A 238,536-nucleotide genomic window follows, 5' to 3' on the forward strand; every position below is an offset into this window, starting at 1 on the left:
TACCTCAATTTTAGTCAATTCTTTTTTAGACTGTGCAAGGCAAGATTCACACATATGATGATCACAATCGCTGTTCACTTAGATGGAAAATAAAAATAATTTTTCTCTGGGCTTTGGTGAGGCAAGATAATAAATACAGTGACACTGACACACATAACTGAGTCTGAAAACTATCATTTTACCTATAATTCTGCACAAAGACGATCGAAATATATTCCTTGCTTTAATTTGATTGTGATCCCAATATGGCAGAGAGTGTAGTTTATATTTGGTGATTTTTTCTTCTGAAACTCCTTCACACAGTTTTATGCATTCCAAATCATCTGCAATACAGCTTCATAAACACTCAATATTTATTCAATGTATCATTTATAGCAGGGAACACAACTTACGTAAAATACTGAATAACGTTTCATATTGAGGGTTTCCAACATTTATTTGTTTAAGCTGAACTTGCCATCCACTATAAGCTACCTCTGCAAGACTTGCATCACTTTTAAAAACTGCTCTGTATAAACATAAATAAAATAGTTTCCTGGCATAGAATTTATATTCCAGCATATTTTCAATGAACTCCTATTTAACTTTCAGCAAAACTAAGACTTTATAATGGACTACATGATTTGAGCTTCATTTGCTTAATATTATTCCAAATAATATATCTGAATAATATAAATAACAAACCTGATATGAGGTATTAGAAAACTATCTATTCTCTTTTCTGCCACAAAATTGCTCTTGGATTCATAAAATATCCATGAACCTTCATAAAACATGGAACTTATTATTCTGTCAATAGCTAGTTTTATCAATCTTAGCTAATGATAACATTGATTGGAAGATATGGCAGGGTTATATCGTGCTAGAAGTTTAAGGTTAAAAATAGTGGTAGAATGCTTATTTTCAAATGTTTGTAGCCTACCTGAGGAATTCAAGCGTTGCGAAGACTTTTTTAAATCCTGTACATTTTTATGTTTTTTCTTTTGTTGTAGTGTATTCCTTGCAGCTGGAAGTTTTCTTTGTGGTGCAGAAAAAGTTGTTTGTTTGGGGAGCAGTAGGCATGGTCTTGCACCGATCTTAAGCTTTTTTATTTTGCCAGTTTTAATGATATCGTCTTCATTAAAATGTGCATCACATATTCCTGCCCTGAATTTGTTTTACATAAATCAATGTATAGACTATAAGAGCATATCATAAAACTGGTAAAGTTTTTAAGTTAAATAAGCAATAAGCAGACACATATCGCGAAGGAAAGTTACTTACATTTCCCTATGCAGCATATTCTTTATTCTGTCCCCTCCACTTACGTCTCTTACTGACAAAAGAAAGTTGGTCAATGAGGTAAAATGTTCTTTTTCACAAGCAGTTTTTACAAATAACGGATTTTTAACAGTAAACAGACTTCTATTTTGCATTCCGTACTTGGCAACAGCTTTGCGGGTCCAATTACAACCAGGAACAGCACAATGCGTAGGCGCCATGTTCAGTATAGCGTGTACTCTGCAGCCTGTAATTTTCAGACGACAAATAATTACCAACGAGATCAGTGACATTGAAGCGTGACCAAACAATTACGTCATAATGGTTACAATGGCTGCCGTTGTACTATATGTTTTAAGTATACTATGGTAGTGAAGTGGCGCAACGTGCGCTTCATAAGTCAGTTTAATAGAATGTCTGCGGAGACAACAACGAGGGAAGAAAACCCGGATGTCTGGGAATCCCCAGTACTGTAACTCCAACCATTCGGGGAGTCACTACAATAGGCCCCCCCGATGGCAGACATGGTTAAAAAAAATATTAAAGAAGACACACGAGTACAACAACACAATACGTCGAGCATTGACTAAGACAAAGCGTAGTTGTGGTCGCCGAAAGACGGCATCGGAGTCGTGTCAGGTGCCGGTGTCGCAAAAAAATCGTTCCCCGAAAAAATCGTTCTCATTTTACAAACTGCGCATGCGCATGAAGTGGTGGTCACGTGATTGCCATTTTTCACAACATCGATGAAATATTTATTCCGCTTGCAAGATACACTTCATTTCATATGTGCAAAATGTTGTCAGGAATACCTATATTTATGTTTTTTCGTTGTTAACGTATTGAGTGTCATGGTATTCTCGCACTGCGGTAGATGTGAGATTTAGTTGGAGGTATAGGCACAGATTTCAGATTTTACGAGTGGTCTTTCTCATATGTGGTATAAGTCAGTAAGCTTTTTATTAGACCAAAACACTTATATTCCACGCCCGAACCTTACAATTAAACCCAAAATCCAATCCAGGCACAACCAAACCAATAAACAAACAATAAATCAACTGTTAACAAATTGAAAAGAAAATTGATGATTAATTAACAGTATTTACAGTCATATAAATAAATGCTACCAAATTTTACTTTGGTAATATAAACGTCACAATAAGAATTCATACTTACGCAACAAAGGTTTTTATGTTGTCATCAACTTTATTAATATTAAGCACATTTTACATGTACAGTCAGTCCCGTAGTTTATACACAATATGTTTCATAAGAGATAAAAGTATAATAAAAATAAAGATATAAAAATTCCATATAGTTGTATATACAACGGCGTATTTAGTTGGAGTGGAACTGTTTTCACGAATGTCGTCATCGAGGGTCGAAGGTCAATGGGAACGATTTTTGCCGGGGAACGATTTTTTTCTGACACCGGGTCGACGTACGCGGGCTTTAGTCGGTCGATTGAAATCGAGTCGCGACGATGCCCTAGATCAACCACGAAGTATTTTTGGTGTCGACTCACGACTTTGAACGGCCCATCGTATGGTCGTTGAAATGGTGTACGCCGAGCGTCATGTCTTACAAAGACAAATGAGGCGTTTGCAAGAGCTGGGTGGGTAAAAGTTCTCGAGTTACCATGCCACAGCGGAGGCGGTGCTCTTAGCTCCTTCATCTTCGACCGGAGATGCGGCAGGAAAGATTGCTGGTCGTCTGAGTTTATGTCTGTCGGTGGTTCGAAAAACTCGCCCGGCAACCGGAGGGTCATGCCATAGACCAACTCAGCCGGTGAGCACTGAAGGTCTTGCTTCACTGTAGTTCTGATGGCCAACATTATGATTGGCAGCTCATCCGACCAAGTGGGCGTTGTAAGTCGTGCTCTGATAGCAGCTTTGAGTTGCCGGTGAAGGCGTTCCACCATACCGTTGCTTTGTGGGTGATACGATGTTGTGTGAGACAGGCGACAGCCGAGCAACTTTGATAGGGCATTCCAAAGGCTGGATATAAACTGCCTGCCTCTATCGGAGGTGATTCGTAGAGGAATACCAAATCGAGCAACCCAGACATTTACGAATGCTTGGGCACAGGTGGCTGCAGTGGCGTCAGTCATAGGGACTGCTTCTGACCATCGTGTAAAACGATCCATCATAGTAAATAAGTAACGGAAGCCGGATGACACCGGTAAAGGACCAACAATGTCCACATGTACATGCTCAAAACGACGTCCTGGTGGTTCGAATAGGCGCTTCGGAGCCGTTGTGTGTCTGTGTATTTTAGACCTCTGACAGGGAAGACAGGTTCGAACCCACGACGCGATGTCGGATCCCATGCGGTGCCACGTAAATCTCTCGGAGATTAGTCGATGGGTCGCTCGTTTGCCTTGGTGTGCTAAGCCATGGAAAGCGTCAAAAACCTTTCGACGCCAACTCGATGGGACGAGGGGTCGCAACCGACCTGTCGAAGTGTCACAGAGCAGGGATGAACCACTCGGGAGAGTATGTTGCTGTAGCGTTAGACCTGTGATGGCAGTTCGGTAAGCAGGTATTTGGGGATCGACGCCCTGGGCGGCAGCAAGGTCGTCATAGCTAATGTGCGGTAGTTGCTGGACAGCATTAATAGAGGGGTTTCTGGACAGAGCGTCTGCCGCACGGTTGTCTTTCCCGGCAAATGTCGTATGTCCGTTGTGAATTCGCTTATAAGACCTAGGTGCCTGGACTGTCTGGGAGTATAGTTTGTCTGCGAACGTAAAGCAGTGGTAAGGGGCTTGTGATCTGTATAGAGCGTGAAGGCTCTTCCTTCGACGAAATGTTGGAACCGCTTTACGGCCAGGTATGCACCAAGAAGCTCGCGGTCGAAGGTACTGTATCTGGTCTCAGCTGGTTTTAGTGTATTGGAGAAAAAAGCGATTGGTTGCCACGTTCCATTGATCAACTGCTCCAGCGAACCACCAACAGCGCGATCGGAAGCATCGACTGTGATGCAGAGTTCAGCTTGCATATCCGGGTGAACGAGCATGGAGGCTGAAGCCAAGATGTTCTTTGATGTACGGAAGGCTTTATCCATCTCTTGGGACCAATGAAATTGCCCAGCAGACTTGCGCAGCGCCTGATGTAGCGGATATAGGTGATGAGCAGCGTGAGGAACAAACCTGTGATAATAATTGATTAAACCCAAGAATTCTTGCAGTGATTTTTTGTCTTTTGGTGGAGGAAAGTTTCTGATTGCTCCCATCTTATCGGCCAGGGGGCTAATTCCTTCTGCATTTACTGTATGACCAAGAAAAGTTAATTGGGATACTCCGAATACACACTTTGTTTTTTGTACGGCGAGGCCATTCTGGCGCAGACGCTGAAAAACTTGTCGAAGTAAACGCCTGTGCAATGCCTCGTCAGGTGAGGCCAACAGTATATCGTCGAGGTAAACAAAAACACCCTCGATGTCGCGTAGAACGATATCCATCAGACGTTGAAATGTCTGTGCAGCGTTGCATAACCCGAAGGGCAAACGGACGAATTCAAAAAGTCCAAATGGGGTTATGACGGCCGTCTTCGGGATATCCGCGGGTGCAACGGGAATGTTATAGAAGCCTTTAATAAGGTCGATTTTAGAAAATACTTTCATACCTCGCAAATTTGCTGAAAAATCTTGCACGTGTGGAATCGGATATCTATCTGGTGTAGTCATAGCATTTAGAGCTCTGTAGTCACCACACGGGCGGAAGGTACCGTCATCTTTTGGAACCATGTGTAATGGGCTGGCGTAAGGACTCTTCGAGCGTCGAATTATACCTTGTGTTTCTAAAAAGCGGAATTCCTTTTTGGCCATCGCGAGTTTGTCAGGGAATAGCCGACGTGCTTTTGCAAATGTCGGTGGACCTGTTGTCGCGATGTGATGGCAGATACCATGCATACTGGTGTTAGTGTTAAATGTTGGAGACAACAAATCGTTAAATTCACGTACCAGAATACCTGCAGGTTCTGGTTGAAGTGCTGCGTGTAGGCCCAGCGGTTTGCTGGTAGAAGAGCGGAGTCGCACTTGACGGCTGGAGTCGAGATCAAGAAGTCGTCGTCCGCGGAGATCAATAGCCAGGTTGTTGCTCGACAAGAAATCAGCGCCGAGTAGTGGTTGCGAAACATCCGCAAGGATAAATGTCCATTTAAAGGTTCTAAAACCCAGGTCCAGCACGAGGTCCTGGGTGCCGTACGTTTTGATAGTCGATCCGTTGGCCGCAGCAAGGTGCAGCGCGTCCACTCCTCGATAACGTTGACGGTGATGTCGTGAGGCTGGAGAAACGCTTACTGCGGCTCCTGTATCAACAAGGAAACGACGTGCGGAGGTTTTGTCCCATACGTACAAAAGGCGGCTAGTTTGACCAGTGACACTCGCCGCTGTTAGTGGCTGGTCGGGGCGTTTCCCGCCCAGCTGCACGGTTGTCTGCATTGTTTTGCCTGTTTTCCCCATCGACGATGGTAATAGCAGAAGTGTTCGGTACCGGCTTGAGTGGTAGGCTGTGGTAGTGGTCGTGTCCGCGGGTTTAAGGCGGTGATTGGGTGTGAGGAGGTAGCCATAACTTCCTCGGCTGCAAGGGCCATCTTCTCGACATCTGTAAAATCACGGGCAGCCAGGATAGCTTGGACGTTCACTGGAAGTTGGCGAAGAAAGAATGCCATGAACAGGACATCGTCCTTGGGTGCCGAATGTAGCGTTCGCATATACCGATAAAGCTGAACTGGGGTTCGGTCACCAAGGCCGTTTAATTCAAGAAGTAGGCGCTTCTTCTGTTTCTCCGTTAACTCGTAAACTGCCAACAGTTCCCTCTTAATAGTTTCAAATTTGTTCTGGTTTGGTGGTTGGTCAAGAACAGTACTAACCGCTGTCGCCGATTCGCTGTCAAGGGCCGAGACAACGTAATAATATTTAGTGTTGTCGGCTGTTATGTTACGGACATGCATTTGGGCCTCTACAGTGTGGAACCAAGCGGCTGCATTTAATTTCCAGAATGCCGGAAGCTTTAGAGAGACTGCTGCTAAGTTGGAATCTTGATTCTCCATGCTAAAAGCAATATTTGATCTACAAATATTCTTCGGGGTCACCAATGAAGTGGCGCAACGTGCGCTTCATAAGTCAGTTTAATAGAATGTCTGCGGAGACAACAACGAGGGAAGAAAACCCGGATGTCTGGGAATCCCCAGTACTGTAACTCCAACCATTCGGGGAGTCACTACAGTAGCATAGATATCTAAACATATGTTTATGTTTAGAAAACAATATGTTTAGATATCTATGATGGTAGTATCGATGCTTGGAACAAATACCAATTCCATAGAGATTATTTTTATATATTTTTTTGTTTTTTGAAACTTTGGTGGTAGTTATAAATTACATTTTTTGAGCATCTCTATCTATATACAACTTTTCATTTGTTATTGGTATGCCGCTATAATTCTTTATTCGGCAACATACAACAAGGGACAAGGCTACGAAACGGGGCAAAACGCCAAGATACATAAAACGCAATATAACACGCCCGTGATATAAAACAAAATATTTAAAACACAACGGTACAAAAAGCAATCCTTTTACATTTTAAAAACAGAACATTCACAGAAATAGAAAACTGTTTCTCTTAACGCACATAAAGTACTCATTAACCTTAATATTTCCATATAACATATATTATCAATGCTTTGGTACATACCATTATGCAACAACTCTAATAATTCAGTTACCTAGAGTTGCGATAGGGTGAAGGAAGACACATTTTAGCACATAATTTCCCCATAACTTGATCATCTTTTAAACAATTAACAACCGTCTATAGGTGTACGAGCATACAGTTTTATAATTTAATGAATGTTCTTTGTTTACTACTATATGGGACAAGAAAAATGGAATAAAAGGCTGTTCCATCCTCCTCACCATACTATATATTACTCACACCAGTATTGCATTCTCCAAACTAAACAGTTGTATCAGAGAAACTATTAAAAAAGCTTGGGTAAACTATTGCCTGACTTTTTCGCTTCAATTTGAAAACAGGAACAAGACCAGTAGCATTTGTACGTTGGTTCTCACCAAAAACATATTGGCTGTCAGACATTAGCCCCTCCACTTTAACCATGTCCCCAACTTGCAGTTCCATTTCTGCAAACGAACTGTGTGTGTGATTGAATTGAGACATGTATTCCATCAAATATTGGTCGTCAATTCCATATTCTATGTCAAGCGAGTAGAATTTATCTGTTGCATCAACATGATAAGTCTGCATCAGTTCATATGCCAGTCGACTCAGCTGTTTAAAAGTTATAAAAAAGAAATGAATCATTGTTAATATAAGGTGTTAAAATTGATCATATACTATATGTTTTACAAAAAGCTGAATCGGTTTCTCTACTACAATGCTGTATATGTACAACAAGAAGTTTGCGTACCGTTGTTGAAATAACTATTTCTGATTATTTAAGAAACTGCTTAAACTGTACCTCAGAAGATAATGTCCCAACAATGTAATTACACTTGGCAAGCATGTTTACATCAGTTATAACTTCAAAAAATCCTTCAGTTGATCTGCGATGCTTAATTTTGTTTGATCTTACTGCAAATGATTTATTTCCAAAAAACTCAAACTCCGGAAAGCTGAAAACAATATGGATGTTTTAAAAATTTCTCACAGTAATATTGGAATAATTGCAAAACAGAACATATTTACTATATGTATACAACACAAGAATTAATTAATTGAATGTAACTTGCTTTGTCTTCGGGTGGCCAGAAAACGACAGTTGTCACAACATGGGTGTTCACAAATGTAACTTTGTAGATGGTTTGTTGTTATTTTTGGATTTTTATTTTTGTGTATGGCTGATTATTAGTGACTACTGGCTTGAAGCAATTGCCCTTAAGTGTGTGGCCTAAGTAGAAATATGCCAACAATAGTAGCAGCAACGAGCCTTGAACCCACCATCTTGGTAGAAGCACGCCCGCTAACCAACTTACCGCAGTGGAGTTTCATGTATAAGTGATAATTCATAAGGACAAAAATTGTTCAGACTTTTTGAGTGATTAGGCTGTTTCAAATCATATTTAATACACAATAAATTAACTTCATTTATACAGAACAGTTAAATATAAATCTATACATCTCTTCTAGCAAGTGATTTACAAAATTTCGTACCTTTTGGTTTCTTCCCAAACTGTTGGGTCATCCGTTGCAAGATATATTCGTCTCTTTACCTTAACATCAATCTCATCTCTCATTTGCCTCATTTCATATCTATCATACCAATCTATTACAGGTTTCATGTACGCACTCAATGGTTGAAAAACTGTATGTTCCTCCTCGGAGCTGAGCTTGTCTGATCGGCGAACATGTATTCTGTGCAAAGTACATTTAAATCAATGGCATAGAACAATTAGTGAACAAAGTACATTTAAATCAATGGCATAGAACAATTAGTGATGACAAATATAACAAAAATTGCACATATATCAACATTTACCCAACAATAGGCAGTTCAAAATTAACTTTTTCCTCCATGATTGTAAGTCTGTTCTTCATCATAATATTTGGCCGTGTGATGTACCAGACTACTTGACTTGCAAACCACAAAAATGGGTGGCTGTGAAATTTCTCAATCACCGGCAGCAAGTTAGAAGGCACAGCTTGTGGTCTGTAGATGCTGTTGTAATCATACGAATCTTTGATGTAAACACAGGATTCATTCTGTGAGGTTTCATCATCTGAAATGGAAGGTGAACAATAAATGTTAATAAGAGACATTGAAAAGTAAGAGACGTTAATCATGTCCTATATAATTAGTATGTAAAACTGCAAAAACATACACAAATGTATACAAAACGTATTTGCAAAAAAGTTACAATGTAATTCTAATTAAAAATTTAAAATAACCTATTAATTGCTTCCATTTTTCTGTTGAACGAGGTTTTTGGCAATTTTCACTTAGTGGCAAAAATCCAGCTTCCAACCCGTCCATTGAATAAGTCATGCCCTTTGAGTAGTAAAATAAAGTTCTTTCTTGACCCAGGGCAACGAGAAACTTGGTGAAAATATTATGAACTTCGCAACCAAGACCACAGCCACTCAACTTGATAAAAAGTTGGGGTGAAGTTTGGTTACATTTCGACGGATTCTGAAATAAAAATAAAGTTTAAACAATATGCCTTCTACTTATCCAACTTTTGTGTGTAATCAGGCCTCAGTAACTGTAAGCTATTTTATAAAACAAAGGATTTAAATGCAATTAGATTTTAAAAGTTTTGCCACTATTGTATTTTTGTAAAGGCACTCCGATTTAAATCAAGCCTGCATGTTATCAGTTTGTTGTTACTACCTGCAGTCGCCATAATTCACTTTGAACATAGACAGAGAGGTTGTTTGAAAGCGATTCCTGCCAAGGTTCTTCAAAACTTAAAAGGTCTTCTATTTCAATCATAAGCGCACTAGGCAACAAAACATTTTGTAAAAAAAAAACAATTTTATCTAGTTACTGAAAATAAGTTGCTTACTTTTGATAGTAGAGGCAACTTAGTTAAACGTACTTGTGTCTTTCATTTAATCTTAATAAAGCTCCATGTACATCTTCTGTGGATTTCAAATTATCAAATTCATATTGCAGAGCATTCCACATCTCCAAAATGTCCTTTCGAATTTGTCTTGTTAGAATAACTCTTTCAAAAACTTCAGCTGGCACTTCTGTTTAATGCAGCGACAAATAAGTTAAAAACAAAATAAACGACCAATCAACAAATTAGCATCAATACAGTATTTGGTATATACAGTACCTGGAGAAGTTCTCATTTTTTCCAGTTTTTCAAGGAACCCATCATTTAGTTCATATTTTGTGCAGTTACAAGTACTCAGTTGAGGAAGAATTTCCCTATAATTGGCAAATAAGGTGTTACTAAGTAAAATTAGTTTACATAAGCCAATGACAAACCTTGTTATAACTGCACTTAGCAATAAGCATCCAATTGCCCCAAAAAGTACCAGGAAATAATTCGTTCTAAACCTCATGCCTATTTCAAATTCCTCAAACTTTAAATCTTTTATTTCTCTGAACTGTAATTTTGATATAGGAACTTGCTGCAGCTGATTTATGTACCAAAGGAAGCACGATTGGGCTTTTCCTTCCTGCCTATCTATTAGACACAACAGTAAAAGTTTTTAATATTATCGCTAAGTTGGAATTTAATTTCTCCCAATAGTCCACTTTGATCATAAAACCAGATTATATTTATAAAGATGCTGTTGAACCACATGGTTAAGAAACCGTGGTCAAGCAAACAATTGTTCCACATAATGCAGGGCAAATTACACTTAACTAGTAGCTGTTTAGATTTTTAAGCAAAACTGGATGTGTTTATGAAAGAAACACTCAATCATTTTTCTTTCTATATATATAATTTTAAGCTAACTTGCATATATATATTATACATGACGTAAAAATTAAATACAGAAAAGCAACATAAAACAGTAATAATAAAGATATGCAAAGTGCAATGTAACAGTTAAGTGTTTAGGTTTAAATTTTGTTTACATTATGATTTGAATTTCTAATGTGTTTCTGTCAATATGTTTACGCATCTTTAGATGGAAATATAAAATGCGATTACAAATGTAAAGATTGTATTAGAAAACATTAATTCCTACTAAATGACGCAGTTTTCAACAGTAATAAAGAGAATTACAGCGTGAAAATGAACTTAAACAAACAAATATGAAGACATTTATATAACCCTCCGCCTCTTAAAGTTGTATAAATATTGCTATGTGCACCATAATCATATCAACAGCAGTGTAGTTTACAGATTTGGAATTGGATTAGGTAAGCGTTACCTCGATACAACTAAAACAGCATGAAATATGGGAACCCATAATGGTAAACAAGTTAAATGTTATAGTTATACTTGGTTGAGTTAAGTCAAAAATGAACAGCAATTTGAAAACTGAAGAAAATACTGAAATATGTCCTGGTAAAAAACTACATGTTTAATGTCATATAGTAAACAGACTGTTGCAACATAAAAAATCCTTGGGCTATTTAAATTTGTCATGTGGTTTAACAGATGAACTGAGGCATTCTGGATTATCAGAGTTCTTCCACCAATCCTCAAGTGAAGCAACAACGTTACTCACATTGTTGTAAAGTCTTTTCTGCCACAGTAGCCGACACATCTGACACATGCCTGTATTCCTCCTGTAACCTTTATATTCAATCAAAGGAAATTGTTCAATGGTGGGTTGCTTTAACCGCCAGTTAAAGTATTCAGCATATGCGGTATCGTTTGCGTTTAAATATTGAAGGTACTTCACCAAATCTGCCGAAGAATTAAAATCTTCATAAAAAATGAAAGAACCTTTAGGGGCAAGTGCTTCAATGTCTTTTCGCTTTGGACCCCAAACAACTGGAACAAGTCCTGCTTTAAGTGCATTGGACCAGAATTTTTCAGTTACATAGTCTCTACAATGAACTCCATTTTCAAACGCTAGATAAAACTTAAATTTTTCAGCAAATGCTTGGGGGTCTTGGGGAACGGACTTTCCAAAGCAGGCTCCTCTTTTATCTATAGTCAAACCAGCACTTTCCATTTCTTCAACCAACACTTTTCGTATTTTTGCACCGTGAGTAAAACCACAGTTGCTTACTAGCCAATATGCTAAAATATCGCTTTGTTTTTTAGAGAGAATGTCCTTAACAACCTGCTCAGAGTAATGCTTGGAAGTATCTCCGTTAAAAAGACCATCTTCTTCAAACCATACAACATATGGGTAAAATATGTTTGAGTCACGTCGAAAGCTCATAGTCCAGTTGAAGTAATTATCAAACACTTTAAAAGACATGCCTCTTAATACAGACACAGACCATGGATTCTCCATTGAATAAAAAGTAAACATTTGATTTGGTTTGCTGTAAATTGAAAAAAAAACAGCATTACAACTTAAAACTAAATAAAATTATAAATACAAGTATCATACCACACTATTTGTATTTGTAGTTGTTATACTGTTTGTACATCCATTAATATATTACCGTCGGCTTTTATCCGGTATTCGTTGCTCTGTTGCTTCAGTGAAATGAAGAACTACAGCTTCAGCTCTGTCGAGATCATTTTGATTGTAAGTAACAATGCAGTCTCCACATTTATCAAGGTTGTATTGAGTCTTGGAGCCAAATGGTGGTATCCAAAAAAGTATGTAGATGGGGCTAAAATATATGTCAAGTGTTAAGCAACCGAACAGATTATCTGTGCCAGTAGCATAGAGTCATCTCATAGACTATCCAAATTTTATGTGACGTTTTATTACTACGTTAAAAACAATGACAAAAATATAGTGTTTTGTATCAATGTTTGACGCTTACTCATCGAATCATTATGTCATGTTTTTGACGGTTTTCTGGTTACATCCCCTGCATAATATTATTAACATTCCCCCCTTATTTATTGGATCATCCTGTTATCTTGTTTTTGTGCCACAAAGTATCAGTGTTTGATTATTTGATTGACACAACATATGTATATATATATTTATATATATATATATATATTAAAATATATCAAATATACATTGACAGATTGGGGTTAGATATGTCGTAACACAATAATTGAACCTTTTATGTGGCAAGAACACTTAATAATCTTCAGTATTTGCATATTACATAGCTTATTTAACATCATTTAACAAGCAAGTATATTACATTCAACCTCCCTTAGCTAGACCACATCTGGATAAAGCCTTCCTGGCTCAAATAAGCCGGTTTGACTGTGTCGCCCACACAACCCAATAACTTAATCAGAAGTGTCATAACATTGCTTGCCGGTTGGGCAGCATATAATGCAGACTTATTTTTAAAAGCCACATCTGTAATTGGTATGTGTTCAAAAGTCATGTCTGTGTAATATGTCGACGTCGTTTCTATGATAGTATTTGTTTTTTAAAATAGCAACTAATTTTAATAATTGAGCAACCTCACGTTATACAATAGATTACATATTGCCGTCAGCTGTCACAATTACACTTGTTTCAAAACACTTTTGTCTGACTAACAATCAGTTTTAGTTACATAGATCTCAGTAATACCCGTATTACTGTATATTATACGTATTTATTTTGTTAAGTCACCAAAAACCGACTGAACTGCAAAATATTAACAAATTTATTTCGTGAATGCAATATGGTGGCTACTAACATAATAAACAAACAGATGCATTTGTGATAATCTGAATATTATTATATCATACATAACACTCTGAAATTATCAGTATAGGTTTTTATTATACAGCCTATAACATATTTGTACATACAAATGCAAACATTACGATATTGTTTTGTAACATAATACGTACATGCGATGGTTAAGCATAAAATAGGAGTACGTAATTTAAAAATTGGCAGAAGTGTTTATTAGACTAAAAACTTTAACATCTGCGTGTGCAATCCAAACGACGTTGCCCAAATCACTTCGAAAATAATTATTGCAATTTTAAAGGTGACACAGAAATAAACTAATCATGTGAATCCCTGGGACAGATAATATATCTGTTGCTTAACACTAAACCGTTTTTCTAAATAATGTTTATTGTTACCACATAGTCTTTTACTTACACCATTGTCAGTTGGCCAGGTGCGAAAACTGGTCATTTTTATGCTACGTATATGGAGTCACTCGCGCATTAGAGGTAACATAGCAGTCAGCATTAGAATTCATAACTAACGGTCTGAGTGTGCTGTTGAAATCTCATGTCAAACTCTTACATCTCAGTTGGTGAATATAAATGTAGCACACACATGTATAAACAAGAGTCAACCAATAGTTAGAGCAATATAATGCTGTTTGCAACTATTCTTGAAGCAGTATACATGCTTTCACACAAGAGTGCAAACCAAATGCAAAATGTGTACCCTAAAATCGACGCTTATGCGATACAGTTTATTAGTTGCAAACACATTCTAGAAACTTGTCTTTGTACAAAAAAAACAGATGTGTCAAATCAGTCAAAGTAGTTTATACATACTTAAGCCCTTATGCCTATAACATAATTATGCCAACGCGAATTCTTACAATATTTTTCATTCAGAGGTTAAGTTACATATTTTACATTTAGGAAGCAGTAAAACTAATCACCTATTAAAAAAAAATATATATATATTATTATATTTATATATATATATATATATATATATATATATAAAACAAACTATTAAAACAAAAACTAATTTTCTAAAAAGTACAAGTCCTAAATAAGAACATCGAATATAAATAACAATCATTCCTAATTTATTAGCTTTACGACCATTTGTTTAAAAGGTACTCAGATGAGTGATCAAGTCTACATGCAATGTGATGCAAACTTCCACTGGATCGAGTCATAATAAATTGCGCTTTTTTATTATTGTTTATTTGTATAATATATATACATATATATAATAATAATAATATATATGCAAAAGAAAGCCATTTTTGGTGATCGGGCCAAGTTAGGAGTTGGGTTTTTTTCATTAAATCCAATGCATCTTAACAATGCTAAATAAAATCAGGCACTCCATAGCAAACAAACTTATAGCGGGCTTCTCTAAAACACGCAATCTACGCAATCTACACAATCTACGCAATCTTCTCTAAAACACGCAATCTTCTCTAAAACACGCAATCAACGCAATCTACGCAATCTTCTCTAAAACACGCAATCTACGCAGTCTTGTTTTGTCAAATTAGTAAATCAAGTTTTTTAAATAAATAATTATATTATTTAACCAAATATGTCCTAAACTAACGCAATCTATTGAATTAACACATAGCGCCGCCTTTCGGTCAAGTCACGCAATCTACGCAATCTACACAATCTTCTCTAAAACACGCAATCTACACAATCTCCTCTAAAACACGCAATCTACGCAGTCTTGTTTTGTCAAATTAGTAAACCAAGTTTTTTTAATAAATAAATATATATATTAATTAACTAAATATGTCCTAAAATAAAATAACGCAATCTATTGAATTAACACATTGCGCCACCTTTCGGTCAAGTCACGCAATCTACACAATCTAAGGTATATACATAATCTGCACAGGCTAATTTTGTTAAAAAATAAACCAAGTCTTTTTAAATAAATTTATCTGTCATTTAACTGTGGTATACTCAGAATATCAACCCAATCTACAGAACAACACGGTAGACAGTTAACGACAAATTTAAAGTATGCATTTATTTGAAAAAAACTTGGTAATTTTTTAACAAAATTAGCCTGTGCAGATTATGTATATATCTTAGATTGTGTAGATTGCGTGACTTGACCGAAAGGTGGCGCTATGTGTTATTTCAATAGATTGCGTTATTTTATTTTAGGACATATTTAGTTAATTAATATATATATTTATTTATTGAAAAAACTTGGTTTACTAATTTGACAAAACAAGAATGCGTAGATTGCGTGTTATAGAGGAGATTGTGTAGATTGCGTGTTTTAGAGAAGCCCCTTATAGCTGCATAGATTTTATACAACTGTTATTATGGTAAGGCTGAAGGCGATGTGATAAGACTGCAAACAAAAGTGTCAAAATCCTACCTAAGATCCTGCAGCTCCACTGTAGTTGTAGACTTTGTAGTAGATGATTCTGTTGTTAAAATTACTTCCTTATTCACAGCATTGTCGTGATAAGCAGAAACTTTCTTTCGCGGATACACTAATGGTGTAAATGCCGGCTCATCAAACATTCGATAAACAGTAAAAATTATCAAGACCAAGACAATGATGACAAAAACAGGCCATTTCCCAGTGAATATATTATTGCTTCTAGACATCACACAACGCTACCATACCTCAAATCATCTATAATAAACATGAAAAAATCAAAGCTGTTATAGAAACAAAGTTAAGTAGAATAATGACCTTTTTTTTCACCAAGGTGATCCTAGAATACAGATATTATAGCGGCCATTTTCGATACCTTCTACTGGTACCACTAACCTAAAATTTGGACACTGTACTAACTAGACCCCAGCGGTACCGATTCTAAGATGAAAAATTTAAAATTTGAAAAAATATTAATTATGAATATTAATATTCGTCATAACAAGAGATCACACAGATCTAATGCATGAGCACGGTATAAACTAATTAGCATAGTATTAATTACCCCTATCACTACAATGGTCGACTGAGATCGATCAAAAACAAATCAAAAGTAACCAACAAAGCGGGTTTCAGTCGCCATTGGTGACTGTGGGGCAGTAGATAGAATGAATTTAATTGGTGTATTTTAACTCATTAAATTTAAGACGTATAAGGAATGAAAGTTTGGTAAAGAATGTGTGTAAATACGCTTTGTACGACTCCTGTACCATGTGTTGACATGTAAACTTACAATAGTTAACCTTGTCGTCGCTTAAAGACGTTTGTTTTTGTGAATTTGCGTAAACCGTAATCTCGCAGCATTATAGGAAATGTTAGAAGTTAAGATTATTCATATTATGGCGGCTGCATAATGATTTATTGCGAGCAGTAAACTAAAAGAGCGAAGAAACGAGAGACACGGTGTTTATACCGAAGATAACGATAAGAAAAGGGCACTCGTCCACGCTTTGGTGCACACACGCTAATTGTGCGGTTTTAAATCTGAAAATTTAGTCTAAAAATTATAAATATATATTACGATTTGATTTCAATCAAGAGATTAAAGAAAATGCTAGAATTGAGAATTGGGATAAGTGCGGAAAAAATCGCCCTATCAGCAACAACAACAACAAAGCCAAGAACAACTGTTCGACGAAAAAGGATCTATATGACCACTACCGTGCTCAAAAACATATTTATAGAATTTTCTCCCGATCCAGCTTCGAATATGTTATAGCGCTAAGTGATACCTAAAATATGAAACAATATTTTCTTTAAAAAAGTGCGGGGATAGATGTTAAATATAAAAAAGTATGATCATAACTTGAATCATATAAATATTATATTTTTGATTTTTTTTGCGAGAATATAACTTTCGCATACATCTATGTAGGTCACTAGCATGTTATCCCCAAAGTCCATAGAAATGGCGTTGGTGAAGTTTGTATCACTTTTCCAAGTTATATCTCTACAAGATAAAACCTAAAACCTCCTGCTATTTGTTTACTAAATATATACTTAATGGATGAATGATTGAATGTAACTTACTTTATCCTCACATGGCCGGAAAACCAGAGTCGTTATCACACAGGTTTTGTACCGGACGCTATTGCGCATGCGCCGAGACGCTACTGCGCATGCTTAGTGGATCGGAACAATTACAATGACCACCCGGTCCAAATTTATTACGACCCTCCGTTGCGTTCCAGACACCACTTTTACACGTTAAAACTTTGGTTTTTGATTTAAAGATAGCAGAACTCAAAAATAAAATATTACAAAACATATTCTAATCTATACCATCTGTACTGTTGGCGTCGCTATATGATTTATATTTAGGTGTTACGTAGCACTATGACATATTCAAAGCTGGATCGGTAAAAAGTTTCTACAAATGTATATATGAACTTGTAACAAAACAGAAAATTGATTATAACTGTTAAAAGTTTTTATTTTTGCTACAAATTGTATTTTCCTTATGCATATATCTCAGTTTTTTTTGCAAAACTAAAATCAGTTTTATGATACAAAATCAAACTGTACAAAATATTCAAGGTTGTTTTATAAGCTTTGACGGGCGTTTTATAAAGTCGTGATAATTCTGTCGAATAATTCTGTAACCTTATTTTCCTGATTATCATTAAATGGGGGTCCGTAAAAAGAAAATTAAAAAAGTACCGTCCGACAAAGTGTCCCATCTTCCCCCCCACTACATAACATGAACATGTTCTTGCAGCTGTATTGTCTGCAAATTGACGTGGGTTCGCAGATGACAATTTAAGTTTAACAAACCAACTTAGGAAGAGGGCGTGTCTTCACCACACATCTTTTCATATTTTATCGTGTATTAATAACAAGCAAATCATTCATTCACCGTCTATTTGGAGCGGTATGGGAAATCACGCTGCTATTTTAATCAATTGTTACGTCCACAAAAGGCACGGGAAATTATATGGTTTTTTTGCGCTCCCTATAAAAAGAAAAAGTTATGTTGGCAGGTTCAGGTATCTGGGGCACGTTTCAGTGAAGGCACAGAAAATAAATGCAAAACAGTTTTTACTAAATAAGCTACGTCTCTGAGCTTGTTTTTTTTTTGTGCAAACGCAAGAAGGTTGAGGTTTTAAATAATCGCAAATATATTTTACGATTTTTTACGCGCTTATAAAAACGTTTTTATTAGAATAACATATAAGTCAAATAGAAAAGCAAGTCGAATATGTAATCCTATCTGAAAGTTAAAACGTCGCGCGGTATGTTTGCTTTTATTTTAAATCAATATTAGGTCCTATAAAAAATGGTAAACTAAATGTTAGGTGTCAAACGCCTTTTAAAATCCAATGAAAAACGACACAATTTTATCTACGCACCACAGACTTGGTTTCGTGGTTTTCGCTTTACAAATGAAGCGTTCAGTTTTAAGTAAAAATAACCCTTTGATCAGCGCATCATGCAGAACGTAATAAATACATAGACTTACATACGCGATAGGCGTACCAAATCTATTGTTAAGGCAACAAAGCATTACTAAGCAGCCATACGACGAGATGTTCGATGTTCACGCTTTCTTGGGCTAGGTCTTCGCATCAGTATGCAAATGCATCAGTTATAACTTTAGCAGAGGGATATTTGCCGCAGTATATATGTACAGGGAGATGTGTGTAGGTCTGCATTTTTTAATCTGCAGATGGCTCATAGCAAAACACGGTTAAACAAGTGTAATGACCGTGATTGGGACACTGCATTTTGGTACTAGTGGTACCTTTTCTCTAGGGATAGGAGCCCAAAACGTTTTAGATTACAGCAGTAGAGAAGTGACAGCGAAAGGAACGTGAGCAATTTTGAACTTCGAACACGCCTTGGCGAGCGTTTCTACAGTGAAACGTTTTAACCAATAAACGTTTGTACGATTATTAGAGTAGGGGAAGACGGGCACCTTAAGAAAATATTATCCAAATATCCTGATTATAGTATAAACAATTGCCAATGGTCTATGGGAGTCGCGAGAACACGGTTAAGTAATTCTTTTGAATGTTTTTTGTTTACTTCTAAATGAGACGAGAAGTTACATTAAAAATGTGTGCCTCAATTGACGTTTGGTTACGTTTATCACTTTAAACCTTAACCGCAAAAATGTGATGACAGTGTCAAACGTGATATTTACTCGGTGAATAAAGCAGAAATTTTACAGCCGCAACAGACCGTGGTATGCTGCTTCATTTGTTACTTAAGATTTGTGTTAAAGACAAAGGAGTCGAAAGGAAAAAGTATTTTATTTGTCTCCTTCTCTTGCTATTGGTTTGAAAACCAGACTCCATGAAGAAGCGTTTCATGCAACGGTGACATAGCAAATGATTTTACATCGATTGGAAAAGTAGCTATAGAAATGAATGAGAAATAACACTTTATTTTCCCAACAGATCGCGATTAAGTTGTTTTTTGATTGACAACCTAATAGCTAACCTATTCGACCGACAAGATGTGCACGAGTGATGGTCATGTTGCCGCTATTGTGATTGTTGAAGCATTAGTAGTTGCAGCCGTTAGCGTGGTTAGTACTTGGTCATTTATGAAACGACGGTATGAAACTGCCAACACGAACGAATCAGTTTATTCTCTGCCACCCGATGCAATTTATCCAGTAAGTCCTACAATCGGGAGCTTTCAAAGCCAAGGTGCAGGAGTAACTCCATCTCCAAATTCCGAAGTTTATAATATGTTTCCACCGCCAACCATTATTGTAAACAATGAAACAAGGACAAACCAAGAAGAATTCAAACGCCAGGTAGCATCAGATGCACGTATATTTGTGTGGTATAGTCTGTATCAAGAGTAATAAATATACATAGTAAGGAGGGGCGGAATCATGGGACACGTTTTTAATATTTTTTTGTCCAACTTGGTAGTAAACAAATAACATTTCAAGAATTATAAAACAGTATCCTCACGACTGTCATAAACTATTATTTTTTAAAAAACCAATCAGGAGATTGTGGCATTGTGTGCTAAAAGTGTCCCGTCTTCCCCCACCCTACTACAAATGTACTTGCAGGTTAGCGACATCTGCATATCTCCGGTAAACGAAAGAGAAAACAGTTTAGCACAAAGTCATGCTGCTACCGAGCAACCCGATGAAGGGATTTATGAATCATACGACATGCATGGCCCTGCTGCAAAACCTACAAGCTCACCGAAAGATTTTAATCCTTCCACATTAAAACAAGCGATAAAAAATCTGAAGGCGAAAGAAACAGCCGATACTAGAAAATACGGTTCGTATGAACAGTACAACCAGCCACCGGCAAAACGACCATCAATTAAACCGAGGCCAAAAAAGCCCAATGTTCCTGCACCCCTTCCGCCTCCGCAAATACCAAGTGATGCAGAGGTAGGTGATTATGAACCAACCGCGTCAGAAACATGGAAGGAGCCAGCAGAAGAGGAAACAGACTACGAACTCAGTTTCCCCCCGCTTCCGATTAAAGAAATAGAAAAATCGGAGTCGGACGAAGAGCTTGAGTTCCCACCACCGCCCGCTGAAATAATCGACTATGAGACATACCAGGATAACATAGAACCACAAGAAGTAACAGACTCATTTGAAGACAAAGAGGACGAATCTTATCCCGTCTACATAAATATTGGGGCAATGAACCGAACAAACTTGGCCGAGCATCCAAAACGTTCGCCACCACCTATCATGCCAAAATCCAACAGAATGTTGCCGTAGGGCGTAGACGGTCATGTTCTCGTGTTTGGACGAACTTTTCATTGTATTCCCTTTCAAGCGTTTTCCTTTCGAAAGCATGACGGAACAGGGCGCGGTTAAATATTAGAGTTACGTGTTTCAAATATTATTTTATTTCTACTTTTAATCCAAGTATGCAAATAAACAACAGCATAATAAAATATATTCGCTCTAATAATACACAGCTCACCGGTAATGAAGACAGGTACAGGTAATTGCTTGAAGACAAAAGGTGGAAAACGCAGCTTGCGAAATGCACTGCAGCATTCATTTTGCCGACACCAGAACGTTAAAGAAAAAGAATGAAACAAGTTTTGGAAGCATAGGAATGCAAAAGCTCTCTTTTACAGTGATGAGGCGAACAACCTCTCCATTATCTTGTGATTTTTAATTCTAATGTTAGTACTTCAGTGTGTTAATGTAGCCTATGTGTTAGTGCACAATTGACCTAACAGGCACGACTTTTTTTGTAAATACCAGGTGCACAGAACATAAATAAATGATTATATATAGGTACTACAACTTTACAAAGAAGAAACACACAGCAGTTACATAAAAAGCATTTTACAATTCATTGAAGATCTTATTATCCTACGATAGTAATAGAATGCCATAGTTTATTATTTGGCACAAATATGTCAGATTTCTTTGAGGAACATTTCTGAAACAGGGATTCCAAAGATTGAAGTGCAAAAAGCAGATTTGAACCTCACCCACATTGTAGAGAAGAGGTTATAATATGATCAGGTTCTTTGAACTTGATTGGATAGTTTTATTTGGTAGAACAATGCTGTTTAAAATAATGATCTCTGGTGCTATGAATACCTGTCGACCTGGTGGGGTAAATCGTTGAATTATGTGCTATTTTATGACATTTTTGACATTAAAACTCTCATTGCTTGCATATAACTTGTTCATTGTCCAAATCTAAGTTAAATATAAGTTATCAGATTTTTAATCTTAATATTTTATGGCGTATCAAAAAATATCAATATCAAATTTGGGGAGTTTTAATATAATTCAGCGAGCATTTAAAATGAACATCCTATTTTTATGCTTTTTTTAGTCATTTGAAAACTGCTGTATTCGTTTAACGCCGAATTTTAAAACTTTACAACAGTAATTGACTTTGCCGCGCACTTTGTGGGACCATGAGAATACAAATAGTACTGTAACATTTTTTGTCTATCACTGAATGGGATATCCCAAAAGAAGATTTTTTAAAAAGGCTTTCTTATACTGAGTACCGTCTCCTCCACCTTACCATAATATGTTACGTTACTACGCCACATGCGACAATAAGCTACACTTATTTATGTGGAAGTAAAAATTATTAGCAATGTTTTTTTTCTAATTTTATCTTCATTGTATTAATTATTCTGATCTTTGTTACTGTATTCGAAGAAAAATTAAGTTATGTTAAAAAGTAAACCCGTGTTATAGCATCTGATTGTGTACGCTATGCAAGAATGAATAAGTTACACTATTATAGAGTAGTTTAGCATCAACGATAGGTTGTAAATCCTTTCTAATGTCGTCTGATGGTGCTTCACCACACAAGAATGAATAAGCTACACTCATGTCATTTATAAAAGAGTAAAAAATCTGAATAAATTCCTACTAACCTAATACTGTGATAGACGGACACAATCTACCATCTTCATTAAACAATCCATCACTGATGATCTTTGAGAAAGGAGCATTAGGATCAGGTTGGTGGGCGGTTCCTTCTACTCTGGACCAGTCGCCAACTATGGACTGCCAACCTATGATGGCATTCAGCACACAACTGTGGTTCTGGAGGGTTAAAACAGGTTCATATTCAAATGAATAGGTTTTGTTATATATAGTAAAATTGGGTCAGTTGGGCATTTGCATTGGCCACAAACTTATTTTAATTGATTACGATACACTGTTTTGTATCAATTATTAAAAAACAGTTTGCCTTTAGTTTGTGCAGTTTTAACAAACCTTGTACTTATGCGAAATAAGCAGACCCCTCTTTGAAACCTAACTTGTCGTCGTTACACATTCTTTTGTTTGTTAAATTTATACATTTTCTTATGCAGAAGCTTTAAACTGTACAATGGTGGTGAGCTATGGACTATTTTTGAATAAATGAATATTCTGTTTAGTAACAACAGCAACAGGTATATAGTTAGTTTTCATTGGTATTCTGAGGGTTTGCCTTCTGGCTACTGCCATGTCAACCAGTTGTTTCAATAGCTCGGCGCCGTGACAAAATGGTTGGCATAACATATACGGTAACTTGCAAGTTGGCACGAGAGGTACACCCGTGTTATAACGACTGTCGTTTTTTACCACGTGAGGATAAAGAAAGTTACATTAATTCAATCATTCAACAGTAGCTCAACGTGCTGTCATTGTGGGCGTATGTGTCCTTAGACAAGCCACTTAACGGCAATTGCTCCGACCCAGTGGTCACCAATGGGTTGTCCAAATTATCAGCCATACATAAAAAAAACAAATGAAAAAATCCCCCAAAAAACAATTACCCACAAAGTAACATACATGGTAACTCGTAAGCTAGCATGAGGTGTTAAACCCGTGTGATAACGACTGTAGTTTTCCGGTCACGCGAGGATAAAGTAAGTTATATTCAAATGCAACACCAACCTTAAGCACAGCACCAGGTAAAAGGATGGAGTTTGAGACCCGAACACCCGGTCCTACGACCACTCGATCATCTATAGTTACATTGGGACCAATCACTGCTGAGCTGTGAACCTCAGCATTGGGGTGAATAAAAACATCACCTGTTGTTTGGATGAAAAAAAATTGTTAGTAATTTTTTACAGTCTAACATTTAGATTCAAAATGAATTTTAATTATTTTTAACACAGCTGTGATATTAAATACACTTTGTGCCCTCTTAGGGGTTTCTAGCCACATATGTGTAACTATAAATCAAAGTGTGATATTTTTATGACACACACACACAATGATAGCTACATTGTGTCTTGAAGTTGGCAGTTGGTATCTTCGGTTTATGACTCATGAGATGAAAATAAAGTTAAATTAATGTCATTTTTTTTAATTTATCGCATTTCTGACTTCTGACTTTTTTCTCGGACTCCAGCAAGGTTAGAATATCTTCTTCTCCTACTGGTCCTTTAACATTCAAATTGTCAAACTAGTTTAATTTTGCTTTTATTAAAAAAATTAAACAAGCAAAAATGGGAAAATGGGGAAAAATAAATAGCAAATACTTTGTGTTAAAGTTTGCATAAGATGTCCATGTAGAGTTGTAGACTGTGGGCTTACCAATGATAGTGGGAGATTGCTTGTGGGAGTTTTGCGCAAGTCTTTCAGGGTTGGTTTTGTGATAAAGTGAAAGATACAACTTGTTTGCATGAATGGCAGACCTGTTGCATCAAAACATTAGTAGTAAGTGGAAACTGGAAAATGGAATGTACAATATTTTTAGACATACCGCAAAGAGGAGTAGTTATTAAAGAAAACAGTGAATTATAATAATATTTCAGTTCCAAAAAACATTGTTTTGTTTTTTGTTTAAATATTTATAACTTACGCAGCAGACTTGATTTGACCCCATACTTCTTTAGTTTTGTAAACAAACATCTTTCCAGAGCCAGCATATGGATTTAAAATCTCTTTTTCAAGTGAAATTCTTTCTGAGAAACTTTGATCTGCATTATCATCACCACTGCTGTGAAAATGCAACAACAAAAATTTATTCGAAAAAAATTCACAGTGCTAACTTTGGTAATAAAACGGTGGAAATGTTTTATTTTGACATTGTGGTAATGAATACAGCACTAAACAAAAGAATACAGATTCAAAATTCAACGCAACCTATTAGTGATCACAGAAGCAATTACTTATTGGTGTCTTGCCTAAGAACACATACCCCAAAATGGTGGCAGCAATAAAGCTGGAACCTTGTTTCCTGTGGAAAACAGGCGAGAGAATACTAACCACTGTGGCATGGTGTCAAAAAAGAAACATAAAATATTTTTTAAAAATTACCTTACAGTTACATGTCAAATTTGTCTGTTTAGCAGAAATATATAGAGAATCGAAACTAACGTAAATATTTAATAAACGAAACAGTCTAACTTAGCTCAATATTACCATAATTTGCAAAAAAAACACCAAAAAAACTTACTCAAATCTCTCTGATTGATGCTCTTTGAAAACATTCTCCATGTATTGCAAAACTTTAGGTGAAAAAGCATACACCCCACAGTTGATGAGCGAGCTAACAAATGTCTCTGGTTTTTCCACATAATGTGTTGCTTCACCAGTTGCTGCGTCCTCAACTACACAGCCATAACTCATTGATTCTTGCTGGGTTGCCTAGTAAAAAAAACCCTTATTAGGAATTAATGCAATTTTCCATTGTTAGGCAGGCAAAAAAGAGTGTTTTATGTGAATAAACTATTTAAGCTTTTGCTATTGTTGCTTGTTGGATAGGTTAGATGCTGGGTGCTGTTACTGTTAATTTGTGGTAACAATAACACATAGGCAACAATAACACATGAGGGTAACAATAACACATGAAGTATATAAAACAGGTCCACAGCGTAAATAGTATATTCCTCACATGGAAGATAAATAAGTATCATTCATCATCCTTTATATTTCCTAACATTGCACCATTTCAGCCATAAATAAAGTAGCTGTGATCATTCATCACTTAAAAAAAGGCGATTCTTAAGTAAATACGATGTAAAATTACTAAATATCACTACTATCACATTACTTCAGTTGCAACAATAGTGATTCCATCATCTGTTGTCTTTGATTTGTGGAAACTAAGAATCTCTTGAAGTGGAAAATTACAACAAACGTCTGCGTTGAAAACAAGAAACGCGGATGGGTTCCCAGCACCAATCTGGTCGCGGAAATGATACAAACCCCCAGCTGTGCCAAGGGATGTATATTCTTGCAAATATCTAAATGAATGAAAGTAAGCTATAGGACTAGTATGATTATATATGTGTACAGTCAGATAAAACAAAGTGCACTAAAAAAAACATAATGAAAATTCAGATTTTTCAAAGGGATATATATATATATATATATATATATGTCCCAATTTATATTTTTACAAAGCATATATAGCTACAGAAACGAAGATGAAAAAAAAGCAAGTTAATTACAAAAACTTTTAAACAATATTAATTAGTAAACCCACATTAAAAAAGCACTTACAGACAGACGAAGTAAACAGATTACAATCAGTTAAAAGCTGTTAAAAAAAACTAAAAAACTGAGATAGGCTTACCTGATTGATGGAGTAAACTGTTTCTTTGCATATTCCAGAAAACTTTTTAACTCATCTGATAGAGGAAAAAATCCGATTAATAGAATTTCCTTGATTTCAGGAACCTGGGCAAAAACAAAAATATTTAATGAATGTACCTAATTTAGTTTTTCTTTAGTGGCAGGGCAATGCTGGTTTATATAATACAGTGCACTCTGTTTCACAGACCTAATGCCCACTTACAAGTTACCAAATACAATATAAAACACTTTGTTTACTTTTTTTTAGATTGTTTTAATGTAAAATTATAACTTAAGAGTGAAAATACATCTTTATATAGATCTAAGAAACAGTCAGTTTTAGCATATATTATAAATATGATGAGATTAGATTTTAATTTTATGTTTTACCTGGCAACAAGCTTCAATATGATGTTGCACCATAGGAAAACCAGCAACTGGAAATAAAGGTTTTGGCACATCCAGTGATAATGGTCGAAACCTTGTTCCTATTAAAAACAATTGTAAAGAAATGTGGTCCTTAAACAAATTTATTAGCATTTCTTTAGCATCAATACTGTCCTACATACACAGTCAAACAAACCTCAATTTTAGGAAAGCCATAATACCACAAGCAAAATGAGCCAATATACCAGACTGTACCGTATGTAATCTGTTAAATGAATATAAATATCAGGAAAAAAAAGTATTACAAGCAATAATAAAAACAATATAGTATATCGTAAGACATACAACTGCATTTTAAAAGCTAACTTACCCTTTTCAGGTCCCCCGATGAGTATGATGGCTTTCCACATGTTGTTTGATGTCTTCATTTGATTACAGAAATAACAATAACAATTTTTATGTAAACAAATGTAACATCAAGTTTAACCCAAGCTAGTGAACTGTGGATCAAATACCAACAATATTCTTATGCTTTATAAACTTCAATTATAATAATATTTCACGGTGAACAAACTGCAAGCATTTCACAAAACAAAATTGCACAAAAATCTTAAAACTTGTAAATAATACGATGAAGAACGAGCGACAATATTTAAATAATAAACTTTGACAAAATGTAACCAATTTAGTTAACATTTTCAATAATTTTGTTTGGTGAATCTATTTTACACATTTGTCATTTTCTTGTGATGCAAGCAATTAACAAGTGGGGAATGTATTTACCACTCAGCTGTTATATATTTATCAACAAGTTGGTAGGTAGGCCCAGGCCAGGGGTATCAGATAATATCTTTATCATACATTCTTTCTCTACAAAAAATGATCATACACTTTCATTATCACTAAACTCTAAGACATCTGCTTCCGCAGCAGCAGTTTCTAGGTGTAGCTGCGTCAAACCAGTTATATCTTCCAAATATGTTGCAGGAGAATTGAAAACGTCCAGTAAAAAGTTAAACCCATGGGCAAGGTACGCATCAATTACAGTTTTCGAACAACCAGTGCACTTACTAAAGCATTGAGCAGTAGGGTAGATAACTTGGTTGCTTGACATAAAACCACGAATTTGATGCGGTACAGGACCGAGAACAGATGGTGGGATGGAGTGAGATCCCATCTCTGGAGCAGCGAGTGATCCAGATGGATGTTGGAGAATGGAAGCCATCAGTTCCACCGCAAGTGCGGCTGCTATCATTGAAACACTAGGTCTAGATACCGTGCATTGCTGGTCTAAAGTTCGGTCATGCACAGAATTACCAGGAGCTACGACATCATTACAAAAATAACAGCCGAGTTTTATTGTGGATTCCTTTGAGATAACACCATGCCTCATAACTAAGTAAGAGTCAAAACCCAGTGCTGCATTGATTACAAGTTTAGTTTTTGCAGCTGCAATTAAAGTTGGTAACCACCTACTTTCCCTTGTGTCCATCAGAAGAAATACAACATCATGACTGTCAATCAAACTTTCTAATGTCGCCACTTCAGACTTTACTTTTTCAATTAGTTCATCACTTTTATGAACAGGGTGACCAGGCATAGGAATTGAGAGTTCAATGCCGTGTGAATTAACTCCGGGGAATATTTTTTTCAACCTTTCAGCTGCTGCAATTGCTTTAGGTCTTCCACCAGCGGTGCTACAATCGGAGAATTCAAACAAAGTTTGCCGAACAGGATTTGAGAAAGACACCTTTCCATTATCAACCAGAGTGATATTTTTAACACCCCAACCTAACAAACCTCTCGCCACATTACATCCCAGTGTCCCTGAGCCAAGAAGAAGACACTTACATGATGAAATTTTGTCCAGGTCCAATGCTGGCATTAGTCGCCATTTCATTAACTTCAAGTTTAAATCGACTGAAGATTCTGCTAGCTTCTCTGGGTCCATGCTTTCTCCTAAATCTACAGCACGAGGACCCAGCTTGTTTTTTCGATTCTTTTCCCAACCTGTCAAGCCAGCAGGGCGTTCAGTAATTGAATCAATATGAACTCGTAAAACAAGGCTATGGGTTGCATTTCTTTTCCCCATTTGTGTTCGGTCACGATAACATAGAACATTAACTTCCCCCTTAAGTTTTTCCGCCCAGTGATAAGCAATGCATGTTAAATAGTTCCGAAGTGGCCATCCAGGGTAATCAGATAGTGTTGATGGATCAGAAAAGGCAAAAGTGATTTTTCGATTCTGGTTAACAAGGGAATCAAACTCACTCAAGGTGTGTGAGGTTATATCTTCATCTGAACCAAATGTATTGGAGGTTGAGATGAGGAAGAATCCAGGAAGGCTGCCTTGCTCTGTGCAAAAACAGTCAATGGATTTTATTAAGTTAGTGATAAACTCATTGCTAGCAGTGGCAGAGATAGGAGCGCATGATGATACTGATATTGGAGAAGAGTGAATAAATGCAGGAAATGAAAACCAATATGTGAATTTGAACTTTTTCAAATCAGAAAAACTTAGAACAAAGAACCGTGAGAGTAAATGGGGGTGTTTAATTGCTTTTCTGCTAACAATGGCTTCCCAAAGCAAATCACCTTCTTTGTTTAAGAGTGCATTTTTGTCACAAACTTTAAAGTCTTCAATTGTGTTTTTATTGTATAATCCACCTGTAGATGCGAAACACAAAGGGGGCGGTTGTGTGGTGTTATCAAAAGCAGAGTACTCCACACTATGTCTGCATGGGAGACCTTCAACATCAGAATTCGTGTAAAAACCTGCGACAGGTTTTCTCGAGTCATCCAGCTTGTACAGATTTAATTTGTTCTCACTTAACTTGCTCCAGAATCCCGAGTTGACAGAACTCGCAAAAGGAACAAACTGAAGTGTTGTATTTCCACTCATGTCAAAGACATTCCTAAGGCAACTACGAAAAATTGGAATTTTGTATCTGCACATAAATAGACAAATTAGAAATATTTTATAAGCAAAATAAAGCACTATATTATAAGTGTAGTTACCCTTAATGCAGATAGAAACAATAGCACACATTCTATTATTAACTAACAAAATAAAAATATATTTCAACTTTAATTATAATAACCACAGGAACATCTAAATAAAAAAACAGTGAAGCAATTGCCATTAATTTTTATAGTCAGTAAACCGAGCCTTTAGATTTTGGCAAGTTCCTTAGATATTCTATCATAGATTGCAACATCCACGTTCAACTGTTTCATCATTGGTAAATTATTAGTGACTTCATCTCCATAGCAGCCAAATACAAGTCCGGCGGATTTAATCTTTTTGATCACCTCAGGAGTTTGGTATACATCCTTGTCCAAGGTTATCACACCAAGAAACTGCTCAGCAAGACAGCTGCCCACTGCCATTCCATTTGTGCGCTCACGTGGATCCAGCAATGGTGTATAGAAGTTGGTGTCACCGTTAGTAAGTAAAAACACTGGGTATTTTCCCTGCTTCCTCTTTAATAAAATGCAAATGTCAATATCAAATGAAGAAAACATGATTCGACGCGATCCAGCACTTTCATACACTGCCTTTAATATTGTATCCACAAATACATTCGCATCGATGTAACTTTCAAGTCCATCTTCAAATTCATTATTTATATTTAACGTCGGCCATTTCACTTCAATGTCGAAACCAGTCTCGACAGGCACGTCAGTTAGAACAGTTTTCAATGTGGGGAACATTTGCATATCTGGACTTGTATCTTGTTCATTGAAATCCAGCTTTCTGGTGTTGGTAATACGACTTCTGTGCTTCATATCTAAACTCTGAAGTTCTTTAAGTGTAAAATGAAAAACAGGCATCTCAAGTAAAACATCTCCATGTTCTTCTTTAGCTTTTACTTTGCATGAAGTGGTCAGGTCATGATAAACAATAGGAATCATATCTTTAGTTAAATGAACATCAAACTCAACCAGCTGGGCACGATTTTCATTGGCTTGTTTGAATGAAGCCACAGTATTTTCTGGGACATTTGCAATCAACTTACTAGTAAATGAATTACCACTTCCCCTATGTCCAACGTGAACCATGGGTTTAGGTTTCCAGTGTCTGGAGAACAATCTCTCCATGTTAAGTGCCTCACATTGGAATGGAGATATACGTAGATAGCTAATTTTAAGCACCCCAATACAGAGAAAGTTATCATCAATTACAGCAATATTGAGGGCCTGTTTGGAAGTGGATAAAGCACCGAATGCAACTGTTGCTACTCCAAGTCGTTTATCATTATCATAAATTTCAAGATTAATTGAACAGGAGGAAGCATTCAATGTTTGCATGGAAAATAACAAACACATTTGTTCGTCTTCAGGTATTTTAAGGCCTGCATTTGGAATATTAACTATTTGTTGCGACTGAAAAGGCTCAATCACTGTGGTAGATATGCCGATGATATCTCCATGAGCAATCGGTTTAATTTTCAGCTTTGATTTGTTCAGCATGCCATTACCGAAATTTTTATTAAAAGTAATCGGGTGACCTTGAGTCGAACTGATTAAAACTCGTATTTCAGTTTGACTTGTCAGCCAACCACAATCAACAGACTGTAAATCGCCTGCAACTCCAAATATATCTTTAACTACAAGATTTTCTTTCTCAGGGACCACAATACTTCTTGTCATGAATGTAGGATGAACTTCAAACTGCTTAATCACCACAGCGCCTTCATACATTGCCCCAATAAAGTACCTGTACCTTATTTGCTCCTTCGCGTTCAGACACATCTCTATTTCCCATTGAGCTTCAGTCAAATCAAGCTTAACAGCATCAGTTGGTTTCCAGTTGCCCAGTTTGTTTCCATCACCAACAAGAAACACCGAACATTCCTTTGGCATTTGGTCAGTTACAGAAACACAAAATTTAGTAACACACTCCATTATTGACTACTACTTTCTAAAGTCCACCCTTTTTAAAAGTAAAACACTAAAAATTTGTCCTTTGTTCAGCTTTTATTACAGATATACTAAAGTTTTAAGAGTAATGACCGAAGAACCAAATAATGATGCCATTAACTAAACCAAAACCACACGATAATTCAAGGTTTAAATTAAAAGAAATGCTTTACAGCTTACTTTAATAGTTGATAACTAGTTAGTTATAGATTCTATTTCGTTATAGATTCTATTTCTAACGACTATGCAATATTGACGGTACTATAACACTCAAAAACCTCTTTACCGCTCGCGTTATGTCTCTCGCGTTTGACAGGAGACACGTCAAGACAGATCGTTTAAATCTTTGTCGACATCTAGCGTTAATAGAACAGAGTGTTTATATACGATTATACGGTGTCGTGACGTAGTTGTTCTGACTGATATATTTGTACGGGGTGCTATTGCGCATGCGCCGAGTATAGGCCTATATGCCTTGGTTGGTCAAAATTAAACACTGTAAACAGTAAAAAAACATAATGCGAGTACTATAAATCAGTAATTGATGTACTAATTCGTTGCCATTCATCCCGCAATTTTGTTTTAACGTCGTCCAAATCGTTACTGAAGTACAAGCATGACCCGGCTTGCATCGTGTCAAGCGGGACCTGAGCCTGCGTAAAATATACTGACATTAAACAGGTTTAACATAGGGAAATGACTACTACAAGAAAAATATGATTTGGTAAATGTAGTAGGATGGGGAAAGATGGTATACCTGTTCATTCTATTTTCTCGTTCGGTTTGGTAGTAAATTAAGAACATTCAAAGAAATATAAAACCTCATTCCCACAATTTCCATAGACTGTTTGGTATTTGTTTAAAACACCATCAGGATATTTGAGTGTTGTGTGTTAAAGGTGTCCCGTTTTTTTTTCACCCTACTGCATGAAAAAAGTCGGATGTCACACGGGTGTTTATATTTAACAGCCGTACCAAGAAAAATGTGGTTACTCTACATGGTTATTTTATATTAGGGTGGAAAAGACGGATCTCGGCGTAAGACGTGCCTTTTACCGGTGTCGTAATATATTCGTTCCGACTGATATATTTGTACCGGGCGCTATTGCGCATGCGCCGAGACGCTCCTGCGCATGCGCAGTAGGTCGGAACAAATACAGTGACCGCCTCGTCCAAATTTCTTAGGACCCTCTGTTGTAAAAGTTCCAGAAACGACGTTTACACGTTAAAACTTTAGATTTTGATTTAAAGTAAGCAGAACTGAGTTGGTATTTTGTTGTAGCCTAGAAAAAGTAAGTATACCACTAACAAACTTATTTTTAAATAAGCGCATTTTACTTATTTTAATTTAATAAGCGCATTTTACTACCAAAGTGTTAACGTGTATTTTTAATACAAAAAACATTTATTAATTAAAATGTACAAGGATCTTAAGCTGTCTCGTCTTACCCTGTTTTTTTTTGAATTTGTAAAATTACACCTATTGTGCGAATCGCTAAATAACTCTAACTAACTCGTGTGTTTAAATATGTTTTTTGAATGATGGTTTTTAATGCAGAAATGGTAGTACTAATTAGTACCAAAAGCCGTCATGTGATATTATTAATTAGTACCAAATAAAAGCCGTCATATATTTTGATTTTGGAAATATTGGGCAATATGTGCTTAAGTGTCCTATCTTCCCCCACTCTACAATATGCTACTCTTACCTTATATCGCAAAATACCAGTAATATAGGCATCGTCAATTGCTATATCTGAATGTGTTCGCTTCGAAGTCAGGTACAGTGTATGAGCGATATCATGCGACATTATAAAACATATTCCGTTGCAGTAATCAGGATAGAAAGGCAAATCGTAAACCTCTTCTGGCACGGAATACTTGCCCTTTCGCTCAACCTGGTTTAAAGAAGGTAAATTATACCAATTATGGTCCCTGCGCAAAGATGACAAGCAAAATCGTGAAGCAGTTCATACAGTAAAACAAATTTTAAGAAATGAACAACAAAACCAACCACGGATTTTTTTAAAAGCTCATTCCCACAATGAAGAACATTTCTCTTGGTTGAATTCTTTGTAATATAGCTTTGTAGAATAATAGGTAGGTTCAAAAATGCATCGTCGTCAACAAGCAAAACAAAGTCGGCATTTCTGTGAAAATAAATACAAGAATTGTTCCTACCATATACATATTAAAGACGTTATTTTGTGTGTATGGTTAACATGCAACCAGGAGTAAATCCGGTTACAAATACACACTAACGGGATTAATGGTATTAAACAATATCAGTCGTTTCTATATAAGCGACATAAAAACTCATACAATATACTGATATATTAACAAGATATATAGAAAATATGTTTGAAATCAGGTCACAAGCATTTGGAGATAATTAATGAAATGTGGCCTGTGTGCAATATAGTGTAGCAATACTCAATTTGTAGCCAAAATATAAACTTTATTATTAGCTATTATTCATTTTCTGTTATTACAAACTTATATGCATTTGTAGGATACAATATTTATTCGTACTTTCGAAGTGTCTACAGTATTATTTTGCGGTATTTACGTGTATTCTTAATAATAAATTCCTTTATTATTCAAAATTAACAACAATTTTAAATTGTCCCATCTTAGCCCCCTGTTGCTAAATCGCTAAAATTACACCTAGTGTGTGTTTTCATTTTTTAAATTGTTTTCAATAAAAGTGTGATAAAACTAATTCGTGGTAATGTCACTACCAAACCCATATATTTTAAGTTTGGACATATGAGACGATTTGTTCTAATCAAAGGTACCACCGTCTTACCCCACTCTACTATACATTTCTGTTTTGTGACGACACTGGTTTTACTCTTATACTAACTTTGGTGTTACTAACCTAAAAAAACAGTAGCCAGCAGTAGGCTACAGCTACATAAAAGTATTTATTCACCCGCAAAACTGATAACTCCATTTCAAGCCCATTAAAGACTTGACAGTCAGGTTTCTATAAGCGTCATAGTAAGATCCCACCACGATATCACCATGCTGACGATCTTCAACCAAAACATTATGTTGGTGGGAACCATTTGTCGACAGACCCAATAAAAATGCCACTTTAATCTAGTGATAAAATGTTTGTTTAGAAACTCTTGTTATATTTTATTTCTAAAGTAGTGTGGGGTAAGCTTGGAACACTCTCCTTTCTCGTCCCAATTGGTAGTACACATGTTACAGAGTTGGATTATATTTAAAGAATTTTATAACGAAGGCCCGTGACTCAAAAGTTGTTAATTGTTCTAAACACGATCAAGAGATTTGGGATATAGGCGTTAAGGATTCGCTATCTTACCCCAAAGTACTATAACATTGAATATAACACTCGACAATGCCACACCTGTACATTCGAAATGTTGGAAGTAGACCCCCAGGTTTCCCTAATCACACATCGTTGGTCAAAATGGTGCACGGAGCTTTTAACTAAAATGAGCAGCAAGTGGTCGTCGACATTTCCTGCAATATAAAAAGCAATTGTTTTTCGTCATTAAGATAATTAAGCACCTGTTTCCTGTACGTAATGAATATATATTAAATGTATTGCTGGTTATAATAGTATGTACTGTAGAGTGGATATAACATATATATTAAATATAATATTACGTGTCCACTTATTTAAATTAATATTGTTCTGTTTCTACCTGTTTTACAGAATTCATCTCTCGGCTTTATAACAAAATGAAACTCAGTCGTGGCAAAATCTGGAATTTCAGATTGCGCAGCTTCTTGATTGTCTTCCACGTCAATGAAAAAACGAAATGGTATAAGAACAGTTTGTAAACTATTGAAATAGTCATTTTCCACAAACGTCCACAGTTTTGGTGAAAGATGCTCAGGTTTTGTCGTCAAAGTTGGTTTGAAACCTCGTGTTGCATATGCAACACTGAAAACATGAATTTGTGAATTAGGTTATTAAATCCTGGTACATGAGGCACGTAACTAATATACGGTAAATATTAGGGTGGGGGAAGATGGGACACCTATTCATTCTAATTTCTCGCTTCGTTTGGTAGTATAAAAAAGAACATTGAAGGAATTAAAATACCTCGCGATTGTTGTTAGTTGCTTAAAGCGCAATCCGGATTTTTGGATAACTATGGGCTAAAGGTGTCCCATCTTCCTCCACTCTATTATATTTAATATACACCGTATATAGGTATGTAGGACTCACCAAGCAATGCAAATAAAACAAACTGTTGTTTTAAGTAATGTGACCGTTGATAAATACCGAAACTTTCTGAGGCATATCTGGAAAATGCAACGCACAGACCACAAATTCATCGTTTATTTTATGAATTTAAAGCTCACTGACGAACTTTGTACTTACTCTTTTTAAAATAGAATCTGCTCATACCATCATGATAACATAAGGAATCTCTATTTGTCTGTTTACAGCTTATATTATCGTTTGCCTGTGCAGTATAACAGTGTAAGGTTTCACATGGAAAAGAAACGTCCACAAACATTTCGGTTTCTGAATTTGTGCGTACTGGTTAGACGATAGATGTAGGATAATGTGGCTGATTAACGACACCACAGGAAGCCATAAACAAACAATCAATGTCTGAGTTGCATACGAATCTAGCTCAAAGTAGCGAAAAAGTTTTTCTCAAGGTGTCGGTACAATACCTGATACACAAACACATAAATCACATTACTACAGCATGACGTCAAAAATTATGCTTTGGTGTCTGCTGGACAGCTTGGTGAGTCTGTCTGACCAAAAAAGACTTACTCAAAGAAGTGTTTTTTTGGTCTGACCTAGTTACTCAAAGAAGTTGTGTAGGGGGTGGTCACAAAAGTAGTTACTCTCTAGTCTCTACGCGTACTTGAGACTGTATCTCGTCTAAACGAACGATTGACTATCACACAGCTCAACAGTTTATTGACTTCTTTATTGACGACACAACGATGAAGTGACTATACGACGTAGAGAGGGCAGAAAAACAGGACACATAAAACATAAGCCTTATAAAACATATACGTGGCAAGAAAACGTACACAAGAAAAAAGGACAATATTGCGAAACCCAACTCGCCTATCCACGTGATTAAAGGGTCGATAAGATGTGGACATGCGTTTCCTAACACACAAACACGAACAGGAAATTATGACACAGCTTACTGATTAAGACGTAAGCACAATAGTTTACACAGGGTATATGGTACAATGGGGGAAGATAGGACTCTTAAGCACATATTGCCAAATATTTCCAAAATCAAAATAGATGACGGTTTTTGGGTAATACCACGAATTAGTAGTTAGTACTATCATTCCTTTATTAATTGACACCAATTTAAAAAAATATAATAAAACACACGAGGAGTTATTTACCGATCCGCACAAAAGGTGAAATTTTATAAATTCGAAAACACACAGGATAAGATGGGACAGTTTAAAATCATTGTTAATTTTGATTATTAAGTGTATATTTATAAATAGATATACACGTAAATAAAATTAGGTCTAAACTTTCATTTTCTTGCCCCACTGCTATAGTTTTTAACATGTTACCTATACGTTATGTTATTGCGTAACAATTAGTATTGTTTGAACGACAATGGGTAATGTTCGAACATCAATGGATAAATTTTGTATCCTACAAATGTATAACTATAACATGTAATACAGTAACAGAAAATTGATAATAACTATTGATAAAGTTTTTAATTTTGCTACAAATTGGGTATTACTACTCTCTTTTTGGCACAAGCCACTTCTCATAAATTTTCAAGAAGTGCAAATAGTGACCAAATTTCGAATATATTTTCAAAATATTATCTTTTTATTATATCAGTATCTTATAGTTGAAAACCCCCTGAGGTATAAATTACTAAATTAAAAGCAAATCTTTTCAAAGTTCGGCAATAAAAACATACAAAACTACAATGTGGGGGAAGATGGGACTCTAAATTGAAATATATTTACATTAGCAGTATTCTGCAACTTGTAGTTAACCTACCGAGTTTAACAGGCTGTGCCAGTTTCTTTGCCGTAAACTTCATATATATAACGTTAAACCAATATTTTTTGTTGTTTTTTATCTTAAATTAAAGTCATATTGACCCCTGCCTATTCTCTTCATGCTTATATCTCAGTGTTTTTACAAAACTAAAACTAGTTTTATGAGACAAAATCAAACTGTACGAAATATTCAAGGTTGTTTTATGAAGCTATGAAACTATAGTTTAATCGTTCGCACACGCAAACTAAAAAAAATCATTGGCTTTATTGTGATTTAGCGAGCTTTAAAAAATAGCACCCTACTATTTCGCATTTTTACCTGTTCAAAGTATACTGTTTCTATTTTACATAATTTTTTAATATTTAAAAACAGTAATCAGCTTTGACGGGCGTTTTATAAAGTCGTGATAATACTGTCGAATAATTTTGTAACCTTATTGAACACGTTAGTGGTCATATAGATCCTTTTTCGTCGAACAGTTGTTCTTGTTGTTGTTGTTGTTGTTGTTTTTTTGCGAGACTATTTTCCGCACTTATCTAAATTCTTAATTCTAGCATTTTCTTTAATCTCTTGATTTAAATCAAATCATAATATATATTTATAATTTTTGGACTGAATTTTCAGATTTAAAACCGCACGATGAGCGATTAATTAACGATTACTTTCTTCATGCACTTTACCTAGCGGAAACACTGTCTGGAGTTTGGCGGGGAACGACGGCACGTGTTATATACACAGAAATGAAAAAGAGTAGAACGCGCAACTGCCCAAAAACGTGATATATTCTTTTTTTCTATTCACGTGACCGCCAACTCCGTCCCCATTTCGCTTGGTCTCCATTGTAAAAGATAGGCGCATGGTAGTTTTAGGAGGTTTCAGCTGTTTATTTCAAAACTACACGAACTATTCAAGTTTATTAGGCCAGTTTAGTTATTTGGTGGGTTAACGCTTACAGTTTACCACTTGTTTAGGAAATTTAAATATTAAATAAATTTAATTAAAAACCTTTAAAAAAACGGGTTGTTAGAAATATATATATATTAGAAAATAGTTGTTTTACCCTATGACTTGAAATTAAGTCAAAACACGGAGAAAAACTACATAAAACCCCTCGATTCCATTGACTACAATAGTAAACGGGAACGACCTGCGAAAGAAAGAGAGTGTTATCATGCTCCCCCCTTTACCTATATTGAAGATGCGCGTTCTATTCTTTTTTATTTCTGTGGTTATATAAGATAAGAAATCCAGAGTCGTATAAACACCGAGTAGTCCAACTGCCGTCTATGTGTGTCCAAAATAGAGCAAAAGTGGTGACTTTGACAATGGGTATAACGAACTTGTTAAGTTTTGTTTGTGTTTTCCTATTGTGGGAAGCTGTAAAACAGCTTCTATTTACCTTACCAAACATTTTTTAGAAAAAATGTATAAATTTAGCCGCTTTAAATGACTAAAATGTCGCAAATCAACCGCTTCTAATTCTAATTTTTGACTTTTTTTGACACAGAAAACAAATAACACATGTTTTCTACATTTTTCAACCTTTAAATTTGTTTTTAGGCCCAAGTTTTTCTGTAATTTACCGAAAAACATACATTTTCCCTATACCTACTGTGTTATTTTGGACCCAAAATTGCCGTTCAATTTGTGTTTTACGTAACAATGGGTTGGACTACTCGGTATTTCTATGGCTCTGAAGAAATCCACACAACGATTCACGACTGAATCAAACTATTAGCATTTAAGTGGGGACGCATTAAATGCACAACTCTTATACCGTATTATCATTAAACGTAATTGAAACATTAGTTTTAATTCAACATCATATGATTAATATTAACTGCTAACATTACCTAATTACTGTGTGATTACGGTTTGTCAAAATTCATGAAAAAGCGACGATGTTAAGCGACGACAACGTTAATTAGTGTAAGTTTACACTAAACACATGGTACAGGAGTTGTACAAAGCGTATTTACACATATTCTTTACCAATCACTCAATCCTTATACGTCATAAGTTTCATTAGTTATAATACATGTAGGTAAATACATTCTGCCTACTGCTCCACAGTCACCAATGGCGACTATAGAACCCGTTTTGTTGGTTACTTCAGATTTGTTTTTGGTCGAGCCCAGTCGACCGTTGTAGTAAAATGATTAATTAATATAGCAGTGTGGGGGTAGATGAGACACCTTTTCTCTTGTTTTCTCTTTTCATTTGATAGTAAACAAAGAACATTTAATGAATTTTAAAACCGTATCTTCACGACTTCCACAGGCCGTTGTTAATTGTTTAAAACACGATCAGGCTATTTGAATATTATGTGTTAAAGGTGCCCCATCTTCCCCGACTTTACTATCTTATGCTAATTAGTTTGAAACGTGTTCATTCATTAGATCTGTGATCTCTTGTTTTTCTGATTATCATTAAATGGGGGTCCGTAAAAAGAAAATTAAACAAAAGTCTCGTCTGACAAAGTGTCCCATCTTCCCCCACCCTACTATATGTTAACTGGCGTCGGCAACGTCTCGGTTGAATATCTTGTCGTTGTCAAGATGGTTGTTTATTTTTCACTGGCTGGTGTGTTTGTTCAGACGGGCGTTTCCGCTTCACGAGGCATACGCCATCATAACAAAACGCTTAAAGCACTATCGCACTGTAAGCAGGTTTGCAGTGGTGTCTTACTTACCTCTTCGTACTTGTCGACCTCCCAGGTGAGTGATTATAATTTAGTTTTAGTGTGTTAAGCATAACAGCGCTGTAGTTATATTTGGTGTTCAGTTATTCAACACATGTATGGGTTTCTTATTCATGGTATACTTATTGTGTTCTGCAAGCACACGTTAACTAACTATGTATGAATAAGTTAACTAATTGCATAAACACTATAAATAATAACCATATTATATCATTCGCACCTACAGGTTAAACACAAAAGGATTAAAATGAGCCTCACCGATGCACAAAGGGAAACTGAATTGGCTCCTTTAAAATCTGCTGGATGGTCCATGGTTAAGGATAGAGATGCAATTTACAAGGAATTTTTATTTTCAAATTTTAATGAGTCTTTTGGCTTCATGACTAGGGTTGCTTTAAAAGCCGAGACCATGAATCACCATCCAGAATGGTTTAACGTATACAATAAGGTATTGTTTGTTTTATATTATATATATTTTATATTTGCAATTAATTAAGCATAATAAAATTTGTACTATGAATTAAAGTAGAAATAACAGTGTAAAACTATATGTGTGTATAGGGATGCACAATAAGAAATTTTGAATCTAATTATTGGATTCAGTATTCTATTTGATGATGTTATTATACGTCATTTCTTGCAGTACACTAACAATTTTACAAAAATGGTTACAACACGTTTCGCATTAGCGGTTCTGCTTGATGCGTAGTTAGAGATTAAGCGTTTTCATATCTTAGTTCTGCAGAGCATAATTGTCATAACATAAGGGGCGAAAATGCCAAATAAGCAACATTTGATACAACACAAAAATTGTCTAAAACTTTTAAACGTTTTAAAAATGTTTAATATACATGAAAAACCTTCCAAATTCTAAACTAAGTATTCCAGGATATGTTAAAATACCTAATTAATCTGTAATGTGCACCCCTATGTTCTTGCAAGTAGTAGGTACAACTATTTTAGGCACATGATGTGCAGTGTGCTTTTGTTCACAACAACTGACAATTTGTTCACAACAACTGACAACAAAACAATAATAAATGCACATTTTTGTAAAACTGCATGCAGCTCACTGGTTATAAAACTTTTCTAATTTAGGTACAAATCACATTAAGTACACATGATGTTGGTGGTCTATCAATGCGAGATGTTACTTTGGGAAAGTTCATTGAAGAAGTTTTTATAAAAAAATAATATTAATAATAAAAAATAAAACCATGCAAGTGCAATCAGTAATACTGTTTAATTATTTTGCAATAATCATCTACATGTGTCTTTGCCTTTTGTATCTTACTAAAGTGCGTGATGAATATAATACATGTTGAATGTACTGTTGTAAAGTGCTCTATATGAAAAAACTATAAGTTGTGTAACAGAACTTAATTTTTACCTTTTTAAGTGAGCAAGTAAACTCTGACTTTTACGTAGACTCTCTTCTTTCTCTCTTTCAGAGTGCCAATTAGTAGCTGCATTCTGTCTTTTAATTGCCTGTTTTACCAGCATTTCTGCTTCTTGGTACTTCCCATATTCTTGCATCAAGGATGCAAGGTTATGTGTACATACACCATAAGTAGAATAAGTTTCCGCTTTTGTACCAAATGCTTCCTCGTAAGATTTGATCCCAGACAAATAGCTCTGCTCTGCAGCTTTTTCTTTACCAGTTTTAAGGAAAAAGTTTCCCATAACACTATAGGCTCTTCCAAGGATATTAGCTTTCCTGGCTGTTTCACTGGAGGGAAATGATTTAATCATATCAATAAATTGTGTTAAAACCTTCTCAACATTCAGTTGATGCTGAAAAGATGTACTATGCCGCTTGACACAGTTTCTTAAATCATTCATACAGTTTAGAATACCTTTTGGCCCATTGGATACATCGGTACACCTAGCAAAAAGCTTTGCTGCTGAAATAACAACCAATGTGGCCATTGAATAACAGCCACACCTAAAGTATCTTTGACCAATCTGCCGCACTGCTTCACCCAGTTTGAAACAGTGATAGTTAACTGGGGGGTCTTGCTCTAGGTTTTGGAGTGTTGTAGTGAGCAGTTTTTTGCTCTCTTCTCTCTTATTCCCTTGACTTAAACATAAAGCAAGTTTTAGCATGTACAGTGGCTTATCTGTGGAGGAAAGGTGATTTTGACATCTTTCATAGATAGGCATGGCTTGTGTGTATTCTTGCCTTTCCCACAACTCATCACCATTTTCTGTGCGCAAAAAGTAGTAAGTAATTTTTCAAAGCATAAAATATTGGTATAGTCAGAAAATGAAACATGATTACTGGAGGTTAAGACCTGTGAATGTTTTCATGAATTACAGAGACTTCTACGATTAAAAAATGCTTAGGCATTAGAAATATGTGCAGTCAGGTAGCTTGTGTATTTTTAGTAAATATATAGTAGTTACCTAGCTCGAGTAACTGGAACATGTAGTTTTCTGAGTGTTCTGTTGATTCTGTGGTGGTGATACCACCAGAAGTAGTGTCTGCAGTAGAAAGCAATCTGTAAACTTTTAAATCACTTACATTAAATAATTTTTTACTGTCACTGGAGTGTTTAGCTTGAGATTCCACTGGAAATGACACAAATTCTGAAGTATTTGTTGAATTTTGACCAATACTTGCTTCATTTTCTGTGCCTGTGTAATGAATTGCCACAATAGTGTATTACTTCAGTAAATATAATTATGCTGTAGGCTACCTATAATATTAATTTTCGACACTGAAGTTAAAGTTGCCTGCTGAGAAGTGGATTGAGCTTTTGTACTGAAAAACAAAATGTGCATGGGGTTGCCAGTTTATGTTTACACAATCTCAAACATTTACTTACAAAAGGCGCCTAGTTCTGACTTCTTTCAATGCACTGAAAGATTTTTTTAAACATTCTTCTTTTGTGGCTGATGAATTTTCCCAATCATTTGCTGCTTCCTGTCGCTCAATTGCTGCTTCAAATAATCTTTCGACTTCTTCAAAATTTTCACCCATTTCTTGCAATGTGTGAGCTAAATTGTGTGTGGTCGTTCCATAGTCACTTCGTTTTCTGGCATCATTCTCTCCAAACCATTCTTCAAGAGAAGCTATAACCTTACGGTAGCATACAACCGCTGTTCTTGGATTGTGCTTGTACAAACGTCCCAAGTACATGTAACCGGTACCTAAGGCTTCAATGAGCTCATCACACTTTGTCATTGCTTCCAGTAAATTTAGAACCTTTAGAAACGTATGTCTTACAAGTTCTTTGCACTTAACGGTGCTCTGGTCTGTGTCTGCTACAATTTTCATGTCAGTCATGCAATTTGTCATGCCTATAGCTACAAGACTAGCATTTAAACACTTAGAAAAAGCAAATGCTGATGCAGAAAATATCAATACCGATCTTGAATATGCTGCTTCATTGCGATACTTGCAACCAACATTACGTAAAGCTTCTGCATATTTCAAGCATTGATCACTGAGGTGAGGTGTCTTCTCAATGTAAGTAAGTGCTTCAGTTATGAGTAGATTACATTCACTTTCTCTTTTACTAGCTCGAAGACACAATGCAAGTTTAAGTTGCACTAATGACCGTTCCAAACCTGATACAGTTTTTAAATACGTCTCCAAATAGGAAAGTGCTTCCCCGTATTTACCTTCCTCAAATAATGATGCGCCGTCATCTAATAATATATTTTTTTGTTATTGTATTGCCGTTGCCTAAATGTTATTAATAAATACCTTGAGCAATCAAATCCATCATCTCTTGAATGTTAATAGGTGTTGTTTTATTGGTGTTTGGTGGCACGTCTATAAAAACTGGGAATTTATATTTAAAATGGCATATTATACTTGTAATGGTGATTGTAATATTTACCTGAATCGGAAGTGTCAACCTGCTCTATTGTTTCTTTACTTTTGATAGACGACCCACCAGAACAGGATGACTGCCTGTTTGTCCATTAGTTTAAATAACTACACACAGAGCATTAGTTTAAATTCTCACCTTTCAAGATGAAAAGACAGGTGGACTTCTTGAAAAATGTTGAAGAAACTGTCTTCTAATAGTGAGGGCAAATCTTGCAGGGTTGAGTTTAATTTTCGATTGCCCACTCCACCCTTAATATCGTCGATTAGTTGACCTTCATTTTCCACAGTGAAGATCAACTGAGAATCAGTAAGTTGGCGGAAGTTGGAAACTGAAGCTTCAGGATAGCTATGTAGGATAGCATAACATAATGCGGTTGAGATTCCCCCTTTACGAACAACTGTATGAAGGAATACTGATGGAATTGGTGTTAACAATGCAGTTGAAATATCTTGACTGTCACCCCGCCAAAAGACACTAGTTGCTGCTTTCTGTAGCTCTCCTGGTAAGTGGTGCAAATCAGACACTCGTATGTTCATGCCTATTTTGTTTCTAAAACAATTGAACCTAAAATATATGTCAATTACAGATCAACAGATAGAAAAAAATCCAACAATACGTTAACAGTGCAATAAAATAGATGCATTTTATTTTAGATTTACAAAGAGAGATAAAACAGTAACAAAATGATTCAAACTAATATACTGGTTCAATACAAAGCTAAGAAAAATTATTTATTAAAATATTTCATGTTTTTGGTATTACCCACACCACAGTGAAGAAACAATAGTAGGTCACCAGTAATATATTAGCATTAAATTTAAATATTACATATTCATTAAAAGGATGAACACCAAAATAATGTTTGTCACTTCCCCGATGTATCAATCTACACTTTGTTTTTACTTGTGCGTGGAGTATACTGATGTTCTTTCTAGACCTACTCTGGTAAGATTTATTGATCGTTTCCTTTTGTCTTCTGATTCCCAGTCAGTTGCTGCCATTTGTCGGTCCATTGCTATAACGAACATTTCTCTTGCTTCATTTATTTCGCCGTTGGTTTCTATGCTCACAGCTAAGTTGTGGGTGCAGACACCATAAAGAAAATAATATTTTGCATCCGATCCAAATTCCTCTTCATAAAGTTTAATTCCTTTTTGATATAGTGATATGGCATCTTGCATGTTTTTATTTGTGTAACAAAATACTCCAAACAAATGGTATGCTTTTCCCAGGTATTTCGCTTTATGTTGGATGTTGTGTGTTGTACTAAACGCTACCATCATGTTTAAAACTTCTGTGAGAGCAGTGTGGAGAAAGGTGTCAACATACGTGCTTGTTCCTTTAATATCATTTATATGATCTAAATTTTTCATGGAATTGTAAATGCCAATGAGAGCGTTTGAATGATCTGAACTTAAGGAAAATAGTTTGGCTGCTGTCACATACATCCACACAGCCATTGAGAAGTAGGAATACTCTACATATTTTTCTGCAATCTTTCGTATTAATTCTGCTGTTGCAAAGCACTTGTACTCATTTGGTGGATTTTCCGTTAAGTTTTTCATTACAGAAGTAACAAGTCGTTTGCTTTCTTCATTCTTCCCAAGCTTTTTTTGGCATAATGCTATTTTAAGTTTTAAATAGATTGCTTCTTCTGGGGCGGCATTTTTTAAAGCTTCCTCCAAGTGAGGAAGAGCCTCATCAAAGCAACCTTGATCAAACTTATCTTCTGCTCGTTCTGAAAGCGGAGTAAACCAGTTTTATTAACTTCAATCTATTTATTTTTATATAAAGAAAGTATATGTCATAATTACATATTTAGCCATGGCTTAGCTGTCCTGGCCTCTAGACCAGAAGATGTGAAAATCATAAACCAAACAGAAAAAATACCCCTCTCCAATAGTCATCTGTAAAGTACATATGTGGTATCTTATAAGGAGCGGGTGGGTATGAAAATTAGCAGGATAAATACCTTTCATTCATTCAATGCCCTATTTATTAGTTAATAGTAAATGTGGTAATACAGAAGTAAAATATCTATAAGCCCCACGTTTGTTTTTTTTTAAATACCAAGAATTCTTAATATCTTGTATCTACCAATGTACAAGTATACATTACGTTGCTCCAAAACTTGTTCAAAATGGAATTGGTTTTCATCTTTCAATCCCACTTTTTCATCATCTGTAAATTCTAAAAAAAATTGATACAAATGCTACTTTTCCTTGCATAAATCATCTAATAGGAGTACCTGTGTGTTGATCTGGTTTGTTTAGTCGTTGTGCACCACCTAAAATATAGTCGTCAGTAATATGCAACTTGCTTGCTTTTATTGAGTGATTAGTTTAAGCAAGATTTTCAAAGTAAAATAAAAGGTATTACCTTGATTACTTGTTTTCTCTTGTTCATATTTACTTTTTTTCTCTTCCACCAAACAGGATCGGCTGTTAATAATAGTTGGACATATTAGTAATACCCTATATGCTACATATATCATTATGTCATTAAAATTCTACATATATCGCAAAGTCAGCTTACTATGCTGGGGAACATCTCAGTTTTTCAAGCTCATCTTCACTTTCTATCAGTTGTTGTTGTTTTGTTTTTGAATGCAGCTTCCAGTCTTCTGCTCCTTTTTGCCGCTCAATAGCTGTCATTAAAATCCTCTCCACTTGCAAGGGGTTTTCTCCAACTTTTCGCATTGAACGAGCCAAATGGTAAGTTGTCATGCCATAATCACTGTTCTTTGCAGCATTTTTTCCCGAAGCCTTTTCCAAGACCTCAATGCCAGATTGAAATGAGCTGATTGCTTTATTAAGCATACCATGAGCATTGTAAAGGCCACCCAAATACATATACCCTGTACCAATAGCCTCTGCTTGTTCCTCACATTCTTTCATTGATTTTAGTAAGTTGATGATCTGAGTCAACTTGCTAAGAACCAGTTTTACACATGATTGAGTCGAATTTTCTTGTGCAACACTCAGAATATCAGTCATACAGTTAGACAATTTTGGAAATACTGTTGTAACATGCATGGTCTTGCTGTAAATTGTTGCTGATGCATAATATATTAGAACAGCTGGGACAAAGGACTTTTCCTTCTCATATTTCTTAGCAATATGAATAAATTCCTCTGCGTATCCCATGATATTGTTTAAGCTGGTGTCTTGTTTTTCAACAGATGTAAGAGCTTTAGTAAGAAAGGAATTATATTCTCTATTACAGGCACGGAGACAAAGAGCCAGTTTAAGTTGTAGTAGTGGTTGCTCTTGATCTGGCACAGTTTTTAAGGAAGACTCCAAAAATGGAATTGCTTCTCTATATTTACCCTCATTAAATAGAGATGCACCATCATCTGCAAATTTATCCCTGTCATAGTTGCCTTACAATTCATTACTGCTCCGTGGCACAGTGGCTAGCACGCTTGCCTTTAGCCTAGAGGTTATGGGTTCAAGGCTAACTCGTGAGCTGCCACGTGGTGTATGAAACAGAACACCTGTGTTATAAGTGTCGTTTTCCAGCCACGTGAAGAGAAAGCAAATTACAATCAGTCATTCATTCACTTTATAAAAAGATTTTGAATGCTTACCCTCAGTAAGAAAACTTAACATATCCTCAAATCTAAACTTAGATGAATCAACTGTTGTTTCCGTGCATTGCAGATTGGTTGATGACTCTTTGACTTTTGGATTCGTTGACATTTCTTTTCATAAATGCATAAAATCAGGTATTTAATAAAAATTACATTTTCTAATGGTAATCCTTTAGCTGAAATTTTGGTTTCAGACAGTATAGCCTTGTTTTTTCCCCTCTGTTTTAACGTAGGAATCAAACATTCGCTCTCTTTCAAAGTTAATTTTCAACACGAACGCCCAAGTTTTTTCAAAAAAAAATTATACAGTGGGTATCAGTGAGACCTAAGGAACATTTTGAAACCAAAATTTCAGGTGGCCACCAGCTAAAGGATTACCTTTTCTAATTATGTAAAATTATAAAATTGAATACCTACCATGAGACAAATCATTTTCATTGTTTTCCCTGTTTCTATTGTCAGGTACTGTTGTCTTTGAATCAATTTGCAAAGTTGACGACCTGGTCCTATATTTTACACAAACTCTGCAATAACTCAAAATAAATTCTTAAAAATACTATAGAGTACTTACAGTTCTAGTTCAAATGTCAATGTGGATGTCTTAAAAACGCTGTATAAACTGTCTGATAGCAGTGAGGGCAAATCTTGCAGACTTGAGTTTAATTTCCGATTGCCCACTTCACTTTTAATATCGTCGATTAGTTGACCTTCATTTTCCACAGTGAAGATCAACTGAGAATCAGTAAGTTGGCGGAAGTTGGAAACTGAAGCTTCAGGATAACTACGAAAAATGGCAAAACATATAATTGCAGATATTCCCCCTCTCCGTACATTTGTAGGGCGCAACGGTGGTGGAATATCTCTCACGAACTCTGTGTTAATGTCACACAGGTCACCCCGCCATACTGTCGTTGCTTTAATTGTTCGTAATTCGGTCGGTAACTTGTCAATTGATACAACTATTTTATACATAACGCTAAATAGTTTAAAATATAAAAAAACTCAGATGGGCTGACTATTATAACTTCCCGTTTTTAACAAATGTTACAACAATTTAAGGGAATTCCCCAAGAATTTTACTGGGAAACCACCTTCTAGTAGTTTTTTCCAATGTTGCCAGATCATTATATTATGACTATAAAGGATACTGGGTTTAAACGCAAGCTGTCGACGATACTTTCCGTTATTAATACCATTAAAAAACGAAAAATAGTTATTTTGCCGCATTGGGTCAATTTTATTTTAATTGGAGTCATCAGTCATGTGTTGTTGCCACAATAAGCATTGATATTTTGCGTTTATGTGATAATTTAAACAACACTGATTGTGATTAGCATAATAATATTTTGTTATTACATTCATGTTCCTTAAAGAATTTAGTTGGTCAATCTTTTTAACTGTCTTAAGCATCACATTTATCATACACATACTATACATACCAAAACAAATGTTTAGGTATTTATGCACATACCACCATATTTAATACTCAATTGACAATCTCCCAAAATAAATTGGGTTAAGCTCATTAAGTATTTTGGTAAAGGCAATACTGTAGTTAAAAAAATCGAAATCATTAAAACTTCAGATATACAACATTTTTTATGTCAATAAACTTATATGCAGTACAAAATATATAAAATGAAGTGCATATACAGTAAAAAATTATGATCTTGTGTAATTAATATTTTTATTTACAACAATATATCAAGTGCAAGATGTAAATTTTAAACACACATATGAATGTAGTTATGTTTACCCATAAGCATGGGTTGTTCATTTAGCACACAAACTAAATATGTTTGTAGTATATTAGTTCTTTATATGTTTTCTGCTCTGAATGTAATTAAAAAATTTGTATTAAAGTTAGAAGAAATATCAAATATAGAAGTAATATAAAGAAAGATTAAAAATAGAAGTAATCTCATAGAGAATATTGATTTTCTTTGTTAATTTATTATTGTAATGATGCTTCAAGTATTAATTATGGAAACTGTTTTAGTTTTATTTATTTTTAAGGTCACTTATTCTTTTAGCCACAGTTTCACGCAAAGTTCTTGTCTTTTCCAAACAGCTTTGTTTTCGTTCCTCAGATGGCCAGTCTTGTGCTGCCAATTGTCTCTCTGATGCTTTTCTTAAAAGCTCTTCAGCCTCTTTTAGTTGGCCATTGGTCATCATGCTAGAAGCAAGGTTGTGAGTTAGGTTGCCGTAATGGGAGAGATGTGAAGCTTGTATACCATATCCCTTTTCTAAAGCTTCAACAGCTGACCTATAGTAATGCTGCTCTTCAGTGTTTTTTTTAATAAAGCTGTATGAATGTGCCATGTCATGGTATAAGCTTGCTAAACGTCTTGGTTCATGGTCAAACAAAGCAAAATAGTCTTTTGATTTGATTAGTTCATGAATAGACCGAACACAGTCATGCAGGAATTGTTCTTTTTGTGCATCATACATGTGAGCATTCATATTTGATGATGATATGTTAGCGAGACACTTAACAATTCCAACAATAGCAGCTGCATCATCATTGGTTCGATGAAAAAGTTCTGCAGCTGTACGAAAGATCCATCCTGCTTTACAAACTGAATCCACGCTTATGTATTTCTCACCAATAGGACACAGTGCTTCAGCTATTGGCGAGCATAATTCTTCAGTTGGTGGATATTCAATTAGATTTTTCAGGGTGTTGGAAAACAAATTGGAGCCTTCTACTGGTTTTCCACATTCCCTCAAGCAAAGAGACAGTTTCAATTGCATCGCAGGCTTGCTTCTAGCAGGTGCTGTTCTTAAACTATTTTCCAAACCAGTGATAGCTTGATCATATCTTCCTGCTTCCCAAAATTCATTTGTATCATCTGCAAAATAACCATATTCTAGATTACATTTTGTCAGTTATGTTATTATATTGTAATTTGTAAATACGCTTGCATAATCCTTTCTATATGTAAGTCCTACTGTTGTGTTAGTCTATTTTGTTTTACTCGGACCTTCATTTTAAGTTGAATAAAGCCTATGATCCTTTTCGTTCGTCATATAGGTTTCCGGCATAGGTTTTACACATTAGTGATTAATTAGGAGTGTAAATGGTTACTGTGAAAAAATAAAATTGAAGACGTTACCTTCAGCAAAAGCTGCCAACATTTCTTCAAAACTGATACTCATTTTTCTGTTGGGTTCTCAAGATTGTATCCCCTTTCCCAGAGTTTCACAATATTATGAGGTGAGTACTTGTTTCTTTAATATGTAAAATAATTTAATGATTGTATATTTATATGTGTGTAGTTTAAAGCATCATGTCTTCTTTGTTAAGATGTTAGTTAGAACTATGAACAATGTACTGCTGTATATAATCAAGGAGTTTGTCTGTGGGTTGATGCTTAACTCTTTCTATTCTTTTTTATTAATAAATGGTTCACATATAATAGATTTAAATTGAACAACAAAGCTGATGCTGTATAATTTGTATAAGTTTTGTAAAGTATTATTGATGTTATATAATGTATATATAAAAGCTATAAAACTTATTTTGTTATTCTACTGGAAAGCAATATCCCAATATAAATACAAGTAGACTACTACATTGCTACTTTAATTCTGCTATATGATCTTGTATAGTTCAATACCTCATATACTATATACACCAGATAAACACAATCTAGAGAACATGTAACCTATGTGGAAACACCTACATCTGCCTATATGTTGTTCACAGCTTCAAACATTGGTGCATCCCCCCAAAAATATTAGGGGAATTCCCAACTCTTGGTTGGTGACTCTTTCAAAATGTACAGGCACCAAACTAAAGGCTAAAATAATTATCTTGAGTTAACTATGAAGCTGCATTATACATAAATTAAGATATATAAAGACTGAAAACTATAGGCACAGATGTTTTAAACAGATGTATTTGCAATAATAGGTTGATTATAAATGTAATTCTTACTCTGGATCAATTACTTTCTGACATTCAAGTTGTGCACTCTACTGTATTAGGAGAGGAGACTTTAAAGATTTTTCAACCAAATTATTTCAAAGAGTTCCAGCCAAGTATCATCCAGACATAATACAAAGAGGTGAAATATCAGCTGCATTATGTTATGCTATCCTGCAAAGTTATCCTGGAGCTTCAGTTTCCAAATTTCGTCAGCTCACTGATTCTCAGTTGATCTTCACTGTGGAAGAAAAGAGTTTCCTAGTAAATGATGTTGAAAGTGGAAAAGCTAACCAAACTTTGGGTTCATTTTTAGCTTCTCTAAGTGAAAATGCAAACTTAGATTTTAGTAGCTTTGGTACATACAGGAACATAAAGAGATTCATTTTTACTACTGGCACCTCAATCGGGTAAGTTATTAATTTACGGCGTGTATTTTTCTTACTTTTTGATGTAACTGTGTGTGAAATCTTAGGAAAACTAAAACACAACAGGAAGCAACTAAAGAGCTGCCAAGCCAACCAGAACCTGAAGTTAAACCAACTATAAACAAAGGTTTGTAAATAAAAGTTTCTGACAACACATACTAGAAATTTCTTTAAAAAAATATTATGAATTCTAAAACAATCCACTTGTGTACAGTCACATTTATCATTCCAGAAGTTCCAGTTTTATCTGAATCCAGTTCATGCACTGAGGAAGATCAAACTACTGATCTCTTTGCAAGTGTAGCATATGGTAACTACTGTCATTAACTTGTCAAAAATATATATTTTCCTGTTAGGCAACACCAATGCATGCAGAAAAGCCATGTCAGTTTGACGCATTTGAACTGCCTCATTTTCATAAAAAAAAGGGAATTCAGCCACATTAAGTTTAGCTGGGTTGATTATTTTCTACTTTCTTTTGGTTTACGAGGGTACTAATGTATGTGGTTTACGCAGAGGATGCTGCGTTTCTCATGGACAACAAACGTTTTCAAGAAGCGCTCACACTTCTTGAGCAGTGTACACTTAAAGGTGAGCAGTGTTGTGTACAACTTCGGATATCTTTATGTCTGCGTGAATGCAACAGGAGACAAGAAGCTGATAAATTATTGCACAGCACAATCCATGATCTCAAAACCAAACCACCTACAAGCAAAAGAATTAGTCTTGCAAGCTCTATTGTTAAAATAGCAAAGATGTTTGGAGAATATAATGCCTTTTCTAGATCTGTACTCATCCTTCTGGCAGCTGCACAACTACTAGCCAGTGTTAGCTGTGATAATGTTGCAGGTATCAAGTTAATGAATATAATGGCTTGTCTGCGACGGTTTCAAAGCAAATCTGATCAATCTTACCGAATAAATGAAATGATACATGAAAGCATGCTAGAAGTATTTAAGTTGCTTAAGGAATTCACTTTTAAAACAAAATCTGAAGAAGTAGACACAGTAAGCCATGGTCACCGCCACTTGGCTGCATCATATGAGAAGATTTTTGAGGCAACTAAAGCTGAGGAACAATATAAAGCTGCCGTTGAAATCTTGGAAAATGGTTTTGGTGAATCTGCGAAGTTGTACTATAACTATGCAATATGTACACACAACATTGCAGTTAAAATGGAGGAAAGAGGTGACATGGTGTCTGCAAAAGTGTGGTTCACAAATGCAATTGAAAGACACAAAGCAGCAGAAGATTGGAGCACAGAGCAAGAACGGGAGAAAGCGATAGAACTTTCAATTATTGGGCTGAGTAAAATTAGTGTTTAACATTCTGAACTTATCGTTTTTGGTGTATGTTACTGTTCCAGAGTTCTAATATAAACTTTTGCAATTTTTTCATTGTGTATATATACATATATATATCTATATATATACAGTATTATTTTATATTGAATGTTTATTAGAACTTTAATTGTGTGTTTAACAAAGTCATGTTTATACAGTGAACATTTAAATTGCTAAAAATGTAATTATAAAATAAAAGATAGTACTGATACTGATTACCACTAGTGTTTTTCTCAATAAAGATTAATATAAAAATGCTGTTACCATAACAAAGTCTATAATTTTATTTTCACTTAATTACACAATACCAATTTTTTACCTTCCATGGATTATATTTTGAAGCAGCTTGGTCCCGGAATATCGTCCGACACTATGATTAAGTGGTTAGCGAGGTAAAGGGTACAAGGCTCGACGATGCTACTATTGTGGGCGTATGTGTCCATAGGCAAGACACTTAACGGCAATTGCTACAACCCAGTGGTCACCAAAGGGTTTAGAGGTTAGGGGATTATCAGTCATACATAAAAAAATAATCACCCACAAAGGCACAAAGTAACATACATGGTAACTCGTAAGCTGGCACAAGGTGTATGAAACAGAACACCCGTTTTATAACGACTGTCGTTTTCCAGCCACGCGAGGATAAAGTATGTTACATTTAGTCATCCTTAATACTTAACATTTAGCCATTTTTAATCAGAGAAGCTGCAAAATTGTGTGCTTGCAATTCATGAACTCGGTAATGATTGCCACATTATACCCATAATCCCAGCAGTGATGCTTAATGGGGGTAAACTGACAGTGTTCACCAATTTCAGCAACACATTTTTGATGCAAAAAAAACAGCTCCATTTTAGTCAGGACTTTTATATGACAGATTTGATCGTGGTAAATGTGCACCTTGCTATATAACCGAATTGCTAAAAGAATGTTACCATGTTTTATTAATTTCCTCTTCATAAAGCTTTATATTTTGTTTTATGCTATAGTAGCAAAAACATGTTTTGTTAAAAACTTAGAATTGTGGATGCATAATTGCACTTCAAATATTTGACCTTGCACTATCATTTTGAATTGTAATTTTTTTTCCACAGTGAGATCAATTGAGAATCAGTGAGCTGAGGAAAGTTGGAAACTGAAGCTCCAGGATAACTTTCCAGGATAGCATAACATAAAGCAGCTGATATTTCACCTCTTTGTATTATGTCTGGATGATACTTGGCTGGAACTCTTTGAAATATTTTTGAAATAAGTCACCTGTACATCACACGATGGAATGCACAACTTAAATGTCAGGAGAAAAATTATTCAGAAAAACCTAAAATCTCATATCAAGCAACCTATTGTTTTTCAACCTATAACTGAGTACATATTAAAAATAACATAACATTTATAGTCCAAAGAAAACCAAAATTGACAATCAAAGTGTAACAAAGCTTAATTTTGAAAATGGTACATAATATAAAGAAATCAATATAGACAAATTGGTAAAAAAAAATTTTAAAACAATTACGACATTGTAATAGAAATAAATGATACCGTTACATATTTGAAAAGCAATTAACAGAAAGTTTTATTTATTTAAAGCTCTTTGTGTGAGTTTTATTGATTTCTGTCTGCTTTCTTCATCTGGCCAATCTGTTGCCTTACGCTGTCTTTCCAAGGCAAGGTGAAACATTCTTTTGGCCTCTTCGTGCCTCCCCATATCACCTATACAAGCTGCCAAGTTATGTGTACAAACTCCGTAGTTGAAATGCTGTTCTGCCCTGTCCCCGAATTTATCATAAAGTAAATCTATTGCATGTTCGTTATACCTTGCGGCTTCTTTAGCTTTACTTTCCGAACTATATGCAGAGGCAAGCTGTCTGTACGAGCTGGCTAAACTATCTATTTTGGTGTGATTTGAACAACTCAAGTTTTTAAGTGATTCAACAAGCTTGTGCAACGTTGAAAGGATCATTTGAGTCAGTTGAAAGCTGTGCGTTTTTCCATCCTGCAGCATTCTGATGTTGGTGATGCAGTTTGCTATGCCTATTGCTCCATTATCTGAGTCAGAACTGGCCTCAAACAAAGATGCGGAGGTTGTGAATATCCAAAGTGCACGTGAGTAGGACTTTTTTTCTGTGTAGCGTTCCCCTACTTTTCGGTATATTTCAGCAATTGTAGTGCAGCGACTGGGAGGGGGCGGGTTATCTTTCACATCTTGAAGAGCCTGCGAAATCAGTCTGTTGCTTTCAGCACTTCTTTCTAGTTCATGCATACAAAGAGCAATTTTAAGCTGCAAAATTGGTCTATCATGTTTTGTTGCAACCGGTAGACACTGCTGCAGGGCTGGAAACGCTTCTTTGTAATTTTTTGCTTGCCATAATCTTTCTGCATCTTCTGCAAAAATGTTATAATAATCAGTTTTATAATGTACATATTTCATTTAAATATGCAGCATGTCAGGGGCACACTACAGCTCAACATACCTTCGATAAAGAAGCTTGACATTCTGTCAGGGGTCAAATCCAACCCTATTGTTTCAGTTACAGTTGTTTCTGTTAAGCATAGATACTTAGTTACACATTGTAGCCTACATTTAATTTAAACTAAATTAAAATTACACAGATTTGTCCAGTCCAGGTACCAGAGGAATGGGATCACACTGGTGTATTAGTACATTAATATAAGTGCAAAAAAAAACCAAAGCGAGTTCATGTTTTTGTCAGGCAGTTTATATTGTTTTAAATGTGCATATGCTGAAAAAAAGCTACACATCAGAAAAGTGTGTACGCACACACACATATACTCGCACACACAGACGGACAGAGTGGTGCGTTTGCACTCACAATTCCTTTGTTTATGATTACTAGATGTTTTCAAAAGTGTGAAGGACAGCGGTTATGTGTTATATGCTGAACTTTACAATAATTATAATATGAGCAGCTGATAGTGATACACCGGGTATAACATGAACTTTTTGGTTGTCGGCACTGTCGGGTAACTACAATACTTGACATGGTTTGAATAACACAAATTTGTTGATACTCGAACAGGTGATAATAAAAACCCGAAATAACCTTGGTGCATACCTAGCTTACATGCTGGCCTATTACCCATTACCTGTAAAAAGGTCGGTTGTTTTAGGATTTCTTTCTTTATATACAGGTGGTGAAGCTTTATAACTTTGTTTTGGTGGAGTTTCATGTTTAGGTGGTGTCTTGTGTTTTGGTGGGGCATGATGTTGGTGATATGTGTCTTCTTTGGGCTTTAAATTTTCACGAAGAGGCGTTTCCATGCTTTGTTTTGACTCACTGCTTTGAGAAAATATAGTTTAAAAAATGCCATTTAGGACAAACAATATGTGTATGTTTGCTATCAGACTTATATTTTGCATCAGGTTAGGTTTGATACTTACATATTTGATGCAGCTTTAAATTCAATTTTTATTTTTCGAATATCATTTATAAGTTGAGTCTCGTCTAGAAATTGTTCATTCCTGAATACTTTATGAACATTTTCTTCCGCTTTTCCATGTCTAACATCCTTGCTAAATTGACCTTCTGTTTCCACTGTGAACACCAATTCATTTTTATTGAGCTGTCGAAAGTTGCAAACAGAATCTTCGGGATAACTATGAATGACGGCAAAACATAAAGCAGCTGATATCCCACACTCTTCTATTTTCTTTGCCACTGATTGTGTTGGGATTTTTCTTAATATATCTGTACAAATGTCTCTGTAATCGCCGCGGAACAAAATGGTTGACTGAATATACCGCAAACTATGCGGAAAATTACTTAAATCGACACAAACTTCCATATCGTTGTGGTACACATAGCCTCAAAATATCTAAACGAACTGGTGATGACAAAACAAACCCCGGTACTTCCCCCGATTTTGGCCATGCCGGGATTCCCCAACTGGCGATGGTTGCAATATTGATCAAAAGTTCCCTAAAACTGCAGGGGTGTCCTGTATATGTCGAATTTATTAACACATTCCATCACCAAGTATGTTTTCTCTTAACTTATGCCAAACAAGCAGTAGGCCTACGTTTCTACTGTCGTTAACAGATAACTTCCTACGACTCCCGTTTGCGAAAAATGTTATATCAAGGTTAGTGCAGATGGTCACAATGATCTAGTGGGAACCTTATTGACTTATACCTATGTGCACTTTACCCGGCCCGTTCTTTCACTATTAGATGTTAATCTAGGCCAGGATATAAAGAAACCAAACTCGAGTTTTACGAACGAAGCAATATTGTTTGTGAAAACATGAGAATGAAACTACACAGATCAAATCACGTGGTTTATAAGCTCTGTTATGGAGGACGTATAACACGACCTCAGGTTCGAGCATAAGGAACATGCGAGAACTTCCCCAGCTTTTGTCAACAAAAAAATACGACGTAGGCCGAGTGGTGCAGCCCGGTGATAGTGACGTAATACACAGCATTGTGACGGTGAATGATCGGAAGCATACAACAATTGCATGTAATGAACGAAAAGAGTGACTTGCGGCCACTTCGTCTTCGGCTTGATTTGAAACTCGAATCACGTGATTAAAGGAACGTGGGTGAAGTCACTCGTGCGATAATTCAATTAATTAAAACTACTAATTAAAATCTCGATGGGAAGAAAACAAGATAATATAAAAATGATTAAAATATGAAAAGCATTGCACGTTCACGACACAGAAATACAACAAACAATGTTTACACTTGGGACTCCTGCTAAAAACGTAAGCTTCATTTAAGCGAGGGAGAGAATGAAGAAAGAATTAGCTTCGACTGGAAAGAATAAAAGAAATGTCATTATTTCATCATTAGGAGGTTCCAGTTCAGTTGATTTCATCCACATCGTGAACCGCTTGTAGGTAGCTGTATCGGGATGCTCCTTTTCGTTCTTTTCTTCCTCGGATGCGAGGAAAGTCCTTGTAATCTTGGATGGGAACAGCTGTTCTCGAAGGGAACTGCTTTGGCATCGTTGAGAAGCTGCTGGAGAGGATCGAGGTTGTGATCAAGTTTGACTTCGGTTTTGGAAGAGTGGATGAATGTGGAGGTTTTGGAGGATAATCCGTTTCCTCCAGTGATTCACTTTTGTTTGAGCTGATATCTGCTTTTAGGTTTACCCGTTCAAGCATTATAACTGCATTGGAGTTGTTGGAATTGGCGCTGGCTTGCTGGTCAGTTGGCGGTGTGATTTTTATAGTTGGATCGGGTTCATACGATCCCCCTGATCCGGATGAAGCTGAGGAGGAATTTCGTAAAGAGCTGCTCACATCAAGAACTGGAAAGCGATGAACACTCATTGGAATAAGGTTGGGAAGTGAAGATGCAGGACTCAGTGGTGATCGTGGATGATGCTGAGCATCAGAGGAGCTGGAAAGGTTTCCGGATTCACAGTTCTCAGTAACAGATGGGAAGTAAGATCCCGGTTCGCTTGGTGATACAGAAAGGAGACTGTGTGAGTCCGGAGGTTCATCTTCTTCCACAACCTTCTGCAGTTCGTTAAACCTCTGTTGAGTTGAATCCATCAAGCCCTCCAATGTGTTTGTGTATAACTCATACTTGCGTATCTGTACACAAAACAAGTTGTTAATAAGCCTACTTAACGTCTCAGATTTATCATGCTGAGAACTAAATCCCTACCTCCCAGACTAGATAGGTTTCTTTATCTTCTCGATATTTCTTTTCGCTGTCCGATCTGTTCTTGTCAATCTTTTCGTTCCGCAATTCTTCCAGATCAGCATAAAGTGATTTGAGACGTTCTTGCTGATCCTGCAGTTGCTTGTGCTGCGAAAAACTCGTATTAGCAAATGTCTTCACACATATATACATCGTTATGCGTAGACCGTCTCGTTCATTATGCAAAACACATAGGCGTGTATTGGCAAGCACATCACGCGCTACACGATTTTGCCGGAAAATGTTGGCAGAACGTTGAACGCTAAACGCACCGAGTACACAATCAAGAAACGACGTTACAATCGTCCTTTGTTTATTGTCATAATCTTACCACAGGCAACGTAGATGAGTGGGAGGGGTGGAGAGGTTTCTGAAAGCGATATTGGGATCCTACACCGGCGGATAAGGGAGCTGCCGATAGAAGTGCGGTATTCCTGTTGATGCAATCAACCCACTGTTTCTGTTCATCCAATGAACTGCGATAATTGGTTGGTATTATAGCGATTGAGTGTAAAAGTTCGGATGAGTTTGGGCATGCATTAGTTTGTATTGGGAAGTTCCCAAGCTAGATATATTATAAGCGGAACTACTCGCTCAGTTCCACTTACTTGTATTCAGTGGCCATGGTTACGTTTTGGAAAGTCGAGTACTGACGACTTTGCTATGCTGGATGACTGGTTTCATGTCATGATAGAAAGTTAAATTTATGCTTATTGGATACATGAATACGATTACGTAATGATGTTATATATAGCGATCCAAAGCCATGCCTTTTGATAAATGCAATGTTGCAATTCATGCCCACATACGAGTTACACAACCTACTTGGTTTGGTAGAGAGCCACGCTGGTATCTGCAAGCGTGATCCGAAACACATGACGCCTCTTCGTTGCGTTTTGATTTTCTTCTACCTCTGCCACGCAGTGATGTAGTGAGATTTGGGAAGACACGGAGTCTTTCTGCAAAACGAAACACGAGTATAAGCAAAGCCAAAAACAATGTTACATATATAGTGATAGCATATTGGATGGGTTGAAGCAAAGTAATTAATATTTAATAAGCGACATATGGCCACCGAATGTATATTTTCATACATGCAGTCTGTTTGGTCTTTTTTTTCTGATACACAAGTTATATGGTCGTGTAAATGTTACATTTAAAAGCAATCAGAAACTAGCGACAGCTGGTACAATTTACAACGTTTTTTTACGATAACGATCGGGAGTGAGTCGATAGCAAACAAAGGCGTTTATGACGGGATGCAACGTCATAACAAGACGCAATTGCTCCGCTAACAATCCACAGACGACAAGTAAATTTGTTTAAACATAAAGTCTGCGTATTTGAACTTTACGCGTATAGTGGGGAGAAATAGCTGATTGGTCCGTTATTGCAACACACTTATGTAACTTTAAAACCACATTAGAATAAGGTGAATAATATTCAAGGTATTTATGAACGCTTCATGGCCACAGAATGCGGGGATTTAAAGCTTTGTTTAACGATCAACAAAATGTGCATGGTGTAGAATAAACACCGTATGTGAGTTTTAACAAGACTTCCTTGTGTCGTTCTTACAAACACGGAAGTTAAAAGTTCCTTCGTGACAATTATGACGTAACAATCACTGGCTTGTTTACCTTGACGACTTGTAACTCCAAACCTTGTAACGCAACAATATATAACTTCCACTTCCGCTTTCGCTTGGCGGCTGAAATAAAGATACAACAATTATCTTTAGTTGTGTAAACGATCCCACCCCCACAACACTGATTCCTAAGATACTCATTGGAGCGAAAGTATAGTGACGTTATGATACTCATTGTATTTAAATAAGAGATGACGTAACGAGTTTCGTTTTGAAGTGTTCTGTTAATTACACTACAATACAAACCAAACATGGTAGGAACTATTTTAATGGCATCATAGTTAATTAAAGTATATTTATAACTACGGCTACTAGAGATTTCTAGTAGGCCGTGAAATATCGTTCAAACGTTGCTGAACATGTCTTACTTTAGAAAGGCATCAGATAAAGCATGATAAGCCAATGTGTAAACATAGCCCACACATGACACACAACGCGTAAATAACTAATCAGAAAGCACTTTATAGTATGCTAAGACTACTGAGTGGATAAGGAAACATATATATATATATTGATTCACACTTTCGCGTGGATGCTTGCTATGGTTACGTCATAGGCCAATAAGTGACGTGGTTGAGAAGATCTGCTGTTCGCCGAATTATAATTGGTAAGAGAAACTTTGTGACGTAGTTTGCCGAGTTTTGTTCAGAAATAGTTCACCATTAGGCGCAAATTTTATTAACGTTGTTAGTGTTTAGTATTGTTATTTGCTTTTAAATCCATTTATGTTTGAGTGTTGACTACTATGCAAAATTGGTCATGCGCTTATTCCGGATTTAAAACAGGATGGGGCGGCGTGGTGTCGTTACTCAGAACCTCATTTTGGGCTATAATGCTTTGATGGTGGCGCTATATGGCGATCCGTGGTTTTATGCCGGCACTGTTTTGGAACCTCACCGCACGACAGGTTTGACGTCATTAAACACAGGGGAGTGACAAATATTCGGATGGCTTGCTGTGAAATTGAGGGACAATGTTGCGCAGTGGGCCGTGTGAGTGCACAGTGTACAACGTGTGGATATAATGGAGATTGGCTTAACGTTGGCTACAACAAGAGCTTAAGTATACAGGGCAAAAACACGGCTTTGAATTCTCTCTGCGCAAGAGCAGAGCGAACATATTGATTTGTTTGACTATTTATAAGCCGTTTCGAGCAAACAAAGGCTGGGTATTTGATCTTTGCACCGAGTACAAAGAGAACTCGACATTCCGCCCCGAATAACGCGTGTTGGCTGCCATTGTGTACGAATGTGTTTTACTCCGTACACAGGTTGTTGTTTTCCTCGACTTGGTAGGACGTTTGTTGTATGTTGTACCAAGCACCTTATGTATTAGGCTAAAGGCTAAACCACTAGCGTACCGCAAATTGGGTGTAAAAAACACCATAGAACACTGCACGCGATGTAACGGGGTTTTAACGTTATTTAACCGGTGAGAAACCCCGTTCGTCAGCGAGCACACACCCACGCAACTCCTATTGTTCGCTATTTTGGAAATACCGGGTGATCCTTCTCTCAGTGGTCGAGTGCACTCGTCCAATTTAATATGAAGTGGAATTACGCAACGTTTAGCACTTGTCACTTGTCTCACACACAAACATGGGTGATATGACTTACTTTTGTTGCCATCTGATTCAACGACTGCCTTCCTCCACAAAACTCCTTGTTTCCTAGGTAATGTTTTTGTCTTGCTGTTCCGACCTCCGCCCAGCTCCCTACGGAGCACCCCCGAGTCCTCTCGTGAGACCGGAAGAGGACGGACGTGACTACGAGTCGGCTGATTCATCGACTGTGATCTAGAGAATATGAATATTGAATGGTTATTTTGTCATAGCAATGGTAATTTCCTCGGGTATTTAAAGGGTTAAATAACAAAACGGTTAGAGTAAGTTTGACATAAATAGTTTTAATCGCACACTGAAAATACAATAATGACGGTAACACAAGTTAACCGGTACAATGTATGGAGATAGCTTGTAAAGTAATATACTGTTCGCCTACTTTGCCAGGTGGTGTAAACTACTTTAGTGCTTTATGTCGCAACTGACCTCGAAACAGAAGCGCTCTTGGGTGCAGCGGATTTGTTTATTGCTCTAGCCGTCGCACCCGATCTCGTCCTTGATTTAATTTCAATTTTCCTAGAAAATTGAGAAACGGATTAATAGGTGACAAAATTCAATACAATCTGCGGGGATAAAATTAGTTACTTATCTTATATAAGCCGAATTAACAGACTAGCTGTCGGTGATTCAGCGCGGGTGAATGAAAGCGCGTGAAAATGAAATCACTGCCACACAAAAGTTGCGTAACGTACATTTCTTTGATCGAGGTTGTTTGAAAAAGGGCCGAACTATGCACACCATCAATAAGGAAGTGATTGGTGGAATATTATATCTGATTGGATTGGAGTGGTCCAGTATGGTTTGCCAGTGCTGTAGCGAGATTCATGTCGTGCAAGCATAAACAATGTTGCGTCAAACAACACGTCATATATCAATCAAAATATAGCGCATGACGTCACGGAACAGACAAAACACAAAATATTCACTCACTCCTCACACCACGGTAGCGGCTTCTTCTTAATAGAGCGGTAAATTTCCTTTAGCGTGTCCGTGGGGAAATTGCCTCCGTCTGGACCCATGCCTGCCAGGTTGTTAATAAACTGCTTGCACGTCATTCGGCGTCTTCCGGTGGCTTTGACCCCGTTAAGGTCGGTGTTCAGCAGGGCGATAGCGCACACCAATGTATGAGTGGCATCTATATGTTTGGAATGGATTACACAACGTGTTTCAGTGCACTCTACATATCGATTACTGCGAATGTCTGAACTAACACGGTATAATGTTTCATACAACGTCGGAAGTGCAAACATTGAGCCATGTTTAAAGCACCAGTAATGATTGCGATCAAGTATTAAACAAACACAGACACTGTCGTCACCTAAATCTCCCCGAAGGAACGTTGGGTTGCGTTGGACAAATTGTTTCGAAAACGAGCTGAGAACTCTCTCTCGCTCCTGAGTTTCGCCAAGCAATGCTAATCTTTTAAGAAGTAATCTGGGATAAAAAGAAATAGGATGAACGGTTAGCAAAAGCGAAATTTGTATCAAATTACTACGTTGAGATATTTAACATTAATAAATAATGTCACGTATATGTGTGTATTTAACTAGTACTTTATACCCTTTCGTTGGGCGATCCAAAAAATTACATTGCTACAACATACATAATATTACGAAATTACCAACTTATCGGTCGCACAAACTACTTAATGCAGATAGATGGAACTAATGTATAATTGCATCAGCGTAACAGGTTAGTGACCTTTGAAATTGGGCGTCGAGTCAGAATTTAACACTGAATGAATCAGCTGGATATCCACGAAATAGCGGCAACTGGGCAACCCAACACGTAACGCGTGATTGGAATATAGACGATCTCCGAGGTCGACTAAAGGTGAACGGTGCACACGCTTACGTGCGTAAAAATATTACTTTCCCATACAATTTTATTACGGCACACGGGTACACGCTTCCCTTTTCCCGAGAACAAAAACCGCTGGCTAATTTAGGACCTTTGTGCCGAAACAAAGGGAGGAAACGCGGTGACGTGGATGTCAAGGCAATCAATATATGCAAGGCTGCAATCGACGTTGCCCTTTGTACAATGAACCAGTTTGAACCAGTTTGAACAGATTACCCAGAGCCTCGTTAAGTCCAATTTCATCAACTACAAACTGCTTATTAGTTGTTGGCTTACTGCGTTTAACGTAAATGACCACACACAACAAATCAATAGCGAAATGGGTAATTGAAAACCATGGGCATGCGGAAAATAACACTGCTACATTTCTGTGCCGTTTCCCTAGACCCCTGTTACAAAGATACTCCTATTAATAAACGATGTACACTAAATTCCGAAACAAACTGTTATTTAATAAAGGTTTAGGAAGTTACAAGTCTCTGTGGACAATGTCGGCTAAGCAACTCTACTTATTGTGGCTGTAGTGTGTAAAGGATTACAACAACGCAACAGGATTACATGGCTAGGTGGTTACGCAACAAGAGCGGATTTAATAGCCTTCTATATGTTTACAGTTAAAAGGCATTTGACTATTACACGAAGTCAAATAAATCTTAATTGGATTTTTTGTATATACGTCGCGTCGTTGTACATATGAGGTGTGAGGATAACCTGCTACAGACGAACAACGCAGCCATAAATAATGTAACGTCTTTGGTTGCTTAGCACACACAAACACACGAACACACACACATACATGTACGAATATGAAATGTCGGCTCTGTACCAGCGAGTTAGACCTCTGGCTTCGAGTCCAATGTTACTAAAACAAAAACGTCCAACATAACTAAAAAGTAGATGGTTATATTGAACACAACAGGCCAGTTAAATGCGCAGTCCATGAACGATCAATCAGTATGTCCCAAGTGCACAGTGCACTAATTTACAATCTATCAAAGCAACAGTACAGCTAACAAACATATATCTGAATAGAATATTAATCATGATGGCACAAACAGTGGACTTTACAGATGTAGACGACTGGCCACCTATCACGAATAGGATGGCAGTCACACGATATCAGCTACTTAAAGCCTTTAATACATTAATGCTAATTACTTTTATGAACCTTCAAACCAAACGTTGAAGCATGAACATTGCATATGTGCTTTACCGCTTTAATCATGCTTCACTAATCACATGTTCATGCCAGCAAGTATTGCATTAAGCTAAACCTTAAATTTTGAATCTAATTACAATTTTCAACTGTTTGAGGTAGATTAAATTGAATTTCAGTCAGGTCAATGCATAATTTACGAGCATGCGTGGCTTGTAATGTTCGTGTATCTCCACATCATGACCAATGAGTCCTTATTAAACACAAATTGATTATCGAATGCTATGTAAAGCACATGTACATCAACTTAGTTTTAAAAACATTTCATGCAGTCTGCCCACTAATGCTGTGCTTCCTAGCACTGCTTAAACCTAGTAATTAAGCGTCTGAATGTCACAGAAAATTTTTTGTAGTTGATAAAAATGCAAACAGCTGGTGAAGCTTAATAGAAGTAATGACTCACAGAAACATATATAAAAACAATCTAATATTCGAATGTGCATGTGTTGTGACTATGGGTAAAATAGAAAAGCAGGTAACGACCATTGACTAACACTCCACTATGGTACTGATGAAAAAAATCAACACGCCCACTTACAGAGAAGAGCTATATTGACGCAATCTAATAAGGAATGTCTTGGATATATCATTGGTAGTATCACTAGTATGTAGTCTATTAACCTGTGTCAGCATCCAGCATGTATTGCTATATGTACCAGTACCACAAATAACACCACTCTGAGAAACGTTGCAATGTAAAATAAAAATATAGAACTTTCTTTATATACCAAAAGTTATAAAACCATATAAGAACCCAATTTCGTGTACTAAAACAACTATAAAAACATGATATTGGTAAAAACAACTTAGGACAGAAAATAAAGAAGCAACATAAATCAACTGTAAAGTAACATAGTGCTTTTCTATATTACCTTAAGCCATCTTCAAGAGATTGATTTGACAGCTCTAAGAACTCCATGTATTTCATTGAAAGTTTCTCTGAATATGCTTCCCTGTAAATATAATCATACAATAAACAATTAGCTATAAAATATGAATTGAAGCAAAATTAAACGAAGCTTTGTATTTGTTTAACATATTTTCACAGTATATTTAAATTGAAAATGCTGGTAAATAATAAATATCTTATAATGTTAAGTTTATATCATACTTCTTTGAAAGATGCTTCATAACTTCATTTTTCTGATACCCATCAAGGTAAAATAGCCTTCGAGCAAGATCATCCATTTTCTGATCTGATTGATCTTGGTCAATATTTTGTCTTTGGGTTTTTCTCTGCATAAGAGGAGAGGACCTGTGTCTTCGGATCGGAGCAGTTTCCTCTATTGGTAATGACAAGGCACTTTTTACAACTATGGGTTTTGACATGACAATATCAGAGTTAGATTTTCCTATTTTTGATTTATCTACTCTCAATGGTCGTTCAGACCCATCATGATTTCTAGTCATTGTGTGAAAGCCGCTGTCTCTTCTTTCCATTTTCTCATGAACAGTGTAACCATTTCTGGCCTCATTTAAAACCTTCTTGACATTTGTATTACCGGGATTTTCTGAATTTTCAGGAAAACGACTGACGTCAAAGACACTGGAAGAGGTGTCTGTTTCACTGTCAGATGGTGCCCTGACATGTTTGGTTAGGCTTGCAAGAGACTCATCATTTGAACCAGAAGTAAAACTGTTCCGTTGTTCAGGGATAACCATTTGTACATTTCTTGATGTAAATCCACATGAAGAAGTAAATGAGTTTAGGTTATTCTCCTGAAGCAAAGAAGAGTCACATTTCTGGCTATTATGTTCAAACCCATTGTAGTTATTTGAATAGTAACCAATGTTAGAGCTTTTCGGCCCGTCCAGGTCCAGCGATCTCATGCTTTCGATATCCATAATACAGCAGTACAGCACCGACTGTTAGTTCTTGCCTAATGTAGGCTAAATTACTGATCAATATAACACAAGTTTCGTTATCAATAGTTACACACATGTTTTAAGGCATTCTACTCTATTTTAACGGTGTGATATGATTATAAACTTGAAACTCTCCAAAGTCACACCTCTCCTCACACTGCAACAAAACACAACACAACTGGTACCACGTAGTTTAAAAGAATAAGTTTGTGTTTTGAGAGAAATGACAGACCGTGGTCCCAAATCGATCAAGCGGAACTAATGTGTTATTTATCAGAAAACAAATAAATATTTACGCCATGATCCCAAATGATAAGTCGCGATTTTATTTAGACTAAATAAACAATTGTTGCGAATACTGCAACTTTTGTAACATTGTTTAATTTATTAAAAAAGCGAGATATTTAATAACACATTCATAAAATTAGGTTATAAAAAAAGTTTCTGTCTTGCAATGTTTCCTTTAAATATCGATAAACTTCTTGGAACCATATTAAACAGCGATTCACCTTTTCATTATCCTTGTCGTTATGGATTCTTTTTGAGGTACAGATAATTACTGTAAAATAAATTATCGTGGAATGGTCCCCTTGTGCAAACAGTAACCAAGCAACGAGATAGCTTGGATTTTCGGCATTTGTGTTGCATTATGTACTAAGTACCTGCTTGATAGCTTCTTGTTTAATATCAATGTAAAAATAAAGGTTTACGCTAAAATAATCTCAGTATGAATACTAATCTGCGGTTAACGAGGAGGGAGAGCGGTGCGTTTGATCCAATTACGAAACGTTATCTTTGGCCACCAGGAATAAATGCAACGGGACGTCGAATGTTATTTACCGGTATAAGTTGCATGTTTGCAACCCACAATAAAATCTAATTTTTTATTAGTTGTTTTTGACTTATAACGAAAGTTTCACTATTTTGTAGGCCCTGATGGTATTACAGATCAAAGAGTAACAGTAGAAGAAGACAATCGTTATGTTGGTATAGGAACCATGTCCCCAGAGGGTACAAGTGAACTTGCCTATTTATACAGGTTTTATATGTTTTACAGTTGAGATTTTTACTAAAGGATATATAATATGTGTTACAGACCAGATTGGAGAAATTCACCAGCTGTTTTGCCAAAACACAAAAGAGTAGGTGAGATAGGATGGGGAATTCCTAAGTACAGTGATCGTTCATATCTGTACACAGGTCGTCAGATAAAGGTAGGGATAGGTAACAACATGGAAATTTTCTAAACACCAGGCCATAATGCAAATATTACCAAATCCATATTTTTATATACACACCAGAGAGGGGAATTCCGTCAGAGTGCAGAGGACCGACATACACATTTGTATCAAAATCCCTGGACTCCTAAGCCTCAATATAACAAGACAAAACGACCACGCACTGCACCTGTCGGGTAATTTTTGAATGTTTCTTATTTTTAAACATTTATGCTTACTTTTGTATATTCAGTTCTGCCAGGTGTTTAGGTTTAAATGATGAATATTTACTTGAAACCAATTTTCGGAGAGAATCGGAGAGTAGGGAAACAGGTAATAGATCCTCTTCAGACACTTCCTCATCGAGCAGATCACAAGTGGGTCACTATGACTCCTAATAGCCTACACTATGCAATTGTGTTTGTTCTGTCATGTGCCAATCAGTTTTGTTTTTAAATATGTGTCACACAAATGAGATTAGGCAAATCTTAATGGTTTTGTGCAATTGTTATAATTCTTTATCGAGCAATTTACTTCACTGACCACTTACTGCAACATATTTCCATCACTGGCATGCCTTGAATACACACTCATGTAAGCAAAAACAAGAAAAATTTAGATCATTAATACACATTTCTGTTCCCATATGTTTAAACGTTTTATACATAGTTTAGGTAACAGTGGCATTACTGGCATAGATAGTTGACTTATGTGGAAAAGGTACTGCACATATTGACGTTTTAGGTTGAAAATTTAGATATCCACTCAACTATGTAACTAACAACTACAGCACATTATTCACTATTCAGTCAGTAAAATGTAGTAATGCAATGTTTTGGTAAAAATATTCAAAGCTTTAGAAAGTACACACATATAAAACTGGTTATAACATGCACTCTATTATAAGAAAACTAACAAGAATAAATAGGAAAGTATTACACAGATATTTACAGTAAGAAATGTAGTTTCACATGAGCAAAAATATTTCGGAACTGTTGAACCGTGTAGAAAAAGCAGCATGTTACATACAGTTCACAATTGTAGTTGCACAGTGAACAAATAAAATAGTTTCAGTTATCCTTAACCAAGATTTGAAAATAAATCGCTCAGTGCATATCCAAATAAAACACTAAGGCCAATGAAAGATAAACTTATAAGTTTGATTTTAAGCATTTTCAAGCTTGTGGTAGTTGGCATTGTACCCTCTATTTCTACTCCCTGTGTTTCTCTTCTTTCCTTGACCCATCAAGGTACTTATCACCTTGTAAAATATTTTATTTACTTTACAGTATTACTTCAATATTTAGGAAACCTATAACATTAATGCTACCATTGTGGGAGTGCCACAAGATACTTATTGGCGATTGCCCTAACCCAGTGATCCCTTATTGCGTTAAGGGCTGACTAAATTATCAGCCAAAAGTTAAAAAACAAATATCACCCACAATCCGGCGCCGTGGCGTAGTGGTTAGCGCGCCCGCCTGTAACCAATAGGTAATGGGTTCAAGGCTCGACGCTGCTACCATTGTGGGCGTATGTGTCCTTGGGCAAGACACTTATAGACGATAAGGTACAACCTATTTCAAAGTTTGTTTATTTATATTTAACTTAATGAATGATTGGAGCAACTCTGCGGAATGAATTAGTTAAGGAAAACACAATGAACGAAATAACAGTACACTACACGCATTAAACGAACGACTGATGAATTTGTGGTTGCATCACACCACGTGGCATTCACGGGCGAACAATGCCGTGTGTGACGTAGCGCGTGTGTGACGTTGACACGTATAAAGACGATATTCATCTAACTTAATGACAACTGCTCCAACCCAGTGGTCACAGGTCACTAATGGGTTGTCCAAATTATTAGCCATACATAAAATGAAAAAATCCAAAAAAAATAATCACCCACAAAGTAACATACATGGTAACTCGTAAGCTGGCATGAGGTGTTAAACCCTTGTAATAACGACTGTCGTTTTCCGGCCTTGCGAGGATAAAGTAAGTTATATTCACATTCACATTCATCCACAAAGTTAGATATGTGGTAACTAATAGCGGTGTGTAAATAACTACACATCCTTAAACAAAATTTTATCCATAATCTTACCTTTCTCCTATTGTAATACACAACATATACAACTGCAGTGAGTACTATGAGCATCATCATCCAGCTAAAGAAACTTGAGCTGCTTGTTTCAACAGGCACCTACAATTTTTTTTGTTTATTTCTTACTCAGTGTTAGATAAATAATTAGACAGGTCCAAATTTAACTGCATGGCCGCCATGCTTTAAACGCTGTTTGTGAACCATTCTCAGTATAGTATGTACCTCATACCTGTAGACTTTGGCCTTTTTTAGTTTTACCAGATGCAGAATGTCCATCTGAATTTGCATCTATTCCAGTTTCACTAGATGCAGCATCCTCTTTTGGATTATTTCTAGTTTCACTAGATGCAGCATCCCCCTCTGAATCGCTTCCAGTTTCACTAGACGCAGCATCCTCTTTTGAATCGCTTCCAGTTTCACTAGACGCAGCATCCTCTTTTGAATCGCTTCCAGTTTCACTAGATGCAGCATCCTCTTTTGGATTATTTCTAGTTTCACTAGATGCAGCATCCTCTTTTGAATCGCTTCCAGTTTCACTAGACGCAGCATACTCTTTTGGATTATTTCCAGTTTCACTAGATGCAGCATCCCCCTCTGAATCGTTTCCAGTTTCACTAGATGCAGCATCCTCTTTTGAATCGCTTCCAGTTTCACTAGATGCAGCATTCTCTTTTGGATTATTTCCAGTTTCACTAGATGCAGCATTCTCTTTTAAATTATTTCCAGTTTCACTCGATGCAGCATCCCCCTCTGAATCGCTTCCAGTTTCACTAGATGCAGCATCCTCTTTTGGATTATTTCTAGTTTCACTAGATGCAGCATCCTCTTTTGAATCGCTTCCAGTTTCACTAGACGCAGCATCCTCTTTTGGATTATTTCCAGTTTCACTAGATGCAGCATCCCCCTCTGAATCGTTTCCAGTTTCACTAGATGCAGCATCCTCTTTTGAATCGCTTCCAGTTTCACTAGACGCAGCATCCTCTTTTGAATCGCTTCCAGTTTCACTAGATGCAGCATCCTCTTTTAAATTATTTCCAGTTTCACTCGTTGCAGCATCCCCCTCTGAATCGTTTCCAGTTTCACTAGATGCAGCATCCTCTTTTGAATCGCTTCCAGTTTCACTAGATGCAGCATGCCCCTCTGAATCGTTTCCAGTTTCACTAGATGCAGCATCCTCTTTTGGATTATTTCCAGTTTCACTCGATGCAGCGTCCCCTTCTGAATTGTTTCCAGTTACGATAGGTGCAGCATCCTCTTTTCGATCTTTTTCAGTTACACTCGGTGTAGCATCCCCCTTTAGACCTTTTTTAGTTGCACTAGGTGCCGCATCCCCTTTTAGACCTTTTCCAGTCACACTATGTGCGGCCTCTTCCTTTGGATTGTTTCCAGCTGCACTAGGTGCAGCATTCTCTTTTGAATCGCTTCCAGATATGCTAGATGCAGCATTCTCTTTTGAATCGCTTCCAGGTATGCTAGATGCAGCATTCTCTTTTGAATCGCTTTCACTTTCACTAGATGCAGCATTCTCTTTTGAATCGCTTCCAGTTATGCTAGGTGCAGCATTCTCTTTTGAATCGCTTCCAGTTATGCTAGATGCAGCATTCTCTTTTGAATCGCTTTCACTTTCACTAGATGCAGCATTCTCTTTTGAATCGCTTCCAGTTACGATAGGTGCAGCATTCTCTTTTCGATCTTTTTCAGTTACACTCGGTGTAGCATCCCCTTTTAGACCTTTTTTAGTTGCACTAGGTGCCGCATCCCCTTCTGAATTGTTTCCAGTTACGATAGGTGCAGCATCCTCTTTTCGATCTTTTTCAGTTACACTCGGTGTAGCATCCCCTTTTAGACCTTTTTTAGTTGCACTAGGTGCCGCATCCCCTTTTAGACCTTTTCCAGTCACACTATGTGCGGCCTCTTCCTTTGGATTGTTTCCAGCTGCACTAGGTGCAGCATTCTCTTTTGAATCGCTTCCAGTTATGCTAGGTGCAGCATTCTCGTTTGGATCTTGTTTAGTTTCATCAGTTCCAGATTTTGTAGTATCATTATCAGTTGGTGTTACTAGTGTCACACACAAACCACAATATAGAACTGCTAATATTATCATGGAATTCATTTTACTTTCCTAAAAACAGCCTATGACAATCAATGTTCTTGGATATACGTTGTATTTAGCAAAGTATAGTAACGACTGCGCTATTCCAGCTGAAATGAAAGTAAAGTAAAACTAAATTAGTGCATATTAATATGGTAATTTAAACTTGTTTATATTATTGGATTTCTCTTGGGTGGTATATTTTAAATACTATAATAATAAGGATCTTTTAGTTTACACGATATATGAAAAAAAAGTTGTAATCTGCAGTACAGTTAAAATATAAGCCTTTCTTATACGTAGAAAATAATATTGCAAAAGTTCAAGTATAAATTATTACTGTTAAGGGTAAAAATTCTTAGAGTAAAAATTTCATAATGCATAATGCATATAAATTTAAAAAATTTGTTCATAACACAATAACTTAAAATAGTAAAACTTAGAAAAAGAAATTTGTCATAAATGGCTGATTCCCTGGCCATATAAAACATTCTGGACAGTGATTAACATAGCAAAAAGACAGTGTAATACACTGTATGGAGTCCATGCTATGGAACAAACGCGATTGTAGTTAATAATCATTCTAGATTCTACCTAATGAAGATAAGGTAAATTATTTATGATTTGTTTTCTTAATTAAGCTTTAATATTGGAAGAGCTACAGTGGCCTTTTTTGTTAACCAAAATGCAAGGTCTTTCTCATAGTAAGAAGCTTCATTAACAAAAACTGGGTAAACTAAGTCTTTTATTTCATCTGGAATTTTAACAACATCTTCTAAAGTGACATTCTCTCCTTGGAAAGTACGAAACACCATGCTGGACCCGGATACCGGTTGCCAATCTCTGTCTTGTAGATCGTGGTGTATCATTCCAGCTATGTTGCCCTCATGATCGCGAGGAAAATCTACTTTTTTAAACTGAGTGTAAGTAACAATTTCACAGGGATTGAAAATGTCGCCGTTGTTAAACTTATCTAAAAACGCTAAGGAAAGTTTGACGGCCTTTTCCTGTAGATCAAAGATATCAGCTCGTAGTACACCATGGGGTTGAGGACCAACTTCAATACCAATCCCATGTTTTGCTATATACCGAATATCACCATAGCTTTTACCTTGCAACAGAATGTGACAAGAATCGGCAGAAAAATGTTGCTGAATGTATCTACACATATGCAAAGCAAAGTAATCAGTTGGTTTTTCAACAATCAAACATAGTTTTACGTTAGCTGTGGTATTGTGCAGGTCTAGTATTATCCTTTCTCCGCTGTAATCACTATATTGGGAGAACAATTCTTTAGCCCGTTTTACTTCATATGGCAAATTTTCTTCTGCATTAGTGACCTTATTAATATCAACCCTAGTGAATTGTCGATTAATATCACAATCTTTGTACCGCCTGCACAACCGAATAGCCTCTGGATTACATAATGTAGCTGTCACTTTACAAGTTGCAGATTGTAATGGTGGACCAGATAACCACTTCTTGACTAAACAAATACCAGACAACTCGTTCCCATGCGTTCCACCAAACACAACAACATCTGAAACTTTGTTTACGTTTTGCATACTACCAAAAAGGTATATATAATTAATCAAAACAACTTCTAACTCTTAAAACACGGGTATTAAAAATGGATTAAATAAGAATGCACATTTTATAGAAGATAAAGGTTAGTCTACATCGTAGATGAAAGTATGTATTAAAAAATACAAAAATGTCTTAAACAAATACTAATTTGTAACGTGCACCTTGTTTCCAGTGTTAATATATACAAGCACATATATATTCGCCTATTAGTCTATTATACACTATGGCCCAATCAATACATTGGTTGGGACATATAAACACAAGCATGCTCTATAGGCGCAGGCATGACAATGTGGGGTTTCAAAGAGGCATACATCAAATTGAACTTTAGTTACTGGCAGTACATATTTATTGCGGTAACAGTTTATATGTACAAATAATAACTGTACATTTAAAAAAGAAAAAAATAAACAAATTTTCTTCAACGTCACACACGTAACAGCAACATACCTCTACAAAGATGCGCTGTGCTAATTCTTATATAATTTTCAGGGCTTTAAATTTTAAACAACAACACTTTTTGACATAGATATATTTCACTTTTGTGATGATACCTCCACTTCAGTCTTCATAAGCAAATGCAACCTTGCTTTAAAAACACATGACGTCAGCACTATCTGCGTCATTCACGTGACCGGCAAGCTGGCGGAAATTATTTGACGAACTCCCTGTAACGGTTTGTAACTGTAGAAAGTAATTTTTTTACTTCTTTTTACATTCACACGTGCACCTAATTCGCAGTTTTAGGTACTGTTGACACAAGTTTGTTTGGGGAAACATTTTGTGTATTCGAATTAAATTGCAATCGAAGCGATTTAGTTGGTAATGGCGTTGACCGATGATCCGAACGATTTCGAAGAAGTCGATCAAGGGTCCGCAAGTAAGACATGTACCACAAAATATTTGTATATTAGCCGGCAGTTATCTATTTTCTTGTTAAAACATAAACTTATTTGCATTTTATTGTTAAAAAACTATAATATGTCTGTTAAACTCCTTCTTTGTTACACAATAGACCTATAGACCATGGTTTTAAGTACATAATTTTTCTTAATCTGTTGGTACAATAACATCTACGTAAAACATGCCAGGTACCTCATACTTTCTGCATGTTCCTGTTACTTCATACCAACCTGTAGAACACAGACAACTTGTCAATTAGTTTTCTGATTTCTTTATATGATGATTAGTTATTGAACTATCAACAACACATATTGTTTTTTATCAAATAAATTTCACCCAACATATTATCATTTTGTAGAACTGGTCGGGGAAATACACTTGAAGAAATATGTTAAGTACATGGGACAATACACCCAGCAGCTTGCTGATATTGAAGGTGTGCTAGGGAGCGAACAAGGTCATATTTGGGATCAAAGCCTAAATCCGGTTTGTCTACAGGTAATGTTAATGTTCTGACAGTTCTATATATTCATAATAAGCTTGATTATATAAAAAAAGAAAACAATAAGTTTATTCATTATATGGTTTGCTTATTATACTTTAATGGGTTTGAGTGAAAACTTTATTTGTTGCAGACATTTCCAGAAGAAAAAGTTGCTTTACCACAACTGATAAAAACTGAAAATAAAGTTCTAAACAAAGTCCTTATTGCCTTGTCAGCTCTTTGTGTAGAAATAAATGTGCTGGAAAATGAAGCTGTCACTGAATTTTATGACCCCATCTTGTTTTATGGCGAAACTGGTAAAATTTTGTAATTTAAAATTGTTATAAGTTAACGACGAAACACGTGAACAAATGACTTAATATATCTTGTTAATACATAGTTTAATGTTTGTTGTGTACTTGTAATCAAACATGTAAACCTCCCCCCCTCCCCCTTAAAATTTTAGCAATGTTTGTCTCAGTGTTAGATTTTTATCTAAACACTACTAAGCGGATCTGATCGTGAACAAATATAGACAATATACACCATGGGCTATGACATACTCAATACATTAAGTTGGCACTACACTAGGGGGAGGAGGGGGGCTTAAATATTAAGTAAAGCATGTATAAGCCCACTCTAATTTACCAACTGTTATATTTTAACCTGTAAATTCATATATAGCAAGTGAGGATGATGAGAAGCCAAAGGAAGGAGAGGAGCAGCTTGGGATTGGGAGAATGCTTCCTCTTCTTCAGAAGTTATCATGTTTCGGTCAAAGATGTAGGGAGGTGGTAAAAAATGTCATTCAGCAACTGGCTGCTTTACATAACAAGTTAGCATGGTGTTTTCTCTATAATCTATTCAAATATCCATATGTATTAGGACTTTATTTTCTTCAGGATACATTGCAGTTAGGGACAAATTATGGGCATGTATATATTTAGGTTACAGGCTTAAACAGCACTTTTACAAATAAACTAAATTTAAATACCGTCATGTTTGTGTTAGTTTTAAGAGTAATTTACACATACAAAATCACGTTAGTTTCTATAAAAATAAAAAACGGTATTTTAAAAGTTTTTATTATAAATTGAATTAGATCTATGCCGAAAGTTATGGATGCAAGCCATGTTCATCTTACTCCAGTGTATGAGCACTTGTGCAACTTATTAAGAGTTCTGGTTACTATTGATCAGATTATACTCAGCAATTCAATGTTAACCAACCACTGGACAATGTACAAAATGTAAGTTGAAAGAAATTTTGTTTAGGTAAACTTAACTCCTCAAACAGCATATTATTTAACACAAACAGTTTTGTGACATACAAAGCTGTGTGTGTTCAGATTCGCCTAAAAATAGCTGTAACAATATTAATGCAACGGATATATGTTCTCTGTTTGTTTGTTAGTTAATTGTAAATTGCCCTCACAAAGCAATATTAATCCTTGGCTCCTTGCTGATTATTAAATTCAAAAAATCGACAGACATAAAGTCCTGTTCATTTACCATTTAGGACCATTAAGTCAGTTCACCACAATCCTTCCGCTTACGGTGTGGGCCAAGATCAATTAAAGCCACTGGAAAAGTTGGTTAGTCACTTGGAAAAAAAGATAATAAATGGGCAACTGACCCAGGTAGGCTAAAATTCATTTTTAAGCATGCTACTGCATATGATGTTTACCTTTCTTTAAATATATATTTATGTACACTTTTAAAATCTTAGTTAATTTTTGGTTTTTCATTCAGTTTTGTTTCGGTCAAGATTTTGATGATTCTGGGATTCCAGTTGCGAAGAATTCATGTTTTACCGAGGAATTCTCATTGAACATAAAGATCATCTTTTCAAGGCTTGAACCTAAGCTTGGTAAGTGAAATATTATTTAAAGGGAAAACAATGCATAGTACAACCCAAATTACATGTAGGGAAGCACATAACAGTATTTCGAATCCGTGAGATTCAAATCCTTTTGTATTCGAATCTAATTACGGGATTCGGTATCCTATTTAATGTCATATATCTCTTGAACTAAGCTAACAATTTTTAAAAATTTAATAATTAAAAAAAAAATCTTGTGTTTGTGGGAGTTTCGAGAGGAAACGTTTCGCAGCGTATTTTCAAAATTTGCTATCTGTTTTGGCTTGGCCGTTTTGGCTTCATACAATTTTTCTTATAAATACAAAAAGATTCGAAATTCTAGATTCAAAATAAAGTATTCTAGGATATCCTAGAATACCTAATTATTCTGTAATATGCATTCCTGGTTACATGGCATCACATAGAAAAAGATTCCAGTATCTTATATTAGGGACAAAGCCATTCTCATTATTTGAATCTGTTTGCAGCATGCCAGTAATAATTTAGACAACATTTCTGAATGTTGTTTATGCCTCGTTATTAATTTTGGGTAGTAAAATATGATAATATCATCAGAACATCAACTTGTCTTATAAGTAAATTTCTTGTCTTTTACTTTTTTTATGCAGCTGATCCTACACAAACTGAACACCACCTTCAGTTTGTTGGTTTGTGTGCTTTGTTCACATTACATTATCTCATTTTCCGTAACTTGGATCGAAAACTGTTTCGCCAGATGTGGGATTCTTATAAGAAGGTAACAACACACATAAATTTTTTTTTACATTAAAAGGTAAGCTATATTTATTTCATACACACAGACTAAATCAGAAACACTTGACAATAAATATGAAGAAAAGATAATTTAAAAGTAAAAACTACTAATGTAAAATTAAACAATTCTTTGTCACAGCTTCCTTGTGTGACGCTGGCAGGTCATGTGACATGGTTTGTGGACGAATACTTTGCGGACAACCTACCAAAGACCTGTAAAGCTGTTGATTCCAAAATGCCAGATCAAGCTGTGCAGAGTAGAGGGGTGTGGCTGTCTGGTAAAGTACAAGCTATCCAAAGGTAAATAAATCCAGCAAACTCTATTTTAATAAAGAGAACAGTATGTAATATGTATTGAAAGTTGAGAGAGTAAAAATACACTTGAAGAGTGAGCCCCATTGTGTTTGTGAACTACTTGCATATCTATGCTACGACTAAGCCCAACCATACCCACAAGCTCCGCAACGCATCTTAGCTTGATCATGAGCTTTTACACCCAGGTGGTTTGGATCAGGTGTGGGGTTTCAAACCCCAGGTACTTTCTACCCAATGTCCGGGGACTTTCCCCTAAGCCATAGGATCATATGATGTCCATAGTGACTTAGATAGCAAGTCTTCCAAGTGCAGTAATATAATGCTTGTCTTTATCTATATAAACACTTGTATAAAAAATTCTAACGTTTGTGGGACTTTTGCCATTTTTTAAATTTATTGTTTCAGGGAATGCCAGGGGTATTATGCATCAGTAAACACTTGGATGGTGAAGATGTTATCATCACCACAACAAGATGCATCCCTTGAAGACTTAGCAACGCAGTCCAAAGTTTACATAGAGGTGGAATTTTTTTGTCATATGTGTTGCATTACACCATTTATTTTAAAAGTCCTTTAATATATAGTATGGTGGGGAAAGATGGGTCACATTTTCATTCTATTTTCTCGTTCTATTTGGTAGTAAACAAAGAACATTCACATAATTATGAAACCGTTTCCTTGCGATTTCCATAGATTATTGTTATTTGTTTAAAATACGATCAGGATATTTAGATAATATGTACTAAATGTGTCCCGTCTTCCCCACACTACTATAGTAACTTAACTACCAAATAGTCAAAAACTAAACTTTTAGTAACCTGAAAGCTTATTTAACACATTATGGACACCATATTTTTGTATAACAGGGCTACAGATTGATTTGTGGATTGCGTAACACGGTGGAGACACTTCTCAACCTGCATGTTGTGACCAACAAACCAATGACAGTGAATGAGGTGACATGTTTATGTCGCATGGTGACCATGTGTAAGGCGGTATCTGACACTTTCTTCCGACACTCAATGCGTGTATCTACATGTGGAATGCATATTGTGCAACACCAACAGTTCCAAGTGCTTACTCTACTGCAAGTTGCAAAGGTTCGTATTTTATGGTTTATGTGTTTAAAATACACGCACTAATTTGTTTAACTATACTTTTATGATACATTTTATCTGCAAGTTTCACGAAAAATCTTTTGTATCTTAATTCAATCGTAAGTAACTAAATTCTTAATAAATCCATAGAAAAGAGTGACCTCTGACCGCAAATACAGTGATCGCAAGTTGGACATGCTCTCCTCTATCATGATTTGTGAGAACTGTATCAATGGTTCCCCAACCACTCAACGATTGGTTGTGACCAAGCTTGCTTTGTCCATTGCAAATCAGTCTGTAAGTCTGTGTTTGTACTTTGTAAGGCATGCATTATACTTCATTATCAATAAATCGTAGTAAAAAATGTTTATTTCAAATTATGTTTACACATATTTTGCACAGTCTAAAATAACTTCTGTATCCATCATGGAAAAAGAGTCTTCATCAAAAAAAGTTTATTTTTCAACATTTCTTCAAGAAAATGCTTCGTGATGATGAGCATGCAGCCCTCCTCTCTAAGTTTGAGAAGATACAGATCTTTGGGAGCATCGGCATCCTCCGTGCATCTCGTGCAGCATCGGATCAATCAGCATTCTATTGGCATCGAGCTCTGCTTACCAACTATTTGGAAGGACTCAGCCAAAACCCAGTCGATGCGTCTAGCTTACATGTACTGCTTTTTATTTCTATTATTAACATAAAAATTTTCACTGTATTTTCAAACATTTAGCAATAAAACGTTCAAGTTCATTTTTAAAAAACTTAAGTCAAGAATTTAATTTAATTAGGATTTTGTAAATGAAATCATTCTAATCTAAACAAAATGTTGTAACGCATAAATATGTGTTTTCCACAGCACATGTTTGCTGCGTTGGAAGATTGTGTGGTTGGGATGAAGAGGAGCAAACATCTTTCATCCCCACAACTCTTGGTGGATGCTTATAAGGAAGTAATTCATCGCAGTCTACGTCACCATCTGCTTGATAAAATATGTAAAGGTGGGTGACATTGTTGCCTATTTCGATTTTTGTGTGTATTTTTCCTTTTTTTGTGTTTTAATCATTTGTTTCTTTTATTTCCAGAAATTGAGAATGACCTTCGCTTATCAGTGCACACTCACTTGAAGTTAAACGATCGAAATCCGTTTAAATCTTCCATAAAATCACTTCGACAGCTTCTTTCACTGGAACCTCTCAAATTCCTTGGATCCTTTATCAGCCCAAAAGGTTATATTTATTCATGGAATTTTGCCAAATATGTTTTACATTCTATAAACAACAAGAAATTTTCACTGAAAAGTACAAAAAACTTGAACATTCTTTTATTTTAAACAGTAAAGTTCATATATCGTATTCCAATAATACAACTTTACAGGCCCTGATTTGAAATTTTATATTGAAACTAGAAAACATATTAAAACTATCACTAAGTGGAATCTCATTATAAACTTTATAAAACACAGATTATGTGACTCATTATCTGGACCAGACTTTCTACAATTTAACAACTGTAGCTTTGCATGATTGGCGAACTTACGGACAAATGAGGAACTTAGCAGCGCAGAGGTACCAACTTGAGATGCAAGAGGTAACATGGGAGATACTTTGTGGTTAAAACATCTACAAGTGAAAACAAATGTTCCAACAACAATTTTTTTGTATTTTCTGCATTTGTGTGTACAACAAAGTTCCTCTTGTTTCCGCTCATTCTGGTTCTATGACATTTTTTTTTTATCCTGTGTTTTACTTTATTTGCACGTTTGGCTTGTTGTGCTATAGTGCTATACCATGATAATGAAATCCCATCCATGGCTGACGAAACATTGCTATAATAATTTTTTTTTCAGGATAGCGCTTTTTATAAAAAGATAAACAGATTTAATTACTATCAGTTATTTACTAATGTGACTTCCAGGTTCATCTGCCCAACCAACAACTGGAACAAGGGCTTGATGTCCTTGAAATAATGAGGAATATTCATGTATTTGTTTCCAAGTATCTTTACAATCTAAACAACCAGGTATAAAATTGCCACCTTATTTTCTTTATCATTTTTCCATTTAAGCATTCCATTTTTATGCAACAGCAAAGACTATATTAAATAAAACAAAAATATGGAAATATTTACATAGCTTTATCAAAAATAAAAATAGTAAAACATGGATTAAAACACAATTTATTCAATTGAAACTTGGATGGAAACTAATATATATCAGTTAAAAATATACATACAAAAAAATATCAAAACAGAAAATTTGCCTCCCGCATAATCACTATCTTTCTTCCAATTCAGATCTTTGTGGAGCAGTCGAGCAACAACAAGCATCTGAACACAATCAACATTCGTCACATTGCGAACTCCATTCGTACGCATGGCACTGGTATCATGAACACAACTGTCAACTTTACATTTCAATTCCTGAAACAGAAATTTTTTATCTTTTCGCAATTTCTTTTCGACGAACACATCAAGTCTCGTTTGATCAAGGTTAAACTCGATTAAATAAAGTTCACCCTATAAACTTAATATGTATACAATATCGGCATATTTTCTGAGTTTTTTGTAAACATTTGTAAAAGACTTTTTAAATAGAAGTAGCCTCAAGCAGGGTTTGAACTCATTTCATTTAACTTATTATTTTAATTTATTTTTGCTTTAAAATACTGCTACTTTAAAAATCAACTTGGTTTTCTTTTCTAATTAAAAAAAAACTCAAATAATTTAAAAAAAACTCTTTGATTTTAACACAGGACATGCGTCACTTTCGGGAAAACCGTGAGGCATACAACCAACAGTACCCTTATGAGCGTGCTGACCGTTTCAACAGAGGAATCAGAAAACTTGGTCTCTCACCCGATGGCAGCAGCTTCTTGGATCAGTTCAGACTTCTCATCTCACACATTGGTCAGCATTTTCTAAATTTCTTGAACTAGACTGTATTATTGTAGTAATATAAACATTAGCACATATACATCAATAGTAGGCCTACAATGAATGCTACTTTTATCAGCATTTTACTTTTTAATTTTAACATTTGAATTCAGGTAACGCAATGGGCTACATACGTATGGTTCGTTCTGGAGGTCTACACTGCTGCAGCAATGCTATAAGCTTTGTTCCTGACCTTGAAGACATTGTTTGTTTTGGAGATCTTGCTAAGGAGGAAGATATAAGTCCAGAGGTTAGTGCAATGATATATATTTTTATATTGCATTGATATTATTTATTGTAATGTCATTGAAAAATTATGTTCGTTATTGTATTATTTCTGTCATACCTCGTGCTTCATTACTGTAGTAAGTAGAATCAAATTTCAACCAATGGCGTATTTTTTGTATCTTAAACACACATACTTTTACAGGTTAACACAGCATTTGCTCACCTTGATGCAGTGCTTGGTTCATTGGTGAAACATTCAGCCGAAGGTTCCGATTACCTCGGTATGCTTGTGGATGTGTTTGCACCAGAGTTCAGAAGTTCAAAGAACATGCATCTCAGGAATTTCTACGCCATTATTCCACCTCTGGTAGTTTTATTTTGTGTAACATTAAAATTTATGGTTTAACAGAAATTTATTTTTTAATGATAAAATGAAAATTATTTATTCTAACCGAGTCTATGCCTTTTTAGACCATCAATTTTGTGGAGCATACAATAAGCTGTAAGGAGAAAATGAGTAAGAAAAACAAAGTTGGTGCATCTTTTACTGATGATGGCTTTGCTATGGGTGAGACTGGTTTTATATAACTTCACACTGTAACAATATTTTATTAAACAACACACATTTATTTTTTTTTTTTTGTACTTTAAGAATATGGATTTTAAAAAGCAGAATTTATTGACTGTTTCCGCAGGTTTGGCTTACATATTGAAGCTGCTGGACCAATATACAGAGTTTGACTCCTTGCATTGGTTTCAAAGTGTGAGGAGAAAGCATGCAGATGACATCAGACAGCAAGCTAACCCAGCTCCAAAACAATCTCGCAAACAGGGAATTCAAGATGAGGACGAGAAGTTGCAGCAGACGAGGTCACTTGCTCTGAAACGTATCAATATTTATCAGAGGGTATGTCTCATTCACTTCTGCTTTTTATCATAAAAACTCTGAATATTGGAGTTTTGTTTGATAGACTTTTTAATCCTGTTTTATATGTATTTTTACTACACAGGAATTCGAGTTGCTGTATTTCTCATTAAGCAGTGCCAGAATTTTCTTCAGAGCGGAAGCAGCACCAAAAAGTGATTCCACTGATACCGAAGGTAAATAAAGCAGATGCTGAGTTAAACATGTAGACTTTACGTGATGGAGTAAAGAAAGTTAATATGTTTTACCAATATAAAAATTACAAGCTGACATCAAAAAACTGGCAACAGAATGTTACAAATAGCGGATAACCGAAACATTTTATTTGATAATGAAAACATTTTCATGTTACCTGTTCATTTTTAGTTGCCAAGCCTACAAACGAAGAGCCTGTTGATTCAAAAGCTTTGTCCAGCCCAGCATCTACAACAGCATAATCAACATTTCATATATTTTTCAACTTTGATTATTCTTTCATGATTCCTATATTTCATTTATTAAAATCAGTAATATGATTTTCAAAAGTCATTTTTTGTTTGTTTGTTGTATCACAAGCAATGATGTGTGAAGTATATCTGCAGATAGATTTACATTATATTCTCATTTTTGTGCAATCTGTTTTACTGTTTTTGATTGTGTTCTTACTGCGAACTCTATTGTTGTCATTCTTCCATTTTTAATTTGTATTCCGAGTTCAAAAGCAAATATAATATTATATGAGAGATATATCCTGCTCTAACATGTAATCGATTGGGTGTTCACAATATCTCAAAGACCATTCACTCAAATCAAGAAATGGAATTCCAGTCTCGGAAACGATATTATCAAAGTTAACGTACATGCACGTACAACTGAATTAGCCGAAACGTGGGTACAATGGAGAAGTTCGTTCAAAATCTACTTAGTTGCAGCCGACATTACGGGAGATGAACGCAAGAAAGCCGTGCTGCTGGTAAAGATGTTCAGAAAATCGTAAGGGCACTGACTGATTATGGAAATGCAAACGTCTAATGACTCAATTACCAGGAGAAACGGTGAGTCAATGGGTATGCAGATTACTTCCAAAAGCTAATTTGTGTGGTTTAGGTGATACTAAAGGGCAGATAATTATTGAACATGTTGTGCATACTTGTGCACCAAATTTGCGGATATTGTTTCTTCTAGCTAAATATGATTTAACAATGATTCAACTGTTAGAAGTTTCACATGAGTATGAAACACTGCAAGCAATACATAGTATGGAAAACGCTCAAATTGATACACCGCACAAGGAACAAGCGAAATCGAAGATAATCTGCTATGGCTGTGGGAAACCTGGACATATGAAGTACAACAAGCAGTGTCCAGCAAAGTACAAACCATGTGAGCAGTGTGGACAAAAAGGTCATGTAAAAGAGAAGTGTTATGCCAAGGAACGGAAGACACAACCACGAACAAATAAAAGCAAGAGAACAGAAGTTAATCTTGCGGGACAAGTCCATGACACTATAACAAAGAACTTTGTATTCTTTACTTAAAGTCGAGACCAGAAAAAAGATGATTTAAGATTTGTTTACTGCGGGTGTTGAAATAAAATCTGTCTTGGTGGTCACAGATGCTTTGCAAAACATTTTGAATAAATAGACATGGGAATACTTGAAAAGTACAGCCAATATTAAAATGACTAGAAGTGGTGCAAAAGTATATACTTATAAGTCATATGACGCTAAATCATTCTTCACTCCCGCCGGACGGTATCTTCAATTTTAACGAGACAAACCTGAGAGATGATTCATGGGCATATAGGTGTTTTTTCCGGAGAGTGTTAGTGGGTCGATTTAAGTAGCAATTTCGCCTTTTTTATGTGTTGCGACTCTGCGTCAGGCCACATGTTGCCGACTATGGTGGGTTATAAAGCGATACACAACATATGAAGGTTGGACGACTGGGAGGTCAATCGGTTATGTTTATGACGCGACTGTGTTTCATACAGCATAATGTTTAAAACAGTTTAAGCATAGATACATGGTTTAAGTAAGGATTGGAGACATAGGGGCTCTGTTCATGCTAATAAAAGAAAAGTTTAAAACCCTACCTGGTCACTATGATTCCTACAACCCGACTGCAATTTTAAATGAATGCCTCATTAGTCTGATAAAACAGGCGAGGGAAGAAAATGTGCTAAGGGAAAAAGGGAAGAAATGCTTTCCGTGAGGCACGCAGCTTCGCATCCGAAGTTTGCCTCGTGTATGAGAATTGGGATGATACCGATAGTCCAACCTGGAGCAAATACCTATGTTCTTTGACCTAGAGGGGGCACAATTGGGTTTTGGTACGACACATGCGAAGCCATTCATTGGTTAGATTGGTAATACCCGAGATGCATAAACATGTTTATACTAATATAGATAATCCCTGCGTTTATACCGGTCGGCGCATGTGTTAAACATTTTTGTTATATTTTCTTTTTTATTATATTCAATAATATGCTCACTAACTATAATGTAAAGCTCAAACGCATTATAACTGAGGTGCCGAATCTTTCGATGACGTAAATGTCACGTGGCAAGAATGGTCGATGCCGCTATTTCCACAGCGCAAACGGTGTTTACACGAAATGTCAAACACGTTGAGTGGGAATTCGCCATGCGCGCTGCGTTTCTTCTGTAACTTCGAAAACAATCAGAGATCATCACAGAAGTGTTGGATTGGGTTTGGGTTACGGTGTGATAAGAATGAGAAGAGAACTTGGTTAGTTGTAACTTAATGATGGACGAAGTGTGTACAGTTAAATGTAACTTCGGAAAGTGCGTCGACGACCTGAACCATGTTATTACGAAGGCAACTCTGCACCAGGTAAAAGGTAAGACAATGTATCTCCCCTCTTAATGTTTCCTACAAATGTTAGCTTTATTGCATAGGCCTTGCATAAAGTCACCTTGTTTATGGTCCCTTTAATTAGTGCATGATCGCTAAGTTCACAATATTCAGTCTACTATGTCCACTATGTAGTGAATATTGTGGACATAATATAGTGAATATTATGGACATAGCGGACAAAGTAGACATAGGGGACATGCACTAATTAAAGGGACCCCCTTATCTACCTGGGTTAGTGATACCTACTGTAGTGCATAGATCAGAACAGCATAATACATCAACTGTTTTTTTTACACAGAATACATTCGATTGCATTGCTTCAATGCTGTGGCAAGATATGATAGCAGTGGCCGTACCACTTTGCATGTTGCTGCTTCAAGTGGTAAATCTGACATTGTTCGTTGGATTTGCAAGTTGCTATCTTCAAACAAATGTAGTGGAAATGTTACAATTGATTCAGTAGATGTTGAATCAAACTGGAGTGCCTTGCATCGCGCATTGTATTATGGAAGAATAGCTTCTGCTATGGAACTGTTAAAGGTAACTCATTAAGTTTTTTTGATGGCCTGTTGTTATTGCAAGTTGCAACTATAGCTTGCAGAAACTTCTTATTCCTTCTGTAACATGGTCTTCGGGGTTATTCTTGTTTTAGTATCTGTACATTTGCTTGGCCAATTTTTTACTAGTTAAATTGAGTTTTAGATGTAAAGTTGGTTTTTACGATAATAGTTTTTACCACATCCATGTTAAATGGCTTAATTGCATTGAAATAAATCTGAAAATTGTAACTGTATATTATTAAATACAGTATTAGAAACCATATTCTGTATAATTTAGAATGGAGCGAACATGTGGTTAAAGGACAAAGCTGGTTGCAACTCACTGGATATGATAATAGCTGATATATCACCTTGGAATAACAAGATTAGCTTTAAAAGAAACTCCGATATTTCAGTTCAAAAGTGAGTTGTGATGTGACGCTCTTAAATGGATGTTTTGCATTTTGTTTCAGTTTAAAATTAATTTTTGGTTCGTTTAATGCAAAAAATTAAAGGAGAAACGGAATTATAATATATATGTATAATATATCATTTAAATCATTAAAAAAAACAGTGTGTCAAAACTATCTTTAACACAGATATATACTGAATAGAATTTACTTTTTAGCATTACTGATTTAAAGAACTCGGATGTCAGTGAGCTTTACACTTGGGGTGTAAATGAAAACATGACTCTGGCTCAGGCAGTCCAAAAAAGTAAAAAAATGCCAGAAATGGTGAAGTTCTTCTCAAAGCGAAATATCTACATTAAACAGGTATATATGCGCAATGCGCTACTTTTGTCAAGTTGCTGCTTCACTTAAGTTCAACACTTATGTTAAGTGTGCTTGATATATCTGAGTCACTGAGTGTATTAAACTATTGAGCATTTTGGCATTTTTTAGTCATTATGTGGGGTTTAAATTTATGCCTCGATAGTAAAATTCCGGTTATTTATTTAGTTCTCTTTTACACCAAGATCTAATTGATTTCAAATCCAGAGGTAATTAATTAAGTTAGGTATGAGATACATATAGATCGAACCTTGTCCTAAGCATTTGCAAACCATCCAAGATCTAATTGCTATTTACTACAAAATCTAATGCCAATATCAGGATTAATGGTTTGTAGATTGCTTATTCACATACTTCAAAGATTCCTTATCCAAGCTCCCATACAACAGTTATGTTCCATATTTTTAGGTTGTTATGTGCAAATTCCACTCCATTTTTGTAACTCGAGATGGTGTTGCTTACTCATGTGGAAATGGAAGAGGAGGAAGACTTGGAAATGGGGCAGAGGATGTCTTTATTGATCCACAACTTGTGGATGCAGAAGGTAGTGTCATCACATCAGCATCTGCAGCAGTTGATCATTCTGTATTTGTCACTGCCGATGGCCAAGTAAGTGGTAACTAACCACAATATAAACCCACAGTTGCATCTTCAGTTACTCTTTCTTAATCACAAAGTTATAACACTTTTTTAACATTGTACTTGTAACTTTGTAAATTTGTTTGTCATAACAGTTGCATATAAAGAACTTTTTAATTTTTTAGCTCCTGACATGCGGCCTCAATGACCATAGAACACTAGGTATCAACCCTCCTCCTCAGAAGAGCTTGCTTCCTCAGCGAGTATCGGGTCTCCGGGATCATATTATTGTTGGTTGTTGTGCAGGATCATGCCACACGGTAGTATGGACGAGCCAAAGTGCTCTATACACGTTTGGCACCAATGCTGGACAACTTGGTGAGAAATTCTGCTTCTCTTTCTTTTATTGCCCTAGTGCTGTAGCAGGGTGGTTGGCACAATTGCTTAAACCCAGTGGTTACTACTGAGTTGTCTAAATTGTGATCCTTACAGAAAAAAATAACAATCACCTATATAGTTACATATGTGGTAACTTTAAAGCCTGACTTTCCCGCCACATAATGAGAAAGCTTTTTGTTTTTACATTTATTCACTTTATATTGTAATGTAGTGATTAACTGCTATATACTGCTGGTATATTGTTTTTGTAAGTGTTTTTATTGAAATGCTTTTTAGGTCATGGAAAGGGCCAACCATTCATTGTTCAACCTCGGCAAGTATCAAGTGTTCACAGAGAAGGAGACAAAATTACTTACGTTCATGCTTGTGATGCTGCAACTGTTGTTTCCACTGCTCATGTGAGATCGAATCAGTTTGTTTTCTTATCTTGAAATCTGTTTAACATTTTTATTGAAGGGTGTTGTGTTCTTGCTTTATAATTACATTTGTCGGAAGATTGTGACGAAACAAATGGATATTATCAAGTTGCAAGTTGGTGGTGGAATATTAGATCGCACCGTTATATCACAGGTATAACGTTGAATATATAAACATAAACATTGTTACAAGTTCCAATACTGTCACGGCTGCTTTATTGATTCTGTAAAGTTTTGTTTAAGACGAACTCTCCTTTTCTTTACACCCAGTTAAATGCTACAAACTGCTCAGAACACAAGAGCAGTCTTATGATATTATTTTTTAATAAAAGATCACTAGATTTATCCTATCATTAGTTTCTGTAACAAGACAAACAACCTCATTATTTTAAGGATATAAAAAACAAATTGCTTTTACTTGTTTTAAGTTAAAAAAATTAAACTTCTTCTAACGCATACTATGCAGATGCAGAATGAGGCATTTTTCCGGAAGAAAAAAGAAGAAAATTTAGATTCCGAGAAAAAGGATGTAAAGGTTTTGTTGCTTAAGAAATCCGGAGATCTCCTCTCATGGAACAGCGGTCATTCATCTCTTGACCGATGTCAGTTTGATCAAAAACAGGTTTTTCTTTAATATTTACCCAAAAGAAAACAACATATATCGAACTAGATGTAATTAGTTTGCTAATTTGGGTGCAAAAACATGCTTACATTTTGTTTTTACCAATAAGAGTAATTTTTTACCAGTAGGTGTTTACTAACAAGTTAAGAAGGACCTGAACAGGAAAATTCATCAACTTTTAAGTCAAAAATTATTAGCGTCCTATAGATCTCTATGTTCCTTATTGTACATCATTTTTTATTCATAACAGTTACGTTGGATTAGTGACGTAAGCCTAAGTTGCAACGGTGTGGCTGCATTGCTTGTATCAGCTGATGGAACAGCTTACATGGCCAAGTTTCAAGCCTGGATCGCTGGTAAACCTGCTAGAAGAGGATCGGCTTTGCATAAACAGGTAAAGATACAATTTACTTACTTCTATTTTTTAACTTTATAACCTAAATATAAAATCCTACTAAAAACATTTTTATTTAAAGACCTTTTTATTTACCTTTATGTATGTTTAATGGCTAGTGTTTAATTTTTGAAATTCAACCAATACTTCAGGAACTGTTGTATTAAAAATCTGAAAACACAATGTTTTGGTCAATAAATGAATAACTAATTCATAATTCATAATCACAAATCTGTTTTTTTGACCGATAATAAACAGGAATACCTGACCAGCTTGGATTTAATGTCATCGGATGCAATACAAAAGTTCCAGCTGGAGCAAGTTCTGTGCGCTTTTCGATGTCATACAGCTGTCTTGGGTCCTAAGGGTAGAAACTACTCATTACTGCAATCAAAGCCAAGCAACTTCCTCACACAGGTATCTACACGTTTATGTGTTTCATACATGTTTTTCAAATTCACAAAAATTGGTGCAATTTAAAATATTTAAACTTTATTTTTAAAACTACCTAAATATTCTTCTAATTTGATTATGGGTAAATGCAAAACTTTATGGATAATGATATTTAATAATGTGGTTTATCTGTGTTAGATTCCTGTTGTTGATGCTGCGGACATCACTGAAGAGATGAGGATGCTCTTAGAGAGTTCCGATGCATCTGATCTTCTTCATGATATTGTCATCCATGTTCGCAGGGATGGAAAACCTGATGTTTTGTTTCCAACTCATAAATTTATCCTCGCGAGTAGATCTCTGCTTCTCTCTAAACTCATCCTTTCCCGCATCCCCTCCAGTGATGAAGCCTCTCTTGACTCGGAAAAAGATAAACTCATCCTGGAAGGAATCCACCCAAAAATCTTTATGAATCTCCTCAGCATCATCTACACAGGATCATGTGAGATGCTGCAACCTGGCTCTAAGGTAGACGACAAATACCCAGACAGCGGTCGGGTAAAAATATTCTGGTCAGATAACGCAACCTCTGCAATGGAAATTCCGACAAAATCCAACCAAGTTAAAGTAGAATGCTTCACAATGCTGAAAATTCTAAGCAATCTTTTCGGAATACGTGATCTCAGCAATGAGGTCTTCAGTCTCCATAGCATCCGTGATGGAGTGATCTTCAGTCGGAAGTCGGGAAAGAAACCTCATTTTGCTCCATCCTCTCTTCCTCAGCTCACTGACTGTGAGATTGAGTCTGATGATGGAATCTGTTTCCAAGCTCACAAATGCATCCTCGCATCCAGGATTCCTTTCTTCCATGGGATGCTGTCTTCACCTTGGATCGAAACATCACTTTACGAAAGCAGGCTTTGTGCACAACTAAAGGTGAAGTAACTTCATTTCAAATACTAAACCAGATTTATGTGTGAGATACATAACAAAACACCTAGGTAATAAAGGTAATAAAATATTAGCAACAAAACATGATTTTCGGTGTAATAAAGCTATTCTGGCAGTTTAGTAATTAGGAGAAAACCTGACTTGATACACAGTTTCTAAATCTAAACCACATGATTTCATATACAGGTTCCTGTTCCCGGAGATGTCTTCAAATACATCCTCGACTTTGCGTACATGGATTCCTCGTCCTCCATCAGAGGAGCAACATCCGTGGATAGTTTGTGTGAAATCCTCGCTGCTTCTGATCTTCTACTCATGGGAAGATTGAAGCAAATTGCTGAAGTGCAAGTCAGTAAACCATGTACTGCACAAAACTATAATAATGTACTTACATAAACTGCTGAAGTGCAAATACATCATTCAGTGTTGCTTTGTTTTGGAAAAATATGCATCAGATGCATAATATAAAATATTACATGATTGCTATTGCTACATAATGTTTAAAAGATTAGCAAAAAGTGAAAGTGTTTTACCACAATAACATGGTATTGTCTTCTTTGTTGGCATCAAACTTGGTTTTATGCAATGAATTATGCAAGTAGTTTATCAGCTTTAAAACGAAAAGAATGTAACAATTGCTTTATCCTCAAGTGGCAAAAAACAAACTGTTTTTATACCATGAGTGTTCTGTTTTATACACCCTGTGCCAGCTTACGAGTTACCACGTATGTAACTTTGTGGGTAATTTTTTTTTTTTATATATTGTATGGCTGTCAATTCAGACAACTTATAAGTGGCCACTAGGTTTGAGCAATTGCCATTATGTCTCTTGGCCATTAACCCACAATGATAGCAGCCATGAGCCTTGAACCTATAAACTCGAACAGTAAAAAATGTATTTTATAGGAATCAATATTTCATTACAGATTGCACCCTTGCTTACATTGAAGAATGTTTGTATGGTGGCAGAAGTTGCTTCTGCATTTAACAGCAACCAACTTTACGAATCATGTCTACAGTTTGCGTGCCACCATCTCCCTGCATTGCTACATACCCCAGCTTTCCATTATGCTGATGAAGAGTTTCTAGACAGGATGGAAGTTTACTACAGGTTTCCTAGTGTGAACCTTTCTTTTCATTTTATTGCAGATTTTGCTGCTTGAATTTGAACGTGTTTTGTCGTAAGTTTTAATATAATATTCCCTACGGCTTAGAAATAACAAGATTTTAAATTCAAAAACTTTTATTTGAATATTTCTATGATTCTGGAAATTTTGTTCACATGTGTAACTGATTTTTAATTTAGGTCGCAAATTCCGGATGTTTACAGAAGATCCTCTCCTCCAAGCATGGAGGGTCCGGATGTGAGTCATATTCCTGAGGAAGATTTATCTGATGACATTACTGAGGTTGACTTCTCAGTTGATAGACATTCTTCTGATCTTCCAACCTCTTCTCTAAGGAAGAGGAGGACCAGTGAAGCACATTCTTCCCGGAAAGGAAAGAACAAAAAAGCTCCTGGGATCATGCTGTCTGATCTTTTGAACAGAAAACCAAAAGATGAGGAAGATGAAATATTGGAGAGAATTGCCCTAAATCAAGATCAACCATCTTTAGAAAAATTAAAGGATGATCAAAAGAAAAAATTCTCAGCATCACATAAAGAAACATCACCTGAATCGCAACATTCACCAAATGAAGTCCCAACATCAGAAAGTCCTAAAACTCCATCTATATCTATTTCACCACATTCTCACCAAATTCAACCTGCTAATAATTTGATAAATGGTCACAAACCAACACCAGTGATATCTCCACCAGCAAAAAACATTCACTACGGAAACCATTTCCCTCAACTGGGAGGTACAGTTGGTACATGGCCTTCATTATCTAACAACACAGTAAATGGAGATCCTTCAAACATTAAATCCGGCACCTCTGCCTCAACTGTTCATTTAAATCGACCTAAAAAGCTCTCTCAAAAGGAGAGAAAGCGTATCAAAGAAAAAGAAGCGGAAGAGAAGAAGGAATTGTCACAATCACCTTCTAAGGTTCCAAATGCATGGGGTGTTGCTGCACGGTTGGTTTATTTCTTTCTTAGCATAATTAATATACAAAATTTGGGTAATTAAATAAAATATCTGTATTCAAAAAGACACTTTTTATACAAGTTTTGATTCGTTTTTCATCTAATCTTACTTTCAGCGTACCAGATTCTTCTGAAAATTTCTGGAATGCTCCATCTGAACATGCGACTTCACCAAAGTTGTCATCTCCCATATCAAGTCCAACCAAACCAATAACATCGAACATAACCAGGTTCAACCATCTCCATGATATTAGTTGTAATTTATATGGCTGAGCCAAATATTGTAGTAGATTGATCAATAGCACTTGTAGCATTACACAGAGAAACTGGGTGTCAACACACACAAAAATAAATTTAAATGACAGTACTGTGAACGAAGAGACAGAATAAAATCTTTGATTTATTTAATTAAGGATATTGATATGACTTATACAAAAACTGTCTTGTAAGTATTTCACAATTGTTGCAGTGGACCCTGGCAGCAGCTTCCATCTTCCCCACCTCCGATGAAACATCCTCAATCTCCATCTTCACCAACTACTCCCATGTCTCCTCCCAGATTCATGGAGATTGTAGAAAATGAACAGTTAAGCAAAGAAAGGGCTGAGCAGACGAGTAAGAAACCCCTCTCTGTTATCCAGGTAAGTTTTATGTTATCTACTATGTGTTACATCGGTATAGAATATAGATGGTTGAACAATATTGGTAGGTTAATTAAGTTAAATTAAGAAAACACTGTTTATTCTGCAAGAAAAACGAATCGAATTATAGAACGCATTTATTTTATAAAAAAACTCTTCTTTTTCAAATCAACAAGGGCCAGAAACAAAATTCCATTGATTTAACTCACCTAGTTTATTTTAAATCTTTGTACCTGTATTTCCGCACACAGCTGGAGGATCTGGCAATGGAGGAACTGAAACTACACTATGAAGAATCGCGTAAACGAGTTCGGAACAACCAGCAGTATTTTACTGTTAGTCGGCTGCCCGTGGATATAACAAGAGAGCTTTTAGTAAAACGAAGAAATAAATGATTGAGCCGAATACTTTACTCGTTCACGTAGTTGGTCGTGGAAATCTTGGCTATAAGTCGACATAGTTGATCGATGTATTTTCCTAACGGTCTTGAACACATTCATGTCTAATAAATTTATTGCAACGCAAAAAGCAATGAGGAAAACTATTAAAATGATTGGGATATTTGCATTGAGCAGCGTAGGCAAAATCAATATTACAAAGACACAAGAAAACAGAAGAAACTGCCGCAGTACAAGAAAATACTCCAAACATACACGCATTCTCCCATGACCTCCACAACATATTAGTAGTTCGTTCACAGATATTGGGTTTATATCGCATTTGCAGCTATCCAAGAACTGAGAGTTGCGATCTGAAAGAAATAGAAAAAATAGGTTGTTAGTTCTTAAAAAAATATACCCACAAGAAGATCATCACATATTGTTCAATTATTGCGTAGTTGTGGCTGGTGTTTAACCCTTAAAACATTTGGACAGACCCTCACATATATCAAAAGATCTTTAATTTTTTTAAATCACCATTTTTTCTAGATGTTTTCATCTACATGTTACCAACATTAAGTTGCATGGTATATAGTAGAATGGGGGGGGGGGAGATGAAACACCTTTAGCAGATATTATCCTGACCGAGTGTTAAACAATTAACGCCGCTCTTTTAGAATCGTGAGAATACGGTTTTATAATTTTTTAAATGTTAGGTTCGCTTTCCTTACCTTTGTGTAAATTCCAGGTTTATTTAACTGGCCACACACTGTAGTTCCGTATGAAGTTATCCCATGAAGATAATACTTTCCATCAGCATGCATGCACATTAATGGTCCACCGCTGTCGCCCTATCAAAAGAGAAAAGCAGTTTTAGTTGAAACACCGATTATTTTAAAAATTAAAGCAAGTTTTTAGATACATGAATGCAGAGTATATATTCAGACGATATCAAACTCGACTGGCTACTGGTGGATCCAGGTGCGGCGCCGTGGCTCAGTGGTTTAGACGCATGCATCAAAACCAAAGTGTCCGCGGTTCGATGCTCTTTGGGCAAGACACTTAACCGACATTGCTCCAACCCAGCGGTCACTAATGGGTTGTCCAAATTGTAAGCTATATTAAAAACAAATCATGCACTAAGTTGAAAAGTGTGGTAAATCGTAAGCACACGAGGATAAAACAATAATTGTGCCAATAATACGCGTCTGAGTGTGATGCGACGTCTCGCACCAGTCGCACGAAAGACTTAAATGAGCTTTTTGGGTGTTGGGGTAATGGACCAAATCTGGCCTAAATCCCAGGTCCTTGACAATGACCACACCCACAAAGAATAAAAAAATACTACTGGATGAAGAATGTATAAAGTTGGTGCCTCGAAGATGTGTGTTCGTTATTTTACTTCGCATAGTGGTGTGTTAAATGATTTTTTATACTTAGTGCAGAAACTTGCTCACGTTGCATGTGTCTTCACCCAGCATTCCACCCGCGCAAAACTGCGGGTCGGATGGAAATATAAATCGGTTGCTATATGCCGCCCCATTGGATTGCACGATGGAACGACACAGAATGCGAGGGGTAATGGAAAGATTAATCTGCATAAGTTGGTCGCTTCTTTTGCCTTGTGGTGAAGCTGAGAAAGAAGTAAAGTCATTTATATCGTGTGCTGTCTTTTCCAGCAACACATGAATACTCAAACTTCAAGCAAAAAATAATTTCAACAAAGCAAAAATTGAGCTAAACAAGGTATTGGTTACTTACAAGTAAATCCCCAACCAACAGTGACACAAACAGCCCCCGCAAACGAAGGAGGGATGGTATCATCAGTTCTTGTTGCTGCAGTGACCAAACATATAGGGCGGATGTATTTCGTGAAGGTGATCTTCAGTGTTAACTGTTAAAGAAGAGCCCAAACATAAATTAAATTGTTTTAACATAGGGACAAAACTTTCAGTAAAAACTTTATTTTATAAAATAAATATCAAAGTGATGTGGCATATAACCTTCATTAGAGCGATGTCATAATCCAAGGAATTTCGGTCAAATGAAGGATGGGAAATAATTCGATCTACGGACGAGACGACTTCGTGTCCTGTAAGCACGCTCACCTTGTGTTCCCCAAGCACTACTCCGTACAACAACGGATTATTCCTGTAGAAGGGGGTGTACAGAGTTGTTATTATTGCGTGCATAACCCACCGTGAACGTCAGGATAGTTTTATGTTAAATTAAACACGGGGTAATTTTTTACGGTGGGAGACCAAACAAGTATATTAATAATAAACATGTGGATCATAATGAGTACAACCCAGCACGCTCTGGGCAAAAGAAGATTATTTTGCAGTGTTTTGACAGCTATAATAGTGTAGCAAAGGTTGTTACCACTTATATAAACCAAGTATTAACTTACGTTCCGATGCAATGAGCGGAGGTTATAACCCACTGATCATTGATCAAGGCTCCACCGCAGATACCGCCATTAATTATTCCGTTAGCGACCTCGAATATGTAAGCCGCCCACGGCCAATCACCGTCTGCAGCCGCCGTTCCACCTGTAAGGCGTGTACAGTTCGATTTAACACGGTAAATCTTGTATGTAAACGGAAAAGTAATTAATCGGTAATGTATATAGTGATGATTAAAGTACTTACCAACGATTCGTCCTTTCAGTATGGACAGTATAAATGGTACAAGTGGCGGATTCGCTGAAAAGTAAACAAAGATGTTATAGTAGGATGGGGGAAGATGGGACACATTTTCGTTTAGTTTTCTCTTTCCATTTGGTAGGAAACAAAGAACATTCAATGAATTATAAAACCGTATCTTCACGGCTTCCTTAGACAGTTGTTAATTGTTTAAAACACGATCCGGCTATTTGGATATAATGTGTTAAAGGTGTCCCATCTTCCCCCAACCTACTATAAATATTTTGTTGCCCATCTTTATGTTTATGCAGCTTAAGTTGACTTACCAATTGCATTGTTCCCGGTTGTCAGAGAAGTCTGAGGAACCCCACATGATTTGTATTCTGGTTCTGAATTGGCCAGCTTTATTACTGCGTTTTAAATCAAATTTAGTTTGTGCAAGTGCTATAACTTGAATCGAAAATTGTTAGCTTAAATGGAAATTGATGCTTACAAAAGTATTTGTTATGCGCACACGGTACAGGGTGTGTCGGATCCCAACAGCACTTCCAACGAGAACATACATCGCTGCAAGAAATTTAGTTTAGTTTGAATTTAACACGTTTCACAACGAAATAAAGGTACATGTACATTATAGCGCTATTCTTGGCACTTGTGCATGTTATTTTGTTTGTATAGCAGTTTACAACTGTGGAGCAAAAAATTAAATAAAGTTTTTAAATAAAGAGTGGGGGTGTATATGATATTCTTATATAGACTAAGCATAATTCCTGGTTTAATACATATACAGTAAGGTAGGGAAAGACGGGACACTTTTAACACATATTATCCATATATCCTGATCGCGTTTTAAACAAGTAACAGCGGTCAGTGGAGTCCCTAAGAATACGGTATTATATTTCTTTAAATGTTTTTTTGTTTACCATTAAATGGGACGAGAAAACAAAATGAAAAGGTGTCCCATCTTCCCCAACCCTACTATAACGTAAATGCTTGCGCTTTTGCCGAATTAGGCCTTCATACAAAAAATATTCTGCTAGAGCAGCTTATTTACAAAACAATAGATTCACACCACCTTGTAATTGCTGTGTTATTGCATGGCACCCTCCATGTTGCGTCACACCCTTCCACGAATCTTGAATATCCAGCGCTCAAGTATTCTCGCACGACAGTTTTGCCGATATTTACTGAACTTGGTGCTGTGTACAGAAACAAATTCAACAATTTTGCCAAAACATGGGAAGACATCTAAGGCTAAACTTGTGCCTCACCTTGTACTCGAGGAAGACTGGTTGCCTGAAACTGCATGGAAATCTCCGGCCTGGTTATATAACTAACCTCAGTTTGGCTCGAGACAATCTGCACTATAAGCTGCAACAGCAAAACACCAATATTCATCTTTGCAGATTACAACCGCGTCTGAACCAAATGAAGTGGGTTTGACTCGGTACTCGAACACGTCACTTTGTCTCAGCAGTCACAAATTGATCCGTTATAACCCCGCTAGATTGTTTACGTTCAAGTCAACGAGCATCTGCGCGTCGGATCAAACATCAAAGATAGTGCGACATTGCACAACCTTACGTGGTGTGTAAATTACGTGGCGTAATTTACACTTGCGAAAAATTCGTAACGTGATAGTGTCGTATAGTGTGTATTGTTTAAGATGCAGTAACACGTAACAGCAACGTGCAAGTTGTTACGGCCTGCAAAATACGCAAAGTGATTTCCCCCGAGGGGACTGTCCATCCGCAACCGTATTACGTTTTTACAGCTTACACCATTTTGACCACTCAATGCGGTATGATTGCTAGCATCACCGGTAAGGTTTCATTAACGGTTTAAACGGGCGAACTCGCTTTGTATAGTAGAGTGGGACCATGGCGATGGTGGGACACATTTAGCACATAATATCTAAATATCCTGATCGTGTTTCAAACAATTATAACAACGATCTAGGGGAGTCGTGAAGATATATAATTTTATATTTCGTTGAATGTTCTTCGTTTACAATCAAGTAGGACGAGAAACCATAGTTAAAAGGTGTCCCATCTTCCCCTATTCTATTCAACTATAGAATACACAATGGTCAACACGCCACCCATTCAGCAAGCATCCTTCACAAATATCTGGCTGTAAATATTACGATAAAGGACAAATGCTTAGTAGTATTAACCAGCCAACCTTGCTGTTACACGCAGATATTGCTAATTTCTTCCGTAATAATGCGAACCTAATTAATTTGCACTCCTATATAAGTCTAAACCTTGTATACTGAGCTCCATTTAAGAAAATGTTTCATTTTTAACATAACAATAATGCAAACTTTATTTGTCATCCTATTATACAACTTGTTTAATTAGGGTATCATACACATAAAAGGCATATCCAGACTTGCAATGCTAATGTATTAAATCTACAATGTAAGAGTCATTAACAAGTAACGCAAAAATAACACAACTGTAAAAAGTAATCAGCATACGTTCAATGTTTGATTTCCATGTGTCTTGTGAGTTCATTTGGTTTTATAAATCCTTTTCCACAGATGAGGCAAATGTGTGGGTACTCTTTTGTGTGCTGGCACACCATGTGACTGTTCAATGTGGATTGCTGTGCAAATGCAGACTTGCACTCGGTACACTTGAATGGCTTCTCACCAGTGTGTGTTCGCTTGTGTGTTTGCAATGTTCCAACACGTTTGAATGATCGCGAACAAATGTTGCATTTATATTTCCTTATGTTCAGATGAACATCACGATGAATCATTAGACTTCCACGGAAAGCAAACTCTTTCCCACACTGGCCACACTTGTAGTTTTTCTTCCCATGATGTACAGCAGAGATATGATCCTGAAGTGAGATATGAGTCCACATTTCTTTCCCACAAGTTTCACACTTGAATTTCTTTGGCTTAATTTTCTTCTCTTCATCTGTTCCCTCTCCATGGACTGCTGCATGCAACTTCAATGTAGCTTTGTACGCAAAGCTCTTGCCACAAGTTTCACATACAAAGCGGTTATTTTTCTGGTGTATAATTTTGAGATGGTTGTGTAAAGTTCGTTCAGTAGAAAACTTCTTGTCACACATTTTACACGGGATTGTTTTAACCGGGTAATCAAAGTGGACGAATCGGCGATGACGACGGAATGACCTCACATCAGGGAACTTCTGGTTACAGTCCTTACATAAAGTAGCTTCATTGTGGATCCGCATATGAGACTTTAGCTCACCCGACTGACCAAAGGATTTATCGCATTCTTGACAAGCATATTTCTTCTGGTGCTCATGGATGTTTCTAACATGGCGCATCAGTGAACTCTCTTGAGTAAACTCACGCCCACACACTTTACAAGTTGGACGGTTGGTTGTATGCAGGTTTTGATGGACAGAGAGTGTTTTCTTTGTCACAAAGGACTTGGCGCAGATCTCACAAGTGTAATTCTTGATACCCTGATGACCACGCATGTGGCTTTTCATGCCTTCTTTAGTCAGAAGTTCTTTACCACAGATTTTACAAGCGAGATCCTCAGCATGGCGCTTCATATGTTTCTTCAGGTACAATTTCTTGCTGTACAACCTTCCACATATCGAACAAATGTAACTACTTGATGCATCCAAAGGCTCTTTCTTAATTTCTGTTTTCTCAAATAAATCAACTACATCATTATTTTCCAAATCAGCAACAACGACATCTTCAACCTCCAAACCCTCATCCTCACCACCATCATTTGATTCATTACCAAGAAGCAAATTTCCATCTACTAAAATTCCATGCAAGAACATGTGTTTAAATTTTGTTACCTTTATTTCACACACTATATTAATCAAACATTTGTAAATCTGTCTCACCAGTTTCTTCAGGTGTTTCATCTTCATCTGATTCAAGTTGTTCCACCAAACCATCATCAAACTCAATAAAATCATTTAAATTACTGTGAAATCCATTATCACCCACAAACTGTAGTGAAGGGACTGACATTTCCGGCTTAATGTTTATTTCTGCAAATAAAAAAACATATTTTTTAATAATTCCTAATTCTTTAAACTAAATAATTGAGTCCAACGCTGTTATGTACAAAATGCTACACAATCTGCAGTTTTGCAGTTTTATAAAACTTTACAAATTGTTATATATATATACAGTGTACAATTTTCCCGCGACCGCGGCGGTCGGCGGAAATGCGTAAGGAATGCGAAAATATTTTATGCGAAACAAATATTTTAATTTCTTTTTCTTACGCACGTTGTTCCGCGATGCAATGAAAGTTACGCGAAATTGTGGATAATAATACATATTCTGTTTCAACTCAAACCACAAATACCACATGTTTCTAAATACGAAATATTGTTACGTCACAAGTAATATTGTTACGCAGATAACTCTTTTATTCCGTTTATCGGCGTATTGAATGACTGCATGTAACGTAACAAGCGGTATTGTGACACTAACCAATTACATCTGGACGTGGTAATACTGTTTTTCCTTATGGTATTCACTCATGTAAATAGAGTTACAAAAAGTTAAATTAATTTATAGGCTATAGCCTCTTAAAAACGGTAAAGTAACAGTAAAAATGAAACGTTTTAAAGAAAATTAAGATAAGACCCCGACCATTGCAGGCCTTAAGCAGTGGTTGCTTTACGCGGGTACGAAGTATTCACAAACTATCTATACTTTAATGCGCACACGTAAAAAGGCAAATATACAACCTGTTTTTAAGCAACTGCAGGCTAAATAATCAAGGAGACAGTCACTATGATGACGCAAATAATCAACGTGTGAATTGTTATTATGTCGTAATCAATTGCCAGGTCAAACACTTGCTTTTATGATGCAATGAATCCGTGTGAATCCATACTATTTCGTAACAAACAAGTTGCTTGGCTGGGAAAAACATCGTAAATATACAGCAGTAAACATATTTAGGTTGTTTATTACAACCTGTTAGCTGTTACCATGTTGAATTGGCAAATTACATTTATTTTACAGTTTACACGCAGCCATGAAAAAAGCAGTGCAAAGTTTGTGTAGCGAATTCCCGCCGATAAATGAGTAAATGGTCAGGGCCGTCAGGCGACTTTTTTTGAAACATTCACGAGCCTATTAGTTTAGTATGTGGTACGAGAACGCTGCATGAACCAAAAAGTGGTATGGAAATAGATTTTGGGAACCATTGCATTAAAGCATATTTTAGCTAAATTCAAACAGCAACGGCTGAAAACATTTGCCACTAGAAATTGCCACTAGACCTTCCCCAGCACCAACAATCGATGGGTATATTTCTTGAAAGCCTATTTTCTGCTAACGCGAGTTTGGTTTACTCTCTCTATTACTATATTAGAATTTAGATTAACAAACAATATTGCTGCTAAACAGACGAGGATTTTTCGGTGTATCGCATTCTAAACAATGTGGGCCGCAATAATCTGTTTTTAACTGTAAGCGTGTTTTAACAACTGCTGTTTTATCGCTATATCCTGCCTTCTCGTTTAAAATATTTATAAATCTTTGCTACTGTAATTGAAGAGATAAATAGAAAAAAGTTAGTATAATCAACAAAGATCTGTTTGGAAGCAGCGCTGCTTATTATTTCATTTACAATATTTTCTCCAGCCAAGCAGCATATTTGTTACGAAATAGTAAGAATTTACACGTGGATTCATTGCATCATAATAGCGATTGTTTAACCTGGCAATTGATTACGACATAATAGCAATTCACACGTTGATTATTTGTGTCATACTAGCGATTGTCCCCTTGATTTTAGCACGCAGGTGCTTGAAAACAGGTTGAATATTTGCATTTCCCGTCTGCCATTGGCTAATCCTAAGGATTGTCTCGTCTACGATGAATAATTCTTACGCATGTGAACGCAACAAGCATGTGAATAAATCACCTAAAATTTAGCAAATATTATTAAAAAATCGACGTCTATGCTCTCGTGTATACAGTTCGTTTTCTTATATCGTTTATAAAAAACGTCTTGCGTAGTGTACAAATAGCATGATAATACTATTACAAACTACGTGTGCGGTTCAACTTTATAACTGATTAGCTGAATCACTGATTAGAGATTATGTCAGCGACCATCGTACGAATGCACACAGTATTTACGTAAGTCGTAATTTTCGCGGAAATACGTGACGTCATAATTTGCAGTCGGCGGAAATTGAAAAAAAAATAGAACACTGTATATATATATATATATATATTTATATAGATGTAACAACTTGTATTAAATATATTTATATATTACTACAAATATACTTATCAAATTCTTACCAATACAATCATATTCCAATTCATTATCAACACCAAGGATTTTCACTGGATCAATCACACCTCTCATGCTGAAAACATTTAATAATATTAAACATTATACACTTATTACAAAAATGTTTAGTATTTTCAGACTAAAACAGCAAAACAGGTGCAATTAGACTCCGCTCTGCATAGTATGACAGTTGCTGACGAGATCTCGCGTATGCAAGACAGTTATCTTTCAAGTGCGTGCGTCCTATGATCAAAAATCAGCGTGCGAAGCATGCACATTTAGTAGCCATTTTAAGAAACCCCACTTAATTTAATACATCTTGGTAATCCTTTAGCTGGTGGCCACCTGAAATTTTGGTTTCCAAATGTTCTATAGCCCTCACTTACACCTGCTGTCTAAAATTTTTTTCAAAAAAGTCGAGCATTCTTGTCGAAAATTAACTTTAAAAATGCACGAAAACATGCTTCGTCACCATAATTCGTCTGATTTTCAACACGAACGCCCGGGTTTTTTCAAAAAAAATTGTACAGTGGGTATCAGTGAGACCTAAGAAACATTTTGAAACCAAAATTTCAGGTGGCTACCAACTAAAGGATTACCCATATTTGTTTTATTGTTAATCAATTGGGTCACATGGGACAAATGATGGGGTACAAAACCAAAAGTTTGTAAACAAAAACGCTAATGCTTTTAGTTTGATAGATTTAAAGCAATAAAACTAGTACAACATAATTTATATTTGAACATTTCTATAATAGACTGGTTGACAACAACACAACTCACTCTATCACAATCCATTCCCTTAGGAACGTAAGCTCTTCATCTAAAACTGCTTGTGGAAACTTCTTAAAAACCGAAATGCAATCCCGCAATGCCAATAACTTTTGATGTGTAATTCCGTAATCTATAATCATGTTTGCTTACTTTTTTCAGCAATAAGATCTGATTTCGTGCACTGTACTAGTGAACTGCAGAGATACTAAAAAGTAAAAATATGAACTAAAAAAGTAAAGTAATCAACAAATATAATACGTAAAACTTCAATCAAATATGCCCTATACGTCGCATGCGAACTACACAGTTCAATTGGTACAAAGTTCTAGACAATTATGTTATAAAAGCAAACAAAAATAAGCTCAGTTGTCATTTTACCCAGATGTCATCTGTTTTGACCTCCCGCCATTTTAAAAAGAAGTCTTCGCTTACGCAAAATATGCTTGACAATGGCAGTTGAGTGACATGTTGGCTAATATTAGTATTAAAACAGGTAGCGATGCATTAAGTAAAAGTTGATTGATTAAAAAAAGATTTTTAAACCGCGTTTCCAACTGTAGTTTGCCTTGTAATAGGAACAGACTATATTTTAACACACCATCTTTTTTTTCGTGACAGTTATTGCGGGTGAGCGCAAGGCACGGAAATGGCAGCCATGTTTGAAAGGGTTTGTAACGTAAATGTGGGCAGCTGTGAATGTCGCGTAAAAGCGACAAATGTTTTGCTATTGTAGATGTTTTATTCGGCAGAATGTGAGTAGATCTGTGACTTGACACTGCTGGTAGTTACAACTTCTTTAATGTTATCAATTTCTATTTGAACAAATCATAATTGCGACTTTACTATGACTCGAACTTTAGTGGTTTGCATTATTCTGTACAGCATAGCAGTTAGACAAAAATACGTTAGACGTTTTCCGTGTTATTTACGCGACGTACCATGATGGCAGAGTTTGAAGGTGAAGAACAAATAACATCTTTTTTCAACAAAACACCCGACGAAGTCAAGTCACTATTGTGCCGTGAGAAACGATGCCCGCTGTGTCCTTTCTATCGGTATATCGGTGATTCACCGCTACAAATGCACATACAAAACGCTCATATACAGCATTCTGTTGACTTTTCTTATGTTGAAGAATCAGGTGAGCACTTCTGTTAAGTACATATTTGGTTGTACCTTGTAAAGTTGTAACTAATCTTTTTAGTTTAGCTCAAGCTCACATTTAAGTATGTAAATAACTGAAATTACTATTTCATCATAGAATATCAATAAATTCTTGTTTTCTCATTTTAGTGATTTGTCTTCCATGTCGTCGCCCGTGCTCCGATCAAGTTCAACGCCGACCAAACCATCCATTGCGAAGTCATTTTCATTGTCCATTCTGCTTAAAAATAATTACACGTAGCACAAGTTTCAAAAACCACATTGGTAAACTATGCTGTATTGCTATGTTATATTTTGGGGTCCCTCTAAAATGTCAGTGTGCGGCAGTGTGCCGCAGTGTGCCGCAGTGTGCGCAGTGTGCGCAGTGTGCGCAGTGTGCCGCAGTGTCCGCAGTGGGCGTCCGCAGTGCGGCAGTGTGCGGCAGTGTGCGGCAGTGTGCGGCAGTGTGCCGCAGTGTGCCGCAGTGTGCCGCAGTGTGCGCAGTGTGCCGCAGTGTCCGCAGTGGGCGTCCGCAGTGCCGCAGTGTGCGCAGTGTCCGCAGTGGGCGTCCGCAGTGCCGCAGTGTGCGCAGTGCAGTGTGCCGCAGTGTTTCTGAAGTGTAACCTAAACGTTAACAGAAAACTAGTTTGGGCTCACTGTAGTATGTTGATAACTGTACAGTCGTGATACACTGCGGCACACTGCGGCACACTGCGGCACACTGCGCACACTGCGGCACACTGCGCACACTGACAATTTAGAGGTACCGTATATTTTGTGCTGTATGTATTGATTTTGCAGCAGTGAATAACATAACAGAATGTTGCAATGAAGTCAATAATAAACTAAACAGATGGACCATGTTTTTTATAGGGAAATATTCATTGAATCCTATCCATTTTACCCGTAACTTTTTATGTTTGCACAATCTAAGCCTTGTTTTTTTACATCACAGTAAGATGCACTGGAAGTATCGTTTCGGAAAGAAAAACTATTGGTATGTACTTCTATTACTCTTTTATTAATCAGCGGATTATCTTATTTCTTTTTTTTGCAGGAAAGAGTGATTCAAGTATGGCTGACACGGCCAGTTTTGGCTCTGATGAACTCCCACATAGAACAGTAAGCAGACAGATATTACTTTATATAGATGGTAGCCCACCACAGTGGTTTGCGTGTCTGCCTCTAGCCAAGAGGATAGGCATATGGTTTAAGGCTGCTTCCATTTTAATATGTCCTTGGGCAAAAACATGTATTGAAATTTGCTGTGTAAGGAAGGGTGTCCAAATTGTCAGCCATATACTAAAAAACCTACAACGTTATTTGTGGGGTAAATTGTGCAGAGCACAAGTTGTATGAAACAGAACACCTGTGTTGTAACGATTGATGTTGCCTTGCGGCGTCTCAGCGTGAGGATAAATGTTTTACATTCATTCATTCAGATACAACCGATGTTAGATATTTTTGATGTTTCACCAAATGATATGACGGTGCTGAGAAACTTTGTTCAACTCTTTCAGTTTAATCCGTATGTCTTACATTCGGACGAAATGCTATTCCTAAGGAAATGGCTTGTGGATGAGTAAGTATGCCTAAGAACTTTTATATTTAACATTTTATCGGTACACAAAATAACATGGATATGAATGGAATTATTGTGGTATTGTATCTATTGTGTTATTAAATTAGTTGTTTTTGTCATTTTCTTTTTGGTTATGTGGAATATATTATATATCTGAATCTTCTAATTATAAATAGCAATTAACTTCTCTTTGTAGGTTGGGTGCAAAGTTGCCGGAAATTTCCGAAGATGAATTTTTGGATGAGATGATTTCTTCCCATAGTGATGATGAGTTTAGTGCCAGTACATCAGGTGTGTAAGAGGTTATTTATATTTTCATGTTGTCAATGCAGGTTTATGCACTTTTGTATTGTTATTTATTTCAGATTTAAATTACAGTGAGCTTGGGTTGAAAAATGACAAGCTTCAAGTTATTGTTCAAATGGATAGCGAATCATTTACAGATGGAACTAACAATATTGTTGATCAAAATGGTGTAAATGATATATCAGATGTTGATAAAAATGATGGGAAAATTATTGTTGCAATCAAGTCAGAGCCTGAAGATATCGCCAACTTGTATGAGTGCACTGATTGTAAACAACAGTTTACCAGCGCAAGTGGGTGGCAAAGACACATGGAAATTTATCATTCCATTGATGCACACAAACTTGAATGCAAAAAATGCAAGTATACCTTTAAGGATAAACACTGTCTTGCACGACATATTCGGAGAGGAACTTGCAGTGGAAATATTTTTATAAAACACAATATTGTACTCGACCGAAGGCCTACAAAAAAAGCTGCTACTGAAATCCCAGTTAGCTGCCCTACCTGCAACCTCAATTTCAATATGCCACATTTAATGAAGAAACATGCTATAGCTGTTCATAATAATGATTCACCGTTTGTGTGTGAACATTGTGGACTAGCATTCCAAACGTACAGTAATTGCAGAGTGCACAAACTAAGCCACAACGACGAAAGACCGTTTGCATGTGATCAGTGTGAAAAGAGGTTTAAGACAAAACAGCTTCTTACCTTGCACTCTTACATGCACACGGGTGAAAAACCATACTCGTGTGGTAAATGTGATGCAAAGTTTCGGTACAGAGGGACCTTGGTTCAACATCTGTCAACAGTCCATAAACAGCCAAAGCCTTATCTTTGCAATGAGTGTGGAAAATCATTCTGTCGAATAAATGTTTTCCGTTACCACCAGCACACTCACACTGGTTTCAAACCACACAAATGTAAGCACTGCGAAAAACGTTTCTACACCGCGCATCAATTGCTTCTACATCAGCACAATCATGATGGAAAGAAACTATTTCATTGTAAACTATGCACGGCATCTTATTGTCGTTCCTCTGCTTTGTCCAAGCACGTTATTTTAAAACATACAAGGAATTTCAAACATCGATGTCCTTCATGCAATAAGGGTTTTGTTTTTGCATCCATACTTAAGAAACACATGGAGAGTGTTCATAAAACAGATGAACCTATAATTAAAACTGAATTAATTGAAAATCCAGTTCAATTGTTTTCGAGTGGTTAAAATGTGTTTTAATTCCAAATACAGTTATTTGTGATATGTTAAAAACTAAAAACAATATTTCGACAGCTGTTGTTTTAAACTGTTAGTTACTACTGTTTTTTAGAGGTAGATGTTGATATTCTGTGAAAAGTAAATATCTAAATAGAACATTTCATTTTGAGTTTTCAGTTAGTACAAGTAATTACATCTGTAGTTAATGCAAATGTTAAGCAATGTTGGACATTTTGGATGTCTCTACAGAAAAACTTCTGATTCTTAAAGAATTCATTGAATTGTTCAAGTTCAATCCTAGTGTGCTGTATGAAAATGAAATGCACTTTGTAAGGGAATGGATTTTGGAAGAGTAAGTGAATTGAATATTACAGTTGCATAAAATACAGAATTTAAAAAATATTTTTCTTTCCCTTTCCTGTGTTTAGACTATGATTTTGTATTGGTACTGTCATTCAGATAATATAAGCATGACTAGCATCTTGCATTATTTACAAAACAGATTATGTTCCACAGTTTAAAAGCCCAGCTTCCTCAGAAGATTGAAGATCCTGGTTATGTTGATCTGAGTGAAGAAGATGAAAACATTGAAGAACAGATTGATGGTCCAGGTTTTAATTCAGGTGATGGTCAGTGCATTCATTGAATGTATTAACAAAGACAGAGCAAGTTCAGAAGTTATACCATGTATGAAACAGAAAACCTGTTGACTTTTATCTACGTACTATTAAATTGTAAAAACAGTAAGTGCACCAGTTTATATTTCAAATGTTATACTAGTCCGAACAAACTGCTGGCAACTTTATGTAATAAGTACATAGCACAGATTTGTAAACTAGATCAATAACCAAATTTTAAATTTAAGCATGCCTTCCACAACTGATTAATGTTGAAGTGACAAGAATCAAATCGCCTAAGGTATTGCAGCATTTTCTAGTTATATCTTTTGTTATAACAGCCCATGCAGTATTTATTTGACTTACATATTTTTAGAGTAGTGATCAAGACAAGGAAGATAATGCTGAAGAACTTGATGTCATGGAAGATTGCTTCTCTAATCTTGGTTTGTAAATTTATTTTAAATTTTAACAGTAGCTTAATGGCTATATAAGGTAAACAGCTCTAAATGTTCTAAAATCTAGAAAAACAGATTGAATTATCAAGAAAAGTAAACACTGAAGCAGAATATCACTTGGCTCGTACAGTCATTCGAACTTTTGGTTGCAATGTTTGCCACAAAAAGTTTGGCTCTGAAACAAGCCTGAAGATGCATAGGGCAACACACGCTGAAGATATAGATTCTGATGCACCTGGTTATATGATAGTTGAACCTGCTGATAAACTGGAAAGAACTACAGTGGTGGCGGATGAAGAAAATAAAACCTGTCAAGCTTGTGGAATGCATTTCGAACGGAGACGTTTATTAAAAGAACATGCACTTGCTGTGCATGGGATTAAAAAGCCTTTCCACTGCTGGCAATGTGATTTTGTCACAGCCAAGTATGAGAGATTGAGACCGCATATGTCAGTTCACACAGGAGAAAAGCCTTATACATGTAGTTTCTGCCCACGTACTTTTAGAATGAAAGCAACTGCAGATCATCACATTCTGACACACACAAAGGAGCGACCATACAAGTGTTTAAAATGTGAAAAAAGTTTTCGCCACCCAAGTACACTTAAGAAGCACATCACAGCTGTTCATGAAAATCTTAAGCCCCACATATGTGAAACTTGTGGTCGTGCATTTAGTCATATTAACAGTTTTCAACGCCACAAACAAAACAAAGTGTGTATTGAAAAACATAAGCTGTAAACAAAAAATGATTATTATATTTCATTCATTCATCGTACACTGATATCAATGTAAAGTCAAGAAAAATGTTACATTAAAGGAGGATGTAATTTTTAACGGAGGTTATAGATCAACATAATTGCACAATTAAACATAATAAGTCATTTTCCTGACACATAGCATACTGCAAAAATTATTGAAAAATATGATGACTTACATAATGGGATCTAAGCTTCTTAGCATTAAGAAAACTAGTTCTACACTCATTGCATCCAAATGGCTTTTTATGTTTTTTCTCGTGTTTGAAATATTTTTTTTCTGAACAAAAAACTTTTTTACAATGCTTGCATTGCAATGCTTCAGTGTAATAAATGTAACCCAAGAAATTGTACACATCCGTTTTTGCATCATATTTTGCAAATCTATTATACGATTTATTCTGCCTGGAACACTTTTTCGCTTCGAGGTGAGATCTTAAACTAGTTTCATGGAAGTATTGCTTACTGCAGATTGAACAGACATACACATTTTTTTCAATGTGCCTGTTTACATGACTATCTAGGCCTTGGATGCTTTTAAAATGTTTGTAGCAAAACCTGCATTGAAAGGGTTTCATTTCATCCGTCTTCTTGATTGACTTATGTTGATTGTCGCCTACGGACAGTTTGGGCTGCTTGGGTTTTGGTTCTTGTAAATCAGCATCTTCTAAAATAAATGAATGAATGAAACTTACTTTATCCTCGCGTGGCCGGAAAACAACAGTCGTTATCACACGAGTTTAATACCTCGTGCCATCTTACGAGTTACCATGTATGTTACTTTGTTGGTAATTATTATTTGGGGGGAATTTATTCATTTTTTTATGTATGGCTGATAATTTAGACAACCCATTTGTGACCACTGGGTTGGAGCAATTGCCGTTCAGCGTCTGGCCCAAGGACACATATGCCCACAATGGTAGCAGCGTCGAGCCTTGAACCCATTACCTCTGGGTTACAGGCAGGCGCGCTAACCACTATACCACGGCGCCATAAATAATAACAAATATTTAATGTTATTGGCAAAACTAACAGTACCAGTCTGATTTTGTCACATTTTATTAAACTGTACAAATTGGAATGATGTAAAGTAAATATAAAAGAATATATTCCTCGTACTTTGATTACGGATCAAACTCTATTTGTTCACCTTTAAATGATTGTCTGTTTAACTTGCAACTTTTAAATCCTTGTTTGTGTTCATTGTCTTGTTGATGGTTGATTGTAGAAGAGTTTGGTTTATTGAAAGATTTCTTAACCTGAAAACATTGATTGTTTGTTTTAAAATTTGTACTGAAAATTACCAGAGCTGTACATGAAGAAGCATTTTTTTCTATTGTGTTTTGTTAAATTACTATTTCCCTTTGTTTTAAGGCTCAATATGGGTTTTATTAATCTCCTGTATGTTTGTCTACTGGTGTGGCACAGCAATTAGTGTGCCTGCACATAACCCAGAGGTAATGGGTTCAAGGCCCGTCACTGCTACCATTGTGGGTGTATGTGTCTTTAAGCAATACATCTAACAGCATTTGGTCCAACGCAGTGGAGCCTTATGGGTAGTTTAAATCGTCAGCCATAAACATTGTAAAAATACTTACACAAAGTAATGTAGTAACGTGTAAGTGGTTGTATGAAACAACATCCATTAAACAGAACAACTGTAGTTGCCCCACTACGATAAAAAAGTTACATTCATTCCTTTTGAGGCTGTGTTAAATTTAACAGTGCCAGTACTTCCTTAAAAAAATTCTCCTGATTTATAATTATTTATAAAGAACATAAACCTCTGCCTTTATTCGGTTGTTTGTGTCATCTCGTTGCGTGTCACTTGGGTCATCTGTAAACGCAGCATGAATTTTTATCAATTTAATAAAGAAACACAATATGCTACTCATACCTGTACAATAAACTTCAACTACAATCTTCTTGTCAGAAGTTGGTTTATTCTGATTTCCTAACAATTTCTTTTTGTGGGATTCAGTTTCTGCCGCACTTAAACACAATAAATGACAATAGGCACATGCTTTGTAAAAGATAAGACTTACTGTTGTGAATTCCAATCGTGCAGAAAATCTAATTCAGGAGACTTCAATAGTTCTGGGTTGTGTGTCAAAATTTTAACACATTCCCTAAGAACTTCTACCTTTTTCTTAGTTATTCCCGCTTTTTCCAACATGATGGTTACATGATGTCTTACCCAGAAATCGATACATTATAAATTCATGTACATTTTACAAATCTTATGTGTGTCATTGTCAACAATGTGTTGGTTTAAAATCAGTAACTGAAAAAAACACTTTTAAAGGTAAAAATAATTTTCTTCTGCACTTGAAATAACAAAGACTATAGAAATGATCTACTTTAATATATGAACATCATTCTCATATTGATATCATTATCAACAAAGTATTTAAGCACGTTAACAACAGATAGCACAAGCAAAACAAAGAATGTATTGAAATATTAAGCTATACTTTATAAAGTTTTTAACTATTATGTATTAGGAAGAGTTATTGCAACTTGCATAATGAGATTTAAGCAACTTAGCATCACAAAAATTCATTTCACAAACTTTGCACCCAAACGGCAACTTTTTGTATTGCTTATTATGATTTGGAGATTTTTGTTTTGAACAAAAACCTGTTTCAGAACATCTGCGTTTGAATGTGTCTGTACACTTATGGTAACATGGGAGGCTGTATGTATTGGTGTCTTTATCATATACAGCAAACTCATTGTTTTTTGTGTTATTAAATTCTACATCTTCATTCTCAGAATCCTCCAGGCTGTGGAGGTCTAGACTTTGATAAGAAGGGAAGGGTAAACCACACTTTAAAAAATGTTTTCTGGTCAATTTAACAGAATCTATTAGCAAGTTTTGATAAGCCTGTTTATTGTCTGCTAACAAATTTTCTCTCTTCCTTGTCTTGGTACATATTTTGAGATGATACTTTAAACCACTAGTGTTAAGGTACTGCTTGCCGCAGTATGAACATTCAAACTTGTGTTGTTCAGTGTGTTGGTTTACATGGATATCTAGGCCACTGATGCTTTTAAAATCTTTAAGGCAAATTCTGCATTGAAAAGGTTTTGCTAAGTTCATCTTCTTGCTTGATTTGTTTCCACACTTTTCCACCGACAGTCTTGCAAGCTTGGCCTTTGGTTCTTCTAAATCTGCATCTTAAAAAAGCATTTTTATTAAAATTTGGTGGTTGTTAAATTTTGTATTTGTGGCAGGCATAGATTATTTAAAAATGAAATATTTCATAACTACTGCAAACAAATCAAAATGAATCTTATTACCATTCTTACAATCACATGTTTTTCCAGCCAACATATCATTTTCGTTGTGCCTTTTAACTAAATCTTCTTTTCTTCGGTCAAGGTGTTTTTCAGTATTGGTTTGAGAAGAACTAAGGTCATATATACGATCAAAACTGGAAGTTTCCCATACCTAAAATTTGTTTAAATATGGTATATTTGTGGTTGAATAGACAGTTAAAGTTCGCAGGATTGCAAGATTAGTATGCAGTAATGTTTATTTTACTGATTTATGTATCATTTGTTTTCTTATTAATTTTGTTAATTTTTCACCATGAAATAAAACATAATTTTAAATAAACCTTTGGTGGTATCTGGTTGGTTGTGCTATTTTGTGTTTCACATAGATCATCTGCAAAATATCCTATTAATTTCAGTGAAACGACAAATATAAAATATGTACCTGAGCTAGTAACCTCCACTGTTACTTGCATATCATTGGGCCATATTTTTGTCTGAACTCCAGACAATGCCTGTGAATCAAAATCAGTTTCAACTACACTGAAAACAAATAAAATACCATTAGTCAATTATTTGAAAATTTAATTTGAAAACTTACTATTGTACAATCCAATCATGAAGAAAATTCAGTTCACGACACTTTAATATTTCTGGGTTTTGTGTAAAAATTTTAACACATTTCCGAAGGGTCTTTATTATTTTCTTTGTTATGCCCACATCTTCCAACATGCTTGTTACACAATGTCTTGAGCAGTTTGGGAATAAATGACTCAATTTTGCATAACCTTTACCAACTATTGCATCTGCAATTTATAACCATTTGTTTATAAATTTTATTATTAAAAATTCAAAGTAAGAGACTGGACAATAGAAACTGGTGCATCGTACTTAAAAATATCATTAAAAAACACAAGAAATAAACAGACTTATTAGGCCAATGTTACGTTATGGGCTTGAATTTTGGTAATTATGTTGACATTCTGCGTAGTGACTGAGCATTGACCTTTTGTTTTTTATAACTTTTGTACAAAGTGGACATGAATACACTGCATTGCATTCATTAAGCAAGTAATGCTTTTGCAATAAAGTATTAGATAAGAATATTTTTCCACAATTATCACAAGAGTTTTCAACTAAATTTGTTTCCGAGGTTGCATCATCGTTTTTCCATGAAAATAAATCTGCCCCTTTATGTTTTTCTTCGAGGTGCATGTCCAATAATTCTTGGTTGGTAAACTTCTCTTTACATACTTTACACGCTATGTCTTTAAATGTAATGTTACTTATATAACACCCATTCTTCCTCTTATTGTGTTTATAAAGGGATTTTTTATCATAATACACTTTCCCACATCGAGGACATTTGTGTTCAACCCGTTTGTCAGAATGGAAGATTTGATAATGACGAATGGCAGCACTTTCAGATTTATGCAAGCGATTGCAGATCTGACACTTTAGAAATTTTCTTTTTGAGTTAACTTTTGATACACCATCTGGTTCCTGTTTAACAATACCACTACTACCAACAGGTTGATGACTTTGCAAAGTAACTTCTTCTAAATCCTCTGCTTCTGGTTCAAATAATGTATCTGAAAAAAAAGTGACCAAGGTTATGATAGAATTAGCTCGAATTAATTTCACAAGTTACCATCATCTGTAGGTTCATCGGGCTCTGATGATATTTCAGAAAGAGCATTTCTCGCACTGAAATTAATTAGTCTTTATAAATCTAAACTTGCTACAAATACCAATGTTACACTCACTCTGTTTTAAGCCATTTGTAGAAAAACTTTAATTTGTCCGAGTGTAGCACGTAAGGATTAGCTTTGAATAAGTCAACAAATCCTTCCAATACTTCCAAGTGTTCAGCAGTGACTTCAAAAATATCCAGCATTTTTAACCCTATCAAATTAACAGCTACTTAAAAGAAAATAAACAAATTATTATTATGATTAAAAAGAAGAAACAAATAAATGCAACAGTGTATGTTTACTCAACTTTAAAATGATTTGAAATCAATGATTTGAGATGTTTATAAACTAATCCAACATTTTAATAATTAAATTAGCAAATTTGAAACATTTATAAGCATAATACAATCAAATTGATATTGTATATATATATATATTATAATCATAAGATAAAATAAAGAAAATATAAATATAGTGTTAAAATAAAACACAGTGTTGAAAACAGAAACAGAAAATTTTATTAGCATAACTGTTCAACTATAATAATACTGGTAGTCTCATTTGGAAAAACAAATGTTTTTTACCTAGCGATTAATACGAAAAGGAACAATTTCAATTGGCAAGTAAATAAGGCATTTATTGAATAAATAACAGAAACTGTGACCAATCGCATGTTAACGTACTTTTTACTGGGCTTTCAGTAATGGGTGGAACTTCTGTTGGTTCCGGTTGTTCCGATATAATCGACTCAAATCCATAACACTGATGTTTTACATAGCAGAGTTCTGTTCAATACAAACATGTTTCTATAATTTTATCAGTATTCATAAATCTGTTATACTATTTGATTACTATTACTTTGCTTTTGTTTGTTTTAAGTAACTTTAACAACACAATAAAGAAGTTTAGATAAGTATAAACCATATACAAGTGTACTTGCATAGTCTCTGTACAGCAATTCAATGTTCTTCATCACTTACTGAAATGTGCTTGAAAATTATAAGCTCTTGTTATGATTCTACCACAGGTTGGGCAGTGAAAATGACATCGGAACTTTTTGCCTTTTTTCTTTTCAACATTTTTTGTACATGGATTCAAACAAGGGTAGCATTCAACTATGATTGAAAAATTTAGTTTACTAATTAGGACCAGAGTAACTAGACAATAATGACTCATAGTGGAGATGAAAGAGTTGTCCGAAAAGCAGAAACCACCAATATATAATTTAGTATTAACATAATGGGGACTCCAATAAAACTACGGTTTGGCTGCAAATATTCCTGTTATTCCGACCAGAAATGCAAAATGTTGCGAACATCCAGTTTGCAACCCGTAGTTTTACTAGAAGTTTAGGACCCACGTAGTTGTACAAAATACCTATACTAGGATTAAGATAATTTTAAAAATTGCATTAACACATGGAAGAAAAGAGACACAGCTTCAGGAATTACCATAATTGGTAAAAAATTAAGATATACATTCACCGTATTAAAATATATATATATATTATTGTTAGATTAGTATACACAATTATACTGCAGCAAGTAAATTGCAAAATTAAAGTCAAACGGATAGGAAAACTCACTTTTTTCATCTAAGATGCTAAAACGAAGAACTTTTAGACTTCTACCGTCAAACACCTTTTTCGTCTCCATTTTTGAATATCTGTTAAAGTTTACTTTACAAAGTGAGTAGCTGTATTTTAGAACAAAAATGGATCGCCTAGAGTAGACCTTACAACTGTGGATTTGTGAAACGTTCGAGTCGATTGCCGACAGAACAAGCGATTGCAACTCCCCTTCTAAATAAAAATAATATACACGCGGGCAAAATTTAGTCATGCAGAACGATCGTTGGAAGAAATCACAGATATCATATGTTTGTTTGTGTTTGGAATTTTATCGTTAAAATATTTTCTTGCAATAAGTAGTTTGGTTTAAATTTGTACGACAGTTTGGTAGTTTATACGTATTTGTAATTATTTGTTGTGCCCGAACTTTGAAAAAATGTCGTTTTTGTCCTTTATTAATGTTGTAAATGTAATTAAGACTATATGTTTGTATGTATTACAAAAAATAGTATAGGTGTATGTTATGACGTATGCGTATGTATGGTGTTTAAGTGTTTTCATGCATTTTTTCTGCAAAAATATAAAAATTCTAGTTAAATGTATGTAAAAGGTGCCAAACGAGGTAATCCTTTAGCTGGTGGCCACCTGAAATTTTGGTTTCAAAATGTTCCTTAGGTCTCACTGATACCCACTGTATAATTTTTTTTGAAAAAACTCGGGCGTTCGTGTCGAAAATTAACTTTGAAAGTGAGGGAAATCGTGCTTCGTCACCGTATTTTCCACACCAGTCGTTATGAATTAAACCAAGGTTGGATTATTACGTCATAGAATGCGTATTGTTACGTTTGATTCCTACGTTAAAACAGTGCGAAAAAACAAGGCTGTAACGTATGTAGTATACCACTATTGTGACGTAACATACTGCGATTGTGACGTAATAAATCGTTAACCTTAGGCAAATCAGACGACTTACCGTGACGAAGCATGTTTTCGCGCATTTTAAAAATTAATTTCCGACACGAACGCCCGAGTTTTTTGAAAAAAAAAATTCCACAGTGGGTATCAAGGAGACGTAAGGAACATTTTAAAACTAAAATTTTAGGTGGCCACCAGCTAAAGGATTACCGCCAAACGATTTCCATTTTACAATTTGTAGGAATCACGTCAAAACTACCATATTTAGAACTTCTTTACACCAAATAACTGGGAACAAGAGAACATACACATGGCGTCTGCCGTAACTTCAAAGGGTTACACAGCAATATCTACCAATGATGAAGATATACAGGAGAAAGATGGGGTTGAACAAAACAATGAATTGTCACCAGAGATGGATGAGGCAGCAAAGGAACAAATGCGTTTGGTTCAAGATATATTTCATTTCTCCAAGCTCGGGTAAGCATAGTGCATCAGTTTTTTAAAATTGTAATAACAACTTATCTTGCTATTTATGTTTTTCAGACTTCTGATTCCAGTGCAAGATATAATTGATAGAGATGGTATTGGAGTCCTCAGTCAGTACGATAAAGATGGACATTCACCAATACATTGGGCTTGTCTAGGGGGACATAATCATGTTGTACGGTATTTTGCACAAATCAAGGTATCAATGTGTGGTATATGCTCTTCTTGTTTAAACTGACCTATATATGCTTCATCAATAATATGAAAGTAAAGTGTTGCAGTATTTGTATTAATATCTATTTGTTTTTAATGCCAGGCACCACTGGATATTGTTGCAAACAATCAATTAGGTGCTCAGCCAATTCATTGGGCTTGTGTTAATGGTCATGTTTCAACGGTGGATATCTTACTACAGGTGATTAGAATTGTAGTATCATACTGTTGGTGTGCTTTAATCAGCCATTGGTCATGCTCTATAGGTTAGATACAATTTATCATATCAAGCAATCCTTTTATTAATGCCTATTTTTTACAATGTTATGTTTATGTATTATAATATCTTGGCAATGATAGATTTGGTTTTTATTGTATTTCAAAGAATTCTTATGTGTATTGTGTACATCAGTATTTTCGCCAATCACACATTAGGTTTTAGGGACACACAAAAGTGTTTTAAAATACATGTTTTTACTGGTCACCAGTGGTGGGATGAACTTATATTACGCCTTTAAAATTTCACTCTATTTGGTTACTTATGCAGGCTGGAATTTCAATAGACAGTGTAGACAACAAAGGTTGCACACCTTTGATTATTGCATCACAATATGGTAGAACGATGCTTGCTGGATTTCTTATGGGAAAAGGTGCTCGACTGCAGATAACGGATAAAGAAGGAGACAATGCACTTATGTGGGCTGCATTTAAAGGTTAACAATGGTTGTTTAGTTAGATATAAGATTCAATTTAAAAATAAAACTGAAAATGACGTTTTAGGTGAAACAAAAATCTCTTAGAATAAAATTCATTAAACTCTTGTCTGTTACGTATTTTGTACCACTTGATCCAGACTATTATTTTATAACAAGAATCATCCGACTTGACCATTAGTTCTTGGCCCAATTCGCAAAATTCAATATTTCATCTTAGTGATTATTTTTGTGACTGTTTAAAACTTGTTTTCATGATTAATAACATTAATTTTCATAAAGTTTATTTTTATATAGGTAAATGTGAACTCACAAGGCTTCTCATATACTCCGGATTTAACCCAAAACAGAAAGATAATTTTGGTCAAACTTCTTTGCATCTCGCATCACTGAGTGGCGACTTATTAACTGTGCAGCTGCTGTGTGAACAGGTACAATGTGTAAATATATTGAAAATATGTGCAGTTTTGTTGGCCGTAAAAAGACACTCTTGTATAAATGTTTTAATTTCAATTCATAGGTAGTACCTTAAGAGATTTTTTGTATTATTACAGAAACTAACTATATAGTTATATTTCACATTTTGGTTGGTAAAAGCTCTGCTTGTTTAAATTTGCACTGACTGTCAATATGAATTTTGTTTTTTTTGAAAAGAGCAACTCAAGTTCACACTACCAGTCCTTAATAATTCTAATAGATTTTGTGTCTTTTTTGAGGATGGTGTTGACATTAACTTGGAAGACCATAATGGTAATACTCCATTGAAACTTGCCAAGGGAAGAAAATATAAGGAGATTCTTTCCTACTTTGAAAGCTTAAAATCTAGTCGGAATAGTTACCTTCCAACATTTGACTTTAAGTGAGTTAACTTCTGTATAATTAAGGTTCGGAAACATCTGTTTTAATAATATTGATATTTAACATTTTTAGGACAATTTTCTTTGGACCTCCTGGAAAAACTAAAAATGCTTTTATGTTTTTCATTATTGCCACTTGTCTGTATGGATATCCGTGTTATTTATTTAAAGTTTTGCCTTACACAATGGAATTTCGAACCGTGCACTTACTTTTTGGGATAAATACGTAAGTAATATTTAACTGAAAATTGATTTCAATTCAACCAACTTGCTCAATTATCTGCACTGTGCAGGTTGATTATGTGGTACGCGCTGCTAAAAGCACACAATATGGATCCTGGTTTCCTCTCAAAAAATGTGGATGAATATGATCAAGCTCTTCGTCAGGTTGGTGCCATGCTACACAATTGTTTCTTGCATAAACAAACAACTATGGTGCTAATATAAACCATTTAATTAATAAGAAACCATTTAATTTTTGTTAATGTATGTTGCCACAAAAATATGATACAGATCAATGTCAGGTTGCTGCAGTACCATAATACAACCAGGATGTTAATATGAAGCTTGTTACAGAATTAATGAGAAACTGTTTAGTTTGCATTACTTTGTATGTTCTCCATTAAGCACCTCTGACTCATTAACCTTCATTTTTGTGGACTTTTTTTAACAACAGGTTGCTTTCTTTGATGAATGGAAGCAAGGTCAAAATCCCCTTACTAGACTTTGCCACACATGCAGACTTGTCCGTCCATTGCGAGCAAAACATTGTCGTGTTACCAACAGATGTGTTAAGCATTTTGATCACTATTGTCCGTACATATACAATGTGGTTGGTTATAAAAACAGGTAGAATTTTTCGTGAACATAATTTGTAGTAAACTAATTTCTTAAAAAAAGGTTAATCTAATTTTAGTTGTACTTGGTATTTGTTTCATACATCATGCTTTGCAGGCACTACTTCCTTTTATTTTTGATTGGAATGTGGTTCACATTATTAACTGGCGACTACTTTGTGTGGTACATGTACAAGCATATAGGCTTTGATATTATTTTGTCTGTTGGTGGAATTATAATGGCATTATTTACTGTTGTCACCTCAGGACTCGTCTTTTTCACGGTGAGTTTTCCAGGTAATAAGTATATCATTATTGAACTTTTACTTTGACAATTTTTAATTTATTTAGACCTACCAAGCAATGACCAACATCACAACAAATGAACGTTTAAATTATCGCCGGTATGATTACTTGAAAGATGGCAACGGCTCCTTTAGTAACCCCTTTGACCAAGGTCCTGTAAAAAACATGCAGGAGTTCTTCCATTGCAAAGAGCCTTTGGAAACTGTCCCAGATTTGGAACACCGGGGCAGGGTAGATACAGTGTGAGGGAAAGAGATTTTTGAACTTGGCAATTTGGCATGTTATATTTGGATCAGTAGCAGCTTGAAGCATTTTGTATATTTTATTTTAAATTTTTAGACCGTGTTTTCTCTACTACACAGTACTTTATCCTTTATTGTTGCTATATTTATAACAGTACTAACAGGAAAGCTGATAAATTTAACCTGCATTATTGCATATTATTATGATTACAGTTTTAGTAATTTGAGAATTAGTCTACAGTCCAGAGTTGTACAGAAAGGCTATCAGCTTAAGTTGTTTTACCAACATCAGATAAACACCTTTTTGGAGAAGCATTGATGATAATGCTGAATAAATGTAGTAACAGCGCAAAAAATTAGCTTGACACATTTTTTATCATTTTATAGCTCCATGATCCACCAAGGCTACTATTGTAGTGTCAATAAACTGATTTATAGAAATAAAGTATTCCAGGATATTCAAAGCCCCACTTAATACCCCCACTTAAAACCTAATTATTGTGTAATGTATATCACTATAGATTGCTTTATTCGTTAATAAGTGAATAACTTTGGGTGATTATTTCTTTTTACTAATGTATGGCTGAAAATATTGACAAGTGACTACTAGGTTGGAACTAATTAAAGTGTTTTGCCCAATGACACATTTGGCAGCAACAGTAGCAGTGATGAACACACAACCTCAGTTAAGAGGCAGGCGCTCCAATCATGCTGCACATAAATTTGTTTTAATAACTTAACTTTTAAAATAACCTGCATCATCGCAATCGCTTATTTATAAAAATAATAAATCAAAATAACTTTTAAAATAACCTGCATCATCGCAATCGCTTATTAATTCTGCTTTTTAACTATTAGCAAATGTGTTGTAAACTTTATAAAGATGGTTTATTTCAAAACATATTAAGAACTTTTGAGGATTTGTCACTGAGTTCCTTTAAACATCATTTTCATACATCTTTGGATCTTTTCGGTCCAGTTTTGCTTGAGCTGTAACACCCCAGTCATATGCCATGTATGCCAACAGCGCAGCTGCAAAAATATTGCGGTTACAAGTTTTGTTGTACATTAAAGAACAAATTAAATGAAGACGAAGTGATGGATGACACATATAGTCTTTACAATTACAGAGACTATAACTTTTTCACTAAGTTATGAACTTTTGATATAAATAGAGGCACTTACGAATAGCAATCACGAAAAAGCTTTCTCTAGTTCGGCGTATCATATTTGGAACTCCCTTTCTGACGACACCTTTGATTGGATTTTGTTCAAATGCAGACATTGTATAGATGATTTGCTTGTTCACTTTAACACCAAGGTGACCAAAACCATGTTGGCGAATTGCTGAAAGTCTCATTGTTTGTGGCTAAATGTAACGTTTAAATAAAAACTTTGATTCCTGCGCACAAACGTAACAATGGTAAGCCAAAGAAGAATTCGTTTTGACAAATTTACAACGATATCTGGCGAAACGTTAAACGTAGACCTTACATTTCAAGGTTCTGAATTAGAATTAACAACATTAAACTGCGCCACACCTAATTGCGATTATGTTAGTGTAAAGGATTGTCACTAGTACTCAAATAACAACAAACCTGATACAATCAGCGCCAAACGTATCTTTAAAAAACTACTTTGACCTCAACAAATGAACAACATTTTGACAGATGTGAAGTTTTAGAGCTTGTTGCTGTAACAGTGGCAGTGTCAACCTTCAGGTGACAATCCGCCAAACAATGCACTTCTGATGTCAAAATAACTTTGAACCATCGTAAAGACAAAAGTTTCTTGCAGATTTAGTACATAATACCATAGTTTAATAATACAACTTCTTTATTAAACTATGATAATACCAACTACCGCTGAATGTTTTGACTAAAGTGAAGTAGAAACCCTCTAAGAGTCTAATACGATACTTCCTTTTAATTCTAACATTCCGTCATATCGAGTATGTTTGCTGGTTGCGGTTACAGCACTCAGCACTAAATAATCACAGGTTTCTAGAATATAATTGAATAGAAAGCAAGTTATATATATCAAGGGATTTATAAAGTATCCACTTACCGAGCAGCCATATTTAGCCTATACCTATAACGATGACTGATCGTGAACGTAATCAAACCTGTTTATAAACAACTACCTAAATAAAAAGAATTCAATTCTGTTTTAATATTTTGTTATACAAAAGTTTGCAATTTGCCATAGGCTACTTGCACAATCATTCAACAGCACAGCGGAATGGCGTGGCAGTGACACCGATCAACAGCCATATTATGTCTTTTTAATTAAGAAAGCATTTTCCCCATCGTCCGATGCCTTATTTTCATCTTTAACCAAGTATTTGGGGGCATACATTTAATCGGTAGCTCTCTCGAAAATGGGCCCTGGTTTGGCCCGAGACCCTGTCGGTCAAAGTTCTTGTTAGTATAAGGCGACAGTTGCCAGTTAAGTTGCCTGTCGAACTTTGTGACCACTCTTTCCGGGAAGTCTTTAATATTAGCGATGACCACCGACCGTTCAGTACGCTGGTCTAATCTGTTAAAACACACTTTATGTTAGACGTGAACGCCATATAGCGTGTAACCTTGGGCTGTTATTAATATAAAATAATGCACAGCTTACAGTGGTAAAAGGTTGTATTCCTCTTCTGATTGCGGTGGTGTTTTCGGCTGGCTGTCAGTTAAAACGACAACTCCACCCGGTTGACTTATCTTGGGTAACAAACGGTGTAATTTAGGTCCCTCTGTAATGAATCACAGCCAAGATTAAATTTCACATTGATAACCTCTTTCAAACAAATTTACCGTGGGGCCAGGTCTGGAACAAAATTTTTGCACGCGCGTTCTGTGTAATCGGTCGACACTTAGTACTGTTTGGTTTGATCCTGAGATCAGGACTTGTGCATGTTGGCATCGGTGAAGAGTGCCTGCACATACAATGTCTTTAAAAAATGGTTCATCTTTTTGGTTATTTGTCAAGTATACCAATAATGCTTACTTTGGATCCTTATGTATGAGGAAATGCGTCGCTGTACGTGGCTGTTTGTAAACATATTCCTTAGGTTTCGGTGGCGCAGGAAGCACGTCAGGAAGCCTCGGTAGTCTGTACGGCGTTGAAGAGTTCGGGTCGAGTTCTTCGTCATCGGGAACTCTGTTCACTACCGCCCTGGTTGGTGGTGGTCGTCTCAGGGCGCCTCTGGTGTGCGAGGTTTTCGGTTTCAAAGGAGAGCCTTCAGTTCTTGTATTGCGTGGTATTTGTTGGAACGACCGCGCCTGGTACCATCTATAAACACAACCATGGCTTAGTTATATTCGAAATCTGTTTACCTTATTTGAAACACTGCTATATAGTAGGGTGGGAGAAGATGGGACATCTTTTCATTCCATTTTCTCGTCCCATTTTGTAGTAAACAAAGAACATTCAAAGAACTATAGAACCGTATCCTCACGACTCCCATAGACCGTTGTGAATTGTTTAAAAAACGTTCAGGATATTTAGATATTATGGGCTAAAGGTGTCCCGTCTTTCCCCACCCTACTGTATAATTATATATATATACATTTTGTTATTCGTATGCTTTCTGTTTATTATTTCTATTCGAAAACGGAGCTTGGCTACATTCTTAAAGTATCATGTTTTCAGTTATTACCTTTCACAATCGTAAACATACTGATTTAACTCATTCACGAAATATGTGAAATTAGCAACATGATAGTAGTAATTCATCACAACAACTAATTAAACCGAACTTTCGGAACTCGCTAATAATAAATACTGCGCTTTTTAAATTCAAAACCAAGTCTTGTACGAATCCTCAGGCGCGTGTAAAATATCGAAACACCGGCAGGACGAAGCGTAAGTTTATACCAGCGTCGTTTTCACACAGTTTTACGGTTCGCATCGCATACAAGCAGTACCTTATTGCTGTAAACACCTCACTCATTGTAGTTTCTTGTCTGAAATGAGTTGTCATGTACCACAATAATCACAGAACCGTTCTACATCCCGCCGCCAAAGAAAAACATTTGCGAAATTGTTTTTTAAACACTCGTTCCCAATGTACATCGACTCGTAACTTAATACCACTGCTTTCATACAGAACATTGTGGAAAACTGCCACGGGAGGTCATACAACATGGCTGGGTCGCGTCAGATTTCCATGCGATACCACCAGCAATTGTCCCGTGAATGATTGCGTATATGGTATGTTGAAACGCTAAAACGGTTAAATTGTCGTACCTAAACTAAAATAAGTGACTTAACATGAATTTGCTCCCTAAAATTTTGAACATAGAAGCAAAACTGATGTTCCATTTTCTATAATCTTTCCGTTATAAAAACAACACCCTGTACCTCATATTGAACAAATCCATTTCCAATTTCTTTCGATAAATTCTCCATTCCTGTTCACTGCTGGTTGTCATATTTTTACGCTGATACTTAATATTAATAAGTGTTACCAGTTCATTTTCATATCTAACTTTTACCGTCTATATTAAAATAGGTTAAAGTTTGTGAACGTTTTTGAACTGCCTATATTTAGTGCATTAAACCAGTTTGTATAAAAAAATATGCCTTTAAATGCAGTTTAATTACTTTTAAACATTTCTAAATAATTAATCTGCACTGTTGTACCTGGCCTTCCACGCTAACCTGTTTTTACCATAAACACTTCAACACCACAGAAAACATGTAAGAAGGGCGGAGTTGTTTTTGTGTGAAGCGACATTGCTATTCATACCCTGTTCCCCAATGGGTAATTTAACACCTTATTGCTATATAACACCCAATAATGTTGTGCAGACTATCTCTTATTGAAAGTGTATATATAGTAGGGTGGGGGGGGGACACCTTCTATTTATTTACTTGTCTCATTTAGATGGCAAACAAAGAACATTTAACAAATTCGAAAATAGACTATTGTTAGTTGTTTACAACACAACCTGGTTATTTAAATATTATGCGCTAAAGGTGTGTCGTCTCCTACAGTCCCACCATATATAGGCATTAGGGTAAGAACACATTCCGATTAATAGAAATACTCATTAGTGATAATATTCTTATAGTTTATCTATATGCATATCCCCAGCATACGATAATCAGCAGACGCGCGTAGCCTGCGTAATTAAGTGTGAAACAGTTTTCGGTCGCCATATAGTAGGGTGGGGGAAGATGGGACACATTTAGCACATAATATACAAGTATCCTGATCGTGTTTTAAACAATTAACAACGGTCTATAGGGGTCGTGGGGATAAATTTTTATTCTTTATTATTCTTTAATTGATTTTTGTTTACAACCAAATAAGACGAAAAAATATATTGAAAATGTGTTCCATCTTCCCCCACCCTACTATATATAACATATATTATGGTTAATCCTTATTTTGTAAGTAACCAACCTAATGTTGGCATATTATTATATGTTGAAACATCATTACATATAGCATCGTATAGCGTCACCTGCGTCTTTTTAGGAATTCTTTCCTGGGTTCATCGTCCATTCGCGTTTTCTGCGGCATTCATCGGTACGATATGTATTCGCTACATATTGCATCAGTAATTGCTAAAGAATACAATACTGGTTTCAGTTTTACGTTATCATATGAACGCCTATTCCAATATCGAGTGGTATTGATTCAGGAAGGGACTTCAATCTTGTCCAGTTTGATTTGAGAGCTCAGTTAGAGCACTTTGTACACTCTTCGTGATTTCGAGTATGCTTGGTAATAAAAACGGCTTTATAAATTGTCAGTTTTGAAGTTAGTTTGAAATGGTAATTAAATAGTTGTATCAGGTTCGTCACAAAACTCATCGGTTAGCCCAGTCAATGAATAAGGTTGTATAGGGAAATATTGGCTGTGCACGCATAATATAAACTCTGTTTGTATATTTTCAACAACAGAGGGCTATAAATGGTGAACACGTGAATTCTATAATATAAAGAAAAGCAATTTGTGATTTCGTGTTTTAAGACTTCCCGAAAAAGACATACGTAAATTTTGCTAGTATTATTACCTTAACAAGAATGTTTTTCTAAATTATTTATTTGCTGTTTGGGCAATGCTGACAGATCAAATAATATAGTAGGATGGGGAAAGACGGGACATCTTTAGCGCATAATATCCAAGTATACAAATCGTCTTTCAAACAATTAACAACGGTTTAAGGGAGTCGTGAAGACAAAAAACAAAACATAATTATATATTGTAGCCCCCCATATTGTATTTGCGCAACATTTGATTTGTCCTATGGAGTATTATCGTCATGTATTGTAGAAACTATTTTTTCCTATAACCGGAAGAATACAAAATTAAACCGATAATAACTTACAAATTATGCTTCACCTGGAGTTTAATCCGTAACGTTATAGTTCAATGACGTCAAAACAATATCTGCTTTATACGGTATATAAAGATCTTTTATAAAGTGATAGATTGGGTATCACTCTATAAATGCCGACTTTGCCACATGGATAAAGTAACAAACCAACACGGAATTTGAACTTACGATTTATTTTTAGTACATTGCGTATGTATACATTTTGGTTATCGGAAAATTTTTATTTTGCAAACATTTTGACTTAAATATAGTATAAGGTGGGCAGTGGCGTCGATTTTATAAAAACGTAGGGGTTGCGACATTACACTATGTTAGCTGAAAGTAGGTATATGTAGAACAAGTAAAACCACGCATATAACGTGTGCGGCATTCAATAGAAAAGGTATGACATAAGTCTGGCAGTTGATTGCGGGTAAGTGTTTAAAAAACTTACAATATGACATGTAAATATCATCATATAATTGCCAATACGTTGATTATACAAACGCACTGTAACCCGTTGCGATAATGGACCACATCACAATACCGCGTATGACGTAACATTATTCAACTGACAGGTGCAGCATTGCGCAATATCTTACGTTAATTCTCTGCGTCACAATATTGGTTATAATGCAACATTTGACTTTAAAACTCGTAATTGCGCAACATAAAACTAAAAGTTGTTCGCATCACAATTGAACACGTAACAATTTTGTGTTGGTTGACGGGCGCAATGAAGTTTAAAAAAATCATTTTAACAAAAGTCGAGAAAACAAAAAAAATTAATTAAACATGCGTCAATCATGTTGTACAACACACGATCAAAGCTGCGTTCGCCTATCACCGATCAAAGGAGCATTACCGGCACCGCCACGATCTCCCTTTTAACAGACGAACTTAACAGGATAAGGTTTGCGAGCGAGAATAACGTTTCACATGTAGGCTAATTAATGAATGTGTGAATTGCTATTATGTTGCAATAATCGACGTGTAAATTGTCATTATGTCGTAATGAATCCACGCGTGAATCCTTACTATTTCGTAACAAACATGTTGCTTGGCTGAAGAAAATATCATATATAAATATAAAGCAGTGACCGACCCGATTTAGGTAGTTCATTTTCGCACGTTTAACAGCCAAATTACATTGATTTTACACGCAACTGTTGTTAGGGATTCATGGCATGTGCGCGTCTTAGAAAAAGAACACCTATTCCTTTAGTTTAATTTTCTCCTGGTCCGCGTGTTTTAAGTTTAATTCGAATTGCCTTCGGGAGAAAAGCAGCTTTGGAAGTAGACGTTAGACAAAATTTAAAAGGTAGAAATGACTAGTAAACATTACATTCTCACACAATAATATAATTGTTACTGTAACAATTGGCGATTTTGCGATTATCAATGTGACGTAAACACTTGTCTGACGTAACACGCAGCCGTTATAGGTAACCGCGCAGGGTACAAAAACGGCTAGTTTATGCGTTGGGAGAATGAAGGTGTTGCGTAACTACTATAAAGGAATTATTTGATAAAGTTAAATATATTTATTTAAGAAGAATTTAAGAATAATTTCCTTTAATAATTTGAAAATCCAGGGGTTGCTGCAACCCCTGCAAAATTGTCAGGGTAGGCCTGCATACCCTGCACCATATAAATCGACGCCAGTGAAGGTGGGGGAAGACGGGACACCTTCAGCACATAATATCCAAATTTCTTGATCGTGTTTTAAACAACGAATCGTGAAGTTGCGGTTTTATTATTCTTTGAATGTTTTTGTTTACCATCAAATAGGGCGAGAAAATAGATTGAAAAGGTGTCCCATCTTCCCCCATCCTACTATATATATAGCAGCAATATATAGTAAGGCTTCAGGGTACTTCGACGTAGTTTAACCTTCAGCATAAGTTGCAATGATCGCATCTTTAATGCCGTTCTTAATAACACCGTATGCTTTCGCCCATGCTGACAGAGTAGGCGAGTCGCTTGGAAGTTCCAAGTTCACTTTGATGGTTTCCAAGAGCACAGGGCCCATGTACTGTAACAAAAACAATAGCTTTAAATCTACAACGTAATTATATACACTTTACATAGTCACAGGCAGTTTTATATCGGATAAACTTAGATATATTCGATTTTATGATAGAAATACTTAAACGAAACAATTCTTGTAGGCGCGTGTACGTTTTTTGTAGGCGCGTGTACGTTAGGTAACTATGTTTTAATAAAACATAGCATAACACGCATCTTTTATAGTCAAGTATACACAAGCTGTTTAAAACTACGTCTGAATTATTCAAAGTTTACGTTGTTTAATAAATATGCTTATACTTATAGTACTGTGGTAAAAGATGGAATACGTCAGCACCTAAAAATATCTGGCCGCGTTTTTAACAATTAAAAACCCTTTTGTTAGAGCCGCAGGGCTACAGGATAGTTTTTGTTGTAAATACTTTTTGTTTACTAATAAATGCGAAGGTAAAATGAATTTTAAAATTGCCAATCCTCATCGACCTTTAACGCTTGCAGGTGCTTTTACAACATTAAACTCACGTCAAAATTCACGGGTGCGACTCCATGGTACGCATGCCTTTGGCCAAGCCACACCAAGTGATCAGTGAAATTAGTTGGTAACTCGATCAGATCAACCAAGCGCCCCACAGCCCGCGCGACCCTGTGAAGAAATGAATTTTACAAAGGCATTATTGCAAATTGAAACATACAAAAGAAGTATATTAAGGTGGGGGGAGATGGGACACCTTTTCATTATATTTTCTCGTCCCATTTAATAGTAAACAAGGAACATTCAATGAAATATAAAACTATATCCTCACGACTTCTATAGACCGTTGTTAATTGTTTAAAACACGATCAGTATATTTGGATATTATAGGTGCTAAAGGTGTCCCATCTTTCCTCACCCTACTATATATAAAGTTAACGCAGCCTTACGACTGTATAATAATGTTGTTAACTGTTTAAAACAAAATCAGAAAACATGGGGTATCCCATCTTACCCCACAGTACTACACATACGGTACGGTAATTCGGTACTGTAAAACCAAAAAAATGTACAAAAAAATTAACGTTTTCCAGCACCTGTTAGCGTGATACACCACGCGAGAATTGTTTCGCATTTGCTCCAATGTAAAACTCTCATTACTGGACAAGCTTAGTTGAGAAAATAAATATCGTGTCTGTGGTGCATCGTTAAACAATCTGCAGAAATACATGTGAATGTTTAGAACACCATAAGACAGCTTTATTATTAGGGACAACCAATAAGTTGTCTTATAGCTTCACAGTAATACGTGTATCGCGTGCATTATATCTTTTTAATGCCTTTTTGATCGGTACGATCGATTTCCAGCTCGCTGTTGTAAGCGCCGCAGGCAGGTCTTATGTAACGCAGCCTTGTATAATGTAGTATGTGTTGTCTTGTGTAACGACACAGATCATATACAGCTTTGGTGTAATCTTGAAGCCCTTATCAGACCACATTTTCGTTTCGTCCCATTTGAAAGTAAACAAAGAATATTTACAGGCTTATATATTCGTAGCTTCAAGACTCTGATCGAAAGAGCTAGGTTCATTGTTAAAAACAAAATCACCAAACATTGCATGTATAGGTGCTAACGGTATTCTATGTTTCACCCCACGGCCGACAGTAAAATATCATATCAATGGATTGACCGATTAGGTCGATCTGACAAATTTGAACGTTATTTTTAAACACGCTTATTGCAGCATAAACAACTTAAACATTTACGTGAGTAACTTTACATACCGATGAAGTACAAGCATTCCTACAGTTTCATAACCGAACCCCTTTAATGTATTCCACGAGTCCTGTATGTTGATAATGTCCGACCGCTTTAGTCCTTCGTCGGCTGGCGGCACTGTGGTACTCACAGTCGGTGCCACAGAACCTGCTGCTAAAAAGTTAACCGTGTTTACAACCAAAGTGGGTTGTCTGCCTTTAGCCAGAAGTTTGCAGATTCAAAGCTCTTATACGCTGCTATACCTTTGTGGGTGTCTTGCATCGTCGGGAAGACACTTTATGTCATTAAGTCAATTACTTCAACTCATAGTGGTCACTAATAAAGTTGTCTAAAATTATCAGCTATACATTATGTAAAAATCGCCCGCAAAAAATTACCCTAAAAAATAATTACGCACAAAGATAATTATTACCCATGGGTAAATACGTGGTAAACGTAAAGGGCACGAGGTGTGTGAAACAGACCACTCTAGAGGGCATGAGGTGTGTGAAACAGACCACCCGTATTAAGATTTCGTTTCCCCGCACGCGAGGTTAAAAAAGTTACACATTATTTCACATCCATGTTCGATGCACTTCCACGCGTGCGTTTCATGTATATATACCTGTTACGCATGTGAGCCAGTTCGAATTACACACGGAATTTCCGCAGCAGCATGAACAAAAGTAATTCGGTCCGTTGACGCATTGGTTGTTAGGATTTGGGGTTGACATTGACTGAAATAACAAAATAGCGTTAAATCGTAATCGAAATTCTAACAACAAACATTAAAACGATGAACGACTATAACGCTGTAATTTACCTGCATAATGTGATTTTCACATACGCCAGAGTTTTTACATCCCTTTCTAATATTTATTGTATTCCCACGCCTCCGTACTTCGTTGTAACAAACCTGTATATAGATTACAGCAATTAAGAGAGTTCAACTATAATAAGGGTGTGTTGCGATACAGAAGTCAGAAAGATTAAAAAAAATATGCCAGTACACATTGAACAAATCTGAGATTTACAAAAAATATAGCGTAAAAACAAGAACGACAGTTTAAAGTTAAATGACATCAACTATGTATACCCTCAGGTAAAACAACTTTTGGGGAGTCCCGACAAAAACGTCTATATGGAACGAGTTATATTACAGCATGGGCATTTATAGGTTGCAACATCAGTGTTATACAAACATAAAAGTGCACGTGCATCGGTAATATCATTTTCAACCTGGTTATTGAAGCAGGTTCTTAGTCCACCACTTCTTCTGCACACGTTGTTTCCACCCAAGACATTACATGTCCAACAATTCAAACCTGCAAAAATATATTTACTCGTAAGCGCGGGCCCAAGGTGTGTAAAAAATACCCACGTTGTAAAAGCCTTCGTTGCCCCGTCTCGCAGAAATAACGAGTTAAGCAAGTTGGGCGGGAGTAAATACGTTTCTATTTAAAGACTGTACAGTCGATGCTTTTAAAAAAATTGAAAATAAACTTACCGCTAACAAAGATGATTGCAAACGTCGAAAATAAGATAAGACCACAAATTATTTTCATTCTGTTATATAGATACGATGCTATAGGCTTATTGCTCCTTACAATTTACATGTAATACACGAGGCCTAATCGCTGAAAAACTAATATATACTTCTGGTTATCTGCAGTAAACGGGAACAATTTATAAAGATATGCTTTAGGCTATATATAAAAAGCCACCAGAATATTTCGTTCTACCCTCCTCTCTCCACGGCTCTATTATGCCACAACATGCATACTGTTTATAGCTTGTTGCACATGAAGCAATTGACTGCTTGCACTTTTGAAATCCCTCTTCAACTATATGTTTACGCAAACGCTGCTTCAATTCTCCATTAACTTGGCCCGAAGGTAACATTGACCCGATGTAAGAACAAAAATAAAGCATACGGAACGCGACAGAGTATCTGAAATTATTCCTATAGATTATAGACATATATTTTGCGTTCGTAGAATAAACACATTTTAATCAGAAATTATTTTTTATCAGAATTCACTGTTAAACGAAACCATTTAACTTAATGGAACTTTAGTGCTAAAAACTCACGCGTATAGTATAGTAAGGTCGGGTAATATGGGACACTTTTTCATTCTATTTTTTTCGCTCTATTTAGTAGTGAACAAATAATATTTAAAGAGTTATAAAGCCGTATCCTCACGACTTTCACATACACCGTTGTTAATTGTTAAAAACACGATTTTGATATTTGGATATCATGTGTTAAAGGTGTCCCGTTTTTCCCACCCCACTATATATAATCATAAGATGCTTATTTTGTTTGCTGAATCATATTAAAACTGCCAGATTTAGCTATATTTGTCGCGAACATTAAGTTTACGTTTCAATCGTTATTCTTCATGCGACGAATACAAAATATTTGCCAAAAGTGTATGATTTGATGAAATCATGTAACTCCCCCAATGTTAATAAATAAACCTATCGCCCTCTGGCAGATAAATTAATGTTTCTTTCTTAAAATGATGTCAAGTACTTTAAATAAATTTCGCGACAGAGAAAACGTTTGTGTAAATATGTTCCCGTGGTGCGGTTCGTAGTGAGATTAAAAGGCACGGCTCATGAAGGATCCTTGACTACGTTACAGGTTAGGCCGGTGAAAAGTGTTAAACTTTTAGAGGTTGGTAGTTTGGAGTTATTAATTGAAGATTAATAGTTATATGGGTTGCTATAGTTTTTACGTTTAGCGGCCAGTTAACGTCTTACGTGCAGGAGGGAGATTCTTGCAATAAATCAAGTGGTGTAAAACTATTATTCTATTTGTAAAATACATATAACATGTCGCCCTGTATCTTTATACCATTATCATTTTAAAACAGTAAAAACCTACTTTTCCTATTAATGTGTGTATTGTGATTTGCCTTATTATTTATAACAAAACTATTCTGCAATAATTACTTGATTTTGAAAACAGGAAGATCTTGGTAAAATAACAAGTTTGTTTTTCTTTAATTTAGTAGTACCAACCACCATGTTGCTTAAATTGTCCCCGGAAAACATTGAACATCTTTCATTTCTTCGTGAGTTAGATGATGACATTGTACAAGAATTTGCATCACTCGCTATTCAGTTTCTCACAAATGGAATAAAAAGTAAAATTTTCCGAGTTGCTGCGCAAAAGCTGGCCGCTGATCCGAAAGTTGTTGAAGATGCTGTTATGGGATTAATGCAACTCTTCTCTGAGGCTGCCAAGCACAAGACTAAAGCCGAAGACTTCCATAACTCACTGCTGACATTACAATTCAAAGATTCAACTGTGGAGCTTCTTAGACAAGTTTTTGTTGACCATAACAACACCACTCGAGCAACATTAGCTCAGTGTAGTCCAACATTACCTACATATGAAGACTTGGAATGGAGATTAGATGTTAAAGTTGCAACCCGCTCACTTCACCAGCAAATTGAACCGAGGATATTGCTTAAACTTCACACCAAGAATGGTGATCATAATGACTCTAAACTTTTACAAACTGACCCTGTTAATTTAATTAACATGACACGTGTTTTGGAAGAAGCACTAAATGAAATGAAGACCAAACATGTTAGACGAGTTCTTCGAAATATCACCTAACATAGCTCTGCAATCATTTACATATCTATAAGTTTTTAATCTCTTTTTGTTAAATCCAATTTTTTGTTATTGCTATAGGATGTTCATTATATACCTTCCATTTGATTTAGTAACACGTATTGAACAAATCAGTCACTTGTGGTTCTCCATATATTTCCTACAAATGATTTTTTAAATCTTGCGAAAATATCATTCACATGGTATATGATGTGCCATAAAATCCTTGCAATATTTTATTTCACTGTCTATTAATCTGTGTGTAACTTTAATAATGTTACAGTTTCATATATCTATATTTTACACAGAAGAAAATTCAGTCGTACAATTTAGGTCTGCTTTATCATATTGTGTAATATGGAAACAGATGATTTTAATGAAATAGTAGTGGAAGAAGCTGCTGTTCCGGATGCTGCTCCTGAAGATCCTCTTGTGATTGTTCCGGATCCAATTATCATCCGTGGTTCTGGTCATATCACTGTGTAAGTGAATATAACTGTATTTTTCCTATAAAATATCTCATCGCTTTAATTTACGCATATATATGGCAGTGCATTTTAAGTTTTTTACCACATTGATTTTAGCAATAGGTGTACTTATCTGCCGAATTAATGTTTTCTATTAAAGCAAGCAATAAATTCTGCCAAGTTCTATTTTGTACTATACTAAATACAAATCAATAAATTATCATTCTATTTTATTGATTTTTCGGTCTGTTGAGTTATCTTATAAAGCATGCCAAACAATGTAGTGAAGACTTACAGTTATGCACATATTGTTGTTAACTTGGTTTTGTCTTTCTGTTATGTTACTGTATAGTGTATACTGATTCTTAGTGATTCATACAGCCAGAAATTCAAAAATTTGCGGACCAAAACGACCAGTCTAGGCTATGCCTCTGTAACCAGCAAGGCTATCCTGTTGTATATTTCTTTAGCTGCTGTAATGTAAAATTCATCACCACTTATTTTGTCTCGTATTTAAAACACTTTTTTTCTATTTAGTTTTGGTTTAACCAACAAATTTAATACTGAATTCCCTTCTTCATTAGTGGGCAAGGTGAGTGAGAACTTAAGAACTGGTTAAATTTTTATCGTAATCGTAAGGTAAAAATTTCATATTTGTATACATAAGTAGAAACGGGTTATATTTTACCAAAATTTGAATATAATTGTTTCCATTTTGTTTGGTTTCGGGTAATATTTAACTTTCTGTGCAATGCGTTTATGGGAATCTTAATCTAAGCCTTGGATGGTTTTAATATTTATTTATGAAACAGTTTGTTAAAAAAAGAGAAACGGCTTTGCCTCATTAAATTTGCATATAAGCTTATGTATGGATTGTCTGTGAATTATGATTATTGAAACATTCAAACAAACTGTGCAGGTTGCACCTGAGGAATACAGCAGCACAATAAGCAGGGTGAACAAAATCCTTGATCGAATGTTGGCTGTCAATTTTCGGTGGTTGGTTTTAGGTTGCTTATGTTGCTGCTGTACTCTTGGCTGTTCTGTTTGGCCAGTTGTTTGTTTAAACAAGCGTACAAAGTCAAGTGTCAGTAAAGCACTGGGATGGGAGAATCGACAACTATATCATAAGGTTGCAAGATTTACTATATTTTTCTTTGTCTCTGAATATATATTCAATGGGTTGGACCAGTATAATGATAAACCAATTCATTTCCTGTGACATTTGAATCTAAAACAGTGACTGTTTAATTCCACATCCAGCCGATCAATCCACAGTTACTAGGTTAATAGTGATTTTCCTCCCATGAGGTTTAATATTGAACTATTGACAGCTTGGTCTACAGTGGAGACTTCAAAAAAGAAAACTAACCAACAACAACATGATGGAATATGTGAGTGAACTAGGCAATATACTGTAAAAGTGGAATTTAAAGTTTTTGAATTTCTGGCAAAATTTAAAGAATCTAAATGGATGTTTTTTTTTGTTTTTTTTTAAAACTAAAAACTACTTTGTTTTAGGTGCTAGTAATAGAACATTTACCAAAACTACCAATTTACCAACCGGACTGAAAATACTGCACAAGTTTGATTGGTCCTTGATTTACCCCCTTCATACACCTTGTGTGGCATTAGGGGTCTTAGTTTTCTTTCTGGACACAGTGACAAGGGAACTTCAGGATATCTTTTTCTTGAGATATCTCTTCTACCTCCCTTTATATTTACACATCATGAAGACATTCAGCTGTCAGTTCTCAGTAAATTCAAATTGTCAGTTTTTGGCAGCTCTTCCTTTCCACCAAGCATGCTGGCATGCTATCTTTGAACATTTACTTTTCCAATCGGCAGAATCATGTATTTTCTTATTGGATACAATTCATACATACAAACAGTTTCATAGCAAAGTTACTATGGTGTAAAATTAAACTGTACCGAAAAGTGAATAAGCAAGTTTTACCACTTTTTTAGTGGTTTTATCATTCCCTTCACATCTTACTTTTCTCTAAGAAGATGTTAAGGTGAAGTTCATAATGTACAGTTATAACAAAAATAACCATGTTTTCTGTTGCAAAAGAATTTTCTGTTGGCTTTTAATTAAGACACTCAGGTAGTAAAAAAATGTTGACTGTCGTATTTATCAGTTACCTATTGGTATTTTACTTTATCATTGCATATTCATACGACTGGCAACTTGTCAACAGATTCAAAATCTAATTCACTTTGTGGAAATGCAACTACTTTTATAACTTCTAACAACCGATAAAGTATTACAGGCGAAAATGCATTGCGGAAAAAACAACGTGGTAATTGTGTCACCTTTTTGTGCTAGATCAATTAACACCGTCTAAAATTCATGCTGTACTTTATTACAATTATGTAAACCGGTCACAATTTTATATTAAAATTAGCGACTAACACTTCAAAAGATATTTTCTTCGTTTTAAGGCCTTTTCAGCTGCAACACAATCGTGCAGGTACTTTTCAGATACAACGGGAACCTGCAAAGATATATAGCAGGGTGGGGGGGGGGAGAGAACGTCTTAGCACTTATTATTTAAATATCCTGATCGCGTTTTAAACAATTAACAACAATCTATGGAAGTCGTGACGTGAGACGGTTTTATAATTAACTGAAACTTCTTTATTTAGTACCAAATGGGACGAGAAAATAAAACTGTCCCATCTTCCCCTATTCTGCTATATGTGGCTGTAGTACTGTAATAATTTGTGCAGACATAAGTTATCAACCTGCTCGTTTTATTTGTTACCTTATTCTTTATAGCGTCCAAAAACAGCTGCGATTGGCGTTCGAAATCGGATTGACTGCAAACCATTAACACGTTGGCATTTTGAGGGCCGTAGGATCGAAATGTTGTAGCGCTGGACACTGAAACGTGTTTAACAGTTGCAAAAATAGCTTACTGTGTATCTTTCCCCAGCATACATCGATGGGCAAATATCGATAGTATGTTTTACCATGTATGCCTATACAGGAATATTATTTTACCTACCTGGTCTTGCACCTAAGTTTGAGATAAAGCTTGCTAACTGCAACTGATCTTCACCCACTTTCTTTCCTTTTAATTTTTCAGAGATTATAACATTGTAACCCTTGAGGAATCTAAGAACAACAAATGTTTTACTATGTTTTTAGGATGTTAATATAAATACAGAGCATATAGCAGCATACTATAGAACTCACGGAATCTTTCTTTGTCGTTTTCCTTTTAGTGTCTGTTTAAAAATAAAAGTTTAAAATAGAACTTTTATCTGTTTGTTTTGAAACATCTTCTAGTGTTAGTTTTATTGAATGCGTATAAAACTAAAAAATAGTTGTGATTTTCTTCTTTAGCATATACTTACCCTGCGTACATTCCCAAGCTTGTTTTCAATTATCGGATGCATAAATGGTTGTTTCAAGTCCGAGCTAAAAACTCCATTTGCAGTTGGCATTTCTTTCTCAAATGACGACCCCATTGCGGCGAATGCTCCCCATAATTTCGTATTAAAACTTTGATCATGGGCGCTTAACATATACAAAAAAAAGTTAAATCATAATTAAAAACAATGAAAAGCAGAGTTCGGGTGATGGTTAAATATTATTTCCGGTTATAGGCTAGGTTGTATTGACTACCCAGGAGGTTTAAACTTAAATGTTTTTAGCTGGCAACAAATAAAAGTCAAGTAACCGTCAATATTGGGCGCCAATATGTTAAAATAAAAATATACATGTGAAGTGTTTTACTTTTCGATAGTCATTTGAGCGTGTTGAAGGTGTTTCAGGTAAACGTTGGATTTGTCCGTTAACTGTTCTCTGTATAAGTCATTTTCATCAAGGCAACGAGTAGAGTTATCCATCATTCTTTCAATGAATCTTTGTGATGTTAACAACTCCTCTACAGCGCTAGCTTTGTCCCCATTCCTATATCACGAACATTTTACTGATGCATGTTACTGCAGGTTTGATATACAAACACTACTATACGCCTTACTCTATGTAGTTTATCCTGATGCCGTTGAAGCATTTAGCCACCTCTTTTTTGCACCGTTCTTCGAATACCTTTGAGATACTTTCACGGATTGACACCCATGATGCATCAACCTCGTTTTTGCTGCTAACGTAAGCAATCATCGATTCTCGATATTTCTGCAGTTCCTCCGGCTCTGCGATAAACATTACAGTGTTTGATTAATGTTATCACTTTAACAAAATTAAATCGACTTCTTCACCGTGTTCTGAAACTCCGTATTCTATGGCTGCTTCTTGCATGGATTTAACACATAGTTGGACAGAATCGGTGAAACTTCTTGGCGAAAGTTTTCCATCTATAAAGCTGATGTCCAGACTCAAGATGATGTTCCCATCCAATTTCTTGAATTGTGGAAAAGCAAACACATTAGGGTATTATATAGTAGTGTGGGGTAAGATGGGACATCTTTAGCACATAATATTCAAATATATGCTGATCGTTTTTAAACAATTAAATGTCTTTGGGAGTCGTGAGGAAACGGTTTTATAATTCTTTGAAATTTTTTTGTTTCCCATAGATTGTAAAAGGCGTTCCATTTTTCTTCATCATACTATATGCAAAATTAGACATTTTAATAGATATGAGTGCATATATAACCAAACCTTGTAATCTTCTGGTAACTGCAACCGAAACAAAAGGTTTTTCTTAATGCGGTTTGGAAGTGAATGGATAAACGTGGTTGTTGTCACCTAAGTAACAGAATTTAGGTTTATCTATTTCTTCACATCCCCATGCCTTCACTTTATAGCCTATATACCTGATTGCCGGTATCAAGTTTTATTTCAACTTTCCTAAGCGCAGTCGCCACCACTGTAATGTCAGTTATAAAAGTCGCCTCTCTTAAAATAATAACAACCGTCAAAAAGTGTTAAAGCAAACAGGAATATTATCCACTTACCTTATTATTTGTGGGATCATCATGTCTGCCTCAAAGTCTGTTTGTACATTCACCCAGTAAAACGCGTCACTTCCAAGATGATAAGAAATCTTTTTATATTAATCAATATATATAAATGACTGTAACGCTGTAATGGGTTTTAGGAAACAATTCGTATTATAGGAATACCTCGTACAGTAAACCAGGCAGATATCCTTCAACAGTAATGGCTGAGAGTGGAACGCAAGATTGTCCGCCTTCTTGTGATTTCTCTCGATATTCCGTGATCAACGGCCCTGCTTCGGTAATCCCACAGTTGGCTGCTCCGTCCGTGAAAAGAATGATCGAATCACGAGAATGACTTCGGTCTCTTTAGAAACCAGTTTCGTTTTGGTTATACTTTATAACAGGTCACGAATAAAAGAGTTTTCTTATACGCGTATGGTTTTTATGGTAAAACAGTTTACGGCTTATTGCGTAAATTAAACATAACCCGTTGACTTACTTTATTAGGTCCAATGCCAAGAACAAGCCAGCACTGATATTTGTTAGACCTTCGGTTCTAAGAGTTTGCACGGCTCGCGTGGCTTTTTCCTATTACATATTATGCGGTTAGCATCAAACCGTAAGAGATAGGTACATATTAATTAAATTAGTTTTATTGGTTAATCACAGCCTTATATACAGCCTGTGCTTACCTTGCCTTGCTTGTTCATTTGTGTGAGTCGTAACACTACGTGGGCATCATTGGAAAAGGCAACGATACCGAGCCATGAATAAGTCGCTGCCTTGTTTATAAACAGCCTTGCAAAAGTCTAAAAGTAATTACTTACAAAATTATGTCTGTTTTAAATTAATATGCTAACGATACCTTCATTCTTTGCATTAAAGTTTGACCACCCGCAACAGAGTCCATGCTACCACTGACATCTATCACCAATACGTATCTTTTACAGACCGCCTTCCTCTTCCATCCAGTAGCTTCCATTTCCAGAACAACATCCAGATCCTAACCATGCAAAATATTCCACAGTTTACGACACACACGGAGAAACCGACCGTTTTATTACATTCTAGTAATAGTATATTAAGACCGAAGCAAAAGAGAATCACAGCACCTTTTCAGATGTATTAATCTGGCAGAAATAATTTGTTCGCAGAAGGTCTTGACTTGAACCATCGGGTTGTCTTATTATATTTACATTCATGACGTCACTTAAGCCTCCTCACCTTTACTGATTAATCGGAATATTATATTCTATATTCTATAATAAGTTGTAAGTACTGTGGGGTAAGATGGGATACCGTTTGCATATAAACCCAATATTTGCTAATCGTGTTTTGAACAGTGAACAACGCTTTCAACAGTTACGGGGCTACAGTTAAATACTTTTTTGAATATTCTTTGCTTATAAGCAAATGGGAAAGGCGAAGGATAACATGTCCTATCTTGCCCTTCTCCATGTCCTATCTTGCCCTTTCCTATATGTTCTACGGTAACTTTATACATTAATTATATTTTAAAAAACTAAAGCTTCTTGGGGTAAAGTAATCTGAGCCATAGGACCGAACTTAATTCAAGACTAGCTTTGTTTCAAAGTGCGAGGTAATACAATAGGTTGTGTTGACGAAACTTTTACAAACAAGCATATCAGTATAGCTGTGTATTCGAGTAGTCGGGCGGTCACAAATGTCATTTAAATATACACCGCTGGAGTGGTTGTTGGTTTCGGGCATATTGTATCCGACATATTTGTTTTAGACTGAGCAACTCTTTCTAGTGTGTGTTTTCATAGTGAACAACAATGCGAAGGTCGGTAAAATGAAAATAGTCAGCTCAATGCGTTACGTTCGATCCTCACCAACAAGTTTAAACGAAGGTTTCTTATGACCCAGCATTCAAGCTATTCAAGCACAAAACTTTCCTGACTAACGCGTTTAACCAAGATTGTATACAAACGCAGTTCCTTTGCTATGTCTAAAGCATATATTTCCACCGTGACACTTTTTATTTTAGGCAACAATCCTATCATTTAGGTTTCTTATGATTTATTTTAGATCAGTAATATTGGTGAACGAGCTGAGATCATTTAGGTGGAACATCGCAACTCCTGTAGTGTTTAAAAATCCGTTGAGAATGAGCACACATATAAAGTTGAGCACCAATCCGGTGGAAATCTGAAAGTGGGTTATTGTTTATAGGATTTTAGAATAAGGCAAAACTCTTCTTAAATCTTTTGGCTTGGCCTATATAGGTTGGGGTATAGTGGGTCAATTTCGCACAGAATCTCTGGTCCAATGACGAGTCTCGCTGTAGGAAATCACCCGTTAAAAATGGATTGTTCATATGGCTTCAACCATACACCAGTATTTAATCGTAGATACTTCTCAGTTTGATTCACGTAAATACGTCTGTATACAAATATATAATTATATTTCACCTACACAGAGCTTACCAGATCTTTTACTTTTAGTCCGCCAAACGAGAAGGCGATTGCATTTGGAGGTGTAGCTACTGGTAGTGAGAAGGCAAATGAGCAAGATATGGTGGCAGGGATAGCAATGTATAGAGGATGTATACCAGAGTGTGAGGCCAGACGACACAAAATTGGAAGAAATAGGCTTGCAGTGCTTACATTGCTGGTGAATTCTGCACATAAGACATACTTTATGAATACATCATCGCATCTAAGGCAGACTTAGGTTTACCTGTGACGAAAGACAATGTTATTGAGATGATCAAGGCAAACGCAGCAGGCGATATTTCACTCAATCCAGATATGGCGTCCCCAACCCAGTAGGATAGCCCAGACTCCTATATAAAAATTTTAAGTTACACACGCAGTGTCTACTATAGTCATCAACAACACACATCACCTCGCATACTCTTGCCAACGCGAGTCCTGCTCCGATAAGAAAAAATACATCCCAGGCAAAGTTTTCCCGAAGTGTTTTCCACTCCAAAAGCGGAGGAGAGGCAACTGGGAGCTCACTTGGGTCCTCCGACTTTCGGAAAGGATTTTTCGACGGGAAGATAAGGAGACTAAAGCTTATCAACATGGCTGATGTAGAATCCTTCACCAACCTGTAACGCCACACCACCAAATAATTAGTTATTTATAAAATTGCTTATTGCAGTTAACCATTTTAAGACATAAAAGTACAATTTTATTTAAAAACTAGAATCTTGTGTAAAACCTACTTCACCAATGTAGGTCGTACAAGTTAACTAATTCTGTTAACAAAGTATGTTTAATGCATTACGAGATAAGAGTGTTTCACTACTATACTGGAACGTCATTCCGGTTTATTTCAAATATTTACCAAGCTTACGAAACTAAAGTTTGGCCTTAAATTTACCACTGTTTACTCACCCTCCTGGAAATATATCTTTCCACCCAGTGATAATTTTAGGATCTCTGGTTAACCATAATACGGTCAATACCACGAAGTGAGCGAGTACAGCCATCTCCCCAAACCTATACACATAACAACACTTAACCATATACGCCCTTCACATCAACAGTGGTGCTAAACACCTGTATATACTTACGATATGGGACCTAGTTTTTTGTAGGAATTGACAATGTAGGTTTTCACTCGGTTGTCTTTCTGTTTATCACCCTTCTGCCAAAGCTGTCTGTGGTGTCGAAACATGGCGAAGTTGAATTACTTAGATAAATACCCTTTATAGATCATAGGCGTAACATAGTCAGTTGCATAATCTAGAACACTTGTTCTATTAGACTTTAAACTTAACCACGCGAGAATAACAGTAACTTATACCCCATCCTTGCGTGGTCGTAAGCCGATATAGTCGTTATAACACGGGTGTTCATACACCTCGTGCCAGTTTACAAATTACCTTGTATAGTGGGATGGGGGAAGACGGGACACCTTTTTAATTCTAACAATGTATAAGAATGACTTACCGGATGCCAATGAATCGAACCTGCAGCCATATCCATGTAAAGAAAAGACAAACAGCCGATATAGGTAAGCTGAACCCCATCCATGACACGAAGTTTACTTGTTCAGATGCATCTTCGCCATAACTACGGGATACAAGATACATTTTATTTTGTTACTTGGGTTATACAGTGATAAAGGTAAAAAAGGCAAAAGCATGAAATAACCGTTAACAACAGTCGTTATGCCAGCAAAAAAATGAAAGAGAAATATTGAAATAAAGGTGTCACCGTTGCCCCCAGGAACAAATATCTCGCATTGATTAAACCAAAATATGTGTGATGCCTCATCATGACTTGTTAACGCTTTTATATATACTTGGGGTGGGAGAGATATGGTACACATTTTCATTCTATTTTCCCGTCTCATTTATTTGGTAGTAAACAAAGAAAGTTCAAAGAATTATAAAAATGTGTTCTTCTGTCTCCCATAGACCGTTGGTATTTGTTCTCAGGACATTTGGATGTCATAGGCTAAAAGTGTCTCATCTTCCCCCACCCTACTGTATCATAACTTACACGGATACGAGAGCACCAGGTAGTAAAAGGTTAGATGGGGTTCCAATTAAAGTTGCAAATCCACCAATATTTGCCGAGTAAGCTACAGAAATCAGCATCGCTTTTCTCAACTTCTCGTTTGGGCCATTTTCCCTCTGTAAAGATAAGCAATTCACTGAAATATGATGCGAAGCAGATAATAATTTGTGTTTAACAGCTACGCTTTTTAACTGACGCTCTGTCTCACGTCTTTTATTCATAGCGTATTTTAATGGCTGACGTTTTGCTGTTGATTCCGTCCTTCGTTGTTTCAATATTATAATATTTGCCATCGATTTAGAGGCGATAAATAAATTTATGTTAACTTACGGTCCATGAGATGTTTGTTACGTTGACACCATCTAAGGGGATCTCTGAATAAAAATATAACTCACTTACATCACTGCATTTGGACCGCGCGTGATTATAGTTAGCGCGCTTGTATATCTATAATAGAGAAAACCAAATCTGTTGCAAACTCGACACACTATACTATACAGTTGTTGCCGTATGTGTCCTTGGACAATGCACTTATTAATAGCAGTTATTTCTTTAACCTTTTGGTTTCATACGAGTTGTATATACAGTTGGGTGGAAGAAGATGGGACACCTTTTAACCCTATTTTCTCGTCCTATTTAGTAAAAAACAAATACAATTCAAAGAATTATAAAACTATATCCTTACGACTCCATAGACCGTTATAATTGTCTAAAACACAATGAGTATATTTGAATATTAAGTTCTCTAAGGTGTCTCATCTCCTCCTTCCTACTATATATATATGAGAATAAAAAAATCATGACCCACCAAGCTACGTGATAACTTGTAAGCATGAGACATGAGGTGTATGAGAAAGAACACCTCGTTTTATAACTACTACGGCCACGAGAAGATAGACTGAAGAGTAGAACGCTTAATTACCTGCTTTGTCGGTTTCCTTGCTTGGTAATGCTTCGTCATTGATTCCATCTCTTTCCTCTTTGATTTGATTAGTCATTAACCAGTGACGTAAAATATATTCATAGTGGCGTGATATATTTTTAGGTGGGAGGAGACATGACACCTTTAGCACATAATATCCAAATACCCGGATCGTATTTCAAACAATTAACAACGGTGTATGGAAGTTTTGAGGCTACCGTTTTATTCGAATGTTCTTAGTTTAACCAAATGGAAGAAAATAAAATAAAAAGGTGTCTCATTTTCTCCCACTCTACTATATACATACCTTTTAAAGTTGTCTCCTCGTCAAATGTTGATTTCTAGATAAATGAAACAAAGCAGATTAATAAATATTGAGCCACACAAAAGACAGTTTTCATTTGTGAGCGAAGTATAATATAAAATACGTGTTGTTCTCACGTGGCGGGGCAACGAAAGTCGTAATAATATGGGTGTTTTCACACACATCGTGTCCGCTTAGGTGATGTTATCGCATTTATGTGACTTTATAAGTGATTGGAAAATCCAGGGATGGTTAATAGTATATAGCAATCTTGCACCCGATCCGTAAACTTTCCTGCGCTTCAAGCGAACTTAAATTTGTCCAACTTAGCGCTTTAAACGGTTCTGTAATCTGAACTTTATATTACAGCAGATGAAGTCGTCCGTTTCAAGCGCAGTCGGCTCGGGTGCATCTTACTTCCACTTGTTTGATGTCATTCATTTGGTCGTAGACAGCACTAGCTATTGGCACCATCATTGCAGTGGTGGCGGTGTTGCTTATCCACATTGAGAGCAAGCTTGTAAGCACTATGAATCCTAATATAATCCTGTAATTGCAGAACTTGCTTATTGATAAGGGTAGTCGAAAAAAATGAATTGTTTTTGCTTAATGTATATATACACAGTATTGCAGTGCACACAACTCAAAATATCAATTAAACCTAAAACACTTGTCGCTCTTTTTCTGTATTAGAAAAACAAACGAATACGCCTTGCTTAGAAGCTACGAATTCAGTAGATAGTTTCAATCACTAACAAATCTACACACCAGCACGGACGGGAACCGATTAACATCAAAACTTTGAAAGCAATCCTTCGATGAAGGTTCCACTCCTGGATGGCAACCGCCATTATCAATCCACCCATGAATAGAAAGTTAATTTGCCTCGTGTACATCATTGAAACCTGGTTTAAAATATTTGAACTGAACCATATCACGGCTCCCCGTAGAATCACAATGGTATAGAAGAGATTAGAAATTTTTAAAGATATTTTTACATTGCATATGTGCTATATGCTATGTCGTATATTCTTACGTTATCTGCAGTTGCTATGCCGAGCATGGGGAAAATGATGATCGGTAGAAGCGAAGTGACCGCTAAAGGACATGCTTCAGTCGACCAATAAACAGCCATGATGCAGAGGCCAAACGCACAGCTTGTAACCTGCAGTTCAAAAGGCAATTTACAAACATTTTTAAATATTTTCTCAAGAATTTCCAAGCATTACCCCTTATTTATTACGTAGATATATGCCCTAACCTTATGAAAGAGAGCAGTGATTAGTCAACAATCACCTTAGATTGGTTGATCAACAACAATGGTAGAAGCAGCAGTGGCGTCATTACAATGATTAGACTGTCTTTATAGATCCACGCAATTGACAATATCTTCCTGACGTTCATGTTGTGAACAAATCTCAATTACTCCAAGCTTTATGCTGTAGTTACTTCATAAAATTCCCAGCTTTATGCTTAGTGTGGTTTATCACCTAATTATATGATATTTTTATGGCCACCGTCTACGCTGGCCCTTGTATGGGTTGACCGTTTGCTGCGAGGTTATTAACCACGAAAAGTCACCACTCGTAGTTATAGATGAGTATAGGCTTGGTACCGTTAAGATAAAAAGGGACAACTTGCTGACGGGCTGAACTGACTTCAATTCAGTGTTTGTATCAAAGCGTCTCATCTTCTCCCACTACTATATGTCTATTAATATTTGGTGCGGTAATAAATAAAAAAAAAAACGAATGGCGTTCTGTACTAACATATGAAATCACACTGCTGGGCGTGATTGCATTTCTGTGTACAATACGCTATTAGTCGTAACACAAACTAAGAAAGTTCGAACTAAAGTATAAAAGCATGCTGATGCGACAACTATTTAATGCTATCACCTTATCAAACAATCTAGTTATACTAAACCAGACGTTGTTAATTTTTATTTCCTTTTTGGGGGTATGCACGACAAGGTACCAGGGCATAATATTAATATTTTTATGCATTAATAAAATGTCAACTCCGGTTTCTTTAAACCAAGTTCAGTCAAACTTCAAACGTAGAGAAATATTAACTAATGTTTGAACAACTTTTTATTAGTGCATCCACGCATTAACCACAATGCAGATAAAAATATTTTAGCCTACTAAAATATATATTACATAAGGCCATTCACATAAGCAAAACTAACCAACACGTTCAGTGCTCACAATTAACAACGGTGTAGAAGTTCTAGGGATACGGTTTTATAATTCTTTTAAATGTTTTTTTTCTTTATTATTCATTGCGGATTCCAGCATTCTGCTGTGTCATTGTTAAATCGAAAGAACCAAACGTTCATGCAAGGACCACAGCAATATATTACATTATAACAACCAGACGACTATAAAATTGGCAATATGAGATTATTTACAAACACGATAGTTTTTTTGTCTTTTAAATGTTTGTTGCCGGATGTACTGTCATTTCATAAATGTAGTTACGAACATTTGGATCTAACATAACAGATAGTCGGCTCGTTTTAAAATTTCATCCGTCGCAAGGCAATCTTGCAGATAGCTTTCTGATACAACGTCAATCTAAAAGTATACACGTATTGATACGCGAAGCTAGCATTCAGTTTTAGGATATATATAGTAAGGTAGGGAAAGATGGGACAACTTTTTTTTATATTACTTTTTCGTTCTATTTGGTAGTAAACAAAGGACATTCAAAGAATTATAAAACCGTATCCTTACGATTCCCATAGACCCTTGTTAATTGTTTAAAACACGATCGGGATGTTTGGATATTACGTGTTAAAGGTGTCCCATCTCCCCCCACAGTACTATACCATAGTATACTGTAGTCAATAACATGAAGGGCAATAATGGGTTGACGCCATCATACCTGGTCGTGCGCCTAAGTTTGATAATAAACTCGGCAAGAGGTTGGCTCGAACAACCTTGGATTTCAACGTTTCCGAAAGAATAACATTGTGTCCTTCGAACAACCTAAAAAAATACACACAAAAATATTAATCAAGTCACTATACGTATAAAAACCATCGTGTATTAAAGCATTTTCTATACGAAGCCGGACTCACAGCCTCTTTCGTGTTGTTACTCCAGTTCGCAGTGCCTAAAAAATAAATTTTGTATAAATATTCGCTTCAATTGTAAGCTCCGCCTTGCGACGATTATACGATAAATTATATACCAGGGTTGTCGTCACTTACTTCGCGAAACATTACAAGTTTTTTTTTTCAATTATCGGATGCATAAATGGTTGTTTCAAGTCCGAGCTAAAAACTCCGCTTGCAGTTGGCATTTCTTTCTCAAATGACGATCCCATTGCGGCGAATGCTCCCCATAGTTTGATAGCAAAATCGGCCAAACCGGCTCTGAAATCATTTATGCAAAACAATATGGTTAATAGAAAAAAAAAGAATGAACAATGTATGCACTTTAACGCTACTTTTTTTCAAACAAATTTCACCGAATTGTGCTTTATTTACTTAAGGATGGAAACTTTAGCGTATTGAAGAAGCCCAAGGTAATTTTTTGCCCGGCCAGTAAATGTCTGGCTGTATGGGTTCTTTTCACCAAGACAGCGAGCAGCTTCTTCAATCTTCCCTTTAATGGTTTTATATGACATTTCGTACCCTGGGTTAACTTGACTTGTATCTTCATTCCTATTAACAGAAGTTATGAGTAAATTAGTCACTTGGAAATGTCGAATATACTTAATGCATTCTCTCATCTGTGTGAAATATCGCAACGCCTCTCTCTTGCATTGCTCATCATATACTTTGGAGATACATGAACCGATGTATCGCCATGATGTGTGAATAGTATTTTTGCAGCTCACATAAGCAACTACCGATTCTCGATATTTCTGCGTTTTAGCATCTGCGGAAATACGTTTATGTTGATATTCGAAATATGTTTTAACCATCCTGTACCTGAAACACATAGTAATGTTTGTTTTTTTGCTTCATCTTGCACAGGTTTAAGGCACAGTTTAATGGAATCGGTAAAGCGCCTCCAATTTAATGTTTCGTCCACAAATCTTACATCGAGACGCAAGATAATTTTTCCATTTAGTTTCTGTTAAAGTAGAAGTAATAAGCAATGTGTCAGAGTGGGGTATCTTGTTGTTCTACGCAATCGTTTATAATTCTTATATACAGGCGATATATAGGGTAGGGGAAGACGGGACACATTTAGCACATAATATCCAAATATCCAATCATGTTTTAGACAATTAACAACGGTCTATATATAGCAGACGTGAGAATAAGATTTTAGAATTCGTGGAATGTTTTTTGTTTACTAGCAAATCGTGCGGGAAAGTAGAATAAAAAGGTGTCCCATCTTTTCCACCCTACAATAGGCACGAAACCAAACCTTGTAATTTGATGGCAGTTGCAAACAAAAGTAAATGTTTCTCTTTATATCACTTGGAAGTGAGTGAATGTATATGGATGTTTCCACCTGTGTGAAATATACGACTTTATCTTTGAATTTTGAATTATTACGATATAGACATACTTCATTGTCGATGTAACTGGGATCTGGTTGTATTTCTGTTCCTTCGAGTGCAGTAGCCACCACAGTGACGTCAGTTATATTTGTCAGATCTCTTTTAAAGTATTAACACGCTGTAAAAGGTGTTGTTGCCACGATGTTTAATTTTTTACCTTATTATTTGTGGGATCATCATGTCTGCTTCAAAGTCTGTTTGTACATTCACCCAGTAAAACGCGTCACTTCCAAGATGATACGAAATCTTAACAAATTATATGAAAAAAATACATTTGAGTATATAGGATGTGCTGTGGTAAAAGACAAGTGTTAAACGTTAAGTATCATGTTTCATACCAGAACTTAGATATAAACGCTGTCTTTGGAAAGTTATATAAATTAATTCGCCCACTGCTATACCTCGTACAGTAAACCAGGAAGATATCCTTCAACAGTAATAGCTGAGAGTGGAACGCAAGATTGTCCGCCTTCTTGTGATTTCTCTCGATATTCCGTGATCAACGGCCCTGCTTCGGTAATCCCACAGTTGGCTTCTCCGTCCGTGAAAATAATGATCGAATCACGAGAATGACTTCGGTCTCTTTAGAAACAAAGTCAAAACAAGTGTTAAATATAGTAAGGATTTGATCATACTTAAAAGTTAATGCATGAAACTTACTTTATCATCTCCAATGCCAAGAACAAGCCAGCACTAATATTTGTAGCATTTTCAACTTTTAGCGTCTCCACAATCGCCTTGGCAATTTTCTGTAGAATTGTAATGTTTGCTGTAAGTGAGAATTATTATTACTAAGTAAATGAATTGCCTGCTCGGAGTTATCCCAACAGGCCTTATTACATTTGTAACTCTTTAGCGCTTTGTTCTACAAACCTTTCCTTGCTTGTCCATTTGTGTCAGTCCCAATGCCACATGAGCAATTTTAGAAAATGTAACGATACCGAGCAAAACAGTCGACTTTGCTTTATCGATGAACAAATTCGTAAACGCCTGAAATTGTAATGATAAAAACATACAGTAGGGTGGGGGAAGACGGGGCACCTTCAGCACATAATATCCAAATATCCTGGTCGTGTTTTAAACAGCCAACAGCGGTCTATGGAAGTCTTCAGAAAACGGTTTATTTGTTTATAATCAAATTAGATAAAAGATGTAGGAAAAGGGTGTCCCATCTTCTCCCACCCTACTATAAATCTATTCAAACGAAAAAAACCTTCATCCTCTGCAGCAAAGTAGTTGTCTGTCCATCTATAACACGATCCATGCTTGAACTGACGTCTATCACCAACACGTACCTCTTGTATACCGTATTCTGCCTTTCTGATTTTCCCGGACGGTTTGCATCCATTTCCATAACTACGTTGAGTTGCTGTGAATCAAGTTGATACACTCGTTACAAGCCATTACTAATAAAACACTAACTCAAAAACCAAAAGGACCGGCCAAATATCATATTTATAAAAAAGTCTTTATTTTCATATACCCTTGGATTATTCTTATTCATCTGACAGAAATAGCTTGTCCGTAAGAGATCCGAGCCATCGGGTTGTCTCACCGCTCTAACGCTCATGATCTAAAGTTTTAATCACTTTCAGCACATTTACCATAAATTTCCCAACAGACTAGATTTTTCTACAAACATACACGCAGCACTGAATATAATATATCCAATAAATAACAGTCTGTTGAACCGTATCAAATTTGCTTTGTAAAGGCATCTGTTGGTCAGGTTGAATTACTCTTACGTGCGTCATGTCTCGGGTAAGAGCAGCAAAACAACGCCTCAAACAATAAATGCCCCACAAAGTTATTACGGTCATCGGTCGTTTCATATAACGTCTCCTACTAAATTACAAGCCGCACATAAATAATTGTAGCTTTCACGAGCGGTACGCATTGTTTTAATAAATAAACAAATATCTGTGGTGCTAGTTACGGTGTTTTGCTCCAAGACCGCTGTATAAAAAAGATACAGAGGAAACATGGTATAACGTATATAGCGAAACTTACACCCACTGTATAATGATGTTTCTTTTCGGTACATTAAAAATCAGAAGAAATGAGCAGTTTGTATTTCAGTTTTGGAAATTTAAGTAGTCGTATTCCCACTAATTTAGCAACCGCGGCATAATTGGTGCGTTCTTATACTCGTTCGGAAACACGATTTGTTTTTTTTAATGCCGTCACATTGTCAATGCCAACTCCTCTCGCAACAGCAAACAAACCGACGATTCCAATTAACAAGAACACATACCAACCGATAACATTTGAAAGCATACAACTATAGCTATAAAGCTGCGACTGCAGCAGACAAAAGGTTTTCAGTAATAAGCGCGTTTCTTATTCTGGTTATGATATCGTCTTCATCTTAAGGCGGAGGATTATCAGCAGGTTTTTCCGGAATACTATCGCTGTCATCACCACTGCTGTCGTTTTGATCCGTTACTTGAATCGCCTGGTGAATAAAGTGTAAATAGATTAGTCGCTGAGTGGCAAGAAGTTTAAGTTGGCATTATGTGTTTAAGTTTTTCCAGCGGTTCCTCGATTATGCCTTTAATGAAAGGCTGTTTTACAGTAGGATCAGACACGCCCTCATTGGTTGGCATTTCTTTCTCAACTGATGAACTCATTGCGGCAAGCGTTCCCCACACTTTCGTTGTGAACTCAGAAGGGTCGGAACTAATGGCAAAGTATCGTAGTTATAGCGCAAAAAACGAAGCCTTGAAGTTTTGCACGCCCACGGTAATTTAAAATATTTTGCAAGGTTAGAATTACCAGCATATAAATTTACTTTTCAATAAATCCCTCAGCATATGTCAGATGCTATTCGAACATCTCTACTCTTTCCGAGAACGTATAGTGATCATGTCATCTTCTGCGCCATCGGTGCAAACTATAATACAATCTCGAGACGGTTTCAGTTTCCTGAAATAAAGTGACCGGTTTGTGTTTAGTTTTACATTTGCGAATGTTAATGGTCTATATATACTCTTACTGAATAACTTGTAATGCTAAAAACAATCCCTCGCTGAGATTGGTATACGACTTTCGGTATAAATGTTCCGAACCACTTCCTTTGCAAGTTCCTGCGATTGAGATTAAGTTGAAACATTGGCAACATCGACTTTAGATAATTAAAGTCACGATCAACAATTTTTAATCATACTCTTACCTTTCCTTCCGCGGTCATTTGCTTGAGTTCCATTTTTATTTTAGCAGTACATGAAAATGTTATACGATGCCTATCCATGCAGTGTCGCTTGCATTGTCGATAAACAACGTGGCGAATTTCTGGAAATAAAGTAAATTTGTAGTTAACTGTAATCAGACATACGCAAACCTATAAACATGTACCTTCATTCTGTCTATTAACCTTAAAGATTGACCCTCACTAATAGAATCCATGCTTCCGCTCACGTCAATTAGCAATACGTAGCGATTAGAGATTCCAACTTCAGGTTTGCCTTTAGCTTCTAGTTCCATAACCACGTCAATCTCCTGCGTTTATAATGGAAGCACTGATAAGAGATGGCAAATATTAAGTCGTATTTTGAGCAACTTAAAATTCGCTTCAAGTGTATATAATAACGTGGGTAAGATGGGGCACCATTTCATTCTGTTTTCTTGTCCCATTCGGTAGTAATCAAAGAATGACAAAACCATATTATCACGACTTCCATAGACCGTTGTTAGTTGTTTAAAACACAGGACGTTTGGATATTACGTTCTAGTGTCCCGCCTTCCCCCACCCCACTAAAACATAAAATTAACAATATTTTTAAATATCTCTTTAAATACAATAAAAAAGATAAGATTAATTAAGTCCACGAAACAAATAATGTTAAAAATGAGACGACAATCGTTCACATCACGCTGCGGTTAAAAAAACAAACAAGTAAATGCGTGGCTTCTACCTACACTAAATAGGCATACGCTGTGTATATTATTTTTACCATAGTACACTTCAGTATACTATGATTTTACTGTCTTGCATCTTCAAAGCAGTATTCTTAATTTTACAGAAGTATTTGGTTTGCAGCAGATCGTTAGTATCGCAATCATCTTCTCTAATGACTTCGATTTCCATTTTATAAATCCTAATGCTTCGTAGTTTTAACGAGTTCTAAATAAATAAATATAAATTTTATAAAACACCTATATTCTTGCTATTTTGAAGCGACGAAAGCTTCTGTTGTAAAATAAGTTATTAAAAATACGATGACATTGGTGTGCACTTTACCGACGGCATTCAGTAAACACTGGTGACCTAATCACTTGAAAGCTTTTACATTTAAACATGTTTAGATTTCATTACCGACTGCCCCGACTTGCTAATGGTTCGCCCTTTAACCTATACCGCGGTCATGTTACAAGTCCTTTAGTGTAATACACAATAAACATTCTTCGCAGGGGGTTTGTAACTTTATTCGCTTGAAAGGAGGTAGGTCTAATTGTTGTCCACCGTACAAAACTGTTTATAAAGATTAACATATAAGTCAAGCCCGTAAACCCCCTTTGAATGAGATTAATTTCAAGTATATAGGTTTCACTTACTTAGCTATTCCATTTTCACTAAAAGACCTACATACGCACACGGTCATGTCTAATATAAATGAATGCACTATTAAATGCACTGGAAATCAGCCGGGCAAAATATTATTAAATACCTTTTTGCAACGTTTCAAGGAACAGTTATATAGCTCTGTGGGGGAAAATGGGACCGTTTTTTATTTTATTTTTACAGTTTGATTTTGTCTCATGAAATTAGTTATATTTTTCTTAGAAATCGGAGATATGTATATACATGAGAAAAATAGGCAGGGGTCAATGCAGCTTAAATTAGGAATAAAATCTGAGAACGATGAGTTTAATTGTATCTGATTCACCTGCTTTCAGAAGTAAATTAGCCACTTTTGCCTAAATGTGGCGTATGACTTCGCAAAAAGTTATCACTGATGAGTTCGTTTGTGATGCATAAGTACGTGGTATATAACTGAGTTGTTAGATTGTCTGTTGGTTCGTTGTTGGTGAGCTGCAATTGACTTCTGATTGCGCTCGTGGTTGGCTATATGTGCTTCCTATAGTCGTTCTGTAAAGGAACTTTTAAACTGTCTTTACTTTAGGTTTTTTAGGACTTATACAGGCAAATACCACACGGTTCTGTTGCAACTCGACGTCTAAAGTGACGTCACATTACCCAACCACAACACTCTGTCAATCGTGTCGACATTGCGGATACAACTTATCTCATGGGAGACTATTCTCATGAAAATACACCCCCCCGTTGAACGAGGTTAATGATATCCCGTTCAGCCGCTGACAGGCCCAAATCGATTCCATTTTATCGCGTGACGTCACACTGCTGTCACGTGATTCTGTCCGGTATATATTTCGCCTTTTCTCTAACACAATAACTAATATAACTAATAACGAAAACGAAAACTACCGAACTAAGCCACTATCGGCACTAAGACCTCGAGGTCAGTCTAGGCCCATGGCGGGCTCTTACGAGCCCTTGCCCGGCTCTCAAGTAAACTTTTGCCCAATACCAATGTATATATAACTAGTTATATAGTGGTTATATACATTGCCGATACTGTTTCGTGTACTTGTATACGAGAAAAAGGAATAAAACATAGCAAGATATCATGAACTGTTCAGTCTCTGGTTATAAAAGCAGTTAGTACTACAGTAGATATAGCACCCCGCTGAAGCCTGTATATGAAGTCGGATCAACACGGAGTCATATAACCCAACCAGCAATCCTGTTTATTCAGTGGGGGCTATAGTTCTGTACTATTAAAGTTCAGTGGACCCACTGTAATAATAATATCAAGTTGAAGTAGTATGCTGAGAAAATAGCATTTCTAAATACCGAGACCGAAGCTGCAATTTCTATTACGTGACAATATAACTGTTTCGTTAGTGGGGAATTCCCAACAACAAAATATGGGTTTTGCTTTTGGCAACCTTTGACCTAGCACACGACGCTGTTTCTTTCTCGCTAAATCGGTAACCTGCTTTTTGTGTAAATATTTAAGTTGAGGTAAAAAGGTATAGCTAACCACATTTGTTAAACGTGTAGGCAGTACACATGTTATAAAGTATAAAACTTTAGGGCTTTTAGAATAAACTGTTGTATTCGTTTGCTGCATAAACAATGTATGATTGATAAGGTAGGGCTGGTAGGCAATATGTATTTGCAGGATGTAAATATTTATTTTAAATTATTTAGTAAATGTTATTCTAATTTTCAGGAAAGTGGTCATTTTGTGTAAAATAATTGTTTTAGCCACCAAATAATGATTTAAAATTATCTCAGATTTTTGCCCTTCTCACAGCGAATTGTTACGAGAAATTCTTATATTTTTTGTCATAGGTTATGTTTTAAGTACAATACATTTTAAACGAATTAGTCATGTCTCGTTCTGCAACAGCTGAATGTTTTGTGATGTTCCTCACTCAACACCCGATAGATAAAGAATGGCATTCCCGAGCTGAAGTCGAAGAAAAGTTTTACATTTTCAAAGCAGAAAATAAAGTAAAAAAGACATCTTTTTCTTCTTTTTACCAATACCTTATCGACGCGAAGTTTGTGACAGTAAAGCGCTCTGCATCGGGGGATTTCATCAGAGTTTTGTATCATCAGCAATCAAAGAAAAATGAAGAGTAAGAAAATAAATTTATTATTTAGAATAAATCAAGTTACATTTTTAGGTACTGGTGAAGAATCTTTCGGTACATAGCAGAATAGGCTGGTGGAAAGTGTCAGTGGTTGGTGGTTAGGGGGTTAGGTGTTGATGGTTAGGGGTTTGTGGTTATAGGGGTTAGTAGGTAGTGGTTATAGAGGTTAGTGGTTAGCAAATAAGGGGGGGGGGGAAGACTCTTCACCAGCACCGATTTTTGACAAAATGTATTGAAACACAATAGGTTGTATATTACCAATACTTAGTATTTCATTTAAGGGGATAATTAATTTTTTATTATTTTAAATAAAGGAGTAAAGCGAAGGCCAAGAAAAATGAAACAGAGAAACGCCGCTTTGTTCAATACATTAACAACAGAAACAACAGGTATTTAACATTTAATTTAACAAAAGGAATCTATGGTATGACAATGGAAATGACCATCAATGAATAACTTGGTCAAGCTATTGCTTTTGTATAAAAAAATGTTAAATTCAGCAAGTACAAATTAGTTTCAAATTATTTGCAAAATATATTTTACAGAAAAAAGATGATTAAAGGTCCAGATGACATTGATGTTATATGTTCCAACCAAGGTTTTACTGAGAGCAATGCTGATGATGGCACTTATTCATGCACACTCTTTGTAAGTGACTGATGTCCAGTGCCGTGGCATATTGGTTAGCGCGCCTGCCTGTAACCCAGAGGAAGTGGGTACAAGGCTCGACGCTGCTACCATTGTTGGCGTATGTGTCTTTGGGCAAGACACTTAACAGCAATTGCTCCAACCCAGTGGTCACTGTTGGGTTGTCCAAATTATCAGCCATACATAAAAAAAAAATGAAAAAATCATGCCAAAATTAATCACCCACAAAGTAACATACATGGTAACTCATAAGCTGGCATGAGGTGTTAAACCCTTGTGATATAACTGGCGTTTTCTGGCCATGAAAGGATAAAGTAAGTTACATTCATTCATATATATTTTAATTTGATTATGTTGGTAACACTTTGTTAATTGTGTCATTTCTTGTTGTTCATATAGGAAGGTGAAACAAGCCGTAATTATCAAATGATTGTTCGCAACAAAGGAAACTTCAGTGTTGTGTTGAAAAAATGTTTTCTTCTATCTGATCGAACTGTGATTAGTCTTTCTGATACAATCGGTTGCTGCAACTTAAAAGCTGATATTGAAGTACAAATTCCAAAAGGTATGAAAAGCCACGCACTGTTGAATTCTCATTCAATGGAAACATGTGTTTGTGCCTTTGTAGCATATAGAACTTGAATATAGGATTTTCATGTAATAACTAAGACAATTTGTGCAATTAATTAAGGCAAAATTTTAGATGGGGAATATCCAATTGAAGTTACATGTAGCAGCGCTGAGGAAATGTTGAGGTTTTCAGCTGATGCAATATTCACGTTTGAAAGGATTGATATAAAAAGATCGAAATTTTCAATGCTTCGGCACCTCACATGTTCAAGGCAAAATAATCTTATGGAAGAGCTTGCTCCTCAATCAAAGTTTGAAAAGCCACGTAGAGGGTTCGGGGTTAAAGATCTAATAAGTTTTACATACGAAGGCACCCGACCTACTCTTGCTGGGTAAGTAAAGTAACAGTGCATTTTCTGTTTTTCTACCTTTTTCACATTTATTTAAGTTTTGTGTTTAAATTAAATTTAAGTTTTCGAGCATAAATGTAAAAATATATTTCTATTTCTGTAGGAACAAGTTGGAAAAGACACTGAAATTGGGCGAGTATAAGGTTCCGGAGAAAATAAGATCTGCTTTGAAAAGAAAGGTGTTATTAAGAAAAGAAGATAATGTTACCAACGAACAACGTGGTCAAAATGGGGACAATAATTCTGACGAGAGCATGAGGTTCATGACAGTACAATACCAATAGTATTGTTTAAACAGCTTAAATTGGTATCTGATATATTTGAACAAACGTCGTATTTGCTTACCTTTCCCATGTTAAAGTCCATGTTTGTTTTACCAACATTTAGGTATTTCACAATGCATCTTGTGACCTCATCCTTAGTCTGTCATTTTAATTGAATCATTATGCTTACCATCACATAAAGCAAGCTGTTCAAAAGTAAAATAATTGTACCAAAAAAAAGAAAATAGAGGTTACACTCTGTACCGTTTTTGACACAGACAAACTTTGCACTCCAAGTTGACCCCTGAAAACTATCGGAGAAAATTTTCATTACTGTTGTACTTGGAGGAAATACAGCAAACGGTGGACAGGAAAATTTATAATATGACCAATGTTTTTATCACCAAAACCAAAGGGGGAAACAACTTTAGGCTTAAGGTGAAAAATAAAGTTGTAAATTAGACTTTTATTCAAACATATGTTAACTTTTGTAAATACAGATAAGTTTTTTCCAATATTTCTTCTAAAACTTTGAACTTTTAAAGACGTTTTTAAAGTGTTTAAAGAGAGCCTAAGCCCCTTGCTTTGCGAAAAGGAATTTTAGTTTTTACATATAATTTAGCCTTAACAACCATCACAACTTTTAACACATGCTCCAATCTGTAGGTACCTGGTTTACTGGAGCGTCGACCATCTGTAGTAGTTGGTGATTCAATTCTCGTTAAAATGCTGGGACCAAATGAGAAGTTTTGCGACTTAGATGGAAATGGTCAACCTGTCTCTTATCAAGGTTACGTGCACCAAGTTGAACAAGAAGAAATTGTGCTAGGCTTTCATAAAAAGTAAGTTTTTATTTTAGAATTTATATTCTGTAACATTTTGTATGTGTTTTATGTTAATGTAACTTTTTGTGGTGTTTAATGTTAATTGCCATTAATTCTATATACAATTACCATTATTTTTTCCCAATATTTTTTGATATAGCTTGATTTGATGGGGCGAAATCGATAAAAAGAATACAGATTCTTCCGTCTGAAATGAAGTATATAAATAACAGAAATAATAAAATGTTGATTGAATGTCTTTAGGTTTGAACAAAAGTTTGTCACCGGAATGCCGTTTGCTGTTGAGTTTCAATACAACCGTTATCCAATGAAGCTTCAACACAGAGCTGTTGAACAGTTGTTGAATGCAGAGCAGCTCAATTTTCTGTTCCCAAATTATCTCAAATCCCAGTTTCATCCATTGAAATGCCCAAATAATCTTAGGTAAGCTGTGTTACTGAAAGCCATTACTAAGTATTGGGGTGTCCAGCGCCAACCCAGTGGTCACGAATGGGTTGTCCAAATTAACAGTCAAGGAGTCGAAACATGAATAAAGAACTTCACTACCGCAACAAGAGTGTTTGGGTAATGGGCGAAATCTGGCCTAAATTTCAGGTCCTCAAGGCCCTCACCCATACAGAATAAAAAAGTATTGGGGTAATGGGTCAATTCAGACCTAAATCTTAGGCCTCATAATGTACTTTGGGTTAAAACTTTTAACTTTATAGATACCTCTTGTTCAATTATAAATTAATTATATAACGGATTTAAGAGATAAAAAAATGGCTTATTACTTTTTAAATAACATATGTTTATTCTAGACTGTACAATCAGAAGTTGGAAAGCAATAAACAGCAGGTACAAGCAATCAATTCTATTGTATTTGATCAATCACAAGTTCCATATATTATATTTGGACCTCCAGGAACAGGGAAAACAGTTACAATTGTTGAGGCAATTAAACAAGTAAGATGAACGAAATTAGACATGGTGACCAAGAACTATAGGTCTACTATCCATGTAATGTCTTGAAAAGCACAGCTACAACAAGCATAAATGGGAGTTAGATAATTGCTAATTCGTACAATTTTCAAATTAATTTAGTAAATTTACAACTAAGAAAATTATCCTAAATGAAATAAAAGAATATGGCCGCGCATTTTACAATAAGTGAATGTAACTTATCTACCCTTGTGTAGCGGGCAACGATTGTCGTTATCATCTGGTGGTTCTGTTTCATACAGCTTGTTCTTGTTACCACTTACTTTGTGGGTCATTATTTTTGGGGGGAGAGACTTTTATGTTTTTTTTTTATGTATGGCTGACAGTTTAAACAACCCATTAGTGACCACTGGGTTGGAGAAAAAGGCAGGCATGCTAACCATTATGCCATGATGACAGAAGTGGGAATATTTAATAATAAATCGAGAATATTCCAATTATTTTTTAGGTCATTTTCCATTACACTGAATGCCATGTACTTGTGTGTGCTCCTTCCAACAGTGCAGCTGATTTGTTGACAGAAAGACTACGAGAGCATGTTGATGTTAGAAAGTTGTTTAGGATGTGTGCGCAGTCAAGACCATTGGTGGAAGGTCCAGACTTTACCAAAGTTATACCTGATTCTATCAAGGTAGGCTTATTGATTGGTTTAACTGTGTATTATTTTGTTGGGTCTGTACTTGGTCATATAGATCATTTTAGTTGGTCTTGTTCTTTTCCATGAGTAAGTTTCACCTTATCATAGTGAATTATTTATTGTAATTTTTTTTTTACATTTGCGTTGTGGTTGTTTTTACATCTGCGATGTGGTTAAACATATAATGTTTTAGCATTTATTATATTGGTAATTGAGTGAATATAGTAATTACCAAAACGACTAATTTGACATCTTTTAGTTTAATGTGAAAGTGGGAAGTGCAAAAAGTAATGAATGACAAAAAAACTATAGAAAGGTAACTGTCAATGCGACATTTAACTTTAATATTTTAATTCACTACTGTAGTCTGTAGTAAAACAGACTGACATAAAAATCGGTGGAATATTAATTTCCAGCTACATTTGGCCTGGTTTTAGTTGACACTTGATACTTATATGTTTCAAATTTAGGACGTATGCAACTACAACCAAGCTAACCATGAGTTCTTTTTCCCATCTAAAATGGAACTGATGGAATACAGTGTGTTGTGCACAACTCTTACAACTGCAGGAAGGTAGGAAACAATAAACAACAGCAACCTGATTAAAATTTAGTTGTTTTGTAAATTTAAAAATAATCTTCTTAATTTTTTTTTTTTTAAATATGCACCAATAGCATTTTAAAAATAATTTTGGAAAGTTTAATCTACAACAAAATATATGTATTTTATCAATGTAAAGTCTCATTTAACACAGTAATGGTTGGACAAGCAACATTATTCTTTTAAAATTACACCTGGCTCGTTTATCCTAGACTTTAGCTATAAGTTAGCATGTTATAGATGTTTTTAAAACGTGTAGAACGTTAATTGTACTTTTCTCCGTATACTTTTGTTCATGATTTTTTTTTACAGGATAGCAAGCGCAGATTTTCCGAACAATCACTTTGATTTTGTGTTTGTTGATGAAGCAGGTTACGCCTCAGAACCTGAACTTCTAATTTCTATCGCTGGTGTCTTGGTATGAATACTGTTTGCTATTGAACTTATAAACTTTGGAATTTTTAATATAATAACATTATTATTTAAGTATTATTGTTATCTAAATATAAGTTTGGCTTCAATTTTTTCACCACTTTTAAGTACTTCAAAATATTTTGACAGAAACAAGGAGGAAGGCTTATTATGGCAGGAGACCCCAAGCAACTTGGGCCTGTTATTTTTTCTCACCATGCAAAAGTACTTGGTCTTTGTAAGTGAACTTTACATTAACCTCACTCATGGTTGTAGCTACAATTCCCTTGTGCAACAAAATATTTATCAACACCACTGATAAGCGTGATTTTTATCATGTATGCCAGAGAACTATTCCTCCCCTAGTTTAATTGTTTGGGAGAATATTGCTCAACAAAGTTTTTTTCCCAAGCCTTTATTGGACATTTTCCAACAGGGTGGCATATTGCATCCCGATAAGAGCAAAGTGCAAAGGATATGTTTAATCATGGAAACGCTAACTTAGACTGAGGTCATGCTTATTTAACTTCATGTTGTTACAAGCAGTAGCTCATGTAGTAGGAAAACTTGATTGCGCAACACATAAACTACGGCTGTGTTATATCACATCATAATGGGTGTGTTGCAAGCCTTGCTGGATTTATAACCTTAATTTGTATATGCCAGTTAATCTTGTTGTTTTTCAGCTCAATCACTCTTGCAACGTTTACACGACTCCTTTGAGATTTATGGGAAAGGTGAAGAAAATTCCTATGACCCCAGGTTTATAACCAAGTTGGTAAATAACTACAGAAACCACCCAGGTAGGAATTGATAAAGTATTTTTTCAACATATCACAATTAGAGATGAAGTTCATTAATTTGCCAAAAGTACACTAGTGGTTTTATCAATATTACAGATAAGAATTATGAAATTTTTGGTACACTGTTTCATCTAAAAACCTTAACTCACTCTCTGAGACACTGTTCCATCTGGAAACCTAAATTTGTGTCTATTTATTTCACCTGCACATTTCACTAGCCTTAGTTTAAACAGGAACTGTTTTACATGTTAGATAAAATTATGTAAAAAGTCCTTGTGGAAACTTTCAGATATCCTTGATGAGCCGAACCGTCAGTTTTATGATGGTGAGTTGAAAGCATGTGCGGACGAGTTGGAGCGTAACTGCCTCTGTGGATGGAGTGAGCTTCCTCAAAAAAACTTTCCGATCATTTTCCGTGCCGAGAATGGGGTAGAGGAACGTGAAGAAAGGAGTCCATCTTATTTTAACCGAAAGGAAGCTGTAGCTGTAAGTGTAAAACATAATTTTAAACATCTTAAGTTTACTTTAATGTATGCATAGGTTTACAATTATGTTGAGAACCTGCTGCAAGCGAGAGGTAATGGAGTAACACCCAATCATATTGGAATCATTTCCCCCTACAGAAAACAGGTAACATTATTTACCTTTTCTATTTCCTGGCGATACAACTTTTTATTCACTGTATTCTTATCTGGTTAGCATTTTGGCAGTATCAAACTGGATGACTGACACAATTTGGTTTTCATGCAGAGCGCTTTTGATTTGTTGCCTAAATGTATGTCCACTTTTAAACCTCTCATTTTGTCCAGCTATTTATCTGAAATTCTTTTAGTGCAAGAAAATCCAGAAGCTTCTACGAAAGATCAAAGGATATGAAAAGATCAAAATTGGTAGTGTGGAGGAGTTTCAAGGTCAAGAAAGAAGAGTCATGCTTATCAGCACAGTGCGAAGTGAAACTGATCATTTGGTTGAGGATCTCAAACAGCAACTTGGGTTTCTGGCTAATCCAAAGGTATTGGGTTCAAAACTCACTATATTTTAATTTCTATAAAACATGACTTTGTAAAATATCTTCAGAGAATGAACGTTGCAATCACTCGAGCTAAATCTCTTCTTATTGTGGTTGGCAACCCTGAAGTTCTGTCTTATGATCCAACTTGGAAAAGCTTTATTGATTATTGTTGGAGTCATGGAGGCCATACTGGATTCCATTTTGACCCATCTGCGGGTAAGTACATTGTTACTTCTATGTTAATTTGTCTAAGTTAAAATAATTAAAATAAAATATAGAAGTTTATAATGCGAACATATAGAAAAATACTTACATAAAAACGCTGTAATAGGAAATAAGGTAAAAATGACGGTGCACTCAGATTTAGGTGTCAAGATTTTTTATTGTTTTGTTTTTTCACTTTTGGAGATAATAAGTGATCAAAATTTAAATGTTTCCAGCCATTTCTGCCTGGTGGCATATGTATACTTAAGTGGCACATGTATTCTTTAGCAACACACTGTACAGCAATTGTCAGCCATAAACAGAACACCCGTGTTATCACGTCAGGATATATATTGATTTAAAAATTGTAAATAGCATTAGTTTACCATGTCTGTCACCATTCAATGTGTTATTTTCCAAAGAACGTAAATACGATCCGATCTCCGACATTATTGATAAACTGGAAGCGTTCGGATTTAACTACGATGACGGAGAAGATGACGTCAGTGCAATTATGTCGTACGTAGAACCGAGAATTCGCCACGAGTAATAGTTGGGTATTCGTCAATTCGATTTTCTTGCTGTTAAAGTAAAGTTCAGAATTTGGGTTAATTTTTCCATCAATTTTAGTTTGCTTTTATCATTGCTGCCCAGGTTACATATCCGTGTGTGGTGGAAGATTTTACTGCAGTTAGATTGCTTAAATTATGGTGATCATGACATTAACTTTTATTGTTTTAATTTCGTCTGCACTACTTTCGCTACCTGGTGTGATTGCTGAGGAAAAAATGCTTTTATCTTTTACAATATGGCGCAATTATGCTTCTTGTCGTTCTTGACTAAGTAGAAAGTGTGAAACCCTCTTCTTCGTTGTTTTCATATGTGTATAATTTTCATCTCGTGTTTCCTGTAATTTCTTCAAACATATCGTTCCAATATAAGTTTCATTGCTGTAACTGAGTGAAACCCTTTTTATTTAAGGGTTAGGTTAAAATCGTTAATTAAGGATGTAATTCTCAATCGATTCTCTCTTTTATTCAATTCAATCCTATGTGCGACTTGGAAGTCGACTAATATCCGAAAACCTTGCCCCGAGGTTTAGCACTGACGTTTAACTATCACCGGACAACTCGCAAGGGACGTATTGGCGTTTCACGAGCTATTATTAATCGCTGTAATTGCTTTACGGATTCTCCTTCCTGAATTAATTAGCAAAAAAAGAAAAATAGATTCCAACTGTTGTTTTTATTATATAAAGCAGCACATTTCTTCAACGAGTTTCATTTCGGCAAGAAACTATATTAATTTAACACGATACTGCGATCTAATAAATACGCTTGGTTGACAAGCATCATTTTGCTTCTGCCTCCAGCAACTATTGTCGGTTGGAGTGGTTTCTTGTCTTGATGGTGAGGCAAGTACACTAGATGAATCGGCCACTTAATTTACGTTTCCTATAGCATGATGCCACAAGTAGTTCTCTACCTAAATCAGCATGGAGAAACGGCGTTGGGTTTCGTGACGTGCTTTAAGGCGCAGTCGCAATAATCCGCGCATGATTGCTAGCTTGTTAATTGCCACCTGCCTCTGTAACCTGTTGGCTTCTGTCAACGACATTTAGGACCGACAATTGATTTGCTCTGTGGCAAACGACGGTCGGCGAGCCAGCAAAATATCTTTGTTTATTGAGACGAGTCAATAAGTTTTATTAAATTTGCTCAGGCGTTTCAGTTCGCTTCATGTGTTTATAAAGTGGAAACTTTATTTCGTTTGGCCAACAACAGCCAATCACTTCTAAACAGTTAGATTTTATATTATTTTACATATCTACTAATCCAAAATGATTTCTAGCACATGCTGTTGCGATGGATAATATACGGGAACTTCGTGTCGTAGTTAGCTCTAAATTCCGCAGCTGGCGGTCGACTTGTGACGTAATAGCGTGGAACTGTCATTCCTCGCGCAGGTTGATTCAACTCGTAACACACAAGTATTCCAGAAGCAATTTAAACTCCATGACGTCATCTCTCGTGACGTCACGGCAAAATTTAGTTCAGGAAGACCAAAATGATTTCGTCACGCCGGAAGGTGTAACAACAACATTTGATTTTGCGGCAGAAGCTTTTGCAATCCAAACGGAGGGTGAGTTTTACATTCTTACTTTTATAAATTCGTGCAAACCATAGATTGTGCTTTAATATTTATTTACAACCGACCAATTTCGAATGACGATGTCTTGTCAGTACCAGACGAAAATTAAACCAGAGATCTTTTGGGTTTAACATTGATGAAAAATCAATGGCAAATTCGAGCTGCCAAGAGCGGCACTTAAATCGCGTGTTTCGAATAGTGCAGCCGTCTCCAGTATCAAAATCGATCCTTGCTAAATCACGGAGTTAATTTGTCTGAAGACCAAAGCTCTTTCAAGGGTCGATATTATTGTGACGCAGGCGCACCAAAGAACAGAAGTTGGGCACGAGGATTCGAAAAAGGCAAATCCTGGAATCCTATATAGTATACGTTGAGTCTTCGATCGTGTCTTTATTATGCGCAATTTGTTCAGTTTATTGAACGATTCAGTTCATTTGAATGACTTATCATTCGTGCGAGGTCTTTAATTTTGTACAGCTTTCTTTAAAATATTTATGATATAGTTAGCATTCGTTTCTACCGTTCATAGAGAGTTAGTCGTCAACAAAATGTTGCACACAGACAAAAAAGACTTGGATACTGACCGACACAGTTTTGTGAGCCGCATACTTCGTGATTCACCATCGGAACGTCCGGTAAGCAATTAAAACACTAAGTTTTGTTTTCTGTTTTCATAAATATATCTATATAGTATGATATGGAAAAATGGGGCATCTTTAGCTCATATTCAAACATCCTAATCAAGTTTTAACAATTAACAACGGCCTATGGGAGTTGTGGGAATACGGTTTGATAATTGTTTGAATATTATTTATTTACCACTAAATGGATCGAGAAAATATAGTTAAAAGGTGTCCCATTTTCTCCCACCCTATACTGTAACCATATGTAGTTTTCGACAAAATATATAGTAGGGTGGGAACAATTGAGACATATAAGCACATTTTCTCCCTTGTTTTAACATTAATTTTAAACAGTTATAACCAGTAATCAGCTTTGTCGCGCGTTGTATAGTCGTGGGAATACTGTCGAAAATTCCTGTAACATTATTATTTGTTTTTCGTTTTTCAATTGGGTCTGTGAAAAGATATTTAGAATACTGGGGGAGTGTATAGGCCCGGGTAAGATATGACAGCACCTTTAACACACAACATCCAAATATCCCAATCGAGTTAAATATTTAACAACGGTTTATGGGAGTCATGAAGATACAGTTTCAATATTCGTTGAATATTCTTTGTTTACTACCAAATAAAAATAAACTATTTTAAAAGTGTTCCATCTCCTCTTACCCTATTGTATAACAATTGCCCGACTTTAACTCTTATCCCATCTTAACCCCACTATCTTATATATATAGCTCGTATTTTTCATTAGTACCACTTGTTCATTAATTCCAAAGCTGAACTTTCATCTGTAAACACATTTGTTTTTGTTTCAGAAATGGTTGGCATTTGATTTTTCCAGAAACGAAAAAGTCGTTCTACATAAAACATGTTCAAAATTTGACAACATGACTCCTGTGGGAAAGCACTCTCCTTGTTTGAACCGAGACATTTTTCGCGAGGTTATTCTCATGCGATGCACGCGAAAATGTCCGTTTATCCTCACGTATTATGGCTTTGCTTTGGATAGGGCGAAGAACATATATATTTCCACAGGTTTGTTCACTTTCATTTTCCACGTAAATGAATGTGCTGCTGAAATAACAATTTCAAAAACCTCACTTGCGAAACCGTATTGTTTACTCAGGGAGGGGTACACATTATTTTTATGGATGATTTAGGCATCGTATGCCTTTGATCTCTCCATTCGAATGCCATTAAAACCAATTTAAGCACGTATAAATTTTAATTATTCGACTTCGGCAATTTCAGAACACTTCGACGGGGAGAGTTTAGAGTCGATCAGAGTCAGAAACCCGACAAACATGTTACCCGAAGCAATGATGAAGTCGATTAGCTGGCAGATCCTACAGGGGTTACATTATCTACATTCTATAAAAATCGTCCACAACAAACTGGATTCGTCCGCTGTGATGATTCAGCGAATTTCCAGCAATTCCACTTCAAACCAGTTGAATCCGGTGGAATATCGGGTAAAACTACGACACTTTCGCCAGGCGAGAGATCAGGGCGCTCCGATGCCGAATTGTGACAAACTTCGTTGTAATTCTCTTGGGGGAATTCACGCATCGCCAAGGCGTGACGTTTGTGATCCCTCCTATGACGTCCTATGTTTCGGGCATTTGCTTTTCCGCTGCATCACTGGTTACAAGCCGTGGAATAAAAGTTGTTCTTGTGACCATGACTACATGACCCACTGTCGTCGTTTTATATTGTCCCGGGACAAGAAACCTACAAACGAACTCTTACAAAGGTTAGTCCAGTTCACTGGTAGAAATAAATAAATCATTTTTAATATATAGTGGGGTGGGGAAAATGGAACACCTATTCATTCTGTTTTCTCGTCCCATTTGGTTGTAGGCTAAACAAAGAAAGTTTAAATAATTATAAAACCGTATCCTCACGACTCCAACAGACCGTTGTTAATTTTTAAAAATTACAATCGGGATATTGCAATACTATATGCTAATGATGTCTCATCTTCTCCCACCACATATTTGGCTTGTAATGCAGCAGTTTTTACTTTAGGTCGCAGACGTTTGAACTAAACAAGAAACTAGCACTGGATGTTTTACCCTCGCTACGTGCATTACAAATTAATCTGAATACCAAACGTAAGTGATGTATGAAAATAACCGAATTGAATACTTGCTAATTTGTTGATTTTAACTCAGAATGAATGTTACTTTGCGCCGTACATGGCTTAGTACTTACTACATGGACTCAATACATTGAGTAGTTATTGCGCGGTATAAAACAATAACAATTAAAAATACGAATAATTAAAACTCTATTTAATTCGATTTTTTTATACTAGATAAGAAAGAAAACGTAAAACTGTGGAAAAGATTCTCTTCTAGTTTTTCTGAAGTTCTTATGCTGTTGCTTGCACCAAGCGATGAAGACAGACCTGCCGTTGGGAATATAATGTCTGTTTACGACCACATATTTGACTCAAGTCATCGCGATTGCCCAAATTGGCTTAAAGATAAACGTGGACATATTTTAGCCAGTTGTATTTCTTAAGCGCGTAGGGACTTCAACCTATTTACCATTAAATTAGTACCGTACTTCAAATTCTAATACAAGATGGTTTTGTTATGATTGGCATATTGATTAGTTGCTCGGTGTGCAAGTACGCGTTTTATGGGCTTTAATAGCGCTGAACTCGCTAAATCGAACCAGTCGATCATATTGGTACTCGGGAGTCGGATCAATGTATTTCCTTGTCTTGTATAGATTACTTTATTATATTCATATTTTTCTTTTATTTCGCATAAACTTCCACTGTTTAAACCGCATCATATTGAATCCAACATTGTGCTAATCACTGTTTATACACTTGATTATTCTTTTTATCCTAAATTATTCTGTTTTTTTTGCTAGTAATCTGTTTAATGAGTTGTTTATTTGAAGATTCTTATGTAGATATGTATAAATCTTTACAGACGTCAAATATTTTATTACGTTTCTATTGTGCTTATGTTACCACAGCAAACGTACGCTATCTTTGCAAGTGTTCGTTCGTGTTTTGTCTGAACAAATAAATCAGTCACGAACAAACGAGCTTACTGGCTTTGTTCAGACTTGCTAAAGAGATTATATTTGTACCTTATGTGATAGGTTATAGCCAATGTTAATATATGTAAAAACGCTGTAGCTAAAGATTGATTTGAAAAGAATAGAATGTTACATTTTGCTTATCGAATTTTAGCGTTAAAGTATAAACTATAGTTCATGTGTAAGCTAAGGGTAACTATCCGTGTTATAGCACAGTTACTAGAAACAATACTTATGTTCTGTTAATTTTTTGTCTAAGTTATAAGAAGCTAAAGAAATGACAATTAAAACGATTGCAATAATCCCACAACAATCTGGTATTAAAGTATCTAAGAGCAAAGTTGTTGAAATAGACAAGGTAAAAGTATATATATATCTTTTAAAATTTTATTTAGAGACCAAAAACAGACTTGATATAAGTATCTTTTCCCATTTTACCTTTTTTTTGTTGAAATGTGGATATTGTTTTAAGTTTTGGTTACTTTATGCTCGTTAATCAGTTTTAAAGTGCCAGATATACCACTGCTAGAAGATATGGCCGAGTGTTTAACCTGTACTTCATTGATTGGCCAGTCCAACATGATTTTAGCTTTAAAATGGAGATTTATTAATGTATGTGTCAAATCGTGTTTGGTTCTCTCTTCCAGGGCAAAACATTTAAGTTCGATGGCGCTTATGTAAACGCTGGCAGCTTCCAGCAAGTTTATGCCGATCACTTCACTTCCGCTACCTTGAGTGCTGCCAATGGACTTAATGAATCATTTATGCAATTCAGTAATGGATCAGGTAATGGTGACTTTTGAAGCCCATCAACCAATTAAATTATCGGATTTATTATCCGGCTTTCGCTGAAACGTTATTTTCTTGACTCAACAGAAAACAAATAAATAGCGCTTATGTCCGCATACTAAAGCTGAGAAGTGAATATTTTTATTTTGTGTTACCATTAAATTCTACTTCTTTAATTGCAAAAAAAACGTAAACTTTATTAACTAATTTATATATATTGTTAATGATTTTAAAACACCTTTTTAAACCAAATTGTACAGTTCTATTGTGCTTCTCCCACTTAGCTGTTTGATTATAGTAGCGAAAATTTACAAATATATTTGAAAGGCAGGATATAGCGACAAAACAACAGTTGTTAGAATACGCTTACAGTTAAAAAAATATTTCATTTAATTGGAACAAAATAGAGGTAGTTGCTATACTGAGCAGACAAACATGCCATTTATGTATAATTATTATCAAGTTATACCATAAGTAGTAACAAAAATTGTTTGAGTAAATAGCGGATATTACTATTCACCATTGGCATTATTAAAAAGTAAACTTGCAGATGAAGGAGATGTGTTTCGTACAACCAACACAAGAGTTGGATTGCTTGAAATTATAATGAAAGAAATGTTTCAAAAATTACAACCGAAAGATGGAAACCCACAAAACTTAGTTTCTGTATCTATGGTGCAGGTGATTTGGAATGTAGTGTTGGTGTCTTAGTGTATATATTTTAAAGCTTGTATGGAGTGAGGCGCCACAAGCCATCCATCCACCATCAACATTGTTTTGTTTTATACCTTTGTTTTATTTATATTTCTAATTTATAATTTTGTATAGTCCTACCCCACCTAAACCAATCACTAAATAAATATATTTAACTTCTTGACCTATTTAAAAGGCAAACATTTTTTTATATAAACTGCTTTTTTCAGGTGACAAAATCTGGAGAATTGAAGGACATGGGGAATCCCCATGACAGGCCTCTCTCTGTAAAGCTTCATTCTTCTCAAGGAATGTAAGTTGGTTTACATTCAGGATCTGGTGCTATAGAATCAGAGCCTGATGATGTTTTTTAGTAGAAATATGTATCCTATCTCTTTATTATACAATTGGTTGGACTTGATTTTTGTCTGTTCTGTTTTCCTTGCACCTGTCCTTATGTCTTTACACAAGAATTCGATATATTTCATACTTTAATGCAAGGAAATACAGAGAAAACAGGTATATATGAAGGTTCTGTAGATTGGTGCTTACTGTTCCTTTTTAGCTATATCAGTAGCTAATGTAGATTATGTATTAGATTTTACAATAAGACTTTATCAGTAATGAGGCCTTTTGAGTTTTAAGACCAAATACAAAATCTTTCCTTCACTAAAGTAATAAAAATACTGGTTACTTTTAATATATATGTTAACTTGACTCTCCAGATACATCCATGGTTTGTCACAGATAGTATGTGGTGTTTATCAAGATGTGGTACGGTTGTATGAAGATGGTTGCCAAGCATCAAATACACTTAAACTTTCCCCACAATTCTCACTACTTACTGTGAGGATCAACAGCAAACCTGGTAATTAAATGGTTGGTTTTTTAATAAATTATACAGCGTTTTATAAATTTTTATGTATGTTTTTAAAGAAATTGCTACTATTGATTGTAATTTGGTATCAAACGAGTTGTTATCATATTCACAATATGGCTTGTTGTCTAGACGTTTACCACATTACAAATATTGACATGGGTAACTTGTGGCTCTCCTTAAACTATAAATCTTGTGTTTTAACAGAAACTGACAAAAGGTATAACGTCTAGTATAATCAATATGAACTACCAAAAATTGTTTCTTATTGTTCTTACATAATGTAAAGTTTGTTTTATAAAACATCTAAATGTTTGTTATTATAAGGTGGAAATCCTGGCAAGGGAACTTTGTCTACTTTTCAGTTTGCAAACTATTCTTCAGAACAAAGAAGCATGGACAGGTGAATGACATATATATATATATAGGAAAAATTATCTCAAAGTTGTAAACATTAACACAAAACACTGTGTATGCGTCACTAATCTTAGTATTATCTATTTGTATGGCGTCATTTCTATTCTAAGTGGGGGGGGGGTCTTTGTGGAGGGGGATTTAGGCAGGATTTGGCCTTTACTCTAATACACAGAAAGCCAAATTAAGTCTTTCATGGAACCAGTGCAGCAACTTCATTTACAACACACAGTCCAACCAGTTTCACCCACAACCCGCATGCGGCATACCCTATGCTATACAACCTGTCAATTTGCATAACATATGTTTTATTATTTATTTAGTGTGCAAGAGTTTTTAAGTTCGATTGCTCAAAAGAAAGGGAAAGTGTCAGAGAAGCTGGTCACTCGCTCCCACGCCACACAACTCATGTTCGATGTTATGTTAGAAAACAAGAACTGCCATGTTATTACTTCAGTGGATGGTGCTGGTATGTGTATTTGGTGTATAGAGAAAAATTCCGTATATTTGACTAGTATCTGTTGGCTGACAGTCTGTTGCAATGTTTTGTAACAAACAACATTAACAAAATATATTTAGTTCACATACTTTAAAATCACATCTTAACAAACTGGCTGTGTAATTCATGGATGTAAAAGTTGTTTCCAGAATTTCTGTAAATAATATGTGTAGGCACTAAGTAAGCTAGCCTTAGATTTATTGTGTTTACATCATGTATATAATAGAATGGGGAAGGATAAGACACCTTATTATTATATTTGGTAGAAAACAAAGAAAATTCAAGGAATTATAAAACCTTATCCTCACGACACTCATAGACTTTTATCTAATACTTCAGATTTAAAGTTGGCTGGAAAGATTCTTTCCTTGAATGAACCTTTGTCTGGTGTTGGTTCAACAACCAAAGTTAACCCAGATAACAGCTCCATTGTGATGCAACAGTTACGGCAGGAGATTGGAAGTGTCCGAGACAGATTGGCACAGCTTCCTCCACCTCATAATAAACGTGAGCTTTCATCAAACTACAGATTGTGCAATTTTTATATTATTTCTATTATTGCATCTTTTGTTGTTCCTTAATTTCTCTCTGACCTTTCATTTCATTCAGTTTGTTGTTGGAACCGTTTTGTCGACGAGTTCTACATTCTAGGTCTTCTGTTATGTTGTAAACTATGTTATATTAACTATTATATAAACTTATGTTAATCAAATGAAAACCTAATATAAAATTTTCTTCCTAACGGTTTATGACACTAATACTATAGAAGTTTAATTAAATACGGGTTTAATTTATAAACATTTGTAAGAAGTTCATATGTTTATATTGCTACTAGAAATTTTTATAGCAATCACAGTTGGTTTTAATTTAGTAATTCACATAAAATAAACAATTTTAGTCTGAAAATGACATACACAGTTTGACATATTTTTCCAGAGGAGCTTGCTAGGATGGAGAAACTCATGGAGGATCTGGAAGAAACAAAGATGTTGGACTGGGATCAAATCCTCTGGAAGTCCGATAAGTTTCTGGAAGAAAGAAGATCAAACTTTGCTCACAAGTTTGTTATTTTTATTCTACCATTATTTACTGTAATCACAGTTCTTGGTATGAATTTGTGAATATCATTTGTATACCAATGGTGGCATGGCAACGTGTGGGTTATAATATAATACATATCTGTTCTATCCTTTACCTCATACTGGCTTATGAGTTAACTGACAACACAACTTGATTTGTGATTTTTGTTTTCTTTGCCTGTAAATAATTTAGACACCCCAATGAAGTGCTGGAACAGTAGCTGTTAGTGGCATCTAACCCATAAACCTACAGTTATGTGATGGGCATCTTGATCAATATACTATGATGCCAGTATTATAAAATATGCTATGATTCTGGTCATAAAGATGTTCCTTTTATCCTTTTCAGAGGTTTACTGTGGATTCTTGAAGCTGTCAGACCTGCTACGAAAGAAAATGTTCAAAAACTTCAAAGCTTAAAGGAAAAGGTTTGATAATATAATAGATACTCAATTGTTAAAATTCGTGTATTGTCTAATGAAATTCAAAATATGAATCTCTTTCAATTTTATTGTATGCCATTATTATTTGCATGGCAGGTGAGAGTTATTTAAAACTCTAGCTAATTACTCCCTTATTAGTAATATGTCTTTATAAGCTAATTACTACATTATTAGTAGCAATTTTTCCAATTACGCTTTTGTATTGAATGTTCTAATTGCATTGATTTCATGCAGCTTATAAAAGAATGCAAACAACAGCAGTTGGTGACGAACCAGGTGACATCAGAATTAAAGGACTTGATTGACAGTTACACACAACAAATTAAATCAGGTTTGCTTTTTTTTGATAGTGGCCATTTTACCTATAAAATTTAAAATATTTTTATATCTTGCAGTTGCATGTTGGTAAGTGTTGCCATGGCTTTTGCTAAAAAGTTATTCAATAATTATTTTATGTGAAAATAAAACACTTTGATCTTGTTTTAAAACTATTTAATATTTTAGAATTCTCATTCTGGTTCGCCTGTTACATCATTTTTTGAACTTATAAATTATGGCTGAGTAAACTAATTCTCTTTCAAATTTTTCACTGGTTTTGTATCATTGACATGTTTTTCATATTTTCAGGTAAAAACAGTGAGAGCGAGTCAAAAGCAAAAGTTGCTGCTATTCAACAAATGAAAGATCATTTTAAAGTAGAAAATGAAAAATTTAAAGATTTGAAAGGGAAGCTGATTAATGTAAAAGAACAACTTCAATTAGAGATTCAGGTATGGTGTGTTAATAAAAAATCACAGATATTGATTTTCCACAATGCAAAATCCTATGATTTTTACCTCATCTTACTATGTAGTTGCTTTTTATATAGGTGGTATTTATAAACTGCCTTGGTTTATCTGTCCCAAAAATTAGGCAAAGTATCCTGTAACAAGCATTGTATGCACAAGCCACACCATAAACATAAGTAATAACACCCATCTTCTTAGCTCTTAGATGTTTTACTCTAAAATAGTAATTAGATAATTTATGTTTGTATGCATAGAATGGTGTTGAACAAAGTTCAAACAACTTTGATTCTGCCTTTCATTCAATGCAAGATGAAAGGGAGAAGATGAGAGAGGAAAACGCTCAACTTGTGGAAGATGAATTGGCAAAAATGAAGGTGGGAGACTGGGAGTGTTTATTTATCTTAATAATTTCATGTTTTGTAAAAAAAAAACAATTTTGGTTAAAAATAAAAATTCTTAGGTATTTGGAAGAGTTTGAACAAATTCTTTATACTATGATGTATTTGGTGATTCGAGAGCTGTTTAATGTTAACACATTTTTTTTTTCTGTACTATTATTTGTGAGACCTAACTTTATTTAATCACGTTTCTTCCTTTTTCAGATTGAGGTTGACAGAGCTTCCTCTGAGTTAGACATGCAGGTCTCTTCCAAATCATTGGTCACATCAGAGCAGAAAGTCTTGGATAATGAGAAAGAATTGGTGAAACTACGAGCTGAGAAATCTGTGATGACTGCCCAGGTGAAGTAGGAGTTATCACATATGGCTGCTTTATTTAAGTTTAAAGATTAAATAGAAAATGTATGTTTGGGTCACTGGTTTTGAAGGGTTGTGTTTTTTTTTCTTGCGATTGTTTGTTTTTTAATTGTGTTATTTGATACGTTTTATAAAATACTTATGTTTAATACAGCTTGAAGTTTTTAAAAGGGAATCTGCTCAGATGGAAGACCACATGAGGATTTTGCTTGAAAAACATAACAAGCAGATGTCAATACAACAACTTCAGAACATGCAGACTTTCCGTGCATATCGACAGGTATAAGACGTATAAACAGTTGTTCTCTGTTTGTATGAAGCAATACTTTAGTATTCTTCAATCAATTAACTTAAACTAACCAAGTGAAGAGTCATTTTAATAATGGTTGGTAGATTCAGCTGTGTTGTTGAGGTACCGTAACTTGTGTTTTACTTTTTATCAATAAATAATACTTTTTTTATCCTTACACTATATTTGTTGCGGTTTCTGTTGTTTCTTACTAATTACCAGTTAAACACCAAACACAGGTTCATGAAGATTTTAAGGTTGAACTTGAAAACAGATGGAGAAGTTTGTTGGATGAAGCAATTCAGGATGCCGTCTTCCTCAGTGCGAGGAACACAGAGCTTAAAGAAAGAAATGGACAACTTCAACAAGGTGAGTAATTATTAATATCCAGAACAGATTTTTTATGATTACAATATTTCTTTAGGCATGCAGTATTTCTCTAAGTACATGTGTAAAGTTGATATCATAATAAGTTTTATTCCTATTACTACAAGGCACCAGCTATAATAATTTCCTAAGAACTGGTCTGTGTTTGATTTTTTTGGATGGATGATTTTTTTGATGATTTTTTTTATTGAAACAACAGGATGATTTTTTTTATTGTATGCAATAGAATCTAAATATGAAGGCGTTGACTAAACTTTACTTTTGATATGGTAAGTTTCCTAAATTCAGCAGGAAATACATCATTTGTTGTTTTTTGAGCCTTTACTATTACTTTGTATAAGTGAACAAACTATATCAAGCAACATAACATTTTTATATATTCTTTTCAATTCATGGATATTAATCCACCCATTGTGCAGAACTTGGCAAAATGAAAGATGACAGAAGTTTAAAGAAGGGGGCAAAAGCCATTGGTCTCTAAGATATTCAGGACTCTTTTATAAATAACTCTTCAATTAAGATATGGTCCAACTGCTTCAAAAAAGTAATTATTTTTGCACACAAATTATTGAACCTATTTTAATTTTCTTGTATCTTGGCTTTAATGTACTGCAGTAATTTTTTCACATTAGTTTAGATATTATGTATTTTTTATGAACGACCCGTGCACTTACTTTTGTATATTTTTGTAATTGTGAGTTTTCTATTCTTCATCATAGTTTAGGGCAGTAGAATTTGTCTGACCATGTACATAGGTTACAAACGTTTAACATGCTACTTGTGAAACACGACCTTGTTAACTTAACTTGATGATCTGTATTCGTTTCCTAAATCTTATAAAATGATGTGTTGTCAAGTACAGCGATGATACGCGTTTACGCACTGTGCTTGTCAGCCGAACACGTAATATTCAATCACTGTCATTCTAATCATTCACACAGTAGAAATAAAATTAGAGCTGGTTTTGAGCAGATTTTACATCAATGTGTCGCGCAATTCGCTTCTGATTTTAAAAATTCCCCCTCTGTCGTAGTGTAACGTGTGCTTGTTTTTCTTAATGTAATTTGAAACCGCGGTGTCAGTTATAGCATGCTTTTTTAATGTACCTGGCTCTTACGCTCGCATGTCGTCATTCAGGACGTGTTGCTCGATAGTGCGACGTAAAAACAAGTCTATGACTAATATGTTACACAAGCAAATCGTCTATAACTAGTCGGATAAATGGCTTAGTTGCCATAACCTATGTAGTTGCAAAATGTCGGGTGCTATAAAGAGATTGAGGTTAGAATATAAGAACTTCCAAGAAAAGCCAGATAGAGGGATTCATATACAACCGAAGAATGACAATTTTCTTGACTGGGTTGCCGTGATTGAAGGACCGAAAGGCACGCCGTACGAAGGCGGGAGCTTCACTATAAATATTGAAGTTCCACCATCTTATCCGTTTAATCCACCAAAACTAAGGTTTAAAACTCCTGTCTACCACCCGAACATTAGTAGAGATGGACGCATTTGTATGGATTTGCTAAAAACGAACTGGTCACCAGCATTGACTTTATCCTCGCTGCTGATATCGCTTGTGTCTTTGATGAGCGCCCCGAACCCGGACGATCCACTTGTCTTTACAATCGCGGATACTTACAAGAACGACAGAGAACTTTTCGATTTAACTGCAATGCATTGGACTCGCGCATACGCCAACGACAACACCGATTTTATGAATCACTGCGGAATTTAACTTTGTATGTAACTTGCTTTATCCAATCGTAGCTGAAAAACGACAGTCATTACAACACGGGTGTTCCGTTTCATCCATCTCGTGCCAGCTTACGAGTTACCACGTATGCGATACAAGAACCTGTTACGATTCGCGAATCTAAATAACTGTCCATTGATTATTGACGTGTAATTGCGTATGCAGCATTTATTCGCGCGCACACATACTATTGAGCAGCATGACTCATCTAACATTAACCACGTGCGTCGTTAATGTGTATGGGCAGTAAGTCGGAACAAATATAATGACCACCCGGTTCGTGTTTATTACGACGCTCCGTTGAAAACATTCCAGACACGACGTTTTCACTTTAAAACTTTAGAACTGAATTAAGTATAGTAGGGTGGAGGAAGATGGGACACCTTTTCATTCTATTTTCTTGTCACATTTGGTAGTAAACATAGAACATTCAAAGAATTATAAAATTGTATCCTCATGACTCCCACAAACTATTGTCATTTGTTTAAAACACGATCAGGATGTTTGTATATAATGTGCTAAATGTGTCCCATCTTCCCCCACAGTACTAACTACTATACTAACAAACTTAGTTTAGATTCGTTTAATAGGCATATTTACTTTGTTAGGTGGTTTGTTTGAATTAACTAGAGTTACTCGCCAATAATTGAACTTCATTTAAAAATCGATTCATGTACTTACTCATCCCTAAGGAAGATGGAACACCTTATCCAAAAAATGCCCAAATATCCTAATCGTGTTTCTACCCTAGCGGTACCGATTTCAAACTTTTAATATATTTTTAATATTTAATATACAAAAAATATGAATTATAAGTATTATTATTCGTCATAAAAATATACTTATAGAGTCTTACATTGTCAAGTGTAACAAACTAACAACGAATAAGTGATTTGGGTGTTTATTTCATAACTAATAAGTATTTTAATTTAACAATGAAAAGGAAATGCATAAGATGAAACTTTTACTTTCATGCTACGTTTTCGGTTGCTGGCTGTCAGCAGTCACTGTTGCCAAACAAACTCCTGGTACATGTTCGGTTTAACTGAGTATTACATACACCGAGGGATGAGTGTTGTTTTTAGTAAAGCGGAGCAAGCTTGCACTTCAATGAACGCAACAACTGCACGAGTTAAAACAACAGCACTGCATTACTTTCTCCTATCATAAGTATAATCAAATCATAAGTAAAGGCTAATTATTACAGTGTTATGCTGTTTACTGCGGGTTAAAATGGGATACCGTTAGCACCGAGTCGCACATCAGACGTAATTTAGCAATTCGAAAGCAGTCAGGGTAAGACAGATTGTTAATTTTTATTAATATATAAATTTTAGTATATATGCTTTGACAGAACCACGAGAAAGCAAAGAGATTAAAACCATTTTTAATCTCTTTGGAAAAGGCAAATTAATCTGGTTATAGCTGATTTCTATGCAAATGGTTATTCCCCGCGAAAATTCAACTTTATCCATTTTCAATTTTTTCATAAATACAAAACGAAAATACCATTCTTGCTTTTCAACTTAATACAGGAAACAAGTAACCAATCATTGGAGTAAGACAGGATCAAACATCAAATAATAGAGGAAAAACAAAACTCGTTTGTGTTTCAAGGCGTTCATGAAGTGTGCCTGATAAGCTGCATGATATAGACATTATAAGTAAAATAGTCAAGTATTGGCCACATGTCGTAATAGTCGTATTGTAGATGCTTTTAGGTAGTTTAAATATATATATAAGTGTAGCCTAAATAAATACAATCAAGTTTAACGTTCCGGTATTCAGTTAAATACATATATTATATATATATTTTTAAATTTAAAGGAATTAGTGTAATAACTTAAAGTAGTATACAATGGAAAGTAAAGGAGGACAAAGAAGAGCTTTGTTTTCGTTGCAAAACTTAGCTGGTAGTATAGATACCAATATTCCATTGCTGGAAGAAAGATCCAGAAGTAGATTCTCATGTACAAAGTCTGCTGAAAGCCTTACTGAGCTGAAGAATGTTGCCAATGAATTTAAATCAGTAAAGGTAAATTTAAGTTATCCTAATATTATAGGGTAGTATATTGAAATATGTAATAAAATAGTGTAGATTATTCGGGAAAATTTTGATTAAAATATAGTGAAAAGTATGTCTGCAGTTAAATGTAATTTAAAAAGTAATGCAATCGTTCTATGTAGTTTAATGAATATTTATTTTCAGAATGAATGTAAAAAGCAGTTAACAAATCAAAAGATTGATGAATCGGTGATGGGCCAAATGTTGGTGTGCAGTCGTGAATCACTTAAGTTGGCTCAAACTATCTGTGATCAATTATCCAACAAGTTATCAAGCAGGGGTTATGTTCCACCACAAAATCCAACAACTGAGTTTACCAACTCACAATCTGGTACAGTATAACAATTGTTATATTTGTTACTTGTCATAAAGTTTGCAGGCTATTTTTCAGGTTATTTTGTTCTTTTAAATGACACCTTTATTAGTTTTATATGTAACTCTTGTTTTTTTTATTATTTCATTCTATTTGTTTTACATAGATCATGTCTATAATATTGAAAATACCTAATCAGTAATATTGCATTTGCAGACGAGGATATTAAAGTTTTACCTTCAAGCAATGAATGTAATGCTGTGGCTGTTGAAAGCAATGCGGTCACAACAGATAATTCAGCACCAGAAGAAAATAAAAAAAGAAGTAAGGACTGGCTTCAGTTTATTTATATATTTAAAAATTGCTCCTAAATTGTAGGGGATATTTTAAATGTTTTTTTTTAATTTAATATTTTCTAATATTCTCAGCTTGTACTATGAGTCCACAGCAACCGTTGCTTCTTCGTGGTGACCAGGGGAAAAATGGATGGAGATCTCCTTCTTTACCCAACTTGTGTTTAAACAATGGAAATGGAGGTTTGCACTGTTTGCTAAACTTTCTCAACTTGTCAATTCTGCAGCTCAAAATTGTTTTATCTTTTGATGTCATTGTCATCAGTTAAGCTAGGAAGAATATTTTTGAATAAATGTAATTATAATTAGTTTGTGATTAATTAGAACCCCCAGCTCTTTAGCATCTTTACCAAGAACTTACTTTTATTTTTATATATATATTTTTTTTATAATACTTTTATATATATTTACTGCAGATGGTGCACCTGCCAAACCTCAGATGTTTTTCGACAGTATAGCTTCACCTGAACAACCAAAGTTAAACGAAGTTTCTGTTGCTATGACAAAGAATTTTGGTAAGTTTTTTCAGTTCACCAGTTGTTGGAAAAGTATAATTCATATTAGTTTAAATGTGTAGCTATTTTAAAAGCATGTGTGTGTGGTCCAATTAAAACATTATTTTTGATTACCTCATACAGCAGAAGAAAAGGAAAATGAAAACAAGTTTGTCAAACCACAGACATATTTCAATAGCATTGCAACACCTGAAACTCCAAGACTGAAAGACTTTACCAAATACCATCCAGCAGGTATTCCAATTGTATATATAGATAATGAGATGCAGATGGATACATACTTATAACTTGTGTTTTTTTTATTTTACAGTGAATGCAGCCACTCCTGACCAAGAAAAGTTTGTTTTGTATTCTCGGAAGAGCCTCGGTAATTATGCAGAGCAGGTAATATTATCACAATTATTGGAGTTTGACATGGTAAAAAACATTAAGCTCACATGTTATTAGTTTCTGCATCATTTTATACACATTTTATTTTTATACAGTACCAAAGTCCAGACACCCCAGACATCACCATAAACCATATGAACACCAAGAAAAATGTTACAAAAAGTTCAGATGCGGTATGACAAAGCTAGCTTGGTTTTCTGTTTTAAAGTTTACTTGGATATGTGTCAAAAATTAAATGAATTTGCTTTATTTTGTATAACAGGCATATGCGGATTCTCCTGATATGCAAGGGCTTGCCAGACTCAACCTGCTCCTGCCAGAAGCATCAAAATTTTTTCAACATCTCCGTGAGTCCGTATATGAAATTTATTTTTTTTTATATCGCAGTTGTATTTCATTAGCAAACTTGTTTTACTATTAGATAAAGATTGTTTCTCTTTCTTAACAGGTTATAATGAAAAACCCGTCATCGAGTCACCAGTGATGCCAGATTTTAGTGTTTCCCAACTTCAAGGCAGAGACTCCAATTCCAGGTAAATTTAAATAGTTATAACATCGTAACATTTAACTAACATGAATAAATGTAACTTATTTATTCTTGCATGAGCTACGACAGTTGTTATAACGTGGGTGTTCCACAATGGTCCACAAATTTTGTTATAACGTGGGTGTTACCACAATGGTCCACAAATGTAATTTTATGGCCATTAGAAATAAAAAAAATCGACCAATTATTTTGACTTTATATATCTCTAAATGACAAAATTCTTATGTAACTAAATGTGGTATTTGTTTTAACTTAACTTTACCCATAGTTGCAGACGGTCAAGCGACTGGATTGATCCTGAACAATTTGAGGAACTTCCACCAGACACAAAGCGACTATTCTCACTTGAGCTTGTTAACTCAGCCTTGGATAGTATTAGGATTCATATGAAAACAACGTGGGTGTTTTATTTCATTAAAATTTATATTTGTCAAGTTTTAAAAATCTTTTGTGTTTTGTCCTGTTAAAATAGTACCGTTATCACTTACCAAAGCCCATACAATATATCTGGAGGTATGAACATGCTGCAGTTACACTTTATGGACTTTATTAAACAAATACATTTGACAATTATATTAGTGGAGTATTATGTAAATTTAAGTTCATATTTTTACAGTGGTGCACAGAGGTTAAGTGCCAAAAACATAGAAGAGGCAACTGGTCTTGGGGGGAAAACAAAAAGCTGCCTCCTTGTCCTGACTTCACTTAAACTGGTTCATAAGATACCTGGAACTCAGCTGTATGAAGTTGATATGTAAAATATTTCCATGTCACCTTGTTATTGAGTGGTAACCACTCCTGGGGAAATAGCATTTAATGGAATATTTGTGTATTTTTTACTGTAAATGATATGTTGGTATAAACTTGTAAATGTTTTATCATTTGATGTGAATGTATATGAATTTGCAGCGCTGAAGACCGTACAAAGCTATGAAACAACCTTGGTGACACCAATAGGAAGTTTCAAACATGTTTATGTGTATAGATATATATGCCTGTATAGGAAGAGACCACTACAAGAGTTATTCATGGTTCAGCATATTAAATGTTTAAATCGGGGCCGTAACAAGCAAAGGTAATGGTTGCTCTATGTAGCAACGCCAGAGCAACCCACCGCATCTTCACGTCGTTCACGTCTTGACTGTTCATAAATGTCTCACAATTTTGTCCATGTCGCGTCCATGGAAATGAAATGCCTGGGACAATAAATGCAGATGCAGAGTCGCAAAAAAATTCAGCAATGAGGGAGATTGACATCTTTTAGACAAAGAATGAACGCGCAATTGTTGCTGTTGATTGTTTCACGCAAAGTCGCGTGGATTGTGCAGCTACAGCGAAGCCACCGACAAAGCATTTCGTTTCTTGTGAGGCAACAGACTGTAAAATGTTACCTTTTTGTATAAAGACTGCAAAGTGAGATTTTTTGTGATACGTTTATTTTCTTGATTTCAAAGAAATAATTTTTATGGACCCCAGTCACGCATCAACAAATTAATATTTGCTACGTAATCATTTTATGTTTTTTTGAGCTGAGTAATGACTTCGGGTCATAATAACATTTTACATAGCATACAGGATTCAGCAGTTGAACAGTTACTACATTATTAGTATTTGCAGGTTTTGTTCGTACATACCGAACTAACGTTGTAAATTAATTAGCAAACATCATGGTAAACCTGCGTGCTTCAACATTTTGGTGTTTATACGTTGGTTGTGGTGCTTTGCTTACGGTTTCAGCAGGTAATAAGTTTTACCGTTATCAGTGAAACTGACTGAAATTCGTATTTTTTTGTGATCAGATGCTCAGCACGTAAGGTTTGAAGCATTGCAAACAACTACTGGTGTAGTTTCAACTGCTGCATCAGGTAACACAACTGCTGCTCCTCCATGTAAGTTAAATGTCCTTGTTAAATTTGAATACTCTGTTTCTAGCTTACCTTTACCTGTTACATTATATCCAAGTGTAGTTAAGTGTATGAAACTACAACTGATCATATATGCGTGGCCGGTAAAAGACACTTGTGTTATAGGCGTAATGTTTGATTTTTTTAGGTCAGTGCTAAAAATGTGGATAATAAAATAATGGTAAATTAACTAACGATAATATATTAATATTTCGTATTTTAAACAATGCCATTTCTTTCTTTATAATGGACTGAAACTGTATAATGGGCTGAAAACATACATAGTGCAAGTTATTTCATCAAGTTGTTCATATTGTTTTTCCAATTCATCTGCTTAAAAACCAGCCACTTACATGCGCCAGCCTCCACTGTTTTATATTGTTCACATCTTTGTGTTTATTTCTGCAGCTCCTACAGCGAGCTGGCCTGGATATGTAGGTGCTGTAGTTGCTATCATCTTGTTTGGAAGTAATTTTGTTCCTGTTAAAAAGTTTGAAACTGGAGATGGTAAAAACCTTGATTACTCTGTATTTGAACATACTATAAATTTTATTTCTAATAATAGGAATGTTTTTCCAATGGGTTTTATGTGCAGCTATATGGATTGCAGGTTTGGTGACAAACTGTATCACAAATTTTCCAACGTTTTATCCTCTTGCAATGCTTGGAGGTAAAGTATAAAAATATTTTAAATATACTTTGCCCTTTTGATTACAATAAATAAATGAGCACTTTTTGTGTAATTAGTTACATAGTAGTTAGTGCTAAAACTTTAGATCTAAACTAATAGTTTTACATACCTTCAGTAATTCATTATTGTGCTTAAGTTTTTAAACTTTACATGCGAACCCATTTTACTTTATAGGATTTTTATGGGCAACTGGGAATATATGTGTGGTACCCATCATCAAAACAATTGGATTGGGTCTCGGAATGTTGATTTGGGGTTCATTTAACCTCCTGTCTGGTTGGGCCAGTGGCAGGTATTACTGTTTTACCACAATAGAATCTTCCTGTATGGCAGTTGGTTTGTTGGTACATTCAAAGTAATAGAATTTTTGTACCGAACGAACTGGGTAATATTTTAATTTTAATTTTGCCGTTATTTCTCATTTCTTGAACATGACTTTTCTTATTTTGAAACGATAATAAAATCTATGTTATTGTTGAGGTTGTAAAGACGTAGTGAATCCTGTTTTAATTAATTGTCTATTTTATTATATTCTCTGGTACTTTGATGCTACCTTTAAGTATTTTTTGTCAAATTTGAATTAGGTTTGGGTGGTTTGGTCTTCATCCTGAAGTTCCCAACAAGCCGACGATGAATTATATTGCGATTGCTTTTGCAATGCTCAGGTATTTGGCAGATCTCATGACATTTTGCTGTGTTAGCTACCAAATTGTAGATATTTAAACTGTTTTTGCACAGCGCTGTTATTTGGCTGTTTGTTAAATCAGAAGGTAGCCAACAACAGATCATCAATGAGTGTGAAGATGCTCTGTTATCCGGCGTAAGTTTCTCTCTTTGTTTCAGGGGTTTGAGTTTTATGTTGGTTAAAAATCAGGTCAATGCTGAACCTACTCGTAAACTTAGTGATGTAATTTACTACACAAAGGTGGTAAATCCGGTACGTCATGCTGTGCCCTGATTTTACCCAGCATGTACCAAGGCAATGATTTTAAGATGAATATGCTATGTGTTTTAAATATGCAATCGGTGTTACTTTTACACATTTTAAATTAGCGATCCGATTAAAGAATGTAATTGTATGATTTGCAATATATAACCAAAATTTATTTAGTTTTTGCCATACATATGTAAAAGTATATCTGATTATTACAGTTTATCTTATAACTAATAATCATAATCAAGGGCATTTTTTGAACCTGAAAATACATTACATTTAAATTTGTATAGTTTTTTTGGGAAAATAATTGTTTATTACTTTTAAAATTTGAATTTTATTGATTTTAATTTTTTTTTTTATTAATTTTTTTATACAATTTCATATTGTTTAATATTACCATAGGAAGAAGAAGATAGAAGTTCAGAGGAAGAAGATGTTGTTGGAAGATCGTGGGTGGATGGGATGTCTCCACTTCGCAGGAGAATAATGTAAGTTTGTTACTCTGTTTTTTTTTTAAGTGTTTTTATCCTCTGGCTGTGTAACTGTTTTTATTCATATGTCTTGTTTAGTTACATATTTTCATTTTTTTCACATACAAATAATAATTGGGAATGGTTCCTAACTGTATATCAAAATTTCAACCTTGTTTGCTATTTGGAAAATATTTTTGGTATTTGCTGAAACCAAACACTTTTTAGTCAAACACTTTTTAGTGTTGACGTTGTGCTTGTTATTTTCCTGTGTTCCATGCTGCTTGCCATTACTAAGCAAATATACAATAACTTAATCGATAAGATGACCTTTGTCACTTGCACTGCATTGGATAATTAATTAAAATCAGTAATATGTGTTTACAAACTCACTATTGCTGACAGTGACTAAAACATTGTTATGTCATTTTTAGTAAATTTTTACAGTTTTCTATTGCGTGCTGAAATATATTTAATTTAATAATTTATCAAAGTTTTGTGGCCACCTAATGACTGTTGTACTAAAGCTGTTTTATTTTGTTTATTTTATTGGTCTAAAAAATGCCAAATTTATTAGCCAAAAAATAGTGGTATCATTAAGTGACATTTATCTTTCCAAACTTTTTAAACTTGATCATTATATTACCCATGCAGAGGTTGTGGTTTATCGGTGTTTTCTGGTACTTTGTACGGACTCAGCTTTACTCCAGTTATTTACATAAAAGACAACTATCCTGGTGCTTCAAAAACAGGTAATAACACAAGTTATAATATTCTCTTTGCCTCACAGCAAGGTTTTCAATTTTGCGCTAAACCACTGCAAACGCAAAGGTGCCATTAAGAAACAGTCTTCAATATTTTAGTTCTCTATTATTTTCCAAACTTTAAAAAAGTTACCCAACAATAAGATTTTAATTTGCAGGCTATACAGTTTTGTTTATTTTGTTTCCGCAGATGTACATTACGTGTTTGCACACTTCTGTGGTATATTTGCCACCAGCACTCTATATTTTGCAATATACTGCGCGTTTAAAAAGAATAAGCCAGAGGTAAGTTGGCCATGTTGTTTAACTGACGGTATTTTAACTTGTAGTGAAGAAATATTTTGGTTCTTTTGATCTGTGCTTTTGTTTATAATTTGAGTTATAGTTGCTGGTTTTAACGTATACTATCTACTGTGTACATACTATGTACCTAAGAGTTATATTTTTGGGTCCGTTTTTAAGTCAACATACCCAATATTAAAAAATTTCCACCAAAAATTATTAAAAACACAAAAGTAGTGACACTATATGGTTTTACAATTCATAATTACGATTTTAGCTATCAAGGCTAGAATGTATTTATTGTATGCAACACACATTAGACCCCCATGTGATAGTTTTAGGCTATTGTTGTAAAATTGCAATGATTTTTATCACAGGTTTTTCCATCTGCAATTTTACCAGGTCTGATATCAGGGGGAATGTGGGCCATTGCTGACATTGGTTGGTTTGCTGCTAACCAATATCTATCGGAAGCTGTCAGTTTTCCCATCATCACCACAGGGCCTGGCATCATTGCATCACTGTGGGGAATCTTTGTGTTTAAAGAAGTCAGGGTAGGAATTGTAGATTGTTTTATTTTACTGATTTTTATTCTATATGGTTGGTCCTATGGTGAGGCATTGGATCTTTGCCAGAGTTAGCTCATTACTGCTATTGTTACCAAGCATATAATATTATACGTTTAGTGAACTAAACTTCTTAGAGGTAAATTTACACAGCTGCGTAAAAAAATACTTCAAGCGGAAGTTTCAAACTAAATTTAGTCTTCTGTATGGTTGAGCTCCTATGTTGAGTTTATGCCAGAGTTGGCTCATTACTATTATTGTTACCAAGCATATTATTAATACTCTTTAGTGAACTAATCTTCTGACAAGATAAGTTTAGCTAGGCAAAACAACTGTAAGCAGAAGTTTTGTACTGAATTAGTTTTAAGTAAAGTTCAGGAAGTATACTGTTTTCAATTTATCATTGGTATCAAACAGTATGTTCCTATTGCAGGGTGTGCGTAACTTTATCATCATGGCTGTTGCATATTGCTTTACCATTACTGGTGCTGTGTTAGCCGGTTTCTCCAAAAGTTAAGTATGTTTACTTCATGCTACCTCAAGATTACCTGCAAAAATGTATTGAACAGAAAATCTATTTAATCTATTTTGAATTTTAGGTCATTTTATATTTTTAATTGAATATGCATACATTTTAATATAGTTTTAAACATATTTTTAGAAAAAATAACTTGTAGTGTATTTTTAGAAAAAATATGTCTGTAAGTCTAAGTTTTTATCCGTTGATTTTCCTATTTTACTACATAGTGCAATTACATTAAAACGAATTCTCATTTTTTTGTTACCTTAAAGTCTTAAACAACATGCACATATTCATATAGATATGTTGCATTATTTCTTCTGTTCACAAATCTTGCACTTACACTGTATTAGATGTAAGCTTAGTTAAAATTTCAAAAGACGAACATTTTGTTTAATTAAGACGTGTTTGGTCTTTTAATGGTATATAACCAGGAATTTTAGTTTTTAAAACCAAATATTGTCAAAATTGAATTTTTTTTCTTGTAAGTTTATTAGAACATTCAGAGATTCTGTGTCTGAATGTTTGTTTGCATTAAATGATGCAGCATTTTCACCTTTCTCATATTTACTGCATAGATTTAGTCATAAGACCTTGTTTGTTGTTTGCATTGCTAATACATACATTGATTCAGTTAAAACTTGATTAATGGTTAACTACTGTTACATAAGTATCAGATTCTTCTATTTAGGGTGGGTAGCTATAAATCGCCCATAAAAATGTGGCCAACAACATTATCACAGTAGGCAAAGTTTTCTTGGTCATATCGCCAAAATGGGTTAAGGTAATCTGTCACTGGGCAATCCCTGTAGCTGTAGTACCATGGTTTATTCAATGGACTGATACCCACAGTGCGATAGTTGCAGTTTAATGTATTGTGTTCCAGTTTTTCTATTTCTTCACATTAGTGTAGTGTTAGTAACTCTGTACTTGATCTTATGATGTTTTTGTTTAACTGTTTTGAGTGTGTTTATTGAACACGTTAGTGGTCATATAGATCGTTGTTTTTTGCGAGACTTTTTTCCGCACTTATCTTAATTCCTAAATCTAGCATTAATTCTTTATTCTCTTGATTGAAATCAAATCATAATATATATTTATAATTTTTGGATTAAATTTTCAGATTCAAAAGCTCATGATTAGCGATTAATTAATGATTACCTTTCTCATGTTTTTAACATAGCAGAAACGCTGTCTGGAAATTTGGGAGGGCACGTGTTGGTGAGATAAGAAATCCACACAACGATTCACGACTGAATCAACTATTACCATTGAAGTGGGGATTAAACTTTGTAGTAAAAGGATTAATTAATACTATGCTAATTAGTTTTAAACGTGTTCACGCATTTGATCTCATAAAGTGCTCCTGAAGAATTGCCATTTAGTTTACATTGGTTTGGTTCGCATAATGTTGCTGAAAACTTTTGGGGATCAATGCAATGCGTTAAGATACCATCTAAGTTCACGTGTGCTAGTCCATCCTTAAAATATGTAAAAGCACTAAAAGGTCTTTCAAAAATTTACATACTCTTTTATGTCTGTCACAGACATATCCAGTCTGTCCGACATTTTTCATTTGGCTCCTGATACTGTTCGTCATGAACAACTAAACAATGCAGCACAGACCACAGACATATCAAGAAACTTTTAGTATTAAAAAATTGAGGTAAGAAAATTTTGTAAAATGATTTATTTTCAGCTTAATACTAAAATATGAAAGCTGTACAGAAGAAATGCATAATAGAAGACCAGGCACTGCATGGTTGCTTATAAATGATTAAAGGCAATTAAGATTTATGAGAGCATATGAAATTTATAATTATTAAAACAGAAATGTTGTAGCATATACTCAGGCAGTATAAAATTAGGCTGGAATGGCTGCATAAACATATTGTACCACAATGCGATGATTTAAGGCTAGGAATACATGTGTGTAGAACACATTGAAAAAGTGCAAAGTTGAAAAGAGAAAGAGCGTTGGCAACAAGCTGTGCTATGGTGTTTAAGATATTAGTTCATGTAAAAAAAATAAGCATTTTGATTATTATATGAAGGCTGCTAGTACACTGGGGTAATAAAAACATTCTCTGATTTATATGAACTTTTTTGACAAAATGGCAAAAAGACAGATTGAGCACCGAACAGGTATGGCATGATTGGTTATCTATGGTATAATCTCTACATGTGGAAAAGTTCTAAAGTAGACAGCATACTGCATGGCGTGTAATAATGATATTAAGTGATGGGAAAACTATAAAAATACTGTGCTGTGTGCTACAAAAGAAATCATCCGTAAAAAAATACTGCCTAAGCTAGAAAAACAGAAAAAAGTTGTTGTACAAAACTTATGATTTGGTTTTCTTTGAAGCTTGTCCAAGCTCGACAAGCCTCACACGTTGTGCAAAGGAAAGCGAACAAACAGTTTCACTGACGTTCTTCTCAACTGGGGAAACTTGAACAACCATCAGTGTTTTGCTGTCTTTACCTGAAAAAGCAGAAATTAAATTTATTTTTAGATATTAACAAATGTATACGAGTTTTTGCATGAATTCTTAGTCAAACTTACTAATCCAGGGAAAACGCACTACAAGAAATTATGGTAACATCAAAAACCTTTGAGTAAACTTATTAAAAAAATCTGTACATACAAACTAGTAACTACATACTCAATGAATCTTGTAGCAGGTAAGTGAGCTTTGAGTTACGGAATGGAACATGGCTCTGCTTGTTTCTCAGAGAGTGAATAACATCACCAAGCGCTGATAAACTTCTGTTAATATTTTGAGCCTCTTTTAATCTATCTCCTGATGCTCCACTTTTAGAAACACGCTCTGAACCAGCGAGGTCAATTAGGTTCAGTTTTCCTGTGATGAAAAAATCACTTTTTATCATCAATATAAATTCTATATGAAAAAGAGACTGATGATGTCATACATATTTTAAATTATTATTAATTAATAATTAACTATATTGTCCTAATTACTAACAAAACAAAGTACTGAACATAACAAACCTATTGTTTCAAGACCAGTGGTTTTGTTTTTCCCTGTGACTGTTACCATGAGCACAGCGTGTGAGCGTGACGAGTGTTCGTTCATGTTCGTGCTCGCTGTCGCACGATTGGATCGTCCAAATTCAAATAACTGCAAATAAAATTTAAGTGAAATAAAGTAAAGCGCAATTTCCTGCTGTTTAGAGTTATTTTGGTCTTTACTTTCAAGAAAATATACAAATATAAATCCCAAAGCCCATTTCTTTAAAGATCTTCTCGATTTGTTTAAAACACAACTCACTCTGTTGACAGCGTTCAAATCTGTCACCGGAATAATGCTGAGTCGCTGCACAAAAAGTGTCCCGTCAGCATTCATTTTGATCTCAAGTTTTTCCTGCTTCGAATTTAAGAGGTCTCTGTATGATAGAAAATTAAATTTACTGGAAGAATAAATAAGTAACCTTTAGCTGGTTTTAAATGCAGAACCTCAGACTTTACACATTTATTTTAATGAATGAATGTAACTTGCTTTATCCTTGCACGATCGAAAAACGACAGTTGTTATAACATGGGTGTTCTCTTTCATACACCTCATGCCAGCTTAAGAGTTACCAAGTATGTTACTTTATGGGTGATTATTTTTTTGTTTGTTTTTTAATTTTTATGTGTGGCTGATAATTTGGACAACCCATTAGTGACCACTGGGTTGAAGCAATTGTTGTTAAGTGTCTTGCCCAAGGACACCTACGCCCACAATGGTAGCAGCGACGAGCCTTGAACCCATTACCTCAGTGTTACAAGCAGGCGCGCCAACCACTATGCCACAGCACTGGACACAAAAAACAAGTAGGCCAGTTTTTTAAATTTAGTTTTTTTGCCTACCAACGCTTTAAAGTCCTATTTAGTTCTATTTATCAAAATTTGCTCCCGCCAAAAAAATTTATTCAAACTAACTTGAGTGTTTCGTTGTAAATTTCCACTAATGATACGGAAACAGAATAATTCCAATCAGCGGATCTTTCTTCTACCATGTCGAAGAGATCGGAAAGCGCTCTCTGGTTGATCCCTGGGTTCTCCAGAGTACCCTGGAAGATAAAGTCTTCTGTAAATGATGATGTGGAGGAAACTCAGCGAATTTCTTCCAAGACATTATGACAAAAGTTAAGCAATTTTTAATTTCAACAAATACGTAAAAAACAAAAAAAATGAATGCAACAAATGGGCAAAAAAACAAAAACTGTTTATAATCCCTAATTTTAAATACACACCTCCATCGTGTAAGTTTTCCCAGATCCAGTTTGTCCATATGCGAATATACAAACATGGTAGCCATCCATACATGATGTTACAAGTGCTTGAACCTCACCATATACCTGTGTTGTATTTCATGTTATTTCAATATAAATAATATATTTATATACAAAGTCAATATATATATATATGTTTAACAAGATTTAAAAAAAATTCAATAATTCTTGAAAATTAAGTATCTATAGACATAAGTTCGGCGCCGCGGGTTAGACGCCTGCATCGAAACCAAAGTGAACCCAGTTTGATGCTGTATGGCAATACTAATACTGATAGACGTATGTGTTCTTAGGCAAGACACCTAACGAACATTGCTCCAACCCGGCGGTTACTAATGGGTTGTCCAAATTATGAGCCATATCAAAAACTAATAATTGATATTATTATTTATTCATTCATGCATTTGCGCAATTATTTACCTCTTCCTGGGTAGATGAGTCAGTAAAAACTCGATCGACATCGAAAGATTGGTTCCTTCCTCGTTGCTGATTCATCACATATATTAACGAGTCATCATTGACATCATATGACACACACATTTTTGGATTCAAACCATCTTCCGAGATACGTGGTCGGGCACGAACAAACACACGAATATTTCCTGCAAAAAATTAGACAAAGAACATTTTTTAAATAAAATGTGCAATTTTATGTTTAAAATCTGAAATTTGTGTACTTTTAATATTATGCCAAGATAAAAAGGAAAAACTAGTTTTTGTAAACAGAAACGCATAAATCTAGACTTACTGATTAAAAAAAAAATTTTTTTAAATGTGTAAACAATTTTTTCAAGGGTAAATATTTTTTTACAGCAGCATACTGGAAATAAACTTCTTAAAAATAAATTATTTTCCGACCTTTCAATTCAACAAGTTCGTTGTGATATTTCTTCCTGAGTTTCATTTCCTTTCTATATCTTCTCACAAGATCCTTGCTACTTTCATTCACCTCGCACAATGCTTCGGATATCTGCAGCCAATTTGAAAGGGTTTACCAGTGCTATGCCTTATTATTATAAAGTTAGTAAACTACTACGCATTAAATTAATGGTCAGTACCATGGGCACCTAACTAAAATGCAGGGAAGCCAGAAACTGCATTGCCCAGAGTAAAATATATGAGGTGATTTCAGATTGCATGAACAGTGTAAATGATCACTGTATAAACACTTGAAAAATGCACACAAAAGTAATGGTGCATATTAAAACATGACTTGCTACAATAATACAAAACTTGTACTGTCAGTTTTAATTATTCTCACCTGCTTGCCAGCTCTCTTTATTCCTTCTTGGAGAAGAACAGGAAATGTTTCAACTTCTCTTCGTAGTTGAGTGTTTTCATGAGAGAGCTTGTGTAACACCGATGTCACTTGTCTGTGCGGAAATAATAAAATAAATGATGTAGTTTGGGTAGGGTAAGATAAAATATGTTTTCATTCTTTTTTCTTGTCCCATTTCGTAGTAAACAAAGTATATTTAAAGACGTGTTTAACCGTAGCCAAGCAAAACATCGTTGTTCTTGTTAATTGTTAAAAATATGATTAGAAAATATGGGATTTGGGTGCGAACAGTATCCCATAATACCCCACAAATGTATGGAAAGCATGTAATTAATGTGAAAAGCAAACGATTTAAGATTTTCGTCGAAACAGGTTTTATTTCTTTAATTTTTTAAACTGTGCATCATTATATAAATTAATGACATTCGTTAATTTGTTTTTGCAGGGGGAGACCACAGATATTTTACGAGTTAACGTGTATGTAACTTCAAAGGAGTTTTTTTTTCTGTATGGCTGAAAACTTGGACAACCAATAAGTACCCACTAAGTTTCAGCAATTTCCGTTAAGTGTATAATCCAACAACACACTCCAAAAATAACAGCATTAAGATTACTTTGGTTATATACGGCCATACGAACACACCAACCAACAAGCATTATGATACGAGTAAGACTGTCAAATACAAACACTAATTATCATACCTGATAGATTTATGCAAACTTTTGGTTTTGATAGTAAGAGATTGTGTAGCAAACTCAGCATCGTGTTTCATTTTCAACATTTCAACACGTTGAGATTCAACCATGCTCTCTACCTCACCCCGGTGTTTGGAAATTTGATCACACAGCTGTTTTTCAAGAGCAGTGTTCTGAAAACAAATTTAAAGCTTTGACTTTGACATATTTATTTACACAGATTTTTTTAAATTTAAACTGTAAAAATAATTAAAAATTCAAAGGCAATACCATTGACAACTTTAAACATAAACATTGGTGTATTTTTACTTAAAAAACTTTCCACAATACCTTGGCTTGTACTTCAGTAGCAACTTTAGCCATCGATTCATGTTTACGCTTTTCAGCTTGTAGTGAGTTTTGCAATGTGTTGAGTTGTATACGAAGATTTCCCGTCTCATTTTCCTTCTGTGCGAGTGCGGAATCAGATTTTCCGCTCATTATTTGCAACTGAAAAAAGGGGTTTGTGGAAATGTAAAGCTTGGTATGTTTAGAGTGCATATTATACATTTTTCTTTCGAAAAACAGAATAATTAGTTTATTCTAATTAAGCGATTATATAATTAAAACAAAACATTTAAAGTTGTCATTTTTTCTGCATTTTATGATATCACAACTATATTATGTACACATTATGCCCAAAAATGTTGAAACAACCACTTTTAATAGCACCTATGGTCTACAACTTAATGATGATAAATGATGATATGCCACACTCTTGGGCCTTACTAGTTTACCCATACAAAAACAATGGTTTACACGTATCACCTGTCTCTGTGCATTCTCTTTTTCCAGTTCTACACGACCAACTTTATTCTCAAGTTCTTCAATTTTCACTTGTTTTTGCTCCACCACTCTTTCACTTTCCTCCAGCTTTTGTTTCGTCATAATCACCATTGCTCCTTTTGTCTCCAGCTCCTCTTTCATATTCTCACACTAAAAGAAAATAAATATGTAATTGTGTTATGAGTTATAACAGCATTTTTTGTGTTTGAGATTTGGGAACGCAAAAAAAGGTGAAAACCGATAATATCAAGCAGGCATCCCATGATCGTTTTGAACACACACCAATAAACAATGCCTTTTTAGTATCCGGCAGTTTTAAGTTATAAATTAAAGCTGATAGTTCGAGGTTACCAATATAAAGTCAACAATTGTAAACTCTTTTTAACTTAAGCATTAAGCATTTTTTACAGCTTTAAATTAAAAGATAAAGTAAAAATTATATTATAGAGAAAAATTATAGATGAAAACACACTTTAAACAAACTTATTAAACTACCTCAGTAAGTTTGGAAAATAGTTTTGAATTCACTTCAGTTAGTTCTTCTTTTACTTGCGAATATTTGGTTTTCGATTTTGAAAGATTTTCCTCCAATCTGCGGAAAATAGAGTTCAAATTTTACTGGGATTATTTTAACTTATAAAATCATGTTTAACTCATACATTACTATTTAGACCTTTCGCAGTGGATCTTAATCTTTTTCATCATGAGTCCATTAATATTGGTGCTTTAACTTAGACTTTCAGATCACCCCATGATTTTATATCAGATCACCCATGATTTTTATTAAAATTTAAACTTAGTATTAAATAAGCCTGTAAAGATTGTGATGGAAAGACAGGAAATTCATTAATGAGACAGATATCTCCCATTTATTATCAGCTAATGGAATATTAAATGAAATTTCACACCTCTGAATCAATTTATCCGACTCCAGTTTCTGTTCGTTAAAAGCTTCTTCTGATTCAGCGATTTCGCGCTTCAGTTGTTCCTCGTTACGGTTCATTGCTCGTTTTAATTCCTGATAATTCTCGGCAGCTTCTTTTCGCTGTTGATGCATGAGCGCACGCGACTCTTCCAAGTCACGCTCCACTGAACGCAGCTTTTCCTTAGAAGTAGCCTTGTGCCGGTCAAAACTGGATCCAACTCGTTTCAACTTGATTTCCAGCTCATTATTTTCTTCTTTCATCTCTAGAACTTCACTTTTACTCGATGCGAGCTCCAGAGATTGCCTTTCAAGATCTTCTATTTTCTTGTTGCATCTAGGGAGTAAGACACAATTGAAAATCAAAAACTTAAAATGACCAGTAATAATTAGAGCTTAGTTCCAGTTTTAGTTTCAGTATTCACTAAAATTAATTAAGTTTTATAGAAAAACCATATTTTTTACATGCAAAATGTATGCATGAACTTACATAATTTAGCATACTATGTGCTGCTCATTATTTAACTAAATTGGTAAACAAAACAAAAAATTGATCAAAAAATAGAGCAGTGTTAAAATACAAATAAAGAATAAGGGGACCTTTAAAAGTGCATTTTACTCTTTAACTTTAACATATACATAGTGAAGCTAGTAAATATTATTAAAGCATTTGCATGGTGAGTTTTTTACCCGCAAGCATAGATTGACAAGTAACAGTGATTATCAATTAGTAGCAGCAACACGAGTCGGGTAATTAAAGGAACTTCAACACACTTAAGTAGACCATGATTGCTTCATACACTCCGTGTAAGTGAATGAAGTGTCTTTCAAGTTTACTTGTAAAAGCAATCAGCAAATAGTTTTTTACAAATATAAAAGTTTCATTAGAAATATAATGTACAACGGTACAGGCACACTTCAATGTGAGAGTTTAAATACAGTTTTTGCTTTTTTAACAAAATATAGAGACCTGGATCAAATTTATAACATCCAATCAATATTGTTACATAACCTTCTTAACACCATTTAATCAACATTATTTTCATTTTTATTTTAAATCCTGAATATGATGCCGCATATATTCCAGGAAATTGAGTAACTTCATGAATACCAGCTCGAGTGAAGTACAATAGAGATGCAAATTGCAATATCAAAACTCATTGCACATTTTTTTAAAGTTTGTATGATGTGTTATGTAACTCATAGTCATACTGTTATCCAAGATAAATCTATAACAAAAACTGATAAACAAAAATTACTTAAATGTATTTAAAAAAGTACACTAATTTGCATGCCTACAAATACCATTATAGTTAGTTATACACTATAACTCTAATGCAGTAATTACACAATTCTAATTTTACTCAGCGCTTTTACACATCAACACAATTACGTACATATATATATATATATATCATTAATAATATAAAAAAAATACTTTTCCTGAATTTTAAAAACAAAATGCCAATACACGAACCGCAACTTACTTTTTCAACTCCACCAGAAGGTTTTGATTTTCATCAGATAATTTATGAGCTTGCAAGTCGAGGTTATGTTGGTTGGAAGCATGACTCTGTGATTCTTGTTGCATAACTTCAACATTACGTTTTAACTGAAATGATAAGTTAGCCATTCACCTGAAATTCGTGACAACCATAACCGAAAACAAAACAACAATATACATGGGCGCCGTTTTATATGGTGCAGACGAGGCCGGCCTACTCTGGATATTATGCAGACGGTGCAGCACCTGCTGCGTATAACTGCATTTTATTAATAAAACCCGTTTAAAATTAAAGAACTAGTCGTTTTAAGCCCGCAAATAGCTAAAGAACTATATATTCAAACGTTCTGAGTTATTACGCCATCGATTGGCGTAACAACGATCATTTTCTGTAATGTTTTTCTCAACCACGCGTCTACGCATAACGCTTTGTTACGACATAGTAGCGATTCACACGCTGATTATTTGCGTCATATTATTATTTGATGCGTCGATTATTGACGTCATAATACGGTTTGACGCGTTCATTATTAGCAATCCAAGAGAAAGCAAACTGAATAGTGTACGTTTACGGTGGAGACTGTTTATTAAAACTTTAACGAAAAGTGAACATACGTTAGTTTTATACTTAAAACAGCTTGCTATGAGTATATGGCTAGCGCCTTTGCAAATACGGTTATACAACGACTGTATTAAAATAAAACAAATAACACATACATTGGTCTGTATTAAACACATTAAAGCTTTAACTTAACGGTTTAATCTTTGTGCGTGGCGGATGTCTTTGGATTCAATTAAGTACTTTAACAGCTATCTGCAGACATAGGTGCTTGCTACATATTTTGGAACAAACTTTAGCTGCTCGTAAAATTAATACGTCATCGAAAGTAACGATTGACAGGCAAAGCCTATGTTAAAAACCCCTCAAACACTAGATCTGTACAAAATTAAGATCTATGTAATAATCAACAGCATTGATGTTTCTTGAGGCGTCATTAATGTTCGTGTGCGTATCGTAGGAACAACGTCCTTCAAAGAACGACGAACGAGTTTGACTGTGTGATTTTGCCAGTTTCATACCCGCATGAACGATAGGCAGCAGCTTTGGCAAACTTTAATAGTCGCCGTTATTGTTACTGCTGCCATGGAAAGTATAGCTTAATCGTGTTTTGGCGCGAGTGAAAAAAACTCGCGTATACCGTATTTTCCTAATTTCTGCAAAACGAATGACGTCATCATAAACGTGGCCTCTTCTGCAATTTAAAAAAATCGGCGCCTATGACAATATACCTTATTATTTTCACTTTCTAAAAATTCAATTTGAGAAGTTTGTTTCTGGATTAACTTTTCAGAAGTCTCTTCACTCTTTTTCAATTTTCTGTAATTTAAAAAATATCTATATACACTTACATATATATAAAAATGTTTAAAAAAAATTAATGTGACTTATTTGAAAAAAAAGTGGTATTAAAATATAAATAACCTGTGTTATTGAAATAAGAAGCTGTATAACATGAATATTTAAATAAATGATAAATAGGATACCTAACAGCTTAAATATTATCATTGTAGTTTCATGGTAAAATATATATCTGTAATTTACCGATACGCGCATATATTAAAATTTAAAACCAATTCGTTATTTAAATTTAGTAATTTATTATTTGAATTTTAAATTTAAATTTCTCTCAAGTAAATGGAACTTTTAAATTCCACAATTGGACCTTTACAAGTTGTTTGTTCAGCAAGATAAAAAGATCAGTCTTATCATGCAATGTTATGTAAACAAACAAACCTTTCGTTTTGTTTGATTGTCTCTTTCAAGTCACTCATCTGGTTTTCAATTGTATCAACTTTATCTGTCAGTTTATCCTGTGTGTAGAACACAAAGAAAATCATTTAATTTGTAGGGGTTAAAACAGAAGGGGTTATAATATAATATGTAGCATATTATTATTAGCTTTGTTGGTATAGTTATTGTGAGCCAAACCATATATATAGAGTTTCACCATTTCATTGTATGTTGCCAAAATACACTGATTGACATTACAGTAGCAAAATATTTAGAGTTTTGCTAAATCAATATTTATGTCAATTGGGTAAACAATGTATGTCACACAGCATTAAAATGGTAATTTAAAAACACAAGTATAGTCATGTACGCAAATGACAAGGGTAACCACACATATCTACAGTTGCACAATATACTTAATAATTCACGACCCAATTTACCCGTTCGTGACGCAAATCTCCGATTTCATTTTCTTTGTTTTTCAACAATCGTTCATTACGAGTTTTCTCCTCGCTCTGTTGTCTGTTCGCAAAACAAAAAATTATAAAAAACAACGCTAGCCAAGATTTCTTTTTGGCAAAACTGTAGGCTTTTTGCCAGAAAACAAGTGTATATGGTTTTGAAGCTAAACTAAATTACTGTGTAGGTTGTTTTGATTAAGTAATATTTATAGCAGATTAACAAGCAAACGTGTAAAGTAACCGTTTTGACGATTTTGTATAAAATTTTATTAAGAATTAATTTGTTTTGGATAATAAAATTAAAATTGTTAGTCTGGACTCTTAATCAATATACCTTTCAACTTCCAAAAGTTTTTTTTCTAAATTCTCTTTTTCTTCCAAAATTGCCTACAATGTAAAAGAATGTTTAAGAGTTAAAAAATTGAACTACTTAATTTGCGGCAGTTTTCTACATAAAATGCCAAGTTTTATGTTATTATTAAATAATAAAAATGTGAAATTTTGATCCAAAAATGTTTTTGTTTAAAAACTAACACAGGGAAATGTGAAAACAAAGCCAAAGTCATTTGATTAACAAACCTGGGAAATGTCATCATTGCGACCATTTATGATCGGGTGTGGTGCATTTCTCAACTTCTCCTCCATCTATAAAATAAAATAAATGGCTGGTGTAAAACAAACTGCCAATGTATTTAACTCATAAATATTTACATTCACTTGTCCCTTATTATGCTACTTGCACAGCAAAAACCTATACTAACAAATAACAAAAAACAGAGATAAATTCGGACTTAAGTCCCCCAGATCCCATGGCATTTTATCAGATAAAATACACTACCCAAAGTTACATAAAAAGTCACACGTAAAGTGTATTGAATATATTATAACTGCGACAAAAAATGACGTAAACAAAAACATCAGCAAAGTTTTCGGATTAATTAAGAAGCCTATAACATGAAAGTATCAACAGAAGAACACACCTCATTCATCTTGGTGTCATACTCATCAAAAGCCTTCATTAGTTCAGCATGTAAGTTTGCCTTCTCTTTATGGAGTTGTTCAATGTTTGTGACAAGTTTCATGCTGCTGTTGTCACCGTTTTCCTCCAGTATATCCTGTTTACATGATAGCTTCAGAAGGGAATAGTGCACTGTTGCAATGACCATGTAAATAATGTGTTAATAATTTGTTCGATCTGTTTATAAAATGTTTCGACTTTAATTTAAAAGTTTTTTGATTTAGAAACAAGTTAAACATGACAGAAGTGGTAATCAAGTTTACATATGCCTTTAAAAAAATAATGAAACTGTTGGTGCTTATAAAATATGCATGAATCTGGTAAATGTCACCTTAAACACTTAAAATCAGTAATAAAACTTAATCAGGACTATGTTTAAATTTATAGCTAAAAATTGCTTATGTGGAACAGTTAATGGATTTTAGAACAAAAACATCGGTTAATTTCTGTCTCATATAAAGAAATTTAATTGTTAAATGAAACACAAGTAACACAGCCAAAAAATGTTTTAAATTTAAAAATGAAATATATATATATTCACTTTTTACAAATTATGTAAACCCTGATTTTGTGTGTTGCTTACATGTTGAATATTTATATAGTTGAAAAGTTGAAACAAGCAAATTACTTTAACAGAACAACAAAACAAGCAACAATGAAACAGACAATGCCAAGGGCTCAGTGGGAAAATGAACAAAAACTGTGTTCATTTTACAGCAAAGCAAATTTGCATAAGATAGGTCGTCACATTACTTGTAAATCTTCTATCAACTTTTGTTTATCTTTGAGGACATCAGCTTGTGTGCGTTGCATCATCTTCATTCGACTTCTCTTCGATATTTCCTCTTTTTGAAGTCGGCTCTTAAGATGTTGAACTGTTTTCTGGAGTTCCTGTCAAAGAGAGGAACAATTTTATTGAATAAATAAATAACGGTTATTTAGTCTTGCGTTGCCGGACTAAGCAGTCATTATAATCCTACTAGTACCTTAAATCCTACACTTTTTGTTCAACTAACAATGTGTTGTTAGTCTACTTAAAACGTTGTTATTTTACAATAAAATAAAAATAAAATTTAAAACATTTTTTTAAACCCTTTTTTTTTAATAATAAAAACATAAAACCTTTTAAAAAACACTGTAATATTTAGTATGATTTTAAAATAGTTATATTGCACATGGAGAACTTACTTCTGTTTTATCTCTGAGAGCATCCCTCTGCTGTGTGCATGTGGTTAGCTCTTTCTGTATGATGTTGAATTCGATCTCACTGGGTTGAGTTCCATCAGAATCCTCATCACTTGAGCTTGACATATCTTTATAATAAAAACAATACCAGTTACAGAAATAAAAAAGGTCCGAAAGATATGCAGAGAGAACAACATAAAATAACACATTTTTTTTAAAAATATTGTAAAATAACGAATGTAAAGATTATATTGTTGAAACAACAAAGAGAATGGAATTAACATCAAAAATAGTCATTACAACAAGCCTAAAAAAGGAAAGAGAGTCACGCAAAAATGATGGCTGTTGAACTGAACAAAAAGAATAATAAAAAGGAATAAACCCTAATTAAAAAACGTCTGACTGCCAAATCAAATAAACATCAAAACAATTATCTTCACTCACCAGGAAGAGCATCATCATCATCTAATCCTAGATCCCTCCGGAAGATATCCTTCTTCATGGGTGAAGGTTGAGGCCGATGTTTTGGACTGAAGCTGTTTTCTCTCAACGTTCTTCCATATTTAAACTATTTTTATAATTAAGGTAAGAGTTATATTACCAATAATTAAGGTATTTTGAGGATGTCAAGATTATTTAAAATGGATATTGGCATTTTTAGCATAGTTAAAGGTAATATCAAAACAGTTTCAGACTGTTAAAGTTACCAAATGATGGCACAACATGAACCAATACTTTAAACTTTAAATAATGTTCATGAAATAAATTACAATTAAATATATATAAAAAATGTAACACATACATACATATAAATATATACGCCATTTCTTGTAGAAAACATAGGATTAGAATCTGTAAAATCACTATCACGTGTATACTATTAAAATTAGGGCATCACTAATTATAACTGAAACGTAACACTTCCAGTGTTTGTTGTTGCATTAAATATTAGATACACAGTACAGAAGTGAGACGGCACAGGATAAAAGGAAAGGTAACCACAGGAAACACGTGGCATGAAACATACACCTTACCTCCATCCTGCTTGGCTTGTTGCAACACCAGCAATGCCCTATCTGTTTAAACCACACACCTGAGTAGCAAATACAATGACAATTTAACCAGTGTGCAAAATATGAAATTAAAACTAATATTAACAATGTAAGAAATCCAGTACCAGGTCTATATAAAAACGTCACCTATTTGACAACTGGCCACTACTTCCAGCTGCAGCAAATGTAAGCTAAACTATAAACTAACTTGCTCTAATATAATAACTGTGGATCTACAGAGGGGTTATTAGAATGGTAGAACATTAGTTGAAAAATGACTGAAATCATGTCATGAAAAAACACATATTGATGTACAGAATGATTGATTAAATAATAACATCTGGTTTATAGTCAACCTCTCTTGATTAGGTAAGAGTCAATGTACAAGCTAACAAGTGTAGATAATGATAGAAGTACTTAATAGATAACAAACTCACAATGCAAGAGAATAAATAAGTTTGTGTAAAAAGAACACTTGATAAGGCAATGCTGAGACCTTTACAAATGCGGGTAACATGGCAATGAAATTACATGAAATTGGAGACTTAGGGATTCTGAAAATAGCATCGTAATTAATAATTAAATAGATCAAATCAATATGTGGCAAGGCTATACTTGGTGATAATGATATAGAATATATTTTAATGCCATAAAGCTGAGCTTAGTGGTAAGAACGGCTTTGTTTGCTATTGCTAATAATTGTATTCAAATGTATCTTTAATATTTGGAGTAAGGGATTTTTAAAATTATCTTTTTTGTTTGTTGATAACAATTAAGCTCGCTTACTTTTAAAAACTGTTAACAACATTTTAATATTTGATCTTGATAAGACAAATAAACATATCTACAATATATATTCTTTAGTAACTAATATGTGATTACTGAGTAGCGCATTTAATACACGGAACAGTGTAGCACATTGAAGTACTAGGGGAAAACCATGTTAAAATAGAAAAAAAAAATGATTACTTAAATTATATTTAAACCTTGTGTACGTTGTGTTAATATTCTTAGATGTGATACTGGATTATATTCTGTAGTGCCAGAAACATAGGTACAAATCTTTTTTTCTACACTAATTGAATTAATTAAACCACTGTTCATATTATCATACCATACAAATGTGTTTTCAGTGATTTAAAATTTAATGAAATGCAATATATGTGTGTATAACGCATAAGAAATTCATACTAATCATATGCCACTATTTTGAATATACCTCAAGCCCTTACAAATACTCTGTTCACTTGGAACATTTAGTAAAATTATCATTTGATGCCAACCAGCTTGTAAGTAATACTATTAAAAAACCAGCAACAAGGTTTACACTCCGTGCTGTCATCTTCCTTCCATTTTCTCAAAATTTTGTCGGAAATCTGTCAGTTCGGAAATGGAAGAAAACTTCTTTACCTCTGCCACCTCATCACTGTCATATATCTCAAGAACATAAATCTTGGGAAGGTTCTTCGAGGGGGTGGCATCGAGGTCTTTCACTCTCATATCATCCACTGCGAATTCTGACTGGTTTGTCCGACACCACATCACAAAACACTCGCTGTTCTTCCAAATACTGTCCTTTCTTCCAATCTGTGCTTTAGCATTGTGTATGCATTGCACAGAAGGAAGGCAGCGTGCTTTGTAGATGTTGTTTACCATCCTTGCCCGTCGACCACCTTTAATATCATCCACACAGTGTGATACTACCTGTTCGTTCTCAAGATGAACAAACATTCTATTTCCAACAAACATGGCCCAATGAAAAGTTAAATCATCTCTTACGAACTCCACAGCATCACCAGGTCGCAAATGCTTTAACAGATCATCTATTTCAATTGGTTGTATGTTTCTATCGCGCTCAGCAAACAGCTTTCCATTGGCTGTAACAGTGTAGGTGAAAAACTTTTGGTTTTCAGGTAGAACTTCATCGTGGACAACGCGTTCAGTTGAGTCACCATCTGTTGTGTGAAATACAAACATTAGATGATCATCATTATCTTCAGATTTTTCCGTCGGCTCATATTTGTCAACATTTAAGTCCTCCGGATCGATTCCTGATGTTGGGACTTGATTATACGACTTAGTGTTTCCCATACTTTTATTAATTAAGAAAGTTAGTACTGTGAGGAAATAAGAAAAGATTACTAAAAAATATAAAGATTGTAAAAACAAAACATTTGGAGAAACGAAAACACATAACGAATTAGATTTGAGTATTTGTTGTGTCGTGTCACATAAAACCCAAACGTGTATAACTGCTGCTTCAACTTGATCTAGCAAGCTATGGAATGTAGGCAATAATGAGGACTATGCTCTACTACTCCTCCCAATATAACTGATCAATCAATTGCTTTGTTTTTTTCTTCTGTTTATCTATGATATGACTGACAGCGCACACGCACAGGACGTAAACCTTTGTATAACATTTTTATGGTTCCTAATTTGATCAGCTGATATTGACGAGTTTAATGTGTTTGTTACAGAAAGATTTTGTATTTAAAATATTCACAGACATAGAGTTTGCGCAATCGTGAAAACTAATGTTTAAAAAATATAGTTAAATACAATCTGTTTTAGGCAAGTATAATAACAGCTTTTTATTAATAAATGCGTAATATGAATTAACCTTCAAAATCACCTGGCAACACTATTGAACAAAATCACGCTTCACGCAGTTGCATCATTTTACGTACAATGGTTGTGACTTGTGAACGTAAATAGTGTTGGAAATTAGGTATTCCTTTTGAATATCCTGGAAAGAGTTTTACTGCTATTCGTATTCTACTAACATCTCGACAAATTTCAAGTTGATTTATTCATTAACGCCAAAAATGGTAAATAAAAATATTTACTTTTTTTGTTATCGAATATAGTCAATATACCTTAACTTCTAATATAAGTGGTATAGAATTTTTATATCATAAGCGTATATATAAATTCATGTTTTAATTGTATAAAAAATGTTCATAATGTTTATATTACAGGCGAATAATCTGGTGCGTGTAATCATAGCGGGCATGCAAGTTGTTGGGAGAGCTTTCGGACGAGCTGTAAGAAAGGAATTTGCAGGTTTTAAATAATTTTATTATACAACATGTATTCTTTTGAATAGAAATTACACTTTGTAAACACCTTTAAGATTGTATTAATAACATGTATGAAAACATGTGTTTAATGTACAACTTTGCTCATCTTGCCCCAGTCTGCAGGAGTACCTAATAGAACTATGAGTTTACCAAACTGACTTTTGGTCCGATACCTCGAATGGTTTTTGAGTTATGGTCAAAAAACCATTGCGCAGTTGCAATATTTTGGTTATTTGGATAACTCAAAAACCATTTGGACTTGCAACCTACACTGCACACATTGTCTATACCGATTGCATTATTCTTACTGAACACACTAGCTGTGTTGAAACTAGGGATGCACATTACAGAATTTCGAATCTATGAGATTCGAATCCTTTTGTATTCGAATCTAATTACGGGATTCGGTATTCTGTTTAATGACGTCATCACACATCATCTCATATACTATATTAACAATTTTTGAAATTTAATAATTAAAAAAAAAATATTTTTGTGTTTGTGGGACTTTCGAGAGTAAACGTTTTACAACGTCTTTTCATAGCCTGCTATACGTTTCATGTTGCAAAAACTACACAATAGTACAATTTTTGATAATTTTACAGCTCATGATCCAACAAGGCTGCTATGAAAGAGTCAATAAACTGACTTATGTGGGTAAAATTATTTTTTCCTATAAATACAAAAAGATTCGAAATTCTAGATTCGGAATTCTAGATTCGAAATAAAGTATTCTAGGATATCCTAGAATACCTAATTATTCTGTAATGTGCATCCCTAGTTGAAACAAAGCAGATTGTCTTGCATAAATTATTGCTTTGTTTGCAATGTGTAACCTGTTTGCTACTAAGAATTAGGAATGTTTAATCAAATTGATTTCATAATGAATGTTCATTTATTTGTTTTGATTCTTGTATTACCCCAGCAAGTCAACAAGCAGCAAATAAAGCCGGTGGTGGTGAAAAGGGGGCAGGTTCGGCAGCTCAATCAAGTTTGTTGGGGATGTCAGTGGATGAAGCTCAACAAATACTTAACGTTTCCAACATTAAATCAATAGAAGAAATTAATAAGGTTTTATTTTATTATTAATATCATTGTCTGTAGACAAATTAAAGTACTTGCAAATTTAATGCAAAAAACAATTACACTATGTTATAATATCTCTTGTAGTACAAAACATACAATTACAAACAATTAACTTTAAAAATAAATACCCTGATATCTAATCTAAATTTATCTGTCAGTTACATTTTTTTCAGAACTATGAACATTTAATGAAAGTAAATGACAAAGCATCGGGTGGTTCCTTTTACCTTCAATCCAAGGTAACAGTGATTCTGTCCACTATACTTATTCATTCTTGTTGTTTTATTTTGTATGTGAGCTGAAATGGTTAGTCTGACAACTGACTAGTGACACTGACCACATAAAAAGACTTTTTTTTTTGTTTATAGTCATTGTCATTGCAGTAACTAACTAAAATATTATATAGTTAGCTTGCCTGTTATCCCAGAGGATACATGTTCTAAGCTTGACACTTCTATTCACAAAGTCAAATACTTGGTAACCTATAGATGGGCACAAGGTATAACCAAATAAGCTAAATTCATTTATTCAGATGTTCTGTAATAGATATCATGAAGCTTTGAAATCCATTTTCTCAGGTGTTCAGAGCTAAAGAAAGACTGGATGCTGAAAACGAAGTTTTGTCGAGCAGCGAAAATTCAAAAAACAATAATAAATCACACAAAGCTGGGTCATGACAGAACACATCACAATTTGTTGTTACCATCTCCACTAAGTGCTGATGATTGAATTTCCATCTGGATAATCAAGTGCAGTCTGGTCCTTTTAATGGCAAGAAATACTTGGCTTCTTGCTTTCTATAAGTGGGACAAGTAGTACGTTCACCAACCTCTATGATAATTTTAATAAAAATAAATACGAATGCATTCAACAACTGGATACAAACAAAGTTACTAAAACAATAAAAATAAACACCTCTTTGGGTGTACTCAATTGCACTAATCTTCACATGGTAAGGATTTCGCATGCAGTCTATAATTGATAATCCAGGAAATGTCCAGTGTTCACTTTAAAAGTAGCTTTAAACGATGGATACAGGCCCACTTTGCTGGTCCTACGATTTAAGCCAAGGGAAAATCCATCCCAGTGGTTTCCACGTACCCCTATGACGTCACCAACTTCTATGTCAATTTCTTTGGAATTCCCCGCTGTGTGGGGAAGCACCGCGACTTGGTAACGTGGTGCTAAATAATAATATATATCGTCTAGAGAATGAAATTTGACTGAGGCATCTGCTGTGTGAGTATGCATCAGTTCGTAACTAAGACGGCAAACCTGTGGCAGCAGATAGATAGGTTACTTAAATATACAGTCACTGCAGTTATAAGTGCGATTCTAGTACATTAGATTAGTTAATTGGTATTTATAAAACAAGCAAGGATGTAGGTCTGTAGATTAAATAGGTGAAACCCAGCTTAAAAGCATAAACTTACGTTAGAAGAGAATGTGCAAACAAGGTAGTCGCATTTGGAGAGAATCAATACGTCAGTAACAACGCCGACCAATCCTTCATGATTTCTACTACTTGCTGACTGTCCAGAAATGAACTTGTAGTTGGGATACCTGTTAAGTTTTAATTTAAGGTCAAATTGTTACGCATAAATGGTAAATGTGGTGTTTTGTTTATTATTTCGCTCAATATAATAGGGTGGGGGAAGACGGGTCACCTTTTAAATATATATTTTTTGTCCCATTTGGTAGCAAACAAAGAACAATCAAAGAATTATAAACCAGTGTCCCCAAGAATCCCATGGCATAGGGCATATTAGGCCGTTTAATTGTTTAAAATACGATCGGGATATTTGGATACTACGTACTAAATGTGTCCTGTCTTATCACCCACCCTACTATATGTATATGATTAGAAATTTATTCTTATAATTTTGCTAAAACAACATAGGCCTACTATAAAATCATGTTAGCATACTTATTCTTAAGTTCAGTAACTGTTGTTAAATCATCGCTTGCCACGTAAACTTTTCTCTCTTTCGGTTCCTCATTGGTCTCCAGGTTCTTTACGTCATAATACTCTACCACGTGACGCATGTACTCTTCAACAGAATGGTGTTGTGCCTCCCAGAGTAACTTATCAGTTCGCCGAATATGAATACTGTTGGAATAAATTGAAATTAAACATTCAAGCAAATATTGACTTTTAAATATTAAGCATATTCTACCATATTGAACCTGTTTACAATAAACCTGAGAGTAAAGAAGCTTTTAAATATCAAACCTAACTATATTTTCTTTTTGTCCCGTTTGTATTGATTACGAACTTATAAAATGCATGTAGCGGTATGTTTAAATACATGCTTGCAAGTCTCTTTATAAACAGCAAAACTTGTGATTTTAAATGTTGCTAAAATGCGGTAAAAAGATTCGAATATATATGGTAGATTGAGGGGAACGGGACACTTATTCAATCCACTTCCTTGTCCCATTTGGTATTAAACAAAAAAAACATTTAACGAATTAAAAAAATATATTCTTACGACTTTAATAGACGGTTGTTATAATTGTTTAAAACACGATCAGGATATTCGAATGCTATACATGTGCCCACGGTGTCCCATCTTACCCCCACCATACTGTATATTCTGGCTGGCTATTGTTGCTGAACGCTATATACTGTTGCGTTTTATGGCCACTCACCCCACAAGCGGAGGAGCTAGGTCCATTTCTGATGTTGCTTTATCAATTTTCTCTTGTATGTCTGGTTGAAGTCGCATGGCATACTTAACAAAAGCGCCTGCAAACCACGCCTCTGGTTCACCCATCAACTTAACCAGTTCATCTTTCATTTCGAGTGGAATAATTGGTGGGGCAAACATGCCACGGTTAGAAGCTATACTTCCAAATGTAACCATGACAACATCTTCGTTTTGATCAGTGTTTCCTGAAAAAAACGAAGCTTCTGCTCATTATACGTTTACACGTGAAACCAACAAATTGTTGTGGTGACTCATTTAGCAATGTGCATATTTTCAAATTAACGTATCGCACTACAAAGTAAAATCTTACCGTTCCAAATCACAGCGTTGGGGGATGGGCGATCTCTGCAATTTTCGCTCAGCGGTTTAAACACTGATTCTACCAGAGTTCCGTATGTAATCATGGTTGCCCCTTTCTCAAGTACCAATACACGTCCTGTTCCAAACGCTGCCAAGAAGCAATGAACAAGCTGGTGCATTTGGGATCCTAGTCCGCTTCCAGGTAGAACGCATCGTAGGATTTTTTCGCATTTCAAGGGGTTCTAAATTTTAACAATAACTGAAATTGTGGTAAAAGAGAAACGGAAATTACTATTGAAAGGAGTTCGTGTGACATTGGGTGTTGCCATGGTAAACTATTAGAGGCTACAGCTACACTTACTTCTATATTTAGCTGTACTTGGCGTTCATTTTAACTGTAAAACATATTTGGGGGTATACATTTTGTACAAAGCATAACAAACACTAGGGGTCTAAAAGAAAAAGGAACAAGCTATATACGGATTAAAATGTTGTACTTATAACTAACTTCTGTGTGCCAACCAATTCGTTTGTGGGAAATTTACTATTACTATATCATTAGAAATATACCTGCGAAGTTTGAATTCGTTTTTCCAACTCCACCAACAGCTTTTGCGACTTTCTGTTTCTTTTATCAGCGGTTATAGAGCGCAATGTGTTTATCCGAGTTAATAGTAACCTTAATTTAAAAAAAAAACTTTGGTCCTTTGTATTTGCAACAGGTATAGTATAGAGACTGTTACCATTATGTACATTGTATGGCCGAAGTTGATATGAAATGTCGTATTACTTAAGTGCCAAATATAAATAACATCAACATGTTTTCATTATTCACATAAAGCCAAATTATTAAACCATGTAATGATAATATATATTGGCCAGCATGCTGGTGTCGTATATAGCCTATTTATCACTATACGCGCGTATAGCTCTGTTCGAAAGGACGTATATGTTTTAGTTGTCAAAAAGTTTTTCGAAATTTAACCGCTCACTCGATTCAAACTCAACAGTAGGAACCAATAACACAACACCGTTTGCAACGTGACGTCATACTGTATATGTTCTGTGTACAGATAGTTTTGAGAAAGAAAATATGCCATATACGAACATGTTTATTCTTGTATAATTCACCTTTTCTGTTCATTAAATATTTCCTTAGTTTCTTGTTTTACGTATGGTTTCATTTCGTCCAACTGCGAGTTGACAAAATATCCAATTTCTTTAGCATTACGTTCAATTGAGCGCAGCAGACGGTCTGAGTATTCTATAAGGAAAGAAATCATACACCACTGTTTACTGAGCAGATAGACTTCTGTAATAAATAAGGCGTTCTGTGTACAATCTAGTTTTACATCGGAGTATCTGTTACAACTGTACACTATATAGTAGGATGGGGAAAGACGGGACATCTTTATCACATAATATCCAACCATCCTGATCGTGTTTTAAACAATAAACAACGGTGTACGGGAGTCGTGAGGTTACGGTTTTATACTTCTTTGAATGTTCTTTGTTAACAAACAAATAAGACGAGAAAATGGAACGAAAAGGTGTCCCATCTTTCCCCACCCTACTACGCAACACAATGACATTTATTCTATTACTACCTATTCCAATGTGTTAGTTTTAAAAAGCGTAAACACACCCCACGTTACCTTTATTTTTGTGGTAAATTCAGAAAGCGACCGTTCTATTGATTACAAAAATTCTTTACTTAATAAAATTGGTCCAGCATAGGCGGAGATAATCGTCCTCAAACAGTGATCTCCAGCGCTATCCTTTTTTACTACGAGCTTCGTGACTGTGACATAGGAACGTACTAGTTACGTGATGATTCATTCGTAAAAGCGGAATCTGCGATTTTTATTCTCTCGTTTTTCGCTGAAAACACTGCCTCTCGCCTCTCGACCACGCTTCAACAGTTTTGGACGTAATTTATCACGTGGGTAGTACACTTTTCAATTTTTTCGCCACGCAACTTTTAAATCAGTTTTATGAATTTCACGGTGTTTGAGCCGGAATATCTTTGGTTATACAGAACCGATTATAACAAGTTAGGTGTCGTTGGAATTAGGAAATCACACTCTATCGAATACCAAAGCGATGTTCATTTGGGTGTGTTTAGGCTCTAGACAATTTACGCATTCACTTCAAACCAACCTTGCCGTTGCTCATGCACCATTGTGTTCTGCCTGTCATTTTGTATAACACCAGGACATGATAAGGGAACTGTTGTTCTGTAAAGAAATAATAACAGAGGACCATGCGAACACCTTTAATATTTATACAAACTTAAATATTCAGAAAACAAATCCAATTTAATGTTAGTAACCCGACGTTTAATGTCTACTTTTACTTAAAACCAATGTGTTTAAAAGAACACTTTGTTACCGTAAAAAGCCTTATTATGCATTGTTTGGCTTATTAGGCCTATCGCGGAAGATGCATTCAATAATACTCTTTAGCTAGATTAAGAAGTTTCTTACTTGAAGTATATGACGAAAACTAACTGCACAACTGCCACAGTTATTAGAACCCTACACGTTGTAGTGAACTTGATCCAATGAAAACGCATTGATAAGTTTTGAAAGTCTTACTATAGTTGCGGAAACGATAACCTCGTTTGCACTTTACCGCATGGCAAAACTCCGCAAATGCTTCTCAAGTCCTTTTCGCCCACACAATTTTAGTTGTATGCAAACTATAGGTCGCTGTCGGATGTTGTGGGTATAGTAAACGATTTACTCAATATTGCTATCTGCTTGCCGCGTGAACTAATCTATACTACATATTAATAGTTGGTCTGCAACCGATCCAGCACTGACACTGCTGTAAGCAAACCTGGTGCGACAGACAATACACAGAGAATTGTTTGTGACAGGTTCGTTTCAACCACGTGAGCTTACGTCAAAGGCAACACACAATGTGTAACTAAACACTTCAATTTCTCAACGTCTTTACTAACTTTGAAATCTCTATATGCGACCTGTTGACATACAAATTTTGTTGTATTTAAATGCAAACTGTTGACATTTTTTTGACCATAAACAGTATTATTATATGCAATACAACGCTTCCGAGTGTTAAACCAAACAGATTTAATGATCTAACGCGAAACGGATGATAGAACAGTCATCGACGCGCAATTGTACACAAAATCCACAAGTCACGGCCAATATACAGGTATGCGGTTCAATGTGTTATACCGCTCTTCGTCAAGTTGATTTTTTTGTGGAAAGTATTTTAATAGTCAATATTTACAGAGTTGTATTCGAAAACTTCTTTTGCGATAGTGCGGTTTATAACTAAGAGTTTTCTTTACACGGAAGGCGTATATTTTTTGGCATATAAAGATTAGGCATTGGTTATAACCTTTTTGTGGCGTCGTACACATTTTACTATCTATTCAATTTCTAAGCTATCACGACGCCAGTTAAAGCGCGATATGTGTATAACACATTCTCAGTTCTCAAAAACTAAATATAATTTTTTTATCCCAGCGATTAAACTGTGGAAGTTAACCAATACAACATATAACAACTTCTAAAGACTGTCTGTTCTTGTCATTTTGGTTCCTGATATATTCTTATCATAGCGAACTTAAATACTTAAATTTAAGTTCGCTATGATTCTTATCTTCTTTATTTTTCATTAAAGCGAATCAACTAACATTGTTGTGTACCATGGCGCCCTCTATAGTGTGTTTAGTAAGAACTATTAAACATTTCGAGGTGCTGCAGCGCACTTTGCTTGCCATAGGTTGGTTTTCCCGGTAGAAACGTTTAAAAATGTTATTGGTTTATTCAATTTAATCGCACTTGCTTTAAAACAGATAAATACCAAACACCCATGCAATAGTGACAACCAAGAATTTGAAGATAAACTCCCAGGCCATGAATGCCATATTTGTTTCTCCTGGGGTTCTTTACGTCCAATTAAAAGTTGTTGCAACAAACCGTATTTTCACACAACTACTTTGGAGACATGGAACACTTATAATCCTTGAAAAGTTTACAGAAAAGGGATTAACTTATACCAACTAATTGTGTCCTTTGTTTGGTGCACCAGCCAATGTACCTATATGGTTGGCTACACCCCGGTCACAGCAGTCTGCGGTTGACGTGTCAATCACTGTCGCTGGTAACGGATTAATTAAGGATTAATTAGATCGAGGTTATTACCAGGTACGGTCGAAGCACGATGGGAAATTGGAACGGGTTTTGGTACCACATTGCACCGTGCTTGTGGTGTCTGCGCTGGAGCTGAGCAACGGAGTTGAACGTCTGCTGTATACGAAGATGTTTATTGTGTATATTCACCTCATGATCCTTGCTGCACAAGGCCTGGGGTTCATGCTTTTCTCAATGTCTTTAATTGCTCTTGGGTCACAAAGAAATTAGGACGCTATATTGAAAATGCTCTAATCTTCTTCGAAGTTGTTGTGGCTATTGGAGGCATGGTGTGTCAGAGACCTCATGTAGAAATGCGTCCTTGCTGTCAAACTGTGACCTGCTTCTTCGTCCAAGTGATTCATTAGTTAGTTTACAGTCAATAGATGTGCCGGCGGTTATTCTGAGACTTTGAACTTTGTGCGCTTAATCCGTATATACGGTTCGCAGAATCGATCAATACCCATTAGTGAGGATGACGTCTTGGTTAGTGCTGAGGTTTAGGCGCTAACAGGTTAATGTTTAAAATCAAGTCCTGGAATCTTTTGTGGATAGACCTAACTATGGCAACGTGGAAAATATTGTGGTTACATTGCTTCGCCGATGTGGTTTAGCGTTGTCATGGTATGTCGCGATTCTACGCAACCCGTCACAATATTTACTGTGTCCACGCTTATTACGTTTGAGTTGGCAACGTGAGTACACGTGTGCCCTTCGTGCGCTTTTCATGTTATTTTGATTTGTAGTTTAGCAGAAACAAATTTAGCTCAGATCGCTTATACATGCCAATACCTTAGAGGGGATTTGAATATTTATCTTTGTGTATGATTGACAGTTGTTACAGGTATGTAAAGCAACCGATTTGAACTCTGCAGAGGATTGTGTGATCATTTGAGGTCTCTTAATCCGCTTTAGACATTGAGCAGTAGACTAAACCTTGCGGGGCGAACCACCAATTTGTTACTAAAGTCGATGTAAAAAACAAACATACTTTTTATTTCGAAGAAAACTCGAACGACGCATAAGGTGCTCCCCGTCGCTTTTCGGGGCGACACGGTTGCTGATGACAGGGCAGTGTTGGAGTGGGAGCTGTTTGGATAAAATCTCCCGACAGAAGAGCCTGGCTTGAGATATTTAGCGGGCGCAATAGAATTTGTATTGGAGGGAGACGTCCTCGCCCAGCCTCGGAAACACAGAGATTGTGATTTGAAGATAATCTGCACTTAGCGGTGAGTGTTGCCGATGAACTGCGCATATCTTGTTGTTTGCATTGAAAGGATTAAGGTGAGCGAGAATTTGGCCGCTCGAAGGCAACCCTGCAAACAGGACTGCGGTAACTGGGCCGGCTGTTGCGGAAACATATTTCCCGGGTCGAACGCAAACAACATGATCGATGAGCGAAAATAGAAAATAAAGTAACGATGACAATAAAATACTGTATAACGCGCACGGAAACCACTAAAAGGCAATAACAATAATATAGAAAGAACATTCTCGCAAGAAGGACCAACGCTCCTCGTCAAATCATGACCTGTTGGAGGCGGAAGATATTGTCGTTGGTGCCAATTTTCGAGAAAAAAACGAGCAGTTCACGCAAGGTCTGTTTTCGCGTTGTCTATTGCTGTGGCTCTTAGTGTCATTATTGCATCTTTTAATTGTTTTTCTCCCTCGCTTCCTTTTTCTGCCATTCCTATTTCGGCGACCTGAAAAATAAGGTACAGTTTATCGGGTTATCGGCATGCATTTATCGCTGGAGTGTATCGAAGAAAGTCGATGACAGAGTTGTTTAGTAGAATAATGAAAATAAACGTTCAAGGTTTAGCGTTTGTTCCATAGGCTTTGTTGGGCCTTTGATACACCATAAAGGTGAGAAGAGATAATGCGTCGCTTATGAGTGGGACTTGAAGGAATTTAATCTCAGACGGGTAATACAGAGAAAGGGATATATTTCAACCGATACACACTTGTTGAAGAAATACCAGCAACCTATCGTCACCGTTGTGAGACTGGCTTATAATCGCCCGAGGTTCTTGATCACACATCTATCTACTCGCTTGGAATGAAAAGATTGCAATCAGACTTTTGCTGTTCGGACACTTACAAATAGTTCTTCTCTTTCTGCCACAGCACGTTCTTTTTCTTTTCCTACACGCTTTGCTTTTCGACAGATATCGTTTCCGGCCGTAAAATCCACCACCGGGGCACCTCCGAGTTTCGTTTTTCCTAACATGACACTTTACTCGGCACTTGACTGAAAAAAAACAAAAAAAAAGGTTCAATACAGATGTTAACTCATTCTAATGACTTGCGTAACATTTAAACAAACTATTATATACTAGTTTGTCGTAACTGTCAATAAACATTCTGTAATCGTACATTCACCTTTTTTGCATTTTCCGTTTGACTGCCGGTAATATCCTGCATTGCAGTGTAAACAAAAATTGCCGAAGCATGAAGTACAGTTCCCAGGGCATTCTAGAAAAACACGATTTAATCAACATTTGACGACACTAGACAATACTATATGCTAAAATATATTACTGTGGGGGAAGATGGGACACCTTTAGCAAATAATATTCAAATATCCGGTTCGTGTTTTAAACAATCAACAACCGTCAATATGAGTCTTGAGGATGCGGTTTTATAGTTATTTCAATGTTTTTATTTGTTTACTACCAAATGGGACGAGAAAATAGAATGAATATAAGTGTCTCGTCTTCTCCCACCTTACCATGCATTATTATGTTTTTAAAGTATTCCATTATTCTCCACAAAATTTTAAAACATATTTCAGGCCTAATAGTTTCTATACCTCCTTTTAATATTATGGTTTATATTTATCTATTTTATTACAAATGTGTCCGAAACCGATATGCATTTTTGCAACAATATGATTTGCAATTGATAAAGCTGTTTGGCATGAGTCAATCAAAAGTTTTATTTATTATTAACTGGCCGTAATCTCCTTATTGTAAACTTATTGAGGTCTATTGTGCCGGATGTTGACTATAGAAGAAAAGATCTGTTCCGACGCATTTAACATTAACGAGAAAGTACACTAATATATATTTTTAAATATACTGTACCAGTAAAATCTATTTTCTATATTAACAGAAGTTTACAGTAAATCCTATTTTCAGAGAAGCTATGCATACCGATGCGTAACATTAATAGTTCACAACGCGTCAGCAGTTCTAAACAAAGAACTGTTTCTATTTTCGGTATTATTGGAAGCGCAAGTATACCTTAAAATAGCTCTTAAACCCAAATGCTCTACTGTGGTATACAGTGCATTTTCAGTTACCGAAACCAAGTGTTTATTAAACAATAGTTATTCCTTTCCTTATTTGCCAACAGTTTTGCGTATATTCGGTCATCATGGATCTAATTACAAAAACCGCTTCAGCTGGGCGAGGGCACTCCCGCACCGTATAATTTAATCAGCAAACAAAACAAGATTGTTCATTTAGCGGCTGCCAATAGTATATACTGTATAACGTTCTTGAATTTAAATCTAAGCAATTAGCATTTAAAGGTGTTGTGTTTTTTGTATTAGTGCGGTCATTTTCATGTTCCTATTCTTCAAAATGCGTCAACTTGCAACTAACAGACAATAGAGCTTGTGCATTGTTGTCGTTGAACCGGCTGTCGAAAAGGTTTTGTACGCAGCAGAGACATACGTAGAATTCTAAGCGTAATTTTCTGCCAAAGAGTCTTTCTCATATTTGTTGTGCTGTGCTGGTACCTGCGTTCCCAGACGGTTTACGACAACAAACTGGTAGCGGTCTTGTCCATCATGCTATTATGACGTCACGATGCAAATAATCGTGTTTGGTCAATATTAGTCGTCGACACCAGGAATGTAATCATATGAATAATTAAGCGTCGGGTTTAGAACAACTTATGTGGGGTTTAACTTTGGCTGACTGGGTATATTTGCTACGGTGACCGGGCGTACAACTCTGTCACGTTTCGGGTTTCCCTCCCCGTTTGCATTCGTTGATTTATTAGATGTCTGTGTTTCGTTGCGGATTCTAGGGGCTCGAACGGTACTGATTGTTTGCGAGACGGGCGAGTCATTCGGGATGTAAATATTTTGCGTCTAGAACAATAGCCGGGGTGAGGTGGGTCTTTTTGAGTATACGCTGCCCTTGTGGGTGCGGTGGGTGAAGCATCATCATTAGATTCAAGTTACGTTTCTTCGCCAGCAGGAAAACAAAAAGTCCTCGAAAGTGGGGCCGGTCGATCACTGGCGCCGTGCTGTGATCACTTTAGCGGAAACGCTCGTCAAAGAGTCGTGAGCGGTTTGAGGAGTACGTGGAAATGAGCGGTTTGTTCTCTGGTTCCGGTCGAATAGGAGACGCGGGGAAAGTTGCACCGGGGTCGTGTTAAACAGCGTGTTTTACGAGAAAGCAGTGTTCGGTCGGGCCCAGGCATGAAATTGATTTGAAAAGCCGTGTCCCGGTGCGTCGCTCGCTTTGAGGTGCCATCCCCGGTTTCGTGATTGTGGCTTGATAGTGTGACGTATACACACTCCTAGTGACGTTCGAAAGAGCTTTGTGTTTCTAATGACCCCCTTAATCCGGCCAGATCACGATAAGTGACGTTGATTGGTCAGAAGTCCTGCCATGTTTGGTCCTGGCTGCTGTTTTGGTTTCAAACATTTTCTAAGTAATTACGAGTGACGCGTCGTTAGTAGGGTTATCAAGCGTCTGGAATTCGGACTGAATTATCATCTTACTTTTTGGAATTGCACGCACCAGATATAAGTCGTTAAAACTCTGCACTAATTTACCGCTTTGGCCAAAGATAGCTACGTCTCATTTGCAACACGAATTGGGTATTCGATGGGCGCGATAAAGGCAAAGATATTTAAACATCAATGGGGACGAAAACTGACAAACATCATAATTAGCAAAGATAGATCACGTTCTTAAGGCATCTTAATGTATTATTAAAAGGCATTACAATTCTGCTAACGAATATTTAAACGTAAAATTTACTTACTCAAACAAGTACTGATTGTAACATTTGATCTTTTGTGGTAATATCCACTTGGGCAAGTTTCGTAACAGCGACCGATTTCTCTTGAGCCCAGCTTTTCTATTAATATGAACCACTTGGGTCTACATTTGAGGCACCCGTTTAAGAGATTGCATTCGGAACAATTTGTAGGATCGCAACGAACTTGCCTTGGAGCGAGAGCTGCATGTAAATTGCGGTTTATTTTTAAGTGAAATAAACCATAGAATTTTATCCGCATACGATAAAGAAGATTTATTTAATTAAATAACGAAAGGGGCAAATAGAAGGTGCGGCACCTTATAAACAAATAAAAAGTAATCGTTTTGAATAAATGCTGCCCAGATGGTGCTGATTATAACCCTATATATCAAAGGTTCAAATTTACAGTGTTCGCTTATTTGCATAAACAAACATTTGTATTCTTGTTTCAGGTTGTTGGGAATTACTCAGAATCAGTGGGGTTATGATAAGGGTAATTTATATCTTTCGTTTTAGATGGCCAAGTCTATGTCAAGTTATATAATGATATTTAGTGAAGATTACGGTTATATACAGCATAGCTTAAACGAAAATACTCGTCTTATCCAGTATTAAAAAAGGTGGTAAACTTGGCCATGTAATTCGTACAACCAGTTTAACCGCATTTGCAACAACATGAATTATCTAAATCGCAAAAATATGTAACTCGTGATGACTGTTGCCAAAAAAGGAGTAATCGCGTGAATTTGGCGCAAACAATGTTTTGTAGCGCAATCTGATATTTAGTTGTTTCTAGATTTTGGTACGATACGGCTGTGTTTTCCTGTAGTAAAACAGAAAACAGCATGTGCCAACCGTTTTTCGGTTTAAGCTAATACTTCGTATTAAGCGTGATCTTGGACTTTAATGTGTATATAAGTACCGCGTGTACTTGCCATATAAGGCGTACAAGGGTAGAGTGGCTAAACACACAAATATGAAGCGTGGATCAAACAAGGACCTTGAAATCTGTTGTAGTACAATGATCCGACAATAGTCGGTCTTGACCGAGGGTATCTTTGTGTGGAATGCCGCCGACGTGGGAAACTCAATGTGAGTGAATTCAGCAGCAAAAGAAGACTAAACAAACGCTCGAAACTATGCTGGCATTCCATCTGCAGTATTGAGATAAATTCGACTTTATTGAGACTTAAAAAGCTATGCTGGTCTGTCGTTCCATTAGGTTATCTGTGGCCCTGGTGACATCAAAGGGCATCGAAGATAGCGGATCGACGCGAACAGCAGGTGTAAGTTTTATACAGTAGCTTGTTGACGTCAAAGTAAACGTAACCGCGGGACAAGTGTAGAACGATCTGTCATAATGCCTGTCATTTTGCAGTTTGCGAGATCACAGAGCAGCGTGTCGTGTTAGGTGGCGCGGTCAGTGACGAAATGCTTCATCGTCATTAAGAGATGAAATTACAGCCGGCGGAGTAAGCCGCTGACAAACGCACCGGAATTACCATGATTTTTCGCGGACCAAAATCAATACCGTTTGAATAATGCATTAGAGCGGCGAAAGGCTAATCAACGCTAGGCACGGGCGACCTAGTTGTTCTTTTTAAACTGTGGGAATTTTCCGGGCGTTAATGATTTTCTGGCGGCCGGTTCATTAACTGTCGACTTCGCGCGTCCTTTCACCGCGTTCCGCGTCGGCGGCCCGTGACACGACAATGGTGAAACAATCGCTTTCCTTCCGCTACAACATATCACATCCTAAGAAGATAATTTTCCAGACAGTCATGGGTACTTGGGCCAGATAAGAATTTTTCTTTCAATTTCGACTCACGAGTAGTTGTTGAACAGCGTAAAAACGGCCGTTTCTCATGTTGTGTTTAAATACCAAACATTTCAAAGTATCAGTTGTAATACGGCAATTTATCAACAGCTGTCGTCGTTTTACCTTAATGCTCAGATCTTACGTATCGGCCATTACAGATTTATAACGGTGAAAACCTCAGAAAAATACGATTAAGCCGGTTTCGCAAGGATTCGCTTAAGTTGAAATGTAAACTGCAATCAGATATGCGCTGAATACCCGGCGAATGCAAATAAGGAGTGTAGCTTTGCATTTGAATTACTGAGCCTGTCTAAAACCTCATATTCACAGAATATTATTTTGCGCCAAGCGGTAAGTAGCCAGGATGAGGCGATTAAAATTAAGTGGCGGATAGTTCTCCACACAGCGGTTAAACTCGACTATGCGGTTATAAGCGATTTGGACACTGTCCAAGTGCACGTTTAAACCGCTGGTCAAAGAGATCTTAGTTTTCAATGCGCTGGCTCGTGCTTAAGGATTAGCCTCCTCGGCCGATCTAGATCGCCCCCAATTAGGGGCAAGTCGGTCAAAGCGAGGTCGTACTTTACCCTGAAGTCGTCTAGTGGGGAACAGGAATTCCGAGGGGATTATTTAGTTAAACCCTTTTAAAAAACATCACTCATCAGGTCAGCCGGCGAATTTTGCTTCACTTACAAACCCATGGAAGCACAGAGATCGGTAAACAAGGTGCCCGCCAGAAAAGTGTTTTTGGAAACCGCCGAACACTCGAGCTTGGGCATATTTCAGACACTTTAAGCGCTTCAAAACTTGCAGCCCGGAAAATGCGGTTGCTCGACCACTTTAGAGACTATTCTTTTCTTTGTGTTCAACGCAGCTCGATCTATTTGACTGTGGTCAAACCAACGCATAAACGAGAGTATTTTGACGCGGTGACGTATAATCCTTTATTTGTTTTATGCTAATTACACAGCGGCCACCCATTCCCGTATTTACTTTGGCATATTAGAAGCGACTCACAATTAAATAAGCAAAACGGAACCCTAAAACATCAGACCTATAATTTAGCGGCCTAATAGGTTCGCAGAGGCCACCGCTAGTCTAAGCTTTCAAATAATGAGGCTAAAAGAGCGCGTACGAGCAACTCTAACCGATATCAAAGCGACCGACTGGTTCTTGCACTCGCAGTCAATCTTTCAAACACCGGGTTTTAAAAATCGACGAGGCTTGCAAGTTTGAGTCAAATGTAAAACATGTACGTCGAGTAGACAATACACATATATACGGGCTTGCCCCTTCCGGCAGCGATCAAAAAATTAACTTCGACTCCCGCAGCCCTGGCCTAAAATAAACTCCGCACAAAAGGACGGCCCTCTCTGAAACGGACTTCCTTTAGAATGTCGCGATTCGCGAGCAGACAGCACGACAAAGAAGCGACGAACAACTTGTTACAACACGAAGCCTTAAGAGGTTTCCGCACCACACTTTCGATTTCAATTCGGCGTGTCGTGTACTGCTTTCATCATAGTCACCTGCACCGATCACAAACATTCCTATGACGTCACAGTGGTGATTCTCTATATCGCTTTGTTAGTGCGCGATCCCATCTCGTCCGCCACAACTTTGAAGTCGCCCCACCTTGGGAAAGGTTTCGATTTGATCCTAAGGTTCGGTGCCAAGGAGCAACAGTGTTAGCTGGGTCGCCGCCTTGTAACAATACCGCACGTCATTGCATCATTTACATCGTATATTCGGACGCGCCAACGCAAACGCTCAGATTTTAGTAACAAAAGCCGACCACACCAACATGACTACGGAAACGGGAAAAGCGTGGTCGGGTCCTTTTCGCAACCAAAGCCACAGCGGTTGCCACGATCCAGTTTGCTGCCAATTAAATTGTTGGCTGATAAAGACGTGCCTGTCAGTATCTATACACGAGGATTATAAGTTTTCAATCTAACCGGAAGTTTCTAAGTTTTGCGGAAAGGATGGCAAGGCACAATTCTCCCTGTCGGTGAAGCTATCGCGAAAAATCAAAACTTCACCTTCCCGTAGCCCGTAATATCTGCAAGCGCATCTCAAGCAAGTTGCGGTCCCGTTCAATTTTCTATTTTTATCGAGCCGGCCGCTAAATAATTAATCCGGGCCCAAAACACAATCTGAATTCCTTGCCGAAAGGGCTGTGATTACGTCATGACGCAGCAGACGGAATTACGGCGTACACCGACATTAGCGGACGACTGGGACGTTTTAATCGAGTTTGGCGTACAGTCAGTGCTCATTACGTAGCCGTCGCGGGCCTGCTGTCCATTATTTCAGCTGGCCCAATCGATGAACTGCTACTTAAGAAAACCACCACACTCGAAAAGGCTAATCCTGGATTTTTCTTCGGAAGTAACGTTTAAGTGCAAGATTTTCCGGTTATGGTGTCTTTAACACTAATTGTCTATAAATCAGCGTCTTAGCTCGGTTCTGTGTATCGTGAATTGAGCTCGGGGCGAGTATACGAGATGCGACAGATTCGACGTCAGATATATAAAGCGAGTTCCCCAATATCGCTCGGGGTGAAAAATGTAACTCGACCCAAGAAATTTCATAAAAAGTACATCCCGCACTTGAGTTTGGAGAGGGAACCGCTCCCTTTTCGAGAGGCACTTGGAGTCAGTCGGCCCGATGATGGTCGGCAAAACTCGCAGCGGACACTGCATGTTTATATTACGCGTGTTTTGGAAGTACTGTAAAACCGCGGTCGCATTTTCGCGGCTGGATTATGGCGACACGGTCCCTGTTTGTCGCCATAATGTGAAGGAATAAACGCCTCACCTCAGGAGCGTCGCGGGACCTCGTGTTCAATAGGTGACTTACCTGATGCGGTTCTTTGTGCGTCACAGAGGCAGGAGGAGTCGATGCAGAATATAGCCATAAACGCTGCTGTGATGTAATAAAGGTAGGCCCACTTTATCCCAATCAGCACCATATCACGGCGAAGACGTCTCGGCATGTTATAAACTTTTCATTTCCTGATGCTCTCATCAGCTTCATTCTTATGCCTTCAGGGCAAATTCTTAATTGCTGCCAAGGTATATGAGAGGTTAAAACAGTACACACCAATCACTATCCACACGACAGTCTGCAGTTCCCAACCGTACACCGCCGCGTGTTTGTGCATCAACCTTGCCTGTCCCGCTGCCGAGTACGATATAAAGGGAGCCTTATTGCGTGCACGTCGCTTCTAGGCGTCAGGACCACTTAATCTACGGCTACTATCTCTAGAACCACAGTGGTAAGTTGTCTTGAAATCGGACTAAACAAGACACGACCTGTTATACGGACTTTGCACGTATTTCTCGATATTCAGATCAGTAAAAGTGACGCACGGCAAACATTCTTCGGTCTAACAGCCGAGTTCTTCGCAGAACTTCTATCGCTTTCGAAGCGGTTAAGCAAATTATGCCGGCCGACCGAACTCGGCATTACGGCATTTGGAATATATGGGTTAAATAGATTTAATTAGGCTTCGACATGGATCGTTAGGGGCGGAATTCCGCTATTTGGCACCGTCTCTGACATAAACCCGCTATGCACTGATGGAGTAAAAGTCGTAAATCGGCAAGCTCGTTTTTGTGTAAACAGAGAGGGGCTCGGTTACACTATCACTTGGCAATCGTAGATCTCGCATTGAAATATAGCTGGCGAGGTATTACGGCTATTTCCTTTGTGTTTGTTTACTCGCTAAGCTCGCACTCGGGTTATAGCTCACAGGTGCTTTTTCCTCGGCGTGCTGACGTAACAGAGAATTCCTGTTAAGCGGCCTTTGTTGAGTCACAAGGACCGCAACTACAACAATGCGCATTGTTTCGTTTGATCATGGCCTGCTACGTACAACCTCCTTACAACAACTTAAACAAACAGACTGATCAGATGCTTGCCCTCGAATCGTCTAAACTTGAATAAATCCAAATCGGTCGTCGTCTCTTCTCGTCTTTCTTCTGTTTGACGGCGTGACGTCACGCGTCTACGCAAACACGAAAAATTCGCCAGTCGCTTAATTACTCGCTCGAGAAAGTAGCTTTACGACATGGGCCAAAAGTACAGGTTCTGACTCCTGATTTTTACCTGACTTGGCTGGTGCCCAAATGCAAAGTAGTTTTGCCAACACATCCGCATAACAATGCACTACATGTTGCATACGCAGCAGGCAAAACCTTTGGCGAATGTTACCCAAATATGGGAAACATGGAGCGTGGTTGAAATAGCTGACACTTCAGCTCATAAGAGCCTAATGCAACCTCACATAATGCATGCATTTAGTCAAGAAATTTTACGCTTGGCCACTTTGTCTCGGCTTATAAGCTGGCTTTTAGGCGCGGTTCGCCCTCTGTTTATTTGAGCATGCAGAAGAACATTCCACTAAAGTTCGTCTATTTTTCATCACAATCTCGTAAAATGCACCGTCGCAGCTAAAAAACGACTAACTGGCAAGCGTAACTTACTTCTCGCAGAAGCTTCCATTAGAAGCCGATGGCAACGTAATCGGAACCCTCCGTTTATTTTGGTTTATAAGGATTTATTTGGAGGGGACCTCAACCAACCGCATAGCTCCGTGTTTTGGACAAGAAACCACAGCTCGATTACAAAGTTCCACTAATCGTCGCCCCGAAGATAGATGACCTCGCGGAACGGCGTTCAAACTTCTTGGTCGCCTCAACGGAATTCCGCTATAGTTACTCTTCCGACTTCCGCTATTTGTTCGTGCAGCACGACCGCACGAAACCAGCCAAATCACGAACTTTGTCACGAATTTTAAGACCTAGATATTGTTTGTATTTTTCATTGCGACAAAACAAGTCTTCCGTTTTAGGAAAGAGCAGACGTATTTTTTTTATTTGAACGCTTTCCGCTGCTTCACCATACAAACGTCTGTCATATATTTCAAGTCGCCACGTTTACCACAACTCTACAACATACAAATTTGTGGCAACGCACTTGACCTCGGCGAACGATTTGCTAGTCATTCTAATCCTACGTGCTATATCGGTTTCTCTGGTTTATTTTACTGCACGTTCCGGCTAGCCCGAAATTTATCTAATTTGTTTTCGTTTTGGTTGGTTTAAGCATCTTGCCGTTCAGGTAGAGTGAAGATTCTGTATAACTGCATTAGAAATTGTTTAGGCATACTTATTATCCCAAACTAGGAGTAAGTACAGATTTCCGGATTAGATATAATCATTATAACTACTTTAACAGCAACAATATTGTCAATTGTCTGGAATACAGAAACCTTTTGTTTAATCGTGTTTGCAACTACAAAGAACAAAGCCTATGAAGTGCCGTAAGTAAATGATAAAAGTTGGCAGAGATTTTTGACCGTTTAGGATAAACGGATGCCTATGGATGAAATTGAATGAAACGAAGCGTTTCAAAATAGACATCTTTCAGCGAGTTTTGAAACCAGTCAATCACACATACCAAACAAAATGTGTTGATGTTCTTAATCGCTACTGCACCCTTGTGGCGAAATCAAACCACACATCAAAGAAAAAAGGGTAAATCGAGATATATTTTGGATAGCAAAATGTTTTTAATTGATCAGTTGGTTGCATAATTTTTGAACTGAAATTTTAAAATGTTACAATTTATTTGGTTGACAGGTGGCACATTTTGTTGCTTTTGTTTATTCATTCAATGTTTTCGCATGTCTCAATGCTCAACTATAGGGCTTCACAACCCTATAGCGCAACCCTACCATTTTAAACATTTTCCAAATGAAACCCCATAGATATTGCAACAGATTACTTTAAATCTTTGGAAAGGTAAAATCTTAGAACATAAGTAGGTGTTCTATGCTTAAAGGTAAACGAAACTTTCTGTAATTTGCATTAAACGCGTCAGCAGTACGGCGATAGTTTCTATTTTGAAACAATTTATACAGCTCGGTCAGACAAAATATAACATGTTCGGCGCCGTGGAACAGTGGTTAGCGCTTCTGTATAACCCAGAGTTTTCGGGTTTAACGCCTTCCGAAACATTTCACTTCTGATGTCGCTACAAGACCGAAAGCGCAACAAATAAACGTTTTAGCATAAACTAACGCTTTCAAACGACGATGTAAATAATTGAAGCGCTGCTGTATTAAACATACTGCATTCATTTGTACACTACTAAAAATATATTATTTATTCGAGATTTACCACTGATACATAGCGGTATAACAGCACCCCTATGGTTGGTCAACTAGTACTGCCCCTAGCGGTAAAGTTGTTACTATGACAACAGTCACCGAAACTAAAGTAATTTTTGAAGTAAAAATCGTGGTTTATATTTTCGTTTATGTCAGAATTTCCGTAATCGAAGTATTTATATAGCACAGAAAAGTATATACATCACGCTTATCACAATTAATTGTAATACTATTGCGTTACTATGTAAATTTTATGGAAAAAAAAGTATCCTTTCATTAACGTAATTTTAAACTAAATAAAGCACATTAAATTTAAAAACCAAGTATGACGACACTACCGGCAATCAACGCAAAGGGTAATCGAGCAAGTACAACTTCTGCCAAGGAAAGAGGTCAGTCACATCTGCTATGCTTGTTGTTTGCTATTTGTAGAAGTAGACCCTTGACCCTTGCTACCTCTCGCACTAAATAAAAACAAATAACCTTTTTATTTTCTTACTAAAAAGTAAGTAATAGTTTAAAGATGCCTGATCTACTTTCATCATTCAACTTTTATTCAAAACCATAGCAATGTTTTACACCTCACCAATCTGTGTTGGAAACCATTAAAACTTTCTTCCACATTTTGCTAATTCTCTAGTAATCAAACATATAATCTTATAATAACCAAGAAAATGTTTACAGCTGCTTCCAATGTAAGTCGTAGAAACATGAGATTCATGACCTGGAGGGAGAGAGAACTTGTGAAGCAACAGAAAATACGAGATGAGAAACCAGCCATGTCAAAAGTGGATACCTCCATGTATGATGTATTGGGTGGTAGTGAAGAATCTCCCCCCCCCTTATTTGCTAACCACTAGGTGTTGATGGTTAGGGGGCTAGTAGTGATAGGGTTTAGTGGTTAGCAAATAACGTGGGGGAGTAGATTCTTCACTAGCACCAACATATTAATATATATCAATTAAGTTTATTCTACCATATTTTTTGTGCCTGCTTAAAACAACATTTCTAGAAACGATAATAGTTCTTGTTGTTTTTTCTAATTTTGTTGTCATTTAATAATTTTAGAGAGTAATAGTGCAGTATTTTTTTACTTTTTTTAAAAAAAACATTTTTTTGTGAAAAAAAAGATTTTTTTTTCTTACCAATGAAACAATTTATGGGAATAAAACTGTCTAGCAAACTAGCAATAATCTAGCAGAAAGACGACAGATATCAACATACAGCAGAAGGATGTTAACATACAAAAAATCTATATATTTTGTTGCAGATATCGAAACTCATACAAACACAACATGTGTGTGGAAATGCTGAAAGAAGGTTTCCATAAATCATTTGAAGAACTTTTTAATTTAATCGAACAAAGGAAAAAGAAACGACTTGAAGCAGGCGTGGACTCTGTGTTGTGGCATGTATGTATCAGTTTCCTTGTCTTTTTTTTTGATGAATGTAACTTACTTTATCCTCCCGTGGCTGGAAAATAATAGTCGTTAAACACAGGTGTTCTGTTTTTATACACCTCGTGTCAGCTTACGAGTTACCATGTGTGTTACTTTGTGGGAGATTATTTTTTTAAAGATTTTTTTATTTATTTTTTAATGTATGGCTAATAATTTGGACAACCTTTTACTTAGTGACCACTGGGTTGGAGCAATTTAGTATACCATTAGTCGTAATGATTTAAATAGTGTTTTATCATCTATTGGGTGATGTGTTTTAACACACTGACATGGCTAAGGGTAATAATAAGGCTAACGTTTTATCAAAGAAAATATTCTTAACTAAGTTGTATGTTACAGGAAAAATCACTTGAAGAACAAAGTGAGAAATTAGATCAACTGTGGTTGCATCTTACTAAGGCTGAAGCTGCATTAAGAGTTGGTAAGATGTTTTATATATTATATATCAATGTGGAGCTTTTTGAAACTTTTAGAGGGTGTTTCATTTACATACCATGCATAAGTTCAAGAAAATGAATAATTAAAACATCCTACTAAATACTCTTTGGCCTGTTTTTTTTTATTAGCACCTATAAAAAAAGTAAATTATTGTTCATCAAAAATTAAATTATATGGCGTTTATTGTAGGAAATTTTTTTATAAGTGAGTTATTTATATTATTTATTAGGTTATTAAAGAGTTCAATAGACATGGTATAAGGGTCTAGAAAAATCCTATAGCATACGTTTTTCTAGAAAACTTATTTAAGAGCAAACAATTAACCAGGAAAGTGGGAAGAAGTTTATGCTGCTCGCCATCAGCTTGCTCAGTTCTTCCTCAGCACCGGGGATCAGTGGCTCTCGGATCATTTCTTTAAATCTGCTCTTGAGACGAGTCTTAACATCCGATTAGATGGAGGACGCAGGGAAGCTGAAGCAAACTGCAACATAGGACTCGCCCTTGAAAGAAATGGTAACATTTTATTATGAGTTCTTTGCTTTGTTCTGCGGGGTTTGCATAATGTTTTACCGCGGGCATAAACCAGTTTAGATCACTACTAATGGAAAGTTTTTAATACTATATTTGGTAAGCCCGCCGCCCTGTATCTACCAACACATGTGTGTGTGCTTATACAGTTGAGTTAAGCGCTAGTGACACCAATGGTTCAAATTTCCTAATTGTGTTGGAAAGTAACAGTTTCTACCATTAAGCAGAAGGTTTTGTACTTTGTAGTTCTCTGTACTGTCAGACCAGCACATTTTGATCCATGTTGTGGACATAAGCTTTGCCCACATTTTTAACTTGCACATTATGCTTATGCACAGAACAATACAAGTTATCAGCGGAACATTTGGAAAAGTTTCATCAGTTAAGTGTTGGGAGAAATTGGACGGATGAAACATCATTACCACACAGCAGTGCAGCTTGTCAACATTTGTCAAGGTACTGAACAAGTTTTCCTATTTACTGGATAGTAAATAAAATGAATGGCACTGTGCCTAACATTGTAGGCATATGTAACATTGGGCAAAACGTTTAACGGCAACTGTTTCAAGCCCGTGGTCGCTTAGGGGTTGTCCAAATTCAGCCATATATTTATATATATGTATATAATCTAAACATATCACCGCACAGTCACCCATATGGAAGCTGTGAGGTGTATGAAATAGAACGCCAGTGTTTTAGTGCTGTGGGGTAGGATGGGACACCTAACATTCGAATAGTTTTGGTTTTTTTTATTTTATCGGCCAAGTCATAGCGGCATTCTTATTGTTCAATTACTGGCAGAACACTACATTATGCTTTTTGTTGGAATAATTTAATGCAATCTTCATTTTTTCAGAATTTACACTGCACTGTCAGATGCCACCTCTGACTTGCAGGAGAAACAAAATTACCTCAACAAAGCTTACAGTGTGGCAAAGGAAGGTTCGGACGCCATGCAGGAGGCCAAGGCTGCTCTGAAACTTGGGCAAAACTATGAGTTAATGAAAGATTCCGAAACAGCAATTGAAGTATGTGTTTTAGTTGTCACTATATATTTCGTGTTGCGGCCACATATACTACACTTGTTTCCAAAATTTTTTTTTTTGCATTTATTTCTACACCTTTGCTGTATAGGTTGTAGTCATTCCAGTGAATGACACAAGTATACAACGTTGAACGTCGCTATGGAAACATATGCCAAAGGAGCTATTTTAGAAAATAAGTGGTCTATATATGACACCTGCATAAAACGTGCTAAACGTTTTGTTTAAAAAAACGGTCCATAATGTATTTATTTTAAGCTTAATAAAAATACGTCTTTCATATTACTCAATAAACCAAATAAACGTAAAATATTTTTGTTAATGTCTTCTGTTTCCAATCCATACCAAGTTTCCACATATGTAACTTTGTGCTGTTTTTATTAACGCATTTCAGGACTTTTAGAACGTTATTTGAATGTCAGAACATGTAACCAGAATACTCTGTTCCATATAGTACCTTAACCATTCCTTGGAAACCGCCCAAGATCTCCATGACAACGAGTTGATTGGTGAGGCTTGTGAAGCGCTTGCAAAGTCACATCAGACGCAGGGTAACGTCTCACGTTCCATCGAATGTTTGGAAATATTCGCCCAAACGTCACGTGACAGCGGACGGAAGACAGAGTTGGTGAACGCTTGCAACTGTCTTGGTGTTATCTACAATACCATGGTGGGCATAGTTTTTATTGCGTGTTATTTCAAGTTAGTGTTATAGCACTTATCTTGTTGTTGCCGTATGTGCTTGAACAAATTACTTCACGGAAATTGGCTCCCAGAAATGTAATCACCCACAAAGGTACGTGTGTGGTAACTTGTAAGCGAGCACAAGTCACGTGTTATAACGACAGTCGTTTTCTCGTCACGCCAGGATAAATTAAGTTACATGACGTACACAATTCAGAAGAAAATTTGCGTTATAAACTTTAATTTTGACTGTATGTAGGGCCACTACGACAATGCAGTAGATCATTTCACTTCGGCGTACCAAGTTTCCAACGAACTTGGCGAGTTAAGTGAGAAATCTGCCGTGCTGCTTGGTGTAGCACAAGGTAACGCGATGCTCAACGCATTCAAGCATAACATGGAGATTCCACGACGTCATATGATGGACCGAATCATCGATTGGAAAAATGAAAGATGCAATGAATTTGGTAACCCGCTACCTACAGGTATAGTGGTATTTTTATGTAAAAAGGCATGACAGCATTAATGCTATAAATGGCGCTTGGATGCTCGGCAGCGGGCATGAGTATCGTGTGAAATTTTTGTTTCAACCTGTAATGGCTTTTACCGCGAAGAAAACAAAGGAATATGTCTTATAGACTTAAATCTGTACAAAGAAATACGTGTAGGTTTATCTCTCCAATAGAGATATCTGTCTGAGATATCCACTAATCCCATATCCACATAGTGGACTACTGTCTTACACATATATAGTCACAGGTTGCGATCTAAATATTTATCATTTTTGTTTAATACATTGTGACGTTACATATGGTTTGTTACGTCACTTTGTTACGACGATCACCATTGTGGGCGTATGTGTATATTCGAAATATACCAATACGGTAATTCCTTCAACCCAATGCTGCGTAATCGGTTCTCCAAACTGCCAGCGAAAAAAATACAATCACACACAAAGTTGCATATGTGGTGACTGGTAAGATGGCACGAGGTGTACGAAACAGAACAGAATGTTATTATAACACCTGCGTTGCTACTGAAAAATATATTACATTTATTTATTTACAGTACACATGTCTCAACCACCGACCCCACCGAGAGTACCTGACCCTACAGAGCCGTTCCGTCAAGTTGAAGGCTCTGACCTCATTGTGACGGAGTGATGACGTCAGTTCGATATTTTTTATCACGATTTGAAACAAGAAATGGAATAAAGGCGGTTTACTTAAATTTTGTCGCGAGGTGGCGCTGAGGAGTTATGCGATTTTTATTTTTTCCACGCTATTTTTATAATAAGCTCAATGGATAAGCTTTTAATACAATATTTGTTAAGAACTTATCGTTTCTTGCGTTGGTGGAAAAATCGATTTGTAATACGGAATATCTGTATTTACTTAGGATATAGCCGACGCTATAGCCGTATATATAGTGAACTTATATACCACATACAGATACACTTTTTTACTCATTTCCAAGCAAACCAAATGCTTTTATAGGATCAAACTTTTAAACTCAAGTTTGTTCATCGTTAATTTGCGGGCGTGAGCTACATCCATAGACCGCTAGGTACTGGTATCGAATCCGCCAGGGCTCGAGGTCTCGAACTTCTAGCCAACACCATAGCCATTTTTAGACTTTCGTGGGCGATCTTTTCGTGTTGATTAAACATCATGCGGTGAGCAACAGGTGAAAACAACTTGACGCGGATGAATATTTTATCGGTAAGGTCGCACAGATGTTGATAGGGCATCAAATATTAATAACTTGCAAGCGGTTGATGCAGAGACGGGACGGCTCTCGGCTGCTGTTCTCCGCGCTTTTCCAACTCGTCGTTGTTTCCGTCCCGAGATATACATCCGCGATCACGTGACGCCGAAATCGATCAGTATGAAATATTGATGAGCGAAATACGCGATGCTGCAGTGCACCAAGTCGATATGCATCTGCGAGGGCAATGGTAAAATTAACGGGGGCCCTGTTGACGCCAGCATACATAAGCCCCAGTTGTTAAATTACTTGCTTTCATATTCTCCAGCGGTATTAGTCCTCCGATATGCTTATGGCAAACTGATGGTGGTCGAAAAACGCTAACGCCTCGCTTGAAAATATTTATATTTGACAATCCGAAAACATTTAAAACCTAATACAAAATCTATGAAACAGAATTCTGGCCCTTTTGTATATACGCCCTGCTTAACTGAACTTTCGCCTTATATGCTTTCTACACTCACTTAGTTCGCCCCAAAACTATCAGGAGCGAATGAACAGATTCCACAGAATCCACTGCTGTTTAATTGGACAGATTGAAGCGCGAAAGAAAGTGGCAAAATGAACATTTAATATTTATTAAAGTTGTTCATGAATTCGAAATGAGCTCTGAATATTTTATAAAACATTAGCTCGATAAAATATTGAAGGCGACTTTCGGGTCTCTTTTTGTGGCACACATTCTTTGTCAGAAAGTCTTTGATCGGGGTGAGGAATGTATTGGTTTTGTCCTGAGAGTTCATGACTAAATGTCTGTTATAAAAATATCGTCTAATCTTCTTATCTTCTTTTAGTGCTATTTCAGGCTTACAGGTTTGTTGTAAAGATTACATGTTACAATTATAGCTTTTACCGCATAGCGGGCGTAAGGATTAAAACTTGGATATATTGCGACGGTGTGGACTTGAACCCGGAACCCCTGGAGTGCCGACTTCGTAGAGCGATTAACTTCCAGCTGAAGATGATCGTGTTAGTGCCACGTGACCAGCGCGTGCCGTCTGCCATCGTTGCCCTGAGGCCCCTTGCGCAAAACAGACGCCCCCGCGACCGTGACGTCACGATTTAAATCGCCGTCGAACGTAAAGTTTAAATTCTTCCGACATCTGCCGCTTGCACAAGGTGTATTGTGACGACAGTAATCGCGGTCGCTGCGGCATTTGTCCTGTCATAATCCTGTCTTTCCGGTTGCCATGCGGTGGACGACTTCTGTTCCACGCATCCGTTTCATAATCTCGTACATCATTGGACTCCGACCTTTTTGACTCGTACACATAAGAGCGGCGAGCGAATTTTCGTGTGGGCGCGAAATTACATACAAATTATATACACGGGAGCGGGGAATATTGGATTTTAATAACACCCCAAGAACATATTGTACTGCACCGAATAAAAGCTGGGTCGAATACTTCAAAGGTTGGCAGCAGGTGACCTCACAGTGATTGTTGCGTCATAAACGAGCTAACTACGTGTAATAACGGCTCGAAATAATTTTCGAATGTGTTTCGGGGCTCGTAAACAAATCCTGCGCGATCCTTTAGCGACGGGCGCCCAAAGGAAAATAGCCGCCGTCCAAATCGGGAATTGGCGACTACAAAGACTGGTTGATCCCTCGACAAAGCGAGCAGGTTTCAATTGGCGGGCTAACCTGCTGCCGAAAACTTTGACGAGAAAAGTTCCATCGCGCGTTCGTTTCAAGCCGCCATATTACTATGGGTATTGTGACGTAATAAAGGTGGGCGGTTAGAAGTTCGCGCGTTTCGTAATTTCCGGGTATATTTTCTGCGTCGCATTTTCTTTACTTGTCGACCGCTTTAACCTGGGCGGCATTAGAGCCTGGGCACCCGTTCTTAATGCGTTTGTGACGTCATAATGGAGAGATCGTTACTAATGGGATGAGAGTAATCGATTTTGTTTGGTCACAATGACAGATTTTCGAAAGACAAAATTTCGACGTCGCTTTTGCGAATGCATCCGGGAATCGTAAATTCCGCGTCAGACCAATTTGTTGTTTGTCTCTGTAATGGAGAATACCTTTTATTCGATTTATGTGCATTGAGCCACGCGAAATAGTCTCAAAATGGTGAACCTGTACTCATGTTTACTATATTCTGTTAACTACTTTGGTACTTTAACTTCGAAAAAATTAGTACTATATATAAATTTCTTACCGACCCGTCGTATTATTCGTTTACGTTTCTATAGTTTTAATACCCGGACATCGTGACGAAAATTCGGCGGGAAATTCGCTCTAAAAGCCGGCGTCGCTTTGGCTTGCGAACCGAGGTCGCTTTTGGTGGCTGGAGAAATAAATTAGTAATGAGAGAAGGTAAAATACACCGAGTCGTTAATATTTCATTTTTTAATGAATTATTCAACCCGTGCAAGTGGTGATAATTTGCTTGCAGTTGAATATTTATGAACTACTTTACTCAATCGCTCTTTTGAATATTTTATTAGGCGTCGAACAACGCCGCTGTAATGCAGCTGCGGCGTTGAGCCATTTCGTATCAATTTTAACATCGCCCACCAAGTCTACCTTGATGATAAATAAGCCGATATATTGCCAACTTTTTTATATTAAAATTGCCTAAATTCCGTTTATGCTTTAAATATATTTTTAGTGTTTGTACCACAGAAATGTGAACACCGTATTTGCCCAATCATATTTTTACCCACATTTTTAAGTATTGGTTAATTTAAGAAGGTTATTTCGATACTGACTTGTCGATACACCTGATAATACAATGTTGTGTAATGTCTATACGGTGCGTAGTTTTCGATTGCATTTACGACTTGTAATTTCATAGAAAGTGAACCCACATACAAAAACAAATATTTGGCATGAAATGGTATCATGCAAAATACTCGGGCCAGCTACTGAATTGCCCAAGGCCCCGGGCACGTGGCAGAAGATTAAATTATGTAATGGCTTTTTGCTGGCAAACAGCTGCCTTGGAAACACGAGTGAAGCGCAAGACGCAG

The 238,536-nt window shown here is 35.8% G+C and overlaps 49 protein-coding genes, 1 non-coding gene and 1 pseudogene across 83 annotated transcripts; 20 read left to right on the forward strand and 31 right to left on the reverse strand.

Moving 5' to 3' along the window:
• Positions 1–5,631: 5,631 nt before the first annotated feature.
• LOC149740010 (uncharacterized) lies at positions 5,632–6,556 on the reverse strand. The gene has a single exon (XM_089871467.1). The coding sequence runs from the start codon at positions 6,309–6,311 to the stop codon at positions 5,652–5,654; it is 660 nt and encodes a 219-aa protein (XP_089727593.1). The 5' UTR covers positions 6,312–6,556; the 3' UTR covers positions 5,632–5,651.
• Positions 6,557–6,673: 117 nt separating this feature from the next.
• Positions 6,674–10,429, reverse strand: LOC149740011 (alpha-(1,6)-fucosyltransferase-like). 2 transcript variants are annotated; one of them, XM_089871391.1, is made up of 9 exons: positions 10,218–10,429; positions 10,063–10,157; positions 9,820–9,973; positions 9,612–9,720; positions 9,170–9,410; positions 8,760–9,000; positions 8,435–8,635; positions 7,743–7,896; positions 6,674–7,552 (listed from the first exon to the last, which is right to left on the reverse strand). In XM_089871391.1, the coding sequence occupies exons 1-9, from the start codon at positions 10,292–10,294 to the stop codon at positions 7,220–7,222; spliced, it is 1,605 nt and encodes a 534-aa protein (XP_089727517.1). In that variant the 5' UTR covers positions 10,295–10,429; the 3' UTR covers positions 6,674–7,219. The 2 variants fall into 2 exon arrangements, with proteins under 2 accessions (XP_089727517.1, XP_089727516.1); XM_089871390.1 differs by having other exon boundaries at positions 10,063–10,429.
• Positions 10,430–10,490: 61 nt separating this feature from the next.
• Positions 10,491–16,163, reverse strand: LOC149740012 (3-galactosyl-N-acetylglucosaminide 4-alpha-L-fucosyltransferase FUT3-like). Its single transcript, XM_089871413.1, has 3 exons — positions 15,848–16,163; positions 12,312–12,485; positions 10,491–12,188 (listed from the first exon to the last, which is right to left on the reverse strand). The coding sequence occupies exons 1-3, from the start codon at positions 16,081–16,083 to the stop codon at positions 11,318–11,320; spliced, it is 1,281 nt and encodes a 426-aa protein (XP_089727539.1). The 5' UTR covers positions 16,084–16,163; the 3' UTR covers positions 10,491–11,317.
• Positions 16,164–19,816: 3,653 nt separating this feature from the next.
• LOC149740013 (uncharacterized) lies at positions 19,817–21,303 on the forward strand. The gene is made up of 2 exons (XM_089871448.1): positions 19,817–20,177; positions 20,445–21,303. Exons 1-2 carry the CDS (start codon positions 19,872–19,874, stop codon positions 21,120–21,122), a joined length of 984 nt encoding a protein of 327 aa, XP_089727574.1. The 5' UTR covers positions 19,817–19,871; the 3' UTR covers positions 21,123–21,303.
• Positions 21,236–27,307, reverse strand: LOC149740014 (mannose-1-phosphate guanylyltransferase regulatory subunit alpha-like). The gene is made up of 10 exons (XM_089871412.1): positions 27,169–27,307; positions 26,802–26,899; positions 26,413–26,516; positions 25,888–26,080; positions 25,291–25,481; positions 24,694–24,831; positions 24,426–24,526; positions 23,778–23,917; positions 22,766–22,937; positions 21,236–21,973 (listed from the first exon to the last, which is right to left on the reverse strand). The coding sequence occupies exons 1-10, from the start codon at positions 27,224–27,226 to the stop codon at positions 21,873–21,875; spliced, it is 1,296 nt and encodes a 431-aa protein (XP_089727538.1). The 5' UTR covers positions 27,227–27,307; the 3' UTR covers positions 21,236–21,872.
• On the reverse strand, positions 27,299–29,847 carry LOC149740015 (ubiquitin-like modifier-activating enzyme ATG7). The gene has a single exon (XM_089871375.1). The coding sequence runs from the start codon at positions 29,845–29,847 to the stop codon at positions 27,682–27,684; it is 2,166 nt and encodes a 721-aa protein (XP_089727501.1). The 3' UTR covers positions 27,299–27,681.
• LOC149740016 (glycerophosphocholine phosphodiesterase GPCPD1-like) lies at positions 29,739–31,706 on the reverse strand. Its single transcript, XM_089871388.1, has one exon. It carries the CDS (start codon positions 31,704–31,706, stop codon positions 29,970–29,972), a length of 1,737 nt encoding a protein of 578 aa, XP_089727514.1. The 3' UTR covers positions 29,739–29,969.
• Positions 31,707–31,759: 53 nt separating this feature from the next.
• Positions 31,760–38,575, reverse strand: LOC149740017 (beta-1,3-galactosyltransferase 5-like). 2 transcript variants are annotated; one of them, XM_089871438.1, is made up of 7 exons: positions 35,932–37,392; positions 35,402–35,643; positions 35,101–35,216; positions 34,657–34,826; positions 33,736–33,871; positions 33,431–33,619; positions 31,760–32,374 (listed from the first exon to the last, which is right to left on the reverse strand). In XM_089871438.1, the coding sequence occupies exons 1-7, from the start codon at positions 36,039–36,041 to the stop codon at positions 32,249–32,251; spliced, it is 1,089 nt and encodes a 362-aa protein (XP_089727564.1). In that variant the 5' UTR covers positions 36,042–37,392; the 3' UTR covers positions 31,760–32,248. The 2 variants fall into 2 exon arrangements, with proteins under 2 accessions (XP_089727564.1, XP_089727565.1); XM_089871439.1 differs by lacking the exon at positions 31,760–32,374 and adding an exon at positions 32,434–32,644 and having other exon boundaries at positions 35,932–38,575.
• Positions 38,576–40,153: 1,578 nt separating this feature from the next.
• Positions 40,154–41,766, forward strand: LOC149740018 (uncharacterized). The gene is made up of 3 exons (XM_089871471.1): positions 40,154–40,442; positions 40,653–40,874; positions 41,525–41,766. Exons 1-3 carry the CDS (start codon positions 40,233–40,235, stop codon positions 41,618–41,620), a joined length of 528 nt encoding a protein of 175 aa, XP_089727597.1. The 5' UTR covers positions 40,154–40,232; the 3' UTR covers positions 41,621–41,766.
• On the reverse strand, positions 40,322–44,809 carry LOC149740019 (uncharacterized). Of its 3 annotated transcripts, XM_089871372.1 has the most exons (8): positions 44,404–44,809; positions 44,275–44,348; positions 44,139–44,216; positions 43,255–44,080; positions 43,126–43,190; positions 42,968–43,063; positions 42,833–42,910; positions 40,322–42,633 (listed from the first exon to the last, which is right to left on the reverse strand). In XM_089871372.1, the coding sequence occupies exons 1-8, from the start codon at positions 44,802–44,804 to the stop codon at positions 41,813–41,815; spliced, it is 2,439 nt and encodes an 812-aa protein (XP_089727498.1). In that variant the 5' UTR covers positions 44,805–44,809; the 3' UTR covers positions 40,322–41,812. The 3 variants fall into 3 exon arrangements, with proteins under 3 accessions (XP_089727498.1, XP_089727497.1, XP_089727495.1); XM_089871371.1 differs by having other exon boundaries at positions 42,833–43,063; positions 44,139–44,207; XM_089871369.1 differs by having other exon boundaries at positions 42,833–43,063.
• Positions 44,810–44,894: 85 nt separating this feature from the next.
• On the reverse strand, positions 44,895–48,938 carry LOC149740020 (uncharacterized). 2 transcript variants are annotated; one of them, XM_089871374.1, is made up of 8 exons: positions 48,432–48,938; positions 48,278–48,366; positions 47,858–47,971; positions 46,804–47,623; positions 46,648–46,709; positions 46,517–46,555; positions 46,387–46,449; positions 44,895–46,006 (listed from the first exon to the last, which is right to left on the reverse strand). In XM_089871374.1, exons 1-8 carry the CDS (start codon positions 48,830–48,832, stop codon positions 45,168–45,170), a joined length of 2,427 nt encoding a protein of 808 aa, XP_089727500.1. In that variant the 5' UTR covers positions 48,833–48,938; the 3' UTR covers positions 44,895–45,167. The 2 variants fall into 2 exon arrangements, with proteins under 2 accessions (XP_089727500.1, XP_089727499.1); XM_089871373.1 differs by having other exon boundaries at positions 46,387–46,458.
• A 590-nt stretch (positions 48,939–49,528) lies between these two features.
• LOC149740021 (uncharacterized) lies at positions 49,529–51,091 on the reverse strand. The gene is made up of 2 exons (XM_089871454.1): positions 50,977–51,091; positions 49,529–50,712 (listed from the first exon to the last, which is right to left on the reverse strand). The coding sequence occupies exons 1-2, from the start codon at positions 51,017–51,019 to the stop codon at positions 49,862–49,864; spliced, it is 894 nt and encodes a 297-aa protein (XP_089727580.1). The 5' UTR covers positions 51,020–51,091; the 3' UTR covers positions 49,529–49,861.
• Positions 50,935–53,775, forward strand: LOC149740022 (uncharacterized). 2 transcript variants are annotated; one of them, XM_089871415.1, is made up of 6 exons: positions 50,935–51,077; positions 51,893–52,198; positions 52,264–52,343; positions 52,449–52,526; positions 52,733–52,807; positions 52,863–52,998. In XM_089871415.1, exons 1-6 carry the CDS (start codon positions 51,073–51,075, stop codon positions 52,964–52,966), a joined length of 648 nt encoding a protein of 215 aa, XP_089727541.1. In that variant the 5' UTR covers positions 50,935–51,072; the 3' UTR covers positions 52,967–52,998. The 2 variants fall into 2 exon arrangements, with proteins under 2 accessions (XP_089727541.1, XP_089727540.1); XM_089871414.1 differs by having other exon boundaries at positions 52,733–53,775.
• LOC149740023 (uncharacterized) lies at positions 51,548–57,638 on the reverse strand. Of its 2 annotated transcripts, none has more exons than XM_089871403.1 (4): positions 56,960–57,638; positions 56,665–56,855; positions 56,031–56,099; positions 51,548–55,941 (listed from the first exon to the last, which is right to left on the reverse strand). In XM_089871403.1, exons 1-4 carry the CDS (start codon positions 57,361–57,363, stop codon positions 55,133–55,135), a joined length of 1,473 nt encoding a protein of 490 aa, XP_089727529.1. In that variant the 5' UTR covers positions 57,364–57,638; the 3' UTR covers positions 51,548–55,132. The 2 variants fall into 2 exon arrangements, with proteins under 2 accessions (XP_089727529.1, XP_089727528.1); XM_089871402.1 differs by having other exon boundaries at positions 56,665–56,858.
• Positions 57,639–57,783: 145 nt separating this feature from the next.
• LOC149740024 (uncharacterized) lies at positions 57,784–67,552 on the reverse strand. 2 transcript variants are annotated; one of them, XM_089871367.1, is made up of 11 exons: positions 66,690–67,549; positions 66,451–66,531; positions 63,821–63,936; positions 63,433–63,637; positions 62,929–63,018; positions 62,498–62,676; positions 60,874–60,944; positions 60,059–60,192; positions 59,565–59,709; positions 59,198–59,341; positions 57,784–59,124 (listed from the first exon to the last, which is right to left on the reverse strand). In XM_089871367.1, exons 1-11 carry the CDS (start codon positions 67,421–67,423, stop codon positions 58,387–58,389), a joined length of 2,637 nt encoding a protein of 878 aa, XP_089727493.1. In that variant the 5' UTR covers positions 67,424–67,549; the 3' UTR covers positions 57,784–58,386. The 2 variants fall into 2 exon arrangements, with proteins under 2 accessions (XP_089727493.1, XP_089727494.1); XM_089871368.1 differs by lacking the exons at positions 63,433–63,637; positions 63,821–63,936 and having other exon boundaries at positions 66,690–67,552.
• A 489-nt stretch (positions 67,553–68,041) lies between these two features.
• On the forward strand, positions 68,042–69,308 carry LOC149740025 (protein SPMIP2-like). Its single transcript, XM_089871468.1, has 5 exons — positions 68,042–68,286; positions 68,375–68,483; positions 68,541–68,658; positions 68,746–68,858; positions 68,915–69,308. The coding sequence occupies exons 1-5, from the start codon at positions 68,172–68,174 to the stop codon at positions 69,057–69,059; spliced, it is 600 nt and encodes a 199-aa protein (XP_089727594.1). The 5' UTR covers positions 68,042–68,171; the 3' UTR covers positions 69,060–69,308.
• LOC149740026 (uncharacterized) lies at positions 69,150–72,887 on the reverse strand. The gene is made up of 3 exons (XM_089871376.1): positions 71,004–72,887; positions 70,775–70,873; positions 69,150–69,922 (listed from the first exon to the last, which is right to left on the reverse strand). Exons 1-3 carry the CDS (start codon positions 72,885–72,887, stop codon positions 69,827–69,829), a joined length of 2,079 nt encoding a protein of 692 aa, XP_089727502.1. The 3' UTR covers positions 69,150–69,826.
• Positions 72,888–72,976: 89 nt separating this feature from the next.
• On the reverse strand, positions 72,977–75,038 carry LOC149740027 (aspartoacylase pseudogene; annotated as a pseudogene). Its single transcript, XR_016384341.1, has 2 exons — positions 74,904–75,038; positions 72,977–74,432 (listed from the first exon to the last, which is right to left on the reverse strand). The product of XR_016384341.1 is annotated as an aspartoacylase pseudogene (transcript).
• A 97-nt stretch (positions 75,039–75,135) lies between these two features.
• On the forward strand, positions 75,136–84,696 carry LOC149740028 (WASH complex subunit 4-like). Its single transcript, XM_089871355.1, has 25 exons — positions 75,136–75,333; positions 75,715–75,854; positions 75,992–76,157; positions 76,525–76,675; positions 76,943–77,089; positions 77,359–77,479; positions 77,592–77,709; positions 78,330–78,457; positions 78,614–78,774; positions 79,195–79,309; positions 79,656–79,889; positions 80,037–80,183; positions 80,365–80,556; positions 80,743–80,884; positions 80,969–81,112; positions 81,349–81,473; positions 81,801–81,905; positions 82,179–82,373; positions 82,637–82,790; positions 82,931–83,067; positions 83,248–83,412; positions 83,517–83,613; positions 83,741–83,952; positions 84,056–84,146; positions 84,337–84,696. Exons 1-25 carry the CDS (start codon positions 75,279–75,281, stop codon positions 84,405–84,407), a joined length of 3,513 nt encoding a protein of 1,170 aa, XP_089727481.1. The 5' UTR covers positions 75,136–75,278; the 3' UTR covers positions 84,408–84,696.
• LOC149740029 (RNase MRP) lies at positions 78,851–79,101 on the reverse strand. Its single transcript, XR_016384515.1, has one exon.
• A 169-nt stretch (positions 84,697–84,865) lies between the features above and the next one.
• On the forward strand, positions 84,866–85,563 carry LOC149740030 (uncharacterized). Its single transcript, XM_089871476.1, has 2 exons — positions 84,866–85,004; positions 85,168–85,563. Exons 1-2 carry the CDS (start codon positions 84,962–84,964, stop codon positions 85,485–85,487), a joined length of 363 nt encoding a protein of 120 aa, XP_089727602.1. The 5' UTR covers positions 84,866–84,961; the 3' UTR covers positions 85,488–85,563.
• A 998-nt stretch (positions 85,564–86,561) lies between these two features.
• Positions 86,562–95,213, forward strand: LOC149740031 (inhibitor of Bruton tyrosine kinase-like). Its single transcript, XM_089871354.1, has 18 exons — positions 86,562–86,812; positions 87,128–87,369; positions 87,667–87,791; positions 87,997–88,144; positions 88,571–88,771; positions 88,927–89,119; positions 89,417–89,538; positions 89,597–89,710; positions 90,023–90,178; positions 90,429–90,572; positions 90,831–90,989; positions 91,164–91,901; positions 92,103–92,264; positions 92,843–93,027; positions 93,223–93,996; positions 94,122–94,235; positions 94,475–94,646; positions 94,898–95,213. The coding sequence occupies exons 1-18, from the start codon at positions 86,716–86,718 to the stop codon at positions 95,039–95,041; spliced, it is 3,990 nt and encodes a 1,329-aa protein (XP_089727480.1). The 5' UTR covers positions 86,562–86,715; the 3' UTR covers positions 95,042–95,213.
• Positions 95,142–99,228, reverse strand: LOC149740032 (chymotrypsinogen B-like). Of its 2 annotated transcripts, XM_089871419.1 has the most exons (11): positions 98,943–99,223; positions 98,747–98,870; positions 98,165–98,238; positions 97,998–98,081; positions 97,678–97,731; positions 97,437–97,578; positions 97,030–97,177; positions 96,788–96,920; positions 96,484–96,659; positions 95,758–95,877; positions 95,142–95,397 (listed from the first exon to the last, which is right to left on the reverse strand). In XM_089871419.1, the coding sequence occupies exons 1-11, from the start codon at positions 99,067–99,069 to the stop codon at positions 95,356–95,358; spliced, it is 1,224 nt and encodes a 407-aa protein (XP_089727545.1). In that variant the 5' UTR covers positions 99,070–99,223; the 3' UTR covers positions 95,142–95,355. The 2 variants fall into 2 exon arrangements, with proteins under 2 accessions (XP_089727545.1, XP_089727546.1); XM_089871420.1 differs by lacking the exon at positions 97,678–97,731 and having other exon boundaries at positions 98,943–99,228.
• Positions 99,229–100,060: 832 nt separating this feature from the next.
• Positions 100,061–105,030, reverse strand: LOC149740033 (uncharacterized). 2 transcript variants are annotated; one of them, XM_089871395.1, is made up of 4 exons: positions 104,730–105,030; positions 103,955–104,022; positions 101,521–101,670; positions 100,061–101,429 (listed from the first exon to the last, which is right to left on the reverse strand). In XM_089871395.1, exons 1-4 carry the CDS (start codon positions 104,858–104,860, stop codon positions 100,156–100,158), a joined length of 1,623 nt encoding a protein of 540 aa, XP_089727521.1. In that variant the 5' UTR covers positions 104,861–105,030; the 3' UTR covers positions 100,061–100,155. The 2 variants fall into 2 exon arrangements, with proteins under 2 accessions (XP_089727521.1, XP_089727520.1); XM_089871394.1 differs by having other exon boundaries at positions 100,061–101,432; positions 104,730–105,012.
• A 248-nt stretch (positions 105,031–105,278) lies between these two features.
• On the forward strand, positions 105,279–109,150 carry LOC149740034 (uncharacterized). Of its 2 annotated transcripts, XM_089871387.1 has the most exons (8): positions 105,279–105,501; positions 105,650–105,861; positions 106,014–106,148; positions 106,819–106,860; positions 106,921–106,985; positions 107,306–107,445; positions 107,642–107,736; positions 107,811–109,150. In XM_089871387.1, the coding sequence occupies exons 2-8, from the start codon at positions 105,660–105,662 to the stop codon at positions 108,980–108,982; spliced, it is 1,851 nt and encodes a 616-aa protein (XP_089727513.1). In that variant the 5' UTR covers positions 105,279–105,501; positions 105,650–105,659; the 3' UTR covers positions 108,983–109,150. The 2 variants fall into 2 exon arrangements, with proteins under 2 accessions (XP_089727513.1, XP_089727512.1); XM_089871386.1 differs by lacking the exon at positions 105,279–105,501 and having other exon boundaries at positions 105,508–105,861.
• Positions 109,151–109,184: 34 nt separating this feature from the next.
• Positions 109,185–111,159, forward strand: LOC149740035 (uncharacterized). 3 transcript variants are annotated; one of them, XM_089871444.1, is made up of 5 exons: positions 109,185–109,325; positions 109,490–109,602; positions 109,839–109,891; positions 109,967–110,036; positions 110,116–111,159. In XM_089871444.1, exons 1-5 carry the CDS (start codon positions 109,195–109,197, stop codon positions 110,787–110,789), a joined length of 1,041 nt encoding a protein of 346 aa, XP_089727570.1. In that variant the 5' UTR covers positions 109,185–109,194; the 3' UTR covers positions 110,790–111,159. The 3 variants fall into 3 exon arrangements, with proteins under 3 accessions (XP_089727570.1, XP_089727571.1, XP_089727572.1); XM_089871445.1 differs by having other exon boundaries at positions 109,490–109,596; XM_089871446.1 differs by lacking the exon at positions 109,185–109,325 and having other exon boundaries at positions 109,538–109,716.
• LOC149740036 (uncharacterized) lies at positions 110,753–113,000 on the reverse strand. 2 transcript variants are annotated; one of them, XM_089871452.1, is made up of 5 exons: positions 112,852–113,000; positions 112,704–112,798; positions 112,591–112,643; positions 111,957–112,065; positions 110,753–111,470 (listed from the first exon to the last, which is right to left on the reverse strand). In XM_089871452.1, exons 1-5 carry the CDS (start codon positions 112,980–112,982, stop codon positions 110,962–110,964), a joined length of 897 nt encoding a protein of 298 aa, XP_089727578.1. In that variant the 5' UTR covers positions 112,983–113,000; the 3' UTR covers positions 110,753–110,961. The 2 variants fall into 2 exon arrangements, with proteins under 2 accessions (XP_089727578.1, XP_089727577.1); XM_089871451.1 differs by having other exon boundaries at positions 110,753–111,473.
• Positions 113,001–113,150: 150 nt separating this feature from the next.
• On the reverse strand, positions 113,151–114,909 carry LOC149740037 (uncharacterized). 6 transcript variants are annotated; one of them, XM_089871432.1, is made up of 5 exons: positions 114,687–114,909; positions 114,531–114,628; positions 114,430–114,479; positions 114,119–114,260; positions 113,151–113,980 (listed from the first exon to the last, which is right to left on the reverse strand). In XM_089871432.1, exons 1-5 carry the CDS (start codon positions 114,815–114,817, stop codon positions 113,307–113,309), a joined length of 1,095 nt encoding a protein of 364 aa, XP_089727558.1. In that variant the 5' UTR covers positions 114,818–114,909; the 3' UTR covers positions 113,151–113,306. The 6 variants fall into 6 exon arrangements, with proteins under 6 accessions (XP_089727558.1, XP_089727557.1, XP_089727556.1 ...); XM_089871431.1 differs by having other exon boundaries at positions 113,151–113,986; XM_089871430.1 differs by having other exon boundaries at positions 114,110–114,260.
• Positions 114,891–117,602, reverse strand: LOC149740038 (uncharacterized). The gene is made up of 6 exons (XM_089871411.1): positions 117,365–117,602; positions 116,760–116,894; positions 116,463–116,564; positions 115,852–116,008; positions 115,737–115,792; positions 114,891–115,677 (listed from the first exon to the last, which is right to left on the reverse strand). The coding sequence occupies exons 1-6, from the start codon at positions 117,432–117,434 to the stop codon at positions 115,034–115,036; spliced, it is 1,164 nt and encodes a 387-aa protein (XP_089727537.1). The 5' UTR covers positions 117,435–117,602; the 3' UTR covers positions 114,891–115,033.
• An 871-nt stretch (positions 117,603–118,473) lies between these two features.
• Positions 118,474–122,116, forward strand: LOC149740039 (uncharacterized). The gene is made up of 11 exons (XM_089871392.1): positions 118,474–118,744; positions 118,811–118,952; positions 119,070–119,168; positions 119,514–119,679; positions 119,977–120,110; positions 120,396–120,538; positions 120,610–120,762; positions 120,830–120,923; positions 121,213–121,385; positions 121,491–121,656; positions 121,724–122,116. The coding sequence occupies exons 1-11, from the start codon at positions 118,575–118,577 to the stop codon at positions 121,922–121,924; spliced, it is 1,641 nt and encodes a 546-aa protein (XP_089727518.1). The 5' UTR covers positions 118,474–118,574; the 3' UTR covers positions 121,925–122,116.
• Positions 122,117–122,786: 670 nt separating this feature from the next.
• On the reverse strand, positions 122,787–123,399 carry LOC149740040 (cytochrome b-c1 complex subunit 8-like). The gene is made up of 2 exons (XM_089871477.1): positions 123,106–123,399; positions 122,787–122,952 (listed from the first exon to the last, which is right to left on the reverse strand). The coding sequence occupies exons 1-2, from the start codon at positions 123,278–123,280 to the stop codon at positions 122,858–122,860; spliced, it is 270 nt and encodes an 89-aa protein (XP_089727603.1). The 5' UTR covers positions 123,281–123,399; the 3' UTR covers positions 122,787–122,857.
• Positions 123,400–124,070: 671 nt separating this feature from the next.
• Positions 124,071–127,541, reverse strand: LOC149740041 (uncharacterized). 4 transcript variants are annotated; one of them, XM_089871460.1, is made up of 5 exons: positions 127,386–127,541; positions 124,921–125,205; positions 124,728–124,849; positions 124,546–124,666; positions 124,071–124,458 (listed from the first exon to the last, which is right to left on the reverse strand). In XM_089871460.1, exons 1-5 carry the CDS (start codon positions 127,442–127,444, stop codon positions 124,209–124,211), a joined length of 837 nt encoding a protein of 278 aa, XP_089727586.1. In that variant the 5' UTR covers positions 127,445–127,541; the 3' UTR covers positions 124,071–124,208. The 4 variants fall into 4 exon arrangements, with proteins under 4 accessions (XP_089727586.1, XP_089727585.1, XP_089727587.1 ...); XM_089871459.1 differs by lacking the exon at positions 127,386–127,541 and adding an exon at positions 126,277–126,464; XM_089871461.1 differs by lacking the exon at positions 127,386–127,541 and adding an exon at positions 125,841–126,000.
• An 880-nt stretch (positions 127,542–128,421) lies between these two features.
• Positions 128,422–133,687, reverse strand: LOC149740042 (uncharacterized). Of its 2 annotated transcripts, none has more exons than XM_089871456.1 (8): positions 133,509–133,687; positions 133,241–133,326; positions 132,825–132,917; positions 132,627–132,738; positions 132,028–132,172; positions 131,340–131,459; positions 130,794–130,914; positions 128,422–130,278 (listed from the first exon to the last, which is right to left on the reverse strand). In XM_089871456.1, exons 1-8 carry the CDS (start codon positions 133,564–133,566, stop codon positions 130,132–130,134), a joined length of 882 nt encoding a protein of 293 aa, XP_089727582.1. In that variant the 5' UTR covers positions 133,567–133,687; the 3' UTR covers positions 128,422–130,131. The 2 variants fall into 2 exon arrangements, with proteins under 2 accessions (XP_089727582.1, XP_089727581.1); XM_089871455.1 differs by having other exon boundaries at positions 132,028–132,175; positions 133,509–133,686.
• An 839-nt stretch (positions 133,688–134,526) lies between these two features.
• On the forward strand, positions 134,527–135,944 carry LOC149740043 (COMM domain-containing protein 2-like). Its single transcript, XM_089871469.1, has 2 exons — positions 134,527–134,681; positions 135,019–135,944. Exon 2 carries the CDS (start codon positions 135,033–135,035, stop codon positions 135,630–135,632), a length of 600 nt encoding a protein of 199 aa, XP_089727595.1. The 5' UTR covers positions 134,527–134,681; positions 135,019–135,032; the 3' UTR covers positions 135,633–135,944.
• On the forward strand, positions 135,941–138,521 carry LOC149740044 (cysteine-rich hydrophobic domain-containing protein 2-like). Its single transcript, XM_089871472.1, has 5 exons — positions 135,941–136,111; positions 136,634–136,688; positions 137,016–137,228; positions 137,431–137,490; positions 137,618–138,521. Exons 1-5 carry the CDS (start codon positions 135,987–135,989, stop codon positions 137,666–137,668), a joined length of 504 nt encoding a protein of 167 aa, XP_089727598.1. The 5' UTR covers positions 135,941–135,986; the 3' UTR covers positions 137,669–138,521.
• On the reverse strand, positions 138,113–142,409 carry LOC149740045 (uncharacterized). 2 transcript variants are annotated; one of them, XM_089871381.1, is made up of 16 exons: positions 142,123–142,404; positions 141,876–142,013; positions 141,703–141,819; positions 141,510–141,598; positions 141,194–141,374; positions 141,026–141,114; positions 140,885–140,966; positions 140,730–140,816; positions 140,327–140,468; positions 140,089–140,260; positions 139,842–140,018; positions 139,460–139,622; positions 139,299–139,330; positions 139,108–139,217; positions 138,865–138,983; positions 138,113–138,594 (listed from the first exon to the last, which is right to left on the reverse strand). In XM_089871381.1, exons 1-16 carry the CDS (start codon positions 142,210–142,212, stop codon positions 138,508–138,510), a joined length of 1,875 nt encoding a protein of 624 aa, XP_089727507.1. In that variant the 5' UTR covers positions 142,213–142,404; the 3' UTR covers positions 138,113–138,507. The 2 variants fall into 2 exon arrangements, with proteins under 2 accessions (XP_089727507.1, XP_089727506.1); XM_089871380.1 differs by having other exon boundaries at positions 138,113–138,983; positions 142,123–142,409.
• Positions 142,410–142,688: 279 nt separating this feature from the next.
• LOC149740046 (Na(+)/dicarboxylate cotransporter 3-like) lies at positions 142,689–144,665 on the reverse strand. The gene is made up of 6 exons (XM_089871462.1): positions 144,558–144,665; positions 144,379–144,483; positions 143,882–144,089; positions 143,714–143,819; positions 143,461–143,654; positions 142,689–143,182 (listed from the first exon to the last, which is right to left on the reverse strand). The coding sequence occupies exons 1-6, from the start codon at positions 144,659–144,661 to the stop codon at positions 143,054–143,056; spliced, it is 846 nt and encodes a 281-aa protein (XP_089727588.1). The 5' UTR covers positions 144,662–144,665; the 3' UTR covers positions 142,689–143,053.
• A 152-nt stretch (positions 144,666–144,817) lies between these two features.
• Positions 144,818–154,583, reverse strand: LOC149740047 (uncharacterized). 2 transcript variants are annotated; one of them, XM_089871398.1, is made up of 17 exons: positions 154,432–154,583; positions 154,255–154,345; positions 154,051–154,184; positions 152,743–153,714; positions 152,473–152,628; positions 152,133–152,249; positions 151,920–152,008; positions 151,661–151,841; positions 151,417–151,505; positions 151,268–151,358; positions 151,124–151,210; positions 150,679–150,823; positions 150,460–150,625; positions 150,232–150,408; positions 149,953–150,117; positions 149,821–149,855; positions 144,818–149,728 (listed from the first exon to the last, which is right to left on the reverse strand). In XM_089871398.1, the coding sequence occupies exons 4-15, from the start codon at positions 152,827–152,829 to the stop codon at positions 149,964–149,966; spliced, it is 1,539 nt and encodes a 512-aa protein (XP_089727524.1). In that variant the 5' UTR covers positions 152,830–153,714; positions 154,051–154,184; positions 154,255–154,345; positions 154,432–154,583; the 3' UTR covers positions 144,818–149,728; positions 149,821–149,855; positions 149,953–149,963. The 2 variants fall into 2 exon arrangements, with proteins under 2 accessions (XP_089727524.1, XP_089727522.1); XM_089871396.1 differs by having other exon boundaries at positions 150,232–150,625.
• Positions 144,933–148,139, reverse strand: LOC149740048 (solute carrier family 13 member 2-like). Its single transcript, XM_089872074.1, has 9 exons — positions 148,032–148,139; positions 147,772–147,900; positions 147,504–147,640; positions 147,153–147,282; positions 146,739–146,772; positions 146,432–146,488; positions 145,840–145,883; positions 145,492–145,625; positions 144,933–145,059 (listed from the first exon to the last, which is right to left on the reverse strand). The coding sequence occupies exons 1-9, from the start codon at positions 148,137–148,139 to the stop codon at positions 144,933–144,935; spliced, it is 900 nt and encodes a 299-aa protein (XP_089728200.1).
• Positions 154,584–157,579: 2,996 nt separating the features above from the next.
• Positions 157,580–166,284, forward strand: LOC149740049 (RNA helicase MOV-10-like). 2 transcript variants are annotated; one of them, XM_089871359.1, is made up of 20 exons: positions 157,580–157,928; positions 158,258–158,332; positions 158,489–158,591; positions 158,991–159,156; positions 159,295–159,553; positions 159,675–159,830; positions 160,113–160,287; positions 160,501–160,676; positions 160,923–161,102; positions 161,480–161,624; positions 162,109–162,291; positions 162,768–162,871; positions 163,211–163,316; positions 163,460–163,547; positions 163,996–164,112; positions 164,402–164,598; positions 164,653–164,742; positions 164,945–165,124; positions 165,190–165,340; positions 165,751–166,284. In XM_089871359.1, the coding sequence occupies exons 1-20, from the start codon at positions 157,678–157,680 to the stop codon at positions 165,876–165,878; spliced, it is 3,030 nt and encodes a 1,009-aa protein (XP_089727485.1). In that variant the 5' UTR covers positions 157,580–157,677; the 3' UTR covers positions 165,879–166,284. The 2 variants fall into 2 exon arrangements, with proteins under 2 accessions (XP_089727485.1, XP_089727486.1); XM_089871360.1 differs by having other exon boundaries at positions 157,583–157,928; positions 160,113–160,272.
• A 759-nt stretch (positions 166,285–167,043) lies between these two features.
• Positions 167,044–171,313, forward strand: LOC149740050 (uncharacterized). The gene is made up of 6 exons (XM_089871409.1): positions 167,044–167,470; positions 168,041–168,114; positions 168,921–169,140; positions 169,357–169,858; positions 170,134–170,219; positions 170,423–171,313. The coding sequence occupies exons 1-6, from the start codon at positions 167,194–167,196 to the stop codon at positions 170,629–170,631; spliced, it is 1,368 nt and encodes a 455-aa protein (XP_089727535.1). The 5' UTR covers positions 167,044–167,193; the 3' UTR covers positions 170,632–171,313.
• A 61-nt stretch (positions 171,314–171,374) lies between these two features.
• Positions 171,375–179,144, forward strand: LOC149740051 (uncharacterized). The gene is made up of 17 exons (XM_089871377.1): positions 171,375–171,523; positions 171,813–171,951; positions 172,505–172,635; positions 172,878–172,960; positions 173,373–173,515; positions 173,852–173,927; positions 174,262–174,407; positions 174,777–174,944; positions 175,374–175,497; positions 175,866–175,944; positions 176,194–176,290; positions 176,587–176,729; positions 177,002–177,121; positions 177,350–177,487; positions 177,657–177,782; positions 178,031–178,160; positions 178,598–179,144. The coding sequence occupies exons 1-17, from the start codon at positions 171,443–171,445 to the stop codon at positions 178,657–178,659; spliced, it is 1,986 nt and encodes a 661-aa protein (XP_089727503.1). The 5' UTR covers positions 171,375–171,442; the 3' UTR covers positions 178,660–179,144.
• An 11-nt stretch (positions 179,145–179,155) lies between these two features.
• LOC149740052 (uncharacterized) lies at positions 179,156–179,989 on the forward strand. The gene has a single exon (XM_089871474.1). The coding sequence runs from the start codon at positions 179,434–179,436 to the stop codon at positions 179,914–179,916; it is 483 nt and encodes a 160-aa protein (XP_089727600.1). The 5' UTR covers positions 179,156–179,433; the 3' UTR covers positions 179,917–179,989.
• Positions 179,990–181,739: 1,750 nt separating this feature from the next.
• Positions 181,740–185,089, forward strand: LOC149740053 (uncharacterized). 2 transcript variants are annotated; one of them, XM_089871407.1, is made up of 12 exons: positions 181,740–181,969; positions 182,144–182,330; positions 182,529–182,636; positions 182,741–182,848; positions 183,082–183,180; positions 183,304–183,414; positions 183,491–183,564; positions 183,666–183,743; positions 183,833–183,917; positions 184,019–184,103; positions 184,386–184,514; positions 184,734–185,089. In XM_089871407.1, exons 1-12 carry the CDS (start codon positions 181,793–181,795, stop codon positions 184,873–184,875), a joined length of 1,383 nt encoding a protein of 460 aa, XP_089727533.1. In that variant the 5' UTR covers positions 181,740–181,792; the 3' UTR covers positions 184,876–185,089. The 2 variants fall into 2 exon arrangements, with proteins under 2 accessions (XP_089727533.1, XP_089727534.1); XM_089871408.1 differs by having other exon boundaries at positions 183,500–183,564.
• Positions 185,090–185,244: 155 nt separating this feature from the next.
• Positions 185,245–193,417, forward strand: LOC149740054 (transmembrane protein 144-like). 3 transcript variants are annotated; one of them, XM_089871423.1, is made up of 12 exons: positions 185,245–185,857; positions 185,917–186,006; positions 186,430–186,528; positions 186,587–186,691; positions 186,887–187,004; positions 187,297–187,377; positions 187,451–187,532; positions 188,052–188,137; positions 188,774–188,871; positions 189,074–189,168; positions 189,543–189,719; positions 191,799–193,417. In XM_089871423.1, the coding sequence occupies exons 1-12, from the start codon at positions 185,785–185,787 to the stop codon at positions 191,859–191,861; spliced, it is 1,167 nt and encodes a 388-aa protein (XP_089727549.1). In that variant the 5' UTR covers positions 185,245–185,784; the 3' UTR covers positions 191,862–193,417. The 3 variants fall into 3 exon arrangements, with proteins under 3 accessions (XP_089727549.1, XP_089727547.1, XP_089727550.1); XM_089871421.1 differs by lacking the exon at positions 191,799–193,417 and adding an exon at positions 190,165–190,891; XM_089871424.1 differs by lacking the exons at positions 186,587–186,691; positions 191,799–193,417 and adding an exon at positions 190,165–190,891.
• On the reverse strand, positions 191,927–205,401 carry LOC149740055 (uncharacterized). The gene is made up of 25 exons (XM_089871356.1): positions 205,267–205,401; positions 204,677–204,800; positions 204,236–204,360; positions 203,801–203,938; positions 203,010–203,144; positions 202,609–202,674; positions 202,364–202,416; positions 202,009–202,090; positions 201,572–201,648; positions 201,067–201,154; positions 199,760–199,884; positions 198,259–198,609; positions 197,846–197,942; positions 197,333–197,500; positions 196,856–197,014; positions 196,532–196,698; positions 195,812–195,923; positions 195,409–195,520; positions 194,971–195,152; positions 194,512–194,616; positions 194,198–194,328; positions 193,545–193,659; positions 193,265–193,394; positions 192,918–193,115; positions 191,927–192,736 (listed from the first exon to the last, which is right to left on the reverse strand). Exons 1-25 carry the CDS (start codon positions 205,270–205,272, stop codon positions 192,597–192,599), a joined length of 3,186 nt encoding a protein of 1,061 aa, XP_089727482.1. The 5' UTR covers positions 205,273–205,401; the 3' UTR covers positions 191,927–192,596.
• On the reverse strand, positions 205,326–207,433 carry LOC149740056 (uncharacterized). The gene has a single exon (XM_089871465.1). It carries the CDS (start codon positions 207,373–207,375, stop codon positions 206,623–206,625), a length of 753 nt encoding a protein of 250 aa, XP_089727591.1. The 5' UTR covers positions 207,376–207,433; the 3' UTR covers positions 205,326–206,622.
• Positions 207,434–207,912: 479 nt separating this feature from the next.
• Positions 207,913–210,386, forward strand: LOC149740057 (mitochondrial import inner membrane translocase subunit tim16-B-like). Its single transcript, XM_089871475.1, has 5 exons — positions 207,913–208,115; positions 208,266–208,350; positions 209,293–209,438; positions 209,627–209,692; positions 210,032–210,386. Exons 1-5 carry the CDS (start codon positions 208,113–208,115, stop codon positions 210,128–210,130), a joined length of 399 nt encoding a protein of 132 aa, XP_089727601.1. The 5' UTR covers positions 207,913–208,112; the 3' UTR covers positions 210,131–210,386.
• Positions 210,274–215,458, reverse strand: LOC149740058 (alpha-(1,6)-fucosyltransferase-like). Of its 3 annotated transcripts, none has more exons than XM_089871400.1 (9): positions 214,951–215,458; positions 214,625–214,701; positions 213,596–213,728; positions 213,035–213,143; positions 212,475–212,706; positions 212,106–212,349; positions 211,381–211,563; positions 210,887–211,016; positions 210,274–210,637 (listed from the first exon to the last, which is right to left on the reverse strand). In XM_089871400.1, the coding sequence occupies exons 1-9, from the start codon at positions 215,037–215,039 to the stop codon at positions 210,575–210,577; spliced, it is 1,260 nt and encodes a 419-aa protein (XP_089727526.1). In that variant the 5' UTR covers positions 215,040–215,458; the 3' UTR covers positions 210,274–210,574. The 3 variants fall into 3 exon arrangements, with proteins under 3 accessions (XP_089727526.1, XP_089727525.1, XP_089727527.1); XM_089871399.1 differs by having other exon boundaries at positions 210,274–210,728; positions 214,951–215,456; XM_089871401.1 differs by lacking the exons at positions 214,625–214,701; positions 214,951–215,458 and adding an exon at positions 214,120–214,570 and having other exon boundaries at positions 210,274–210,728.
• Positions 215,459–217,608: 2,150 nt separating this feature from the next.
• On the reverse strand, positions 217,609–226,554 carry LOC149740059 (uncharacterized). 2 transcript variants are annotated; one of them, XM_089871463.1, is made up of 6 exons: positions 226,319–226,457; positions 222,638–222,791; positions 221,641–221,838; positions 219,016–219,108; positions 218,735–218,884; positions 217,609–218,336 (listed from the first exon to the last, which is right to left on the reverse strand). In XM_089871463.1, the coding sequence occupies exons 2-6, from the start codon at positions 222,789–222,791 to the stop codon at positions 218,158–218,160; spliced, it is 774 nt and encodes a 257-aa protein (XP_089727589.1). In that variant the 5' UTR covers positions 226,319–226,457; the 3' UTR covers positions 217,609–218,157. The 2 variants fall into 2 exon arrangements, with proteins under 2 accessions (XP_089727589.1, XP_089727590.1); XM_089871464.1 differs by lacking the exon at positions 222,638–222,791 and having other exon boundaries at positions 226,319–226,554.
• Positions 226,555–229,739: 3,185 nt separating this feature from the next.
• LOC149740060 (tetratricopeptide repeat protein 29-like) lies at positions 229,740–235,126 on the forward strand. Its single transcript, XM_089871405.1, has 10 exons — positions 229,740–230,026; positions 230,319–230,436; positions 230,905–231,046; positions 231,434–231,515; positions 231,860–232,045; positions 232,399–232,516; positions 232,917–233,088; positions 233,558–233,773; positions 234,047–234,272; positions 234,856–235,126. The coding sequence occupies exons 1-10, from the start codon at positions 229,960–229,962 to the stop codon at positions 234,948–234,950; spliced, it is 1,422 nt and encodes a 473-aa protein (XP_089727531.1). The 5' UTR covers positions 229,740–229,959; the 3' UTR covers positions 234,951–235,126.
• Positions 235,127–238,536: the final 3,410 nt, after the last annotated feature.

Source organism: Ciona robusta, chromosome 2 (assembly GCF_009617815.1).
Source record: "Ciona robusta chromosome 2, ASM961781v2".
Classification (NCBI taxonomy): domain Eukaryota; kingdom Metazoa; phylum Chordata; class Ascidiacea; order Phlebobranchia; family Cionidae; genus Ciona; species Ciona robusta.

Bases quoted from the DNA above. Each gene is read 5' to 3' on its own strand.
- LOC149740046 (XM_089871462.1), bottom strand. From the start codon at position 144,661: ATGTTTCGACACCACAGACAGCTTTGGCAGAAGGGTGATAAACAGAAA. The intron at 144,484-144,557 runs GTAAGTATATAC...TTATGTGTATAG, and splicing joins AAAAAACTAGGTCCCATATC to GTTTGGGGAGATGGCTGTAC. The intron at 143,820-143,881 runs GTGATGTGTGTT...ATTTTTATATAG, and splicing joins CGTTGGCAAGAGTATGCGAG to GAGTCTGGGCTATCCTACTG.
- LOC149740012 (XM_089871413.1), bottom strand. From the start codon at position 16,083: ATGTCTAGAAGCAATAATATATTCACTGGGAAATGGCCTGTTTTTGTC. The intron at 12,486-15,847 runs GTAGGATTTTGA...CATATATTTTAG, and splicing joins GTGGAGCTGCAGGATCTTAG to CCCCATCTACATACTTTTTT. The intron at 12,189-12,311 runs GTAATATATTAA...TTCAATTTACAG, and splicing joins ATACCGGATAAAAGCCGACG to CAAACCAAATCAAATGTTTA.
- LOC149740018 (XM_089871471.1), top strand. From the start codon at position 40,233: ATGTTAACTGGCGTCGGCAACGTCTCGGTTGAATATCTTGTCGTTGTC. The intron at 40,443-40,652 runs GTGAGTGATTAT...TCGCACCTACAG, and splicing joins CGTACTTGTCGACCTCCCAG to GTTAAACACAAAAGGATTAA. The intron at 40,875-41,524 runs GTATTGTTTGTT...TTTCTAATTTAG, and splicing joins GGTTTAACGTATACAATAAG to GTACAAATCACATTAAGTAC.
- LOC149740019 (XM_089871369.1), bottom strand. From the start codon at position 44,804: ATGAACATACGAGTGTCTGATTTGCACCACTTACCAGGAGAGCTACAG. The intron at 44,349-44,403 runs GTGAGAATTTAA...ATGGACAAACAG, and splicing joins CTGTCTTTTCATCTTGAAAG to GCAGTCATCCTGTTCTGGTG. The intron at 44,217-44,274 runs GTAAATATTACA...ATAAATTCCCAG, and splicing joins GGTTGACACTTCCGATTCAG to TTTTTATAGACGTGCCACCA.
- LOC149740054 (XM_089871421.1), top strand. From the start codon at position 185,785: ATGGTAAACCTGCGTGCTTCAACATTTTGGTGTTTATACGTTGGTTGT. The intron at 187,378-187,450 runs GTATTTGGCAGA...GTTTTTGCACAG, and splicing joins ATTGCTTTTGCAATGCTCAG to CGCTGTTATTTGGCTGTTTG. The intron at 188,872-189,073 runs GTAATAACACAA...TTGTTTCCGCAG, and splicing joins TCCTGGTGCTTCAAAAACAG to ATGTACATTACGTGTTTGCA.
- LOC149740059 (XM_089871463.1), bottom strand. From the start codon at position 222,791: ATGGAATGCCAGCATAGTTTCGAGCGTTTGTTTAGTCTTCTTTTGCTG. The intron at 219,109-221,640 runs GTAAGTAAATTT...GTGTTTTTCTAG, and splicing joins TACAATCAGTACTTGTTTGA to AATGCCCTGGGAACTGTACT. The intron at 218,885-219,015 runs GTGAATGTACGA...GTTTTTTTTCAG, and splicing joins AAACGGAAAATGCAAAAAAG to TCAAGTGCCGAGTAAAGTGT.
- LOC149740014 (XM_089871412.1), bottom strand. From the start codon at position 27,226: ATGAAGACATCAAACAACATGTGGAAAGCCATCATACTCATCGGGGGA. The intron at 26,517-26,801 runs GTAAAACATAAA...GTTTTTGCCCAG, and splicing joins ATATTGAAGCTTGTTGCCAG to GTTCCTGAAATCAAGGAAAT. The intron at 25,482-25,887 runs GTAATGTGATAG...TTTTTTTACTAG, and splicing joins TCACTATTGTTGCAACTGAA to GCAACCCAGCAAGAATCAAT.
- LOC149740032 (XM_089871419.1), bottom strand. From the start codon at position 99,069: ATGAATATTGGTGTTTTGCTGTTGCAGCTTATAGTGCAGATTGTCTCG. The intron at 98,871-98,942 runs GTGAGGCACAAG...TTCTGTACACAG, and splicing joins CAGTCTTCCTCGAGTACAAG to CACCAAGTTCAGTAAATATC. The intron at 98,239-98,746 runs GTGGTGTGAATC...AATTTCTTGCAG, and splicing joins AATAACACAGCAATTACAAG to CGATGTATGTTCTCGTTGGA.
- LOC149740017 (XM_089871438.1), bottom strand. From the start codon at position 36,041: ATGAATTTGTGGTCTGTGCGTTGCATTTTCCAGATATGCCTCAGAAAG. The intron at 33,872-34,656 runs GTGAATAAATAC...TTATTTTCACAG, and splicing joins TGGAGTTATCAGTTTTGCGG to AAATGCCGACTTTGTTTTGC. The intron at 32,375-33,430 runs GTAAGAGTAGCA...TATTTTACGCAG, and splicing joins CTGGTATTTTGCGATATAAG to GCTCAGGTCCCGCTTGACAC.
- LOC149740049 (XM_089871359.1), top strand. From the start codon at position 157,678: ATGTCTCGTTCTGCAACAGCTGAATGTTTTGTGATGTTCCTCACTCAA. The intron at 160,677-160,922 runs GTAAGTTTTTAT...GAATGTCTTTAG, and splicing joins GTGCTAGGCTTTCATAAAAA to GTTTGAACAAAAGTTTGTCA. The intron at 163,317-163,459 runs GTATGAATACTG...ATATTTTGACAG, and splicing joins TTTCTATCGCTGGTGTCTTG to AAACAAGGAGGAAGGCTTAT.
- LOC149740043 (XM_089871469.1), top strand. From the start codon at position 135,033: ATGTTGCTTAAATTGTCCCCGGAAAACATTGAACATCTTTCATTTCTT.
- LOC149740030 (XM_089871476.1), top strand. From the start codon at position 84,962: ATGGAAATGCAAACGTCTAATGACTCAATTACCAGGAGAAACG. The intron at 85,005-85,167 runs GTGAGTCAATGG...TTCAACTGTTAG, and splicing joins CTCAATTACCAGGAGAAACG to AAGTTTCACATGAGTATGAA.
- LOC149740055 (XM_089871356.1), bottom strand. The intron at 203,939-204,235 runs GTAAGTTCTCCA...TCTCTTTGACAG, and splicing joins CTCTCAGAGATAAAACAGAA to GAACTCCAGAAAACAGTTCA. The intron at 193,395-193,544 runs GTGAGTTGTGTT...TTTTATTTGCAG, and splicing joins ATTTGAACGCTGTCAACAGA to TTATTTGAATTTGGACGATC.
- LOC149740011 (XM_089871390.1), bottom strand. From the start codon at position 10,294: ATGAGGTTTAGAACGAATTATTTCCTGGTACTTTTTGGGGCAATTGGA. The intron at 9,974-10,062 runs GTACTGTATATA...TGCATTAAACAG, and splicing joins AAAAATGAGAACTTCTCCAG to AAGTGCCAGCTGAAGTTTTT. The intron at 8,636-8,759 runs GTAAATGTTGAT...TACTTTGCACAG, and splicing joins TTTGAACTGCCTATTGTTGG to AATACATGTTCGCCGATCAG.
- LOC149740031 (XM_089871354.1), top strand. From the start codon at position 86,716: ATGATGGACGAAGTGTGTACAGTTAAATGTAACTTCGGAAAGTGCGTC. The intron at 90,179-90,428 runs GTTTTTCTTTAA...TATTCATAACAG, and splicing joins GTCAGTTTGATCAAAAACAG to TTACGTTGGATTAGTGACGT. The intron at 94,236-94,474 runs GTTCAACCATCT...CAATTGTTGCAG, and splicing joins ATAACATCGAACATAACCAG to TGGACCCTGGCAGCAGCTTC.
- LOC149740058 (XM_089871399.1), bottom strand. From the start codon at position 215,039: ATGCGTTTTCATTGGATCAAGTTCACTACAACGTGTAGGGTTCTAATA. The intron at 214,702-214,950 runs GTAAGAAACTTC...ATTTCTTTACAG, and splicing joins GTTTTCGTCATATACTTCAA to AACAACAGTTCCCTTATCAT. The intron at 211,017-211,380 runs GTATGCTAACAT...AAAACTTAACAG, and splicing joins GTTACTGAACTTAAGAATAA to GTATCCCAACTACAAGTTCA.
- LOC149740035 (XM_089871444.1), top strand. From the start codon at position 109,195: ATGTTGGACATTTTGGATGTCTCTACAGAAAAACTTCTGATTCTTAAA. The intron at 109,892-109,966 runs GTATTGCAGCAT...ACATATTTTTAG, and splicing joins CAAGAATCAAATCGCCTAAG to AGTAGTGATCAAGACAAGGA. The intron at 110,037-110,115 runs GTTTGTAAATTT...TCTAAAATCTAG, and splicing joins AGATTGCTTCTCTAATCTTG to AAAAACAGATTGAATTATCA.
- LOC149740050 (XM_089871409.1), top strand. From the start codon at position 167,194: ATGGATAATATACGGGAACTTCGTGTCGTAGTTAGCTCTAAATTCCGC. The intron at 167,471-168,040 runs GTGAGTTTTACA...TGTTGCACACAG, and splicing joins TTTTGCAATCCAAACGGAGG to ACAAAAAAGACTTGGATACT. The intron at 170,220-170,422 runs GTAAGTGATGTA...TTTTTATACTAG, and splicing joins AATTAATCTGAATACCAAAC to ATAAGAAAGAAAACGTAAAA.
- LOC149740053 (XM_089871407.1), top strand. From the start codon at position 181,793: ATGGAAAGTAAAGGAGGACAAAGAAGAGCTTTGTTTTCGTTGCAAAAC. The intron at 181,970-182,143 runs GTAAATTTAAGT...ATTTATTTTCAG, and splicing joins ATGAATTTAAATCAGTAAAG to AATGAATGTAAAAAGCAGTT. The intron at 183,415-183,490 runs GTATTCCAATTG...TTTATTTTACAG, and splicing joins TACCAAATACCATCCAGCAG to TGAATGCAGCCACTCCTGAC.
- LOC149740052 (XM_089871474.1), top strand. From the start codon at position 179,434: ATGTCGGGTGCTATAAAGAGATTGAGGTTAGAATATAAGAACTTCCAA.
- LOC149740044 (XM_089871472.1), top strand. From the start codon at position 135,987: ATGGAAACAGATGATTTTAATGAAATAGTAGTGGAAGAAGCTGCTGTT. The intron at 136,112-136,633 runs GTAAGTGAATAT...TTTTCTATTTAG, and splicing joins GGTTCTGGTCATATCACTGT to TTTTGGTTTAACCAACAAAT. The intron at 137,491-137,617 runs GTGAGTGAACTA...ACTTTGTTTTAG, and splicing joins ACAACAACATGATGGAATAT to GTGCTAGTAATAGAACATTT.
- LOC149740039 (XM_089871392.1), top strand. From the start codon at position 118,575: ATGGCGTCTGCCGTAACTTCAAAGGGTTACACAGCAATATCTACCAAT. The intron at 120,111-120,395 runs GTACAATGTGTA...GTCTTTTTTGAG, and splicing joins TGCAGCTGCTGTGTGAACAG to GATGGTGTTGACATTAACTT. The intron at 120,539-120,609 runs GTGAGTTAACTT...TAACATTTTTAG, and splicing joins CTTCCAACATTTGACTTTAA to GACAATTTTCTTTGGACCTC.
- LOC149740056 (XM_089871465.1), bottom strand. From the start codon at position 207,375: ATGGGAAACACTAAGTCGTATAATCAAGTCCCAACATCAGGAATCGAT.
- LOC149740013 (XM_089871448.1), top strand. From the start codon at position 19,872: ATGTGCACGAGTGATGGTCATGTTGCCGCTATTGTGATTGTTGAAGCA. The intron at 20,178-20,444 runs GTAGCATCAGAT...ATGTACTTGCAG, and splicing joins AAGAAGAATTCAAACGCCAG to GTTAGCGACATCTGCATATC.
- LOC149740024 (XM_089871367.1), bottom strand. From the start codon at position 67,423: ATGGATATCGAAAGCATGAGATCGCTGGACCTGGACGGGCCGAAAAGC. The intron at 63,937-66,450 runs GTAATATAGAAA...TTTTTATCCCAG, and splicing joins TCTCTTGAAGATGGCTTAAG to ATTACTTCTTAAAAGATTAG. The intron at 60,945-62,497 runs GTAAGTCATATC...TCTTTATTTCAG, and splicing joins TGAATCAGATGGCAACAAAA to CCGCCAAGCGAAAGCGGAAG.
- LOC149740051 (XM_089871377.1), top strand. From the start codon at position 171,443: ATGACAATTAAAACGATTGCAATAATCCCACAACAATCTGGTATTAAA. The intron at 171,524-171,812 runs GTAAAAGTATAT...TCTCTCTTCCAG, and splicing joins AAGTTGTTGAAATAGACAAG to GGCAAAACATTTAAGTTCGA. The intron at 175,498-175,865 runs GTTTGTTATTTT...TATCCTTTTCAG, and splicing joins AGATCAAACTTTGCTCACAA to AGGTTTACTGTGGATTCTTG.
- LOC149740022 (XM_089871414.1), top strand. The intron at 52,199-52,263 runs GTAAGTTATTAA...GTGAAATCTTAG, and splicing joins ACTACTGGCACCTCAATCGG to GAAAACTAAAACACAACAGG. The intron at 52,527-52,732 runs GTAACTACTGTC...TGGTTTACGCAG, and splicing joins CTTTGCAAGTGTAGCATATG to AGGATGCTGCGTTTCTCATG.
- LOC149740026 (XM_089871376.1), bottom strand. From the start codon at position 72,887: ATGAATTCCATGATAATATTAGCAGTTCTATATTGTGGTTTGTGTGTG. The intron at 70,874-71,003 runs GTATGAGGTACA...AAAAAATTGTAG, and splicing joins AAAAAGGCCAAAGTCTACAG to GTGCCTGTTGAAACAAGCAG. The intron at 69,923-70,774 runs GTAAGATTATGG...ATATTTTACAAG, and splicing joins TGTATTACAATAGGAGAAAG to GTGATAAGTACCTTGATGGG.
- LOC149740037 (XM_089871429.1), bottom strand. From the start codon at position 114,817: ATGTTGGAAGATGTGGGCATAACAAAGAAAATAATAAAGACCCTTCGG. The intron at 114,629-114,686 runs GTAAGTTTTCAA...ATTTGTTTTCAG, and splicing joins CATGATTGGATTGTACAATA to TGTAGTTGAAACTGATTTTG. The intron at 113,987-114,109 runs GTAATAAGATTC...TGCTTTTTTAAG, and splicing joins AACATGTGATTGTAAGAATG to ATGCAGATTTAGAAGAACCA.
- LOC149740025 (XM_089871468.1), top strand. From the start codon at position 68,172: ATGAATACTAATCTGCGGTTAACGAGGAGGGAGAGCGGTGCGTTTGAT. The intron at 68,659-68,745 runs GTAGGGATAGGT...TATACACACCAG, and splicing joins ACACAGGTCGTCAGATAAAG to AGAGGGGAATTCCGTCAGAG. The intron at 68,859-68,914 runs GTAATTTTTGAA...TTGTATATTCAG, and splicing joins CCACGCACTGCACCTGTCGG to TTCTGCCAGGTGTTTAGGTT.
- LOC149740015 (XM_089871375.1), bottom strand. From the start codon at position 29,847: ATGTGTGCTATTGTTTCTATCTGCATTAAGGGTAACTACACTTATAAT.
- LOC149740023 (XM_089871402.1), bottom strand. From the start codon at position 57,363: ATGGAAGTTTGTGTCGATTTAAGTAATTTTCCGCATAGTTTGCGGTAT. The intron at 56,859-56,959 runs GTAAGTATCAAA...ATTTTCTCAAAG, and splicing joins TTTAAAGCTGCATCAAATAT to CAGTGAGTCAAAACAAAGCA. The intron at 56,100-56,664 runs GTAATGGGTAAT...TATGCTTAACAG, and splicing joins AACAACCGACCTTTTTACAG to AAACAACTGTAACTGAAACA.
- LOC149740060 (XM_089871405.1), top strand. From the start codon at position 229,960: ATGACGACACTACCGGCAATCAACGCAAAGGGTAATCGAGCAAGTACA. The intron at 230,437-230,904 runs GTATGATGTATT...ATTTTGTTGCAG, and splicing joins TCAAAAGTGGATACCTCCAT to ATATCGAAACTCATACAAAC. The intron at 232,517-232,916 runs GTACTGAACAAG...TCATTTTTTCAG, and splicing joins GCTTGTCAACATTTGTCAAG to AATTTACACTGCACTGTCAG.
- LOC149740010 (XM_089871467.1), bottom strand. From the start codon at position 6,311: ATGGAGAATCAAGATTCCAACTTAGCAGCAGTCTCTCTAAAGCTTCCG.
- LOC149740016 (XM_089871388.1), bottom strand. From the start codon at position 31,706: ATGGAGTGTGTTACTAAATTTTGTGTTTCTGTAACTGACCAAATGCCA.
- LOC149740045 (XM_089871380.1), bottom strand. From the start codon at position 142,212: ATGAATGTAAATATAATAAGACAACCCGATGGTTCAAGTCAAGACCTT. The intron at 141,599-141,702 runs GTAAGCACAGGC...AATATGTAATAG, and splicing joins AAATGAACAAGCAAGGCAAG to GAAAAAGCCACGCGAGCCGT. The intron at 140,261-140,326 runs GTGAAGAAGTCG...TGTTTATCGCAG, and splicing joins ATACGGAGTTTCAGAACACG to AGCCGGAGGAACTGCAGAAA.
- LOC149740048 (XM_089872074.1), bottom strand. From the start codon at position 148,139: ATGAACGTCAGGAAGATATTGTCAATTGCGTGGATCTATAAAGACAGT. The intron at 147,641-147,771 runs GTAAGAATATAC...ATTTTAAACCAG, and splicing joins GCATAGCAACTGCAGATAAC to GTTTCAATGATGTACACGAG. The intron at 147,283-147,503 runs GTGTGTAGATTT...CTGCAATTACAG, and splicing joins ATCGGTTCCCGTCCGTGCTG to GATTATATTAGGATTCATAG.
- LOC149740034 (XM_089871387.1), top strand. From the start codon at position 105,660: ATGATGGCAGAGTTTGAAGGTGAAGAACAAATAACATCTTTTTTCAAC. The intron at 106,986-107,305 runs GTAAGCAGACAG...TCATTCATTCAG, and splicing joins ATGAACTCCCACATAGAACA to ATACAACCGATGTTAGATAT. The intron at 107,737-107,810 runs GTGTGTAAGAGG...TATTTATTTCAG, and splicing joins GTTTAGTGCCAGTACATCAG to ATTTAAATTACAGTGAGCTT.
- LOC149740047 (XM_089871396.1), bottom strand. From the start codon at position 152,829: ATGAGCGTTAGAGCGGTGAGACAACCCGATGGCTCGGATCTCTTACGG. The intron at 151,359-151,416 runs GTAAAAAATTAA...ATACTTTAAAAG, and splicing joins ATGATCCCACAAATAATAAG to AGATCTGACAAATATAACTG. The intron at 150,626-150,678 runs GTACAGGATGGT...GTATTTCCGCAG, and splicing joins AACATTACTATGTGTTTCAG to ATGCTAAAACGCAGAAATAT.
- LOC149740042 (XM_089871455.1), bottom strand. From the start codon at position 133,566: ATGAAAATAATTTGTGGTCTTATCTTATTTTCGACGTTTGCAATCATC. The intron at 132,918-133,240 runs GTTGAAAATGAT...ATCTATATACAG, and splicing joins GAACCTGCTTCAATAACCAG to GTTTGTTACAACGAAGTACG. The intron at 132,176-132,626 runs GTATATATACAT...TTAACTTTTTAG, and splicing joins CTGGCTCACATGCGTAACAG to CAGCAGGTTCTGTGGCACCG.
- LOC149740040 (XM_089871477.1), bottom strand. From the start codon at position 123,280: ATGAGACTTTCAGCAATTCGCCAACATGGTTTTGGTCACCTTGGTGTT. The intron at 122,953-123,105 runs GTAAGTGCCTCT...ATATTTTTGCAG, and splicing joins CTTTTTCGTGATTGCTATTC to CTGCGCTGTTGGCATACATG.
- LOC149740020 (XM_089871373.1), bottom strand. From the start codon at position 48,832: ATGTATAAAATAGTTGTATCAATTGACAAGTTACCGACCGAATTACGA. The intron at 46,710-46,803 runs GTAAGCTGACTT...TATTATTAACAG, and splicing joins CTGAGATGTTCCCCAGCATA to CCGATCCTGTTTGGTGGAAG. The intron at 46,459-46,516 runs GTACTCCTATTA...AATTTTTTTTAG, and splicing joins CAAACCAGATCAACACACAG to AATTTACAGATGATGAAAAA.
- LOC149740038 (XM_089871411.1), bottom strand. From the start codon at position 117,434: ATGGAGACGAAAAAGGTGTTTGACGGTAGAAGTCTAAAAGTTCTTCGT. The intron at 115,793-115,851 runs GTGAGTGTAACA...AATTAATTTCAG, and splicing joins TACAAATGGCTTAAAACAGA to TGCGAGAAATGCTCTTTCTG. The intron at 115,678-115,736 runs GTAACTTGTGAA...CTTTTTTTTCAG, and splicing joins CGATGAACCTACAGATGATG to ATACATTATTTGAACCAGAA.
- LOC149740033 (XM_089871394.1), bottom strand. From the start codon at position 104,860: ATGATTATAGATTACGGAATTACACATCAAAAGTTATTGGCATTGCGG. The intron at 104,023-104,729 runs GTGAGTTGTGTT...AAATGTTTTCAG, and splicing joins AGGGAATGGATTGTGATAGA to CATGAGAGGTGTGATTGATC. The intron at 101,671-103,954 runs GTAAGAATTTGA...TTTTATTTGCAG, and splicing joins ATTGGAATATGATTGTATTG to AAATAAACATTAAGCCGGAA.
- LOC149740057 (XM_089871475.1), top strand. The intron at 209,439-209,626 runs GTTTTATTTTAT...CATTTTTTTCAG, and splicing joins CAATAGAAGAAATTAATAAG to AACTATGAACATTTAATGAA. The intron at 209,693-210,031 runs GTAACAGTGATT...CCATTTTCTCAG, and splicing joins CCTTTTACCTTCAATCCAAG to GTGTTCAGAGCTAAAGAAAG.
- LOC149740041 (XM_089871458.1), bottom strand. From the start codon at position 125,649: ATGAATTACTACTATCATGTTGCTAATTTCACATATTTCGTGAATGAG. The intron at 125,206-125,572 runs GTAATAACTGAA...TTGTGTTTATAG, and splicing joins TATGTTTACGATTGTGAAAG to ATGGTACCAGGCGCGGTCGT. The intron at 124,850-124,920 runs GTAAGCATTATT...TTGTATGTGCAG, and splicing joins CTCATACATAAGGATCCAAA to GCACTCTTCACCGATGCCAA.
- LOC149740021 (XM_089871454.1), bottom strand. From the start codon at position 51,019: ATGAGTATCAGTTTTGAAGAAATGTTGGCAGCTTTTGCTGAAG. The intron at 50,713-50,976 runs GTAACGTCTTCA...GTTATTTTGCAG, and splicing joins GTTGGCAGCTTTTGCTGAAG to ATGATACAAATGAATTTTGG.
- LOC149740028 (XM_089871355.1), top strand. From the start codon at position 75,279: ATGGCGTTGACCGATGATCCGAACGATTTCGAAGAAGTCGATCAAGGG. The intron at 78,775-79,194 runs GTAAATAAATCC...TTATTGTTTCAG, and splicing joins AAAGTACAAGCTATCCAAAG to GGAATGCCAGGGGTATTATG. The intron at 80,557-80,742 runs GTACTGCTTTTT...TGTTTTCCACAG, and splicing joins TCGATGCGTCTAGCTTACAT to CACATGTTTGCTGCGTTGGA.
- LOC149740036 (XM_089871451.1), bottom strand. From the start codon at position 112,982: ATGTTGGAAAAAGCGGGAATAACTAAGAAAAAGGTAGAAGTTCTTAGG. The intron at 112,644-112,703 runs GTATGAGTAGCA...CTGCGTTTACAG, and splicing joins AGTTGAAGTTTATTGTACAG to ATGACCCAAGTGACACGCAA. The intron at 111,474-111,956 runs GTGAACAAATAG...CATTTATTTTAG, and splicing joins AAACAGACAATCATTTAAAG to AAGATGCTGATTTACAAGAA.